The sequence below is a fragment of the Tiliqua scincoides genome, chromosome 5 (assembly GCF_035046505.1).
Source record: "Tiliqua scincoides isolate rTilSci1 chromosome 5, rTilSci1.hap2, whole genome shotgun sequence".
NCBI lineage: Eukaryota > Metazoa > Chordata > Lepidosauria > Squamata > Scincidae > Tiliqua > Tiliqua scincoides.
The window spans coordinates 79,251,206-79,539,563 of NC_089825.1; the positions used below are offsets into that span (position 1 = coordinate 79,251,206).

Consider the following 288,358-nt stretch of genomic DNA (forward strand, 5'->3'; position numbering starts at 1 on the left):
AGAGAAGCAAGACTATTTAAGGCAGAGACACCCATTGAAAGTTGCTATTCTCTGGAGGCACTGAGCCTTGACATAGCTCTCTGTGCTTCCCATTTTGAACAACAAGAGATTTTTTTTGCTGGCAATGAATAAAAGCTTGGAGAGAACCACAACTTCAGTCTGTTGAGTTTGTTCTTGAACCAGGAAGATACCTCGCAACAATAGCTTTTAAAAGTACAGGTCCATAATGTTTCCCCAAATGCAGTCACATACCATGGAAGCACCAAGTCTGATATATTAAAAATAAAACATTGAAATGAATGGGGACCCACCTGAAATTGGCTCGCAACCCACCTACTGGGTCCTGAACCACAGTTTGAGAAACACTGGTGTGAGTTAATGCCACTCATTATTTCTTGCTTGCCTCTCTTTCCACTACAGGAATAAGAGGGATGATTACAGCCCCAGTTCTGCACTGCAGAGAGAACAGGGCCTGTTGGGAGGGTGGGTAGGAGATTGCTATGGGGTATTCCTCCCAGTTTACCACTTCCCATGGCCTGCTGCCTGAAGCACCCGTATCACCCCAGCAGGTCTTGAGTGGGTTTGCCCTGCAAGATCCTTATGTTAATCATCTTCCAGAGTGGGCCAAGTGATTAAGCAGAGACCTCAGCTTGCAAAGAACACTTCTAATTGATCTTCTTCAAAGGTGTACAAAAACACTATACAAATAATTTGTCATAACAAGAGCATTGCGATGTCCTATTTGATATAAATTAATACTTGAGCACTTGATTGACAGCCCAGTCCCAGGTAGGTTTCAGAAGTAAGTCCCAAGGTGTTCAACGTGGCTTACTCTCAGGGAAGTGTGTTGGATTGCAGCCTGAGAGCCCAATGCTGTGTATGTATTTTCAGAAGTAAACTCCATTATAGTCAATGGGGCTTACTCTCTGGAAAATGTGGAGAGGATTGCAGCCCTTGAGCCCAATCCTATGCAAGTGCCATGGTAGTCAATGGGACTTACTCCCAGGAAAGAGTGGGTAGGACTGCGGCCTGAGAGCCCAATCCTATGCCTGTCTACTCAGAAGCAAGTGCCATGGTAGTCAATGGGGCTTGCTCCCAGGAAAGCGTGTGCAGGATTGCAGCCTGAGGCTTTTACTGGCCGGATCAACTTCGCTTCCCTTTCCGAGGTTTACACGCGCCAGCCAAAGGAAAAAAAGAAACCGAAGTGACTTCAGGGAAACCACGAGCTGCCAGACAGCGAATCAGAACGGGGAGGCTCTTGGCGGCGGCTGGGTGTGTGGGGGCGGGGCGAATCTGTCCTGCCTGCGTGACGTCACGCAGCTCGGAGTCAAGAGCGTGCTGTGAAAGGCCTTCTGAAGGAGAAAGGGGCGTGGCCCGCCTCTCGGCCGTGGACTCCACCCCCTCTTCTCAACCCCGCCCTGGCGGCGCGCGAGGGAGCTCCTCGGAGGAGGCGTGGCTTCGTGAGAACGCCGGCGTCCGATTGGGCGGCAGACGAGAGGCGGGAGCAGAACACTCGCTCCTTCCCTCCCACCCCCCTGGCACTCGGAGGAGCTCAGTCTGTGGCGAGTCGTCCAGGAGCCCGGAAGGGTCTACGCTGATTCTCGACCCCTCCCGCCGCGCAGGTGCGTTTCTGATCTGTGTCCCCTTTTCAGGGCCTGCTTGGGCTCCTGGCAGCGTGGACCTGGCAGCTTCCGTTCCGGGAAGCCTTTAGTCCTCCCCCTTCTGTGGAGGCACCAACATGCCCCCCTTTCCCCCTAAGCTCTCCTAGGTGGCTCTGCAGCTCGCCTCTCTTCCCCCCCCCAGGGGTGCCTTCTCTCCCCCCCCAGTGCACTCCTTTCCCCAGACTTCCTCCCCCTTGGCTCTGTTGAACACCAGCTGAGGCTGCAGTGCTCATCCCTGGGCTGCAGGACCCTTTCTGAGGCTGCAACCCTAATGCACACTTTCCTGGGAGTAAGTGCCATAGAACACAATGGGACTTACTTCTGAGTAGACATGCACCCTAAGCCTCTCCAGGGGAAGGCGTGAAAACAGCCATTTCAAACCACTTTGTGCTGGGGCACACCGGTATGCCATGGGAGTTTGGGGGAAGGGCCATTTATCAGTAGGGTCATTGGGGGGTGTGAGCACCCCACCGACAGCATGGTGCGCCTTGTAGTTGTCAAAAGACTGATGGGGTGCCTTAGTACCTTATTAGTGTACTAATAAGGCAAAAAAGTTTGAAAATCACTGTTACAATCTCAAGAGAAGGGACCAGAATCCAGCAGCTCCTGTTTAATGTTTGTCCTGAGGAGTTTTCCTCCTAGCATTGCCTTATTGGTTGAAGCCTGGTTTTAAACCCCCCCCCCCCCGGCTAAAAAATCGACTTGCAGCACAATCCTATGCAGCAGTCCCGTTGTGTATGTGCAACCTCTTGATTTTAGAAATGGGCTATGTCAGAATGCCAATGCAAGGGAGGGCACCAGGATGCAGGTCTCTTGTTATCTGCTGTGCTCCCTGGGGCATTTGGTGGGCCGCTGAGAGATACAGGAAGCTGGACTAGATGGGCCCTTGACCTGATCCAGTGGGGCTGTTCTTAGGCTCTTATTGTGTTCAGTGTGGCTTACAACCAGGAAGGCGTATATAGGATTGCATACTTGGTCACCTTGGGCCAGCCGAAGCCTCTCAGCCTAAATTTCCTTATAGGGCTGTTCTGAGGATTAAAGGGGAGGCATAGATGTCACTTTGAGACTGTAGGAAGAGTGAGAGAAAATGTAGTACAGTAATTTATAAGCAGCTTCTTGGCTTCAGTCCATACTGTTCACTGTACTCCTACAAATATAATGTACACCCCCTGCCCCACAGATTTTTGAGAGATTTGTTTCTCCCGCATAAAGTGACCATCTTGCAGAACTTGCATATGCACCTTGGAAATGCGTATGTATCTGTTTGTGTTATCCCATAATAGGTTATCCCTTATTAAAGGTGCATGTTGTTGGAAAGTTTTATTACAGGCTGAGTATCTCTTATCCAGGCCGCTTATGACAGGAAGGTGTCTGGTTCTTGGATTTGTTTGGATTTTACATTATTTACATAAATATAATGAGAAATGCTTTCTCTTGCACTTTTCACTGTTACCTGTACAGGTGTCTGCTGACCCCTCTGACATTTTTCAACCATGTCTATACAGGTACATACCACAGAGCAGAGAATAGAACTTACAGCCTGTACCTGCACAGTATGTGGGAATGAGCACAAGATCTTCTCAAGTTTCACACTAAAAAATTTTTTTTTAAATTGTACAAACGTCTGGATTTGGGAATAGGCCAGATTTTTTAATGTCTGTATAAGGGGTAATTGACCTGTGCCTGTATCTCTCAGTAGATTATCCCTTCTGCCTCCCCCAACCAGTTCACACACATCACAACTGGTTTTAATCCAGACCTTGCCATAACAGTTTAAATGTGTTTTTCCCCACCAGCTGCCTTTACTCACTAGTAGTGGCTTTCTGGCTATTTTGTTTTTACATCATTTTTTTAGCAATCCATCAGAACCTGCATACACAGATATCTGATGTTACTCTCCTTCTGCATCCCATGATTGGTTGCACTTTCCCCTATGTCCATTCACTTCCCTTATTGGTTTTCCTTTACATCACCATGGATCCTGAATCTGTCTGAATACTTTGTAACAGGTATTGGCTTATTTCTGCCCAGCCTTTCCTTCCCGACTCTTTATTTCTTTCCCCAAGCACAAATGTAATTTTGAGAGGCTCATTTTGTTTCCCCTTCTCTTTTATTAGTGAATAAAAAGAAAAATCAAAACAACCATACCAAAGGACAGAATAAAGGGGGGGAGCAATTCTACTTTGAGAGACTATTAAAGTCACTGTCCTGTCGTAGGATATACCACATACTGAGTAGTTACTATCTTCTCTGTCTAGTATCTTTTCCTTTCACCAGTACAGGTGGTTGTTCCATGCAGCGGATTCCCCATTCTTTTCAATTTGGCCAGTATTAAATTTCTGTCTTGACTGTCTTCACTCCTCATATATCTCTGCAATTTCAAAATCAGTGAATGTTTAGCTCATGAGTATGAAGAAAGGTTTAGGAGCAGGGATGCTGCAGCCTTGGCCCTTTTTGGAGTGCCTCGCCAGGATGGATGGGTCTTGGGGGAGCACCATTTTACAGTGGTACTGTTCTTTCCTGGAGTGGATTCCAGAAGGTGGTGCTGGAGGATTCCTGCTCAGTGCCTTGATGGTGGTTTGTGGTTATATCTCAAGGGGAAATCACCTGGGATTTTGGGGCTGGGTATCATCATTGTACAGATGTCACCCAGTTCTACCTCATATTGCCATCTTCTTCCAAGGAAGCTGTGGAAGTTCTGAATCAATGACTGATGTTGGTGATGGGCTAGAATGAATGCTTTCAAGCTGAAATGAAATCTTTATAAGACAGAGATGCCATTAATGAGAAAATTTGCAACCTATGAATTCGATAGTCATCTTGTTCTGGATGAGGTTATGCTCTCCTTGAATTATGAAGTTCACAGTCTGGAGGTGTTGTTGAATATGACCTCAAATGTAGATGTTTGAGTGACAACTGTGGCCCAGAGTACCTTTAGCCAGCTTAGGCTTGTGCACCAACTGCATCATTATCAGTTGCATTGGTGGCATTGAGACTGGACTGTTTTAATACACCATATGTAGGGTTGCTTAAAGACTATCTAGAAACTGCAATTGGTATATAATGCAGCTACTGCTGCTGACTGGAGCTGTGGGTCATGACCGTGTTGTCAGTACCTTTTCAGGTGCAATTTAAAGTGTTGGTGGTGATCTATAAAACCACAAATCTGCTTAACCCATAAGATAATCAACGGAGGCCCTATTGTGAATGCCTTCACCCTTGGGAGAGATGATTGGTGGTGACTTGTTGTGCCACCTGACTCCCAGAATTATATTAAGAATACTTACGACTCTTGAACAGCAGTAGTTGACAAAGCAGTTTGCATAGTAAAATAAATCTATAAATGTTTCCCTGTCCTCAATGAGTTCACAGTCTTTAAAAAATACGGAAGAAACATCAGGATTAACTCCCTGTTAACATTCAGACTGTTACCTCTGTGTTGGTATTTTAAAAGGAAGATGAAACTCTCTTATTTTGCCAGGCTTTTGTTTGATTTGCTTTTTGCTCCAAAGGCTTTTGCTGGCTGTTTGTGACTAATTGGTTTTATTGCTGCTCTGTTTTGTCTGCTTTATTGTTTTATTGATTTTGTTTGAAGTTGTGTTAACTTGAGGCTGTGAGCTTCCTTCAGCTTCTCTGTTGGATTGGGAAGGTAGAGTACCAATGCTTTAAAATTGTGGGTAATGTTTGATGAGGGGTGGCCAGTGAGCCTTTATGGCTTCAATGATTTACATACATTGTTTCTCTTCCTATGAACGAGTTCAGCCACACTAAGCTTACTAAGCAATTACTCACTTTTGTACACCGTGGTTCTATTTATTTAATTTAAAATATTAAATATGCAGGACCAGGCTACACATTTAACAGCAACATGCCATTTAGCCCTTTCTTGCTCCAGGTGAACACTTGTCAAAATTGCTGCCTGCCTTTGAACTGGCCAACTGAGTGGCTGAGCAGTCCCCGACCTTGTTCACCCCAGCATTGCATCTTTCTCAGCGGCTGTTTTCTGGTGTCATTTTGGAGATGGTGAACCTCTTTGGGGCAGGAACCATTATTTCACTTATTTGCTAGGTCAACCACTCTGAGAACTTTTTTTGAGTTGAAATTATCGTAGTTGATCTGACAAGTTGAGAATGCTCTAGCTAAAACTAGGGCCCTTTCTCTTCCCATGAATGCTAGGGAAGTTCAGCCGCACTACTTCGGATTAAGTTGAACATAGATAGGCACAACTACATGGAATCGGATTGATGGGGACACAGGCTATCCAAAGCCCCTCCTGTAGGATTGGGGCAGAGTGATCATCTGTCCTGGCCTTCCTCCTCCCTGAACTAGCCTTTCTTTACTTAATAAAGGACCTGCCCTTCCCCTACACTTTGACATCGCTTATCTCAGTTATACCAGTAAATTATCTTCCGTTGTGAGGAAGTTTAAGGAAACTCTTGTTTGCTTGAGTAAACTTCCCTTCTGGTTTGTAAAGTTTCCTGCTTGTTTCATATTCACACTAAGGTCATGTGTGCACTTCAGATTTCTTTCTTTTGTTGGGACAATCTTAATTTCCACTGCAGAGAGTAATTTGGATTGTACTGTCGTCTGATGCTCCTGTTTTAAACGTTCTCTCATGTCTGTACATATTGTGTTATTCTGGAACGAGAGGAGGTTGCTGATCCATGGTTATGGGGTGGGACCATGTGTACCCTTTGCAGTTTAAATCCTCCCTCCTCCCAGTTCTGTACCCATATAAGTTTTTCTTATTCTTGCATACACCTATAGCTAAATCCTACCTCAGCCAGCCTGTAGCACACAGTGCTGCTGTCACTGTATGCTGTGGTGGCAACCAGGCAGCCTAGGAGAGGCAAGTAAACATCTTGATTATTTATTTCCTATAGGCCGCCTAGCCTCCAAAGGGTCCCATTGGATCTGTCAGCCATTTTGTTGGTATGTCCAAGGGGTGTCAGGGGTGTGTCAGACCAAGAAAAGGTGGATAAGATAGTGTGCATGGCAGCTGCCAAGATCCTCCTGCCCTCAAATCTCCTACTGCCCAGGCCACTCCTTGCCCTGATCCTCCTCTGCACTGCCTCACCTACATATTTACCTGCTCTGGCAGGGCATCCAAAAGCCACTGTAGTCCGTGCAGGGCCTCTAACTGTTTGTGCTGACAGCCACAGCATGCATAACAGTGGTGTAGCTTTTGTGCTACTGCACCTCAACATACTGTGACTGGTCATCAGATCTGCCACTGTTAGCCCTAGATAGGATCAAGGCCTTAGTCAGGGTGAGGCAAAAGAGCTACACAGAACAATGAAGTCATGTACCCCTGATCTCTCAGAACCCTTCAGACAGCCTCTTGGCTTCTGAGATGTCAGTGCTTAAATACTTTGAAACCTTTTGTCCTGGCTGGAAGATCCAGATTCTGCTTGCAAATGAAAACAGAGGCTCTTGGGATGCTAAACCTGCATTTGGTGCCAATTATTTCCTCAGAATGATTATGCAGACAAAACGTACACACACCTAGCTACATAAAGTTCCCAGAAACTTTGAGACATTAGGGGAAAAATGTGTTTTTCTGGTTTTTTGAGTGAGGGGAAAGTGAAAGTTTTGGAGAAAACTGAGTTTTTGATTTGGTGTATATATTTCCAAACATAGACCAGTTTTGCACACTGTAAAAAATAGAGGAATCTGAAGTGCTAGTGTGACTTTGAAAGCTGTACATATCTGCTGTGTACTGGAATTGTAATTATGTAGATTACCCTATGTAGTTATTAGAAAGCATTATGTGAGGATAAAGGGCAGCCAAAGCAATGTTTTAAAGCCTTGTCTTAAAATCATTTTACTCATCATTCTAAAACAGCAAATATTTTGTAAAGGTTTGTTTTTCATTGTTTCCAAAAACTTCCAATTTTTCCACTGGAAAAACAGAAACCGTATCTTGGGGGAGGGAGGGAACTTCAGAAACTGTTTTGCCCAGTCTTTCTGGGTATTCATGTTTTTATGCACTCCCTTGCTTTAAACCTCCAAAAGGACAGCCTTTCCTTTCCCCCTGGTAGATTTTCTAACTACATGAATGGGCAACCATTCCTTTAGCACAGTGGTAGCACTGGGACCCACTTTTTAGAATCACGATCTGTCTGGGACCCACCACAAGTGATGTCTTTAACCTGAAAGTGATATCATGACCGGAAGTGATATCATCAAGGAGAAAAATTTTTAATGCCCTCCTTGTGACAAAATCAAATCAATCGATCAAGTAAATAAATTTAGAGTATATATTTTATTTATTTAAAATAAAGAACCCTCCTGAGCAGTTGCTGATCTGTTTTTTAAAAAATTCCCCAAACATCTCAAAGGCTACAGTTTTATTCGCACTTACCTGAGTGTAAGCCCCATTGACTATCATTGTGAAAATCATGTAAATAGTAGCCTGTTAAAAGTTCAGGTTTCCCCAAAAGCAGTCACATACCATAGCAGCATCAAGTCTGATATATTAAAAATAAAATACACATTGAAATGAAAGAGAACCCACCTGAAATTGGCTTGTGACCTACCTAGTGGGTCCCAACTCACAGTTTGAGAAACATTGCTCTCAATCCATTGTGCCAGCCTGTAAATAAAAAATGCAAGGTATTTTTAGCTTTGATTTCCATTCCCGGAAATAAGCATTATGTATTTCTGTAGAGAGAATAAGACCAGATCATAATTGGACGAAAACCAATTAATTTTCTTTCCCTCCCACCCTGCCACATGTAGTAAGAGGGGATCTTTCTCCCTGAAGTGGAACCTCTCAAAATGCGTGTGCTTAAGGGGGGAATGCTAGAGCGCTATGAGAAATTAACTGGAGGTGATTGTAAGCCCAGCACCCCCTCTCCCCTGTGGGCGAGCCCCTCTGAGGCCAAGTAGTTATGGCAGGACTGCCATTGGGTGTGGTTGGATCATTCATTCACTCTTGATGTAGTTTAATTACCTGGCGCCATAGAGGTTGTCCGTAGAATCCCTGAATCATTCATATTACTGCCTTTCACTGGAGGCATACAAACTTGGTGACCTCCTTACCTAGGGACTCTGCCCTCTCACTGCTGTTGGATGGGAGCTGCAAAACTTGGAACTAGATTTTCCTGTGTACTAGTTAAATGTACTCCTGCTAAAGTTTAGCTAGAGGAAAAGAAATATATCTCTCCTTTTTAAATTTTATTCCTAGACAACGTGGGGAGGGAAGGGAGTAGAAACCTTTCTCAGTGGAGTGCATTTGCTCTGTGTGTGCATACATGGTGTTTCTTTATATTGATCCCTGTATAATTGGAGCATCAAGACATAGCACAATTCTCTGTCTCCTGCCCATACTGCTGTGCTGACTTGGCACCAGAACAGCCAATCAGCAGAAAGGCTTCTTCAAGGACCTGTGAGTAGGTCTAATGCATAATGTTCCTCCTCTCCATTTCACCTTGATGTGGCCTGGCAGTCCTAATCTCCCATCTGTACAAGTGCACAAAAAAGCAAGGCAAATGGGGTAAAATACCTACCTGGAAAGCCAAACTTAACCTAGTAGCAAGATTTTTCTTGTTGATGGGATTGTGTGAACTTTATTGTGTTGCTGTATGATATTTGGGCTCTGTACAGCAATATTTCTCACTCAGGAAAGGGGGAATCCCTGATTTTGCATCAGTTTTCTCCTTCCTTCCTTGCCTTCCCAAGGCTGATTAAAGGGAGGGGATGGACCATCAAAGAACCCACCTGCTTTGAAAGTGTGGGCTGAAATCTGGACTTCTTTCATGGAGGGAAAGGTTGTGCTAATTAACTTTTTAAAAAATCCCTGGTGATAAAACATTGAAGAATCAGAGACACAAGGACAGGGTGGGATAAACTTGGCTTGGCAGCAGCATTGATAAAAGGATCTAGGTATCTTAGTGGACCACAAGGTGACTGTGAGCCAGCAGTTTGATGCAGCTGCAAAAAAGCCTAATGCAACACAGGGCTGCATTAACAGAGGCTTAGAGTCCAGATTGTGAGAGGTGATGGCTCTCCTCCAGTCTGTAGTAGCTAGACTTTAACTGGAATACTGTATCTACCTCAATATCACATTTCAAAAAGGACATTGATGACATTGATTGTATAGGGTTCAGAGGAAGCAGTAAGGATGCTGACAGGTCTGAGAACCAAGTACTGAGAGGAAGAGTTTAAGGAATTTGATATACTTAGCTGGCAGAAAATATGATCGTTGTCTTCAAGTATGTGAAGGGCTGCTGCATGGAAAAAGAGGATTTATTATCTGGCTTCTGAGGGCAAAGCTTTGATCAATGGGTTGCAAGTAGAAGTAGACTTAGGCTAGACATAAGAAAAAATTTCCTAGTCGCAAGAGCTAACCTGCACTGAAACAGTCTGCCTTATGGAGGCTTTCAAGTAGTGGTTGGCTGGCCCCCTGTCAGGGATGCTGCAGTTGCCTGTACTGAACAGGGGGTTAGATTAGGAACAGGAAGGTGTTTGGAAGGTCATCTGTTCTATGAAATCAATTCTTGGTGGACTGCGCTGTGACACAAATGAAGTCTTCTGGCTGGGTGGGTGCAAAAATTGAACAACTTGACTGTGGCAAGAGAACTGGTGAGCTGGGAGAGGGGAAAAGCAGAGTGTTATTTGTAAAGAGCTGCTGGATGAGAGTTGGGAAGAAAATAAGGACTGAATTTTATTATGCAGGTGCTTGAGCTTGTGGAGGAGCAGTTCATTCTGTTCTATGACCTTTAGATTTCAGTAGAGAAGGGTGCTGCTCAGGGGCAGTTCTAGTATCTAACCACTGAAATGAATTTTGAATCATAAATTACTGGACACAGGTGGGGAGTGTATGGGGACTGTCTGTGGGTGGGGGGAGTGTTTGGGAGGCAGTTTGGAGGGGTTTGCAGGTGGTGGACCAGTGCTTGGCTAGTGAGCCATTTGTAGACACTTGATTGGAAGGCACATTCAGATCAGTGTCTCATGTGGAATCATGCGATGGGACTGTATAAGGATAAGTAATTTGCCACCTTTATACACTTATACACACTAATCTACTTGGGTATAATAGTGAAATGTCCCTTTGCATTCATTCTGGAAAGCAATATACCTCTGCTGTTACTTTGGCTGTTGGTAGAGTTATTTGTTTCTAGTGAGTAAGGTAGGATTACAGCTTAAGTCTTATGGAACACAATGGGCTTACTTCTGAGTAAAATAAAATCATTTTCAAATACCTGTAGCTATTGGCATAAAGCAGTGGTTCCCAAACGTTTTTGACGGACGGCTCTCTTGATCTACTGGGCCATTAGCAGAGGCTCCCCTTTATGGCTACACTGCTATACATTATAAAGGGTGGTGGGTTTTTTGTGAGCTTTCTGTGGCTCCACAGCTGGTTTTCATGGCTCCCCAGGGAGTCATGGCTCACAGTTTGGAAATCACTGGTGTAAAGGATCCATAATTTTTATATTATTGATCTTTGAGATCCAGTTAGTTACTAGAACTTAAGACAGATTGCTCGCTAATGAGTTAACTGCCCTGTGTTGTTCTGAAACAGAACTTCTTTTGTTTTTGTTTTTTTTAAGAAGTGGTGTGTGCAATGCACAAGTTTAAAATGCCTCCTTGCTGATGAATAAACCACGACTGCAGTTGCCCTCCAGATGCTTCCTGTCTGCTTCTGGCGAAGTTGGGCCTAAATTAAAACTTTATCGCAAACTGGAATGCACATGTTCTGCAATGGGTGGTGTGCAAAGACAGCTTGGGGTCCTGGTATCCGGCAACATCAGAGAGGAATACTAGTCCCAGGCAGCCATCGAGAGTAAGGCCTGCTTGCTGCTTTACAATACAAAATTCTGTGGAAGGCTTAGCACATATTGTGAGGCTGGAAAAGGATAATGGCAGAGTTCATAACAAGCACCGGCCAAGGTAGTAAATCTTTTTATGGGCTGTACGACTTCAGCCTGGAAGTTGAACAGTTTTACAGGTTCTCTATAAATAGATGAACACCCAAAATCAGCATTCCAGGATGGCGACTATGTGAGAACTGTTTTCATTTTCACTTATATTTCTGCATTCGGGTGTGAATGTGGATCATTCAATTCTACAGTCCCACCTGCACTCAAAGTTCAGGTACAGTTTTATGCTTTCAGCTGCTGTTTGCTTGGACTAGGCCAATGTGGGGTGTTCCAGGAGCAGATGCAACTCCTCTGCATATTTTCTACTTGGCTACAGGTGTGCTGTGTAGCATCAGAACTATGTGTGGATGTTCTTCCTCCTGCCCAAAAATATGTGGGGTGGAATGGCATGCTAGGTTGGGGAAAGTGTGTGTGTCCTTGCTTTTAACTGAGAGAGAGATTGGATTTGTGGTGTAGAAGTCTCTCTCCAGAGGCAGATAGAGCTGAAGTGAAGATCACTCTGCTTGCAGGCCTGGCTTGGAGGTTTGGCAGAAATGTAAACATTTGTTTCCCTACCTCTGAGGTTCAACAGCAAGCCTTCAGAGCTTTGCCAAGCAGTGGCGGTGGTATAGATGTTTCAGTTTTGGAATGACTCATGGGTTGCTCACTCTGCTGTCTTGTTAAATGTCTTGCAAAGCAGAGGCCAGAGACAGTAATGCTTCCAAATGTGGGGGTGGGGGGAGGGGACATCACTCTGTCTAGACCTGGTCCATATTCGGTGGTATAACCACTCGTTTCTTTGCAAAAGGAGGCTGTGAAGGTCTGTGCCCATCAAACTTTTAACGTTCATGTGGTCTGGCAATCTTTCATTCTCCATAATGCCTGGGCAAGTTTCTCCTTTACGCCTACTTACACAGCTGTAGAGTCGTTGTACTACACTTTGCTAAGGGTTAAATCCAGTGAGAGCATCCCAGGATAAACTTCCATGGTTTCTGGAAATGGTTTGTGCCTCCAACTGGGGCTCACTGGTTGTAAGAGCATGCATTGTTCTTCTTTGGTTCCATTTTGCTGTCAGTTTTAATATTAAAACATAATTTAACATGATGTTCGAGTCTTTAAGCCACAGATTTAATAGTGTTACAGTGAACCCTTGATTCCCAACAAACCTCAGTTTAACAGACTTCAGAAACAAAGGACATCTTCTGCTTCATAAAAAACTCATCATGTATGTTTTGTGCATGTGTCATTACAATTTTGGTGCATTCAAATTTCATGGACTTCTGGCATTAACAGACATTCCTCCCCCATTAATCCATTAAATTGAGGGTTCACTGTATTTATCAAATGTAATTTTTCTCTTGCTCCTACTTATTTTTTATCTCTTACTCCTTGATATTCCCCTCCTTGGGTCTTTGTGTCCTTCTTTCTTCCTTGTTGAACTTCATATCTTTTCCTCTGTTCCATAGCTTTTCTCTTCTCATTATTGTCTGTAGGCTTTATAGCTGAGACTTGCTTACTTGATTCTCTGCTGTGGCTTCTTTTTAAATGCCTTAACTCACTCACTCACAGGGCAATTCTGTGGTCCTTCTGTACTGGTGGCTGCCAATATCAGTGTAGCATTAACCTAATGTCATTGTGATCCTGTAAACTCCTAGCGGCAAAATTGATTGCCAGTGATACCCCTTCATATGAGAAAGTAACAATACCAACACAGAATCGATGGCAACTCTGTTGCGATCTGCAGATTGCAGCATTCTATGCTGTTGATGTCCGCATACAAGCCATGTGAAGAATAAACCCATAAATGCACTGCAACAATGAAAACAATCCCATGGTGGCACCTAAATAGCAGTCCTGCAAAACATGACCCAGCAGCCCCAAAGACACAGTTCTGTGGCACAGCAGGTGAGAACTCAATAATGGACACTTCAGGATCTGCTGCATAAGGGGGTGTGGATCCCTTGGTAGGACAAACACAGCCTGCAAACAGCTAACTTTGTGATATGCAGGGAGGGGGAGGTGATGTTCTTTTCACAGTATGTAATTGGGTACATATCTCAATCAAGAAGAAGCTTGCATGGAGAACCCATATTTTATGTGGTTGTCCCCCAGAGCATGGTTCTGATTCTGATGGAAGCGTGCTCCGTACAGATACTGTAAATAACACAGTTGTGTCCATGTCTGTGGGGGAGGAGCAAACTTTTGGCAAGCGAGGTCCAATTGCACAAGGGGAAATAAGGCTATTACCAGGAGCTGCTGGGTAACTTAGTAGGAAAGAGTCCTGTCATGGGCAAACATTAAATTGCCTCCCCCCCCCCGGACAAAACTGAAAAGGAGGTTGAGACAAGTGTAAAACCCATATCTCCGTCCAGAGTAACTCTTTAACCGCACTGTCACAGCAGAAAAGAGATGTGGAGTGTTCATAATCCCCCACAGATCTAGTCCCCAGACTGGGCCATGAAGGCAATGACTGTGGGGCTTTATATAAAGAGGTACCCCATTGGAACTGCGGCGGCTTGGGATGCTTGAAATCCCAGATTTGAACCCTAGCTGAGGTCTCTGCCTTAGTAGAATGAGCCTGGGCTGTAGGTCAGTAGTAGAGCACATGTACTGTATGCAGAAGGTCTACAGTTCAGTCCTTGGCATATCCAGGGAGAACTGGGAAAGACCTCTGTCTGAAGCCCTGAAGAATGGCTGATGGCCGGTGTAGAGAATACAGGTTAAGTCTCCTTATCTGTGGATTTGGGACCTGCGGATTCACTAATCATGGGTTCCAAACCTGCAGTGGAGGGCTGAACCTGATCTCCTGGATGCAACTAGAGGTGCTGTCCAGTTACGTCTGGAGGTAACATGGGATTAACCTGTGGATTTGCTTATCTGCAGGTTTCAGTATCCACAGGGTGTCTGGGAGCAGATCCCTTGCGAATACCAAGGTCCAACTGTACTTATGAACCAATGGTCTGACTCTGATAAAGCAGCTTCAAAAGTTCATAGAACAGGCAGGGGGAAGGCTTGCATGTTGAGACACACCTAAGGTGGTAATGCAGGCTTTCTGCTTCTGTGTTGCAGTGGGGGTGGAAACAGCCTTGTTTTTGCACATGTCGAGGACTCGCTGGTTCCCACTGGAGAGCCAAGAGACAGAAAGGGTAATGAATAATGGTCAGCAGTTGGTTGCCACAGATAGCCAACAGCACTCTCAGTCTGACTCATTGTCTTTACACGCATGGAGATGGTGCTAAGCATGACCCAAGTCAGTTGAGTGGCATTTTGATTTGGGCCTTTGGTCCCACAGGCCTTTAGGGAACAGGCCAAACTTTGGTTGCTCAGAGCACACATGTGTATATGTGATTGGTTTAGGAAGCGCTTTGACTGTTCTCTTCTGGAAAATTCCATGGCTGCCAAAACCTTGCTTGGTTGGCAGAGTTGCACTCCTAAACAAGGCTCAATGTCGGACCTTCCTAACTTTGAAGTACACAGAGTTGTTAGCGGTACACAAGCTGTGCCTTCAACACTAGCTTCCTCGTGCATCAGTCCACATTGATGATACTTTTAATGGTGGTAGATAGCTTGGTTTTTGGCTCCTCTCATTTAGGGAGTGGTACCAGTCTCTATTATTAGGTATAGCACGATTGCCTCCTTGCCCATGGCTGAGATCTTGCAAGTTTAAAATGGTCATGAATGTTTGGCCTGCTGGGGAGTGTCTGGTGTTCCCACTGCAGAGCAGGAGATTACCAGCATTTGGAGGTTCATCACCAGCAGGGCCCCTCTTTCTACACAGTGCATCCTTATTCCCTAGGTAGGAGTCACTGCTACTACCTGTAGTGTGGACAGAGATTGTTTAGCCAGTACACAGGTTGACTATATTCAGAGGTGGAGAGGAGACATGGGAGATGGACTCTCCTCCCTTTGCTTACGTGTGTGGGATGTCTTGTCTGTGCATCTCTAGTTGGAAGAGTGGAGTTGAGTTTCCTGATTTTTTTTGTGGAGTACTAAGGCAGAATTGGGAGAAGACAAGTATTAGCAATGTGCCCTCCCTACTTAATTAGCCCCGGCTGTTTATTGTTTGTGCAAAGTACTCTTTTTTGTTGTTGTTTTTCCAGTTGCCTTTCATTGGCATTTCCACTTGTGTGCTTTGACTTTTTTCTAGAGAGTAAGCCTTATAGAGTAAATACTCTCATGTAAATGGTCATAGTTTAGGGCAGTGCACCCCAATCTTCAGCGCCCTTCAACACCCCTGAGTGCTGCAAACGCAGTGTGGGGCTCCTGGAGGTGACTGGTGATGACATAATTCCCAATTAACTTCCGTTAATTGTTAGGAGACTGCTTGGGTTGCTACAAATGGATGTAGGAAGCTCTGGGCAAGGGGGGAACCCTTCCCAGTATGCAAAAACCACACACAGAAGCTCAGGCCACTGGGCTGAGCCGCCTGCTGCCATTTGCAGTGTCCTGTGTGACTTCACTACTGGCGATCCGGCAGCTTGCAACACCCCTTGGAGTGCCTTGCAATACCCCTGGGTGTCACAGCGCACAGTTTGGGAATCCCTGCTTAAGGTGTTTTGAGTGTCATATTGTAGATGGGAGCTGGGTCAGGGTGGCTGTTGTAATATTTATATACTGTTTTTCAACAAATCATAAGATAGAGTGGCTTGCCCAGAGCCACTTAGCAAGTTTGTGGCTGAGTGATTTGATATGAAATTGAGATTTCTCAGCTCATGCCCTTGATCTAATATTGCTGCCTTATGCACTGGGATGGGGAGATGTGTGGGATTGGCAGCTGTTCAGGGATAACCCAAGATGCTCAAAAGGTGTGTGGCGTATACCTTTGAGGGTTAGAGCCTGCTGATTTATACCACAATAGCCTTGTAAGTACCACAAGGCTGAATGACTCTGATACTCTGGAATTCTTGGTTTGGGTAGGCAGGACTTGTCTCCAGGCCACAGACATCAATCTTGGATCTGAGTAAAGAAGTCCATAGAGAGAAAATGGCCCTCGCTGACTTGTAGTGGGGAGAGGTGATCCGAGAAGGGTACGCCATGCTAGTGAACCAGTAAGAGGAATTGCACATTCTCCTTTAAAGAAGGTGCACTTCTGCTTCCTTTTCTCATTCAGGAAGATGAGAACTGAAGCCTTGCTAACCTGAAGTGTCTTTTATGCTGGAGCATGAACTTGCTTTATTTCTCCTCCAGGAACAGGATGATCAAATGAGCTGTTTTCACTTTTGAAACCTTAACTTCCCTCCTATGTATTAAGAAGGAAATGTTTACACAAGGCATGTGCAAAAATATTGGCGGCAGTCTTGGTGGTGCAGCAGCAAAGGTTAGACAAGGTTGAGCTAACACTCAATTAAGAGTCCGTGGTTGCGTGCAGATGAGATTACCTGCCCAGAGACCATTGTTTGGTGCCAGGAAATGAAAAGTGGGCGTGCTTTCCAGGAATAGGTGGAATTAGGCTCCCGGTGAGAGAGTGGAAGTTGGTGCAGAGTTGTGTGGCGGCTTTGGGAGGCAGGCGCCAGGAGATCAAGGTGAGCTGGTAAGTTTGGAGCAGAAAGTTCAGTGAGGTTGGGTCTAGTGGCTAAAGGGTAGGAAGGGAGTCTGTGAGGAGGCAAAGGCTGCTGGGTAAACAAATACCAAGCAGGAGCAGTCAGGAAGGCCCTACCTACTCCTGTGAGGAAGGGTTGGAAACTGTTGGCCCCTGGGTTGAATGGTTCCTGTGAGAGACCCCCAGCTGGCCCACCAAGCTTAACCCATTTCTGCCCAGCCTGCAGGTGTGCCCATTTGATACCTGTTGCATATATACAACAATGGGCAGAAATGGCTTAAGTTGATGTTCAAACAGGGTGCCTGCTACCTTTTCCATCAGCTGTGTCTGCTTTAACTTTCCAGCTAGCAAGGCTGAGCAGCCTCAACAAAGAAAGGGGGAAATGGGTAGCAGTGGAAGGGATGACATGGGCAGCTGCTAGGCAACCACGCATGTCCCCTGGTGCTTCCTGTTGAGGGAAGTGTCTCTTGAATGATTGGTAGGCAACCATGTCCATCAACAACTATGTTTATGCTGGTAGAATTAGGAGAATGTTACAGAAGTCATACCTTGAGCTCCTTGAAATGTTATGTAGGTGCAAAACCCTTCAGCCAACCCGGAATTTTGCTAGTTTTTGTTTATTTAATTGCATAAAATTACAATTTTCCTCTAGAAAGGTCCAGGGAGATGTACATAAGGTTCTCAGGTTGTCTCCCATCCAGGCAATGACCAGATCCAGACCTGCCCGTTTCACTGAGGTTACTGCATCATGGGACTTTAGACCAAGTGCAGTTCTGAGTGTTTCCTTTTCATGTTGAACTGTAGGAACCTGAGTAGAAGCAAATCTAAGAATATCCATAGAACAACTCCCTTTGCCAAGTTGACTCAGTCCTCTGGAAGGAATACTGCTGACTGTTTGTGTATAGTGACAAAGTACCAATTGGACAATAAGTTATTCATGACCAATCAGAATGTGTTTTCTTCACTTTGGACTTGGGAGGGGAGTTAGGAATGCAGAGAAGCTCTGAAAAGCCCAAATGTAATGGCTTATTGGAGGGTCTGTCGAAGAAGACTTGATTGAGACCCCCAAGCAGAGTTGAAAAGCAACAAGCTCTGCTTGGGGGTCTCAGTCCAGTCTTCTTCAACATCCAGCCCTGGCTATTTCAACTGATAGATGATTTTCTCCACTGTGTAGACCCACAGTATTGATCCTGGACTATAAAGTGATGGTTTGCAGTTGTCTTGTGTGTGCTAATACGCAATATCTCTCATGGAGAAACCCTTGCTTCTTTATGTCTATTAAAAGAGAGAGTGGCCGTCAACCTTTGGGAGCTGCTTCAGAATAAATGAATGACAGTAGCGTCTAGCATGTAATCTTCAAACACTCTGCCTTTTGCTTAAGTCAAGCCTGTTTTTCCCTTCATTCAGCTTAGATTGTGTTCATGCAGATAAATTGCAACTGGTTTTTATCCAAGCTTTATTAACAGACTTGGTTCCACAGGACAAGTAATACAGGGCAAGTAAGACTATGTCTTTTAGTTCAGCCAGGTAATGCCAGGTATATACTTCCAAGTTGCACAAGAATCTTTCTCAAGCAGAATATTATAACCTACACTAAATAAATAAGGGAAAACAGAGATGCTTATCTGAAAGGATTTTGAGAAGAAGCATTTGTTCTAATGGTTTCTTTTGTGGAATTTGTTTTTCAGAGCCTTGGTGAAATTTGGAAATGGCAGTGATGGAAATTGCATCCCAAGACACTCCAGTCCCAACCGTTGGGCACCCAAAGGATCTCCCCATGGCCAAAGGGTCACAGGACATTGTGAGCGAGAAAAAGAGCAGCGTTTGCAAAGTAGAGGATCCAGACAAAAATGTATTCCAGGGGACGTGGAAGATCCTGAGTGATGTAATTGCTAAAGGAACCGCCAAAGAAGACAGCGGGGAGGGCAGCTTGGCCTCAATCTCTATCATTGCCCAAGCAGAATGTAAGTCGAAAGTTGTATGCAAGTGGGAGGCTAAAATAAGGTGGTTGGAGGGGTGAAACTGTTGTCTTCTGTCTTGAGAAGTACTTCAGCTCTTTGTCTGCTTACAAAGCAGAATTGCAATTCCCATTTGTCTAATTGATGGGAAGCCATGATGGTGAAGCTAGCCCAATAGATGTGCCCCATGGATGCTATGGTCTCTCACTCCATCCTCCTCCACACTTCTCTTGGCTTGTCTTCCCTCTGTGTTATCCATCTTAGAACTTGTTGAAGCATGCCAAAAACTGTGGAAGCACCAGTGAAGTAGGATAACTTCATGGAATTGTTGCCAGAATTCAGAGAACTCCTTTAAGTGTGCCCAAGGACCTTGAAGGATGGGGTGGGGGGCTTTTTCTTGCTTCTTTAAATAGCACTAGTCACAAATTGCTTTTCAAGAAGCAGCTTGCTATACAGCCAGTGTGTCTGCTGAGGTACACATATCCAAAACTCCCTTGGGTGTTTGGAACCAGTTGTCCAGTTTAGATTCTGGCCTGCATAATCTTATTTTTAGTACAGAGCTTGGGTTTTTAACTTCTGCATAGTTCTTACTGTCCCTTTTTTGTGATCTCTTAGCTCTTGGGAGTCAGTTCCTACTTTTTTTTTTTTTGCTGTAGCAAAGCTGATTTTTATGATGATTTCCTACCTCAGTGTAGCTTATGCTGGCCTTGTTTGCTTTCCCCCAGGTGAGAACAGTCAGGAGTTTAGCCCCACCTATTCTGAGAGGCCTTTTATTGCCGACACAAAGCGATACAGGTAAGAAGATATGCTCTGTAAAAGGCATTCTGCCATACCAACGCCATTGCGTTCAGTTAGGTAGAAAACCTTGCAATATTGAGAACAAAGTACTGGGGCTGAACCGAAGTTCGTCCATGTTCGTATGGAGATGAGAAAGCACTTTTGAGGATGGGGTGCACAACATGTTTCCTAGTAGAAAAAGCCTTAAAATGCATCTTTTGTTACTGTTGGCTGCCCTTTTTTTGTACCTCTGTGGCTCCTTCAGCACCATTTTTTTAAAGATTGCTTCTCCTTGGAGTGTTTCCAACCATTTGTGTTTCACATTGTGAATGTGATGACCTTACTGAGGGCAAATTGAGTCATTCAGCGTGAGGGCCATGCTTCCTGCATAGTCTGAGCCTCACTGTCGCATTCATCCCACCAAGATGCCTGAAGAAGGAAGAGGTGCTTTTTGTTACTGCTGGAAGTGGGCATGAAAAAGCAGCTTTCACCTTCCCCTGGGCATGTGCATCCCTTCATTTAGGGAGGATGCTCCTGCATATGTATTTTTTTAACCTGGTTGTCAGAACGCAAGTCTAAAACATACCTTAAAAGCTGAACTCCAGACAAAATCTAGTGTTTCCCACCAATTTATTAACTCTGCAGTTTCTCTAATTGTGTGAGGCACTGCACAAGATAAAATTTATTTCCATTCTGCAGTAAAGAAGCTCCTGGATTTTTGCAGTTGTTCTTTTGTAAGACTTCTTGATTGGCTGGGCTTCCTGGGGTTCTTGTGAGAGTTTGAGGTGGACGCAGGCGTCAGTGGTTCCCTGCCAGTGGGGCAACGCATTCTGGGGAGGAACTGCTGCTGCAGCAGAGTGCCTCAGAGCTATTCCTCTCTCTTGGTTGTTCTTCAAAGGAGGGGCAGAAAGGGGTCCATTGCCACCCTCGGTCTTTTACTTTCCAGTGCTTAGGCTGCTTCCCTGGGTCTCTTCATATCTGGGGCTTGCTGAGTGGAAACAACAAGCCTGCAATTTCGCAGCATGCCTTGTGCTGTGCCAGGAAGAAGAAGGCCTCAAGACATCTCCATAGACCCTTCTGGTGCATTAGGCCCCCTGGTTTTCAGTTCAGGCAGAGATGGCCATGCCACTATGTTTTTTGTTAAGCTGAAATACTGCTCTCTTTGGTAGCCGGTCTTGCAGCCTTGATCAGATCCCCAACAATGTGGCTCATGCAACTGAAGGGAAAATGGCCCCAGCCTACCGGAGGGCCTTGCATCGGGGTAGAGCCCGGAAGAAACGGCGAAAGAAAAGATCCCACCTTTCAAAGCCAGCAGGAACAGCTTCCTCAACTCAGAAGCCAAGGACTCCAGAACAGGAGAGTTGTGTGCCAGTCCCAGTGCAGGTAAGTTATTTTCTGTGGCCTCCAACAATATGCAGGTATAGCACTAAGAAACCCTACAGTGCAGTGTTAAACCACCACAACAAAGGTGGAAAAATGGTAGCAACTATATGGGCACTGCAACTTGGCTTTGTTAATGAATGAAGTTGGGTCTCTAGTCCTCCGTGTCTGTAAACAAAACGCTGGATATAGGTGAATCTCTCCCTGATACCTCTGTCTTTTCCAGCTTCCAGACGGTATAGTGGTCATACTTGGCTCATTCTTAATTGCTAAAAATTTGAAATACCTTTTCAGCCCTGGTGATGAGGCTTGTATTTTCAAGGTAACTCTGTCAGTGGAGCAAGATACAGATCTAACTTCCCCCTCCCCTCTTCTTCCAGGAGGATGATTCTCACTTGGGCACTCTCTTCAGTAGCAGTTCTTGGCAGTCTAAGTCATGCAAGGATTTGGCCTGTGATCTCCACCCCTTTGAGAAACCCAGCCAAGCCCTATCTGCTGACAGGTTGAACTTGCTGAAGAACCAAGGAAAGCTGGAATTATACAAACTCATCAGCCCTGCACAGTGCCTGAACCATGTTTGGAGGTCCCATGCTCAAGGCAACACTGTCCCCCCGTCAGTGACCCTTCACCCCTTCCCTTATGGCAAGTTTCCTCCTTGTTTTCGTGGCTGTGATGACTTGCTTCCTGCTGTGAAATTTGGTCCTCTGGGAACCTATCTCTTTGATGACCTCTCATGTGTGGATGGCAAGCGTAACCTCTCAGGCCTGAGCTTGGAGCCCGACTTCTCCAAACGCAGCCATCAGTCTGTATATACAACCTCTGACAGGCTTTCTGTGGATGAATTTCTGGTGGATGCCTTGAAGGGAAGTGTAATTCTCGGAGAGCCAAGAAACTTGGCTGGTTTGGCAAAGACCTGGAAAGGAGGTGGCTTGGGATCAAAGGAGTGCCTTGAGGAGATAGACGGGAATGAAGGGGTGTTGCTACTAGAGGTGAGTCTTCATAAGAAAAAACCATTGGTGCCAGTTGGGTTCTCTTCAGAGCACATTGCACTGTGTTCCAGGAAGTGGGAAAATGCAGCTGCACATTGTCTGACGTTGTCTATTTAAATGATCGGTTTTTGCTGAACAGCTACTTTGGCTTTGGAGAATTGTTTGGCACAGCCTACTTGGATTGTATCATGTAAGGTTGGAGGTGGGGGTATTGTTTGTTTGAATACTCCCCCCAACAGCAAAACAAAAATCAAATACAAAAACATCCCATGTGGAATTCTGCCATGTCCTTAAAAGAAAAAAGGCAGGCTACAACCTTTCTTTCTGACATGCTGGCTTTCCACAGGCAGGGAGCTTTTGATGAGAAAGTAACATGTAACTCCACTCTATGCCGTTTCAAGTGTTCTAGCCCAGGAACGGCTGTACCAGGTTTATATTGCAGCTGTTCAGCTATCGATTTAAGAAGACTGAGCTTTAAGCGTTCTACCGAGGGACAAGTTTAAATGAGGAACACTGTAGACTCCTTTGAGGAGAAGTATATGCATATCCCATCCATCAAACTGTTTGTGTATGCATGAACATTCCTGGAGCAGTACTCCTGTGTGTATATTTAGTGTGTAAACAGTACAGAAGTAAGGTGTGCTTTCATCAGTGACCTCTACAAAAGGTTGAAGCTGTGGATATTATACAGTTAGAGAACTGGCTGCTGCTCCCAGGTAATTGAGTAAACACTTGGATTTGCAAAAAAGAATGGACAGGTGGCCTAAATGAGAATGAATTGTCGGTAGCTCCACCCAGTCTGGTGCTGCATGATGGGATAACATCCCAGCGTGTTGTGGGCTTGGCTTATTTCCAAAAATGAGCAGCGTTCTGCTGTATTCCACCCACAGTAGAGAAGGGCTGTGGTTAACTTGTGGCCTAGATGGACCTTTGGTCTGAAGCAGCCAGAGAATGTTGGTTTTGTATGCACCTCAAAGAGCTTGGGGTGGAGAGTTGGTTGGTAGAACAACTTACACAGAAATTTTGAGCGAGTTTTTCTTCTGAGTGGGGGGGGGGGCAGAGCCTCTGTTAAAGATCAATTCAAATTGCAACAGGTTGAATGAGATTCTTTTCATAACCTTTGATGGGGCATTTAGAGATAATCCCAAATGTGATTTTTGTACTGTTTGTACTCATTCAGCAAGACGGTAAGAGAATGATGTACAAGTGTTCCTGTTTATGCTGTGTGATGGCCATATATACAGTTGGCCCTTGGGATCCATGGGGGGATCCTGGACCCCCCATGGATACCAAAATCCATGGATAATTAAATCTGCAGAGAGCCATCAGAAGACCTCCAGGTGCGACTTGAAGCACCTTCTGGTCATGTTCAGAGGTGTTCTGAAGTGCAGGGAGGCCGTGTGCCGCCTTCTCACACCTGAGAAAGCCTCTTGGAAGCTTCTGAGAGGCATTTCCAGTTTGACGAAAAATCACAAGTGCCTCTCAGAAGCCTCCAGGAGGCCTTCTGAGGCATGCAGAGGCCACATGGCCTCCCTGCACCTCAGAACACTTCCCAGATATAATCGGAAGGCATTTACAGCCTTTTCTGGGAGGTTAGGTGAGGCTGTCCAGAGCAGATCTGGCTCCCACACAAAGTCAAATCTGCTGGTACCAAACCCATGGATAAGGAGGGCCCAGTGTACGCAGGATGAAACCAGACTGTCTAGCACTTGAAGGGCATGCTTTAGGCCTGTTAGCAGGTACCTTAGCAATAGCTTGGAATCAGGTTTCAGGGACTGCATTTTGGGGGTATGTTCAAAACAAGTTTCTAGAGCTTATGATTATGGAAGAAAATTTCTATGTGTGTCGGCAGTTTTCAGTCCATTTCTTTCCTTTTTCCATGACTCCTCAAGTTGGATCTTTTCTTTTCCCTCCCCTGCCCCAATTAATCCCCAGAAACTTAAAGCAGTGGATTATGAGTATCGTGAAGACATTCACTGGACCAAAAGCAAAGGCTTGATCGGCGCAGGATCGTTTGGAGAGGTGTACAAAGTCGAGGACAAGCAGACGGGCTTTCAGTGTGCAGCCAAAAAGGTAGATTCTGTGCAAACATTTTGGACTGGGGTGTTTCCGGGAAGGGAGAAACTGAAAGCTTCCCTTTTCACTGGAACTGCTGAGAGCTGGAGCCCTCACTGCTCTGAGAGTCTGCTGTAACTTGTTTGCAGCTGAGCTCAAGGTCAAGTCAGAAGGCGTTGCCATGGGCACACCAAACAGTGGAATCTCCTGCCATGTGTGGGTGGCGGGTGTAGCAAGCTGTGCCGGGAGGATTACTCTTGTACGAAGTCCAAAACAACGGCCTGTGAGGCGTTTTGAGGGTGTATTTTTTCCTCTTGAGAACAACCAGTGTTAGCAAAGTGGGAGATCTTAAATGTCAGAGATAATGTTGAAAATGTCTTCCATAGCAGTGGCAAAAGAGTTCTACTAACTGAAGCTGTATTTTCTGGCAAGGTGGTCCAGGGGAAGATCTTTGCCCAATAATTTGAGTGTGCACAGCTGTGCCCCACATGGTCTAGCATAGCATCCACCCATGTTAACTGGATCTGTTTGTATCCAGTCCTTCCTCTGAGGCACACATGATGGTTCTGGGTGGTCTCCTACCCAGATCTTGTCTAGACCTATGACTTCTGAGCAGTAGAAATGGAATAGCAACTGGCATTTTTAGGCTATCTTTGTTTCATTTTATATTTTAGAGCCTCTGTTTCATCATAGAACTCAAAGTAGCTTCCATGGTCACCCACCCAGGCACAGACCAGACTCAGACCTGCTTAGCTGCAGAACGGGGACAGTACCATATGCCCTAAGACTATAGACTGGGAGCCCTGCTAGTTATGCTATGCAAGTATTGATCTCAGGAGTAGGAAGCCAGATTGACAAGATGGGAAGCTCTAAGTTCCTGTATTTGGAGGCGCTTCTGGTAACAGGAGTCAAATTAGCTGCCATCCTTTTACCAGAAACAGTTCTTCATGCTCTGAACTGTCCTCCGCTCCTTTTCAGTCTCAAATTGTGATCCAAACTTGCTTCACGGTCATGTAGTGGCACACATCCAAAGTGACTCATATTTTCCTCCTTGTCTTTAGTAGACTCTCTGTTGGCCAGACTAAATAGCATCTGCTTTCTCTTTAGTTCTTCCTTGGCTGCAGCATGGCTGCCGTGGTAAACTTAAAAAAAGGGGACTCTAAGGCTACATTTTAAATGTCTACATCGAAGAAACGTGGCAATCTAATTCTTCCTCAGAGCTGGCTGGCTCTGCTACACTTCCTGCAGGTTCCTGTTTGCCCTCAGACAGTCCTGATTTACTAGAGACCTATATCCAGAAGCTTGGCTGCCTGGTTCAGATCAGTACAGTGGGCGGACTTGGCTTCCATGTATTCCACCATATGCTGATGCCAAGCCTGCATCTCACAGGGCGTCCAGAATGTGACCAGAGGCCACTTCTGGTTTGCATCCTGGTTGTGTCCAGGAGGTGATCTGAGGCATGGGAAGGCCTCTCCCTGCGCCTCAGAACACCTCATGGATGTGACAGGAAGTTGAGAATGCAAACCAAAAGTGGCTTCCAGTTGTGTCTTGGAGACTTTCTGTGGAGGCTGGGAGGCCCAGGGAGTGGACCACAGGCCTGGTGCAGCCTCCAGACAGTCTGACGTGGTCCTAACTGGAGCCATTGTGGCACTGTGACCCCATCTGTTTTGGATTTTTGCATCCCCAGGGGTGTCCTGGAATGGATCCCCTGCAGATACTGAGGGCCCATTGTGTGTGAAATTCAGTTCATTCTACTCTAACTTGGTTTGCCTCCAGTGCTTCCTCTAATTCTTCGCACCACTGCTCGGACCCCTTCCATGGCTGCAGAGTAGTGCCTCCAGAGCACTCGGTGACAATGTCACCATCATCACCAACTTCCAGAAAGTCGAACTCCAAACCTTGCAGTAATGCAGTTTGGTGGAAACAGCAGTTGCCTCCTTATCCTCTAATCTTAGAATGCTTCTCTGCCTATCCACTCCCTACTAACAACTCAACCATTCCTGTCCCTGGCCACCATTAGTGTTCTCCTGAGGCCAGTTTTCTCCTTTCTCCAGCTCCCCATTACCTGCTGTTTCATCAAGTTCCTCTCTTTCAGTCCATTGTTAACTTGGTCCTGCTCAACTCTCAGCCAGTTTCTTAGCTTTCTAAATCCTCTTGTATCTTTTCCCACCCTGTCTCTCAGCACAGTGTGAGTGGGTTTTTTTGTTTGAACAACTTTCCTTTGTTAGCCACTTCTCCTTGTAGTTTTTCCCCATCTTTTCCTCCCACGATTTTGTGCAGCAGTGATACCATTGCTCATGAGGTTAAATTGAGGTGTAGTTAATGTGGATTGGACCTCCCAGTCTCCAAGTCCTACATCTCTTCAGGGTTCACACTGTCTTGCCTCTGGGCTCTCTGTGTATTTGATTTGTATCCTGCTTTTCTCCTCAAAGGGCACCCAAACTGGCTTACAATAAGTATTAAAAATACAGTGTATGGCTGGTCCCTCTGCTGGGCCATTCGAACTTTATAGTCCCTGCGGTTTGTGGGAGCTCCTCCTCTCCCTATGTCTGAACCTGTCATTGTTGGGCCAAGGGGCCCCCTTTGGTTGTCTCCTTGGTGGCAGTGCTATGTTTGTGCCCAGCCTTCTACCAGGGTAGGGCTAGGGCAATCCCCACTGAAACACTGGGCAGCACTGAAACAGCAAGGTGCACTATGAGTCGGCGGACCCAGCACGCAGGTAGCAAGACCTTGAGTGGCCATTGCAGTCCTCACAAGCACACTCTACAGAGCTTGGAGTCAGCACAAGTCCCTCCCAGCTTGCCAGGGCATTTCCAGCTTCAGTGTACTTGGGGAAGGAGCCAGTCATGTCCCGCCAACCAGAAGCCTCCCCAGCCTTTGGTGACTCCAGGACAGGACATACAGACTATAAATAAAAACTCTATAATACAAAGTAAATAAAAATACAGGTTGAATAATTATTCGCAAGGGTTCTGTTTCCAGAACTCATGTGGATGGCAAAAATCACATTAAAGCAAATCCATTTAAAAAACAATGCCCCTTTGCTAGACGATTTAAAAACAGCCTTGCTGACCTTTGTGATGTAAGACAGAGTCATTAGGCAGACAAGCCTTCAATCAGTCTCTCTCCAGGCGCTTAGAAAAGCTTCACTGGGTGAAGGGAGACAGCGACCCCTCCCTTCACCCAGAGCAAAGTGATTATCTTTCTTTCATGTGCTCAGGGGGAACAGAGGGGTTGCTTGCCTTGGAATGAAGCTGTTCTAAGTGCCTGGAGAGAGAATAGCAGATGGGTTGTCAGCTGGCTGCCCTCTCTCGCATTAACAAGGCTATTGTTAAACAACTTTTTTTCCTTTAAAGGGCCCTTCTCATTGCATTGAGATAAAACCACAGGTGAAAAATCCGTGGATAATTAGGTTATACCTGTAAATATCATATACCATTCAAATAATAAAAGGGCAGCCAGCAGCAATCAGTCACAAAAATGGTAGGAGGACATGAGCACGTAAATGCAATAATCAGTAAATAATCAAAACCACCAGCAGATATCAGGTGTGAAAAGCAAACCAAAATTGCTATTGGCGTGTCAGTCAGCTTTCCAGTCTACTCACACAGTCACTTGTGTCTCTAGGCTCAAAGTGAAGTTTTTTGTACTTCATTCAAACTTGCTCTTTTACTTCTCTCAGAGAAGCAGAGGTGGGGCTCGATAATGTTGCTTCTTGAGACCTCCCGGTCTGTGTGGAAGCCCTTGTTTTCCTTCCTTAACGTATGAGATGCTTATGTAGATAGTGCTGTAACCACAGAGCATGAACCTTCTTGCCTTGCTTTCTTCTCGTAAGGTGCAAGTTGAACACTTCCGTGCAGAGGAGTTGACTACGTGCATTGGCATGACGCACGCCAAGGTCCTTCCCTTATATGGAGCAGTGAAGGAGGGTCCGTGGGTGACAATCTTCATGGAGCTAATGGAAGGTACATGATAAAGACTGGAAGCCAAGAAGGGGCCTCCTTTGCAACAATGATTAGTACAATAGATTGGGTCATCTGTCAAGAGCAGACATGATACAATCGATCTGATGTGACTCTAAGGCACCACTAAATGTTAAGATCCTTGATGCAAGATGAATACTTGCCATGCTGACAGATACTTAAAGCTACCTAAGGGCTCATCAAATTTGTCTGGTAAAGGATGGGGGGGGGGGGGGAAGGATTATCTTGTCTTCAGACCAACTGTCTTCTCTCCCCTTGCTTGGTCCATCAGGCATAGTAAGGGGTCAGACTGAGGCTGATTCTCCTCCCTGCCCCCCACCTTATCAGTTGTTTCCCACATCTGTATCTGGTCTTCAGGACCTGTGTTTAAAAAAAAAAAATGCTCATGCCCTCGCAAGCCAGAAATCCTGATCTCTACAGTGTATCTGCTTTATCCCAGGAACTCAATGGGAGCCCTTGGAAACAAAGCCTGGTGCTGCCTGCATAATCTTGCTTTGGGAGTTTTGTTTGCACTGGTGTGACCAGAAGTGTTGACTTTTATGTGTACGTCTTGCATGTGGTAGACTAGTCTGAATTCAACTTCACATGGTTGGCAAACAAAAAACCAGAAGTTTAAACCCTGCAGACAAATCTGCCTTTCTGCTTACTAAATACATGCCCTGAAGGAGTCTGAGACAGAGTATGAAGCTGATGTTCTGCCTCAGTTTCCACCAGTTTCTTGTCATTTTTAAGGAGACAATATGCACTTTCCAGTTGTCAGAGATTCTCTTGGCAATTTTCAGTATACATGATTTTAGCTTTATGTGCTGACTCTGTAATGTAACCCTTGTGTAAGATGAGGCACAGCTGTACAGATGTTGGATTTAGTTCTATTGTTTGTGATCAGTAAACCCAGCCATCTCCCTTGGCTTTAGAAATCAGCTGCCTTTTGATGGGGCAGCTTCGCTGGCTGTTGGTTATCTTTTCTGTCTTCTGAATTCTGCTGCTCCAAAAGAGATCAAGTATTTTATATTTAAATCTTTTCATTCCAGATTTAAGATGGATACTCTAAATTTCTCATTGGCAGAAGAGGTGACTGTTTACTTTTTGCCTCTTAAAGTAGCAACTGAGGGGGTTACTCTATTACTGCTTCATCACCAATTAATTTTTTTTCTCTACGTCCTTCCTCTTAGTCCAACCAGTTGAAGATCACGTACTGAGTGTAATGATTTCACACTACTATCAAGCCAGTTAGGGTTTGATTATATCTTACCTTCTTGTAGGGTAAATGAAACCTGTTCAGAGGGCATTGCTTTCGGTATTGGCCACATAGGTAATCCTGGCAAATCAGGGATCATTTTAACAACTGAACACATTCATAGTGGCCCCTGAGGAATTGGAAGCAGCATTCAGAACTGATAAAGATCTTTTTGAAATGAGCCTTTTCCTGGCTGAGCCTTGATTTCTAGGTCCCAAAGCTGGAAAAGTGGAGATGAAAATATGTGCGCGCTGTTTGGTGAAATCTTGGAAACCTGAGAAGGAAGTTAGAACAGAATTTCCAGTAGTCAGAGATTGAGGCTTCCTTCTTCTGCGTAGTCTTCCTTTACTTCCTTTACTCTCAAGATGGCCAGGAGAAAAAAAGATTGTGCAATAACATATTTGTAAAGTACATGGAGCCCAACCCTTTGCTATTTGTAAAGTAAAGCCCAGTCCTATCCAACTTTCCAGCACTGATGCAGCCATGATGCTGCCCTGAGGTAAGGAAACAAACATTCCCTTGCCTTGAGGAGACCTCTGTGGTTGCCCCTCTGCCGCAGGATGTAGCATGCAGCCTGTTGGCACAACTGCATCAGTGCTGGAAAGTTGGATTGGACCCTAATTTGCATTATTTCTATCATTTACACAAATTCATCTGGTGTGTGAATTTTGGTGTACGTTGGTGTGGGCTCCCTTCAGTTAAAAATAATCTCAATTTTACAGAGCTCTACTGACATGCAAAGGTCTATTACTTTTGGCTAGTCTTGACATTAGGCATGATCTGCCCTGGAAGGCCAGTTCCAGTTTTGGGAGTTATACTGACTTTCAGAGGCAAGTATCTCTGAATCACAGTGTGAAGTCAGGAACAATTCAGCTCCAAGCTCAGGGCAGGGAGTTGCTTGTGTCATGCTGCATTTAGGATGTGCTCTCTAAAATGCAGTGCCACACAGAAGATCCCTTCCCCTCTTCTTGAACTGCAAAGGCATCCCACTGATTTCAATCCTTCCATTTGCTTGCCACCGTCGCTGTAACCATCTCTTCCTATTTTCCCTTCTGGCAGCTTATTTTCCTGCCACCAGCTGGAGCAGAGTTCGTGTGCCCCCTAACTTTCTCCATTCTGTTCCTAGTTTGTGGGGTGAATGAACTGAGATGGGGTGGATTGGAGTGGGAGAATGGGAAAGCTTAATGCAGTGGTTCCCAAACTGTGGCTCTAAAGGAAGCCATGGGATACTCACAGGGGCATTGTGGGATGTCCCTGCCTCCCTCTTCCCAGACACTGCCACTATCCTCTTGGGTAATGTGAGATCTTGCGCTATTCTTTTGAGATCTCATGCAATCCAAGATGGCAACACTCGGGAAGAGGATGCCGTGGAAGAAGGGAGCCATGATACTGTTAAGTTTGGGAACCACTGCCTTGTTGTAATTTTCTGGATTCTAGTGGTGTTTTGTGATCTTGTATCAGATTATGTGGTGGATTATACTAAATCCTGGGAATGCTTCCTTGCAGGTGGGTCACTTGGTCAGCTGCTTAAACAGCGTGGTTACTTGCCAGAGGACAGGGCTCTTGATTACCTGGGCCAAGTGTTGGAGGGCCTGGAGTATCTTCATGTTCGCAACGTTCTCCATGGAGATGTGAAAGGTACATGTGCAATTAGTTGCTCACCCCTCTGGGAGCAGGGAGGTTGCTTGATAGCTGATTAGCTCCTGCACCTCCCCACAGGGCTAGGTTGGGACCCCTTACTGCAGGTGTTTTAAACTGTTTCTTAGTGAAGTGGCCAAGCTGTAGCTGGACTGTACCATTTCACTCTCTAGGTGGGAGCTAACATGAATGAATGTCCCCATAGAAAACTAAATGTTAAGGAGAAGGGATCTGACATGCTAACCTGATCTAACCTGACATGCTAGTTTGCTATGTGAAGGATTTTCTAAATCTCTTTTTTTGGTATGGAGAGAAATTCAGATATTTGATGATCTAATCCAAAGTGGGATTATACCTAGGTTGTACCACCTTGATGAAGAACAAGGCCTTGTTTTTGGGACATTCTTGGTCCTTGATGGCAAGTAAACCATTGTAACCTTTTCCTTGCCAGCTGACAACGTCCTCTTATCTAGTGACAGAAACCAAGCTGTCCTCTGTGATTTTGGCCATGCAGCTCACCTTCACTCTAATGGCATGGGAAAGAATTTGTGTACAGGTAAGTTGTGGCAGATTCCTCCCCCAGCAGCTGATGTTATGCCCCTCCAAGCCCCAATCTGGACTGTTTCTTACAATGCTTTTTAGATATCCAAAACCAGCCCTGGAAATTGGTCTCATGGGGGAAGTACTTACTCCTCCTGACTGTCGCCAGTCCCTTCCTGAAGACTCTGACCCTGTGTTTTTCTCAGTGTTATCTTTAGGCATAATGGGAACTGCGCAGTCTATGTTGATACACATTGAGGCAATCTATATTTTTGTGCAAAGAGAAGTTTTATTCTACAACCTATATACAGGTTGGCCCTCGTCATCTGTGGGTTTGCAATCCATGGATTTGACTCAATGTGGATCGCAAGCCCGCATTGGAGGGCCTTAGAGGACCTCCTGGACAGAACCGGAGGTAGTGCCCAGGTGGTCTTCTGAGACTCTGGGTGGCTGTGTGTGGCCTTTGCACTTCAGAAACCTTGCTGGAGCTTTCTGAAAGGCACTTCTGGATTACCAAAAAACCAGCAGGCTTTCTGAAAGCACCAGCAGGCCTTCTGGAGTGCGGAGAGGTCTTGTGTGGCTTAATGCTATCGGTCAGTTGACCTTGAACAGTGGAAGCAAAGTCTTCCTTTATTTATCACTGTTGCACTCCATTCTCCCCCCCCCCCCCGCTAAGCGCTTTGGTGGTTAAATCATTTTCTCCTTCCAACAACCCTGTGAGGTGGATTAGGACATGCTAGTGCCTCAAGATTAGGCCAAGATTGTGATTTGCTCAAGCCCCCTGGTAGCTTCTGGAGTGTTTTGAACCCAGGTACCTCCCCGCCCAAGTCCAATGTCAAATTCAAGCTTCTCTTCTACCTTACGCTAGATCTGTGTTTGGTCTCTACGTCTCATGGTGGCTTGCATTTTTAAGAACAACCTGAACATGGTTACTTCCATGCAGCAGGTCCCACAAAGACCTTAGCAAGCAGATCATCCCCATTGCATTTCCAGGGGACTTCGTTCCTGGCACAGAGACCCACCTTGCCCCGGAGGTGGTGATGAGCAAGCACTGTGACTCGAAGGTGGACATTTGGAGCAGCTGCTGTATGATGTTGCATCTGTTAAATGGGTGCCACCCTTGGACCCGGTACTACAATCACCCTCTGTGCCTCAAGGTAAGTTGCTTATTAGTAAATCTGACAAGAGATCCCAGTTGAATGCACTGACCTGCTTAGATGGGGTCATGTTAGTAGGGTATTTGGAAATGAACTCACTACTTCTGGTATGTTTTGCCTTAAGTATGTTGTGTTACAAGTAGTCCTGGTTTCACTTTTGTGATTGTACATGTTACTTTGAGTAAAAAAAAAAAAAAGAACAAATCCTGATGCCTGAGTTACTCTGGGGTCTTGGACTTACCCAGCTTCTGTACAGTGAGCTTAGATGAGCTCAGGTCTTGCATATCAGAATGTGTATGTGTTCGGGAGGCTCCTCTGGCTCTTGGATCCAACATTTTCCTGCTTCCTATTTTTCTTTAGATAGCCAAGGAACCACCTCCCCTGAGAGAGATCCCATCATCCTGCCACCCATCTACTGCCTGCGTCATTAAGGCAGGCCTCGAGAAGGAGCCAGTAAAGCGGGCCTCAGCAACAGATCTGAGGCTGAAGGTCTGCGAGGCTCTCGAGCAGGGTGAGAATGTCCTACGTCCTGTCTGCAAGACAACTTGAGCCCAACTCTTTACCACTTAGTAAAAGCAAATACTTGCCACTATATGACCCATCTCTTGCTGGTGCCACCACCTAAAGCTTGCACTGTTGTCAATAGGTCTACTTGGAGGTTAGTGCTTTGTAGGTTGGTTTTTTTTGCTGTGAATTGGAAGAAAGTGGGGCTGGATCAGTACGTCCCATTGCTGACACTGTCATTTGCTCAGAGTCCAGGTCCCCATTTGATCCTCTGTATCCACAGAACGTTATTCACAACTAACTTGTCTCATTGGTTTCAGTGATGTTCAGTTGTGACGGTTCTTTGGATACAATGCGTTGTGTTACTGTCCCTGGCGTGCAACCCTGTGACTTCATTGTACTATTGGTGTCTTGTCCATAAAGACTTTGACCTCAGTCAAAGAACCCTGGTTTGTGTACTCTTGCTTGCAGGAAGTAAAGAGAATGGTTTTCTTGCCCTCACATGGTCACCATCCCATCCCATGGTTATCCACTTTTCAAAATTAGGATTCTGTGTACAACTTTGCATATTCTGTGGCAAAGAAGTCACCATGATTCTACTATTAGATTGAAATGTGCACACCTGCATATCAAAAACTCAGCTTTGTACTTACAGAATTGAGTTTTTTGTGAGGCTGAGGTTTGTGTTTCTAGGAGAGAGGTTTTTGTATTTGGGTATATTCTGTTGCTGCAGTTGTTCTGCAGTAAAGCCAGGCAGCACTGTTTTTTCCATTCATTATCCTGATGGTTCAGGCATCGCTTCTGAGGCTTTGAACCTTAAATCTGAGAGCGAATGGATATTTACGCAAGGAAAAACAAGACTTGCAGTGATATAGTATTGGTCTGCCACCCAGCATGGTTCAGATGTCCCTGAATGCATAGGGCTGTGTATCCCACTTGCCCCAGCCCCCTTGACTGCACAGGAAAAACAGGAATCAGCCTAACATATGCAGAATAAGATGGTTGGATTCTGGACTGTACAACTAGAGAATGCAGGTAGGGTTAGATCATATCTTTGAATGCTGCTCCATATAGGCCTCCATGCATAGTGTAGAGGGAAGAAGACCATGCTGAACCTTATTGTGATGTGCTGGGTTGCAGTATGCAATATCCTGGGAGAGGGGAGATTTTAAAAATTCTTTCACTTGCCAACAGAGATGTTAGAATCTTGAATTCTACCAGCTCATTCTGCTGTGGAGATTCATTCTTAGTCATGTTAAAGTTTTTGCCTTGCTGGGGAAATTAGAAGCCCAGCTGACTTTGTTGCAAAGTCCATGTTACCAGCGTTTGCCAAATGTTGGAAGGAAATGTGAGGAGCTGACCCTGTACAGAGCATGGGGCCAGGCGATGCTTCAGCAGCGATCCAGTTTGTGCTCAGTGGATGAAGAATAGCCTTGTACCCCTCTTTGTTTTGTAGTCTGACTGTTCCCCTCTGTGCCTTTTTGTTTGATAGTGGGAGGCTTGAAGAGCCCCTGGAAAGGAGAATACAGAGAACCCAGGTGCCTGCAGATGATACAAGGAACCAGTCTCCCAGAATCACCATTGCCTCCATCCCGGCCCATGCCTGAGTCTCCTGCTAGCCTGCAGCCATTGACCAGAAGTCCCAGTCCACCGTTACCCTGTCAGGATCCGACAGGATCCAACATGCAGCTGAGCCTGAATGGCAAAGAATGCCAGGGGTCGTGCAACTCCCTTCAGCCCACCATCTTGGCCCCACTCAGCCCCCAAAGCAGCATCTGGGTAGACTTGAGAAATGCTACCTTTGAACATGAGCTTCAGCAACTGGAGTTTGGTAAGGATAAAACTGCACATCGGGTTTCCGTCCTTCTTTTAAAATATGCCTTTGTTCAGCCGCCTTGTTGTCTGGCCCTGTTGTGCAACTCTTCTTTCCAGAAAGTCCTGCAGACTTGAAGGATTACGTATTCGTAACTAACTGGAGGGCTGAAAAAGAGCTCAAGGGGGAGTTGCGTCCACATACAATACTGACATGCCTTGTGACCCTGTGGTTGTTAGAGAAGAGAAGGAAATCTGGGTATGGGGTGGGACAGGGTGGTTTTAAAAATGGAATGGATCTGAATAGCTCCCGTGAAGGAAATGAAGAACGAGAGGGTGTTAAAAGCAGCCAAGGTTGCTTGTGGAATGAACTTTATGCTGTTGGATTTCCTAAGAACTTGCAGTCTGCAGAAGCAAAGCAAATGTGAAAGTTGCAGACCTGCACCTCAGAACAGCTATAAATCAGTGGGGCATGTGGGTGCGATTTCAAGGCTGAGCGTGTCCTCCTTTGCAACATGCTGGGGTTCCATGGCAGATGTACCGGGAGTTGGGGTGGGACAGGTCCTTGAATTTAGGAAGCTTTTGAAAAGTGCTGATAAGAGGAAGCGGGGAGGTTGGGAAATAAAGGTGAGGAAGCTGTAGAGACAGACAAGTTGTTTATAACAAATGTTGACTGGCATGTCTGTACTAGAATTAATAAAATGAAAATTAAAAAGGGGCGGTAGAGCCACATATCTTGACCTTGCTTACTACTGGAAGAAAAAATGTCCAGAACTTTGGGGAAAACCATGTTCACGGGTGAAGCAGATGGTCATCCATAATTATATGTATGGAACTGGTCTGATAGTTATGACAAATCAGTCAAACACATGGTAATTGTGGTGGTCCAAGTGTGGCTCCGTTTTGCTCCCCCCTGCTGGGAATGGCTCCGAAGGGAGGGGCTGCTTGCCAGTCTGAGTGCTCCATCCCCCTCCAGCTACGCCACTGGTAGGATTCCCCACAGTGGGAATCAGTGAATTTGGCCACATTCTCCATTGTCTTCTCTTTTCCTTAGAGCTGATTCTGGACAGCCTCTCTCAGCCCTTCTCTCTGGAGGAGCAGGAGCAAATGCTCTCGTGCCTCAGTCTGGACAGCCCCCTCCCATCAGATGCCAGTGAGAAGGTGAGTACAACCAGTCAAATGCTTTTTATTATAGGAGTTCTGCCACCTCTTGCTCTACACAGAGCCATATCTTTACGCTGTTCCTCTCTCTGTACACATGTGTGGTCATTCTTGCTTTTAGCACTCAGCAGGGTTCACACCACGGTAGAAGGAGTTAAGCTTCAAAGTACTTTCTCCTGCATTTCCAGTAGGCTGTTGAAATAGCAGCTTAAATATGCGTCCTATCACGTATGTGTAGCAGAATTATTACCTCTAAAGCAGCAGTGCTGAAATGTGCACCCACTGCGCGCCCTGTCCAGACCACATCCGAGCATTCCACTCAGGCACTGCACAACGTCGTCCTCTTTTGGAGAATCCCTGTCCTCCGAAAGAGAACAATGTCGTGCAGTGCCTGAGCGGAACCGAAAGGGTCCGCTCACTGGGCGGATGGATCCACGCGAACATTGGATCCGGCCCCTGGGCCTGGGTTTGCACAACCTTGCTCTAAAGGAAGATCTTTACTATTCTGTCTGTCCTTGTGAGTCTGTACATCCCATCTTATGCTTTTGCCCCTCCCTATCCATTCTCATTAATTCATTGTGAAGCAATTCCCATGCTTAAAAGAACTGGTAAAAAAAATATGCATATCCTAAAGTCAAATTGACCTCTTGCTCTCTGTGGAGCAGGTGCTGGGTGTCATGCCATGCCTTGTCCCAGTTCCCAACCCCTAGCACCTGCTGGAGAGTTGAAGAAGGATGGGTGGTCATGTTGTGTGAAGCCAATACATCAGCCCACTGCATGGGGGCATTGATCTTCCTCAGCTATTTTGCGTGCCTCTTCCTCGAGGAAACAGAATTGCTCTTCTCGCCTGATTCTCTAGGGCTCAGTGAAAACTTCTCACAGTCTAAAGGACACCATGAGTTCTGGGGTGCATTCGTGGAGCAGCCAAATAGATGAGCAGAGCAATAGCTGGAACAGCTGTCTACATCGCAGCAGACAAACAGACACACCTACCTATTTTGATGGTAAGGCCTTTTCACTGTACGTTGGCTCTGAAGCTGGCCAGATGGAAACGTTTTATTTGTACGCATAAGCTTTTTGTGCTATGTTTGCGGTTTTGTGCTATGAATGCATAAACCTGTTGTGCTATGTTTGCAGTTACTAGACAAATCTTTTATTTCTAATTGAATTACTTAATCACTACTAATTGCTAGAATAATGAAAAATTGGAAGCAAAGTTAACTTCATATCTGCCACCAATGTGGCATTAGCTCTTCTTCTAGTTGGTATACTTCTGGGAGAGGCTACCCTGTTACCGCCTTTGTAAGCACACAAGTCTTGTGGCACCTTAATGACGGACTGATTAATTTTGGCCAGAAATGGACTAGAGCATGCTTTGTCATAGAGGCACAAAGTATAAGTTCAGCTTACAGATGAGCATTTCTTTCATGTGTGCTCCAGTGGAGGGGGGCAAACCCCACGAAGACTGGCATGAAATGCCAGTGGTACAAAAAGGATTGTGTGCCCTTCTGACCCTACTGTTGGTTGTGTTTGCATGTGAATATCTCACAGCCGAGGAAGACTTTTCATGCATTTGATGAAGTGAATTGCGATGCGTGCAAGCCGACGCGGCTATAAATTGATTAGTCTTTTAAAGTGCCTTGGCTCCTTTTATAGAAATAAAAAGAGCCTTGAGGCATTTTAAAAGACTAACCAATTTATAGCAGTGTCAACTTGCACTGCAACTATGCACTGTGGTAATCCTGTAATATAGGGCTGACGCGACTTCTCTAGAGAAGATGCTTAAATGAGAGAAGGCAGCCAGAATTTTGATTTCTGTAATGCATAATCACCTTACAAGAGAGCATACTCCAGGATACTTTGTGGGAGAGCAAAGACAATTCAGTGGGGGGGGGGGGGGGGAATATGCTACTGTTGTCTTCCTCCCTCTTCTTAACTTTCTTGCAAGATTAGAGCTGTTGTCCTGGTGTGCCTGAGACCTGTTACTCGCCCAGTTGCTATCCCTTTCTATCCATCCTGCCCAGTGGTGTGCCAGGGAGTCCACAGATGCAAGTACTCCTAGGTGGCATGGCGCCACCCTCCAGCCGTGCCACCTTGAGGGCTGCCCGCACCCACTGCCTCCACATCCGGAGGCATTCTGAGGGCTGGAGAGGCCTCACACTTTTCAAAGAAAACCGAAAGTGACATTTTAAGGCCCTCCAGACGCCTTCCAGGCTCACCTCAGGGTGGCACAATGGCCAGGACCGCCACTGTTCCTGCCAAGTAGCCCCAGTTGGGACCATGTCCTATTCTTTTGCCACTACCCCCAGCCAGCCACTCCTTGTGGGACCTCCTGGCTTGGTGCTTTCCCTTGCATGTCTCCAGTAAGTCTTGCTAGACAGACTGCTTCCAGTTTGTTGAATTCTTCACTGGCCCAACCTGATGCCTCGACTTTGAATTTTCCGTGGGCCTTCCCTGGCCTTCTTGGCCTCTTGCTGCCAAATCTGATCACCTTGTTTTCTGCTTTGTTCTTTACTGTACTTCAATTGTAGGGCCCCCCCCCCAGGCAGGAAGAGCCGTGTGTGTGGTCTGTGCAGCTCCTCGCACACCCCAAAGGAGCAGCAGCAGAGAGTACTGGGTGTCATGCCATGTTTCTCTCCTCCCTGCAGAGACAGGTGTCCAGTAGCCCATAGTCTCTTCCCACCTCTTGCATTAAAGCAGGAAAAGTTCCTACAGGACACAAAGTGCAAATGGGATGACCTGAAGCCAGAGATCCAGGGCTCTGTGATTTCTCTCACAACAATTTGTCTTCTCAGGAGTGAAAATAGAGATCCACCTGCTCAGCGGGGAGAGTCTTCACATTAGAGAGTTCCGGGGGGCCAAAGTGGGAGACATTGCAGTTGGAATCAGTAGCCAGGTGAGTCTTCTAACGGTGTGGATCCTGTGGTAGGGGGATGTCTGATGCTATACCTCTGACCCAAGGCCTGCTGCTGATCCCAGGCAGAGATTGGGGTGCATGTTAGAAGGGGAAGATGCACGGAAAGCTGGGAGTGCCCTTCTGGTAGAGCTTCAGAGTTCTGGTGGGGAAGGATTTACAAGCCACCCAATTCCTCCTCTACCAGGCTGGACTGGGCTGTTTTTCAGAGTCCCATTGCTGGTCCTCCGAAGATGTGAACCCCTGACTCCACACCTGGCCTACCTCCTTGCTAGCTGGTGGCAGCCAAAATGGGAGACTTTAAACCCTGCTGTCCATTGCATGTGTCTTCTGTGCCTCCCCTACACCCCCCCAATGATACCTGGTTTCAACATCCTAGCTCTCTTGATAATGAAGACAGTATCTATCCAGGGCTATGGCAAACCACAAGAGTTGCCTCTGCATGGCTCATTTTGCAGTAAGATTAAATGGGGCATTTTTCAGCCCAGTTTGGGGAGGGGAGTGGTCAACTTTGCTCCTGGTGGTCAGTCCATTCCCAGACATTCCGCAAGCACATCTACACCTGGGTACATGCTGGAAAATGGGTCTGTTTGGGAAAGAATGAGCTGAGGGACAGTGTTCTCTCTCTGCCTTCATTGCTACTTGCCTACAGTGAGCCCAGGAACATGTGTGCATAAAATGTTCTCCCATTTGTACACTTCCTGTTTATTTGGACTGTAGTAGGTCTAGAACAGAGGGAGTCTGTAGTGGAGTTGGACCCTTTCATCTTCCTTTGTTTCTTGCATTCACAGATACCAGCCTCAGCCTTCAGCTTCTTCACCAAAGAAGGCCATCCTGTTCACTGTGACATGGAGGTTCCTGATTCGGGCATTGAACTTCAGTGTACTCTTGCTCCTGACAGCAGCTGTGGTTGGAGGTGGAGGGTGAGACGTGGCCGCCTGGAGCAGAAACCTTAACAAGGATGTTTTTTTATTTTGCTACATCCTTGCTCTATTGCTGGTCCCCATTCGAAGACAGGTGTGTTATATGAAAGTAGATCAGCACTGAATATCATTGGAGGCTCTTAACTGCTAAACTAGGAGTTCGGCTTGGAGTCCTGTTCTTCTCTGCACTGCATTCAGCTCTCTTGCATAGGATTGAGTCTGATTGCGGTGATGGGGCATCTGTATTCTAAATAACAGCAGTTGAATTGTTGTATCTGCCTTCACTGACTTGGAAAGCTGGAAAGACAATGAACTGCAGCTAGAAAGGCAAGATGCCCCTGCTGTATTCTGTAAAGATGGCCCACTTCTTAACTCCACTACATTTTACTTAATCAAAGGAAAATCTGAAAGTGTGATTTGTGGGCATCTGGCTTGCTCTTAGTGGGGCTTAATAAGCTAGAACAGTTTAATTAATAAGCTATATAGTTGCTAGAGTCTTGCGCTTAGATGTGTTACATCAAGATTCCTCTGACCCACCCCTCCCAGGCAAGTCACTCTCAGCCAAATCTTCTGGAAGAGTCTTGTTGTGAGGCTAAGACAGTGTCCTGAGTTTATTAGAGGGAAGGGTGGGATCCAAATGTATCATAGATAGATCTGTGGCTTGCATGGGAACTTCCTGTGCAGAACTGAGTAGCATTTTATAAGCCTTAAAATCAGTGCTGGGAAAATGTGTGTAAACAAGTAGCATTATGCAAATTTTCAAAGGTGTGCCTCCCCCCCCAATTGTGACATCAGCAGCCACAGATAAGAGAATGTGTATATCAGGCCTGCACAATTTGTGACCCACCAATCTGAACATAAAGCCATTACTATGTATGGCCGCTTTTTAGGGCTTTTTTGGTACAACTCCTGGTTCTGTTGTCTGCCTAACTAAAAAAAAAAAAAAAAAGAGGTGTGTTGTTGGGCAGAACTGTTCCAGTGAGCAAAATTTCATTGCCTTTGAATTTCAATATTAAAAAATTTGCACTGTAGGTCCTGATTTTCAAGTGTCTCTGAGCCTTGAGTTTTATATACCAAAGAGTCGCAGGAAACAAACATCTGTGTCTCTTGGTTTTTCTTTTCCTTGTCTCAGAAGGGAAATTTCAAACATGATCAATCTTTGATCTTCTGCTAGTTCCTGCCAGAATGCATGATGAGAAAATCTCACGTTTTTTGTAGAATCAAAGTCTGTGCTCTTTATGACCCACTGAAACAAATACTGCTCTCCTTGCATGTTGTGTGACCTGCCAAGTGCCTACCCTGAAAGAAGTTTGAGCCTGGTGGGCTGTGTGTTTCGTAGTGGGTCATGATTGGTGTTGACCTGATGCATGTGTGTTTAAATATTAAAGTGAGAATGGAATATATCATGGAATGTTCCTGTGGAGTCCATTGTTGTTGTTTTTTTTGGAGGGGGGGCTGTGTTTTCTTCTTGTCCTAAATTAGAAAAGTGTCCTGTTACCAAGAAAACCAACAGAACTTGAAAATGAAAGCGAAATCTAAATTTGGAATAAATTGGGCCAATCAAGTCCATATATTACAGAGTTCTTGAACTTCTGCAAATGTATATATTCTCAATGTATACATATGCTTAATGCGTCTGTAGTAACTAATTCTGTCCCTCTGCTGGAGGAGGAAGAGGGACAGACAATTCATTTCTACAGACAGTTGCCCTCGAAATAGAACTGCAGAACCAAGAAGAGTTTTTCAGCAATTTTCAACCTCTGTATTCCAAACTCCCCTGGCACACCTGCTGACCTTTTGTGGCATACCATTGAGCCACAGCACGCTGGCTGAAAATCACTGCTCTAGAAAGCCTGAACTAAGAGTGCTGTAGTCCACTAGGGAAGAGAAGTTGGCTACAGAGTCAATAGCTTGCCCTTCAAAGCCCATGGTGGGTCACCTTCCACCAGCTTCTCAAAGCAACTTAAGTGGGGTGGTTCCTGAATCAGTCATACCCAGTTTCAGGTGACCAAGAAGGATTGCCTTGCATAAGTCTGTCCAATTTCCTTGCTCTGCTTCCTAGTCAGAATATTAACTTGAAGTGAATGTTGGCTCGTTTTGGCTCCAACCATGACTGCTGTAGGGTGAACACTTTTATACAAGAAGCTGTCTTTTGTGGAGTTGGACTCCATTTAACTCTGCCTTGTCTTCCCTGACTGGTAGTGGTTCTTCAGCATTTTAGACAGGATCATTTCCCATCCTTGCCTTGAGAGACTGGGGACTGAGCCCAAGACTTCCTGCTTAAAAAGCACATGCTCTGCATTGAGCTATGACTCATCCCTAACTGGTTTAGTTCTGCTACAGCAGTCTGTTAACAAATGAGAGCAACTTTGTTTTAAAAGTAAGGTACAGTATTGTTTTTTACTGTCAGAAAAGAATGAGAGGGTCCTCACACAAAGCGACTGTTTCTCATGTGGATTCTTATGTACACCGAAATCTGTAGTTGTCTCCTTTTGAACACCTGAGGTCAAGCAGCAAAAAGAATAGTTGGGCAGAAAAAAATGAAGGTACTTAAAAGAAGTCAGGCTAGTGCAGCTCATCTTTTGCCCCAAGAAGTCCCCAGAACAGGAACTGGCTTCAGTCAGCTCTCCCAAAAGCAACAGTAACCAACTCTTACAATTCTGCTGGGGCCACAAACCTCTTAATCTCACATTCTCATCACCCAAACTGCCCCACCCCTCACCCTTCCCTTGGTGGTTGGAACACAGCCATACACTCCCCCTCCCCCTGCCAAGAGGAACAGAAACCGCTTTACAATAAGGCAGGCTGGAGGCCATCATCTTCCCAGTCCTACTTCTAGAATAGCCTGAGTGGTCACGGGTATAAAAGTATAAATTACTGTCAAGGCCATGGTGGAAATAGCCAAATGTCAAACCCAATCTCACTTCAGTTTTATTTTCTTGTAAAAGCCTGTTGCTGGCCTAGAATTACCCTGAATCCTGGAGGGCAGACACAGATTAGAAGTGCCTGCATTAAGTTAGGGGATGGTGAGGTTTGCAATGGAAAGATGTGTGTTTGAGCTGCTATAAAAGGGAGTTTCCAAGATGGAGACGAAAAAGGAACTGGGGAGAGGCTTGTTCTCCCAGCTGTTTTAGTAACAAAGGCCACAATCCTAACCAACTTTCCAGCACTGACATAAGGATAATGCAACTCCGAGGTAAGGGAATAAACATTGCCCTACCTTGACAAGGCCTCCATGACTGCCCCCCAACTGAGGATGCAGCATATGCCCCCCTGGCACAGCTATGCTATGCCAGTGCTGGAAAGTTGATTAGGATTGCACCCTTATTTATCTAAATACCAGTCTGCAATGGAGGCTTCCATGACTGCCACAATGTTTAATCTGTATGTGTGTTGGACAAGAGTGGTGGAGAAACGACAAACTAATGCAGCTTGTCAGAGAACAAATATTTGCAAGAACCCACGGCAGCACTAGGACTTTTATCCCCTTTTTTTCTTTTCCAGAGGTGGATGGTACTGGCTGATGCTGCTTCCATTGCAGCCCACAGTCTGCCCTAGCTCCTTGTCTTTCCAGTCCCCAGTTCTGCTGGGCTACACCTGTTAGCATGAGAGCACCCCTGGAAATCACTCTGGAGGTGCCATTAAAAGATCTCTCCATGCTCCTTATAGTTGTCACACCAGCTCTACCTGGCATTGGAAGCTACCTGGCATGTCACATTGCCAGGTTTTCCAGGTGTTTCAACCCACCTGAGACATGTGTCTTGAGCATAGACCACAGGCCCTTAGCCTGACAGGATAACCAGCCTGGAAAGCAGAACTGCAGCTGTTCCTGTATGGATTGTGATGTGGGGGCATAAGGAAGGCAAAACAGTGGCTGAAATTGAAACAGCTAGAATTACATGTCTGCCTCTCCCCAGATGAGCCTGGTGCAGTGCTTCCCAGACTCCTACAAGGGAGTTTGGAGCACTCTAAGTGTGTGTGTAAGAGGGGCTATGGCAGGAACACAATCCCCAGGAGTGCACTGCTACTGGGGATGGGAGGGGGCTTTTCAGTTACTGGCAGCCAGTGCAGGAGTCCAGGGGGAGGTCTCCACAGGGCTGTCCACACCTCCAAACATGTTTTTAAAAAAGAGAGAGAGAGATGGGCACTTCTGGTTTCATGACAAAACTGGAAGTGTCCCTTTTTCTTTTTTTTTACATGTTTGGAGGTGTGGGGAGCCCTCCCCAGACCCCCTTAGGACAAGGGACAAGTGCTTCCCTGGCTGGTGGATTGTGACCCACCAGTTTAGAACAACTGACTTAGTGCATTAAAAACAAAACAGCTGGCTTGGGCTTCCAATCCTGGGAAAAAGAAGTTTCTAGTTACTGAAAGCCCTTATATAAGAATCCTGTCACCCCTAAGCAGCTATTTTCAACCTTTTTCATCTCATGGCACACTGACACAGTGCTAAAATTGATGGTGTGCTTTGACAGTTTTTGGACAATTGATGAGGCACACAGGGTTGCCAGTGGGGGGAGGGTCACATCTCGCAGTTAACCTACTAAATAAATGACCCTCCCCAAGCTCCTACAGTACATTCATGACATACCAGTGTGTCATGGCACAGTGACTGAAAAATAATTGCCTCCAAGTCTGAAATAGACATTTGTGGCCCACTGGATAGTACAGTGCACCCTCCATACCCACAGGGGTTTGGTTCCAGACCCCTTCTCCTCCACCAATAAGGAATTCTGTTGATGCTGGGGTCCATTGCCAGAGCTCACGGTTACTTACCTAGCACCTCCAGAGGCCTCTCCTGGGTTGCTCCAGGCTGACAGTCCACTCTATTGGCCCCCACAGGCCTCAGAGAAGCCTCCTGAAGCCAATTTTGGTTTTTGGAGCTAACTTTTTGTTTGACACTCCTGCTGTACTCTTCACATAAGCCTCCCATCATTGGCACAGCCCAATGGGGAAGAGAGATTACCTACATAGGTATAGTTGAATAGGCTGTTGCTGAGTGCTAGAGTTTAGAACATCCTATAGGAATGTCACCACTTTGGCCTTCTTCCATCATTTATTCTCATTGCATGTAAGAACATAAGAACAGCCCCACTGGATCAGGCCAAAAGCCCATCTAGTCCAGCTTTCTGTATCTCATAGTGGCCCACCAAATGCCCCAGGGAGCACACAAGACAACAGGACACTACCTGTGTCCTGGTGCCCTCCCCTGCATTTGGCAATCTGAGGCAGCCTACCTCTAAAACCAGGAGCTTGCACATCGGGTCAGTGCCCGTGCAGTCCTTTGAATGTCCCAAAATTCAATGCAGTAACTGGACTGAAGAAAAATAATAATTACAGCCACAACTCTGTTGTTACTAAAAGGGGACGCATAATCTGGCTCTACAAGGAGTGAGAAGGTGACTTTCTACTACTCCCCACTTTCTAAAATTGCTCAAATTAGCATTTTGGGAGCAGACATGAATGGGTGCTGGGATAGACAAAGATCTAGCTGCATCTGACTTGAGTCTTGAAATAGCTATGCTTTTCCCCAGCTTGCTGAAAACCTCCACTGTTTAGACAGTGGAAGCAGAGTGACATATACACAGCCTGGACAGTGCTCGTAGATCAAGCGGGATTATTGAACCCCAGGGTGTAAACTTAAGGTGGTACATTTCCATTCTTGCCATCCTCTGATCTTTCCGTGGTCCAATCCTGTAGCAATTTCCGGGATATTCTTTCTACTGATAGTGAACTGTTGTTTGGAAGAACTTGGATTGCTTTTTCAAAGGTGTGTGTGTGGGAAGTGGTTGGACAATTTGGCTACTGTGCAATAGTGGCAGAGGGTGCTGGGGCTACAAATTACAAAGAAGGGGGTACCTTCTGTGCTTGGACATCCTATCAAGTTCGCTTTCATAAGCTCGAATTGCTGTCTGAATAACTTGTCTTGCTCTTCAGTTCTGCAACCTTTTCCGTGTTTCTGTTTTTGAAAAGAAAAAGGTGTAGATGTCTCTACCTGGAGGCAGCTGCCTAAAGTAGTTGGTACTTAGAACCTAATATTAGTTGCAGCTTATTGAAATCAATGGGTCAAGATGGTAAGCAAAGGGCTCGATCCTATCTACTTTTCCAGTGCTGGTGCTGCTGAACCAATGAAGTATGCACTGCTTCCTGTGCCGGGGGAGCCAGTCACAGACCTCCTCAAGGTATGGGAACATTTGTTCCTTTACCTCAGGGCTGTATTGCGGCTGCACCGCTGCTGGAAAGTTGGATAGGATTGGGCCCTAAGACATTAGATATAAGCATCAACTGTAATCCAGAAGAAGCCAATTATCAGGTCTATGCAATAATTGTGCAGCAGTAAAAATACATTACAATGACCGTGAACCTGTGACTCTCCTTCAATCTTGTAAGACTAAGTGATGTTCTTAGAGCACTGTGACTTTTTTCTTAAGCATAGAATCTAAACAAAATAAAAATACCACTGTGGGCAGCGGCCCATTCATTTTGTTGTGGTGTCCGTTCATTTAGCATGTCTGAAATCTGGCACTTTTGTCATTGCTGGTCTGTCTCATTTGAGCAGGTTTCAAGTAAGGCTGGCTGAGGGTTCAGCACCGTGAGGCTGTGATTTCCTTAGCCTGGTTCACTGTCCAAAGCCAGGTGTGTGGCAAATGTGATACTTTTCTGCCATGCTACCAGAGATTTATCCAGGACCAGTGCCACCGGAGGTGGTGACATCACAGTGTCCGAGTCAGCATGTTGTCATGTGATGCTATAATGTCACTTCCAAGTTTGAAGGAAGGCTGCTACTGCTTTACAGTGTGGCTGCCGGCCTTCCCCATCCCTTGTCCAGCAGCTTCCCAGCTGACTTTTGGCTTCTGATGAACCACTGCAGGTCTCTGAGCACAGAGCTGTGCTTAGAGGTGTGCAGTGGCACAGCGGAAGCAAAGAGGTTGCCAGGAAGCTGCTGCTCAGTGGCGCCCTTCCTTCAAGTAGCACCCACGGCACATATCCTACTTGTCGCACTACTTGCATGCTACAAGAAGCAATTCGTACAAGCTACATATGCCACCAGTTCAAATTGTTTGAATCTCTATATTTCATTCACTTGGTGACCCCCTTGTCATCAAGTTTCTAAGAGTCCCTAAGCCAGGGTTGTCTAAGTCATTCATTGTGCCAAATAGCAAATAGCTATTCATTGTGCCTGCTGTGGGCCGGAAGTGACATCATTAAGCAGATGAGGGCCAGAAATAAGAACTTTGTTCTCACGAAGAAACTCGTTAGCTGCAAATGACAGAAGAGAAAAATGTTCAAATCTTGATCATAAATTTCAACATATGAGCCCAATTATCACAGGGGCCAGATAAATTTTTTCTGGGGTGCATGGCATCTGGCCTCTGGGCCTTATGTTTTGCACCCCTAAGCTATTATGGGTTTAGTGGGGAAGAATGACAGCCATATAACCAGTGCATTTATGGCAGGAGCAACAAAGAACTATGGTATTCTGCTGCTGCTTTCGGAGGAAATCTTTACTGGATGAGACCAGAGGGGGTAACAGTCTACAGGGCGCCTCCAACAGTGGTTGGCTCGAGTTCTGTGAAGAAGCCCACAAGCAAGGCAGACTGAAGCTGGCAGATGCTATTCATCACCAACTCCTAACACGTTGTTAGTAATCTAACATCTTTTTCTGGCTTTGAATATAAGGAACTGAATTCTAGTCTAAGCAGGGAGAGGCTGCTTCACAAGAGGACACATTAGCACTATAGGAGCCGATACCCTTAAACTACAGCAAGTCCTGACAAAAAGTTATTGAGAGGTTCTTGGAAACGGCAACTTGAAGCGAATCGAAACCAATTTTGCCATATATGCAAACACGTTCCTACAGCATATTTCTGGTCGCAAAAACACCACCAAACTACTAAATGAAGACCCCAAACACTTCTAATATTAAGCACTGGAAATAAATGTGAGCTTTGCAGGCTGCAGAAAACCCACACCGATATGGGGAGAATGTGCAGATTACAGAGTGGCCCTTGTTGGGAATCAGTTTTTTCCCCTCATCTATTTTGTAATAAAACAACCTAAAACAAAATGACTTTAAGTGAGGACAAGCTGTGTACCCTGATGAAGTTCTTTTAGCTGGCAGCCAGCTTGCGCACTCTCTCCAAATGCACTCACAGCCACCTGTTTTGCATCAGTAGAATACATTTATTTTCCTCTTTGTTTGCTTTGGATTAAATGCAGTTCACATAACCATATATAAAAATAATGTATACAAAGTAGCAATCAAATAGGGCACTGTAATATGCCCGTAAATGATTCAAGGCATTTAAAAAAAAAAAACAAGTTGCACATTCAATTATTCTCTTTCTAACATCCCCTTCCCTCCCTCGCTGACCACCCACCCACCCTGCCCCTGGCCATGGTGTGATGAGTCACCATGGGACAAAGGTGCTATGCTGAGCATATGCTGTGACTATTTTAAGCTGCATCTAAGTTACAGCAAAAGCAATGAAAGCATTACATCTAAAAGTGGCAGGTTTCTAAGCAGGGGTGTGCAGCTTCAGGGGTGGCATGGGAGAAGACTGGGAGCAGCACTTTGGCCTTGCCCTGTCTGGAGTGTTTTTATCTGAGCCAAGACTGGGGAGGGTCTGTACGAGTGCACGTGGCGACGTCTGCTGCAGTATGCGCTTATTGCTGGGAGGCCAGCCTGCTGCAGGGAAGGCAGTGGGTAGGCGGGGGGGGGAGAACTGTGGCATGCAAAGGACTGCAACAAAGTTGCAGTGTCTACTGCAGGCACAAACGGTCCCAGGTGGCTGTGTGTTTACAACAGGAATGGTCTGCTTCTGTGGGCAAAGCTGTCACATGGCTATCCATATATGAGAGGTGGGCGTAATGGCATTGCAAAGCTCACTCCCTTACATTGCTCTCTGGTCCACCACCACCCATAAAGAAAAAGGCATTACCTCGAAGGACAATTTAGGGATAGGAAGGTGCAAGTACATGCTGGGGAGGAGCTGGGCTCTGTGTTGTGGAATCTAACAAGGATCGCTGAAGGCTGTTCCAACACATGCCTGTTTGGGTCATCCTGACCCCCATGTTTTCTGAACTAGGTTTAGGGGCATCCCAACGGCAGAACCTTTCCAAGTCCATCTGGTTCGACATGAATCTGGGTTCCATGACCGGCGTCAGCACGAGAAGGGTGTCGCTGGTAATTTTGGGAACCCCTGGGATAATGAGAATGCGTTCAAAGTCGACCAAATCCACTCTACAGCTGACACATGGTGACTGTTGGAAGCTACAGTGTGTACGGTCTGAATAAGCTAATTTACCAGCATTGTCGCTTTTGCCCTTCTGTGTTGTCTGCTTGTAGGCAAATCTTTAAGAGACAGAGTACATGGGGGGAGGGGTTTGAGCACTGCCTGCACATTGCAGGAAAAGCACCAGTGAAAAATCCACAGGCATGGGCGACACCTTGTGGCAAGACAAAGAGCAGCAGCTCCAGTGCTCAGGTTGATTGTCACAAAACCGCTGAGCTTCTTTGCAGCCGTCTCAGAGCAAGTTGTTTTTCAAAGTGCCAAAAAGAGATGCCTGTGCTAAAGCCTAAAATCCTGAGATGCTGCTCCAGCAACTAGGTCTCCTCTCTAGAGTTTGGCTGCTGTGCTACAACAGGAAACCAACATTATTTAAACCCTTTTAGTGGAAGGTTCCATTCATAACCTGCTTAGAACCTTTATGTCCACTTTCCCCCTACTGGCTGGGCTCGGTGTGCTTTTTCTCCAGTCTCGCTATGCAAGGCTTGCATAGAGATGCCCCAGGAGTATTCAGGCTGTGCTGGTCCACCTACTGCAGGAAGCCTTGCTGGGAGTGGGGATGGTAGGACAATGCAAGTTGGCTGTGCTTAATTGCCCACATTTGCTGTTGCCTTCATCCACTGACAGCCCACTTGTCAGCTGACTGCTTCCTGACTTATGAATACAGAGGAAAAATTATATGGGGCATCATTTGATGCAGGCCAGCCTTGGGTTAGATGAGTGGGATAGAGACAAGGAGTAAATGCAGTCCCTCTTTCCTTCCCTCTACTAGCACGACAGCCCAGCCCTGCACCTGAGCAGGCTGCAGGTGAAAATGGGGCCCTGTACCAACTGCATGCAGGTCATCAACCATTTAGGCCTGCCCAAACCTGAGAACAGTCTGCAGTCTCAGTCATTTGCCGCTGCATCTGTCACCGCACCTCTGAGGAAGGTTAAAAGTGCTGGAATTGGGTGTGATTTTGGACAGGGGGCTTCCTGGTACCTCAGCGTCCTCTCGGCCCCACTAGCCAGACAGCCCTGCTGCACCACTCCCCACAGCTTGCATGAGCCTGAGGAGACACACTCTTGCACAGTAACCTTCCTATAAGCAAGCAACAACTCATGGCGATAAAGGACTTTGTGTGGTATAGAGGGGAAGATTTTCCTGAAAACTCAGCCCCACATCTTCTCTAAGCCAGAGAAAGGGCTGGAGGGGAAAAGCAAGCCAGGGGCCAAGCTAAGCAAGGTGGGGAAAGGAACGTGAGCAGGTGGAATGAAGAGGGCAGGGTGAGGGAGATCCTGGCAAAACGCTTCCTTCCCATGGAGAGAAGGCAGCAGCCCCAAAGACACCTGGCTTCTTGTTAAGTTTGGTGCTACACCGTGGCTGCAGTTGCTTCCTAGCACCTTCTGCTTTCCAGATGAGTTATGGCACAGAGCGGAGCCTCTTCCTGCCTGCCACAATTCCATGCTGGGTCAGCCACGCAGGGCCAAGATGACTCCATGAAGTTCACCAACGAAGCAATGCTGATCCAGAGGGCAGCCTGACTGTTAGGGGCTTGCATGTGTGCAGAAAGCCCACAGGTGGCTTTAAAAGCAGCAGGACAGGGGAGGTCCCCCTGCCTTGAATCCCTTTGTTCCTTGGGGGGAGAGGAGTGTTTGTTCCAGGCCTGTTGGCTGTGAACCCCTGAGTCTGTGCTTTGCACCCCCAGCCGAGGTTTGGTGTCACTGGAAGTTCTCGTTCATGGCTGTCACAGCGAAATGTCGGAGGTCACCTGCTGCATCTGCCCAGCGATCCGTTTCCTGCCACTGTGCCGACCGGTGTCCCCCCGCCGATACGGCTGGTTCCGCAGGCCTGCCGCAAGAGAAATCAGAGGGCCTGGTTACTGCTTTAGAATGGGGTGTGAACTGAAGGTGGAACTGATGCTGCCACCAACATTTTCACCATGTCTAATAGACTGTGGAAAAAGTAGGAGGGGCTCCCAGGATCACCATGAGCAGGTCACTCACTTTCATAGCCTTACCTACTTCATGGGGCAGTGGCAAGACTAAAATGATGGGAGACAGATGGATGGGATGTACCCACCCACCCACCTGCCATGTACTGAGTTTCTTGGCAGAAGGTCTGGATAACCATGAAAACAGTAGCAGGCACTTTGGATACTGTAGGGATGAAACCTGTGCCATCTCTACCAGGCACACTTCCCCCTGCCCTGCAGAATTTAAATCCAGCCCCTGCCCTCCATGCAGTCATTACCTAGATCCTTGAGCTACAGCGGGCTCTCTTCATTGAAGCTGGCATCGCAGAAGAGGCGAGACGAGCGTTTGCCCGTCCGAGCAGTGAAAGGAATGGTCTTCAGTGCTGAGTATAGAACAGTTCCAGGAGAAGCCAAGGAGGGCAAGGAGGAAGAGAAGAGAGAAGAGCAGCAGAGAAGTGAAGTCCCACAACAAATGGGGATTGTCTCTATAGGGATCTCCAAGGGCATATCTGTGTTCCATTAGTATAAGGCTGCTAGATGTGCACTCAGTTTCCCTTGGCTTGCCATCTGTTTTAAGATAGTGTGGGAGGAAGTGTGCTGGGGGCAAGCTGCTAAAAGGCCCATTGCCCCTGCCAAGATTTGGGTGCTTCCCCAGCCACATTCGGGAGAGGGGAATCTGGGCCAAACCAATGTGTTTAAGTGCATGTCCAGTTTGGCCAACAAAGAAATCCATAGCACCCCACTCCACAGGTCACAAAACTAGCCTGCAGGGTTCCCTGGGGAGACGGAATGGCTGTTAGCACTTGTCGTTTGTGTAGCACTTCTGGAGTGTTCAAAGCACTACCCATGTAGTATCCTTGACCAAGTCCCATAATGAATGACTTGGTTTTATCCCATTTTTCACCTAGCCCTCCTTATTTTAGACACTTCTGTCTAAAGGCTTCTGTGCTGGTTCAGCATCTTAAAAATTGCTGCACTGTGCTCCTGCAGTGTCCTTTGTCTGAAATGCCATGCCCAAACAGCCATGGGGCTGGAGGTGTACTGCTCCTTCTCTATGCCTAGGCTCTCCCTGGAGACAACTGCTCCTAGCCAAATCTCCTGCTGAAATTGGCAGGTACCCACTGATTGGGCAGCCAAACCTACCTCTCCAGGTAAAGGGGTGAGATAGAATGCCCAGCTGACTTCTCTTCCTCCAGTCCCCACAACATAATCAGACTAGATTTCTTAATATTGAGTTCCAGGATGCTTGGGAGATGCTTTGCTAGCTCTGCTGCTGGAACCAGAGCTGGTTCACAGAAGGAACATTCACTCTCCTGTAAGTGCTGAAGGCCAAGACTCCTGGGACAATGTAAGTAGCTAGAAACAGGGGCTGTATTTGCAGCTAGGTGACATTAATTTTGTTTCTTCCACTCTCTTCACTCCAAGCCAGTCTGAAAATTTCACCAGTGTGGGGATGCAGGTTTGTGGGTCGTGCTTGTGAGTAGTTGCCCAACTCCCTCTGCTGGACATTATTAATTACTGCATCCAATTTAGTTACCTCTGTTGCTATCCAGTCAAGCTCCCGCCTCTTTCAGCAGCCTGCTTGCTGTAAATTACTTCTCTATTTCCATTTCACTAAATTCCTTTTATTTAGGGTTTTGAATAAAATGATTATTATTTGGACGCCTTGCCTGCCTTAATTTACGTTCATGGATAATTCAGTGAGTTGTCATATCTGCTCGCTTCCTTGTGCTACTGCAATTTGGGTTCAAACAGGAAATTGTTCTGTGTTTGCCTGGGAAGGGTGGTTTTGCCAGATGGTCCCCCTCTGGTTCCCTTAGCCTGGGATAGTGGCAGCAGACAGATCTATGTGCTTCTCCCCTCCCATTTTCAGCTGCTGACCCAGTAACTCCAGGAAGTGGAGATCAGGAAGGGGTTGTGCTGAGCACTAACTACGAGACCCTACTCCCTTTGGTCACCCTCTAACTCTTCACTGACAAGTCTTTATAACAACCACATATGGTAAATAAGTATTGTTATCCCCATATTGCAGCCGAGGTGCTGAGGCTGAGAGGCTCACCTAAGGCTGCCAGGTGAATTCACGGCGGAGGTGAGAGCCAAACTAGAGAAGTCCCAATTTGCAGCTCACGTCTCTTACAGTGCAAACTTGGAAATCAGTTCCATTGTGCCCACTGAGATGGACTCACAGGTAAGTGTGTACAGGAGTGCAGCCTCAGCCACTGCGCTGCAGAAGTTCTGCTAAACCAGTTGAAGTGCATGGTGCAGATATGTCCTTGGAGAATACCAGACAGGAAATTAGTGAACACAGAAGGTGTGAGACTTGTCCGAAAGAGCACTAGCAAAAGGGGAGCAAGTCCAAAGAAGGACACAGAGGCAAGGGAGTATGCCTCCGTGAAGCAGAGTCCAAACTAGCAGAGGCATCTAGAAGCTTGATGCAAACTGATTAGCAGTAGCTGGGGGGGGGGAATCCCTGAAGAAGCCTGATCCGTGTTTGCAAGACAAAATAGACTTGTTAAAACAAGATACTGTTACACATTGCTCCATTTTATCATCACTCTGGAAAATGCCAGAGCTTGGCTGGAAAGCACAAAGAAGTTTTCACCAAATTAGTGCAGTAACCATTAATGTCAGTAGTTGGAACTGGAATGCTACTCAAAACTCTCAGCCCCCAGACCCCCTCCCCCCAAAATCCTCACCCCTTAGCAGAAACTCATGATGGGTGGGTTCCCCCGAGGAAACCCCTGATGGGTGGATTGGGCAGAATAAAAAGCACCATGCAGATATAAGCTTGTAGTAGTCATGATTAAGGGTGAGCAGCAGACTAACCAAGAAACACACAGACTACAATCATGGCAATGAGAAGCAGAATCCACCCACTCTGGCCCTTGTTAGCACAGAGTGAAGCAAACCTCTGCTCCCAAGAAATAAGGCATTGACTCAGAGAAAACAAGAGCTTTGCAGCAGCCGGCTTAGGTAGCTCTGCCTGGGAAGGGCTCCAGCAGCAGATTTAAACCACGCAGTGTAATTTGTTGTCATCACCAAAAGTCAACAAATTACACGGCATGATTTAAATCTGCTGCTGAAGCCCTTCCCAGGAGAAAGGGGCTCCAGAAGTCCAGGTGGCTGCAGGGCAGCAGTGGCACTGGGCGGAATGGTCTGAGCCAGAGGAGGATGTCCCCAGCCCAGCCAGATTCCAAGTAGTTCCCATTTGGGCTTCCACACCTGCCCTCTATGGGAGCCTTGCTGAGACATCAAAACTAAGTGGCAAAAGATACAGCCCTCCTCACCCATAATAATGTCCTCAATGGCTCCATCTTTCTTGTCAAAAATGAGGGGCTCCTTCACCAGCTGCTTCTTCTTCAGCTCTGCAATGAGGTCCATCTGCTGCCGCTTGGCCTTATGGGTAGGAGACTGTCAAGATGGGGGCAAAAAACGGTTGCTGTAGTTACAGATGCACCACACCAAAATACAAGAATTCTGTCTGCAAAGCCAGCCCACCCATCAGGCAGCTGTCCAAGGTACTGGATATTGGTGGGGGGGCTGCTGCTGCAAGGGGCTTTCTATTTGCTTAATTACTTTTCAATCCAGTCTATTCTGAGGGCTTAGAGTGGCAGATTATCTTCAACTACTATGACAAAGAGGAATTCAAGAAAATATCTACTCTATAAACGAAAACTCAGAATATTTTCTGATACAAGCCTGGTCAGGAACTAGTTTTACAAGAAGGTCACAGCTCCGTTCCACCCTAAAACAGGCACCAATAAGTCCCACGGTCACCACCACCCACCCCTGCACTGGCAAACAGAGGAGTCAAAGTTTTGGTCAAATCAGGGAGACAGATTTGGTCAAAGGCCGTCTTGCTAATAACTACTATTAAGACTTTGCTTTTAAAAACTTACTGTGCTACTAGAATGACTCTGGTCCTGCCAGAAAACACTTGGGCAAAATGTACAATGTCAAGATCATCCACTAAAATTGAGTGGCGGGAGAGTTATAACAGATAATTTTTTGTCTTGTTTTGTTTTGTCTTGTTTTTTGTCTCAAAAAATTTTGAGAATTTTTTTTTTTTTACCCAGTGCATAATTAATCCATGGAACATCTTTCCACAGGATGAAGTGATAGCACCTGGCCTAGATGCGTTTAAAAAGGGATTGGATAGAGTTATGGAGGAAAAGACCATCACAGGTTACAAGTCATGATGACTGCATAGAACCCCTGGATTCTAGAGGTAGCCTGTCTCTGAATGTCAGGTGCAAGGGAATTGCAACAGGATATAGGTTTCTTGTTGTCTTGAATGCTCCCAGATGAATCTGGTGGGTTTCTGAGTTACAGGAAGCTGGACTAGATGGGCCCTTGGCCTGATCCAGCAGGACTCTTCTGATGTTAAGTTCTTAAGGGATTTCAAGGTTGGGGATAAACCACCCCACACATGCTGGCCATGAGTGACAGCTGAGACCTTGGGAGACCACTTCACACTTCTTATGGCAGCTTCGGTCCCCCACTGATATCTGTAACAAACCTGTATGATGTGACAGACAGATGTGTACCAAGGAGCATAATGGACTAAGGAAGTGATTCCCAAACCCCTACAGGAAAGTTGGGAACCAGGTAAGTATTTGTGTGTGTGGGGAGAGAGGTAGGGAGGGGAGCAGGAACAGCACCACAGCGATCGCAGCACCACTGCTACCAAGGGGCTTATTTCTTACCTTGGGGCCAGGGCTGGCCTCCTGCAGGGTCCTGGAGGCTTGCAGCCCTCTCTGATGTCAATGCCCTTCAAGGCTTCTATAAACAATCCATATCTCCTAACAGCAGCTACCTCTGGAAATAGCCGCTGATAGGAGATGATTGTTTACAGAAGCCTCCGAGGACTCTGGAGGGAGTTGCAAGCCTCCAGGGCCCTGCAAGAAGCCAGCTCCACCCCCAAGGTAAGAAATAAGCCCCTTGGCGGCAGCAGCCCTGGAATCTCTGCAGCACTGTCACTGCCATTGGAGCATGGCTGCTCCCCTTAAGGGGGAATGCCCTGCTTCTGGTTCCCCTGGTGGGTCACAACCCAAGAGTCAGGGAACCACTGGACTAAGGTTCTCTGGCATGTTTCCATAGATCATTTCCAGACGCACATCTCTTTATACTTTATCAACAGAATACCATGCGAAGCTACTCTTAAGGTAGGAGGCACAGGGCCAGGGCCAAGTATTCCAGGTTTTTCTCCCTGGCACATTAATCCAAAAGCCAAATGAGTTTTCTTTCCACAGATATATAACTTTACACCCCATTTCTGTAGTTGCAAATAGAAGCTTTGGAACACAAGAAGTTGCATAGTAAAAACCCTGAGTCTTAACATAAAAAACTTCCTGCAGGATCAGGCCATTGAGTCCAGCATCCTCTGGAAAACCCACTAGCAGGAGAGAAAGACATGCCTCTCTTTTGCCATTGCTTCCCTGCAACTGGTGTATTCAGAAGCATGCTGCCAATGAACCTGGAGGTACTGCATAGGCCTCTAGTAGCCACTGACTACTAAGTAGTCAAGTAACCATTGATAAACCTGTCCTCTATGAATTTATCCAATTTCCCTTTAAGTATATCCAAGCTAGTGGCCATCACATCTTGTGGCAATGAATTCCACATACTATGGAAAATACTTGAGTTTGGCTGGAAAGCACAAAGAAAGGTTTTCAGCAGACTGATGCAATAACCATTTTTGCCAATAGATGGAGCTGGAATGCGACTCAAAACTCTGCCCACATATAACCCCCCCCCCCCAAAAAAAACTCATCCTTTAACTGCAGACAAAGCAAAAAATATTCCTTAACACAATCTAGCTAGACAGATCTTAGCTATCCTACTTACGTTGCTCAAAGAAGCCACTAGTCCTTGCACTTGCAAGTGAGCAAGTGGGTGTCCTTCTCTGAGCTCTCAATGAATAGATCACTCAAGTGACTGGCAGAGGACAACCCACACTTCCTGTGGGCTGCGAATATGCATCACTTTGCTGGGACATCATCATCAAGTTACTTGATTGGAGGAGTGGAATCCACCTGGTCTCCCCCTCCTGCTTCCCCCCCCCCACCAAGATGGACAGGTCTGACTGCCCAATCACTAAGCACATTCCAATTCTGGGGAGGGGAATATCCATTCCAAACAGGAAGAGAAGCCAAATCCACAAGCAGCACATGGTTGGGGAATAACAGAGTTTCCCAACAAAGGCTGCTAGCTAAGCATGCCCCAGCACCTTCTTAGGCTGCTGAATCTGCACCAGAGCTTCTGGAGAGTTAAAAGCAGTCAACAGGCAAGAAGAGGAGGAAACATTAATCACTCAGTGTGAGGCTGCACATCTGCCTTGCATTGTGACTAGGAGAGACAATATGTTACATAGATCTATTTTTCTCCCAGATGCACCCTTTCTAAATAGTAAATTCTGTTGTCAGAAAATTGGAATTGGAATAAGTGGTATGACTCAAATGAGCAGAAGAATTTTTGGTGAAATTTACATCTCATCCTTAATTGGACCTGACTGGCCAAATTTAGAACACAGCTTGGTACGAAACTCTGGAATGTTCTTGATGTTGAGAAAAAGTGGGGAACCAGGAGGACTATTTTAGAAGTCGGTGAAAAAGTGTTAGCACCTACCTTTGGTGCGGACGGTTCCTCTTTGCTTGGGGACTCTGGTTCCCCCTCCTTGACAGCTGCTTCCTGCTTCCTCCACAGTTGGACGTCTTCTTCTGCTTTCTATTTTTGGAGCAGGGGTGGGGGATGGAGGGGGAAAAATGAACCATGCTAAACCAGATTCCTGAGTCATTACATTGCAAAATGCCCTTCAGTAGCCTCATGTCGCAGAGGAATCAGAATATTTCATGGGGTTCCAGCCAGCCCAAAGGAAGAACCCAAATGAGACTTCATCACCGCACACAGAAGCAGGGAAGGTTTCAGAAGGAGGAAAGGGAAGAGGGAACCACACACTTTTTCCCCCTTCCCACCTTCCTGAAACTTTCCGCCATGATGCTATAGAGATTTGGGGCTGGCTGACAATCCAGAACCTGAGTGCTTTAGTGGTAAAGGTTTCATTCAACACCTGCCTGCATAGTGCACAGTGGAGAATTTTTAATCTAATGGGGCACATTTCCCCAACCTTAATCAGGTTTAGACTTAGGACAATTTGACCAATTGGGCCCCACTCTTGGAGAGTCCCTAAAACTTTGCTAGCACCTTGTTCTGTAGCTGATGCTCCAGCATGGAATCTTTCAGGTTGAGGCGTCACAAGGAGAGCATGGTAAGTGGAGCACTGCCACTGGATGGCCCTCCTTCCTGCCCAAACCAGGTCTTATTGGCTTGAAATCACCCCCGCCCCCAAACAGTTGGTGGTGATGCTGCTGGCATGTGCCTTGTTACTGCCACTCATCCTGGTGAGTAGGGACCCGCATAGGGTTGTCCATCATCTTATTTATTTATTTATTATTATCTGCAAAAAGTGTTTTGCATTGGGCCCCACAGCCCCTAAGGCCTGCCATGACCCCAATTCTGCCCCAGGACATTGTGTTAAGGGTAGGAAATCTTCTCTCAATTTTCCTTTTTTCTCTCTAATTGGTGTTCAGCTGCCTTCAACATTCTCCTTGATCCTGGAGATTACTGAGCACACACAGTCCTTGGTGGCCTGTTTTTTAGGTTTTTTTTTCTTTTAATGTACAAACTTTTTTTTTTTTTTGCATATTTAGGAGATCCCTGAATATGGATAAACTCACTCATTTGCCAGTCAGTGGTCCTATTTAGGAACAGAAGCTCTAGTAGTAAGCGGAGGGAGGGGGAGAGCTCACATGTCTATATGTCAAACTATCTTCCGTGCACAACCTGTGATCGTTTGGGGGGGGGGGGCAGAAAAGTAATTCTTCAGCATCTGTGATTACAGCTGTCCATGCTTTCAGCTGCTCAGAGTCAATAGGATAGAGCAGGATACAAATCAAATAAATAAGTAAATCAAATAATATATTTTTTTTAAGGCAACACTCACCTATCCTTACCTCCCTAGAGCATCACTTGTGACCAATTCAGGCTCCTTAAACTATCAACATCAATTGTTGCCCAAGGAATATATGAAACAATATTTATATAATATTGTTATATGAATGGGATGGGAGTATCACTGAACAAGCATAAATGAAAATATTCTCTCTCAATCAGACAATTCACTGTGCAATCCTAACGAATGTGAGTGCCAACACAGCACCTGCTGCATCAGTGCTAGCCATTGTAAAAGCTCCATAAAGTGCTTTTCAACAACTCGAGTGTAAGCAACACTGGCTGGAAGGCCTGTACCATCCCATCAATGCTGCATCCAAGTCGCCAGCTGCTGGAAGACGTCAGAGAAGCGTCAAGTGGCACAGGGGCTTGGGGAGGATGGGGAGGGCAAAACAGAGGTGGGGAGGGGTGTAATAAAGCAGGGGAGGGCAGAATGGGGGCTGAGATAGACCCAAGAGAGGGTGGGATTGGTGGATGAGGCCTCAGCCGAATCCGAACTCTCTTTCCCGGGCCTGGCAGCTTTACGTGGGACTGCTTGGATTTGTGCCAGTGATTTAGCTGGCGTAGATCTGAGTAACCCCATTGGGCAGACTAGAGCATTACTTGGAGTAAGGGGGAAAATATCCCCTTACTCCAAGGAGACCTCCAGCCTGCTCCTAACCTACACTGGATACAGCAGAGACCATGTAGCCCTGCTGCACCAGTGCTAGAAAGGATTGAGCTGCCCATTAACTGTAGTAATCTGGCTAGTGCCTTAGGGTCCTCTATTTACTTTAAAGGCTTATATCTGACCTTTCCCCCTACCCTCATGTAGGGTGCCCAGGGCAGCTTACCATTGGACAATAAAACATAATTTTATTTACAATGCTATGTGCGTTCTAGAACGACAATTTCATTAACTCTTACAACCAGAACTATTAACAATACATCACATTTCTATAGCGCATTTCAAGGGCTTAAAGTGCTTCACATACACTGTATTATCTCAGCCATCTCTTTTGATAGCCCTGTAAAGAAGGCATTTAAAATTGTTGAATTATTATTATTATGGATTATTATGGATTATTATTATGGATTATACATTGTCCCCATATTGCGGATGTGAAGCTGAGACTAGTTTGCCTGAAGCAGCCACCTGGTATGTTCATGGAGTAGGCCCAGTGCACATACCTGGTTCATGTGCTCAGCCACTAGGCTACACCAACCTCAGAAACAGGGCTCTTACCTTGTAAGCTTTAACAAAGCGCACAAATGTGGGGAAAAACATAGTCGGAGGGGTGGTCTTGGGATTTTCCCCAAAGAATTCCACTGTGGATTCATAGGCTTCCTAAAGATAAAGAAAAAAGCCAACCCAGAATTACAACCACGAGCATCAGAGCAGCTGCATCAAGAAGACACTCCCTTCGTTTCCTCATGATGGGTCTGTGGCTGGTGTGGGAAGTCCCAAGGGAAGGAGTAGGGCGGGACTAACTTTAAGTTTTGAGTTCTCAATTTATTTTTTTACTAGAGTCCCCAAGGCCTAGCAATGCCAGGCAAGCGGGAGCATACTTAGGATCTCCCAAGAGCTGAAGCAGGACTGAACTGTGTCGAGTGGTCCTAACAAGGCTCTCTTGCTGAAGATTGTACAGTGGCTTAGCAAAACGTTTGTGATAAAAGCACAAAGCTTCACTATAAATAAAGGTTACACTGTGAAGCTCAAATTGAGTTAAGGAGACATTCCTAATATTTTAGGAAGTCTCACTGAGTTCAGTAGGACTCCCTCCCAGTGAGCGTGGCTCTCCTCCTTCTCACCTGTGCAGTTTTACTGTCTGTCTGGAGCTTCTCCATCACCTCCGTGTTGGCCTTGAGGAAATCTTTGAGCACCACACTGTCATCCTGACGCATGAACTCTTTGCGTGTGAGCTCCATGCCCCGCTGCAGGCCTCGCACATCTTGCAGCACACTGTCCAGCGACACTACCAGTGTGGAGAGAGAGATGAGTGAGGTCACAAAGACCCAGCTGGGCTGATGTGGCTTCAATTACCTGGTCCCACTTGGGGGACTTCAGGATAGATTTGGTAAGGTAAGAGCAGTTTCCTATTCTTCCTCCTTGTCCAATCCCCATGGCCATGGGAGCAGCACTCCATACCATAAAGATGAATCACTGTTCTTTACTCCCCACAGCCCATCATCTCCATACCTGTCCCTGCTTTGTCCAGGAAATGCAACTCGCTGGAGAAGTTGGTGAGATCTGGGTATTTCTCCTGGATCACCCGTACTATGTAATGAAGTAGCGTCTGTTTCCGATCAGTTGACTTCATGTCCAGTAGCTAGGGAGAGAAACAATGGTCAGACTGGGAAACACCAAAGGCTCCAGTTTGTCCTCATTCCAGCACTTAAGAACCAGCATGATACAGTAGTGGACTAGGAATTGAAAGACTCAGGTTCAAGACCTCACTGAGGTATGACGCTAATTGGGTGACCATGTCGGGACAAGTCAGTCTCCCTCAGCCTAACCTCTCTCATAGGGTTGTAGCGGATATAAACAAAAAGTGTCCCACATTTGCCTCCCAGAGCTCCATGCAAGAAAAGCAGGATGTTAATGTATTGCAATTATTACTATTATCACCACCACCCTTTCTCTTGCTTGTATTCTTTTCCTCCAGTTGCCACTGTCCAACAGGCTCCCTGTTGCAGGATTACTGACACACAAACCACAACTCTGCCACATTTTCAACATCTGTGGCTTTGAGCTATTTCTTGTCCCTAACAGCCAGGAAAGAGAGCCTTCCTCTCTGCTCTGAAAGGTTAACAGAAAGCTATTTGAAGCAAGAGCCCTGTCCTAGGAGCTGTGATGGGCTCAACTGGTTAGGGCTGGGACCAGATGCACTATATAAATTACGCAGCCTACAGTAGTCTGGGAAAAATGGAGCAGGCAAAACCAAAGTTTGCACCACACCTTTCTACCATGACAAGGAACGTGGGCAAGGGCAGATTGTTCTGCCCTTGTAACCTTGAGGAGGACAGGCATTGAGAGAAATCTCCTTGCTTGTATCCAGCCATTGCTGACCCTGGCCTACTGTCAGGGATGGATATCCCATTGCAGTTAGCTATCACATTCAGCAATGCAACTGCTTGGATTCAAATTCACTGGATTCACTCAGCTGCTTGGATTAAAATAATGGCTCAAGACACAGTCATAACCAACTCCCAAGCCCACATCTGCTTTTCAGTGTCTGGTCCTGTCACAAATAAATAGATTTCAAGCCTTCCACACCCTTTTGAAAGTGAAACACCATACATACCGCATCAAGACTTTGCAACCGGAAACCATAGGCTGCTCCCCGTTTGCTGCTGTTCAGGTAATTCCCAAATGCCAAAACAATCTACAGAGAAACAGACATGGGTCAAAATGGCTGGGATCACTTCTTCCTGTCTTTAAACCCAGTCTAGTGGCAGTGCAGGTCTCACAAAGACTGAACAGATGGAGATGAACACTCATTTATCTTCTCTTTGATGCATGTCCCAAAAAACATGGAACATCTGACAGTTTAGAACATCTGCCCACGATGTATTTTATCTCTAAATAGATAGAAAAACATATTGAGAGTTAAAACAATCTTGTGGATGGCTGTCCTCCAAGATTATTCTGAGGCCCAAGGCAGGCTCACCTATCACATGATTTCAAGTACTTATCATGGATAGTTCATTTTTCTTATCTCAGCCAATTGCCTTACAATGAGAGGACAGTCCAAGATGGAGTGAGCTGAACTTGGCTGCTGCTATCACGCTAATTGTGGGTGACATTTGCACTTCTGGCCAAAAGCAAGAGGGCAGAAGAACCCTCTTTCACAGCATACACTGAAGTGGCGCTAAGGCTGTAATCCTATGCAGACTTACCTGGGAGTAAGCCCAACTGAACACAATGGGACTTACTTCTGAGTAGATATGCATAGGATTGGGCTGTAAGGCAGTAATTCCCATGTGCTGTGGGGCACCAGTGCACCATGAGAAATATGCTAATCACATAAGCAAAGAATGCTGTTAGCCCAAAGCATGCACCCAGAAAGGAAGCTGTCTGCTGCATCTCTGTATGAATCCTTGCTCTGTACTGGTCTCCTTTCAATCAGCCTCCAATAATAGTGGCTAATTCTGCTGTTTCTCTGAGTCAGGTTATTCCCATCATTCATTTAATCCTGATCCAGATACAGCAACATTAGCTGTCTTGAGAGAGGGGTACCTTTTGCATACCTGCATGAGTCACTGTTCCAGACTTTCCCCTTTCCCAAGCAGGGGTGTATCTATTGTCAGAGACTGATGTCATGTTTAAGGGCTCCAATGAAGTCCACAGTGGTCTCCACTGAAGATTGAGGGCAACCCAATCATATGCTGCCCCAGCACCCAGAGGAGCAGCAGCACTGAAATGGCCGCCACTGTATCCTGTGGACCCTGGGTAGCTGCCGGAGTCTCCCTGGGGTAAGGAAAACTTTGTTCCCTTACCACAAGTAAAGTGCTAGCAGCCCCAATGGTCTCCTTGGAGCTGCACCAGCTATTTTGCTGGCACAGAACTGAGGAGGCCCATGTAGGGCCTTCAGGCTTTGGAGGGGGCATAGGATACAGCGGCAGAGTATGCTGCCTTCTCCCACCCACCTCCTGGGCTCGGTCCTCCCCTTCCCCCTCCCTCCCTCCACCCAGTTCCACCCTCCCCCCAGCTCTGAAAAGCTGCTCCGCCAGTCAGTGGAGACATTTACTGCCGGCTGCTCCCACGGCAGGTTCTCCCAGCACGGAGGCCTAGTGCCAACTGGTGCTGGCCTCGGTGCTGGCACTGCATTTCAATTACCAGTGGTAATTTCAATTACCACTTCATTTCACTGGTAATCAGTGGCAATTTCAATTACCACTTCATTACCACTGCATTTCAATTACCAGCGGTAGAGTGCCTTATAGCACTTTTACAACACCTGGCGCTGGCAATACAAATATACTGCTGGCACTGAACTCAGTAGGATTGGGCCCTAAGTCTTCCTCTTACATGCACTAAAATTACACCTTTGTGTAAATGTGCCATCCGTTTTAAGCCAGAAACAAAGTGAGCCTCAACTCTCAGAAGTCTGGGGCACACTGATTAATGCTTTGGACTTTTATTTAGTCTGGTTACCTAAAGGCTTCCCCTAAACCCAAATAACCACGGAGACCCAATGCTTATTTTTAAGGAACCTCACCTCTAGAATCTGGCGCAGTTTGGTAGAAGACTTGAGTGACATTGAAGCAGCAATGATGGAGTTAAGTTGCTGTAGATGAGGAACAGAGAAAGGAGAGCTTCATCAGATCTCTGGTTTTGCATGAAATTTCTTGCCCCCAATTCTACATTCATCCTAACCAGCCCCAGTTCGAAATTGGGAAAATGAAACGTGTGCCTCACATTCTGAACTCTGACACAAAACTTCTGAAAAGCCAGGCCACGTGCTTCCTGTCTGGAGATGGGGGCAAATGAAATGGATGTATCTGTGTATTGCTATGCACATTTTAGGGAAATACTTTAGATTCAATTTCCACCCTTCCTGCACAAGCGTTGCTTGAAACTTCAGATATTTGAATCATCCGATTAAGAAAAAACATTTCTACATAATCAAAGTAAGAAAAATATTTCAAATTCCTAAGGTAAGTTAAGGCGTTACATTTGTCTGAATTTTTCCTCCTTCCCCCAGCCCCCAACAGCTGAATGTGCTTCACTGTCTTAGGCTGCAGGATCAGGTCCAAAGAGAACCTGCAAGAGCAGCACTCTGCATAACCTTATCGCATTGCTAAGCTTCTGAGCAAGTCAGCGATTTCTCTTTTCATCTTATCATCTTGAAAAAAATATGCTCAACTATTCAAAATGAAAATAAAACTGTACTTGATTCAACCAAGTCAAAATATGTCTTGACTTTTGAGGTCCAACTTGTGCACCTCTCCAGACTATCGTAGCACAGGTCTCCTCTGTAGCCCCACCATAATTAACCTGTATTAACATAATTAGATTAATTAACCCAAGTTGCCCAACTCTGTCCCATACCGGCAGGAGGAGCTGTACGGTGTCTCCAAAGTTGCCCAGGAAGGTCATGATGTTCATGCGTTCTGCCAGGCGGGGGATCTTGCTGAATTTGATCATGAAGAGGTCCTCGTCTGTAAGCTCGTCCAGTGGTCGCTGCTCCTTCTCGTACTTGCGGATCAGAGTTAGCTCATATTCTGTGGGGATGAAGCGCTGCAGCAACTCCAGGAAGTCAAGATTCAGAGAGGGTATGTCATATCTGTAGGAGAGCAAAGCAGGCCAGAATGACTGGGCAAAACAGGAGAGGACTTTCTTAGGAACAAGGGGTGGATGGGGTGGCACAGCCCTTCCATGGCATCATTTACACTGGTTCACTTCCATGGCATCATTTACATTGGTTCACATCACTTTACATGCTCATGGATCTGAGAGGGCCCAATCTTATGCAATTTTCCAGCACCAATGCAGCCGCAATGCAGCCCAGAGGTAAGGCAACAAACTTTCCCTTATTTTGGGGAGACCTCAGTGACTGCCTCCCCACCACAGGATGCAGTGCATGCCCCATTGGCATGGCTGCATCAGCACTGGAATGTCGCATAGGATTGGGCCCTAAGTTTCTCAAGCAAAGCAAGACTGGCACCCTTGTCTGGAAAGTCCATAGAGAGGAAACCAAAGGCTTCCACCAAATTTCTAGCAAGACTGTTTAAGCAATGTTCCACCAGAGGGCTATCAAGAGATCCCCTGTCACTTTATCACATTGCTCATCCCAACTAGGACAGAAGAAAGGTAACGTGTTTTGTGACAGCAATGATTTGTGACTAAATTTGAGCCCACCTCCTCAGTCAATAGTTCTTCGGGAGAGGCCATAGTAGAGCAGACCTCTCCAGCCCCGCGTCCCAGGGAAAGGTCCGCGATGGTGCCACCTGCGGGATGCAGCCACCCCCCCACGTTCAAATCCGTCTGGAGCGCACGGAGCCTTGCACAACTCCAGGATGCGTTGGGAAAGCTTCCTGAAGCTTCCCCGACACTTTAAACTGTGCTTCAGGTGCTTCTGGCAAACCTGAAGCACAGTTTCTGACCGCATCTGGAGCCTCAGGGAGGCTTCCACGTGGTTCCAGAGGTGCACAAGGTGCTGATGGAGGAAGCGAAACTTGTGTTGACTGAACTTGGCTGATGCAAGGCTCTGGGGTAAGCAGGGATGAGGCAGGAGGGAGTCGTTCCGGGGCAGGGGGAGGATGGGCGGAGGGTGGTCCTGGGGGGCAGGCAGGTGAGGAGCGGGAGATGGGGCTGGGACCCGGCAGTTATGATGGATTCCAAGCCCGTTCCCCAAGCAGCATGGAGCGGCTTCATGCCGCTCCGTTCTCCTTGGACTTGAGGTGGTGCAAGTCCGAGGAGACCCATAGGAGCTATAGTGGTTTACCTGGGGGGAAAGGAGAAGAATTTCCCCTTACCTTCAGCCAAACCACTTGGCAGTCCTATCTTGAACTGGATATAGCGCAAGACCTCCTGGCTTGCCCATTCCAGCGCAAGATAGGATTGTGCTATGAATCACTCAAGGCAAGAAAGGGCCCAGCTGGGTGTGGTCTGCCGACACCCATGAGATCAGAATCTGGTTTCCTCCCAGTCACAATATCTTGGCCAGTCAAGCAAGCTTGGCAAGCACTGAATTTGTATACCGGTGCTGATTGCTCACAGTTTGGTAATCTGATTGGCTGGGAACTATATACAACCTCTTCCAGGCCAGGTAAGGGGAACCCCATTGCTTGACAGATATTGTAGGTGACTTTCCTGCCAATTTTCTACATCCCTTGTTCTTCCCATCCTGCTACAGAACAGTCTCATTTGGTCCTGACAGACGTGACCTGATTAGTGAGTCTTGAAAGGTCATCAGCCAGGTTGGATTCCTGTTCACCAAACTGGCTCTTGACCAGGGATCGCCTCCCTTGTACACCTGCATACAAGCACCTGCACATGTGTGCCAATAACCTCCCCTACCTACCATGCTGAGGAGCTAAACTGAAGGGGGGAAATTATTCCTCAGGTGCACACTACTTACGTCTGGATGGCCCTGCAAATGCTGTCAGTGGGGAGCCCCCCCTTGCGCAGCGTGATGGCCAGGTTCTTGGCCCGGTTGCACTCAATCAGAGTCACCTTACTGGGGGCCTTCTGGGAAGCTTTTGCTTTCAGGGCAGTGATCTCCAGAGCAGGGCCCTGCGCTTTAGTTTTGAAGTGTTCTTCGAAGTCATTCATGTCAAGCTCCTGAGGAAGATAAAAATGACAACATTGTGTGGGTGGGCAAAGAAAGGGAACGAGAGAGCCATGAGGAAAACAGAACTCAGCACCAAACCCCTCACCACAGTGTTTATTACCTGAAGCACCTTCTCGTCATTGAGGTCATTGAACACAGTCCCATTTATCTGGTTAGGTTTCAGAGCCACCCAGTTGAAGACAGGCATACGGAATTTGGTCTGTATTGGCTTCTTGATTCTGACAGCTTCCAAAAGAAAAGAAAGACTGGGTACTTACTGAACAAAAAAACAAAACAATTTCCATCTTTCCAGTTTTACTGTGGACCTGAGCCCTTTAAACTGATTTGAGTCTCTTGAAAAGTAAAGTCCACAGCTGTGAGCAGTCTGAAGGTGATGGGGCAGAGCATCCTATGGTTGCCTAAACCACAGTGCTTAGAATAATTAAGAACATAAGACGAGCCCGGCTGGATCAGGCCAAGGGCCCATCTAGTCCAGCTTCCTGTATCTCACAGTGGCCCACCAAATGCCCCAGGGAGCACACAAGACAACAGACATAACCTGCGTCCTGGTGCCCTCCCCTGCATCTGGCAATCAGAGGCAGCCTGCCTCTAAAACCAAGAGCTTGCACATACCTACCATGACTTGTAACCCGTAATGAACTTTTCCTCCAGAAATTTGCCCAATCCCCTCTTAAAGGCATCCAGGCAAGATGCCATCACTACATCCTGTGGCAAGGAGTTCCACAAACTAATTACACACTGGGAAAAGAAATATTTTATTCTGCCTGTACTAACTCTCCCAACACTCAACTTTCATGGATGTCCCCTGGTTCTGGTGTTATGTGAGAGGGAAAAGAGTATTTCTCTATCCACTCTGTCCATCCCCTGCATGATTTTGTACATCTCAATCACGTCCCTCCTTAGGAGCCTCTTTTCTAGACTGAAGAGGCCCAAACGTTGTAGCCTCTCCTCATAGGGAAAGTGCCCAACCCAGTAATCATTTTGGTTGCTCTCTTTTGCACCTTTTCCATCTCCACTATATCATTTCCAGTGCTTAGAATACCTCAACCTCTGGACCTGATAGAACAACCAAACTGATATGTTTGAACCTAGACCAGGAAGCCCTGGGTTCAAATCCACACACAGCTACAAAGTTTACTAAGAGGCTTCAGAAGAATCAATCTCTCCCAGTAAAACATACCTCACCGGGGGGGGGGGGGAGAGGGAAAAAAGTCTTGCTGCACTTTGAAGGTTAACATATTTATTTTTCCATTTATAATGCCATTTTATCTAGCATGAATTTATTCTATTGTTTTGTTGATTGCATTCGTTAAACTTCAAGATACCACAGGACTTGTTTTTGAGTCTACCGACTAAGGGCCCAATCCAATCCAATTTTCCAGTGCCAGTGCTGCTGTCCCAATGAAGTATGCACTGCTTCCTGTGTTGGGGAGGCAGTCACAGAGGCCTCCTCAAGGTATGGAACATTTGTTCCTTTACCTCGGGGCTGCATTGTGGCTGCACCAGCGCTGGAAAATTGGATAGCATTGGCCCCTAACTCAGCTTCCCCCTCTTACATCAATGCCTTGTTAGGTTGTTGTGATGATAAAAATGAATGAATGCAACCCTGAGGGAAGAGAGAGTATGCAATAAGTATATCCATAAGCTAACAGTCTCTACTCCAGGAACAGGTTCTGTACAGGTAACAAATATCCATGAATTTCCCAGTTCCCAAACTTGAGTGTCATTCCTGTCCACTAGTACTAGAATTTGGCAAGGGCAGAATTAGGAATCTCAGCTTTCATTTCCCTCTATGGTTTTTTTTTCTTTTTGAGGTTATGGTGAACTTGGACAACATTAGGTGAAGGAGGGGCAGAAATCAGCAGAGGATTGAATAGGAAATGTAAGAATCAGAGGGTATTGTTATATTTCCCTCTCTCCTTTCCAAAATCACTGTCTCTCCTAACACTTAATAACTGCCGGGCAGCCCAACCCTGAGCTGCCCGGAGCTGCGGGACCCAGTGGCTCCATGGCAGGCTCCCACCAGATCCACAGCCTCCTGCGCTACCACGGGAGGCTCCTTGGGAGAAGGGAACGTTTGTCCCCTTCCCCTGGGTAAGGGAAGCAGCCCCGCAATGGGGCTACTCACTTTAGCAGCGAGTGTTTGGTCACCGCTAAAGTGAAGGCACTCATGTAGGGTGCACAACCCTCCATGAGCGCTTAGGATCCTGCGGAGCTTGACTCCACAGATCCGCCTCCCCCCGCCCCCCGGAACGCCCCTGACCACGCTTCCCCCATCCCCGGAACGCCTCCCCCACGCTCCCGACCACGCCCCCATTCCCCGTTCCACAGCCTGGAGGTTGCAGGCACCGCAGAGTCGTGAAATGCGGGCACCCGCCGGGTGCTGGTTCAGCACCAGCTGGAGCTGAGCCAGCTCCGGTGGGAGCCCAGTGGTAAGCCCCGCAAATGTGCCTTATGGCACGTTTGCGACTGTGGTCCACGCCGTGGAGGCACGGACCACAGGATTGGGCTCTGAATTATGTTTCTATCACCCCAGTCCCTACCTCAGAACTAAATATACAAGTTGGGGAAATGGAAAATTGACATTACAAGTTGTCAGGGTTGCAAACTCACCTGAGCTGACTGTGATCTCTGGTGGATTCACCGCATTCGCCATAGGTGGGGGTGGAGGTGGTGGAGGAACTGGGCCTTCCCCCTTCTGGAGGGGTGGGGGTGGGGGTGGGGGTGGTGGAGGGGGTGTGGTTCCTCCTGCAGGAAGTGGTGGTGCAGGTGGAGGGCTATTGCTTTGAGGAAGGGGTGGTGCTGGAGGGGGAGGAGGTGGACCTTCGTCTTGAGAGCTTGACGGAACCACTGGGCTGGAGTCCTTGGCGAAGGGCAGTGGTGGTGGTAGTGGAATTTCTGGAGCAGTAGAAGGAACTGGGGATGTGGACGGAGAAGGAAAATCTAGAAGAAAGGAAATAAGATATGTGATGTGTATCTTCCCATCCTGCCCAACTAGAGATAAACCCCTTCTTATGTGCTCCCCTCACCCCACCCCACAAAGAAGGGGAAATAAACTATGAGGCAATCCCAGCACATGAACAGAACACACTAGAATATTAAAATAAGCGAGTCTGTTTTGTTCACAGAGACCATTTCTACATCATAGGTGGAGATTTCTCTGAAATACAGACAATATCTAGTCTTAACGCTACAAACCAACCAGGGTTCACCGTGCCACTAATGCTGGGCTGTACCATTTCAGGCAGAAGGTGGAGGACTGCTTATTAGGATATGGCCCAGGATTCATTTGTTGTTATTTTTTAAACTGTGTACAGAATTGTTTCAGGGGGGGGAAGTGCTAGAACAGTCATCTTCCTGATATTCTAGCTATGAATGTATAGAATGTCATTTTCATATAGGAGAGCATTCAAAAACCGGTCCTTCTTCTGCTGCTTGATGTGGTACAGCCCAGTAGAAGATATACCATGTGACTCCTCTGATTGTCCGTTTCTGCTACAAGATGGGTAAAGGATCCCACCTCACTTGTTCAATGGGACAGTACCTGTGCTGGTCGATGAGGGCACCTCAATGAGAACTGAGGAAACCACTGCGGTTTCCACAGTGATTGGGATGACCTCAATGTCAACGATGGCATATGTATCCTGTCCACGCAGAATCCGGATTAGCCCCTTGTCTTCCAGTTCCTCCAGCTTGCGTTCTAAGGCAGAGTTCAGTGGAGGCTCTGCTCTTCCTTGAGGGGGCTGCATTTGTACTAATGGGGGGCTCCTTGGACAGATTGTTTTGCCAACTGGTTCCTGTGTGTTCAGAGAGAGAGAGAGAGAGAGAGATTGATCCAGAAAATCATGAGATTTGGATAGAAAACCTAGTGAACGTAAATAGAATCTGGTACTAAATATTTTGCATGTGTTGCCATTGTGGGGTACAGAACAGTGGCCTAATTTTTCTTGGCTGAGTCTCTTCATGATTTAAACATTCTTCTTCTTTGGTCCTTAGCTGGCGCTTGGGAAGCAGGTTGACCTCTCAACCAAAATGCTACTGTAGGTGACACTGGAATCCATGTGTCATTCACGCTACACTTGGCAATTGGTGGTGATACTTCTAGCCTCGTTGATGGTCAATCACATTCCTTAGCTCTTCCTCAATGTGCTTGAGCCACATTTTCTGCCCACTGAACCCTTCAGTAGGGAGGTCGCTCTCACCAAAGAAGCTTGTGTGGCAGCAAATTGGTGTTTATTTTGCAGACACGGCCAAATAGTCGGCAGGTTTTGGGGGGGGGGGAATTTAAGAATTATGCCTGAGTTCTTGCACAGATCCTGTTCATTTCAGTGGGACAGGCAGGAGGAGATCTTGCCATGGATTTGTACCCCTTGGATTAGATGTGCATATCTTCCACTCCACTATCCTTACAAACAGGCAGCATCCCTTGCCTGAAAGAGCTGTTTCATTTTACATCTCTGCCTATTACCTAAGTGAGGAACTCCTGCTTGGGGGTCTTCTAGAGGTATTTAGTTGTCCACTATTGGAAAGATACTAGCCCAGATGGTGCCTTGGTAGAGTCCTCCCAACACACCTTTTTGCAATTAGTTCCACTCACCAGCTCCCCTAATCCCTACTGTCATACCTGGTCATCCTCCGCTGTCTTTGCTTTCAGGGACTCGACCTCATGGCGGGACTGGCACAGTTGTTTCTCTAACTCAGCAATCTTGGCCATTGATTCATTCTCTGCATCCTGGAGTTTCTCAGCAAGCTGTGACAAGAATTTCAAGAGGGCCAGGGATAAAAAAAGGGGGAAGGGAGAGCAGACGAGACAGTGACATGGTGAATAAGGAAGCAGGGTGGACAGCCCAAACAACTCTTGGGACAAAATGGATGTTTGCGCATGTGTGGTGCAGGGAGAGACCAGGGATGACTTGGAGTCCTTTTTCCTTCTGGTGTATGAGCACAAGGAAGAGAAGGGTCTACTCTACCAGACAAGTTACTTTTATAATGGCACTGCTGCTTCTCATTTATCTGAGGCGCATTATCCTCAAAGGCCCCCAAAGCAAACAACTTAGCTGGTCTCCATACCTGTCCAACTTCCTCCTGCAAATCCTCCACATGCTCCAGGACTGCGTTTTTGGTTTCAGTGTCTTCCAGCAGGGCACCTACATCAAAGATGTTGTCCAGGTACGCCTGGATCTGCACCTGTAGCTTGTCACTCTCAGAATAGCGCAATTTCTGGTGAGTCAAAAAAGAAAGATCTCAAAGTTAAAGGCTTAGTTGTAGTGGTAGTTTTTGGCACAGATTTTTTTTTTTGGGGGGGGGGGGGAGGCTCCACTCCTTAGGATACACATCTGAAGAGATTCATGGGATTCCACCTGACTGTTTAGCTGCTGCAATGCTACTTTGGGGAGAGGAAAATGATCTCCGCAAAACCATTTGTTTTGGTTTTGGGAGTTATATTTCTCCCAGTTACCCTGCACATGCCCAATCTCATCTGATCTTGGAAGCTAAGCAGGGTCAGGCCTGCTTAGTACTTGGATGGGAGACTGCCTGGGAATACCAGGTGCTGTAGGCTTTTACCATAGTCTTTCGAGACTGAAGGTTGCCAACCATTCAAAAAGATGCATGGATCACCATTCTTATATGTTGCTTGCAATTATTTTATCTACTGCATTTGTTTCCCTTACTCAACAGGCTCAGTGACTCACATCGCGATTGTCATAGTAGCTGGTGCTTTTGAAACCTCTGTTAACTCATGATCAGGGATAGGCAGGGGAACATAATCTCAGCATCCCCTCTTTCTTCCCCGGATCCACCTGGAGAAAATGGTAGCGGCATTTTACAGAGTTTGGAATGCTGTGCATGCATGCATGGGTTGCATGTAGTTTATTTATTTATTTGGATAATTTATTCCCCAGCTTTCTCCCACACTCAAAGCAACTTACAGAATAAAAACTGGTACAAATTTAAAACACTAAAAATGTTAAAAATGATTAAAACACTAAAAGAGAACAGACCCTAGGATTACATAAAACTATTAAAATTACATCTCATTAAAAGTGCCAGCCCATGAGGTCAATCAAATGCCTTCCTAAAGAAAAATGTCTTGAGATTCTGCTGGAAGGTTTCCAGAGAGGGAGACTTTCTTAATTCTAGCAGGAGGGAATTCCACAAACAAGGAGCCAAGGAACTGCATACAAGAAGGCTGCCATCCACCTCACCTCTGCTGGAGGCGGTACAGTTAGAAGGGCCCTCTCTGACAACCTGAGTGGATGGGTAGGATTGTATGGAAGGAGGCAGTCCCTCAAATACCCTGGTCCCAAACCGTGAAGGGTGTCCTAGTTTCCCAGGACACAGACTGTTTGGAACAAGTCAGAGCTGAATTCTCTGAGAGGTTAACTCCTCCAACTAGAATTAATTTCTGCTGAATTATTGCTACTGTGACCAATGCGCAGGCCTAGGCATGTCTACTCAGAAGTAAGCACCACTGAGCTGAATGCAACTTACTTCTGGGTAGGTGTTGACTGCAGCTTAAATCAACAGTGTTCAGCCAAGTTAGAATGGTCACTAAATTCCATATGAAACAGTATCACTAGAAAACCAGCTCAAGAACATATAACAAGCATTTCCATGCCTGTTTTATGCCTGCCGTGGAGGTGTGAGCCACACACAGGACAGGGATCTCAGAAGTGTTAAGCAGTTAGCCTATGAAACACACTACACAAATGAAGAATCTTGAAGTGACTCCCATGAAGTGACTCCCATAAACTGAGCACAGATCCATCCACCCACTACTCTTCCCAACCCCACCCAGCAGGTCCATCCTTCTCACCTCTAGGTACTCATCCAATCCCAGCTGTGTGAACTCGTATTGCAAGAAAACGCGGAAGTTCATATTCTCCACAGAATGAACCACGATATTGATGAACTGCATACAAGCAACCTGTATTGGGAAGGTGGGAAGGGAGGTGGAGGGAGAGGGGGAGAGAGAGAATGCATCACCCAAGGGAATTTTAGCTCCTCTTTTTTTACCATTTCTTTGGCCTGGGTTTTGGGGGAGAGGACGATTCTGGCACACATACATCTTAATAGAGCTTCACTAAATGGTATTTAATGGTCGCGATCTAAAGAACCTTTCCCATTCCGTCTTCCAGGCCATATGCCCCAGTTTCCCCCTTAAAATCCTGAAAGTTGGTGGGGGGCTCAGAAACAATGAGAGTTATAGCATGGGAGAAGCTGCTGATGGAAATCACACACCCACTTGCATCGAGAGGTGCCTTTCCACTCACATCTCAAGCTCCAACTGTTTGATTTTCATTAATTTCTTTGGCTGTGTTTATAAATATGTGTTTTAAACATCCTACTACCCACTCTGAGCCTTTGGAGAATTTTAAAAAAGGAGAGTGTTGGCATATTGTTTTTTATTTTTTATTTTTAATTTCTGCACAGTTCCTTATTCCACTGATCTGACTAACAGCCCAATCCTGAGCTGCCCGGGGCATGCGGCTGCAGCGGTGCAGACAACAGCTGCCGCCACATCCTGCATGCCTCAGCCTGCCGTGGGCAGCGCCTTGGGAGAAGGGGACTTTCATCCCTTCTCCCGGGTAAGAGAATCAGCTCCACAATCAGCCCCAAAAGGTCGGCGGTAAAGTAAAGGCGTTCATGTAGGGTGCCAAGCCCTGCACAAACGGACAGGATCCAGTGGAGCTGAGCTCCACCAGACCCACCTCCTGCCTCCCCGTTCCCTCCCCCCGGCACACCTCCTGCCCACCCTCTCTCCACCCTTCCCACACCTCCTTCCTGCCCCCCTCCCCACCCCCGCTTACCGTGCTGTGGTTTGGCGGTCCGTGAGAGCAGCAGAGGATGGGCGCCCACCCAGTGCTAGCCCAGCGCTGGCCAGCACTGGGTTAGCACAGGTGCTGGCCCGGCGGTAAGCCTCACAGACGTGCCTTACGGCATGTTTGCAACAGTGCGCTCCGGTGGGAAGCCGGAGCGCCAAGCTCAGGATTGGAATCTAAGTTGTTCCAATTATATCTTCAGTGTTTCACACACGTGTTTGATTCTCTACATCAGCGATTTTCAACCTTTTTCATCCCAAGGCACGCTGACATGGCACTAAAATTGTCAAGGCACACCATCAGTTTTTGGACAACTGACAAGGCACACCACGCTAACAACAAACTAAACCACCTCAAAAACACCAAGCTTCAAAGTTAGTTTGTATTGTGTTAATCCGAAGGCCAAAACAGATGTAGCAGCAGAGAGATATCAAAGCTGTGGCAGAAAAAAATAATGAGTTTCAGGGCAACAAGGCCTGTCTGTGCATATTTGTTAGGGAAGATATGGGCAGAATGAAAACCCACATCCTCTTTCCTCACTGCCAGCCTTTGAATTACCATGAAATCTATGTTGCTCTCCTCATTTCGGAAATACTCCATCAGTTTCTCAAAGCGGTTCTTCTCGCTGCATACCTGTGGAGTTGGGAGAAGGGAAGACAAAGAAAGGTGGTCAATTTGGCTTTGCATTGAGGATGTACATTGACAATGTAAAGTTTAAACCATCTGTATGATGACAGTGGGCTCAAATAGAGGGCTCTGGCAACTGAACCCAGGTATCTGGCTACAATCCTAACCTCACTTTCCTGGGAGTAAGACCCACTGAACACAATGGGACTTACTTCTGAGTAGACCTGGTTAGGATTGTGCCCTTACCCTGTGCCAGCTCTTTCCTGTGCTTAGCCACCAGCATGGCTCACATTCAGTGGGTAGTCAGCCACAAGCTCAGGCGAGGCCAAGTGAAATGTTGGACCAATCAGATTCCTCTGGGCCCTATAAGGGCCACAAACTCTGATCTGATTCTTTGGTCAGAGAACGTGGTTAAAACCACAACTCAAGAGACTGCCATTTTTTTCTCTGCCTCCCAGCACACCAACTGGTTAGCCTGACTACTTAACAGCTCATTTCACTGCCCAATTTCTTTAAAATATATCCTGTATAGCTAATAACAAGCTCAACCTCTCTGCCTTATTCCATCTCCTCCACTTCCAACATTATCTTTAAAAACAGCCCTGACTTCCTCTACTTCCTTCAGCTTTATGATAGACGATGCTGAGAATTATAAGAGATCCTTTTCCCTCTCTTTGAAGAATGACAATTCTCAGATTCCCTTGGGTGCACGCATGCAAACCATGACAGTCTAACCAATTTTTAGTGTATGAGATATCAGCATGACGTTTGCTGCCAGTCACATCACTTGATTTGTCATAACTCAGGAGGCGGCAAAATGAATGCCTTCCTATTGGTTGTTTTGCAAATCCTTTTTACTGAGATTTTTCATTCGCAAACATTCAAACTTCAGAATAAAAATAAACGAAATATTGAGAATAAAACAGTGTCAGATTAAGATTCTTAAATTAAACCTTATGGTACAAAGATCAATTAAAGATATAATTAACTATATGGCAGAACCAAAATAACAATTCTTTTTGTGCTTCTGTTCTAGGATTTCATCACCCCAGAAGGTCTTTCCGTAAATATATCTGATTTTCCAGTGAGAGATAAAGGTATCTATCTTTATTAACGCATTCAGGGCGCAATCCTGACAGGCACTTGTGCCAACGCAAGCCCAGGAGTGTCGCAAAGCACTTTTGTGCCACTCTGAGGGAACATAGACTGGAGCACGGATGTGCACCAGCTTCCCCACGCTGACACGGGCCCCAGGGAGAAGGTGAGTTGCGTCAGCTGAGCTTGACCGATTCAGGGGTCTGGGAGAATTTGGGGAGGGCGAGGAGGAGGTGAGAAGGAGGTATTTCAAGGTGGGAAAGGGCGGGTGGGCAGGGAGCGGGAGGTGGGGCCAGGATCTGGCAGTTATGCCGGATCCTAGCCCGTTCCTGGGCGGCACAGCGCGATCCCTGGCCGCTCCATTCTGCTTGGATCTGCACCACCTCTTCAGTTGGCGTAGATCCAAGAAGACCTATTGCTGCCGCTGCAGTGCGACACAGGGTAAGGGGAAAAGTTTTCCCTTGCCTTGGGCTGCGCTGCTTTTGGCCCCAAACTTGTGTTGGATGCAGTGTAGGCCCACTGGCCTGCCTGCTTCCAGTGCAAGTTAGGATTGCGCCCTCAGTCAATTTCAACCAGCTCAAATTACGTTGGTTTGAGATTCTGAAGCCCTTATCTGGTGTGCTGATTTTTCATTCAGAGCTACAACCTAGAGTTTTTGATACCATTTTTGTAAGGTTGGTTGGGGATTTCCAGTTTTTAAAAATCACTGAACGAGCTGAAGAAAAGAATGAAGCAAGTAAATCTCTTTATAAGAATGATTCATATGAACCCAAAAAGAGACAACCAAATTAGTGTGTGTCTGCGTTAATATATCAGAAAATTCAAAAAACAGCATGAGCTTCATTTAAAATAGCTTGCAGGGGGTTTTCCTTGATTATTTTATTGTTTTGTTCATTTATGATTTTACTCTTTCAAAGTGAGTCACATCAGAGAACTGATTGGAAAGGCAGGGTATAAATGTTTGAAATGAAAATACCTGCCCTGAGTTCAATTCAGCTGAAGAACAAGTGTGAAATGTAAATTGCCTATAACTTGCTTTCAACAATAGATTCTTTTCCCCTTTATATTCCATGCAATCCCTTTTAATCTTTAGTGCAATCCTAAAACGTAAGTTAGAAATAGCGAATGGTCCAAGGTGAGCTTCATGGATGAGCAGGATTTGAACCCAGATTTGCCTAGTCCAAGTTCAATATCCATGACAAACATTCTGTAAAGAATTATTTGAGTTTATATTCATCATCATTATAGGGACTCTGAAGCACTGAACTCAAAAGCAGACAAGACAAACAGGAGACAAAATTGGAATCTCCCTCCTGAGGCAAACAGAAGTCGTGTCTCGCCCTCCATCTGGATCAAGATTGCAGCAGGGCAAAGGGATAAAGCCCCCCCCCCTGACCGCTGCCATCTAACATACACACACGCGCGCCACACAAGTTAACATAGTTTGGTGCAAAGAAAGAAAGAAAGAAAGAAAGAAAGAAAGAAAGAAAGAAAGAAAGAAAGAAAGAAAGAAAGAAAGAAAGAAAGAAAGAAAGAAAGAAAGAAAGAAAGAAAGAAAGAAAGAAAGAAAGAAAGAAAGAAAGAAAGAAAGAAAGAAAGAAAGAAAGAAAGAAAGAAAGAAAGAAAGAAAGAAAGAAAGAAAGAAAGAAAGAAAGAAAGAAAGAAAGAAAGAAAGAAAGAAAGAAAGAAAGAAAGAAAGAAAGAAAGAAAGAAAGAAAGAAAGAAAGATGATTACTACAAATATACCACTGCAGCAGTACCTGGAGCTTTATGAAGTTACATTAACAGAAAAAGAAGCTTGAAATTTCTTGAAAGTTGGAGGAAGTGAAATATTCAAGGCAACAGAGGGAAAGCAAAAGCAAGGGATTGATATTGGCAAATGCAGTAACATATACTTAGGCTTAATTACAGCTGAGGAAACTCTGCCTTGGGTGTGAAAGTTGTGGGTTTCTTTTTTGTTCAAATACAAAATAGCTGTTGAAAGAGGCACACTTTTGAAAGTGTGTATGAGAAGTATAAGCACACCGGTGCGTGTAGTATTACATGGCATCTCTAATATATATGAAATTCCCCCTTGGGCCAAGCTGTTGCTATGACTCCTCCTATTACAGCCCCGCTAGGCAACAGTTTCATCTGCGAAACTGTGGATATCTGATCTGGAGGAGGGCAGTGGGTTTGCTGGAGTAGGAGGGGGAGTGGAGAGGGTTTTCCCAGGAGACCGCTGCCTCTGTTTTGCCCGGTTCCCACCTGTGAATTGGAATCCTCACTGGAGATGAACGTTTCACCCAAGATAAAGTTACAACCTTGCTGTAGGAGTTTGCCGCTCACACAAGGAGGACACTTGGCAACCTGAAAGTCCAAAAATCCACTGCACACAAATGCAATGGGCAAAGCAAACTGTACAATATTCAAGCACAATTTTTCCAGGGCAAACAGCATACATACGCGTGCATGCATGCATGCATGATAGGGGTGGATTCAGACAGCAGTGGGGAGAGAGTTAAAATGTCTCTAAACCCACTGTGGTCATGACCCAGATCTCCCCACTCCATGCATCAAGCATGCCAGGGCCAATGAAGTGATTAGAGTCACATGCCACTTGACCCTGAACTCACCACACACCCCCTGAACCTTATGAACATCACCTTTGGAGTGATCTACTTCCTTTGGACCTTTGGAACATCACCTTAATGGTCGTGAGGCATTTCTGCACAATGGCCACTGTATTGCTCTCACAATCAGACCAATTGAGTTTGGTAAAAGCTGCATTTTTCTCCTCCTGGGAAAAGATGAATTCTAATATGGGTGGAGTTCCAGGTTTTGAAGGAAACATGGGGCTTCCAACCCTCATTACACTTGGGCAGGGATTAGAGAGCACCAAGGAGAATTGGCAAACAGGAGCAGGGTGTTTTATCCTTTCTGCACTCTGCAGTTCTGTTTTTAAACTGCAGTTTTCAAAACTGGTTTTCCCCCAGATGGGCTCAGATCTAGAATAAGTCTGTCTGCATGGTAAAATGACATGAAAGAGGTTAAACACATTGATTCTCCCTTGAAAATGCGCTCATCCCACATCCTCATTTAATAGATATCAAATCTATCTGCAGGTATAACCTAATTATCCACAGACACTTTAAATTAAAGGGGAAAAGTTGTTTAACAACAGCCTCGTTAATGCGAGAGAGGGCAGCCGCCTGACAAACCATCAATCATTCTCTCTCCAGGCACTCAGAACAGCTTCACTCCAAGGCAAGTGACCCCTCCCTTCCTCCTGAGCACATGAAAGAAAGATAATCACTTTGCATTCTTTCTCAGTGCTGTGCTCTGGGTGAAGGGAGAGGTCACTGGCTCGAAGTGAAGACTTTCTAAGCACCTGGAGAGAGCCTGTTTGATGGATTGTCTGCCTAATGACTGTCTTACATCACAAAGGTCAGCAAGGCTGTTTTTAAATCACTAAGCAAAGGGACATTGTTTTTTAAATGGATTTGCTTTAATGCAATTTTTGCCACCCACGCGAGTTCTGGGAATGGAACCCTTGAGAATAACGAGACTTAACCTGTATCGACAGATATTTGTTCATTAGTGCACCATGCACATCTGGCCTGAGCACAAGCACCAAATTGATGGTGATCTGCTTCTCTGGTTCAAATAACAAATTTGACCGCTTCTGTTGCTGTTGGCATCCTTCAGTCTCGGAAGACTATGGTATCGCGCTCTGAATAGTGGTTCTGGAACAGAGTGTCCTCTCCAGTGCGCGAAGCCTGGGTAAAGTAGATAAGGAGGATAGACTGTTACCCATGCAGCAAATCCCCCCTCTCCACGTCGCTGAAATGGTCCAATGGAAAGGCAGAAGCAAATACTGTTGGTTTCAGCGGCATCGCAGGAGTTGCCAGAATGTGACTGTGTTCAGCCATGAACTGCCTCAGGGACTCTGGCTCCAGATTTTGCCTCAAGGTTGACTCCTGAAGCCTTTTCCATAACTGGATGTAGCCACAAGGCAGTGGAGGTTTGGGATCAGAGTTTTCCTTCTCTCAGATGAGCTGCCTTCCCAGGCTATCGAGTCCCATCTACCCGGTGGTTGTTTAGTCAAGGGCTTCACCAGAGGTTGTCTTCACCAGAGGTTGTGAAAACAGAATAGACACCCCTGAGCAAAGCCTCCCCTTCAATCCAGGGGGAATAATAAGCAATTATGGGTTGTCATCACTGATGGGCAGAGTTTCTAGCCTTGTACAGAAACATAGGACCCAAGATTTTCTGGACAGGCTAGTGACTGAAAAGAGCCCAAAATTCTTCACTGCATACACAGCACTGGCACACGTCTGCAGAGACAGCAGCCCCTGATCCTGACAATGCAGAACGGGGATGACTATCTTCTTGAGCCTGCCAGACCACATGCTTTAGTATCTAACTACCACTGTTCTCATGCACTGGGCAAGGAAGAAGGTTCTGAGATTCTATCCCTAGAGCTGAAGTAGGAATGATTGTGAGGTATAGATGTTTTCCTGCCTTGAGCAGCCACACCTAAACCATGCAGCCTTGGACTGTGTGATTACTTGCATCCTCAATTCCTCTTCTGTAAAATGGGAATACGAGAGAGACCAACCTCACAAAGTTCATAGGCAGGGGAAAAGGTGATCATGACTAACAGGCAGTGTGCAAAATGAAGAGTGCTAAAAGAGATGAGGTAGATGCTGCAGGCCCCCAGCAATGAATGCAGTAACTTGTGAGAAACTAAGAGCAAAAGAGGCAGAGACGCTTGGAAGGAGAGCAGAGACTGAGGGAGGGGAGCACAACGGAAGCAGAAACAGAAGCAGAGCCAAAGGGTCGTTCCCCCCTGCCTTCCGCAAGCCCAATTTGCTCAAGCGTGTTGGGAAAGGGATCAGGTTTGTGCTTTTCTGTTATGCGCCTGGGATTCCATTTCTGCCCTCCAAAGGCTTTGGCGCAAACCGCCTGCTCCACAGGGTGAACTGTATCCTGTGTAACTCAAGCAACCCCTTTGTCAGATCTCTCTGTGTCAATTTACAGGTGACAGCGTTGAAGGCCCCAGGGACCAGTTTCCCTTCTAACCTCTTCCTTTGCTGAGCACATCTCCTTTCTAAAAGCGATTTACAAACTCTTTAGGTATTGCTTTAGGGTTTACTAAGGAACAGCTGCCTTCCTTCTTACGGTTCACAGACGCTCTACGTCAAGAGACTGTCTGCCCATACGAATTCTTTTCTGCTCTGAGAATCAAAAGCCAATTCCACCCTCCCTAACACACACCCAAAATTGCACTCCCAGATGGAAGGAAAAGTACAAAAGATCTGAATGTCTCAGCTTCCATTTGCACTCCAAAGTGAAGGCTAACTGGAAGGAGCTGCTCTCAGAGCAGAGAATCATGCAGGGACTCGGCAAGAAGCCTCCTCTGTGGGTGTACTTTAGCTCACGGGACACCCCCCCCAATTATCTGGATTAATTCATTTCTCATTGCACACTAGTTCTCAACCCCCAAACACAGTTTGGTAGAATTACTGTCAAGACGATAACCACCCCAAAAGCCAGTAAAGCACACAAACCTCTTTGAAGTTGTCAAATGCAGCCAGGATGATGTCATGCCCCCCTCGGACCAAGCAAACAGCAGCCAGCAGCTCAAGAACAAGAGCTTTAGTCCTGCAGGAAGGAGAAAAGTTTGGAAAAGAGCTGACTGGGACACTTTCTTCTCCTAGTAGGTACTTAGTGGCAGAAGGAGGGGGCTGAACTTGAAGGACTATGATGAATGCAGAGGGCTAGAGGTCATCTCCCACTTCTTTGTGGTGATGGTGAAATGAGAGAAGTTAGCCAGCCAAGGTAGATGGGTAGAAGAGTGGCGTTTCCCAGTAGCGTGAACTGGCTTACTCACTTGAGTCTTCAGGATCTATGTGGTTTTGCAAATTCATGGGTGGTTCAACCACCTGCAGAAGGCACTGATTGCCTTTTTTCCTCTTTCAACCATGGTGGGCTTTCAGGGTATGTTTCCTGACTCTGTAAACAGGTGCTTAGGGAACCCATTAGGAGCTTGGTAAGGAGCTAGGTCTGGAGGTCACAGAGAAGGGGAGTAACAAAAGAAGGGGAAAGAAAATCCAAGCTCTGCAACCAGAGCTAGGGGATAGCAGCAGAACATCAGAGTTGGGCCAGACCCAGGGTCCATCTAGCCCAACTCTCCCTCCAATACAGGCCAACCAGATGCCTTCTGGGAAGCCCACAAACAAGGCATGAAGGTAACAGCCCTCCCCCATTATTTGACCTCCAGCAACTGGGATTCAGAGATAGAATGCCCCTGTACATGGAGTTCCATGGAGCTACTGTGGTTTACAACTGCTGCAAGATCTGTCCATCATCAACTGATCCAAACTTTTGCAGGAAGAGTTGCCCAGTTGCACCAAATTACAGGTCAAGTTAGACCAACATCCTTTTTTCAACAGTAGCCAACTGTTGCCTTTGGGGAACCCATAAATAGGACATGAAGAAGCTTTAGTGGCACTCAGAGGCATACAGATGAAAAAGAATGTTGCATACATAGGGGGTGGGAACTGAAAGTCTCACAGCCAAGAGAAGGCACCTCAGTATTGCCAAACTGGTCACAGGTACAGAACAGCCATCTCCAAACTGCGGCCCACTGCATCCCAGGATTACTCGTCCAGGTGCAGTGCAGTGGTGGTGAAGTCTTTCGGTTCCATGCTGCAGCCTCCAGTTTTCATTGCCAATCTTTGCAGAAATTCACGCTGGACAGCCACTTCCACTCCCTGTCACCCCAGAAGGCTCTATGCCCCAATTTCCTGGGGGAAGCAGCTGCCCAGTGCAAGTTTCTGTAAAGATTGGTTGCAAAAACTGGAGGTTGTGGCGCAGAAAGGAAAGCCTTTGCCGCCACGACACCTAGATGGGCAATCCTGGAATGTTGGATCTGGCCCACAGGTCACATTTTGGAGGTTCCTGGTATAGAAGAAGGACATGAGCATATCTGGAGACTGGAGGAGATGAGAGGGTGTTTTGTGGTCACCATGGAGATGAAGCCCCCAGAACTGGGTGAGCTTCCTGGTTGGAAGAGACAGCAATTTATGGATGCCTCTGATCTCACTACAGCCGGGAAGATCAAACCAAGTCAAGCAGAGATGACTGAACTGGACTTATTTGAGGCTTCACCCATGGATCTCTTTTCAAATGCCAAGGCTCCGTGGCTGAAACCTGTGAGCAGTCACAAAGCCTTTCTGAGTCGCTGCACAGTGCAACGTCTTCACCCCACATCTGCTTCCCTTGCCTAGGATAAGGGGTAGGGCTTCCCAACTAGCAGGCTGCAAAGTTTAGAGAGGCCTGAACCCCAGCACCACTTCAAAGCAATTAAACAGAGGGTGGGGGTGGGTGCAGGAAGGGAGACAGTGCAGGAGAAATGCAATATATAAGAAAAGAAGGTAAGGATACTTACCTGGGGTTCTTATTGTTGAGGCTCAATGTGATCTCGTTCACACATGCTGGGTGGGTCATCACAAGGCTAAACCCAGACTAGGCAGAAGGAGAGAGAGAAAGACTATTAGTAGCCAAAATAAACCCAGAAAAATGACGAGGGAACATGATGACTGATGGTCATCCTGGACTACTGCGTCCTGGTCAAATGCATCCTAGCCATTGGTGTCCCTAGACATTTGCGTCCTTTGCATCCCTGTCATTTGCATCCCACTATAACTGGGCAACAAACTCCATGTTATATATGCTAAGCCTCTTATCTCAGCCCTAGCCCTACCTTTAAAAATAAATAAGCACATGTAATATAAATCTACACATATTGGGACACAAATGTCTGGGATGCCAAAAAATAAAATGGATGCAAGTGTCCAATGCCAGGACAGATTTGACTGGGACACAGTTGTCCAGGGCTCAATGATCCCCTTACTAGGAGGTAGCTACTCCTCTTGTTCCACCGAAGTTCAGGGAGTTTATGCTTTCTCAAGGAGAGCCCTTGGACATGACTAGGGATAGACAGCCAGGTCTGTGGCCACTCATAGGCAGGTGCAGCTGTCCTCAACCATTGTCTGTTTCCTTGTGTTACTTACAGTTACCTCACCTGGTAATTCATGATGGCCCGGAGGCACATGATGCAGACATGAACGTCGTCTTTCTGGCTGACAATGCGCGAGTTTCTCAGGGCCTTCTTGCTGTGTGATGAATTGAATCTGAGGCAGAAAGAAAGGTCAGAAAAATGGCTGAATGAGAGAGAAAGGAGGGCAAAGGCCACCCAGCAGCCCAATCAACATCAAAAGCAAAGGTTTCGAAAAGCAGGGGTAGAGGGAACAGGGTGTCCACTTCGGCAGCAGTATTACAAGATTCTTTTTTGCCTCTGAGTCACCAGTTCAAATCTAGCAGACTTAAGAAAATTCCACTCCAGTCCAATCCTTGGAGCACCACCTCATGGACGGAAGGAGTGAGCCTCAACAAGTCATGGAAGATGGGCTCCAGAAAAGACTTTAAAGTGTTATATGGAAGGAATAATGTTTCACATAAAGGAGAGCCTGAAAATTAACATGGCTGTGTGTCTAGCAGAATACAGAATGTGGTTACCTGTACCTAATGCTGTAGCCACACTTGAGATTCGGAGTGGTTCAGTCTCAAAATTAGAACAGATTTCTAGGCCACATGATTGGGACAGGAAAGCAAAATGAAGCACATGATAGGTCATTTTTGTTAAACCCTTAGAAAGTGAAAGTGGAAAAGTCCTGGGATAGCTTCATGGAGTGGCTGAGCCCCTCCTCCATAACCACTCTCCCCAGTACATCTGCCCCAATTACCTGTATAAGATGCAAACAAGAGTGCAAAACTAAATTGCAATTAGTGCCAAAACATCACTGCACAACCAAAATAAAAGCATGCAAATATCTCTGCTTTACACAATTCATTCCAACTTCAGAAGTTCTGGGGGACTGCAGATTCCAGGAGTTTTTAAATGCACATTTTCAGACCTCACTGCTTTGGAAAGGCTGCTACAATGCTCAGTGTCTGAACTGCTGGCCAATGAACACAAAAGCTTTGAGGGGGGGAGGAAGCATGCCCTTGCCTAGCCAAGCTGGTGCCCTTTGGCTGCAAAGGGTTGAGGCTCACCGGGGTGAGTAGGAGTTGACAGGTGGCCTGGGCTTAGGGTCCTGCTCGCTCCCGGGGGCGCTGGAGTAGGGGACGCTTGGGTGGACTTGTTGAAAGAATGTTTGGATCTGCTGGTTCAAATGGCAACACCTGAAGGAGGTGGAAGATTGCAAGCCTGCAGGACAGGAGGGAAACATAGGACGCTTCAGGCGGAGGCCTCCCCGCCCTCCCACTCCCCCCAGCCGCAGGAAAGAAAAAGGGCAGTTGCGGAACCACAGGGGGAAGCTTTACTGTGACCTACAAAAAATTAAATAAAAACTCTGAGACCAACCTTCAGTCAAGTACAGCAAAACAACAGGGACACATGACGTTGCTTCCTATGCTACACCCCTTCACTGTGGTCTCCTGCACAGCTTGGAAAAGAAACTCAACTCCCTTTGTGGATTCTCCGGCACTGATAGGAACAGCCCAACCATGAGGCCCCTCAAATGTTTCATGTGGAGCGACACCCTTAGAAGGGTGGGGTATCGATGAGCCCCCAATCTGTCTGTCTGCCGCCCTCTCCTGCCAGCCGTTCCGCTGGGCACTTTGAGCCTCTTCCGACTTGCTGGGAGCAAGTCACAAGATAATTGCAGCTGCGGCAGCCTCCTTCTTCCTCCAATGGTACTGGAGGAAAAGATAGTGGGGGGGAGAGCTGTTGCAGTAGTGTCACTAGGGTTGATGTCACCTCGTATAGTGAAAGGGAAGGGTGATGAGAAGGATGGGCTAAATGGGGGCAGAGAGGGGACAAAACAGGATAAGGGGGAGGGCAGTGACAGCCAAAAAGGTTTCCAGAGCCCAGGTCTACTGGGCTTCTCAATACAGAGCTCAGGTCTACCTGCACCATAGACCTGGAGTCCCTGTTGGCCGAGCCAGGAAATTTCTGGCTCCCCTCCTTTGGTATCACCCCCCAAGGGTGTCACCTGGTGTGGTCTACAACTCCCTAGTGATGCCACTGAGCTTCTGCAGATCCAAATTCCACGTCCCCACCTACTTGGTGCTTACAAAGTACCAAGTAGGCAGGGAAGGGGGATCTGGAGCCCACCCACCCCTTCCTTGCACTTACAAAGATTGCTGCATGCAACCTTCCCGATTTGTCCCTCTTCTGTTTGTAATTAGCATGAGCCAGTCATCTCCTGATCCTGTTCATTTCAAACAGAAGAGATGCAAACTAGGGAAGCTGCATGTAGTTGTGAGCAAAGGTGGCAGTGGGTGGTGGAGTCAGGCAACACAGAGGTATGTGCTGCTTCTGGGCACAGAACTGGACTGGGAGAATCATAGATGTAAGGCAATGGCAGCCCCCTTCCCACCCCAATCATTCCCACCTTCTCTTGCCTTCACTCAAGGAAAGGCCTGCCATTTTAAGAGCCTTAAGCCATGGAAAAACTGTCCATATACAAAAGAGTTGACCTAGGCTTGAGGTTCAGAGCATTTGTTATTAACTACAGCACTTGGCAAACTGAGCCCCAAGTCCAAAGGCCCTACCCCTCCCTTGAGTAAAACAGGGCCAGCTAAATCTCTTTCGTGCACATTGGCCTCCACTACCACAAATGCAAGTGGAACAATGTTATGATTAATAAGATAGAAAAGGGCATGCTCAGTGCAACCATCAGACTGGATACTGATAGAGGCCTCTGTTTAGGATTTGACTCTTATTTTAACAGAAGAGCCCTCCTCCTTGAAGAATCATGGCTCAGGGGGCCATGACACATCGTGACATGACATGACACATCCTGACACATCGTGGCTTTCTGTGCCTCTTTTGACTTGAAGACAGTTGTGGTGCTAGGATACCTTGTCCCCTCCCACCCCTATAAGGCTACTACAGTCTGGGTACCTACCGTGAGGCGTTGTCCCAAAGGGAAGCGTGTAAAAGAAGCGTGGGGTTAGAACAAGAGAAAAGAGGAAGAGTGAGGGCAGAGACAGAAAAATGCAAGGCTAGAAAAAGAAGACCAGAGATTGCCATTTGTCAGGAGGATAGTTAGCAGTTGACGTAAGCAGGTCTCAAATTTCTCAAAGGTACTTTTAAGGCCTGGTGATTCTGGGTTGGCCGATAGCCACGGGAAGCTTGAATTAATTAGTCCAGTGGTGTTTAAACTTTGTTCTCCTGAAGATGGGTCACTATTCTGCATTAGATGGTTTTTGCAAACCTCCATATCTTCTTACAGTGGGAAGATATAGTGGGAAAATGCTTAGAAAGGCACCCAAATTAGTCCTCAAACCCTGCCCAATGAGCTTCTTTGTGAAACTAGGAGGACACTGTGTGTGCAAGCAAGGGATTTCCATGCACTGCTGAAGAGGCAAGGTGCCAACAAAAAAGTGGGTTGCCTCCTAAGCACTGTATGGATACTTGTGATCGCAGAAACCAGTGGAAAGGGTGTCACTTTAAGAACAACTGAACTTCTCCAGGGACACAAAACAGAGCACAACTTACACATAACAAGCCTGGTCTCATTCCCCTTCCTACCCAATGTTTGCTTGATGAAGGGATTTTGGGGATATTTTTAGATGGAGACAGCAACTGTTACCCTGCACATGCCCAATCTTGTCTGATCTTGGAAGCTAAGCAGGGTCAGGCCTGGTTAGTACTTGGATGGGAGACCGCCTGGGAATACTGGGTGTTGTAGGCTTATACCATAGTCTTTCGAGACTGAAGGTTGCAAACCATCCACACAATTTTGAGAATGTGACCTAGAGCTTCCCCCTCCAGTGTTAACTTCAGGTTTAGGTTCCCTTGCACAAGCCAGCACCTAAAGAGCCTGCTTGTGTAACACAACCCTTTCTTCATCACTGAACAAGGTCTTGTTTTGACATGATACATAGGAGATACTTATACAGGATACAAGTGGGGATGATTGACCATATTGATTAAAATGGCTTAATCGATTTTCAATCTGTTTATTTTTTGTAGAAGGTAATCTTCTGCAAAACCCCCTATTTGCAAAAAGCAGCTTTTAACTAACATTTTAACCTTGCTGGCATTTGCAAGGTTTTATTTATTTAGGGCACAATCTTAACCAACTTTCCAGCACCAAGGTAAGGACAATGAAGTTCCAAGGTAAGGGAACAAACATTCCTATACCTTGAGGTGGCCTCCATGACAGCAACCCCAACTGCAGGATGCAGCATATGCCCCATTGGCACAGCTATGTCAGTGCTGGAAAGTTGGTTAGGATTTGGGCCTTAATCACCTACCTTTCTTCCACCACAGAACTGACTGTGGAGTATAGGGGAGTTCCCAGGACATCTCCCAGGCAGGCCCTGACTTCAAGGCCATGCTTTTGAATCATGTGCTTTGCATTTTGAGATGTTCAGTTTAGATTTGGTGTTTACAATAACTTTAGTCCAAGAGAGATGGAGTGGCAGCAGGACCTACAGCAGCAACCTACAGGACTGTGAAAATCTAAAGGACCTATAGGCCAGCAATTTTCAACCAATGTGCCACAGCACATTGGTAAGTTGCTAATGATCTGCAGGTATGCTGTGGGAGTTTGGGGGAGGGTCATTTATTAGTAGGTCCAATGGGAAACGTGAGCCCCCCAACCAGCTGCACAGTGTGCCTCGCTAATTTTAGCTGGTGGTGTGCCCTGATAATTTTAGCATGTTGTCAGGTGTGCCATGAAATGACAAAGGCTGAAAATTGCTGCTAAAGGCAACAGCAGAGGACAGATTGCCAGTTAGATTATTATGTCTCTTTGGAAGAGGCTCAAGGTACTGAATAGACATTGCTTAGGGAGGAGAAGAAACCCAATGCAGTAGAGCCACAGATATGAATTGTGGTTGCAACCTGTGGCTCATATGAGATCTCTCCAAAATGCTGAGGAAAACCATAGCTGATAGCTGAGGAAAACCAGGACTGGAGTCCAGTGCCCTCTGGAACAAACTATGGATGCCAGGCCACTGGAAAGAGAACCATGTGGGGTCTTGGTACCTACCTGGAATAGGGCTTTGGTAGGGAAAGGGAGGTGGGCAGAGAAACAGTATGACATTGGCAATGATGAAGAAAATTTAGGACTTGCTCCCAGACCACCTGGAATGTTCTCTCCTCCTGGCCCATTTTCTGCATCCCGCTTCCAGTGACACAGTATGGGTAAAGGGGTTCAAGAACTGCTCCCCTCCATTCACTCTGTTACCTGACAGTCAGGTGCCTCGATTTGGAGGAGCCCTGCGTGGGGGAGGAGGAGTTGCTTCTGCTGAGGTCCTCCATAGATCTGTCCAGGGCCTTTCCCTTGTCGGACCCAGGGCTCCCATTGTCAGTGCTGTCCATATCGTACCTGGAGCCACACACGTAAAAAGAGACGTGCGTCAACAGGTGAGGGGGAGGGATTTGGCAAGAGGGCAGTGATGGGATGGAGGGGCTCAGTGAGGCACTGCCAAGGACATCTCTACGCTATCAGATTAAATATGTAAGTGCCATGATGCTTCCCCTACCAATTTCACAAATTAGTGCTTAAACATGGCCCAAGCCCCATTGTCTATTTGACAGAATGGGTTCAGACTGCTGGTTAGGTTGCTCTCCTAGCTTGATTACAATCAGGATTTCTAACCAAGCACATTTTGTGTCCTCTAGGCACTCTTCTAAAAAGCAAGTTTCTAGCTCTCATGGTTACGGAGAAAAGTGTGAAAATAAGCTGGCAATACTTGCTTGAGGCCCCCTCGCCGGTTAGCAAAAGCAGAACAGATAATGAAAAATAAGCTGGTATTATTGCATGATGTGAACAGAAGTTGCATTATTTTAGTACAGAATTTTGATGTTTTCTTTTTCTTTTTAGCACAAAACTCTCTATTCCATAGCAAAACCCCTAGTTTGCCATGAATGGGTAGTCACATTAGTTAGAGAGTCCTGGGCTGTTCAGAGAACCAGACATTCCTTCTTTTGTGGGACAATCCTAAAAGCTTCCATGCTCTCTTAGGTCTGAGGACTGAGTTACATGAAAATTGTGATCGGTTCAAGAGTGACTCCTCAAGAGATTCATTTATTTTGTTTAAAAGATTTACATACTGCCTTTCCTATGTTCAAGGAGGTGCAAATAAAAAAAATTAAAAGTATCAGAGAGATGCACAGTTTACAAGGTCATGAGGGTGAGGAAGAACACAAGTCTCTTGTATGAACAGAGGTGTATATACAGCCAAGGGAACTGCTTCTCCAGCAAAGACTGTGTGCAAGCTAACAAACAACAGTTGCAATTGCATAAAGTCACTTTTGACATCTCTTTGGCTGACAAAACCATCATGGCTAGGTGAACAACAGGCTAGAAATGAATGATTGCATTTTTTCTGGTGTCTTCCCCCCCAAAAAAACAAAAACAAAAAAAACACTGAAGCTTGAAGAAGAACTGAGTGGGATTTAAAAGTTTGTTTCTCCACCTCAGACACAATTTGGCCCAAACAACTTATCATCTTTCTTGTTTATTATTGCTTTATAGCTATTTTGACTAAGGAATGATTTCCATGCTTGGTAATGATTTTGTATTAACTACTAGAGCCTCTGAAGGACTCCAAAGGTGTTTATGGCCCAGAGATGGTAAAAAGAGAAGGAGGTGAAATATGGGTTAGGCTGCACAAAGTGGAGCTCTTTTGCCTTTGAGAGTATAGTTCCCAAACTCTTAGAGGAATAGGAAAACTTGTAGGTCTTTGCGGGGGGTGGGGGTGATGGTGCTACAGCTATTGCAGCATCGCTACAACCAAGGGGCTTCTGTATGTTTCTGGGGGGTAGCCTGGCCTTCAGCATGGGGGGGCTCTCTGCCCCTGCCGTGGGCTTCTCCGCTGCATTAGTGGGTCAATTGTGACCCACTTCCAGTTTTGGGATTGCAACCAGAAATGGAACATGATCAGCAAAAAGAGCTGTTTGGAGTAGTGGGGAAGCCCACAGAGTGGGCTGTGAGTCCCCTGCACCCTGCTGAAGGCTCGCGCAACTCCTGATCACAGTGGCAGTGCGATCGCTGCAGCGCGATTGTTGCCATTGCTGCAGGGCCACTCTCCTTAAGGGGGAATGCCCTGCTTCTGGTTCCCTTGGTGGATCACAACCCACCAGTTTGGGAACCTCTAGTTTAATATAAAAGCACAGATTTAAAATACAATAAACATAGGCTCCATGAGCCCAAGGGAGTTTTAGACTTGCTTTTCTCAAGCAGCACACCTGCTTTCCCTTGAATGTCACAGGTCAGCCCATTCTGCTAAATGACTGTTTCAAAAACAGTTCACAATAGGACATGATGTGGGCATCCATGGGGAGGAAAATGGCAAAACCTCTCCTCAGTGAGCACAAGTCATTGGGATGAAGAAGTAATTTGAATAGAAGCTTACATATGTATGGTGAAGCACATGCTGGTGGTCCATGCTGAATTTGGGGCCCACAGTGGCAGAAAATTAGAAGCTGCATCTTGGACACAACCTTTCCTTGGCCTTCTCCCAGCCATCCCCTTTCTACTCAAGCGACAGCAGTGACTTACGTGACAGAGCACTGGGCAAAGGCAAGGTAATCCACCAAAACATCAAGACCTTTATTCTCTTCATTCAGGAACTCCTGCACCCAGCTGGAGAGGTGGGGGAGAAACAAAGGTATAACATTTTTTCAAGAGTGAAAGTGCAGCACACTCGCCTCTTCACAACTTTTAAATTTCTTGTTTATATTTTCTCACTCTTATAGATATTTTCTGGACATCCATACATCCACAGACGTTTTACTGCTATCACATTGTTGATCGTTTTAGAGCAATGGTTCCCAAACTTTGGTTGGGCAATACCCTCTTAAGGAGCGTTGTAGTTAATTTTTACTCAGCGTGTAGTTAATCTGTGGAACTCCTTGCCACAGGATGTGGTGATAGCATCTGGCCTAGATGCCTTTAAAAGGTGATTGGACAAATTTCTGGAGAAAAAAATCCATCACGGGTTACAAGCCATGATGTGTATGTGCAACCTCCTGATTTTAGAAATGGGTTATCTCAGAATGCCAGATGCAAAGGAGGGCACGAGGATGCAGGTCTCTTGTTATCTTGTTTGCTCTCTGGGGCATTTGGTGGGCCAATGTGAGATACAGGATGCTGGACTAGATGGGCCTATGACCTGATCCAGCAGGGCTGTTCTTATATTCTTAGAGTAGTGACCCAACCGGGGACCTGTAGATGCTGTTAGTATGCCACTTCCAGGTTTCACTGCCACTGCCACCACTGAATGCACAAAATTAAAAATTCCCTTTTTTATTTACGTGCATTTGGCAGCAGCATCTGAAGTGCCATACTAGGCACATACTAGGATCACTACCTAGTGAAGGGGGTAATGTTCTTAAGGGGGTAATGTCCCAAAAGAAAAGCAAACGCCTGCCCTGGGGGGTTACAACCCCCAGGTTGGGAAACTTTGGGAAATGGAGCAATTTGAGATCTTAATTACACTTCCCTGATTTACCTTCATAGTGTATCTTGAAAGATGATTCTCAGTAGTCCCATATTACACGGGGGAACTAAGAGCCAGTTTAAAGGTCCAGACAAAGCACATCCCTTCAATGACCACATCCCTTTAGAACACTGGTAGGAAATTGCAAGAACACTAGCAGGAAATAGCTAGGTAGTAGTGTCTATTGCCCAGCATCCCAGAAGGCTGCGCAGCAGGATGTCCGGGCAAACATGACTGGCCAGAGCATCCCTATGCCCAGATTTGTTTGAAAGAAAAGCAGCAACATGGTGGAATGGTAAGTGCTGCTCATGGGGGGGAGGGCTTTTAACAAACCCCAGATTTGGCCAGAGATCCCTGCTCTAGATGACTGATAGCACAACCCTAGGTATAGTTACTCAGATGTAAGTTTCACCATGTTTAATGGGGTTTACTCCCAGGTAAGTGTACATAGCAATTTTCCACCTTTTTCATCTCGCAGCACACTGACAAGGCTTTAAAGTTGTCAGGGCAGACAATCTGTTTTTTAACAATTGACAAGGCACACTGCACTGCTGATGGGGGGCTCACACCCCCCAGCGGCTCAACTAAAAAATTACCCTCCCGCAAATTCCTGTGGCACACCTGCAGACCATCCATGGCACACCAATATGCTGCAGCACATTGTATAGGATATAGCCCACTAGTGTCGCTTGGCAACAAATGAGAGTCCCTGTTTTGAGTGACTCACCATCTAGAAAAGAGACACAAGAGAGACAAGGGAGGGAGGGGAGGGGAATAGTGGCAGGAAAAGAATATGCAATTGTTCCAGTTACGTGGACTGAGCCTCTTCAACCTAGAAAAGAGGCGCCACAGGGGGGACATGATTGAGACATACAAAATTATGCAGGGGATGGACAGAGTGGATAGAGAGATGCTCTTTACACTCTCACATAACACCAGAACCAGGGGACATCCACTAAAATTGAGTCTTGGGAGGGTTAGAACAGACAAAAGAAAATATTTCTTTACTCAGCGTGTGGTTGGTCTGTGGAATTCCTTGTCACAGGATGTGGTGATGGCATCTGGCCTGGACGCCTTTAAAAGGGGATTGGACAAGTTTCTGGAGGAAAAATCCATTACGGGTTACAAGCCATGATGTGCATGTACAACCTCCTGATTTTAGAAATGGGCTATGTCAGAAGGCCAGATGCAAGGGAGGGCACCAGAATGAAGTCTCTTGTTATCTGGTGTTCTCCCTGGGGCATTTGGTGGGCTGCTGTGAGATACAGGAAGCTGGACTAGATGGGCCTATGGCCTGATCCAGTGGGGCTGTTCTTATGTTCTTATGACTTAGTTACATCAGGATATGGGGACAGACAGGCTGTGCCAAAAGCTTCACAAAAAAGGTGGGGTTGAGGAAAGTTTGAATGGAGTAAGAATACCATGGAATCCTTCCAAACTGTGGTTCCATGCATAAGGGCCATCAAGGGAGAAAAGGTGGTCATCTGAAAGGAGGCCTTTAGACTTCTGAGAATGATACAGCTGAAGTGAAGGTCACAGGCAAGGGATATGTTGGGATGTAAGAGTGTAGAAATAGTCAGGCAAGACGTGGGGGGGGGGCATGGCAATGAATGGTAAAGCTTATGATGGGCCTGGAAGCAGACAGGAAGCCCGTGTAGGGATTTAAAGAGGGGCTAGAAAGGGAAGTACTTGGAATTTGAAAGAGGACACTTTTTTCCCGGTTGGTGATGTTCCATAAAAGTCTATGTGGGATGGTAAAAATGGTTGTGGGCTTATAGTTTCCCTGCACTTATTTACAAGGATTCCCCTGCCCCTCCAAAAATGTCCAGATCGGTACTCAGAGACAGGGATGAATCCAAAAGCACCCACAACCATAATCATGATCAAGCAGAGATTTTTGAATTTGGATCTAAGCGTCCCATATTATCCCATCCTGGCACAGACTCTCATGCTCTCTCCTCCCTTGCCCCTCCCTTCTTCCCTCTGTTCTGCTCAGTGATATTCATGGTCAATTTTCTCCCTGTAAACATTTATTTAAATGGTGGATCACGAATATGGCTGCCTGGGCGATTTCACCCATTACTAAAGTGTGGTCAAGCAATAAGAGTGAAAAAGAAATGTCTGGTGTCTGAAATGCTGCAGGAAAAGAATATCAAATTCTGCTACTTGAAAGCCCAAGTCTCTATTACTGGAGCAGAAGAACTGCAATTAGTATATATTTACATTTCTCCTCCCCTCCCAGATTGTGCAATGATTTGGGGGTTTGCTTTTAAGAAATTTCTAGCCAATATGACCCATTTCTCACGTTAAATCTTAATATAGAAAACTCACCAGGAGTTGACCTTTCCCTGATATTTTCATGTGGCACTTCTTTCTGCTGAATGATCCTCCACACATTGAAAACTGGTGTTTACAAACAATCTGGACAACTAAAGTCCTCCAGGACACCATATGTGCCACCTTATGACAGGGTCACATTCAACAACCCAATCCTGAGCTGCCCGGAGCGCCCAGGCTCGGCGGCACCGAGAAGGGTTGCCATCGAATCCTGCACCTCCCGTGCTACCGCGGGAGGTGCCTTGGGAGAAGGGGACGTTCGTCCTCTTTCCCCGAGTAAGGTAAGCAGCCCCGCAATGGGGTACTCACTTTACCACCGACCTTTGGTCGGCAGTAAGGAAAAGGAGCTCGTGTAGGTTGCGCAGCCCTGCACGAGCACCTTGGATCCTGCAGAGCGGAAAGGTGGTAAACAAACAAACAGAGAGAGAGAGACGTAACAGGATCACCTCCATTTGAAAATATGACATGGAAATTAGGCACCCATGGCAATTTTTTGGAGTTGTACCTATAAACCGGACTCCAGAGAATATACCGGTCCATATAGACATCAGGAAAATGTTGCCATTTCCCTGTAATATTCCAGCTGGAAGGAGCTCAAGCAATTGCTGAACAAAATCTGTCCATGTACTTCGACCATTATGTTGGTAACAACACACTGGGAAAATGTTCACTGTGCAAAAAGGACACAGTGACATTGCCCTATTTAAAAAAGCAACATGAGAATTAGGCCCAAGTCTGTAGCCAATGGAGGGATTTAGAGCTTTCAGACACAATCTTAAGGGCTTTTTCACATGGGCTGCTAGAAATGTTCAATTAGACTGGAATTTTGCTATTTGTGAATGTCAACAGGGAATAGGAAATGAAACGTACATTCTGGCCACTGTAATATATTACATGCAAATTACAGACATAGACCAAATCCAAAAACCAATTTAACCATCACGCATAAAAACAGTCTGATACCCTTTTTACAGGACTACAATGCAGTGCCTGGAGTATAGGCCTCAAGGTCCCTTCCCTTCCCAATGTACAACTGCTCCTTCTTTGTATTGCACTGGGCACAGTAATAAAATTTGTCACAAAACGCTGACAAAACCTGTGCACGCTGGTTTCCACTGTTCCCTTTTATTTTCTGACTGCTTGGCAGGCAATCCATCCAGAGAGATAAATGCTTCCCCTCCTCAGTTGTTAATTAGCCTGCATAAATCACTGTCATTAATGGTGTCGGCTGCTGCCTCCAACATACTGGGGTCACCTTCTCAGCAGAGGGCCAAGCCCTCTGCTGCAAACCTCAGGCTGCTTGTGCGGGCCAAAAAAAATGGGTTAGGAACAGAGTGGGGAGAGAGGCAGGCAGCTCTGCTACTGCCAAAGGAGGCAGGGTACTGAGCCAGCCTTAAGCCACACTGACAGTTGTACTCACATGAACGATTAACATCTCATTAACAAATCCTTGATGTGCTTTAAGTGTCTGTGCCATTTGAGAGGACTGCATGCAAACAGGGATCTGTACTTTTTTCATTCCTTTTGTCTTGGTCTTCCAGTTACAGGGCCCATGAAAGGGGCGTGCAGGGGTACATTGTACCTGGGCCCAGGGGTCAGAAAGGGGGCCCAGAAGCCAAAGGAGGGAAGCTGGGAATTTCCTAGGATTTCAGAAAATGTTTGTAGATGTTGTGTGAAGATTAGCATTCACATTTTGGGTAAGCCTACATAGTTTTTTATCCTAATTCGGAGACATTATGATCCAATGATCGTGTGAAATTAGGATCCAGTGCAGAAGGGACCCAAAAGAAACTTTGTAACCCCTGATAAAATTCCTCTCAGAAGCGCTGTCCAGTTATACTTGTTCAATCAATCAATCAATAGTACCTTTATTGGCATTTAAAAAAGTAAACGAGATTACAACAATCACTAAAAGATAAACATAAGAGGGAAGGGAAATGTTATACTTGTTATTGTTTAAGAAATGAAGTTATAAAAGTAGGAATATTATACTTCTCTTTGGGGAGGCTTGCTAAAATGGCTTGGTGGGGGGGATGGCAGAACACACAGGCATAACTCATAGATTAGGGATAGGCAGTTGGGGGACTCAGACAAAGTCCCCCATAGGCTTCCCATCTTGCCTTCACCACAGCCCTCAATCTTAAGGAACCCACTCCTCTTACTTTGCCCCAGCTACTTTCTCCCACACCCAAGCTAAGATACAGAAAGACTTCTGGGTCATGTACCATTTTACCCTGTAGCTCCTTAGCCTTGGCAGGCCATGGATCCACCACGGATGACGCAGTGGGTTGCCAAGTTAAGGAGTCTGAAAACCCCTACAGTAGGATAAAACAAGAATACAATTGGTACTAACCCAATATAGTTTGTCCTCAGAGATATCTCTAGCTCCCGAAGAATCTGGGTGGACTCTTGAACCCGCCTCTTAAACTGAGTGAAGAAAGCAAAGAATAAAAACTCTATCACAAAAGACTGACATAAAGGCAGTCATTCTTACCAAAATTCTTACTTTTGACCAGTTTACATGTTATTTTTTGAAGGTTCCAAAAGTACCCAAAAGTGACATTTGCAGCACCAGCAATTGTGACTGTCACATGCACCAAGTAAGCAGGTTTCCTCCCAATTAATGCTGAAATGGGGCCATTATCTTTTCCCAGCTGCAAAGAACCAGGCAAGTGGATCAGTTCATTGTTGTAGCCTGTCCAAAGGAGAAAGCCACCAGCACTGAATGCCAATGAGACAAAATGCCCCAAATAAAGATAGTAGCATCTTGATGATCCAGATTTAAGAAATCCAGTTTAGACCATAGATATCTTGTGTTTATTGCAGAAATGCCCAACCATTTAAGCACTCGTGTGCCATTCACAACTGATAATGTCACTTGCATCCTTTGATCTTTAAATGGTCCTTTATCGCTACCCACATTCATGTAGACAGAGTGAGATGGTAACCACTTTCAGCCCCTTCTGACACAAAATACAGATTTCTGCCACAAATGCAGTAAATTATGCAAACCAGAAACATAGGCACAAGTCTGAGGGCCAATTTGAACAAGCCCTTTGCATCTTGCCAAATTGTGTCATGCTGAGAGCTACTGGCATTCACAGATTGCGAGTCATGGTCAGAAATCACAAGTCCGCAAGCCATTGCTGACACTATGTTTTACAAGGTCTGCGGGGACACACAACGTTGAATTGTGCATTTCTTGCAAACTGTCACAAAATGCAGATTCAACAACCGCATGTAACATTGCAATTTCTACGCATTGGGGAGTGTCAGGGGTATTCCTTTCTACAAGACAAGGCAATCTGAGTGGGATCAAAAGAGGCCACACCCAGTACAGTCACATGGAACGGACTCAATTGCATGTGTAATTTTTACCTTGGTGGCAAAATAGGCATCAGTGTTTGGGAGGGGAAAGTCTGACAGAAAGCCAGAAAAAGATGCATCTTACAAGGAATCTTGAGCTGGCTGTGCACCAAGAGGTGGCCAAGCTATGCTTGTATTCTTTAATTTAAAAACAATAACAACAGCCAGCTTCTGCAAAAGATTTGCACCTTTATGCGAAAGCTCCCACCGATGAGTGGGAGAGGGAGTGCAGGAGGGAGAAAGAAAAAGAAGGATTGCTAATCAGGGAGAAAGTAGAACAGATGATGCTTGGGCTGGTCAATTAGATGTCACCTTTCCACTGAACCCGCCTGTTTCCAGATAGCTCTTCAGTTTATGGATGTAGGCAGAAGGTGGATTCTTAACTTGGAACCTTTCCTGTGGATGGGCAGAGAAGGGACAGGAGAGAAGGAGAGAAAAAACATGATCAGATTGTATTTCAGTATAGGTTCCAAAAACAAAGCATGCACAGTGCTGGTTCACCTGTCCAATGAATGGAATGTTTGTTCGACTCAGCAGAGGATGCTGAGCAGCCAGCAACAGCCCAACACCACTGAGTCCAGAAATTAACACAGTACACTTTGGTTGGCAACCTTCAGTGTCGAAAGACTATGGTATAAGCCTACAGCACCCGGTATTCCCAGGCAGTCTCCCATCCAAGTACTAACCAGGCCTGACCCTGCTTAGCAGCTGAGATCAGACAAGATCAGGCATGTGCAGGGTAACAGTACAACTGCCAGGTAAACATAATTCCCAGGCAATGTTAACCTCACCTGATTACACCTGCAAACTGGACCTAAAGGCATCTTTGAAAGTGATGGCTCCCATATGTTATATTTTACTAATATTATTATTAACAGTATTTCTATATCGCATTTCAACAAAAAGTACACAAAGAAATTTACAGAGAAAATCAAATAACTTATGGCTATATGTCACTATAACTATATGTAACGGGACCAAAGCAGCTGCCTCTATTCATCCCACTGCACTTTCTGTCTCAGTGGCTCTTGCTGGTGTCTCTCTTGTCTTCCTTTTTAGATTGCGAGCCCTTCTGGGTTGGGGAGCCACATTCCTTGTTTTGCTATGTAAACCACTCTGAAAATTTTGTTGCTGTTTATACATATTATTTTTATATAATTTGTGTTATATTATTTTATATAATTCATATATATAATTTTTATTTTTGTGCTCAGAGAAGCCCGGTCTGCGGAGGCTAACAGAAGCCTCCACACCGGCTTCCTCCAAGCACCTTGCGTCAGCCTGGGTGCACTAACGCAAGGCTCTGAGGTAGGCAGGGGGGAGGAAGCGGGAGGGGGGCATTCCTGGGTGGGGAGAGGGCGGGCGGCGGGCGGCCCCGGGGTAGGCAGGTGGTGAGCGGGAGGTGGGGCTGAGATCTAGCAGTTATGCTGGATCCCAACCCTCATTCCCAGGGAGAACGGAGCAGCTCCGCTCTCCACGGACTTGCACCACCTCAAGAGATGGCACAAGTTCAAGGAGATCCATAGCGGCCAGCGGTCCTTACCTGGAGGTAAGGGGAAAAGTTTCCCCTTGCCTCTGGCTGAGCCGCTTTTGGACCCTATCCTGCACTGGATACAGCGCAAGCCTCTTGGCTTACCTGCTCCAGTGCAGGATAGGATTGCGCCCTTAGTTGAACAGCAAACAGATAGAATGGGGGGGGGGCGCAAACAGAAAAGAACCCAAAACCTAAGGGCTCTTCCTGTACATAATGCAAATATGTTTCAGTCTGGGATACTCCAGTGTCCTTGTGTCTCACAGTCTCAGGGCCCAATGCTATCCAACTTTCCAGCACGGGTGCAGCTGCAATGCAACCCCTTACCGTGTTCCCTTACCTTGAGGAGGCCTCAGTGACTGCCTCCCCACCACAGGAAGCAACACATGCCCCATTGGCACAGCTGCACCGGCACTGGAAAGTTGGATACGATTAGACCCTCAGCTGTTACATATGTACACGCCTCACTGTACCCCTGATCTATTTTGCATGCCAGCCAGTGACAGAATACACAAAACAAAAACCAAACAGGCACGCCTCAAAGTACCACATCCTGCAAATACAGAACATCTTTTAAGTTCAAAACAGCTTGCTTTACAAGCCATGCAAGTTAAATCAACACACGTTAGTTTGTGCACTACGTATCATTGCATCACAACTTCAGAATTTGGAGAATGGATGGAGCTTTAAAACAAAAAGTTTCAGGCTACTGCCTGCCTATGCCCACCACCCCTCATCTAAGAACAGGAACTGAAGACATCTTCTGCTTTTTGACCCTGTGTAGGAAGTCTTTTCTTCTCCCCATAATAATTCTCCTGCACCATTTTTCTCCACACTGTGACATAACAGAGATTGTGTGCTATTGGTTGATGTTTCCGCAACCCCTGCTTAGCTTACTCTATAAGAACATAAGAAGACCCCCACTGGATCAGGCCAAAGGCCCATCTAGTCCAGCTTCTTGTATCTCACAGTGGCTCACCAAATGCCCCAGGGAGCACACAAGACAACAGGCACAACCTGCGTTCCGATGCCCTCCCCTACATCTGGCAATCGGAGGCAGCTTGCCTCTAAAACCAAGAGCTTGCACATACCTACTATGACTTGTAACCCATAATGAACTTCTCCTCCATAAATTTGTCCAATTCCCTCTTAAAGGCATCTCTTAAAGGCATCCATACTCTTTAAACCAGGGGTGTCAAACATAAGGCCCCTTAGGCCAGATACGGCCCACAGAAGCTCTTTATCTGGCCTACATGATAATTGGGCTCTCCCACCAGCACAGCCCTTTAGCAGTGCTGTTTCTGCCAAGACTCTGGGAAAGAGAGATGGAAGGAAGCCCCCAAAGGCAAGGAATGCTGTAGGGGCAGGCTAAGAGGGGTGAGAGAGGGAGATGCTACCAATGTGCTGGGAAAGCCCAATAATCACATGGGCTGCCCTTTTAGCAGCACTACATCTGCCAAAGTGTCACTTTGCAAACCACCTCTCAGCTGCTGAAATGCAAAGTGACCCTGCAAAAGAAGCAGTGCTGCTGAAAGGGGGACCCACATGATGATTGGGTTCTCCCATATTGTGAAAATATGATCAAGATTTGCATGTTTTCTCATCTATCACTGACACTTAATAAGTTCCTATGCGAGAATAAAGTGTTTTGGGGGGGGGGGGTGCAGACACATCACTGCTTAATAATGGCCCTCAGCAGGTGCCTGGATGCTATTCAGCACACTGTATGAAACGAGTTTGACACCCCTGCTCTAAAACATTAGATGAGCAGCCAATTTTTAAAAGCCTTCTCCATCCATTTGCATCATAGGGTGCATACTTGAAATGCGAGTCTAAAAGCTGATTACAAGATGTGCAAGCTATAGACAATCAGAATGCCAGATGCAAGGGAGGGCACCAGGATGAGGTCTCTTGTTATCTGGTGTGCTCCCTGGGGCATTTGGTGGGCCGCTGTGAGATACAGGAAGCTGGACTAGATGGGCCTATGGCCTGATCGAGCGGGGCTGTTCTTATGTTCTTATGTAGTTCAATCATCATGCCCTCTCCCCAGGGGTGCCTGGGAATTGTAGTTCTATGAGGTTAAAGCATATCTCTTTTTTGAAAGCAAAACCACTTTTTAATTTCACAAACAATAAAAACAGAGTTTCATCTTCAAAAGAAAAAAAGAAAATTATTCAAAAATGTATACACAGAGCTTAAAAAAGAAGTTAAACGCTTATTCAAGACAATAACAAAGAAAAACATCAGAAGAGACAGCAATTAGACCAAATAAAAGCTTATTTTACAGTAGGATGCACAACATGAGATTCAAACTCAACAAAAACAAATGCAACAATGCAATTTGGTGTGATATGCCTCAGGTTTAGCCAATTCCTTTGAGAGCTTAAGGCCCAGGGATCCTGAATTGCGAATTCTCAGCACCCTTTAAAACAGCAATACTCAAACCATCTGGGTCCCTTTGTATTCCTAAATGAAGTCTCGGGGAACCCTGCTGGCACATGCTCAGAGTCTTGGAGGGCCCCAAAGTACTAGGGCATGCGCAGAGAGGTGCAGCACCAAGCAGATGTTCGCCCCTTACGGTATGCCCACGTGGCCCCTGAAGGGATCTCAAGGGCTCCCGGGCTCCTAGGAGCACACTTTGAGAAATGCTGCTCTAAAAGATACTGTTCCCAAGTCTGTGTAGGAGAAACCAGATCAATTACAGCGGTACAAGCCCAGCATAAGTTATAATGTAAACAGGGCATTACATGATGGGGCAGTTTGCTATAGGGTGATGTGCAGCCTAATCCTACCTAACTGTGGTGATGCAGCAGTGCCAATGTGGCATCTGCAATATCCCATGGGGGAGTTTTGGTATCTTGAGGCCTCCTCGAGGGAAGGGAGCATTTGTAAGCCCCCACTGTTGCCATGGGTCTACTTGGGCCAGTGCCAGCAATATCACTGGTGCAAATCCATGTTGACCAGTGAAGGTGGTTTGCACTCAGGTTAGGATTTGGTGGGTGCTACTGCTGCCAAACCCACCCCCTTCCCTCTTATGCCCTTATGCCCACCCCCAATATGCCCTCTTCCCTACCCTGTCACCTTCCTGTTCCACTCAAGCCCTGCCCTGTTCCATCCACTCCCCGTCTCCCTCTCAACCCCTGAGCTGTTTTATCATCAGTAGTGGGCTTCCAGTGTCTGGTTGCTAACTGCTGGTGGTGGACAGGCTGCACTCGCGTACCTAGTGCCACTGGTACCCAGGCGGACTGCTCCCACTGTTCCATCCTTGACTGCTCAAAGCCATGGGTAGACCTGGCCTCCGCCTTGAGATCCCCCTCCCCTGGTGGAGACCAAGTCTACCCAGTACTCTAAGCAGCAGGTAGACCTGACCTGCAACTTGAGATTCCCCACCCGGGGGTGTCTACATTCAAAAGGTCAGGCACACTGGCACCTTTTTACAGTGTGCACCTGGTGTGGATTGACCCCCTGCCCCACTTTTGGTACACTATTAGCTTGGTGGCAAGAGACTTGCATGCAGATGGGATAACTGCATGAGATTAGATTAGCACAATTTACAATTGAGTGCCTCTGTTTTTAATCCCCACTTGGTTATGGAGCTGCAGGCTGGGCCAGGTCCCCTTGAAGCTCCAGGCCCCGGTAAAGTGTAGCCTTTCTCCCATCCATGCTTGGGTCCTGAATGCAGCTACTTTTCTGAACTAAGCAGATCAGATTCTGGCCACTGCCTGGTAACTCCATGCAAGCCGTCTTGGGTTTCATGATGGAAGAAAGGTTCCATAATAAATAAATGTAGTCATAATAATATAATTTTGGAGTCCCTTTTAGGACCAAAAGTTGGGGGTATAGTACATACATTTTATTAAATAAAATCTGCCAGTCTCTTTCATGGGACTTTGATACTTTGAGGCCAAGGAGAGTTTAATGGCTAGCCAGTGCTTTTCCTGTGCGTTTCAGTGGGGCTTTAGCAGGAGAACCTCTGAATAGAATCATAGAGTTGGAAGTGACCCTCAAAGTCACCTAGTTCATCCCCCTGCCGGTAGCAGGAAATCCTCCTAGACCTAAAGGATCTTCAGCATCTCGTGCCTGTTGAAACTCTGACTGAAGATCTCCAGTGTGCTTCACAAAATACACTGTGCTCCATGAGTCAGTTCTATTCCTTTCCCTCTCTGCTGACCTTCATGGCATCCAAAATCCTGCCTCAAGTTATGCAGTCTCTTGCTCTACAGAGGGGCTGCCTCTGTAAAGTCCCTCTCCTCTTTTGGTTTTCCTTCGAATCACCTTCCCCCCACCCCAATCCTGCAGACAGTCCTGATTGTTCACTAGGAGTCTCACACCCATTCCTTCCTTTATCATCCAGACAAAGGCACACATACATGCTTGTGCATTTGCACCTTAACAAATCAAACACTTGCAAGGAGGAAATTCATAACCCACCCACCACACATGCACGTACACACTCCCTGCCACTTCCTACACAATTCACGCTGTCTGGGCAGAGACTGACTTTTTCCCTTGCCTGTCACTCGGTTGCATTTGCTGTGAGTCACGACAGATGCTGGCAGGTCCCAGTTCCCAAGGCCTTGTGTCCCATCCATTCTCGCTCCTGAAGCGCATGGGGAATTTGAGATGCGGCTGTCTTCTCCTCCCCCCCCCCCCCCGCTGACCATTCACTTGGGGAACACCTTCAGATCGGCAAAGGTTTCATTTTCAGACACCTCACCCCCTGCAGCAGAACTGTCTTAGCAGATCTGTGAAGGGCTGAATCCCTCATAGACATCTGCACAGCCCAGAGTGACTCACTCCTCACCCCTTTTTCTGTCTCCTCAGCATCATTCACAAGCCTGTTCCTTTATTAGCCGAGAAATATATAGTTTCACAGCATGAGCAGGTGCCATATTTTCCACAGGCATCTCTCTGCAGCAGCTTGTATAGAGAAGTGACCCGGGTTCTGTGACAGCTCGTTCCTGGATCCTAAGAAGGAACGAAGAGGAGGAAGTAGCTTCCTTCTCTCAGCCTGGAGAAAGTTCATTTTCTTCAGAGAGCTGAAGGCAGCATGAGAGAGAGAATCGCTGTTCAAGGGGTGTATACTCAGCCCCTTTTGACTCTGAGCAAACAGGTTTTGTATGGTTTTGAAAACCTGCCAGACCTGTTTGCCCAGAGGTAATTGTGGAATAAAATACGCCTGTGTACATATGGAAAAAAGACATTTTTCCCAAACCCAGTGGTTCTCACACATTTAGCACCGGGACCCACTGTTTAGAACAGGGATGGCCAAAGTTTTTGGCAGGAGGGCCACATCATCTCTCTGACACTGTGTCGGGGGCCGGGGGGGAAAATAATTAATTTACTTTTAATATGTGAATAAATTTACATAAATGAATATATTAAAGATGAACTTATATGAATGAATAAAGGTCTTGCAATAGCTCAAGGCCTATAAAAAGCCTTGCACAAAGCAAGGCTGGCCTTTCCTTTGCTGCCGCTACTGCATCACAGACGTGAAACAGCAAGCAGTGGAGGAAGCCCTCATCCCACAGCTCATGCAAGAGGTCATACAGTCGCCCTCACGCTGAGAGCAGTTGCGTCGGGCCAGTGCGGGCTCCAACAAATCTCTGGAGGGCCAGAGGCTCATTGGAGACTGGGGTCTCCCTGAGGGCTGCATTGAGAGGCCTTGAGGGCCGCAAGTGGCCCCAGGGCCAGGGTTTGGGCACCCCTGGTTTAGAAGAAGAATCTGTCAGGACCCACCAGAAGTGATATAATCAAGCAGGAAAATTTTTAACAATCAATCCTAGGCTGCAATCCTACCATGTAGTAAGTTCCATTTACTATCATTGTTTAAAATAATATATATAGTAGCTTGTTAAAAGTACAGGTCTGTAACATTTCCTCAAATGCAGTCACATACCATGGTAGCATCAAGTCTGACCCCCAGTTTGAGAAACACTGCCTAAACCAAGAGGCAGGGTGTAGCATGTTTTTTTTTCTCCCATTCCATGAGCCCAGATTCCCCCTGCCTTCATGCTGCAAATGACAAGTGGTCTTTGACTCCAAACTCAATACAGATTTAGTGCTCATTTTTGCCTCTTCCCCATGTTTCAGGTGGATCTTCAACATTTTAAAAAAATTGTTTTAAATTACTGCTTGTATGTTTAACAATTTAGGGCCCAATCCTATCCAAATTTACAGTGCCAGTGCTGCTGCGCCAATGAGGTATGCACTACTTCCTTTGTTAGAGAGGCAGACACAGAGGCCTCCTCAAGGTATGGGAACATTTGTTCCTTTGCCTCGGGGCTGCATTGCGGCTGCACCAGTGCTGGAAAGTTGGATAGGATTGGGCCCTTAAACATTAATTCAGTTCCTGTAATGAAATATCTCAGTTCGTTTTTGGAAGGAGAACACGTTAGGAAGGAGGAGGGGGAGTGGATCTGCAGTCTCACAGCAGTATGCCAATCAGTGCTGTGCATAGTTGGGCTTCATCTGCAAAGTGGCAGAACAGATTTTCCCAGAATTGAATCCTGAAGAGACTCTCGTAAAGCTGAACAAAAGACAGTGAGTGCACTTCCACTGCAGTCCTACCACTCAAATGCACCACCACCCCACATCTTCAAACTGGTGCTAATCCAGAGCACTAATATGAGAAACTGGAGAGAATGGGGGAGAGGTGTTAGAAACATGAAAGAAAATTTTTTTAAGAGCACCTTGTTCCCTTACCTGGTCACATATCAACTCCCACTTCTTTTCGTTGTCATACTGGCTCAGTAGTTTCATTTTGTCTGGTGGCAAGTTCATAGAATTCTGAAGGACAAGAGGAGAAACCAAAGTTATATACAGTATTGACCTAATGCAATCATTATGAAACACAAAGTTTTGTCACCATCACTTTGAATGTTTAATGAAAACTGTGGACAACAAAGAGAATAAAAAAATGAAGCAGAAAAAGATAGAGCAATTCAGAACAGAGCCAATGCCTAGAGGGACAGGGCACTTCTGTGTCTTCTTGCTGCAACAGAGTAGGAGTCTCCAAACTTTTTGGCCAGAGGGCCACATCAAATATCTGGCATGCTGTCAAGGGCTGAAAAAAATTTTTTTTTTAATGTAAAACTTAAATAAATACATTAGAGATGGAACTTCTGTGAATGAAAAAATGAATGAATGAGCTCAAATTTCCAGGATTTCTCCAAGCACCAACACACACTACAGAAATAAAGCAAACGCTTAAATGGACTCCCATTCCCCCACCTCACAAGCAGCTTACTTAAATGTACAAGAGTAAAGGCTGTGCAGCATGGCCTTTCCCAGTTTGAAGAGACACTTGGCCAACAGTCTGAGGCTAAGAGGCAAAGAAGGAAGGCCCATAGCCAGGGAGACAGACCAGGGACAGACTGCACTTGCTCCCAGTGTGGAAGGGATTGTCACTCCCGAATTGGCCTTTTCAGCCACACTGGACGCTGTGCCAGAACCACCTTTCAGAGCGCGATACCATAGTCTTTCAAGACTGAAGGTTGCCTACTAATGAAATATCTCAGAACCAGCACATCACAGGAAACACCTGAAGCATGTTCTGAGCTCTGGGAAGGCCTCCCCGACCCTCAGGAAGCCTTCTAAGGCCTTCAAAGGACACAAAAAGTTACTTCCGGTTTTGTTTTTTTAAAATCAGGAAATGATGTTATTAGGCCTTTAAAAGGTGTTCTGAGCCTCTCCAGCCTCAGAACACCCTCCAGACATGACTGGAGCACAGCTCTGATTGTGTTCAGTCAAGTGGACCAGAGGCTGTCAGGGGACCAGAGGCTGGCTGCAGGCTGGATAGAGGCTCACTTCGGGTCGCATCTGGCCCCTGGGCAGGGTTTGGAGACCCTTGCTATATAGAGGGTGTTTGCACACCAGACTTGTTCAAGCATTGACATTAGATGCTCACTTCTGAAAGTTCAGATTTTTCTTCCACCAATTTTTCTGCACCAATTTTTTTCCCCCCACAGTTGCGGTCTCTTTTGCAGGACTGGTTCATTCATGAGGTGGTTGTCTTGGGCAGCAAATTAGCAAGAAGAGCCCATTTCCATCTACATTCCAGGTTTATCTCCTCTCTCCATTCTTTAGTTTGGAAAAGGAAGAAAGCAACAGAGCAAAAGGGGAAGTGACAAGGAAAGAAAAGTGGTGGGTTAGAGCATCTCACATGCTCCAGCCTACCAGTCTCTGTTTTTCTACACTTCTTCTTCCCTTCTGTCTCCCTCTTCCTTCTCCAATCTAGTGAGTGAGGGGAACAGAAGTTGGTACATTACTAGCTAAATGGGAGGCATCTGACATGCCTTCTCAGGGGCTAGGAGGACAGGACAGGCCTACTGTTGGGGGGGGGGCGGTTTCCTTTTTTCTTTTTTTTTAAAGGTAGCAGTATTTTAAAGGAAGCATCAGTAGCAATTTTGAAAGTTTCCATCACCAGCATAGAGTTATCCTTTTGGGTGTGAACTGTGGTAGCCCTATTGCAACAATTGACAATCAGTGTGCCATAGGAGTTTGGGGGAGGGGTATTTATTACTGGGGCCACTGGGGGATGTGAGCCCCCTACCAGCAGTGCCTTGTCAGTTGTCAAAAAATGGATGATGTGCCTTGACAATTTACTTGCTTATTTATGGCCCAATCCTATCCAACTTTCTAGCCCTGACACAGTCATGCCAATGGGGTGTGCACTGCATCCTGGGGTGGGAGGGCAGTCATGGAGGCCTCTTCAAGGTAAGGGAAAGTCTGTTCCCTTACCTTGGGTCTGCATTGTGGCTGCACCAGCACTGGAAAGCTGGATAGGATCAGGCCTTTACTTACTCACTTAAAAGATTTAGACCCCGCCTTTCCTCTGCTTAAGCAGATGCCCAAGGCAGCTTACCATTTTAGACTTTAACAAAAACAAATACAAACACAACAATATAAACAACAACAAAACAATAAATAAAAACCAAAAAAAGGGCATACAGAGGCATAAGTGGCAGACAGATAACACATCACACACTCACAAAACAGAAACATTGTGAGCCCTTGCCAAAAAGCCAAGAGGGAGGGGGTAGTTTTTAGTTCCCCTGATAGGGAATTCCATCGTTGTGATGCCGCTAAGAGAAGGCTCCCCCCCCATGTCGCCACCCCTTTAATTTTATTTTAGCACATTTTCAGTGGGCCCTGAGATGAAAAAAGTTGAAAATCACTGCACTGTTGTCACACCTGGTTCAGAGATATGACTTATAAAGTGGTTACATAGGTGAAGGAGCATCACCCTACTTAGCTCCATTATCTGCCCACCCCCTTGCCATTAACCGTTCTAAAATTAAACAAGTGAGATGAGGTACGTTTGGCTCTCCCCCAATACCACTCATTTTAGTCTCTGATTTAGCAGTGTTTAAAATGTAAATTATGAACCATGCACATCAGCAGTGATATGCATATACATGCCCTTTTCTGGGAGGGAGCCCAGTCTAGAACAACAGCGATGGCAGCAGCTGGAGCTCTTGATGGGGAAATAGGTGGGTGAGGGAATAACCATCTCCTTTGAAACACAGGAGAGAAGGCATAGCTCAGTGGAAGGGTATCTATTTTTGATGCAGAAGTTCCCTGTTTCAGTACCTGGCATCTTCAGGTAGGGCTAGGAAAGAGGCCTGTCTGAAATTCTGGACAACCACTGCCAGTCAGTGTACAGTTAGATGGACCAAGGGTCTGGTTTAGTATGAGGCAGCTTCCCATGTTTAAAAATGTTCAAAGCTATCCATTATGTGTGGCCTAGATTGTGCATAATTAGTATCAGAAAAGGATGGCTGTAATAGAGAGTGTTATCCAAATTTTAAAACAAAAACAAACCCCAACTCAGTTCCTTGGTGCTTTGCTGAAGATTCAAATATCATCACCATTCAAGAATATCAGCCCATTTCTACACAAACAATGAAGCTGCACGTTCATTCAATGGCACACCACTGTCTGAAATTATATGGGCAGAGTCACATCCAGTGGGGGGGGGGGGGGAGATCATCCTACTTAAAAAAAGAACACCAGCCAGAAACAAAGTGTGAATCTCACCAATTGGTTTAGAAAAGCAGTATCCCCTTGGGAAACAGCACTGAAAATCTGGATGATGAGACAAAGGCACCTTCTCCTCCTCCTGTAGTCTCCATCCTTTGCAGCCACAACCATATATCAAAACCTCTTTGGGCTGGCCAAAAATTAAAGAGCTCCAAGGAGAGGAGCTCTCCTGAATTCTGTCTTAAATGGTTAACTTCTCACTTTTGCCCCAATTTACCACTAATGTAAAAAAGTCCATTCCATTCCCCTGTATGGTCATCTGTCAAACTCTGAATGCTGCAAGGCTGAGATTTCCTCCATTCTGCCATTTAATCAGGGCAGAAGGCAGTTATGCTCTGCCTGTTCCCCATCCCCATCCTGTTATCCAACCACCCCTCCACTTGCTGCGCACAGCTGGAATCCTGTTCCTTAAGCAAGTGGGAAAGCCATTTTTAACTGGAAATGAAGCAGGGAGGAAGATGGCAACATTTGCCGCATAAGGTGGGGGACAAACGGTGAGAGCAGATGTGCCTTCCTTGCCTTCTATATCTAGAAGGTGCGGAGGGAAATATCTGGGTTGACCTAGCAACGCTATTAAATGCAAGCCAAATCTCTCTATTAGGTCAGGATATCCCAAGCACCATTCTCATTATACACAATCATTCTGCCCAAGGGCCTGGAAGCGAGTGGTACAAAAGCCAAGATGCCCTAATAATGCAAAATGCCCACGGCTCCTCAGGTTCCCCTTTTGCCACTTCACAGTGAAACAAAAGGGAACCTCCTTGGCTCCTTGTGACCAAGGAGCCCACTCGCTTGATGAAATCAGTGTGTATTTCAAAGTGGTGCGCTCAGAAGCAGGAAGTTGCCTGCCAAACATGTGCTTGCAATGACTGTTGCTCAACCCATTCCTTCCCACTTCCCCCAACACAGTGGGCAGAGCCTTTCCTGGACTGAGACAGAAAACAATAACGAGACTGTCCATAGGTCCATTCGTCGCCTATTTCATGCTGTGTAGCTTTTCCTCTTTCCTAACATGAGAAAAACAAGAAGGATGAGGAACACTCTTCAGTCACTCAGTAGTCAGTGATTGTGTCATGTGTACAAATGCAACTTTCACCGACACCCAGATCCAGACTTGCAGAATCTACTGCTCTCAGTGGGAGGGGGTACCCCATGCTAAGGCTGTTCATCCACTTTGATCCCTCAATGTTAACTTTTACCTGCATCAATTTTGCATTCACTGGGATCACCTAAACAGTGTGGTCTTCAAATAAAGTGATCTGAGCATGCTAGGTCAAAGCAAAAGAACTGTGCAAGATAGGACTTCTGTGTTCTTCTCACAAAACCTGGTCTAACAGATCAAAAGAAGTGTTTTTCACAAGATCTGAGATACTTTCAAAGTTCAATTAACTTGGACCACAAGTCGCTCAAGTCTAATGTCTTGCAAGCAAACCTTACAAGTCCTTTGCTGCTTTTCTCACAAGCTAAGGGCACAATCCAAAGGCACCCATAGGCCAACGCAAGTCCCTTGCGCTGGCCCAGTAGGGTTGCAAACGTGCCATAAGGTACGTTTGCACCTACTCAGGAGGAAGCTGGGTCGGCACTCAAAGAAGTACCGGCCTGCGCAGGCCTCTGCAAGCCTCCGCACCGGCTTCCTCCTCACAAGTTGCAACAGCCCAGCTGGGCTGATGTAACAAATAAAGGTAGGCGGGGAGGTGGGGAGGAGGAACGAGGGAGGCATTCCTGAGTGGGGGGAGGGCGGGTGGTGGGCAGCCCCGGGGGTGGGCAGGTGGGGAGCAGGAGGCGGTGTTGGGATCCGGCAGTTATGCTGGATCCCAACCCCCGTTCCGGGGGGAAATGGAGCGTCTTCAAGCCACTCCGCTCTCCTCAGACTTGAGCCACCTCAAGAGGTGGCTCAAGTCTGAGGAGACCCATAGGCGCCAACAACCCTCACCTGGAGGTAAGAAGAAATGTTTCCCCTTACCTCTGGCTGAGCCGCTTATAGCCACAATCCTGAGCTGGATACAGTGCAAACCTCTTGGCTTACCTGTTCCAGCGCAGGATAGGATTGCGCCCTAAGTCAGATAGTCCCTCTTAAGTAATCATAGAATCACAGATTCATAGAGTTGGAAGGGGCCTAATAGGTCATCTAGTCCAACCCCCTGCCTTAGGCAGGAAATCCTCTTAGAGCATCTCCATCAGGTACTTGTCGAGCCTCTGTTTGAATATCTCTAGTGAGGGAGAGTCCACCACCTCTCTCGGCAATCTGTTCCACTGCCGAACCGCCCTGAGCGTCAGGAATTTTTTCCTGATGTCTGATCGACATCTCCTCTCTTGCAGTTTGCACCCATTTCTTCTAGTTCTACTTTCAGAGACAGCTGAGAATAAATTATCCCCTTCTTCCATATGACAGCCCTTTATGTATTTGAAGAGAGCTATCATGCTCTCTCCCTGATCATCCTCATCACTCTCCTCTGAAACTGCTCCAGTTTGGTTGCATCTTTCTTAAAGTGAGGTGCCCAGAATTGGACACAATACTGAGTTCTGACCAGTACAGAGTAAAGCGGAGCCACAACTTCTCATGACTTGGAAGCTATGTAATGTGCATGCTTGATTAAGATTGTGGTAGCATTCCAGCAAGATGTCCATGTGAAATCAGATGCCATTAAGAATGTGCACAAACCAAAGGTCCGTTTGGTCCAACTTTCCCCAGTGGCCAACCAGATGCTTTCAGGAAGCCCACAAGCAATTGTCTGCTCACTGTTGGTTCCTAAGACAGAAGCCCTCTTGTGAAAACTCCCTATTAACTCTTACTCTTCACTTCCAGTTCTTTCACTCATTTCCAATCCATAAGACCCATCCTCCTATCCCATGACTGCTAAGTTTATTCAGGAGTCTTTTGTGAAGGACTTTGACAAAAGCATTCTAAAAGTTCAAGAATATAAATGCCTGCCAGATCACCTCTCTCCTCAGGCTTGTTCACACTCCCACAAGAACTTTCAAAGGTTGATAAGGCAGGGCTTCCCTTTGCTGAAGTCATGCTGACACTCCCTCAGTAAGACCTCCTCTTCAGTGGTTCCCAACCTTCACATGAAAGTTGGGAACTCTGTAAGTCTTTGTGGGCAGATGTGGGCAGCAATCCTGCTGCCAGTGTTGTGACAAAGGGTTTTTTTTAAAAAATACCTGAGGCTGACCATCTGAAGGGTGCAGAGGCACATGATCCCCTCTGTGGGCCTCCCCACAGCTCAGAACAGCTCCTAGCTGCAATTGCAACCCATTTCACTTTGCAATCATGAACCCAGAAGTGGGTTGCGATCACAGCTAGGAGCTGTTTTGAGCAGTGGGGAAGCTCACGGAAGGGATTGCTGTCTCCCCACCCTCCAGATGGCAGACCCTACCCCAGGTACCTTAAACAACCCACTTAACTCTGCTGCAGTGCAATCACTGAGACGCATTGCCGCCATCACCATTGTAGCCACTCCTCTTAAGGGGGAATCAATTGGTTTCAGTTTTCCTGGGGGTTACAACTCTCAGGATGGGAACTACAGTTCGAGATACTTAATAATTCTGTCTTTAAGACCGCAATCCTATACATACTTTCCTGGGAGTGAATACCATTATTTATTTAGGACCCAATTTGAGATATACAAAATTATGCATGGAAAGGATAAAGTGGATAGAGAGATGCTCTTTACACTCTCACATAACACCAGAACCAGGGGACATTCGCTAAAATTGAGTGTTGGGAGGGTTAGGACAGACAAAAGAAAATATTTCTTTACTCAGTGTGTGGTCGGTCTGCGGAACTCCTTGCCGCAGGATGTGGTGACGGTATCTGGCCTGGATGCCTTTAAAAGGGGATTGGACAAGTTTCTGGAGTTTCACAATCCATTATGGGTTACAAGCCATGATGTGTATGTGCAACCTCCTGATTTTAGAAATGGGGTGTGTCAGAATGCCAATGCAAGGGTGAGCACCAGGATGAGGTCTCTTGTTATCTGGTGTGCTCCCTGGGGTATTTGGTGGGCCGCTGTGAGATACAGGAAGCTGGACTAGATGGGCCTATGGCCTGATCCAGTGGGGCTGTTCTTATGTTCTAATCCTATCCAATTTTCCAGTGGCGGTGCTGCTGTGCCAACGGAGTGTGCACTGCATCCTGTGGTGAGGAGGCAGTCACAGAGGCCTCCTCAAGGTAAGGGAACATTTGTTTCCTTGCCTTGGGGCTGCATTGCAGCTGTACCAGTGCTGGATAGGATTGGGCCCTTATTTATTTTCACATTTTCATACTGCCCTTTCTCCAAGAAGCTCTGGATGGTGTACAACTGTACATAGTTCCTCACAACAACCCTGTGAGGTAGGTGAGGCTGAGAGTCACCCAGGTAGTTTCATGGCTAAGTGAGGATTTGAACCTGGATCTTCCAGGTCTAAGTCCAACTCCCAAACCACTATATTAGGGGTGTCCAGACATTTTAGCAGGAGGGCCACATCATCTCTCTGACACTGTGTCAGGGGCCAGGAAAAAAAAGAGTTAATTTAAATTTCAAATTTGAATATATTTATATATATGAATACATTAGAGATGGAACTTATATGAATGAATGAATGGTCTTGCAGTAGTTCATGGCCTATAAAAGGCCTTGCACAGAGGAAGGCCGGCCTTTCCTTTACTGCCACTGCTGCATCACAGACATAAAACAGCAAGCAATGGAGGACGCCTTGTCCTACAGCTCATGCGAGAGGTTGAACAGTTGGCCATCACACTGAGAGGTTGAACAGTTGGCCATCACACTGAGAGCAGTTGCGTCGGGCCAGTGCGGGCTCCAGCAAATCTCCAGAGGGCCAGAGCTCATTGGCCCTCAGTGGGCCAGATTGGGAGTCCTCGAGGGCCGCAAGTGGCCCCAGGGCTGAGGTTTGGGCACCCCTGCACTATATCAGTGGTTCTCAAACTGGGGCATTGTGACACCCCAGCCAGAGAGCCCTCACCTTTGCCCCCTTAAGGGGCAGGGAGGGGGGAAGGCAGTAACACGATCTGCTGGATCATGCCACTTTGGAGGGGTGCAGGGACTTGCTGCCACTTACCAGAGCCTGCAGCAGCCTCCCAGGAGTGTGGGGAGCCCCCATGCCAGTCTCCACAGGGTTCCTCATGCTACAAAATCACTATCGTGACCACTTCAGGTTTCGCAAACACAAAACCAGAAGTAGTTGTGATCATGATTTTGAGGATCTCCACAGTGTGGGGAACTCTGCAGATGCTGGCGCAGGGGCTCCCCGCACCCCGGGAGGTTGCTTTCAGCTCTGTTAAGCGGCAGCAAGCCCCCGCACCCCTCCAAAGCAGCACAATCCAGTGGATTGTGTTGCTGCCTTCCCCCTGCCCCCCCACACACTTAACTGCACTATACCATCAGAGTGGGACTTACTTCTGAGTAAATTTGCCTCGGATTGCACTGCACTGCACTGCAAAAATGCTTTCCATCATTTTACCCAAAAGAGCGGTTAAGCTAATTGGCCTGTAACTTCCTGAATGCCCGTTACAAAATGTTTTAGGTCATTTTTTAAATGTTTGGGTCAGCCAACCACTTATAGTTGGCAAATGAGCCTCTTTTAAAATGTGGATTCACCGATAGCACATTCTTTGTAAGGAAATGGGTATTTCGGCTATTAATTATTAGTTAAGCTGACCTACCTGCATAAACTCCTACCCTGAGGGCCACACAACTATCTCAGTCCTGAAGTCCTTATATGGACTACCCCATCTCTGTTCTAACAATGGGGCATAATATAAAACACAAGCCTTTCTCCCCTTTAGCATCTAAAGTGGCCTTGAAAACGGAGGCCTTGAAAGGCCTGCAGGAATTTCTGTCTGGATGCCTGTTACTACAGCAACCGTAAGAGCTGCCATATTGAAAGAAGCCGCTGGTGCTCATGGTTACCATGCAACCATAAGAGCTGCCCATATTGTGCAACATTCGAGAGCGGACTGTCTCTCCAGCTGCTAGCAGAGGGGAAGTTCCTCCTCCAAAGAAGGTTCCAGGAACCTCACCGCACGAGCATGTGGGGTATTCCCTCACCACAGTCCTAACACAGTGTTTACTCATCTTCTCAGACTGCCTTTCAGCTCAGAATAGAATTGGCAGGTCCAAAGCCTCAAGAGGATCCTGTACCTTTACAGGCAGAACATGATGTTGTCTCAGCAAAGTTCCCACATCAGTGTTTGCTGAGATAATAGGAATGTGAGGATAGATGGCACTTAGGGGTGGGACTCGGCAGGTGTGCTTGGCTTTCCTACACCTGCCTATTCTACCCTGCAAATGCACACAGCCCATGCCAGCTACTTTCCCCCCCCCCCAATTGGGTTATTTCTAGTTTCAGAACCTATGTAGGGAAAAGGATGATTAAACATGGCCTGCAGGTAAGGTGATTGTGAACAAGTGACAAATGTCACCTCTCAGTGCTCCCCTACATAAGCCACTAGCAAATTGGGGAGATGGGTTCTATCATAGCCTAAGGACTAATATGCAAGGGTTTGGGGTTTTGTTTTTTACTTGCAGGGAGACACTTTATGTAGAGGGAATGATCAAAAATATGATTTCTACCCATTTGCCATTTGAAATGGGACAGTTCGTTTTATCACTTCACTACTCTTACCAGCAAATCCCCATGTAGCCCTTCCGGGCAACTGAGAATATTAATATGCCCCACCTGTAGCCCACTAAAAGGACCAGGAAGGTCGCTCACAACAAAGTAAAAAATGTACAGAAAACAATAAAAGGCAAGTAATAAAAAATTAAAAAACAAATTAAACGAACAATCAACAGTCAACCAACAGAAGCAATAAACCAGCAATGAAGTTTAACAAAAGGCCTGTTGAACAAAACAAATTTTACTGCCCGTTTAAAGAATGGTAGGTTTGGGGCAAGCCAGGCCTCCCAAGGGAGGGAATTCCACAATGCGGGAGTGGTGGGCTATGTTTCCCCTAGACTATACCCGCCTGCAGTAATTTATTGTAAAGGAAATTATACTCCACACATGCTCAGAGTCACTCCATCATATACTGCAGATACCTAAGAAGAATATAATCTAGTCTGCTATGAAAAGACTTGGCTCAGATGAAATCCTGCGCAGAATTGTGAAGAAAAATACTTTCAGGGAAACTTGAAACTCTCTCTTGAACACACATTTGGCTTGGAAGGATAGAAAAAAATGCTTGAAGTGAAAATCAAAACTGCTGGCTAATTGTGCGGTAAGTGACCATTGAAATGCATTAAGATGGGTGTTTGTAAAAAGCTGGAAAAGAAAGAAATGTGTTCTGTGCATAACCATATCATTTTTTTCAAATGCATGGATGTTTCATTTCATGGGCGCGCCCACAAGGGACAAAACAGTATGAATGAGAAGAATCACTCATCTGGACCAGAATTGGATTAAAAATCCATCAAGGTCAGTATATTGTGTTCCATCAACAGCTTTATTAGCTATCATAGAGAATACTGGGACGGGCCACTGCCGGCTATCACTACCACTTATTGCCCACCTCCAATAAACGGGAGGAGGGGTGTTCAGGGCCTCTATCAACTGGTGTCACCATTGCACACAACTACATAGCCATACATTGCCAGCATGGTAGAACTTACTTCTTTTTCCAGGGCAGTTTATTGGGACGGGCCATTCTTGCTGCTTCAGTTCCATATACTGTAATTGTTTTGCTAATGGAAAACAGATGAGACAGCAGTTCCCTCATTCAAAACTCTTCCTTTGAATACAGCTCCCCTCATTGTAGGGATTAAAAGTTGCAGCAGATAACTTTTCTGTTCTTGAAAGGAGTAGTTGCACGGGGAACAGAGTGCAAGGCAAGAGGGAGAAGTATGGATGGATGGAGCCACTGAAAATCCTATTCCAATGAGTTGATGAGATTGCACCAGGATCACAAAGACGTGAAAGTCATTTTAAAAAGAAAAAGCCAAGACTTTTAGGAAGTGGAATTCTGCAGCCAATTTTGCATCCAAAGACTTTTCTGAATGTCTAAAGAACTGTATCATACACATAGCGCTGGCTGCTGGACCTCTCTCAGCAAAGACCACCCTAAGACCCTTTCACTGGGATCACCTAAACAGACCCTTAAGTGCCTCTTGCAGGATGATTTGACATGATTTGAAGGGCCAGCTTGCAATCAGAACTTGCAACAAAGAGATGCAGCCCAGAGAGCAGAGAAACACACTGGTTTGCATTTGAAACGCCTGACCCATTACTACTTGAAAGGTCCCTGGGCCACTCCACCCCCTTCTCATTAAGAGCCTCATGGCCTTTTCCCCAGAAAGGTACTTATTTAAGTCATTGGCCAACTTCAACTCTTCTGTTAAGTGTTTTTACAATGAGCTTAATGGACTGAGCTTTTCTGTCTTTTGCTCTTGTCCATCCTTCAGTTCCTCACTGTCAGACTTATTTATCTACCCATGAAGCAGCACATAGAAATTGAGAGGAGGGGATGAGATCTCTGCCTTCAGCAACCAAAGAGATGCTGACTTGGCCCCCTCTCAGGAGCTCTTAACACATATAGTACAGTATTTGATTGGGTTAGCAACTTCTCAGGTGTTTGCTCACTTCAGCCTCTTCTTTCCTTATACGTTTAAGGCAGGGATATGCGGTCATTAGAAGCAGGGGAGGCAGAGCCTCTCCTGACCCTGGCTGGCCCCTCAAAAGGACCCAACAAATTAAAAAGCAAAAAGTCAGGTCCAAAAGTCAGCTGGAGAGACCACGTGTGGCCTCTCCGGCACTCAGAACAGCTCCAGATGCAACCAGAGGGAACACTCTGGAGGTGATACAGAAGTGACATCACTTCTGGAAGTGACGTGACTTCTGGGTCACAGGGTGCCATGATGCTTGTATCTCACCAGCACAAGAAGTCACAGCACGTCCCTGGTTTAAGGTGATGTAAATTAGATGTTGATAGAAAGAGTCAACAAGCAAGCAAAACCTTATCCACCTTGAGATGAGTAATCCTGTTATAGACACTCCGTTTCCCCTGAGAGAAACTCCACGACCTGGGTGTTGGGCTCAATACATAACACTACAGACCTGATAGTCCAAGGCTAGGATCCAGCCTACTAAGTTACTAAGGCCCAAATCCTAGGAGAAATCCTAACCAACTTTCCAATACTGACACAGCTGTGCCAATGGGGCATATGCAGCATCCTACAGTTGGCACGCAGTCATGGAGGCCTCCTCAAGATAAGGGAATGTTTGTTCCTTTACCTCAGAGCTTCATTGTCCTTACCTCGGTGCTGGAAAATTGGTTAGGATTGCGCCCTAACTGAGATAAGGCTGCCATGTCTCCTCAGCTTTTCCCTTAATTTGAGAAGGCCCCTGTGACTGCCCCCACACTGCAGGATGCAGCGCACACACCATTGGCACAGCTGTATTGGTACTGGAAAATTGGACGGAATTGGGCCCTGTGATAGGAGCTAAGGTATTGGGCAGATGACAGTGTAAAGTTAGTCTAATGGCACATAGTGGGGCAGATGCTACTACCTAGCTCTGCAATTTTCAGCTATGGTGCCAAGGAATATTGGTGTGCTATGAATGGTCTGCAGGTGTGCCACAAGAGTTGGAGGAGGGCCATTTATTAGTAAGGTCATTGGGGGATGTGAACCTTCCACTGGCAGCATAGCGTGCCTTGACAATTGTAAAAAAAACAAAACTGATGGTGTGCCTTGACAATGTTAGTGCCTTAGTGTGCCGTGACATGAAAAAGATTGAAAATTGCAGCCATAGCTGGTTGGGGGGACCCTGGCTTTGCGCAAGTGATTGGAGAGGGAGAGTCATCAGCAAAAGCTCACATAATGTCAAGCAGAAAATAACCTGACCCCTCATCTCCCTTCTCCTGAAGATATTAAGGGCCAAATCCCATTCAACTTTACTGTCCTGGTGTAGCTGTGCCAATGGGGTGTGCACTGCAACCTGTGGTGGGAGGGTAGTTATGGAGGCCTCCACAAGGTCAGGGAACATTTGTTCCCTTGCCTCTGGGCTGCATTGCAGCTGCACTGGTGCTGGAAAGGTGGACAGGATTATGCCCTAATGCAATTTACAGAGCCATCAACAACCCTAACTGGGCTGTGTGTGGTTGCACACAGGTCTTGTGCATTTTCGTTCAGGTCTTTTTGCGTGCCAAAGAGAAAAAAGATGTACAACACCACAACCACCCCACATGATGGGTCAAATCTGGAACAAATACTAGAAACCTAACCGCCTGATTTTGTCCATAGACTTGACGGCTAGACTAATACACAGGATTCAATTCCTGGATTCAGTATACTCACCCCTACTCCATCCTGGGAAGGCACAGGAGTGAGAGCTACTCATGGAAATCAGTGGAGAAAACCAGAATTTTAGTGTTACTGTGATTAGCTAGCAGTGTAACCACTCCAAAACTAAAGGTTATAGCAAAGATTGCTTCTAGCTCTGGTCTTATTTTGTGTGCATTTTTTAAAGTCTTTAAACATATAATAAATAATCCCTGCCTTATCATTATCCTCATATGACAGGAAGAGGGGGGCTATGGCTGGGAAAGAATGTCTTATGATATCTCTGCCATGTAGCCCATTGTTATATTATGGGTTAAAGACGGGTCTGAGACTGGCTTGAAAACGAAAGAAAATCCAAATGTTATATAAGACCTGAAAGAGCATGCACTCATTCACTATTATTTTCTGTTTTTGGGTGGACATGCTGCTGGCCAACTACAGCTGTGCTAAAATCCTGAATTACTTCTTATTTCTATGGCCTTATTATTTTTCCTTCTCATTTCTATGGCCACTCTCACTTTAACTCCAGGGAGACAAAAAAAATTGGAGTCCACTGAGACATAGAAGTTTCTGGAAATAATGAGGGAGGTTCCTCTGGTATGTTGTTATCACTGTGCTTTTGACTGATCAACAATGCCTTCTCCAGTTCAGGTCACTGACTTTAGTGACCTGAGCTGGAGATGGACACACCCTGCTAGGTGAAATTCTGGCCCTAATATTGTGAAGATTCTGCAAAATACTATGACCAAGCCAACTAGAATTCTCTGACAAAGTATCCCAGTCAGTATGCACAAAGAAAGGTGACCAGATGTGCCTTCACCACAATCCTCACATGGATTTCATTCTGAAAGAGAGAGAGAGCACCCTAGCAAGAGTTGATCTCAAAATTTCACTTAAAGAAGAATTTGAACGTTTCTCCAGAAGAAAAAAAAATGCAATATTAAAAGCAAGCCAAGAGACATTTCAATGAGTGAAATTTCTCAGGGGGCTTCACATATCCTTCAGAACTTTTACTGACTGACCAAGTCTCTGTGGGAACTCAGAGCCCAATCCTGTCCAACTTTCCAGGACCGGTGCAGCTGCAATGCAGCCCCAAGGTAAGGGAACAAATGTTACCATACCTTGAAGAGGTCTCTGACTGCCTCCCTACCACAGGATGCAGTACATGCCCCATTGACATAGTTGCACCAGTACTGGAAAACTGGATAGGATTGGGCCCTCACTGCTATGGGTTGGGGAAATGTAAACTGAAACCTGAATTCCTCTTGTGGGTTTTACACATCCCCACACTTATAAAGTCCTGCAGAATCTCAGATGAACTGTAAGTGACATTTTTTTGGCCGTTATCCCAGATTTCAGCCACCCAGGGTTACTGATGGAGTCAGCAATCTAGATGCTGCAGTGGCATCATCAGCCTCAAGTTAACCAGTCACAGAAAAACTGTCTTTCTACCAACCCTCCTGGCTCTTAATCCTTTTCTTGCAGCAGCAGCAGCAGCAGCAACAAAGTCCTCCTGCTGCCTGCTGTCACAAGAAATCCAAACCTGCCTTATGCATCCATTGTAGACTTGGGCATACTTTTGGTTAACATCTGACAAATTCCACCATCACCACAAAACTGAGAAAACCTCAGGGGTCCTCTCTTCCAATCTCTGCCAAGAATAGCACTTCCTTAACCATAAAACTAGGAACAGAACCTTCCAGGAAGGTTCTAGTCAAGATCACTTAATATGCTTTCAATGTCCTCTGAAAGCCCTATAATTAGCCTGCTGCAGGCTCAATCAGAGTGGTTAAGGGATATCCTGTGGTGACCCTACCACAACCCAGAGTTCCTTGTAGTGTCCCTTCTTGTAGTGATGGGTTCTGAGCTGTCTGTGACAGATCAGGAGAGAGATCTTGGGGTGGTGGTGGACAGGTCGATGAAAGTGTCGACCCAAATGTGCGGCGGCAGTGAAGAAGGCCAATTCTATGCTTGGGATCATTAGGAAAGGTATTGAGAACAAAACAGCTAATATTATAATGCCGTTGTACAAATCTATGGTAAGGCCACACCTGGAGTATTGTGTCCAGTTCTGGTCGCCACATCTCAAAAAAGACATCGTGGAAATGGAAAAGGTGCAAAAGAGAGCGACTAAGATGATTACGGGGCTGGGGCACCTTCCTTACGAGGAAAGGCTACAGCGTTTGGGCCTCTTCAGCCTAGAAAAGAGACGCCTGAGGGGGGACATGATTGAGACATACAAAATTATGCAGGGGATGGACAGAGTGGATAGGGAGATGCTCTTTACACTCTCACATAACACCAGAACCAGGGGACATCCACTAAAATTGAGTGTTGGGAGAGTTAGAACAGACAAGAGAAAATATTTCTTTATACAGCGTGTGGTTGGTCTGTGGAACTCCTTGCCACAGGATGTGGTGACGGCATCTGGCCTGGGCGCCTTTAAAAGGGGACTGGACAGGTTTCTGGAGGAAAAATCCATTACGGGATACAAGCCATGATGTGCATGCGCAACCTCCTGATTTTAGAAATGGGCTATGTCAGAAGGCCAGATGCAAGGGAGGGCACCAGGATGAGGTCTCTTGTTATCTGGTGTGCTCCCTGGGGCATTTGGTGGGCCGCTGTGAGATACAGGAAGCTGGACTAGATGGGCCTATGGCCTGATCCAGTGGGGCTGTTCTTATGTTCCCTACTAGAGCTTGGTGGGGAGACGCAACACCTGAGTTGTCCATTGAACCTCAATTCAGGCTCAGCACAGGCATTTAGTAACATTTGTTAAACGTACGTATACATCTTCCTGCCTGGGCTCTAAAAACAGGTGTACCACAGGGTTTGTCCTAGGGCTAAACCAGATATCATGCTAAGCCAGTTGTGAATGCTGGTGGGCTTCCATTTTGGTTCAACAAAACAGCTGTGAGCATGTGTGATCCTCAGAGGGGCTTTACACTTTATCCCCACCAAAGTCTTGAGCCAGATCAAGCTCCCTCACAGCTCCTAGTTGACAATAGGAAGAAATGTTCCCATTGGCAATAGAGCAGCAAAGCCCTCTTCTGTGCACCCTTCTCTCTCCTTCCCCCACCTTCTCCATGGACTCCCCCATTGCTAGTGCTAGGTTGCTGGGACTGTTGGGGCAAAGGCCTGCCCAAGTCCCCCACGGCACTCCCTGCCCTGATGGTGCACTGGATGTTTCTGCTGCCACCGGCCCTGATGATTCAGGGTCAGCCTAGCCCGGCTGGGTTCTCTGAAGGGCATGGGCATGCCCAACCCCTGACTCCAGCCCTGGGCTCTCCACTGGTGTCTACATGAAAGAGTCACACTCCATCAGCTCCTCCTCTGTTCAGTTCATCCCACCCACAAAATGGAAGCTGTGACAGATCAGGAGAGAGATCTTGGGGTGGTGGTGGACAGGTCGATGAAAGTGTCGACCCAATGTGCGGCGGCAGTGAAGAAGGCCAATTCTATGCTTGGGATCATTAGGAAGGGTATTGAGAACAAAACGGTTAGTATTATAATGCCGTTGTACAAATCGATGGTAAGGCCACACCTGGAGTATTGTGTCCAGTTCTGGTCTCCGCATCTCAAAAAAGACATAGTGGAAATGGAAAAGGTGCAAAAGAGAGCGACTAAGATGATTACGGGGCTGGGGCACCTTCCTTATGAGGAAAGGCTACGGCGTTTGGGCCTCTTCAGCCTAGAAAAGAGACGCTTGAGGGGGGACATGATTGAGACATACAAAATTATGCAGGGGATGGACAGAGTGGATAGGGAGATGCTCTTTACACTCTCACATAATACCAGAACCAGGGGACATCCACTAAAATTGAGTGTTGGGCGGGTTAGGACAGACAAAAGAAAATATTTCTTTACTCAGCGCGTGGTCGGTCTGTGGAACTCCTTGCCACAGGATGTGGTGCTGGCGTCTAGCCTAGACGCCTTTAAAAGGGGATTGGACGAGTTTCTGGAGGGAAAATCCATTATGGGGTACAAGCCATGATGTGTATGCGCAACCTCCTGATTTTAGGAATGGGTTAAGTCAGAATGCCAGATGTAGGGGAGAGCACCAGGATGAGGTCTCTTGTTATCTGGTGTGCTCCCTGGGGCATTTGGTGGGCCACTGTGAGATACAGGAAGCTGGACTAGATGGGCCTATGGCCTGATCCAGTGGGGCTGTTCTTATGTTCTTATGTTCTTAAGCTTGCTCCTTAAGGCTCCTGTAAACAAAGTTCTCATTACTGGACGGGCAGAAGACACGTTGACTCTCTCAGCCAATGAGAGAATGGCAGCACTCGAGCTGATGCCACCACTACCCAATCCCAGAAATGGGAGCCTGCCCTCCAGAGGCCCTGCAGCATTTGCAGATGGGGCAGACGGAAGAGAAGAGGCCTTCTCAAAGCAACTCCTCTCTTTGGTCCAGACAGTCATGTCACCAGCACCTCCTGATAGCCATGGATGGGCAGAGAAGGGCAGTGGATCTTCTGCAGCTGCCAGAGGATGCTGGCCTAACTGGCAGCACATGAGAGGAAGTTATGCAACCCCTTCTGTTGCTGAATTCTGAACTTAAAAAAAAAAAAAAGGCAAAATTGACATTTCTCTGGATGAGTCAGAAACATGGGGGGGGGGAATGAGGAGGAGGAGGAACTTTTTGCATCTTCATCTATCAAAGCCTCTGACAGGTTTTAGGTATCAAAGCCGCTTGAGAGGATACACGAAATGAGAGGCTGAACAGCTAAGCCTACCAAGATAGCCATGATAGAATACAGAGTGGGAAATCAGCAGGGAGATCAGGTACAACTATCAGTGGCACATAAGCAAATCTTGTGAGAAGAGGGAACAGCTACTTTGTGCATAGAATGTCACCCCCCCTCCATGCTGCCTTGCATGCCACAAGAAGCCAGTTGTTCTGTCTCCACAATTGGGGGGCCAAACTGGCTGACCCAGATGAGACTATAATAAGTGAAAGCATCCTGCCTGCCTGCGCTCCTGAGGCAAATCTAGGGTATGGCTGGAGGTGAGCAAGTTCCTTTGTCAGCAGGGCCGGCCCAACCATGAGGCCAACTGAAATGATCGCCTCAAGCAGCAGATTGTTGGTGGGCCCCTTCTCTACCTGCCTACTTGCCTCCACTGCTTCTTCCACTGCTTGTGTTGGAAAAGGAAGAGGAGGACTGAGAGGAAGAGTGTAAATGTGGTGGGGAGGAGAGTGCTGAGCTAGAACATTGGAGAGGGGAGGAGCAGAGGCTGGCAGATCATCGGGTAAAGGGGAGAAGCATGTGGAATGCCACTTCAGGCGTCAGGAGATCTTGGGGTGGCCTTTGTTGGTCAGCTAAAGCCCATAATTTATTCTGAACTAACAACCTGAGGTGTGTTGGGAAGGGATTCAGCCTATGCACCACCAACTAGCTGAAATGAGAGGGGGAACTGCAGGGAGACCAGATATGCCAGCATGGGAACCTCTCAACATCAGCAAGTCAGAGCAGACCTGGTGAAGCTCCTGACCCACACTGAGGCTTGTAAGTCAAGCTCTCTGAAGTTACAAGCATACTGATCTCTTTTTGGATATTGACTTGCTTATCCTATTGTTCCATGCCCCACATTAAACTCCATGGGGAGTGGACAATATCCAAACCCTGATGAGACAACCATCACTTGAAAAGCTACATTATTACTGGTAATCCTGGATCTTTTGCCTCCATCTGCACCTTTCTCCAGTCTCCCTTCCTACTCTGTTATCTGGGGCTTGAGGATTAATAGAAGGCAATACTGCCTTGCCTTTACTAGCTGCTTGGCAGGCATAAATTCAACAGGAAGAGACTTCCTCATTGTTCCATCTTCTTGTTGGAGAAAGCTACACTTGTTAAGCCTGCGCCTGCCAACCAACTGTAAGGGCACAGGGGTAGAGTTGCCAACTCTGACTGAAGCAATTTGTGGAGATTTTTTTCCCCCCAACATGACATAATGTCATTAAGTGATGGAAGTCCTGTTAAAATATCCAGTAGCCACCTGGAGATCAATACCGATTCCTAGAGACTCAAAGGTGATCCTGGCAACCTGTTGGGAAGGGAAAATAGCATTGTCACTCTGGTTGTGTCATTATGCCTATGGATGTTTTCACATATGAAACTCAATTCTATTTATGCTTCAGTTGCATCTGTAGGTTAATACATTTGACTTCTGTTCCACATGAACAACAACCACATGCGAATATGTTGTGCAAGAGAAACTCACATGCATGCTGTAGCGTCATGTCCAAAAATGACCCACATCAATGCTTTCCAAACTTTCTGCCTTGAGAGCTTCTTGTCCAACTCCACTTTTCCTACAGAACCCATGGATATCTGGGCTACCAGGGCTGGCGGAGCTGTAGGGCCCAACTGGAAACATTTTTTGCAAGGTCCCAGGTTCACAAGCCAATCATAGAGATATAAATAAATTGTATTCTAGACTGCATATCTCTGTGGAAGAATGGGAAGCAATCAAAATGTGCACTTTAAAAAGTGCATGTGAGTTAATGGACCAAATGGTTCTAAGTACATTTTAATAAAAAATTGCATGCAAGACTAGATTACCCTAGTGTGGGGCCCCATTCGGTGCAGGGCCCAACTGGGAGCAATTTGTTCAATTGTCTTAAACCTGGCCCTGTGGGATAAGTCTGGTGCCACAAATCCCTGTTTTCACCGGAAGACAAAGATATCTCATAGTCATCACAGCCTTGCTAAGTGCATGTCCTGGAATGCACCCAAGACTTTCCTGCAGTGCCACACTGCAGGAAAAGAAGGCTAGACAAGGTACCATTCAAAACACTGCTTGGCCATGATTGGTTTTCACATTGAGAAAGCCATTATAAGCTTCTGAGGAACCCCAGGATTCCACAGATACAGATGGAAAACCACTGGGCTGTGTACTGGGGTTGGACGAAAATCTAAGAAACAGACAACAGAATGCTGTTTTCCGCTTGCTGAAGAACAGTGCTTAGAAGGAGGGAAGATTACCAAAGCAGAAACATGTCTGGGGCACTGTCGGGAGGGATGGGGACACATAAGAAATCACAATGAGGCGGAGTTACTGCAGAAGAGTGGTTGCCTGGCTAAACACTGTCACTCCTCTGCTTAAAAATCACCCCATCTCACCACTACTTTTTCCAGAAGAGGCCACCAATATGGTTTAAATATATGCTTTTGCAGATAACCACATGTAGTTTGGTCCTCCGTGCATACAGCTAGCGAGCTGGCCAGTGATAAGATAACTGCGCTTGAGGTTTAACACATGTGATCTGAACCATGGAGATAGGGGAGGACGAATGCCCTTTGCTCTGCCTAAAAGGCAGAGCATTCCTTTACCCCCATTCCTTTACCTAGAGTAATCCACCCACTGAAGAACCACAGCACCTTCCCCATGTGCAGTCTGAATTCTGAGCAGGGACCATACATTCCACACCCTTTAATGCTGCTGTGTGCCGTTGGGAAAGCAAAAGGGCAATCACACACTACATGAAGTGGTTAGAGGCACAGTAGTGAAATTCAAACGGTCAGGAGAGGCCCCTGTTGGCACCTCCTTCAGAACAAGTTGTGGTGTCTTCAGGCCTACCCGCCAAGTCAGTTCCTTTCTGCTTTTGAGAAGACACGTTTGGGTGGGTGTGGCTCCAGCCCACCAGGAGGCATAAACAGGAAGTGGGCACCGTTTTGAAAGAGGGAGTTGACTTCACAGGCCTCAGATTTTTGAAATAAGCAGCTATGACTGTCTCTAAACAGCAGGCTATCACAGTTAACGGAACGTTAACGTTGCATCTCCCCATCCTCAACATCCTCACCACTCCCTTCCAGCTGTTAAAAGGGCTCCAGCAGCCAATTCCTCCTCATCCCATGCTCTGCTCTTATATTTTTCCTATGGATACGTTAGTATTCTTTGGTTCTGAACGGGGCACTGATCATACTCACTCTACATCAGACTGGGTGGTGGTGGTTGTTTTTGGATGTGGGGTTACCTTTACCTTTTCTTTTAATCTATAAATTCATGTACACCTGCATACTTAGGCAGCCTCTTAAATTTGTAGAAAGTACTACCTAATTTTGGGATTGGCACATTTTGCCTGCAGTCAGATAGATGGACAGACAGTTTGCAATTAACATATTGAAGGGTGTTGATAAATCCAAATTCCATTAATAAATTCAGTCACCACATATGGGATTTCATATGTCTTGCACCACAGCATAAATTTACATAGGGCACAATCCTAACCCACTTTCCAGCACTGGCATAGCTATGCCAGTGGGATGTGTGCTGCATCCTGCAGTTGGGTGGCACTCACTGAGGCCTCCTCAAAGTAAGGGAATGTTTGTTCCCTTACCTTGGAGTTGTATTGCCCTTATGTCAGTGCTAGAAAATGGGTTAGGATTGCGGCCTTAGAGCCCGATCCTGTGGTCCGCGTCATGCCTCCACGCCGCGGACCACAGTCGCAAACGCGCCATAAGGCACGTTTGCGTGGCTTACCGCCGGGCTCCCGCCAGAGCTGGCTCAACTCCAGCCGCGCTGAGCCAGCGTGCGGCGGGCGCCCGGATTCCGCTGCTCAGCGGTCTCTGTGACTGCCGGGCTGTAGAACGGGAGATGGGGCGTGGGGGGAGGCGTTCCGGGGAGGGGGGAGGCATGGCCAGGGCCATGGGGGAGACCTGTTGGGGGTGGGGGAGAGGCGGATCCGCGGAGCCGAGCTCTGCATGATCCAGGGCGCTTGGGCAGGGCTACTCGCCCTACACGAGCGCCTTCACTTTAGCGGCGACCAAACAGTAGGTAGCACGGTAGTGCAGGAGGCGCTGGATCCGGCGGGAGCCCTCTGTGGAGCCGCCGGGTCCCGCAGCTCCGGGTTGCTCATGATTGGGCTGCTACTGGTTTAACTATCATGGCTTCTTTCAGCTGAATCCAGGAATTATAACTTAGTAAGGAAGCTCAAAGTCTTCAAGAGGGAATTATTTACTTCCTTTAAAAACTGCACTAGCAGATATTCCTTATCGGAAATGCCAGGTAGTTAAGCCATTTCTGCCCATGTTGCATGTACACAACAGGGACCAAATGTGGACACCTGTGGGCTAGGCAAAAATGGGTTAAAATCGTTTGGAACCAAGTTCTATTTCCACTGTTGATACACCTCTGGGGCAGAATCCTTCTGTATGATAGATTAATAGTTGTCATGCTGGGTACAAAAATGTTCACTGTGTCCTCACTCTTGATTCACACCCCTCACTCTTTTAAAGGACACCATCTTACTCAGCAATGTTTCCCTTCCAGAAGCCTGGCTGAGCAAACACATGGGGCAGTATAATTATCATAAGAACCAAAATATTTTATGAGTGAGAGTGTGGATGGAAGCAGTTCTGGGGATACCAGCAGAGAAGCTGAACCAGTAGAAGGCTGTTTCTTGTACTGCACTTTGAAATGATAATAATCCAAACTTCATATGAAAACTGATGTAGAGCAATATTTTTGCAAAACTTAGAAATAATTACTTTGGAGGTTTATAGGTGTGAGAGCATCTGCTTTGTAGGATGTATATTTATGGGCAGAATGGAAATCTTCAAGCAATCTTGCCTTCCCTAGATATTTTACCCATAAGCGTATAGCTCTGCTAGATTAGACCAAAGGTCCATATAGTCCAAAATCTCATTTCCCTTAATGGCCAGCTGAATGCCTCTGGGAAGCTTACAATCTGGGCATAAAGGTGACAGCACTACCTTGTGGTTTGTCCCCAGCGCCTAGCATTCAGAAGTATACTGCCATGAACCGTGGAGGTTCCATTTAGCTATGGCTAATAGCCATCAGCAAATATTACAGAATAATAAATGTATCGGCGGTCTATGGAAAAAAAGGCCCTTAGCTGCAAGGCATTTCAAGGTTAGTTTGGTGGAAACCGCAATAGTCTCATAATCTATTCCCTGATGATACCCCAAGGTGGCAGGACATGAAGCTCCAGAAAGGAATACTAGAATCATAATAAAATCTCCCATTCAGATGACTGGCAACCAAAAATGCAAACATTACTGGCATTTTTCACTTTCTTCTGAAGCCGCCCATGAGGAGGGTTGACTTTGGCTATCAGATTCTCTCTCATTGCTAGAAGGAATGGATGTCTGATGCCTCAGTGATAGTCACCCAAGGACCACACTCGAAACACAGCATGTCAGTTACCTGAGGATTGGTTCATACATCCACATTTACCATCTGATTATTGCAGGGTCAAGTGCTGACTCAATATGTGTGACCAAAGCATTAGAAACGAAAAACCACAGACCTGTGAACATATGGAGTATGTGCATACTGTGTATGCGCAACCTCCTGATTTTAGAAATGGGTTATGTCAGAATGCCAGATGCAAGGGAGGGCACCAGGATGAGGTCTTTTGTTATCTGGTGTGCTCCCTGGGGCATTTGGTGGGCCACTGTGAGATACAGGAAGCTGGACTAGATGGGCCTATGGCCTGATCCAGTGGGGCTGTTCTTATGTTCTTATGGAGGTATCAGAAATACTGCATGATCTACTTTATTCCAAGTCAGGCCATTAGTCCATTAACCTCAGCATCACCTCTCCTGATAGTGACTCTCTAAGGGTTTAATCCTATACACACTTTCCTGAGAGTAAGCCCCATTGAACACAATGGCACTTACTTCTGAGTAGCTATGCATAGGATTGTGGGACAAGTCCTTAGGCAGAGATCTCTTCCAACCTTGCTGTGGAGCAGGGTTGTCCAAGCATTTTGGCAGGAGGGCCACATCATCTCTCTGACATTGTGTTGGGGGCCAGGACCAAAAGAATTAATTTACATTTAAAATTTGAATAAATTTACATAAATGAGTTTGTTAGAGATGGAACTTACATGAATGAATGAAGTTTTTGCAGTAGTTCAAGGCCAGGCCTTGCACAAAGCAAGGCCAGCCTTTCCTTTGCGGCCACTGCTGCATCACAGATGTAGAACAGCAAGTAGTGGAGAGAGCCCTCATCCCACAGCTCAGGTGAGAGGTCAGTCGTCCTCATGCTGAGAGCAGTTGCATCGGGCCAGCATGGGCTTCAGCAAGTCTCAGAAGGGCCAGAGGCTCATTGGAGACTGGGGGCTCCCCATGGGCTGGATTGGGAGCCCTGAAGGGCCACAAGTGGCCTCCGGGCCAGGGTTTGGGCACCCCTGCTGTGGAGGATCCTTTTCTTATCAGGCACTGAACCTAAAACCTTCTGAACATTAGGGAAATGCTCCACTGAGCAATGTTCAGATCAAGTTATGCAGGTATGTACATGCAGGTGCAGGGCCGGCCTACCCATGGGGTGAACGGAAGTGTTGCTTCAGGCAGCAGATTGGTGAGGAACGCTCATCTCTGTGCACCTGCTTGCCTCCACTGCTCCTTCTCCATCTACTGACGGGATTGATAAGGAAGAGGGGGACAGAGAGGAAGAGGAAATGTGGAGGGGAGGAGAGTCCTGAGCGAGAACACTGGAGAGTGGAAAGAGCAGAGGTTGGCACATCATTGGGGAAGGGGGCAGCACTTGGAATGCCAACTCAGAAGGTCTTGGGCTGGTCCAGTGCATGTGTGATCTGTACATTAGTCTACCAGTTAGTACCACCATTACAAGGTGGGTGAACCAGCATCTCACCAAACTGAATGAATGGCTCAAGGTGACACCAAACAGAACAAAAAGTAACTGTAAAAACTGCCCCATTGACACAAGGGCATTCCCAGCCTACATTGCTAATGGTAGATGACTGGTACCAAGGCTGATTTAGCCCTCTACAACTTTTTTCGGATTGTCCCTACTGAACCCAACTGACGTTTGCTTTGGTTGTGATCAGTTTGTTCTAAAGGGCTTATTTCTCTCTCCACATTTCCTTAAACAGGGTTATTCTTGGCAAATAGGCCACAGTTTTGCAAGAACCGAGCTGAGCCATCGAAAGGCGGAAGCTACTTGCAAGAGCTCATTTCCTCTGCGTGCGCCACTGTGTAACATATGTGGACTTAGACAGGCAACATGAAATTCGAAAACAGTCTTGAGGCCTGCAGCTATAGATAGAGCTGGTTATTTCAAATCAACATGGGAATCCTCACCTCGGCAACTCCTGGCTGTGAACTATACTATCCGCTTCCTGGACACGCACATATAAACCCACCCAGTTCTTATGCTTTCTTGCCTCCTCAGGCCATCAGCTGCATCGGTCTAGACTCTAGGCCTGCAATGGTGAACCTATGACACATGTATCAAAGGTAACATGCCACAATGTCTTGGGTGACATGCCAGCATTCACCAACACCCAACAACAACTGAGTTTGTTTTCGTTTTTGTAATTATTTGACGTTTCTTTGTATAATACTTAGCACCACACATGATTAGACTGTATTATTTTTTTAATGAATATGTAAAGAATTGTTTCTCTTTACACTTCTTTGTAAGGAATTGTACAGTATCTTTGTAAAGAATCAGCTGGTGGGGGTAACATGCCAGCAGAGTCAAGTTAGGCATTTTCTAAATTTTTGGCACGCTGAGCCCAAAAGGTTTGCCACCACTGGTCCAAGCCAACATTTGACTTCTCCTTTCACAGGTCCTTCTGCCCAACCTTTTTTCCCCCTAAGATCTGATCAGCCTAGTTAATACCAGCCAGAGGCCTCCCTGTCTATCCTATCTCTAATATGACATTAGCCTTGTTCTGCAATTGCATGATCACTGCCATGGTGCCGCCTCAAGATCAGGTTGTGCATTACAATGTAGATTAGGGTTGACACACAGAGCCCAAGAAAATCTTCACTCTACTTGTGCAGTGCAATCCTATCTTGCACTGGGACAGGCAGGCCAGGAGGCCTGCACTGTATTCAGCACAACATTGGGGCTAGAAGTATCTCAGTCAGAGGCAAGGGGAAACTCTTCCCCTTACCCCCAGGTAAGCCACAATGGCCCCAATGGGTCTCCTTGGACTTGTGCCACCTCAGGAGGTGGCACAAGTCCAAGGAGAATGGAGCGGCTTCAAGCCACTCCACGCTGTTTGGGGAGCAGGGTTGGGATCTGTTCCCTGGGGAACAGGGTTGGGATCTGCTGGGTCCCAGCCCCGCCTCCCATTCCCTGCCCGCCCCAGGAACGCCCTCCACCCACCCCAGAACGCTTCTGGCAGGACGCAGGAGGACGCTCCTGCCTCCTCCCTGCCCTCCCCAGACCCTTGCATCCGTCAAGCTTGGCCAACACAACCCTACCTCCCCAGGTTGGTGTGGAGGCTGGCTGGCGCACATCCCTTTGCTGGCCCAGCCAACTGCTTTATGGCATGTTTGCAACCCTCCTGGGCTGGCGCAAGGGACTTGCACCAGTCTAGGGCACTGTTAGGATTGTTCCCTTAGGGCACAGTCCTAACCAGGTCTACTCAGAAGTAAGTCCTATTTTGTTCAATGGGGCTTACTCTCAGGAAAGTGTGGTTAGGATTGCAGCCTTAGTCTCTTAAGCAAAATGGCTAAATAGGCGAGTGTGTTATTAATTTGTTGAATATCATCTGAAGAAATGGTAAGATCAAGTTTCACTGGCAAGCAGAAGAGCCTCCACTTTTACCGCTGTTTTATTCAGTTTCATTGGGAGAATAATCAACTAAATTTTAATTACTAAAGCCTTAATTGATTTCGGCTGCAATCCTATATACACAATTTCTTGGGACTAAGCCTCACTGAGCACAATGGGACTTCTGAATAGACATGCATAGGATTGTACTGTTACACTGGTACCATTACAAGTCAAAGCCACACTTGTTTCTTTTCAAGTTATTTTGGTTTGGATGTGCTATCATAGCAAAAGAAAATGAAAATATTGAAGATGGTCTTTCCTTCTAACAGTGATACTTTGATTTATTAAATTGTAAGTTATTTAGAACTTTTTTCAGTCTCACACAAAGGCATTGGTGTTCAGGTTTGGTAAGAAGCACATTTATTTAACTGTCTTTTTTAATCGTTTGATATCCTGCCTATCCTCTCCGGTTTGGAGGTGTCGACAGCCACTAACAGACACATAAATAATAATTAAAAAAAACTATTAAAACAACAAAAAGACAGCATCCTACTGTAAGCAGCCCTCAAATAATCATTCAATGAGAGCCTCAGACAGCACTAAAACCACAGAACCTTTAAAAGCTTGCAGGATAAAAAGCTGTTTTCACCTGCTGTCAAACAATGTGGTGTGCTCCCTGGGGCATTTGGTGGGCCGCTGTGAGATACAGGAAGCTGGACTAGATGGGCCTATGGCCTGATCCAGTGGGGCTGTTCTTATGTTCTTATGTTTTTAATGTAGAAGCCAGCCAAGGCTCCTGTAGCAGGGAGTTCCTCATGCTGTAAATCACTACAAAAAAAGGCCCTTTCACACATCACTGCCCACCTCACATGAGTGTAACACACGAGAAGGCCTCACCAGTTGAAGACAATTTTAAACTGATACATTTGGTCCATTGCTACACTGGTCAAAAAGTTGATAATAAGAGAAACATTCACCTACTCTCAGTCTACCTAATTTTACCATCTCATAAATGGCTTGGCTGCAATGATCACCGGGAGCCGTCTGTTCACCCAACACTTTTTCTAGTGTCCTTCCTCTCTATCTGTGGCCCACTAGACTCAGTGAAGATTACGCAGGATGATAGGTGACTGTCTTCCCCTTGCAGGGCCGGCTCACCACTCTTCTCCACCCTTTTCTTTCCCAATTCAGGGAGTGGCAAAAGAAAGGTCTTGGGCCGGTCCTGTTTCCTTGGGACGTGGAATTGGTGTGCAGTCTCTTCAGGTTCCATAATTCTTGGCCAGAGAAGATGAGTCATTGTGGAGGGATTTTTAAGCACTGGCAGATAAGAGATATTTAAAGACTCTGGAGATTTGTTTCCCCACTTGAAGCAACTGCTTTGGAGTTCCCCACTTTTAAAATATGGCCACTGGCAGCATACTCATCCCACCTGCTCCATTCCCCCCCCCCCACCCCGGTTTGGAATGGAATTGTGTGGAGGGCGGAGAATGAATGGTGATCTGGCACCAGCTCAGCAAAAAATATATATGCTATTTTTGGGATGGACAAATACAACCACAGTCCAGTCTTACATTGACTTTGTCCTTGACTGAGTCACCACTTAATTTCATGCCAAGAAGCTGGCAGTTGGGGGGGGGGGGAATTGCAGCACAGAAAAGATGAAGCTTGCTGGGGAACCCAGGAAGCCACATTCACCTCACTTCAGGGAAGTCCCCAGATGGAGCTCGTCATGCTAGCAAAGTTCTTTGACTACAGACAGGGGCTGCAGCAGCTCAACTGAAAAACCTAGGCTGGCACCTGGACACCCAAAGCAGCCTCTTAACTGATTCAGGGCGCAGTCCTAAACCCTTATGTCAGTATTTTCCAGCACTGGCATAGTGGTGCCAGTGGGATGTGTGCTGCATCCTGCAGTTGGATGTCACTCATGGAGGCCTCCTCTAAGCAAGGGAATGATTGTTCCCTTACCTCAGAGCTGCATTGCCCTTATGTCAGTGCTGGAAAGCACTAGGGGCTTCCCTGGGGGCTGGGGATAAGAATAGGCCCTCAGTTTGGCTGTACTTGTCGTAAGAAGCGACTAAACAGCCACTGGGTAGATGGGACTCGTCAGCCTGGGAAGGCAGCTCATCTGAGAGAAGGAAAACTCTGATCCCAAACCTCCACTGCCTTGTGGCTACATCCAGTTATGGAAAAGGCTTCAGGAGTCAACCTCGGGGCAAAATCCGGAGCCGGAGTCCCTGAGGCAGTTCAAGGCTGAACACAGTCACGTTCTGGCAACTCCTGCAACGCCGCTGGAACCAACCGTATTGGCCTCTGCCTTTCCATTGGACCATTCCAGCGATGTGGAGAGGGGGAATTTGCTGCATGGGAAACAGTCTATCCTCCATATCTACTTTACGCAGGCTTCGTGCACTGGAGAGTACACTCTGTTCCAGAACCACCATTCAGAGCGCGATATCATAGTCTTCCGAGACTGAAGGATGCCAACAACCAAGGGGTTAGGATTGCACCCTCACACTATTGAACCCTGTAGCTCAGTACTCGGACTGGCTGATGGGGCTCTCCAAGATTTTAGACAGGGATTTTTCCCAGCCTTCCCCAGAAGTGCCAGGGATTAAACCTGGGAGCTTTGGCATGTCAAATAAGTGCTCTTCCCAAACCTGGTCCAAGAGAGCCATGGATGGGGCTCTCAAAATGGAGCCAGGTTCTGACACGAATTGTGAAAAGGAGTCAAGAAATACCTGGCACTGAATCTCATCTCCCTGGCTCGAAAAATAGACTGTGTAGGCAATGCCTAGGAAAATTTCCAGTGCCATAGGATCAGGGTGGCAGGATAAGAATTTTCATGAGTCAGGAAAAGGGGCTCCTTTGCACCTCCCTTGCAAGAGGCAAAAGAACAAATTCTGCATACAAATGCAGATGAACCTTCCTTCCCAGGCTGTGTAGAGGTCACACAATTCAGCTGTTCTTGGCACAGAATTTGGGTTATCTGGCTTCAGTATGCATGCTGCATTTTTCAACTCTGCACAAAATGATATTTTAGAGCTGCTTCAAACTTTTCTATTTTCTGAAGCATTTCAAAAGCCAGAAGGACTTACAATGTGTGGGCTTTAAAAAAAAAAATTAAAACCGAGATTCTCAAAAAAAGCCAGATTCCCTGCCAGGAAATCTAGTTCAGTCTTAGCAGCTCCGATCCAGGGTTGGTCCAAGACCTCCTGGTGCCTATTCCTCCTCTGCCGGCTTCCTGGATGTGAAAAGAAATGGGGATGAAGCAGAAGAGAAAGTGTGGAGGAGGGGAAAGCGATGAGATAAGCAGAGGCAGCCCATCTTACAGGGCTAGGTGATGTGAGTTGCATCAGCAGCGTATTGCAGGGGGTGAGAGAGTGGTGGGTTTGGGGTGTCCTTCACCCTGAGTCTGCTGTGCCACCACCTCCCTTCAGTTCAACCACAGACATGAGCTGCACTGATCTGCTTTCCATCTGCTAAAAGCAAGCAGAAAGCAGCACAGTTTCATCAAATGTGTGGGACTTCCAGTTTGATTTTCAGGGACTGTGCAAATGAAGGAGCTCATTCGTTCATGCAGTCCCTTTAAATAAAACCGGAAGTCCCGCACTTCCACAACTGAACAAACTGCATGAGGAGCATGATAAGGGGCTCCCCCCCCCCCCCGGCAACAGTGGCAAACTCAAGGCTACATTGGGTAATGTTTTGGGTTGCGCCACTGCTGGAGGTCAGTGGCATATCTAGGGAGGTGCAAGTAAGACATGTGCCCTGCGTGCCACTTGAAGGGAAGTACCACTGCAGGAAGTGAGGGGGCAGCCAGATCATGGGGACTCGCTATGTTTTGGCAGCCCCGTGGTCTGGCTGTCACCCCCATTCCTTCTCTTTTGGAAGCTACTGTTGAGCCTCCAAAGGAGAAGGATGGGGGCGGCTGGATCACAGGGTTGCTGCCACCACCAGTGCTGCCTCCTTGGAAGTGGAACCCGAAAGTGATGTCAGGACATTATTATTATTATTTTATTTATTATTAACAGTATTTATATACCGCTTTTCAACTAAAAGTTCACAAAGCGGTCTACAGATAAAATCAAATATCTAATGATGTCACTGCCCTGGCTGCTGCTGCCTCCAGGAGATGTCTACCTAGCCTACCTCTCAGATGCCTAGAGTATCTCAGGAGAAGCCTATCTAGCCCACCATTCTCCTCTCCTCTACACTTCTTCTTCCACTGTTCCCCTCTTCTTTCCACATACAGGAAGAGGCTGGCACTCTGCTGTAGGGACCAGGACAACTTGGGCGGCAGGCCAGGCAGGCAGATGGCATATGATTGCCAATTCTGACTGAAGCTATTCTTGCAGATGTGCTTCTCCAACATGATATAATTCCTGAAGGTCCTGTGAAAGTGTCCAGGATTGCTTTCAGTGGCCACCTTCCTAGAGACTCCAGGTTAGTCCTGGAGGGCTGGCAACCCTAGGATGACCCACCTACCAATCCCTACCTGAGGCAACTGCTTCGGTTGCCTCACCGTCAGTTCACCCCTGCTCAAAGACCTTGCAACATCATTGATGCTTATCTTCCTATCCAATAACAATGTGGCATTAAAAAACAAAACTTGAGAGCAGCACTTTTCAGCTAAGTGGCCCATGCAGACTTATTAAGCAACCGAGAAGATTTTTAAGCCTGGAGGAAGGTAGGCAGCCACGAAGAGAAGTGCTTTGCCTTTCAGGAATGCCTAAAATGTGCTAGCTCAGATTTCTCTTTCACCGGGCTGTAAGCACTTCTGGTAGCCAAGGTGGGTTCCCATCTGGGATGAAGTTGGCAACTCTGCATGAGGCCTTTAGACCGGGATTCCCAGCAATCAGATTCAGCCAAGACAAGGAGAGAAAAGGGCTTTTTTTGGGTCCAGTATGTGCCAAGAAAATTAAGCAAACCTCACATTTTCTCATCTCTCTCCCAACTTGCTTGGATTGCAGACAGGTTTTGAGTTGTGAATGGAACACACTTGACAGCCATGGTTATTCAGTACAACACAGTTGTTTACTGGAGGCAACCGCAGCTTACCAATCAGAGCATATCTTGGGGGGGAATGGTTATTTATTTGAAAGATTTATAACCCTCTGTTCCATAAGCCCAAAGTGGCTTGTTGAATTTTTTTGTTTTGTTTTAATAATTTGCATGAGAACTGTTAACCTAGGGCCAAAGGTTTTTTTTTTTTTTTTAATTAAATATTAATTAAGTTTATTTACATTTTAATTTAATTTCAACTTTTTAAAATAGTGGGATAACCCTTTTGGACAGAGAAACATTTTCTCATTCAATTCGCTATGTAAACTGCTTTGAGAACTTTTTTTGGTGGAAAAGCAATTTATCCCAGAGTTGTTGTGAGGACAAAAGGAGGGGAAGAACCATATACACCACACTGAGCTCCTTGGAGGAAGGTTGGTATAAAAATACAAAAAAAAAAATAAACGATCATTCTCACTCTGGGTGCAAGAGGACCTGGGTTTGAATCCTGCACAACCCCTTGTGAGCAAGAGGAAGAGGCCTATAGGTTTAAATTAAAATACACATTGGGTAAGGAATTTGAGCTCAATGGTGGAGCCCAGGTTTTGCACGTGGAAGGTCCTGGGTTCAATGCTTTCCCAGGTTCAGACTGGGAAAGACCCTTGCCTGAAATCCTGGAGTGCTATTGCCAGTCAGTGTTGACAGTACTGAACTAGATGGCCCCACAGTCTGACTCTGTTTAAGACAGCGTCCTTTGCTCAATTAAAAAGTTATTGCTCCACATCCAAGGCTCAGGATCGATATTATTAAAAGCCACACTTCAGAACCAGCACAGTATACCGGACCATTGGGGAGATTCAGAGAAGCCAATCTCTGCTCAGCTCCCTAAATGGCCTTGGCCCAATCAGCCTACCCTGCTTCACAGATTTGTCTGAAGAAAAACAAATGGGCAAATATACCATCCTGAGCCTCTCTGAGGAAGGGTAGGAGACAAATATGATGAAGAAGGAACAGACCAGAAAGTCATCATGTTTGACACGTCCCTCCCAAGGCAGCAACCTGACCCACCCCGTGATTTAATCTGCAAAAAATAAAAACATCAAAGGACATACAGATAAACACTGAAATGTCCCTAACAACTAAAAGCCTACTTAAATTTTTAAACATCGCCCATGACTCAGGCTCAGGCTTTGGCAGACCTCCAGTGGGAGGCAACTTTTCTGGAACTGACTGCCGTCAATGGGAGTGTGATGTTTTCAACATGAAGAAAAGGATACATTTTCAAATAAGCCAGTGATCCCCGAACTGGTGGGTTATGTCTCACCAGGAGAATCCAAAGAGTACCATACCCCTTAAGGGGAGTGGCCCAGAAATAAGAGTCCCGATGGTGCCTCAGCAATCATGGTGAGGGGGGGTTGTACTGGCCTCCAGGAGGGTCCTGGAGGTTTGCAGTCCCCTCTGTGGACCTCCATGCTGCAGCAAATAGTTCTGATTGCTGATCAAAGCCCACTTGCGGTTTTTGCGCTGATCGGAGCCCACTTCTGGTTTTCGCTATTTGCTGCAGCGTGGAGGTCCACAGAGGGGACTGCAAACCTCCAGGACCCTCCCAGAGGCCAGGAAGACCCCCAAGGTAAGTTTTAAATCATCTTGTACCATGCAGTGGCGTAGCTAATGATCATGTAGTCCGGTGCCAAGCTCAAAATGTTGCCCCGGAAGTGATGTCACAACCAGAAATGATGTCACGCCTGGGCTTTTTTAAAAGTGAAAATTGGGAGGAAACCACTTCCTCCCCCCAGCAGCTTGCCACCTACTTGCTCTCCTGCCTCCCCCAAGTCAGTGGCGTAGCTAAGGCATCTATCGGCTACCTGGGGTCAAAGGAGATTTGTAGCCTCCCCCCAGACAAAATCAAATTAATTAACTAAATAAATAAAAAGTGTGCCCCTGATAGGTTGGAGGCACTGTGCTGGGGTGAAGAGGGATGGTTATTCTCCCCTTGCTAAATATAAGAGGGGCAACTTTAAAAAGTTGTTAAAACTTAACTTTAAAAACTTAAAAAAGTGCTTTTTACCCAGTTAGCAGGGGTAACTGTATTATGATACGTGGAAATGAGAGCTGACTCATACTAACACTTAATTGGTTTCATGCTGTAGCATGATAACAAGTCATTGCAACATATCAATAACATAATAATATGTCACTGGCTCTCAGAACAATCAGTCCCATAGATCAGTTTTGAGTTAAGAAAATCCACTTTTTGTTCCATAAGGCAATTGTGTTTTCATTTTCTCGTTCATTGGCCATAACTTTTGGGAGAATACAGATATTTCAATGCAATTTATTTCATTGCATTCTGCATTAAATTACCTTTCCAATGATATATAACATGATGGTATTATTCGTACATACCAAGATTTTCACAGTTTTGATCACTAGTGTCAAGCTCAGCTTGTTGTTCCCCTAAAGCTTGATGCCCAGTACAACTGCTACCCCCTCACCTCCTTAGCTATGCCACTGGCACCATGAATGATGTGGTACCATTGGGTCTCCCCCCTGCTCCGCTCCCACAACTACTTATTACAGTCTCAAAATCTGAGTACAACTTTGGGAAACACTGGCTTAGGGCACAATCCTAACCCACTTACCAGCACTGACATAAGGGCAATGCAGCTCCAAGGTAAGGGAACAAACATTCCCTTACTTTGAGAAGACCTCCGTGAATGCCACCCAACTGCTGCATACGTCCCATTGGCACAGCTATGCCAGTGCTAGAAAGTTAGTTAGGATTTGGACTTTGAGTTATCAAAGTTTGTTAGCCATTATAACTAAGTGGAACCTCCATGTTCAGAAATGTACACCTCTAAGGACAAGCAACAGGAAAAGGCAGTTACCATCATGCCCTCCTGTGAGCTTCTTCCACAGGCATCTGGCTGATCAGTCTTGGAAAAGGGATGCTGGATTACAGAGGCCCTTGATCTGAACCACCACGGTTCTTCTTATAGTCTAATTTTAATTACATTTATTTAAAATATTTGTTTGCTGTCTTTGTTTCATTAAAAGGATGATCAAGTGGGCTTGCACAGTAAAAAAAACATCATTCCAACAATTTCAAAACAACAAAATGAACCCACAATATGCAATTCCAATGAGCTAAAAATAAAGTTACAACTAAAGCAAGGTGGGGAAAAAAAAAAAACTACAGAAGGACAGCATGGTTATTACAAGTAGATGACCCCTGATCTGGACATCCAAAATCTGGACTATACTGAAATTCAGACAGTTTTGACCACAACTTTAAAGAAAATAAACTTTCTATAGTGCAAACACTCAAGAAGGTCTTGTGCTCATCCCCACATACAGTGCAGGTACCAGCTGTAAGTTCTATTCTCTGTTGTGTGGTGTGTGCCTGTACAGATATTGTTGAAAAATGTTGAAGAGACCAGCAGATGCCCATTCGGAGAACAGTGTAAAGAGCAAGAGGAGCTGCTTTTCACATTTATGCAATTATTCCAAAATCCAAACAAATCCAAAATCCAGACACCTTCCTGTCCCAAGCAGTCCTTGAGTATTCCTTAGCATAAGGGGCTAAGGAATACTCAACGTGTAATCATAATAATAAGTGGGGGAGCATATAGTTTGCTTTTCTTCCTCATGAGCTGCAAGGTAGCACGAATTAGGGCTCCCAGCCTGCCCACTGACAAAATCTAGCCCTGCTTAAGAACATAAGAACAGCCCCACTGGATCAGGCCATAGGCCCATCTAGTCCAGCTTCCTGTATCTCACAGCGGCCCACCAAATGCCCCAGGGAGCACACCAGATAACAAGAGACCTGCATCCTGGTGCCCTCCCTTGCATCTGGCCTTCTGACATAACCCATTTTTAAAATCAGGAGGTTGCGCATACACATCATGGCTTGTATCCCGTAATGGATTTTTCCTCCAGAAACTTGTCCAATCCCCTTTTAAAGGCGTCCAGGCCAGTTGCCATCACCACATCCTGTGGCAAAGAGTTCCACAGACCAACCACACGCTGAGTAAAGAAATATTTTCTTTTGTCTGTTCTAACTCTCCCAACACTCAATTTTAGTGGATGTCCCCTGGTTCTGGTATTATGTGAGCATCTCCCTATCCACTCTGTCCATCCCCTGCATAATTTTGTATGTCTCAATCATGTCCCCCCTCAGGCGTCTCTTTTCTAGGCTGAAGAGGCCCAAACGCTGTAGCCTTTCCTTGTAAGGAAGGTGCCCCAGCCCCGTAATCATCTTAGTCGCTCTCTTTTGCACCTTTTCCATTTCCACTATGTCTTTTTTGAGATGCAGCGACCAGAACGCCTTATCTTATTGTTTATCTTCTGCAATGTTGTCAGTGCAATTGTTGTCCCCATATTACAGATTAGGCACCGAGGATGACTTGCCAAGGCCACCTGAGTTTATGACTTAGATTCAAAGTGGGGACTTCCTAGCTCATAGCCCACATTCTTAACTGAAATGCTGAGCCCACTCTGGGGTGTCTTGAGCTCAGCTCTACCTGAAAATCACACCCTTTGAGATCTGGAAGCCTTTTCTGCTACCCTCTCAGATGGGTGGTGCCACTTGGTGGTGCCAATCGGAAGGCATGCTTGATTCCCGCACCCTCTGACTTTGCACAAGGTTTAAAACTCCAATCACAAATGGCTAGTTTGATATGGCTACATTTGTTCATTTTATTGTTCTTTGTTTTGATGCGTTTTTGTGTTTTCCATAGCAAAAATTGTGTTATTTTAAACTTGTATATGTGATTGTTGAATGCTAATTCAACAAAGAGGCACTTTTTCAAGTGGTGCTCCTCTTATATTTAGCAAGGAAAAAGCAACTGTCCTATTTTATCCCAGCATGGTGTCTTTTCCAGTGGCTGTTGCGTGTGTCCAGTGGCTGTTAATAATGATGCTTATGTCTTTTTTGCATTTTTTTTTAAATTGTGAGCCCATTGGGGACATGGAACCATTCATTGATTTACTTTGCTAGGTGAACTACTTTGTGAACTTTTTCTGTTGAAAAGCAGTATTATCTTTTTATTCATCATAACAGTATCATAACAGTATCTTATTATTCATCATAACAGCATTGATGTTATTGCAATTGTCCAGGTGGGCTCCACCACTGAGAAAACAGATTTCAGAACCAAGTTCTGCCTCCAATAATCTTCCCGGGTCAATTCCAAAAAACATCATTGTCAATTTAAAGGATCTCAGCAACCCTGATGTCCATCGACTGGAACAAGACACTATTATTATTCCCATATTGCAGACTGGGCTGGAAGCACTGAAGCTGAGAGAACGTGGCTTGCCTAAGTTACTTGGCTTGCCCATGGCCAAGACGACCTTTGGGCCAGGCTTCCTGGTTCATGTTCTACATTAGCATCTACTTTAGATGATGACGGTGGTGGTTGTGGTTTATACAGTGCCTTTCGACAAAAAAAAAAGCTCACAAAATGGTTTACAGAGAAAGTCAGATAAATAGCTTGTTCCCTATCCCAAAAGGGCTCACAATCAGAAGCAGAAGAAGAATAATCAAACAGCCCCTAAGAAAAAAAAAATAAAACACTATGCTGGAATGAAGAGGGACAGTCACTCTCCCCCATTAAACACAACAGGAGCACCACTTGGAAATGTGTCTCTTTCCCAGTTTGTAGGAGGACTGAGGGTGAAATCCTAACCAACTTTCCAGCAGTGGCATAACTGTCCCAATGGGGCATGTGCTGCATCCTGCAGTTGGAGGGCAGTCACAGAGGCCTCCTCAAGGTAAGGCAATGTTTGTTCCCTTACCTTGAAGTTGCATTGCTCTTACCTCAGTGCTGGAAAGTTGGTTAGGATTGCACCCTAAGTTAACTGGCTCCTGGCTTCTTTGGTTTGGGAACAGGCATGCATTCTGAGTTATCTGGAACTCTTCCCTGGATTACAAATGCAATCTGAGCTGCAGCTCTTGCAGATGCCTCCTAGAACCTGGTCATCAAGAAGAGGCTATGCCTTGCAGAGAGGATGTCAGAGCGGGTTAGGGTCTCTAGGGCTTCTTCCTAAGTGTATCTGCTGCTGCAAATGACTTTTTAATGCTTTTTAATTATTGTTTTCGTTTCTGTTTCTAATGCCTTTTCTTTATTATTATAAGCTGCTTTGAGTGCCTCCCTAAGAGGAGAGGAAAGTGTGGAGCAAAAATATATTTCAAACAAATAAGAGGGGTGCTACAGCCATATGCTCCTCTTACCTATGGGGCAGTAGTTAGAGCAGCAAACTTGGCCCCAGAAAGACCCAGGTTCAAATCTCCCCTCAGCAATGAAGCCTACTGGGTGACTTAGGGCCAGCCATTCTGTTTCTCAGCTTATCCTACCTCACAAGACTGTTGTGAGAATAACACGGGATGAAGTTTTCTTTGAATGGCAACCTGAGCTCCTTGAAGGAAGGGTGGGATAAAAGCATAATAAATAAAGTTAATGAAGGGCCAAATGGTATATCTGAGGGGGCTGGATTTGGCCAAGGGCTACTGATTGCTTATCCCCATCCTAACCAACAGAAAATGACCCCATTAAAACCCTGTACTACTTTATGCTTCTTATTTTCCAAGACCTACAGAGCAACAGCTGCCTATGCTGGACCTCTGAGCATAGTATGGTGCAGTTACTGAGTTATACTTAAAGGTCCTGGATGGAGAATGTTGGGTTTTCTCTGCAGTCAGAGGGCTTTCCTGCTGCAGTTTAATCTTGATAGATCCTAGTCTCTGTTGGGTGCATGGTTTCGAAACTAGTCAACTGCTTTCAATGCTCCTTACCCTCTTGCTTTGTCTGCAAAGGCAGATGCAGGGACCATTCCAAAGGTCTCCAAAGCACCCCATTTTTATTTTATGTTAACTATTTTATTTTATGTTAACTATGACATGTGAAATATCAGACTTTTTTTTAAATGAGTGAGCTGGTTACAATATATATTCAGCATTTTGGCAATTTAACTCATGCTGTCATGCCACACACCCAAAATCACATGTTTGCACATTGCTTGATCCAGAACGAACAGTCCCCTCTGATCTTCACTGATGCACTGAAAGGTTTTGGAGGGAGGAGTTCAAGCTTTTAATCATTCTCCAAGGGCCCTCCTTGCAACAACATAATTAAGATGATGTAAAGGGGGGAGAAATCCACTCTGAGCAATTGTGAGCACATGTTTCCAACCCTTGGAGTTCAGAAATATGTACTCACAAGACCAAAAGAGAGCAGACTTCCCTTCCTCAAGGAAAGGACCCCCATGGATCAACTCTCCAATTTTGTTAGCTGTCACCTTCATGGTAGACGATCCAGACCTTCATGGTATCGAAAGAGAGCCAGAGCTACTAACCAGACTCACAACGCCAACATGTCTTTGAAGCACAGAGCTGAAAAACTGAGTCTTTCCGCCTTCCCCCTCCCCCACCACAAGTGATACGGCTGCACAGATCATATTAGGATACTTAAAATGTAAACTAATTTCTTAGTAATGGGCATAGGTGCAGGTAATGATCACCATTTTGGAGGAAAGCATGATCCAAAAGAAAAGAGGCGTGTTCGTGTTTGGGTATGGGACTATAGAGAGCCATAATCAGCTTATGGGTTCTGTAAGTCTACCTAGTTTCATAGTCCCCAAAGGGCCATGCTAGAAGATTGGCCCTGATACATCTAAGAAACAGAAGGAGTAACCAAGGTGTTTTTCCAGAGATCTGACAAGACCAAACTCAGAGCAAGGCCTCTTAAGATTTTCATTGCAAAGGTCAGTGCCCTTGGAGGTGAAGGCATTACTCTGTGGAACATATAGGGGGACATCTGAGGGTCTGTTGCTTCTAACTGAACTTATTATGTAGCACTAGCTGTGTGGCAGAACATGTAGTCCGCTTTGCAGACTACAACAGATTGGTCTCTGCAAACACTGATACAGAAAAATTGACCTCCCTAGGGAGACTGATCTGCACAAGAACCACCCCCACTCCAGATGAATGAATCTAGAGCCATCTCTCCACCCTTCTTCCATAGTCACACATCTCTAACTTGGAGGAGGATTCCCATTCCAGACAGGGTGTGGATACCAGATCATCTAAACCCCTCTTAATTTTGACCATTTTATTGTGTTGGTTTTTCCATTTGGATGCAGCAGCAGGTGTTACAAGGTACAGAAATGTTAAATAAAATAATTCAGAACAAACCTTCCTTCCCACCCACCCACTGCCTGGGTTATGTGTTCATTACCAGTAATCTGAATTAGCTGAACCCCCAGTTTACCATAAGCACACATGGTGGGGGGTGGAATTCACCTCTTATCACTCTTTCGACCACCACACCTATTACAAGTATGACTTTACTCCCTTGTGGCTCTTGTTTGCCCTTCTGTATTCAAGAGCTTGCACACCCCAGAACTGGAATGATGGGTGGGGGAAAGAGGGTGGCATTAAAGAGGGGTGTAAGTTAGGGTTTGTAAGAGACTTACCAGTACATGTGCAAATCGTTCTTCCAGTTCCTCGGCGCTGGGCATAGGTTGTTTTGGGGGTGCCGGTTGTTTAGGGGGCAGAGGCGAAGAGGCCGTCGGTTGGCTTTTAATTTCCTTTGCTGGAGACATCTCCATGCTGCTAGCTGCATTGCCCATCCTGAGATTTTAAGCTTACACCAAAAAATATCAAAGAGCACTACAAAATAAAAATATCCAGATTTAGTTTTTTCTGGAGAGGGGTGGGGGGAAAAGGTCATAGGGAGTCAAAAGACACACCACAACTTTCACCTCAACCAAATGAGGAGGGAAGTGAATGGGGGCTGGTTCCAGGAACTTCCAACACGTGTTAATGAAGGATTCCTCAAAGGCATTGGGTCAACCAAGCTGCTTGTCCATGCTTTTGCTTCCTGGGGTGCGATGGGAGCTGAGTTAGCGAAAGAGCTGCGCTGATGGGGAGGGGGGTCGCCCATCAAGGTGACTTCTCAACACCTCTCCTCTGGGGCTCTCTCATCATCAGCATCACCACCACCGTGGTCAGCTCTGCTGGCAACCTCCCTAGATCTGGGCGCCTGGTCAATTTCCAGTAGCATCCAATGGGTCAGTTTCCTAGAAAAGCTGGAAGCAGGAGCTTCATGCGGGTCAATTTCAAGCTGGAAGGCAACGTGTGGTCTCCAGGCGGTGGAGAGGGAGGGAAGCCAGCCAGGCTCTCTTGCTGCGCTTCCCCCTCTCCTCCACCACCCAAAAAAAGAGGAAGAGGCTGAAAGCAACGGCGGCTGCTCACTGAACAGGAAGTCAAGCTGCAGGTGCTGGGCTTGTCATCTGGTTGTAACTTTTCTCGCCCGCTGCAGCTCCGATGCTGGGGTTTGCCAGCCAGGATGGTCCCTCTCTCGCTCCCCCCCCCCGCCCTCTAGCATGTCAGTCCTCAAGGATGCTCAGGAGGCAGCTGTGGGAAGGGACCACAGGGCTTCTGCAAAGGCGCTGAGGATGGGGAGATCGCCAGCAGGGAGGGGTGCCACCGCTCCCCAGCGCGAGAGCCATGGCCTGGGAGGAGATGGAGCGGGGAAAGAGCAGAGTCACCTGCTCAGAGAGATGGGGATCGAGAGCAGGAACAGCAGCAGAGGGGAGAATGGACGTGGGAGACAGGCGGAGAGCTCTCAGGGTCTCAAAGCCCATAGATTTCAGGGAGCAAATGTGCTTGCTTAAAAAAAAAAATCAATACAGTATTTAAAAGGTGCAAATCCTTCGTTTCCAAAACATACCCAGGCTCAAGCCTGCCTAGCTGCGTGGCTCAAGTCTGCTTGGCGAGAAGGCGCTCTGTGCATGTTCAGAGGCACTAAAAAAAAAAAAACCCCAACCCTCGCTTCTTCTCAGGATTCCACAAGGGTTGTCATTCAGAGCAGGGCGTCAAGGCTGAGCTCCCATAGAAAATCAAGGCAGGCTGTAAGAGGAAGCCAAGGGAGAAGGGGGGGGGCAGGATGAGATTTTCAACTGGAGATCTCTGGGATTGTGGGTCGGGGGGGGGGGATTGCGTGCACAAGGCTTGGTGGGTGCAGCAGCAAGTATTAGCACACTGGAATGGAGGGGTGAAGCGCACAGGGGCCTTATCCCCCCCCTTCCCCCAAGAATCTGGTCCTCCAAACTTTAATGTTGCATGATGAGCTCACATCCATTCTGCAGGAGGCGTGAAGGGAGATGGGTGATTCTCACGAAGGGGGAAAACCATCGGCGCAGGGAAACCCCCCCCCCCAAAAAAAAATAGGTGTTGCCAATTTGCCCAATCGGTTTGTACTGGCGAGCAGCATCATGCCTTCTTTGCAGCAGCTGCTCGCCCCTTCCTTGAACGCTGGAGAGGCGCATTCGGCCAAAGCCCAGCCATTCTCCCTCTGGTGGCCGGAGAGGAGAATTGCTGGCGTGAAAGCTTGACAGCCCAATCCTATCCACACTTTCCTGGGAGTAAGCCCCCATTGGCTCTAATGGGACTGACTTCTGAGTAGACACGCAGAGGATTGGGCTGTGACTCTCATAGAAGGCTTCTTCTGAGCCCCCAAATAAGGAAAGCATCCCCCCCCTATTTTTGGCTTCACCCCATAATCCTCTTTCCCAGTTGTAACTTGCAACCAAACTTAAATACACACAGTTGTGTTTGCCCACAGTTTTTGTTCCCTCTTGTCCAGAGTGACCAGCTGACCGCAAAAGAGGTCACCCCAAAATGTAGGACATCCAATAAAAGGTAGGATGTGACAAAACAAAAGCTAAAAACACTCATATTGTGTTCATGTGGTTAATTTAAAACACTACTACTTGTTAAATTTAAAACTGTATTACATATAATTTTTTAATTACAGGAAGGCTATGTGCTGCCTACTCACAGGGGAAAGGAGGACATTAAAGTTCTTTTCCAGGACATCAGACTAAAAAAGAGGACATGTCCTGGGAAAAGAGAACATCTGGTCACTCTGCTCTTGTCTCTTCCCTGTCTTGTCTTTCCCACTGTCTGTTTTAGACTGTAGGTTCCTTGAGGACAGGGGCCTATCTGGTTTTTATTTATGAAACTTAATATGCTCAGTTTTGGCTCTCTGTCAATAAAAGTTACAAAAATTGGAAAATGAAAAATGGTCTTTGCTTTGGATGCAGAGAAATGATCCCACTTGCCAGGTGTTCCTTGTTCTGTAAGGCCAAGCCAGCTCCTACATCCCTGGTTCTGGAAATTTCCAATATATTTAGTGAACTGGATCCACAGCTTCTGTTTTAAAGTAGTCTATTTTTATCCCTCATCACACCTTTTTAAATCCTTAGTTGTGACATCCTTCCAGATTCACCTCCCACTCCCATAGTGGTTGCTTGAGCCCAGTTACGGGTTACCTTCTGACACAGATAGGAAGGCTTCCTTGTGTAGGTGACCCTGAATATATATAGGGCCCAATCCTAACCAACTTTTCAGCACTGATGAAGCCATGCCAACGGGATGTGCACTGCATTCTGCAGGGGGTGTCTCAAGGTCTCCTCAAGGTCAAGGAGTGTTTGTTCCTGCAGGTCTCCTCAAAGTCAGGGAGTGTTTGTTCCTTTGCCTCAGGGCTGCACTGTGACTGCATTGACACTGGAAAGTTGGATATGACTGGGCCCTATATTTACTTGGAAGTACAGTGGGCCTTCCATATCCGGGTACTCAGAACCCATGGATTTCATCATCCATGGGTTCTGAACCCACAGATGGACCCTCATTCTGAACCTTGTACTGGTTGCATCTGGGGGACTTTCTGAGTCCTGAAGAGGTTGCAGTCTACTACATGCTGCTTCTGCGGGCCTCAGAAAGCCACCCAAATAAGTTTAAAGACAATTTTGGCTAAACCCAGAAGATGCCTTTAAACTCCTCCAGGCAGCATTCTGAGGCTAGCAAAAGCCACGGGCAGCAGAACAGCTCTGGACATGACTGGAACAAAGTTTCAGTCATGTTCGGAGCACCTGTGGGTTGGAACCCACAGATTCCATTATCCACAAGTTTTGGTATCTGTGGGGGGTCTGGGAATGGATTTCCCATGGATACCGAGGGCCACCTGTATATAACATTTCCCATGGATACCGAGGGCCACCTGTATATAACATTATAAGTATATAACATTTCAAGTTTCTCACACGTAATTTTTAAATTGGCTTTTACATTTCCAGTAGTCTGTCATTTGTATGATTTTTAAGACACTTAAAAAAGTTTTTTTTTTAATGTAAAATTTCTTCCTCCTTCACTTTCTGCCCTGCAGTATCAGTATTCAGAAGTGACACTTTTAGAAACTATGCTTAGGATCACTTGCAAAAATAGATTAGAGCATTCAACCTAAACCTTCTTTCATCCTTCAGCATTCTGTCTCAAAAACCAAGCAGGGAGCTGATGTGCCTCAGGCAAGTGGATCAAGGAACCTGTGGCCAGGGAAAACCAAGGAATGAATGAATTCAGTGCATACACTCATCAAGGAGCTGTGAGTCATGCAACATTTCAACCACAATGTGTGAAATGGACCCTGATCTTGAGTGTGAGCAAAAACCACTTAGAGGGTCAAAGGTTTTCTCATCTTCTGGACATGCCACCTAACATCCTGTAACGATGGAGCAGTGCTTGGCACAATACGAGACAAGTGGAGGAAGCTGTGGGCTCAATACTATTCAACTTTCCAGCACAGATGCAGCCACAATGCAGCCATAAGGTTAGGGAACAAACATTCTCTTACCTGGAAACCCCCCCCCCCCAATATTCTGTTGCATCAGTGTTGGAAAATTGGATAGAATTGGACCCTGTGTCAGTTTCTTGGAACTTTCCTAGTGAGCTGTTCTGGGTAAAAATATTTCCACAAAAAAGATGATTTTCAAATGTACTAGAAATACTTGTGAAAAAAGACACTGCTCCAGGCAGCCGATCTTTTTTCTTTTCCTACTATGTCCTATTTTGCAGCAGCTTTGATCTTTTTCATTGTTTCTGCCCCTGATGTCCCAGAGGAAAGGGAAGGGGAGGAAAAAAATCAAACAAATTTCATATGCCACAGCTCACAATTCCTAAAGTAAAAAAGTGCCATTAATGAGTGTAAGGTACCATGTGAGAAAGGGGAGAGACAGAAGCTCTGCAAAGGATGCAACAATTGAAATTCTGCACATTTTCAAGCACATCCTTGAAGATTTGAGGTTGGAGGCCATCAGTACGCAGAACACCCAGTTCTGTAGTATCATGCCATTGGATACTGAGGAAACTTCAGAAGCCCTGAACCATTGTCCAGAGTCAACAATGGACTGAATGAGGACAAATAAATTGACATTAAATCCAGCCAAGATACTACTAACCAGGAGAGCTTCGGTTCAAGCAATGAATTGTCAACCTGTTCTAGGTGGGGCTACCCTCCCTTTAAAGGGCCAGATTCACCATTTTGGGGTGCTCTTGGACCTTGCTCCTGGATGTTCAGGTAATGTCTGTGCCCTTAAGCTTGAGCAGGTGCATCATCCTTTCCTGGGTCTGCCAATATGTGGCCAAGGTTAGCCACATGCTCATTATATCATGCTAATATGATTTACATGGGGCTACCCTTGCAGACCACCTGGAACCTTCAGCTAGTGCAGAACACATCTGTGCGAGTTCTGACTGGTGCCGGATGGTTTGACCACATTGCTCATCACTTCCGAGTGCAGTTCAAAGGGTTGGCTATTACTTTTAATGCCTTGTCATAAATAATTTAGGACCAGAGATCTTGACTGCCTGAAAGAGCCTGTCCCCCATGTTCAGCTAGGAGTACCCTCCTGCCGAAGCCATGCCTACTGAAGCTTGGTCGGCAGTGAGCTGAAACAAGGCCTGCTGCATGGTGGCACCCATATGTGAAACTGCTTGCCCTTTGAGATTCAGGTTGGCTCCCTCTCTGACTATTTTTTGGGAGCAGTTGAAAACTTATTTGCTTTTGTTGACTTGGGCTTAAATTGTTTCTTCTCTGCTGCACTGATGACCTAAGGAGTTGGCGACTGTTGTGATATTTTACAGCCATTATCTTTGATAGTATTAAACGTTTATTATTGTATAATTGCTTCTGAATGTTGTTGTGGCCCACCTGGGTGCCACCTGATAGGAAGAGGAAAGAGTGGGATTTAAATTTATTTTTAAAAATAAATCCTTGCAGGATTGGATTCTTGCTTTTCAAAAAATTTAAGTGAAAGTTGCATTCAGTAACCATTACAACTCACTCTTCTTTCACACTGCTGAGTACATACAGTAGTTCTGAACACCAGTTTCCACTTTTAATAATGAAGATGCAAACTGATTAAGTGGCGAAGATCATGAGCAGTGCCAGCGTATGTTGCTGCAGCCCACACTTTATGACCCCTCATGATCTACTGGATTCTACTTCTGCCACCAGCCCTGAGGAGTCTAGATCAGGCTGACCAGCGAGGCCTTCTGATGGGTGTGGGTCCCCGATACCAACCACAGGCAGGGCCCAAAGAAGGTGCTGCATAGTTGACAGTGTGAGGTCTAAAGCAAGAAGGTGGGACTAGAAATTAAGCCTACTGAGTTCATTCTCCAGCTTTGATTTAAAGCCACACTTCCATTTCTCTTCCATTAGTTTCTGCATTTACAACACAAGGAAAAATGGAAAACAAGACAAACTTAATGGACATGCTGCAACCTTTTAGATCCTCTGCCAAGTAGGTGCTGTTGAGAAACAGCTTACTATTTAACAGTACCACGCAGCAATTTCACATGGCTGGCAAAGGAACACTGCCAAGCCCAAGAACCAGCACACACTCATGGCAGCAAGAGGTACTCTGACCCAGCTCCTGCATATTCAGTGTACCCAGTAACTCAGTAGTAGGTTTATCTGCAGCCCTCCAGAAGAACATAATTTTTGGTCTGTGTAAACACAGCTACTGAATGAACACACCAGGAACCGGTGAGTCAGGAGACTAGTACAGAGCAGTGTCAGACTGCACAGGTGCAGTTACATAAAGGTAGATGAATCCACAGCACCCTCTCCACCTACATCACTCGAGTTCATGTTACATGACTCTTGAGTCATGTAACTGCTAATATTCTCTGCTGCTAATATTCTCAACTCTTTTTTCTTTTATGCAAGAAAGTATTTACCTGTAACCAAAACAGAATTCTGTGGCAACTTTAAGACTAAAACAAACAAACTTTGAAAAGCTACTGTTGCCCAGATCAACAGCTACTGTTGCTGACGTTTTTACCAGATCACAGCTTTTAATCCTGGACAGTTTTAATTGCAAACTGCCAACGAACTAGTACGTGTTTCATTTCTAGTTCTTGAGTATTCAAAGAGCGTAGTGCACATTGCCTCTATAATCCTTATGATAACCTTGTACAGTATGCCAAGTACTATCCTTTCCATCATCACTGATGGGATGTAAAGCTGTGGGATACTCAGGCAAGATGATGAACATAAAACATATGAACATAATAAGATTCAAACTGGGATCTACCCAACTCACAGACAATACATGAGCACAGTTAAGAGCCAGCTCAAATGGGCAGAAGACAGCTCTGCTGCTGGTAGCTATTAAAACACTTCCCTATGAACTCTTGTTATATAGATCAGGGGTCTCTAAACTTTTCAGCCGAAGGGCTGCATCCAATATCTGGTACAGTGTCGAGGGCCGGGGAAAAAAATTAAATAATAAAATTTAAATAAATACATTAGAGAGGGAACTTAGATGGATGAATAAATGAATGGGTTCAAATGCCCAGGATTTCTCCAAGCACCACCTAAGAAATAAAGGACACACTTAAATAGACCCCCATTCCCCCAACCCACAAGCACAACTCCGGTTGTGTTTGGTCAGCTGGGCCAGAGGCTCTCAGGGGATCAGAGGCTGACAACGTGCCGGATAGAGATTGGCTGTGGGCCGCATTTTACCCCCAGGCCGGGGCACACAGGGGGCCAAATTCAGTTGAGAACTTGACTGATCTTGGAGATCATCACTGATTGCAGGGTAGAAGGGTAGTCATTAAGCTATGATGTTCTGGGAGGAAAAAACTGGCTACAGAACTAGCTGTGGAGTAACACACAATAGTATTTCGATATCCAGAAATGTCCAAGTTATGCATTGGGTGCTTGTGCAATGGAAGACAAGAGGCAGTTTGAAAAAAAAGATTTTTTTTATTTGTATGCCATCTGAACATCAGATATACCTGGTGTGTGTTTGCGTGAACCATTTGTACATTTGAAATTCATGGTGCCAAAACCCTCCCCAAGACCAAAAAGAATTTACCTCCTCAGAACAGCTGACTGGCTGAGACAGAGAGAGCAAGTTAACATTACAGTGCAGGGAGGATAAAAAAAGAGAAACAGGAAAAGGACGAGTCAGCCAGATGAGAGATTTCATGCAAATATTCCTTGGTACAGGGAATCCGTTTACCAAATAAATGTAAAGAAGCATGGAAAAGAAAGGAAATGGAAGATGGGGCAGCGATGAAGAAGGTTACACTACTCAGATGTCAGCAACACCTTAAATATAACTTCATCATTCAATGACATATAACGACAGGGTCAAGAGTACCCCATCTCTCCCACACAAGCACAACACCCTAATGTTCTCCTGCAGTTGAAGAGAACTAGGTTTGGAGCCAAAGTACACTTTACACCTACCACAGAGATGCCACTGAAGATTATGCTCCAGTGGAGACTTCTCCCTTTCCCTGCTGAGATGCCAAGGCTATGTTCAGTAACCTGCTACCCTGGAAGTTCACTCTAGAAAGGCAGAGTGGCAGGCCAGGATCCCCCCATCTCACCTCACTCCACAGTGAACTGCTAGGCAAAGCTCACAAGAAGTTCTTCCTCTTGCCTCTTGCCTCTGAGTTAACTTCAGGGGTCAGATTTGGTCCCAGGACTGCCAACTGTCTAGGTTAGGAGTGTTCACCATACCACAGGGTGCGCCATTAATGCTGTGAGTTTCCCTACCCTACACCACTGGCTGGTGGGGAAACCTAGCACTGCAACACTATATCACATGATGTGTACTCCTAGCAGTCACACAGGGAAAAATACCACAGGGATGCAGGTTTATAGCAGCCTCCTGTAGGTGTAATGTGCAGCTTGGCCCTCAGTCTAGAAGGACTCACCTATCTCATTTTGGATAGTCAAGGGGTGACAAAAAAGTTTGTTTTTTAAAAGCCTGTGGATGGTCCAAAAACAGCCAGCAGAAGACTCTAAAAGGTCCATTTCTGGTTCTAAAAACAAAGTGAACATTTTAGGGCACAGAAGCCCAATTGTTCTTCAAACAGTATATTTTGTGAAGTTAAAGGCAAGCACGTTCTAGCCTTTCTGAAAAAATAAGAAATGGCATGCAGTTCAGAGCCAGGAACCCTTCGGAGCCACTGTTCAAAAGGCAGCCATGGCCATCTCTTGCCTTTTTTATGAGTATCATGGGGAAAAATGTATTCAGGCAGACTCCTACACATGAAAGCCTTCCAGAATCTGACAGGGAGCATCCAAGGTTGAGGGAGGCCTTTAAAATTTTTAACTGACTCTTTAGTAGTGTAAAGGTGATTGTGGGATAGCAAAACCATTCTCACTTTGGCTGCCTGTAGCCTCCCACTTCTGATCACGAGGTTAACACCTGCTTTCTAACTGGCCGGTTCCCAGACAATAAAATTCCTACATGGAATGCAATACTATGGAGTTTGTGGGAAACCCATGTACACACATGAACTTTTCCTATATGTCCATGTGGCAAGAAGCCACCATCAGTCAAGGCTTCTCGGGCCACATATACATGTGACATTATAGCATAACATGGGTAATGCCTTCTGCGTAGGAATCTTATTCAAATATGATGCGGCCTTTGGTGGCTAGGTTCCTACCAGAGGGAACAAGACTTAAGTCCACCCGTCTGCCACCCTCAAGAAAATGGGAAGCGCATTTTTGTTTAGGTAGCATAAGCCTCTCTCCTTTTATTTAGGATACTGCCATTGCTTCCTTCCCTCCCCCCACCTCCCACCAAAGAAACTTTTTTTTAAACATTATTATTTCCCCATCCCAGTACAAAGTTCAGCAGGTAAAAGGTTACATGGAAACTGGAACACACAATCGTATAGACAAGATGGATCAGATGAGGAAGTCTTAAAACTTTCCAAGTGAAAAGTAGAGCAAAAAGGGGGGGGAAACAAAAAACCACCAGTCTTCTAGCCTTTTGTCCCCCCCAAAAGGTTTCACGCACCCACTCTCCAAAGCAACAGCCAACAGTTCCCAATTCTGTAAGAAAAACAAAAAAGAGACGGAGCCACATCACTCAATTGAACAACCCTCCCAGAGGAGTTGCAAAGATCTGTTGCAGCCCACGCTGTGGGCATAAAAGCTCCTCACCTATGTTAGCTTCTTGGCTTTGTTGTATAACGAATCCACTACTTTACTCATATTCTGAATGGTCTCCAGAGCAGCTTCGTATGTTTTGTCTACTGGCGGTTCATCAAAAATGATCAGGACACCTTCGCCTTGGTCAAGGATCCCTAACAAGAGAGAAAATCCAAGTTAAGCTTCTCTATTGAAGTTGCTGGCTGCTCTACCATAAATAGTCCCTCTGGTTGAAGAGTGCCCATTTTCCAAGGGGGCACACAAAAATGTCACCAGGATTAATCCGTAAATACAGAGCACAAAGATGTTTGAAGATGGAAATAATGAAGACTCCTCACAATGCATGCTAGACTCTGTCTGTCCCCTACGCTTTTGTTAATGTGCATTATGTTCTAAAAGCAACATGCGCAAGACAAGTGCTTGAAGACCACAGATTAATGTGGCCAAATTCATCACTCTTAGGCATGTTGCTGAAGACCAAAGTAAAAACCTCAGCAGGCAAAAGTAGAACTCACCATGGAATTTCTTATCCAGAATCATCTGTGAGAGTTTCCTTTCCACATCCGCCTGAAACGCAACCAGAAGACGATCAGTCCAACAAGCCAGCCAACTGACCCAATACAGAATGTTGGTGATTCTTGGGCTAACAATCTTGTGATAACTTATATTTACAAGCCACTTTTCCACAGGAGTATGCAAACTGGCATACTATGTAACTATTGGCAGTACAATACAGTATGCAAATTGGCATAGAATGAAAATTACAAAAAGCATTCATTAAAAAAATTAAAATATATGAAAGCAACAACTATGTAACCAGGAACAATCTCTGAGTCACACGCTCAAGTAAAAGCAAGTATGTTTGTGCCCCTTCGTTATGAGAAGAGTTATGCTGCAGCAATAAACTGGTCTTCACCGATGAAGCGGTTTCTTCTACATCAGTGATAACTTTTAGCACCAGGACCCACTTTTTAAAATGAGAATCTGCCAGGACCCACCGGAAGTGATATCATCAAGCAGGAAAATTTTTAACAATTCTAAACTGCAATCCTACCCACACTCACCCAGGAGTAAGTTCCATTTACTATCATTGTTAAAAGCATTTACAGGTTGAGCCTCATTATTCATATGGGTTCCGTTCCCAGAACTTAAGTGGATGGCAAAAACGCACTAAAGCAAATCTATTTAAAAAACAAAGTTCCCTTGCTCTGGTGATTTAAAAACAGCCTTGCTGACCTTAGTGATGTAAGATAAGAGTCATTAAGAAGACAATTCATCAATCAGTCCTCCTCCAAGCCCTTAGAAAGGCGCTTCACTCAGCCCCTCCCTTCACCAATGCAAAGTGATCACTTTTCTTTCATGTGCTCAGGGGGGTGGGAGGGGTTGCCTGGATAGAGAAGGATTGATGGATTGTCAGCCAGCTGCCCTCCCCCCATTAAGGAGGTTATTGTTAAAGGAATGTTCAGTTTTTTAAACTAAAGGGATGCATTTTTCCCCTTCTCCAGGGATCAGCACATTCCTTCTCATTTGCAGGGGGACATTCGTGTGGAATCAAATCCATGTATAAAAAAATCTGTGTATAAATAGGCTGGACCTGTACATAGTAGACAGATCTGTAACATTTCCCCAAATGCAGTCGCATAACATGGTAGCATCAAGTCCAATATATTAAAAATAAAATATTGAAATGAATGGGGACCCATCTGAAATAGGCTCATAACCCACCTAGTGGGTCCTGACTTACAGTTTGAGGAAACACTGTTCTACATTATACTGAGCAATACATTTTTACAAAGGAATATTCACAGTAGGTTTTTCCATAATTCCCACAAAAAATATTTGGCACATTGTCGCATCATTTGCAGTGTGGATTTTCAGCATATTCACACATAATTAGTAAAATATTTACTAAAGACATTTAGTGCTACAGTTTAACTTTGGTTCTCATCTCAACTCTGTAAAAACAGAACTAAACGTTTTTTGAAACAGGCACCAATTGACTAATCCTGAACAAGTTTGATTTCTAAGAACTTTCAGCAAAGTTAGCTCCCTCGCTTTCACAGCTGCTCCTATCTAGACCAGAAGTATCCAATACTGCTCATATAAAAGCAATATTACCCAGTCTGCTGTACCTTGGCTCTTACCTTCGACAGCTTGATAAGGCTAGATATGTGTTCAATCTGCAAAATAAATTGAAACAAGATCTCAGTGTGAATGCAAGGGAGCAAATACTGTAACTATGGCTAGCCACAGAAGCTTCTAGCAGGTGTTGTACACATTACATTTAAATCCTGCTTTTCTACTAACTTGACCTCAAGGTAGCATACAAAGGGTTCCTGGGTGGTGACACACCCAAACATTGACCAGACCCAGACTTGTTCCGCTGCAGCGAGATGTGACCTCAGGTCATGCTAACTTTCAGATCTGCATTTGTTCAGTGCCAATTCTGCTCATTTGCCATTTAAACACACAGTACAAGTCCATCCACCCCACCCATGCATTATGTTAACTGGTCACTTCTAGTACCCACATGACTCAATTTACTTCCAGAGAATACACACGCTGAACCAGGTGGTCACCAATGTTAGTCAATTCTTTTCCAGGAGATATGCCGCAACTCCTGGTCATTCCAACCTTTTTATAGCTGTATAAGAAATCCAAGGGCACAGACCATAATCCAATTATAGTAGAACCTCCAAAGTTGACCACCACTCTATACTGACCACCTCCTTAAGTTGACCTAATTTTCACAGTATGGACAGACACTGCATATACACTATGGGAGACCAACCTCTCTATATTGACCACCTCTGTAAGTTGTATCTTGACCACTTCGACCACTGCACAGAGTATTAATTTACCCTCCGAAAGTTGCCCACTGAATGCGATACTGTGGGCCTGTGTTTTGTCTGGTTTGTCCCATCTTGGAAAAGCAAGAAGCAAGAATCCCTCCCCTATGCCTGCTAGCGCGTGTGCAAAAGGGTTTTTATACGTGGGCACATTGTACATGACAGACGTGCGCTGGCTGCCGATTGTACCTGGACATGTACCAAGTTGTGAGGGACACGAGGTTGCTTTTGCATAGTGAAGCCACTGTCCTTTCACTTTGGTTCCCATCACCAGTGCATAACTTTACACTTATATTGAGACACAACTGCTATTTTGCTGCCTATTCTCCTGGTTTGGAGAGATCCTTCTGGAGCACTCCACAATCCCTTCTGGTCTTCACCACTCAGAAAAGTTTAGTGTCACCCACAAAGTTGTCCACCTCCCTGCTTATCCCTGTTTCCAGGTCATTTATGAAGATGTTGAAAAGCACCAGTCCCAGGATAGATCCTTGAGGTACTGCACTTTCCACCTCTCTCCACTTTTTTTGTCAATTGCCCGTTGACGCCCACTCTGTTTCCTGGTCCTCAACCAGTTTCCAATCCATGAGAGAACCTGTCCTCTTATTCCCTGACTGTGGAGTTTTCTCAACAGCTATTAGTGAGGGACTGTATCAAACACCTTCTGGCATTTGGTGAATCTGAGGAGAACCAGTAGAGGCCAGGCAGCCCAAGTAAAAGTTTTTTTTAAGCTGTTGGGGCTGTGTAACATGCAACGGGCTGGCAAGGGATAGCATTGGTCTGCCTGTCTGCTATGAAACAAAGTATTTTTTTTAATTTTCAATTTTTTTAAGTTTATGAATTTTCAGGGGTTTTTTTAAACACTGATTGTGGGCTGTTTATTCTCTGTCTCTTGATATAGATATAGATGATATAAATAGTAAGCATCACAAAAGGATCAATTCTCATTGATATTTGCAATAAAATTTTTTAAAAATCCAATCTAAATAATAACTTGGCCTTGTTTTTGTTGTCCTGGGAACTAAACATGATAATATTTAAATGCCTTTTTTCCCATATGTTGACCACCTCCCTATGTTGACCAATTTCCTCCAGTCCCTTGGGTGGTCAACCTAAAGAGGTTCTACAGTACTTACATGATGCTCCAAGTCACTGTTGTTCTTCACTTCATAACCCTCCATCTCTTCCTTGATATTCTTGATACCCCATCCACTCCAGCCCCTAATCAACTGCATAAGAACCCATTTTATCCTAACCCAGAGAAGGACATACAGTATTTTAAACACACAGCAGTTTATCCAACAAAAGCACCTGTGATTTGCAACTGGCAATATATAACCTGCAGCCACTCTTCAATGCCCAATGATGAGATCAGAGGTTGCAGGTTTTGCTTTTCATTTAACGGCGAATTCCAACCAGAAGATAACCAACTTTCTAGAAGGCAAAAAGACAGGATAGGGAGCTCTAGAAGAACTTCTTACCTGCACTCTGGAGAAAGGCTCGATGACCCGGATCAGATTTTGTTCCAATAAGTTATCATAGAGTTTGCCCAAGTGTGTGTTGATGATGGGGTCGTCCCTGAGTTCCACTTTATAATCTTTCAGAGCCTGTGGAAGAACTGGTTAATGACTAATGATGGTAGAAGACAAGGAAACAACAGCTCTCATGCCAAGGGAGTAAACACTGCCCAAGATCACCCCATGTGATCTAGCCATGGACACTAGCCATGTCCATTACACAGGACTGTGATATGATGCCTACCCCTCATCGTGAAAATTCTGTTCCAAGAAAAGCAGAACTATGCACATTTGCATATATCTGATTTGTATATAATTTATTGAACATCCATAAGTCATGGGGCCAGAAAACAGTTAGGCAGGACCTTGAACGTTCCAACACCTGAATACAGGAAATACTGCTGAGGTTCCCCAGTCATGCATACAGGCTTGTAATTTTACCAGGCAGTGCCCACACTTTCAAATCTATATTCCACCCTAAAAACTTCCTAGCAATAACTTGGCTTCCTGCAGAATCTATTCAGGTCTGCTTCTCTTACTGGCTTACACAGTAGTAAACACCTGGCCTCCATAGCACCGACTGTGCTGAAAGATACAGAAAAGTATTCTGTGACATAGGATCCAGTTGTTTCCATATACCAGCAATTTTCGCCTTTTTCATCTCATGGCACATTGACAAGGCACCCCATCCATTTTTTTGATAGCACTGTGCTGCCAGTAGGGGGCTCGCATTCCCTAACAGTCCTACTAATAAGTGCCCAATCCCCCAAATGCTTGCAGCACACCTGCAGACCATTTGCGGCATACTGACTGACACAGATTAACAAAGCTCTCTAAGGTTTTAGTCAGGAATGTTTCTTGTGCACAAATTTCAATATATTCCAATCAAAACAGACTGCATTTGCCATGACAGATTTTTTGGTGGGGAGGCAGAGGAAGAAAAGATAGCCTTCCACTCTCTACAGATTTTTGCCATGAAATGTGGAAGTCACATTTTTAGGCCAATTCATTTATCTAATCCAAGGCTGCTGGATCCAGGGTTCAGGTGAATCCATCCACCCAGTGAGCGGACCTTTCGGTTCTGCCCAGGCACCATGCTAAGTTCACCTCATTCAGAGGATAGCGATGCTCTGGGCAGTCATGTCTGCTCAGACATCTTGTTGCACGGCCTCCTGGGATGCTGGGCAGTGGATGTGACTGTCCTCTGAATGAGGAGGACTTCGCATAGCACCTGGGTGGAACGCTTGGATGCTGTCCAGATGGAGACTGTATTCTGGGTGCACAACAGTTGTGACTGAGCACTGCTGATCTAAGAAAACCCAGCCCATTCCTGTTATGCCTGCTCACCTTTTTGAAGTCCTCCAGCGATCGATTCTTACTGGCCTGTGCCACGCATTTTAATGCTTCTGTCTGCAAGAGAGAGAAATGAGCCTACATGGGCAGTTTCCTAAGCTACCACAGATTCAGGTGGTGCCTGTGGCATTCACATTAAGAAAATCCTTTAGCAGCCATAAAAAAATTTGGAAAGGATCTTCAGCTCTAAGCTGAAGAATGCCAAGCATCTGCTTTAATTCCATCTGCACTTACTGATGGCAGCTGGTAAATCACAGAGGGCAGGATATTAAGCAGCCATAGAAAATAAGCATTCGAGGCAAAACGCCCAACTTGGACAGCAGTGAACCATCAAGATGCAATTATGGAGCAGCTGAAACTGTCCAAGCATTCCCTGCAGCAGGACAACCAAATTCGCTGAGAAACTAGCAGTGCTAGTTAGGACTGAAAGACCTTCCAAGGACAGAAGCAGCAGCTCAGAATGTCTGTACCTGTCTGCCTGCGTATCGCAGCGCAAGCTTTCCGCTCACCAACGCCTGCACATCTTCAGGCCTGAAGAGAGAAAATAATTTTTTTAAGGTATCAGTCACATTCTCCCACTCCACCTGAACACAGCCCATCAGTGGAGTTCACTACATAATCCCTGCCTTCTGCACAACTCCATATTCTGCAGTCATTTGGAGAGGTGTTTTTTGTTTTTAAACACACTTATGGAAATGCCAGACTGGATGAGAATAAGTCTGACACCCCTGAGAGGGGGAAGCAACTCAAATCCGAGAAGAACCTACATCTAGCTACCTTGGAGACCAGATTGGTCCAAAGCTGCTTCCATGTTCACAGCAAACTCCACTGAACATCAAAGAGAAAAAGAATCTCAAAGCAAAACAGCTTCAGCTGTGCTCGAGGTCAAGGATAGAATGAAGGTATAGTCTATATATATAGAATATATATATTCTATATATTTGAGTAGAAAGGCTGCTACCACATTTTGCCTAGAAAAAAAGCCACACTCTGAAGTGAGGTAGAACAACAGGAACTTGGGACTTTAAGATCAGAAGATCAGTTATACTGGGTAGTTTGAAGAGCTACTTGCTGCAGCCTTATCCTTTGAAAACGCCTACTATAATAGTAGGTAGGTGAAACGTAAGGTGTGAACAGCTTTATTCGATCGCGGCCTATCAGCCCAAACATTGTTCACCTCAATGTCACACATACTTCTGTTTCTGGGCAAGGCAAGTTGTAAGCCGCTTTCCCTCTCTCTCAGCAGTCACAGCCTAGAACTGGACATATGATCTTGCCTCTAATTAGTTTAATGTCAATGGTTGTCACACCAAAACCCACCTTTGCCTCCTTGTAGCAACTTTGAGGCAAGGTACTTAGAAATCCAATCAATTAGGACACAGAATCTAGCTGCTCTTCTGCTTTTTGGAAAATTTACTTCCTTTCAAGAGAAGCACAGCCTAACCTTCATGAATGTAGATGAGAGACAGTAAAAAGCCTAATTTCTAATTCAATTAAATAATTTCTTTAAATGGTATGGTATCCATAAGCCTACAAGCTCTGCATGGGACTTATGTAAGCCTAAAAAAGAGGCAAGGATTCTGCTAATCTCTGCCCCGCCACATAACTCTTAATCTTTCTTTTGTGCAAGTATACCTCACCTCACTTTTAGGTTCCTTGTCCCTTCTGAACCAAGGTTCAGAACCCTAGTAAATCAAATGATTCAGAACCCTTAGTCTCATTTTGCTGCATGTGTCCTGACCACAGTTCTGTGTGGGGGGGTCACTGTAAAAAGGGGACAGGAAACAAGGGGCTGTTGCATTCCTTTTGTGAGATATTATTAGCCACATACGAGTTCAGCATGATCTTGCACAGCAGCATATATTTCAACGCTGTGATGGCTTTGGGGCTGTCGATGGAATCGTAACCCTCAAATGCCTCATAAAAATAAGAATATGCCGTCTTCCAATCCTTTTCTTCTGCTGCGTGGATAATGCCTGTTGGAAGGGGAGGCAAACACAAAGAACAGGCCGGAATTAGACCATCACAGATTCACCTGGAAGACAGCAGAAAGGGAAACATGGCCACCAAGGTCCTACTCGTTAGTCCACACAGGGAGAAAGAGAGAGAGAGAGAGAGAGAGAATTTCAATTCCAATTGTTGTGCCCCCCACCCTTTCTTTTGGAGGGGGAAGAACTGCCGCATCAGCTCAGAAAAACTTCACAAAAACCTCAAGCAGTGCACGAATGCATGACAATCAGTTTCTGTTTCACTAGCCACAATTTTGCTCTAACAATTGAAGACCAAGTTTAATGCTGCATCAGAGATGCGTCCCACACCTGCAATGTTCTGCAGCCTGCCGCTGGTTTTACCAGAAGGCATATGGCTCAGGAATCAAGCAAACGCAGAAGCAGCACTTCGTATTTTCCTGAAAATGCACCATTGCAATGCTTATCTCAGGAGGCATGGACTTAAGATGACTAGGAGCCCACAGACAATCGGCGCAGACTCACCTGACTGCATATCCAGTGCTGCCTGCAACTTGGGTGGGCAATAGATGGCGTTGGCTGTGGTTCGGGCAGAGGTTAATGCTGCTCTTGCCTTTGGCAGGTTACTCAAGGCATGGTAGGTTTTGCTTTCTAGCAGTTGCACTTCCACTAAAAGGGCCTTGTCATCCATTTTTTTCAGCTCCCGCAAAAGCTGTGAACCTGACAAGAGACAAAAAATGGAGCCAACAGCCCAAGAAACTCATTTTTCCTCAACGTCACAAGCCTCCCTCTGTAATGTTTAATCCTGATCATGGCCATTTGACAGCACTTGTTGAATCAAGGTGTGGACAGCCAGAACAGTGTAGTGGTGAGAATGTTCATATGTAACTGAACAGTCTTGTAACTTTGCTAAAAAGCTCACTGGCTCTCTTGAGGCAAGGAATACTATCTCAGCCTAGTTTTCCTCACCAGAAGATTAGAGACTTGACGGCAGACTGGGGCATGTACTAAGCCAGGGGTGGCCAAACTGTGATTTGTGAGCCACTTGTAGCTCTTTGACATATAATGCACAGCCCTCAGAAATACACTGGTTGAGCTCCTTTTTGCATCACAATACAAATGGTAAATAAGAAATTTCCAAGCTTTATAATTACTTATTAGGTATAAACTGAGAGTCCACCAGGGTAAAAACATATGTTTAAAGTTCTTGGTGAGTAAATATATTTAAGAATTTAAATGCATCTTAAATATGGCATCATTCAAATATCTCTCTTGTGGCTCTCAAACATTTGAAGTTTATCATATGCGGCTCTTACGTTAGGCAAGTTTGGCCACCCCTGCTATATAGCCTGTTCACACACCATGGCTTGATGCTGCATCCATTACACAATAAAGATTATTGTGTAAAGCAGGTCAAAGTGCCCTTGTAAGTAAATATTGGGTGGCTTCTTATTCTTTCTAACCCATATAAAAAAATTAGTACAGAAGTCAAGCGGTACCCAGTTGGTAGCTAACTTACCTAACTGCAATGCTTCTTGGTACCTTTTAGTGTCAAAGTACAAAGACACCAACCTTGCCTAGAAAAGGGAAAGGTAAAGAAAGCATTTCAATGAAACAACCATTATTGAAAAACTAGGTATTTACTAATTATCCAGCATGCATGTAACACTGAGCTGATAAGAAGCCCGGCTGGGAAGGATGATCATTTCAGGCAGGTTGGGCAACACAGAAGAAGGTTTGCAGAGAAAATATGGTTGTACAGGAGGGGGCTCTGTTGACCTAATAATACATTTGAAGGGGAAGCTGTTCCTAACTCAGGGAGTGACATACCAGAGAGCAGAAACATCAGTCAAGGATGCAAAAGTGCTCACTGAAAACTACACTGGGTCCCTGAGTTACAGATGGCTGCATCTATGCTTTTGCATGGGTGCAGTTCATCTTTTGTGGCGCTTTTGCACATGTGTGATAGTGCTAGGCCAGCAACAGCAGGCTGCTTTGGCCAAAATATACACAGACTTCTGGAACCGAACTGGTATGTTTGTGTAGTGTGTAGAGACTTCGCATATCTTGTGTGATGTCCAGAGAACAAGAAGTGGAGTCCCACAAGATACATATGCTGCACAACTCTCCACCCCAGTTATCTGTATCGACAGAGACTGGAATATCTCCTGTACCTCCATAAAAAAAATACTAGCGGATGTGGGAAGAACAGCCGCTTCACCAAAGAGTACACATTTAAAAGATGGGAAAAGACCTGCATTTTTAATCACCCTAATAGTAAAAACAATTGGAAAAGGTTGCTGATTTTTAACACGCTTGCTATTACGAGAATGCATCCTTGAGGCTGCTCTTCTGCTTAAGTTATAGATACACTAGCAGAAAAGAGAGAGAAGATGCCAGAGAGGCACATCTTCTTAATGTCTGAAAGGCCAGCATGGAAGACTTATACTCAAAGGAACAGTCTAACATGTGAGCAATGTCTTGGAGACGCAACACAGCCAACCTTAGCAGATGATACCTTTCTTGTGTGCAGTACACTGCCAGGTAGGATGGCAGGTTTCCAAACACAGACAAGGAGAGACTGGTGTGCCAAACCTAATGGAACTAAATCAAGATCACAAGCCACATGCACATACTCCCTACCGTACCTCCAGAGCTTGACGCAGAAATGTCCTCTTCTCTGATTTGGCCCATTCAATGCACTCGAGACACAGGTCAACCTTGCAAAAGAAAATGGCACTTAATCTTATTTCTAGTACTTTTATCACCACCACCACTGCTTGGAGATTACCATCTACATGAACTTTGAACTGTGTCCCTCTGAATATGACCAACTAAGCCACCTGAGACACCACTCTGCTTTTGTAAGCAGCAGGCCTGTTGCTGAATTCCAGTTGTCTCACCTCTTGCCCCGTCGCTGCCTCCATGTCTAGGAACAGGTCTAGCAGGGACCGAACCAGGCGGGCTGCCTTTGCCTTGCTGATTGAATTCAAAAAAGGACGCACATACTTGAGAAGTCCTCCAAGCTCTGCATTAAAAGATAAACCAGTTAAGAACCAATACTGCCCAGGCAAAGAAAGCTGTACCAGGATGCACCATACGCCCAGGCTCACACTTCAGGAATGGCAGCAGCCGCACAACTCTAAATGGCATTAGTGGCTGAGGGCCTCAGGCAGGAGAGGCTCACTCACACGTGTTGGTTCAATTTACGAAGTGGTTATACTAGTTTCTGTATCATCTGAATATGCAACTGTTCCGATCCACCCCAACACAGTGTCTTTTCAGTGCTTTTTAAAAAAAGATTGTTAGCTCTATGGGACAAGGAAACTTCGTTTACCTTTCTACATAAACTGCTTTGTGAAATTTTTTGAAAAGTGGCATATAAATATACTTAATAATAATTTCATTACAGCCTTATTCTCATTCTAGACCTTCACAAATTGTCTTTTCTGAAAGTGTTCACTATTCATTTCCCTCCCTGTGCCTAATGTTTTGTTTTGTTCAAAAACTTATATATTTTTGTTCAATTCAGAGTGCAATCCAGACCTTGTCTTCAGTTGGCGCAAGTCTCTTGCACCGGCCCAGGAGTGTTGCGAAGGTGCTATAAAGCATGTTTGCACCTCCTTAGAAGCAGGCTAGGTTGGTGTGAGGATGCGCGCTGGACTCCCTATGCTGGATCCTGACCAGGACCAGGTACATTTGCACTGGCTGAGGCAGGCCAGCACAGGGGGGCTGGAGAGGGTGGGGGAAGAGCTCTCTGGGGGTGAAGAGGGGGCATTTTTTGGGGAGGTGGGCAGACTGAGCCTGGGAGGGGGCAGGATCAGTTGTAGCACCTTAGGCTGCATCCTAATCCCCACTCCCGGCCCGACTGGCCTGATATGGGCCAGTCGAGTTTGCATCTGCGAATTTGCTGGCACAAATGTGAATAGCCTAATAGGGGTAGCTGGTGCACAACATGGAATAAGGGGTAAAATAGCTCCTTACCCTGAGTTATACTCCAGTCGGCACCTACCTTGCACTGGATGCAGTGCAGGCCACTCAGCATGCCTGTTCCAGAGCATGTGAGGATTGGGCTGCCCATTAAGTACTCGTCCTGAGCCTCTAGGTAAGGGAGAGCTACAAAAGGAAGCTCCTTTCTCACAAGACCAACATGGCAACCTTCCCATCAAGGCATCAGGCTATCCACTGATGGTGCAATGGAGTACAGACAGCAACAGAAATAGAAGACTACCTCCCCAATGCAGTCCTGTTTTCCTAAGTAAATAGCTCCTTGTTGATGACTGAGTTTGCCATGCTCCCTTCTTTTTCCCTTAAGGAAAGTTTCAGTGTATGGTTGAACAAGAAAAGAGACTTCCCTGAAACAGTCTGAAATAGGAGTCATTACAGAAAGACGGACAGCCAAGCAAACAAGTTGTTTTGTGAATTTTCTTCTTTTAAGTCATTTCTGCCCAACGTTGTTGTGACCCATTCAACTAATCAGACCTATGCTGGTCTGAGACTGTTAAATAAATTCACCAGTTATGTCATTGACCCCAGGTTTCTTAAGGCCAAGCCCAAGGATGCTTGGGTGTATTCCAACTTGGCTGCCATGCAGATTGCATCTGTGTGTAACCAAATTCTCATCCACCCCTGGGATATCAGAAAGATGTAATGGATTCTTCAAGCTGAGTAAATAAATTAGGGCAGTGGTTCTCAAACCTTTAGCTCCAGGACCCACTTTTTAGAATAAGAATCTGTCAGGACCCACCAGAAGTGATGTCATGACCGGAAGTGACATCATCAAGCAGGAAAATTGTTAACGATCCTATCCACATTTACCCAGGAGTAAGTCCCATTTACTATCATTATTAAAAACACACACACACACACACACACACACAGTAGCCTGTTAAAAGTACATATCTGTAACATTTTCCTAAATGCTGTCACATACCATGGTAGCATCAAGTCTAATATATTAAACATAAAATATTGAAATGGATGGGGACCCATCTAAAATTGGCTCACAACCCACCTAGTGGATCCCGACTCACAGTTTCAGAAACACTGAATTATGGAATAGCGATATTTAGGTTTGCCTGTAATTACCTCCTTGACACTCAACATTCAAAATATTTCCCAAGCCTTCTTGTGTTAATGCTTTCCTCTGTGTCAGTGATTCTCAAACTTTTTTTTATCTCTGGAGCCCTTTACACTTCTAAATGGAGTCTCAGGGAGCCATGCTGGTGCAAGAATGGAGTTTGGAGAGCCCCAGAGCACTGGCATATACAGTACACAGAGTGGTGTAGCATGCAGCAGATGGCAGCCACTTACGGCATGCTTGTAGAACCCCCAGTGCATTTTAAGAAATGCTGCTCTAAGACCACCATCACCCCCTTGTATTTTTAATAAATACTTTGCTAATTTGACTCTTTACAGCCTGTTCTTGGCTGAACTCAATCTGAGCCTCAGTCCTTGGGACCACTAGGAGGCTACAGAATAGTTTTCTGGGCAATTAGCAACATCATTGGGAGGGAGAATTCCAATGATGGCCTATCTCTGCCTGGCCTTGTCCTGATGGCAACAACAGAGCAGCTTCAAGACAAAGGATCCCTCTCTTTCCCTCCCCCAGCATGTGAAAGAAAGATAATCACTTTGCATTCTTCCCAGTGCTGTGCTCTAGACGAAGGGAGGGGTCACTGGCTGGAGTGAAGCCTTTCTAAGCACCTGGAGAGAGACTGATTGATGGATTGTCTGCCTAATGACTCTGTCTTACATCACAAAGGTCAGCAAGGCTGTTTTTAAATTGCCTAGCAAAGGGACATTGTTTTTAAAGGTATTTGCTTCAATACGATTTTTGCCATCCACTTGAGTTCTGAGGACAGAATCCTTGTGAATAACAAGACTCAACCTGTACTGGTTTTCACCCTAGAACAGAGGAAGATTTAGACCAGGGGTGTTAAACAGAAGGCCCAGGGGCCGCATTCTCCCCCCCCCCAAGCTTTTTATCCAGCCCTCAGGCTCTCAACTGCTGAGGTGTTACAGCTGAAATGGCAGCCCGCATGAAAATTGGGTTTTCCCAAATCTTGAAATATGATCAAGATTTGCGTGCTTTCTCATCTGCTATTTGCAGTTAATGAGTTTCTATATGAGAACAGGGTCTGATTTCTGGCCATTAGCTGCTTAATGATGTCATTTTCTACTTAATGACATCACTCATGACTCCCTCAGCTGGAGCCCCTGAATGCTAACTTCAGCCCTCTGTATGAAACGAGTTTGACACCCCTGATTTAGACAGAAAGAATGGGCAGTAGTGCCCCCCCTCCAACATCACATTCCAAGTGACCCAATCTGACACTGGTCATTCTACTCTTCCTGCAAATGCACATGCTTTATGACTGTGGTACACTGTAGCCTGAATTGAATTTGTGCAAGCCTAACGGGTGGGTGGATGGATGACCTGATTGGATTACTGGCATGAGATGGAGAGAAAAGTTTAAAACCAGATGACTTTTTGGTCCAGGCAAACTTGAAACTCCACAGGTGGGAGAAAGTCAGATATCCTACATTGAGAACCAGCATCTTAGAAAAAACTTCACACTTCACTATCTTGTTTTAAAGAAGCTGTTGCGAGATGCCGTCTCATCAAATTTCAAACAAGATTTACCTTCTGCTTGTCCAGTCTTGGCCAAAAGACTCCCCAGTTCCAGGATGCTTTGCTCTTTGACTTGCACTGCCTCTTCATCATTCTCCTGGACATCGCGCTTCACTAAAAGGACAAGAAGTTTGATCAGAAGAAGGCAGGACTAGTCAAATTGTGACTAGAGAAGAAAAGCCTCCATCAAGTTCAGGACTGTCCACACCCATCCCTCCTTTCTAAACTTAACCAGCTTCATGTCAGCCAGTGGAACCTGCTTGGCAGGCACCATTTGAAACAGAATAGGTAACATATAGGGCAATAATGCACATAAATTATGATCAAGGATACTGCCATCAGAGTGATAGCACTGATACTACTGTAGCTGGAAAGTGAATCACCTTCCCCCTCCCAGTGTGTCATCAGATACTGTAAATAAAGCACTGAACTCCAAGCTTTCCAGTACTAAGAAGACTTAGTCACTAGTTTTAGAAACATTTACATAAAAGAACTAGTACAAAAAAACTACAGGTATTTGGAGAAGGCAACATACCTGCATCCTAAGTTAACACTTATGACCCATAGCATATACCAGCCATTTTTTCAAAAATAACTAAAGGAACAAAAATGACAAACTGTCTTTCAAACACGAAGGACTGGCTTCAGCAAAACTGAGGGCTCATAGCGGAGTGAACCATATGACAATCCATAGAATCACCGCAACTTCAGTAGTTTATTTTATTGGTTTTAATTGTTGCTATCTGCTTTGGGTTTTGTTTTCTAAACAAAAGCAGTATAGAAATATAAAAATAAGCCAACTGCCAGGTTTATTCACGTGTTCAAATGGCACAGTTAAGAAAGAGAGGTGGCTACTTTTTGGCAAGACCAGTGCATCCTGACATCTTTTTTCCCCAAAACCTCCTGTCCACAATAGTAGATTCCACCAAAACCATCTGGACCAGGAACGTTTTGAGTCTGATGAGGGCCATTCCAAATTGTCCCTCTTCCTCCCTCTACTGTCGAGCTCTCACTAATAAAGATCCTCGACAGCAGGTAGTATTCTCAGACTAATTTTCTCTCCTGGGGTTGGAAAAGGAGAGAAAAGCAAGTGGTGACCAATGGCTTTGTTCCATGTAATGTGACACATGGAAATGAGAGTCCAGTCTAGAACAAAAGAAAGGGCAAGAGGATATTTAAAAGGTTGGACAAAAGAGGACTCACTAAGGGCAGGTCAAAACAGGCCAACCCTCAAGTTCCCTGGTAACACAACACCACAACAGTTATGGAGTACCCACTTCCTAAAGCTTTGAAACACCTCAAGCACAACACTACACGCTCCAAATCCCTTGAACAGCAGCCTCTCTTATTTTTCTCCAGAAGCTATTTCTAACTTGACTCTTTGTTTATAACTGTAAAGTATATTGAAGGAAGATAAGTGAGTCAGCTACTATCAGCATGGGCAATTAATTACAAACCTAAATGACTACATCATCAATCCATTTGATAGTAGGTCAGCTTGTCAGCTACTCTCAGAATACTGATGTGTGCTGTTGCACATCTGCTATGAAGCCTGACTTACTGGTATGTGTTTGGAGATCTCAAATCATAACTGATTTCCCAAAGACATCTGTTAAGTACATATCTCCTGCTCCAGTTCTCATCTCTACTGGCTGAGGAAAAGGGGACAGTCATATGTGAGTAAGTATCAGTCTTTGCCAACTTGCATGGCAAGCATCAAGCAGTAGTCGTCTCAGGAAGACAGAAATGTCAGACTTCAGAGGTGCCAATAACTTCTCTACATGACACATGCTGTTTCCCCTCCCACAACCATTTCTTCAGAACTATCAACCCCACAACAGCCTTAGATGCACCCTCTCCTTCACCCCATAGCAAACCACCGCCTTGTCCCTCAAATGTCAACCCCTCCTCACACATGGCAGCTCTTCTCCTGCCTTTTTTCATACCTTAAAAGCTCCTCTCAGGAGAGCTGCCAAAAAAGAGGACCAGAAAAGAAACACGCAAACCAATCTCACCCACTCTACTTCCCACCCCACATCTTTGTCTTGTCCAAGAACCAGCTCTTTACCAAGGCACCCTAGACAACTAGCTTAAGTACAAAAGGATTTCTCCTTCTGCTTCTCCCTCTTCCCACAACCCTGCACCACTGAGACCTGGCAGCTTCCCTTCACACCAATTTTCTCAGATTCTTTCAGACTCCTTTCTCCCAATTTCAGATCCATTCTTTTCACCCACAGCCAGGGTCACCACCTCATTGAGGCGGGTGTTTGTGGTGGTCCTAGGTTAGGAATGGGGAGTGGAAAAAGACATTCTTAGGGAAGTTGGGAACCTAGCCTAGGAATCCTAGACAGTGCTCCTGCCTGCCAGGCTAGGGACTATGCAAGAGCAAAAAAGTAGGTGGGGGGGGGGGAAGAAACTGAGGCTGCAATACTATCCACGCTTACCTAGGAGTAAGCTACATTGACTATAATGGGACGTATTTCTAAGAAGACATGCCTGGGATTTGGCTCTGAGGCTGCAATCCTATCAACACTTTCCTGGAAGTAAGCTCCATTGACTATAATGGGACTTACTTATGAGTAGGCAGGCATCCTAGCTGCAATCCTATCCACACTATCCTGGGAGTAAGCCCCATTGACTATAATGGGACTTACTTCTGAGTAAACAGGCAGAGGATTAGGCTCTGAAGCTGCAATCTTACCCACACTTTCCTGGGAGTAAGCTTCATTTACTATAATGGGACTTACTTCTGAGTAGACAGGTAGAGGCCTGGGCTCTGAGGGTGCAATCCTACCCACACTTTCCTGGGAGAAAGCCTCACTGAATATAATTGGACTTACTTCTGAGTAGACAGCCATAGACCTGGGCTTTGAGGGTGCAATCCTACCCACGCTTTCCTGGGAGGAAGTTCCATTGACTATCCTGGGACTCACTTCTGAATAGACAGGCATGGGATTGGGCTCCACACTTTCCTGGGAGTAAGCCCCATTGACTATCATGGGGCTTGCTTCCGAGTAGACAGGCACGGGACGGGGCTCTGGGCCAGCAGCTCCTGTCAGATGAGCCTTCCTAGCCCAGCTGCTCAGCCAGGCCACCCTCAGCCCACCACAGCAGGCCGAGGGCTAGCAGCCTGGCTCCCCCCCGGCCCTCAGGCCACCCCCGAGCGCAACTGGACGCCCTCCAGGCCAGCCCGCCCCTCCGACTGAACGAAGCGGGACAGCCCCCTCAGGCCGCCCCCGCCCGCTCCCCTTTCCTTCCCTTCAGAGGCGCCCACAGTGAGTCAGCAGCAGCAGCGGCGGCTCCAGCCCGACCCTCCCGGCCCCTCAGCAGCCCCCGGCAGCCTCCGCCTCCGCCTCCTCCCCGCTCCCGCAGGGCGCGCCTCACCGATGGAGTGCAGGATGCCGATGGAGGCCTCGCGATCGGTGCTGAGCAAAGACTGGGCGCGCTGGAACTCCAAGCCCGCCGCAGCCGCCATCTTAAAAAAGCCAAACTCGCTCACTCACGCCGGCCGGAACCACAGGGCCCCACTTCCCGCGGAAGCCTCTCCGGGCCGCTTTCTCCCCGCTGCCGCAAACCATAGACACTTCCCATCTCTATGGTCAAACCAGCATCATCATTATCGGGGGCGCGGTGGCCTCTGGGAAATGTAGTTTCCTGGATATAGTTTCTGCGATGGTTTCTGGGAAATGTAGTTTCGGGTGCACGCAGAGCGGATAGCTGTTGCTAGGCGACCAGAGAGTAGGGGAGGAAGCTTCGACTAGCTCTAGGCCTGCCCAGCTGGGGCTCAGTTCCAGAACCTGCTTGGTTGTTTTAAAGCAGAGTTAAGGCCCCCCACTGAGAAATGTGAACGTAAACACAAGAGGAAGAGTGATTTGAAGCATATCACTAGGGGGGATCCCTTCTCCAGGGGATGGGCCCGTATCCAAGCGCACTCGGGATACTCCTCGGCGGGAGGGGGGTCGGGGGCTTCTTGTAGTGGGGGATTCAATTATTAGAAACATAGAGAGGGGGGTTTGCGACGGATGTGAGGACCGCATGGTGACTTGCCTGCCTGGTGCGAAGGTTGCGGACATCACTTCTCGTCTAGACAGGCTAGTAGACAGTGCTGGGGGAGAGGTAGCGGCTGTGGTGCATGTCGGCACCAACGATGTGGGCAAGTGTAGCTGGGAGGTCCTGGAGGCCAAATTTAGGCTTTTAGGCAGGAAGCTGAAAGCCAGGACCTCAAAGGTAGCGTTCTCTGAAGTGCTACCTGTTCCACGCGCAGGGCCAGCTAGGCAGGCGGAGATCAGGGGTCTCAATGCGTGGATGAGACGGTGGTGTAGGGAGGAGGGGTTTAGATTCGTTAGGCACTGGGGAACGTTTTGGGACAAGCGGGGCCTGTACAAGAGGGACGGGCTCCATTTGAACCAGAATGGAACCAGACTGCTGGCGCATAACATTAAAAAGGTGGCAGAGCAGCTTTTAAACTGATCCCTGGGGGAAGGCCGACAGGAGCCGAGGGGCATCCGGTTCGGGACTCCTCATCCCTATGGGATGAGGATGGGGAGGTTAGAGAACAACAAGACAAAGGCAGGGTAGGAGAAGAATTTGGGAAAGGTAGGGAGATGGGATGTGATAGACAGTTTGGCACAGTGAGAGGATGCGGGGACATAGGAGCGAATAAGCAGCCCATCCTGGGGCATTCCGTGTATAAATGCTTTTATGCGAATGCCCGAAGTCTACGAGCAAAGGTGGGAGAACTGGAATGTCTGGTGACAAGGGAAAATATTGACATAGTGGGCATAACGGAAACCTGGTGGAATGCGGAGAATCAGTGGGATACCGCAATCCCGGGCTATAAACTCTACAGGAGGGACAGGCAGGGGCGTGTTGGAGGTGGGGTGGCCCTTTATGTTAAAGAAGGGATAGAATCCAGCAAAGTAGAGATTGAAGGTGGGTCCGACTCCACCGTAGAATCTCTGTGGGTTAAATTACCAGGCTTGAGCAGCGATGTAATACTGGGGGTGTGCTATCGTCCTCCAGACCAGAAATCTGATGGGGACCTTGAAATGAGGAAACAGATCAGGGAGGTGACAAGGAAGGACAGGGTTGTAATCATGGGGGACTTCAATTATCCTCATATTGACTGGGTCAATTTGTGTTCTGGTCACGATAAGGAAACCGGATTTCTTGACGTGCTAAATGACTGTGGCTTAGATCAGCTAGTTACGGAGCCCACCAGAGGACAGGTGACTCTGGATTTAATTTTGTGCGGTACGCAGGACCTGGTTAGAGATGTAAACGTTACTGAGCCATTGGGGAACAGTGATCATGCTGCGATCCGTTTTGATGTGCACGTTGGGGGAAGAATACCAGGCAAATCTCTAACAAAAACCCTTGACTTCCGACGGGCGGACTTCCCTCAAATGAGGAGGCTGGTTAGAAGGAGGTTGAAAGGGAGGGTAAAAAGAGTCCAGTCTCTCCAGAGTGCATGGAGGCTGCTTAAAACAACAGTAATAGAGGCCCAGCAGAAGTGTATACCGCAAATAAAGAAGGGTTCCACTAAATCCAGGAGAGTGCCTGCATGGCTAACCAGCCAAGTTAGAGAGGCTGTGAAGGGCAAGGAAGCTTCCTTCCGTAAATGGAAGTCTTGCCCTAATGAAGAGAATAAAAAGGAACATAAACTGTGGCAAAAGAAATGTAAGAAGGTGATAGGGGAGGCCAAGCGAGACTATGAGGAATGCATGGCCAGCAACATTAAGGGGAATAATAAAAGCTTCTTCAAATATGTTAGAAGCAGGAAACCCGCCAGAGAAGCGGTTGGCCCTCTGGATGGTGAGGGAGGGAAAGGGGAGATAAAAGGAGACTTAGAGATGGCAGAGAAATTAAATGAGTTCTTTGCATCTGTCTTCACGGCAGAAGACCTCGGGCAGATACCGCTGCCCGAACGGCCCCTCCTAACCGAGGAGTTAAGTCAGATAGAGGTTAAAAGAGAAGATGTTTCAGACCTCATTGATAAATTAAAGATCAATAAGTCACCGGGCCCTGATGGCATACACCCAAGGGTTATTAAGGAATTGAAGAATGAAGTTGCAGATCTCTTGACTAAGGTATGCAACTTGTCCCTCAAAACGGCCACGGTACCAGAAGATTGGAGGATAGCAAATGTCACGCCTATTTTTAAAAAGGGAAAGAGGGGGGACCCGGGAAACTATAGGCCGGTCAGCCTAACATCTATACCGGGTAAGATGGTGGAATGCCTCATCAAAGATAGGATCTCAAAACACATAGACAAACAGGCCTTGCTGAGGGAGAGTCAGCATGGCTTCTGTAAGGGTAAGTCTTGCCTCACGAACCTTATAGAATTCTTTGAAAAGGTCAACAGGCATGTGGATGCGGGAGAACCCGTGGACATTATATATCTGGACTTTCAGAAGGCGTTTGACACGGTCCCTCACCAAAGGCTACTGAAAAAACTCCACAGTCAGGGAATTAGAGGACAGGTCCTCTCGTGGATTGAGAACTGGTTGGAGGCCAGGAAGCAGAGAGTGGGTGTCAATGGGCAATTTTCACAATGGAGAGAGGTGAAAAGCGGTGTGCCCCAAGGATCTGTCCTGGGACCGGTGCTTTTCAACCTCTTCATAAATGACCTGGAGACAGGGTTGAGCAGTGAAGTGGCTAAGTTTGCAGACGACACCAAACTTTTCCGAGTGGTAAAGACCAGAAGTGATTGTGAGGAGCTCCAGAAGGATCTCTCCAGACTGGCAGAATGGGCAGCAAAATGGCAGATGCGCTTCAATGTCAGTAAGTGTAAAGTCATGCACATTGGGGCAAAAAATCAAAACTTTAGATATAGGCTGATGGGTTCTGAGCTGTCTGTGACAGATCAGGAGAGAGATCTTGGGGTGGTGGTGGACAGGTCGATGAAAGTGTCGACCCAATGTGCGGCAGCAGTGAAGAAGGCCAATTCTATGCTTGGGATCATTAGGAAGGGTATTGAGAACAAAACGGTTAGTATTATACTGCCGTTGTACAAATCTATGGTAAGGCCACACCTGGAGTATTGTGTCCAGTTCTGGTCGCCGCATCTCAAAAAAGACATAGTGGAAATGGAAAAGGTGCAAAAGAGAGCGACTAAGATGATTACGGGGCTGGGGCACCTTCCTTATGAGGAAAGGCTACGGCGTTTGGGCCTCTTCAGCCTAGAAAAGAGACGCTTGAGGGGGGACATGATTGAGACATACAAAATTATGCAGGGGATGGACAGAGTGGATAGGGAGATGCTCTTTACACTCTCACATAATACCAGAACCAGGGGACATCCACTAAAATTGAGTGTTGGGCGGGTTAGGACAGACAAAAGAAAATATTTCTTTACTCAGCGTGTGGTTGGTCTGTGGAACTCCTTGCCACAGGATGTGGTGCTGGCGTCTAGCCTAGACGCCTTTAAAAGGGGATTGGACGAGTTTCTGGAGGAAAAATCCATTATGGGGTACAAGCCATGATGGGTATGCGCAACCTCCTGATTTTAGGAATGGGTTAAGTCAGAATGCCAGATGTAGGGGAGGGCACCAGGATGAGGTCTCTTGTTATCTGGTGTGCTCCCTGGGGCCGCTGTGAGATACAGGAAGCTGGACTAGATGGGCCTATGGCCTGATCCAGTGGGGCTGTTCTTATGTTCTTATGTTCTTATATGGAAAACAGTTCCTTTTTCTGCCCTCTCATTACTTAGCAGGCCCAGGGATGTGTGGTGGGTGAGGAGGCAGGCAAGGCAGTGCCTCCCCACTGGAGTCCTTTGAAAAACGCCACCGCCCGTGAGAGGGGCTCAAGCACCCTCAAGTTGAGAGTGCTTGAGCGCCTCCCATGGTGGCATCGCTTTTCAAAGGACTCCAGTGGGGAGGCACTGCCTCACCTGCCTCCCCACCCACCACATCCCTGCTTTCATGCCCCCCCCCCCCTCAAACACACAGCTTAGAAGACTTCTAAGTCTTCTAAGAAGGTTTTCAGGTCAGAGACTATGATTTGAACACTGGCACCTCTTCCTTCAGCAAAGTCCCATTCATTTTCAATGCACCATACATGTTTTGAAAGCCAGTGGGTTCAGGAATGACACGACAGTGCAACTCGGCCAATCATCCTAGAACAGTGTTTCTCAACCAGTGCCACTGGTGGTACCTGAGGTGGTGTCTGGTGGTACTCACTGGACCCCTGGATACCGGCCGCCCAGCTTCAGCACCAGGAATGTGACGCAACAAACAGCAATAGGAGGCTCGGCAGGCAGGGCTCCAAAGCATGCTTTTTCATGCTAGAAAAAGCCCTCCCGTCCACCCTGAGCCTTTTACTGGTGCTTGTTGTGTTGCATCTGGTGTCACTGCCAGTTACTTCCAGTGGTACTTCAAATAGGTGGATCACGTGAGGTGGTATGGCAGAAGACAAATGTTAAGAAACACTGTCCTAGAAGGACACTGTGATTGAAGCTGTTGAAAGCCACTGAGAGGTCCAGATTGGAAGGGATCCATATAACCTGCTTTATTCAGGACTTTGGCAAGGCACCTGGAAAAGACAGCATCCCTGCTGAAGTTCTAAAGTGCTGCAAAGAGATCATCGTCACTGAGCTGCATGAAATCCTCTGTCTCTGCTGGAGAGAAGGTGAAGTACCTCAAGACATGAGGGATGCAAACATCATCACGCTGTACAAGAACAAAGGTGACAGGGGTGACTGCAACAACTACCATGGCATCTCTCCTTAGCATTGTAGGAAAGTTGTTTGCCCGAGTTGTACTAAAGAGGCTCCAGGTACTTGCAGAGAGCGTTTATCCAGAATCACGGTGCGGATTCCGAGCCAGCAGGTCCACCACTGATATGGTATTCTCCCTTAGACAACTGCAGGAGAAATGCAGGGAACAACGACAGCCACTCTTTATAGCCTTCATAGATCTCACGAAGGCTTTCGACCTGGTCAGCAGGGACGGCCTCTTCAAGATTCTCCCCAAGATCGGATGTCCACCCAGGCTCCTCAGCATCATCAGATCCTTCCACAAGGACATGAAAGGCACTGTTGTCTTCGATGGCTCCACATCAGACCCTTTTGACATCCGAAGCGGTGTGAAGCAGGGCTGTGTTCTTGCACCAACCTTGTTTGGGATTTTCTTCGCTGTCCTGCTGAAGCAGGCCTTTGGAACTGCAACAGAAAGCATCTATCTCCGGACCAGATCAGATGGAAAGCTCTTCAACCTCTCCAGACTGAGAGCAAAGTCCAAAATCCAGCTGAAATGTCTTTGTGACTTCCTCTTTGCCGACGATGCAGCTGACACTACCCACTCTGCCAAAGATCTCCAGCAGCTCATGGATCGTTTTAGCAAGGCCTGCCAAGATTTTGGACTGATGATCAGCCTGAAGAAAACACAGGTCATGGTTCAGGATGTGGACTCACCTCCCTGCATTACAATCTCTGCGCATGAACTGGAGGTTGTCCATGACTTTGTGTACCTTGGCTCAACGATCTCCGACACTCTTTCTCTCGATACTGAGCTAAACAAACGCATCGGTAAAGCAGCTACCACGTCTTCCAGACTCACAAAGAGAGTCTGGTCCAACAAGAAGCTGACAGAACATACCAAGATCCAGGTCTACAGAGCTTGCGTCCTGAGTACACTTCTGTACTGCAGCGAGTCATGGACTCTCCGCTCACAACAGGAGAGGAAGCGGAACGCTTTCCACATGCGCTGCCTCCGACGCATTCTCGGCATCACCTGGCAGGACAAAGTTCCTAACAACACAGTCCTGGAACATGCTGGAATCCCTAGCATGTATGCACTGCTGAAACAGAGACGCCTGCGTTGGCTCGGTCATGTCGTGAGAATGGATGATGGCCAGATCCCAAAGGATCTCCTCTATGGTGAACTCGTGCAAGGAAAGCGCCCTACAGGTAGACCACAGCTGTGATACAAGGACATCTGCAAGAGGGATCTGAAGGCCTTAGGGATGGACCTCAACAAGTGGGAATCCCTGGCCTCTGAGCGGTCCACTTGGAGGCAGGCTGTGCAGCATGGCCTTTCCCAGTTTGAAGAGACACTTTGCCAGCAGTCTGAGGCAAAGAGGCAAAGAAGGAAGGCCCATAGCCAGGGAGACAGACCAGGGACAGACTGCACTTGCTCCCAGTGGGGAAGGGATTGTCACTCCCGGATTGGCCTTTTCAGCCACACTAGACGCTGTGCCAGAACCACTTTTCAGAGCGCGATACCATAGTCTTTCGAGACTGAAGGTTGCCAATACAATATTCAGGACCCTCTGGAGCTGCCACCACTCACTTGACCACAGTGCCCAGAAATTGGAGGTTTGAGACTGACCAGTAATTACCTAATGCCCAAGTGTAATCCAGAGAGGGCTTTTCCAAGACATAGTGAACCATTGCTTGCTTTAATGCCACTGGCAGCATTCTTTCTCTCAAAGATGAATTTACTACCCTCTCTGTCCACTTGGCCAGCCCCTCCCAGACAGATCTAATCAATCATGCTGGGTATGAACCAAGCGGGCAGGCAGATGGCCTCACACTCTAAAGGATCCTGTCCACATCCTCAGCTTCCACAAACTGTGTAGGATTAGATTGTAAACACAAATTCAAACAGCAAACCTAAGTACATTTTATTCAGAAGAGGGTATATAACAATACTTCGAATTTATAGCACTTGCTTTTCCAAGTGTCTCACATATGTTGACTCAGTAATTGTTACAACAATCGTGTTAAGCAGGTCAATATTATTATCCCCATCTTGGGGTGGGCAGGCTGTGACATCCTAATTAGTCCATGGCAGAGATGAGCTATGAACCAGTGGCTTCCTAGTGTATGCCCCTGCTAACTGGGTAAGAGGCACTCTTTCAAGTGGGTGCTCTTCTTTTTAGCAAGGGGAGAGTAACTAGCCCACCTCACCCCAGCAGCGTCTTTTCTAGTGGCTGTCTGCTGGTGTTCTTTTGCATCTTTTTAGATTGTGAGCCCTTTTGGGTCAGGGAGCCATTAGTTATTTGATTTTTTTCTCTGTAAACCACTTTGTGAACTTTAGTTGAAAAGCGGTATATAAATACTGTTAATAATATGCTTTTAGCTGCCACACTAGCTCTCTGCGCCCACACACATGTTCTGTTTCTGATCATATGCTCAACATATCTCTGGGAAAAAAAAAAACATGGAGTGGTCACTTTGCTGCTTTTGTTCAAACTGCTGTTTCCATGGGGACATCTTGCCTTGCCAACACTCTCACTGTAATGTCTGCTTTCATCCAGCACATTCTTTAAATAATGCTGTGAACCTCTCCCATTTTCTCAGTGTTTTCGATGACATCGGACTCGTCTAAGTATACAGTAGTTGTTTACAAGAAGCTAAAGAAGAAAAAGTCTGTATTTTCAATGAATAACCTTTTTTAAAAAAACAACCATATATAGCACACATGCTGTCTTTTATGTATTTCAGTGTAATGCAGCACTTCCCTTTCAAATGGTCTAAAAGCAACAGCCGAAATACTGCAGTCTAACCACAGCAGATTGCAGTATGTTGAATCTTTGTGATGGCATAGCAGTGGAACACAGATGCACTGGCAATATCTATCTCTCCATGCCTTTTTCTACATAACCTTTTTGTTTTAGAGAGGCATCCAAGTTGGCTGCTTCCACCCTGGAAAAGGGATTGAAGTACTTAAGCTCCAGCAAGGCAGTTCTTATATTGTCCCTAGAACAGGACAAAAGGCATTCTGCACAATTGGTAAGAAAGATAGATGATAAACAATCAATTTTACTTGATAAAAGACAGGCGGCTGGAAGCATTTTATGTTACAGTACTCTGCTGCATTTGTTTGTTTTTAATATTTCTATGCTTCTCTTCCTTGGACAGTTCAAAGGGTTTACATGAGGCTCCCATTGGCCTCCTGTCCTTTCAGGCACAGACAAATCAGTGCAATCGTAGTTGCATCAATCCTACTACATTGGTTGCTCCCAGACAATGCACTGCACCACAACAGGGTTTTCTCCTTCCTAATATGGTTTCTCCATACTTCACCTGGAGCTTCAATGATGGCTATACAAGAGCATGAAGAAAAACATCCTTGCCTCCTATGATGTCCTGGAGATATTGGTGGAAGGATTTTTTCACTCATGCCCCAGATTTGTACTTCCGACGTACTGTAATTTTTTCTTGATGAGATATCTTCTTAGCCAGCTCTGTAGCCCAGCCAGTCTGTAGGACTTCAGTATCAGGACTCAGAAAGACCCCAGCTTGAGACCCAGAGTGCTACTGAGAGCTGTGGCCTCTGAAAATGGAGTATCCATTATTACACTAGGGGAAGTGTGAAAATAAAGGAAAGATAGGTGATCCATGATATACTGGAGTAAGGAATGATCCTTTGATGATGGTGATGATGATGAATATTTATATACTGTTTTTCAACAAAAAAGTTCACAAAATGGTTTACAGAGAAAATCAAATAAACGGTGTACTGTCCCAAAAGGGCTCACAATCTAAAAAGATGCAGAAGAAACACCAGCAAACAGTCACTAGAAATGCACTTCTCTGGAGTGAATAGGGGCAGTTACTCTTCCCTTGCTAAATACAAGAGGAGCACCACTTGAAATAGTACCTCTTTGCTCAGTTAGCAGGGAGTCAGTTAGTCATTCATTCATTCATTCAATTTCTATCCCACCTTTTTCCTCGAAGGGCACCCAAGGCAGCTTACAAAAGTATCAAATACACATAAAAACTATAAAATACATAATAATAAATATAAAAGTGTATGTACAATATTGTTAGTTATAGTTATTAATTGTTGCTGTCATAGTTGTTATATAGTTGCAAATATAAAGGGTATCTGGCAATTCTAAGGAGGCTTGCAATGTTATATGCATTTTAAAAATGGTCGTGATATAGAATGAAAGAATGATAGAGAATGACAGTGATCAGAGTACAATATCTAATCAAATAATGCATTTGAACGCTGGGGGCAAAAATTTGGCAGCATTGTCACTGTTGCAATATCATTATAGGATGATTGTGATAATTTGATAATGCTACATGTAACAGTTCAATACTGAGGGTGACTAATAGCTTGGCAATAGTGATGTTATGTTAAGATCATTACTTCTAAGAATACTACTGTGATGTTGTGTTAAGATTAACATCAAGAATTTGTGACCTTTGCCAGCTGTATGAAAGGAAGAAATTAAGTAGGAGAAGCTTTTTCCCATCACTTTTTCCCATCTCCAGAGAAGGAAAAAAATTTCATGCCATACAACTGGAGACTTGAAATAATGATACCATAGTGATATATGGACAACATTATATCATATAATGACAGTAAAATTCTGCAGCATAACATAGCATGTTTGATGTCATAAGGAAAATTCAGGAAGTTATTCAACAAAAATATATGATCTTTCATTCAAATAACTCTATCAGCCCAACCCTAAACTGTACTGGCATGGGGAGGCTGGCTGGCTTACCCCATATCCAACATGGGGTTGGGGCCAAATGCGGCTCAGCCTGGGGCAAGAGGAGTTCTTTCCCCTTATCCCAGATAAAGCCACTGCAGCCCCAATGGGGTTACTCAAATCTGCACCATCTCAAGAGGTGGCACAAATCCAAGCAGCCAGGACTGTGGTTAGGCACTGGCACAAGTGCTGGATCCCAGCCCCACCCCCTCTCACCTGTCACCCGCCCATGGGCCCAACTGCAGGTCTGCCCACCATTCCCTTGCCCTGAAATGCCTCCATCCCGCCTTCCCCATCCCCCCCAGATCCCTGCGCCGGCCTGGCTTGGCTGGTGTGGGCTTACCTGTCTGTCAGCCCAAGGGACTTGGGCTGGCCTCCCTGCTCTCTCAGTGGTGTGAAAGTGCTTTATAGCTTTCATGATACTTTTTCCTGCTAATGATGTTTATTCTAAACCTGTCAAAACAGCCTGCTATCTGTTTGAGTTATGCTAGTGTTATTTAGTATTGGATAAATGGTATTATAGTGCACCCTGCTGGTTTTTGGAAACTTTGTAATCTTATATGTTTTAATGGTAAATCCCACCTTTTAATGCAAAGTGTAACCTGAAATGTACATATCAGATATTTCTCCACCTCTGATGCAAATTACAGATGAAATGTCTAGATTTTGAGACAAAGAACCGGAAAATGTATAAAAGGCCAAACCACCATTGGTGATTGCGCTTATTGCTTTGAGACGAGAGTCCCTTGGGTGCCCATTGCATGCAATTGAATAAACAGCCTGCAAATTTTCGCTCCTGGCACAGAGTCTTCTTGAGTTGTTTTCTCTCAACCTTGCAACAAGATGAATTGGTTGTGGAGGCATTCAGCTGCAGTCTGTAAGCATAAAATGTTCCAGTGCTGTAGATACAAATAAAATAAAATTAAAAATGGATATTTAGCAAAAAAAATATAGAGGTTGTATCAGTTACAACAACAAGTTCATGAGAATGATCTCCCCTAAGAGAGAAAAAGGAAGGAAGCAGAGGGCTTGCTACTAGAGGTAGAGCAGTGGTCCTCACACATTTAGCACCAGGACCCACCACGACAGAATGACAATCTGTTGGGACCCACCGGAAGTGATGTCATGACTGGAAGTGACATCATCAAGCAGGAAAATTTTTAACTATCCTAGGCTGCAATCCTACCCACACTTACCCAGGAGTAAGTTTCCTTTACTATCATTGTTAAAAGAATATGCATAGTAGTTTGTTAAAAGTACAGGTCTATAATATTTCCCCAAATGCAGTCACATATCATGGTAGCATCAAGTCTAATATATTAAAAACATATTTAAATGAATGGGGACCCACCTGAAATTGTCTCGTGACCCACCTAGTGGGTCCCGACTCACAGTTTGAGAAACACTGAGCTGGAGGAATGGACAGAGGAGGCTGTTCACATTGTAATGTATGCCTGTACATGTACCACATTGTACCCCTGCTAATTGGGTAAGAGGCACTTTTTCAATGTACAATGTACCCCATTGTAATGTACCACCTGTAATGTACCACATTGTACCCCTGCTAATTGGGTAAGAGGCACTTTTTCAAGTGGGTGCTCCTTTTTTTTTTAGCAGGGGGAGAGTAACTGGCCCACCTCACCCCAGTACTGTCTGTTCTAGTGGCTGTCTGCTGGTATTCATTTGCATCTTTTTAGATTGTGAGCCCTTTTGGGACAGGGAGCCATTTAGTTATTTGATTTTTCTCTGTAAACCGTTTTGTGAACTTTTAGTTGAAAAGTGGTATATAAATACTGTTAATAATAATGCAAGAAAAAGCAGAGCACTATATTTACTGTCAGGGATGGGCAAATCCAGCGTGGTTTGACTCAAGTCGAGTCATGAGTCTCAGTCCCCCACAACTCAACTTGAATATGAGTCCTAATGGGCAGACTTTCCAAGTAATCCAGAATGGTGTTGCAACTCAAAAAGACTCTAGTCGTTCCCATTTAAAAAGCCAGCTGCAGCTCTGAGAAAAAAAACAGGGCTGCTGCCTGGTTGTGTGTGTTTTGGAGCTCTCTTTAAACACTCCCTTGCTGTCTCCGCCCATCCCATCTGTCAACAAAAGCCATGCTGTGAAGGCAGCAGTGTGGAAGGCACCAATAGTTTCCCTCTGTACAATCCCACCCCAACCACGATGAAACCCACCCCCACCCCCCATAGGGAGGAAGGGAAGATGCATCCCAGCTCAGCAAGGCAGGAGGGGATGGGTGGGCTGCACAGGCAATTGAGATGGATGATGATGGGCTGGATGATGTCCCCATCCCAAGGCAGCAGGGGGTGGAACAAACTGCATGAGAATGAGGACAGAAGCCGCAAGAGGGAGGAGGGTCATGTGCAGCAGTTGGGAGACGTACCACTATGACCTGATCCTTTGCAGCTCTCGTCATTTGCAGTCCCATTTGCTCAGGTCATTCAATAAGGCTTTCTTCTTCCAAGTAACAAAGGTACTCACAGGAGCCCAGTGGCGTCACTAGGATTCACATCACCCTGTGGGGGAGGCCTGCGTGTCACCCCATGTAGTGGGCAGGGCAATGCCCCAGGTGATGTACCATCACCCCGCCCCCACCAGTTTTTTGGCTGTACCTTTTGTTAGAACACAGATATTTCAATGTGGATTGTTTCATTGCATTCTGCATTAAATTACACATTGATTGATATATAACATGATGGTTTTATTCCTCCAAATTCCTCCAAATTCTGATTTTAGTGATTTTGAAAACTTGTAGAGTCTCTCTCTCTCTCTCTCTCTCTCTCTCTCTTTTAGTGAGAGATTTCTTTTCGATTCAATCTCTTTTAGATTTTAGTGATTTTGAAAACTTGTAGAGTCTCTCTCTCTCTCTCTCTCTCTCACACACACACACCCTGTGTCAACTTACTAACAACTTATTGCAGCAGTTCTCAAACTTTTAGCACTGGTACCCACTTTTTAGAATGACAGTCTATCCAGGACCCATTGGAAGTGATGTCATGGCCAGAAGTGACATCATCAAGCAATTAAAATAAATAATTATAAATAATTAAATTAAAATAAAATAATTAAATAAGAGGGAGCCAGTCCTGTTCCACCAAGTGAATCTCCTATTGTGGTCAATGGGGATTACTCTCAGAAAAGTGTGGGTAGGATCGTAGCCTGTGAGCCCAAGCCTATGCATGTCTACTCTGAGGTAAGTCCCATAGTGGTCAATGGCGCTTACTCTGTAGTCTGCCTGCAATAACACCCCCCAAAAGAATCAGTGAGATTTCCAGCCCCCCCTTTAAAGTTCTTCTATTTCAGGCATATCAGAATAAAGACCCACCTGGCTTTGCAAGTGCAAAATAGAAAACTTTCCCCTTGCCATTTAAGCCTCTTTTTTGCTCTTTTTAGGGGGGTGGAGAGGGTGTCTTCTGTTGCACTCCAGCTCCATTGGATCAGGACCCTTCTGGTGTCCTCACATTCCCCTTGGCCTGGCCTGGCCACCAGCCAAGGCACGTCTGCCTACTCGTGAGTAAACGTGACTGTGAGGCTGCTTTGCTTTCCATGGGGCTCCATAGACTGCGAGGGAGGCAGCTGGGAGGGAAGCACCTCCTTCTCAGGTGTTTTTGGGGGCTGCACTCATTGGATGAGGACCATTCTGACGTCCTTGGAGCCTCTCAGCCTGCCTAGAATAAATCAAGTCCGTCTACTCGCGAGTAAACACAGCTTCATTTCAGGCTCAGACTCGCAGCTGGGAGGGGGGAGCTTCTCAGGTGTTTTGGGGGGGCTGCATCTATTGGATTAGGACCATTCTGATGTCGTTGGATTCCTCTCAGCCTGCCCTTTCCAACGGACTATGGCAAGTACGCCTACTCGCGAGTAAACGCGCAATACGGCTCACTTTTACTTTCCATAGGGCTCCATGCATTTTTTTCCTTCTGGTTTTTTGGCCATAACGTTTGAACAAAAGGAGCAATTTCAATCCTGTTTTTTTGCAATGCACTCTGCTGGCCATTCCGCATCCAACGGTGTATGGCATGACATGGTAGCTCCTAACCCCATGATGTTAGCACGTCCTCCCCCCCAGGGCGCACCCCCTGCCCACGTCACCTGGTGCAGCCTGCACCCCCCTAGCGACGCCAGTGCAGGAGCCATATGGTTAGAAAGCGTGATCACTGTGAACTGCCTCCCCCCAGCTTCCCTGCCCACTTTCTCCCCCTCCCTGGTTCTCAAGTCAAAAGGCAAGAATCCCCTTGAACATAACATAAGAACAGCCTTAAAACATACAGACCAAGCCAGAAACATATGGAGACACAAGTTGTTCAGAGGCAATGCAGGGGAGGGGTGTTAAAATATGCCAAGGGAAAAGCAGAAAACACATGGAGACTGTAAAAGGCCTTGCTCTAACTTGGCCTGCAGCTCGTGTCTGGCGGTCACGACTGGTGGTCATGAGCCAGCATAGGCTTCAACAGTCTCCATCAGGCCAGAGGCTCATTGAAGACTGTGAACTGGATTGGGGGTCCCCAAGGGCCACAAATGGCCCGTGGGCCGGGGTTTGTCCAATCCTGCTGTAGAGTTAAAGTGCAGCACAATCCTATCTTGTGCTGGAACAGGCAGGCCAGGAGGCCTGCGCTGTATCCAGAGCAAGATTGGGGCCAGAAGTGGCTCAGTCAGAGGCAAGGGAAAACTCTTCCCCTTACCCTCAAGTAAGCCAGCACAACCCCAATGGGTCTCCTCGGACTTGCGCCACCTCAGGAGGTGGTGCAAGTTTGAGAGGGAGTGGGGTTGGGATCTGGCATAAAAACCAGGTCCCAGCCCTGCCTCCTGCTCCATGCCTGCCTGTCCTCTGCCTGTGCTTCCCACACCACAGAGCACCACACTCCTGCCTCCCCCCATCATTCCCAGACCCCTGTATTGGGAAAGCTTGGCCGACACAACTCTCCCTCCCCAAGTCAGAGGCTGGGTGCAGCTTCCATGGGCCAGTGCGCATCCCTGCTGGCTCCCTGGGCAACGCCTGCCGTCATGACACCATGCAGCAGCAATAAAATTGAAATACCTTTTCCAATAATGAGGAGTGGTTTCTTGGAATGTGCAATGAGCCCAGCTGACTCCCAAGGAAGCACAAACGTGTTTTTTTTGTGACCACAAATGTGAAGCACATTTGTGACCCTCCTGGGCTGGCCCAAGGGACTTGTGCCAGCCTAGAACACAGTTAGGATTGCACCCTTAGTTAAATTACAGCAAAGCTACTGTAGAGTTAAATACTGTAATCAACCTGTTTGAATGGAGATAGACATTGTATAGAAGAGGGCATTTTGGCAGGTGCAGCTCAGCATGGACTTAATGAGCTGCACCTGCCAAACTTCCCTCTTCTATACAATGGTTAACGGTATAGGCACTCTGTTCTCCATTGTATCTGGTAACCCTGCTCTGGAGGTGTTCATCAAGTGTTGCACTGTTTGTGTATTTGATCCTGTTCATTTTTCCAGAAATAAATACATAGGTACATACATTTAGGCTGTGTGTATGATATAATTTAAAGGTACAATGTTAATGATGCGGGGCAGAATGATGATGCAGGAGTGGGGAAATGATGCATCACCATGCCCACCACTCAGGGTGTTGTCCCACCTACTGCATAGGAAGAGATCCATCATTCAGGTGATGCACTGGCCTCCTGCACCAGGTGATGCAAACTCTAGTGATGCCACTGCCCTTATGTTTGACACCCCTGATCTAGAATTTCTGGAGGATAACTGAGAGGTTATTTTAGTATGCCAGGCTGCAGTTCATTGAGCCAATGACTTGAACACATTTAGGCCAGTTAAGTACTTTTTAACCAGCAGTCTCTCAATCTTAACCTGCAGACCTATCTCTTTACACCAGGGGTAAAGGTGTGGGCCAAGAAAAAAAGATTTAATTTACATTTAAAATTTGAATAAATTTACATAAATGAAAATATTAGAGATAGAACTTATGTGAATGAATGAGGGTCTTTCGATAGTTCAAGGCCTATAAAAGACCTTTCGCAAAGCAAGGCTGGACTTTCCTTTGCTGCCACTGCTACTTCACAGATTTGAAACAGCAAGCAGTGGAGGGAGCTCTCAGCCTGCAGCTTTGGTGAGAGGGTAAACAGTTGGTCCTTACACTGTGAGTAGTTGCGTCAGTCCAGCATGGGCTCCAGCCAGTCTCCAGAGGGCCAGAGGCTCATTGGAGACTCCCTGCAGGCTGGATTGAAGACTGCAAATGACTCCCAGACCAGGGTTTGGGCACCCCTGCTTTACACTAATCCTGTGTGATGGTACACATTTCCACCTCTCACCTAATGGGCCAGCACACACATTTGCACAATCTTCTTTTTTTGGATAAGGCAAATGTGAACTACAAATTGAGCAGTTCTGCCTTCTCTTTTTTGGCAGACATTTCACCATTGTTCTGTTCCTCTTTCTCTTCCTTTGTTTGAACATACTTAACCCCCTTGTTATTGCTCTTTGCATCCATGATCATCAGCTTCAGCTCATATTGAGCTTTAGCATTTCTGACACCCGGGAAGTGAGCTGGGTGGGGAGGCAGGTGAGGCAGAGCCTCCCCGCTGGAGTCCAATGAAAAGCGCTGCTGCTCTGTGAGGCGCCCGAGCACCCACAACCCATTCGCTCTGTGCTTTGCACTCCCTCCCTCCCTGCTCTGTGCATGGGTTGTGGGTGCTTGGGCGCCTCACAAAGCGGCAGTGCTTTTCATAGGACTCCAGCTGGGAGGCTCTGCCTCACCTGCCTCCTCACCCACCTTATGTCCCTGCCTGACACATTATCTACAAGTCAGGGGTCTGCTTGTCTTCAGTGAACTCTCCTATCACAGTGTTGTCCTTCAGTAACAACACTGTTATTCTTTGGATTGACCATTGCTGTCCTTCCATGTTCTCACTTTGCTCATGCTCCGCAGACTCACAGCACAATGCTGTGCATGTCTACTGAGCAGTAAATCCCATGCTGTCCAATGGGGCTTACTCTCAGGAAAGTGTGTACTGTAGAGGATAGCAGCCAAACAGTGCAATCCTATACATACTGACAGCCCAAACCTATGCATGCCTACTCAGAATTAAGTCCCATTATAGTCAATGGAGCTTACTCCTAGGAAAGTGTGGATAGGATTGCAGTCTGAGAGCCCAAACCTATGCATGCCTACTTAGAAGTAAATCCCATTATGGTCAATGGGGCTTACTCCCAGGTAAGGCTGGTATCACAGGATACCAGCCTTACTCAGCAGTAAGTCCCACGAATCCTTCCCCCACCCCTTGCGGGTCTAGATCAGGCTCAGAGCCTGAAGTGTGACGTCATTCAGACTTGAGAGGTTCGAATGAATTAACGTGGAGGGGTGGAAAGCGCGGAGGCGGAGCCTGAGTCTTCAAGACAGAACTATAGAGTTAGAAAATGGGAAGAGCTGAGGGAGTATGAATCACGTCCGGTTTCCATTTGACAGCTGCCCTATGGAGGGCAAGGAACCTTAATACTGAGAAAGGAGCCCCCGACATGGCTGCCCTGAATCCACTCAAAGTGGGCGAACGAGAACCGGAAGTTTATATTAATATGACCGCACCCTCATCGAGTGGGCAGAAGCAGCCAGCAAAGGCAGGTGATTGGAGGAGAGAGGAACGGCGGGCGTGGCCACAACAGGCCCCGCCCAGCGCTCTGCGTGCCTCGCTCCCGGCCGCTGTTGCTTTCTGCGCCTCCCTCTCTTTCTGTCAGTCGCTCGTGCAGCAGCTGCAGAACAAGATGGCGGTCCGGGTGAGTGAGGCAGTCGATGTAGCGAGAGTCGGGAGGGAGGCGGGGGCTGTGACGTGTCAGCGCAGGGCTCTGGCCACGTTAGCGGGATCACCGCCCCTCCTGAGGCGAGGCGCAGAGACCCGCGTTCGAGTTCGTGCTCCTCAGTCTCGAAAGTCAGTTACAGTGGTGGGGGGCTCAGGCTGGCCGCGGGGCTCCACCCTGGCAGGGCCGCCGTTCCCCGGGGAGCGGGGCTCCCCAGGAGGTTGGGAGTAGCCAGAGAGAGGGTGCTCGTCTGCCGCCTCTCGCCCTCGCAGGGGTGCGGTGCCACTTCCCGCTCCATGCCAGGCAGCCCCCTTCCTTGGTCGTCCCCCCCCCCGGCAGGTGTATCCCCCCATATCACACTCCTTTGCAGGATGACACCAGTTTGGGGGCGGACTCTGTGTTATCCCCGCTTGCCAGTACACCCTGCGCGGGGGGTCGGCAGGACCCTCGCATGCTGTGCGGTGGGTCGGCCAGACCCTCGCACTCTGAAATGTAGTTCGACTGGACCCTCACATGCCAAAATGTGGGTTGACTGGACCCTTGCACCTTGAAACGTTGGTTGACTGAACCCTTGCAACCCAAAATGTGGGTCGCCTGGACCTCCTGCCCTGAAATGTGGTCGTCCAGACTGAGAATCTAACTGGTAGCATCATAGGACCATTATTTGTCTATGTACTCCAAAGCTCAGGATGATTGATAAGAGTAACAAACCAAAAGCCAGATCCCTGCCCTGAGGAGTTTGCAAACTAATAAAAAGTGCTGTGTGCCTGTTCTTCCCTCTTCACTTCATTCTTTAACAATGCATAATTCTACAGTAGGGGGAGCTTTCAGTCTTTTCTTTCAGCACCATCCTAGTACTGGTCCTTCCTCATTGTTGTAAAATGACCTCCGTAATTCAAATATAAATGATAGGTATTTAAATATAAGCTATAATGAAAGCTGTTTTAACCCTCTTTGTCACAGATATACTTGACCTTCTTTACTTGTTGGAAAAGAGTGTGAAGGGTAGACAAATCTTGTGCATCTAAGTGCTTTATCCTGGGGAACTGAAAAGTATTCCAGTGTTGTTCTGCACTATTAACGATTAATTTCATTGTGCTCCTATTTTTCCTTAAGCCGTTTCTGCCCAATGTTGCATATATGCAACAGGGACCAAATGTGTACACCTGTGGGTCGGGCAAAAATGGGTTAATGTGCTTTTCATCCTTATTTCATTTCTTTTCTGTTTATCCCAACAGAGAATGATTTTCACAGTCCCTTTTCCAAAAATAGTATTGTTCTACCTGATGACATTACAGAATCCTTCCTTTCACCCATTTTCTCTCCCTTTGCCAAGTGCTTCCTATAATTTCTTTCTGACCAATACTTCAGACCAATAATGGTTTTTAGTGCTAATTGATTAATCACCTTTTTATGACCTTCATTTTTTGGTGCATTTAGCATGAAAGATATTATGGGTATCCTCCTTTCAGGAAAGTGAATCTCACTGCAGCAGAATGTATTTATAGCAAGGGTACATGGGAAAAGGTTATCAACTCATTTCCATGATCTAGATATAGATGGCTTTCCTCGAAGACTATTTGACAAAAATGTGCCCTTCCATCTGTTCTTAAATATGGTGTTGCAGAACCTGGGATTAGCCTGATTAATGCTGAAATGGTTCGTTGTGTGAGAAATACTTAGGGTGACCTGTTGTTAATAGGCTCTTGTTACTGTGTTGCTTCCTCCATCTGGAACAGTATCTAGTGGGGAAAGGGTGGGAGGATCAAGCTGTTTATGCGGTAAGCATCTTCACTGCAATGTATACTTGGTTGGCAAGCAAAGGATTGTCTGCAGGTTGTTTCTGGCTTGATTCTGTGGTGATGCTGCTGATCACAGTGATGTCAAATTGACATTGTTTTAACTGTAGTGGCTGAGTGTATTCCTAGCAGTTTATATCTGTGCTTGTTGTCTTCTAGGATGAGGGATGAGTGTAGTGGTGGAGTAATTAGGAAAAGAAGAATGAATATACCAATCCAAGGTTCACTTGCCCTTTTCAGTAGATGCTTTTTAACACCAGAGAGGCTAGTAGGCTTTTGCCACAAGAGGTATCCATTTGGTACTGAAAGGAAGGATATTCATTCAAATCATTGGTCCTAGAGGGCTAATATATGTTTACTCTCTGTAGATTGTAGCATTTTTGGGAATCCTTAAGTGGGATGATTGGGGAACAGACATGTATGTAACAGAAGGCAATCCCAAAATTATTGTTTACTTGTTTGTGGCCTGAGGAAGATGTGCTTGAGTTTTTGGAAGCCGGATATAGCTTGCTGTACAATGAGGCTGTCCAGAATTGCACCCCAGTATGTCTGGTTATTCCACTGTCTTGTGATGATGTTGGAATATTGGGTGGGGCTAGTTAAAGAAAAAAAAATCTATTTAGAATGTCAGAGTATGCCCAGAAGATTTCTCCCTCATTGAGTGCTCCTTAAATGCCATTAAGAAATTGGTAACTAGGAAGTCTCAAAAGTGATCATTCTAGTTCAGTGGTTCCCAAACTGGTGGGTCGTGACTTGTCCCTGCCCCTTTAAGGGGCAGGAAGGGAGGAAGGCAGCAATGCAATCCCCAAGAAGGGAATTTTTTCAACTTACCAGAGGGTGTGCTGGCCTCCGGGGTTGCAGAGGGCCCTGCAGACACCTCTGAAAACCACTTCCAGTTTTTGATTGAAATCCGGAAGTGGTTTTTGATTGCTTTTCTAAAAAACTGTTTTGGAAGCTTGGAGAGCTCTGTGGAGGTGTCTGCAGGGCTCCCTGTATCGTACAGAGGCTGGTATTCCCTCAGGTAAGTTAAAAAACCTCTCTCTCCCCCCCCCCTCCCCGCAGCAGCTGGAAATTGTATTGCTGACATAGCCCCTACCCTGTACACCTGTATGGTACTCCCTACTCCTTTGTAGGGAAGCACTAGTCTACTTGATTACATTTTCTAGTTGATAACTGTAGAAACATACAGTATGAAAGAGTTCTAAGTAAACCAGAAACAAATGCTGTATTGCGTTTCTGATTGAAAGAAACTGGTGTGATAGAGCCTCATCAGGAAGTGAGCCACATGACTGACCTGGCCAAAGGATGATATGGGGTTTGCCTTTGTTGTATAGATTGTTGTATTAAACATAGTATGTTAGGGCTGGAAAGGATTTTCAAACATCACATATTCCTCATAAGCTGGCCGGGCTTTGCATAATTATTCCTAGCAGAGATGTTAAACTAAAAAGATCTCTTAAAAGCATCTGGCTGAGGCTTGATTGATTTCATAATGTGCTTGGCTTTGCTTTTGTAGGTAGAGATTAAGGCAGTGTTTCCCAAATTGGGGAAATTATGAGCTTTGGCTACCCAGGGAGCTGTGGAATCCTTGCAAAAAATCCACTGTGTTATACATTGTATAGGAGTGGTTCTCAAACCAGTGGGTCATGACCATCAGTTTGTGTAAAGATTTCCCCATCCCTTAAAGTGGCGGAGAAAGGGGGGATGCAATGATGGTCACTAGGAGGGGTGAGGGGGGTGCTTTTACTTACTGTGGGCTTGGGTAAGCAGCAGGAGGTGTGGGGAGCCCCGAGCAGCCCTTTGCAGGGCTCCTAAATGCTTGGAATGTTGGGAAACAGCATGTACAAACCGTTTCTGGTTTTGCATCACAACCAGGAGGTGGTTTGTGCATGCTGCTTCTCAACATTCCAAGCTTGGGGGAGCTCTGCGGAGGGCTCCCTGCACCCCCTGCTGCTTGCCCAAGCCCACAGTAAGTAAAAGCACCCTCCTTAGCAATGCAGTCCAAGGGGTCTTTTGTTGCCCTTGCCTGCCCCCTGCAATGACTTACTTAGGGAGTAAATTTCCCTAAAATTTTGAGAACCACTGGGTGTAGGATTGTAGTCCTAATCAGGAGCCACATCCAACAGGCCAGTAGAACAAGGGAGCTGCCAGTCAAAAAAGTCTGGGAACCATTGGATTCAGGAATGATTCAGATGTAACTTTAAGTGTTGGGTTGTCCACTTTTTAAGGCAGCTTCTCATGTGAACTTTTCTCTGTGTGAATTGTAAAAACCTATAGATAGAAGTGGACAGAGAAGTAATCTTCAGTTTTTGTTGAAATGTGAACAGGGGTGGGATGTGGCTATCAAGAGCAGATGGACTGCAAGAACTCCTTGCAAGCATAACTAAGAGATGGCATCTGAAAATCTAAAAGCTCATGTTGCACTCAACTTGATATGCAAGTAGCTAGTGAGGAAGTAACGGCTCTCCCCTGAGGGTTTTTGCCTTGCTAGTTCTTACCATGATATTGCTGCTATTTTCGTCTTTCTACAGGTTGAGTAGCTATCCTAGGTACTTGTCTGGTCCTAGCAATGAGAACAGAGCTCCCTGTGAAGCCTCCATTATTCAGTCTTGTATAAAACTGAATTTGGGTGATGGGATTATGTGAGGAGAGAGATTGTCACTTAAGCCATTGCTGTAGTGTGCACATTTCTGTCCCTGTGACAGTAAACCCTCACATAATTGGCTAGACTGAGGCTTTTACTTGCCCTGAATGCAAGACTGCATGTACAGTGATCCTTGAGAGACACACTAGATGTGCAATCAAGAAATGCATTGTGAATACGTGAAGTCATCTCTATTTTGCAGAAGTTTTAGCAAACCTGGATTGGGACCTCAGTGCAGTGGGAGGGCTTTAAACCTTCCTCCCCCCAACCTATCATTTATTTTTAGTTCAAATTATCATTCCCCAGGGTGCCATTTGCCTCAGTAAAACAAACAAAAAACCCAAACATTTATTTAGTTTTTCACATTTTTATACCGCCCTTCCTCCAAGGAGCTCAGGGTGGTATACACAGCTCCCCTCCTTTTTTCCTCACAACAACCCTGTGAGGTAGGTGAGGCTGAGAGAAAGTGACTGGCCCAAAGTCACCCAGGAAGCTTTGTGACTGAGGGGGGATTCGAACCTGGATCTTCCAGGTCTAAGTTCACCTCCCAAACCGGTACTCCACTCTGGCTCTTATACATGTGCATATCATGCAAATATCATTTTTTTGTAATTGAGAGCCCAGTGAATTCTTAGTTTAGGAGACCTCTGGTACTCAAATTAGATATGAAGTTGCTGCAGTTAACTCATTAGGATGAAATAACCATTAAAAAACACCCCAGTCCTTATGAAAATTCCATAGAAATAAGAAAAGCAGGGCTTACATTTGCAGATATGACAACTCAGTGATTGTGTGCCTTTTCAAGACCTGGCATAATGAAGCTTTTAAGAGTTTGCTTTTTTGCCTTTTCAAAATATGTAACTTAAATTTGGCAACCTAGATCAGTGACTTTGTGTTGTTGTTGTGGATTTTATGTCAGTTGGCAAATAACCGTGATTGAAGGTGCTGCATAAATATAAATAGCTTTCCTCTTCTTGTTTATGGACACTAAGGTGAGAAGCTGGTGGTATTTTTTGTATGGAAGACTTGTTATAAATGTTGGAAACAGATTTTGGGGGGGGGGGGGGGTTCCACAATGTCTAGCTTGAATGCGTATGCACTCAGTTAAAAACTAGAGCACTGCAGCTAAAAACTGACTGGTTGGTTCAAATTAATATGTGAAATGCAGCATCTCCACCCTCACCCCCTGCTTCTTGGCCTTCACTGCCTCCTTAAAATTGCTAGGTCACAATGCTGCAGTGGTAAGAAGAAGCTATTGCTGGTAGAATTCCCTTTCTATGCAGTTCTTAAAGGCATAGCAGGCTTGTCACTGCCTAGACTTTGCAACTCTGTGCTCAGTTAGTTCTCTAAACTTTGTTTATCCCCTTCCTTTCTTCCTATCAGTAGTATACAGCTCCTCCTCTTCTTATCCCATATATTAATGGGATATAGCCCATTACATTAATTTTTGACTTGGTCTAGCTTTGTCCTTGTCGCCTCTATCTCCCCCCCCATTCCATAATTCCACCTCTTGTTCAGGTATTTACTTTTCAGCAGCTAGCCACTTTACTTCATGCATCTAGCCACTTTACTTAGCACTCCTATCTCTTCTCTCCCACTACCAGAACAGTCCCTCAAGACCTTGTGAATGTTTTTTTTCATAGACACCTGTCTCCTTTGCTGTTTTCTTCAGGTTTTGCCTGTATTGCATTTATCCTTGCCTTAGTTTCCTTGATCTCAGTTGTCTCTTATTTTGAGCCTTTGCTCTCCCCCTTGGCTTTTCTACTTTCTGTGACCTCTTCACAATCTTCAAACGGACCATCAAAGCTACTCTTGTCCCTACAATCTGAATACAATCTTAAGCACAATGTACAATCAAAATTACAACACTCCTTTATAGAAGCTGACATTCTTGATAATTTTGTTAACCAGAGGTAACTGGATAACTGGTAACTGGTCCAGAGGCTTTGAGGGGACAAAATGCTGACCACGGGCTGGATAGAGGCTCGCTGCAGGCTGCATCTCTCTGGGGTTTGGAGACCCCTGCATTAGATTATCGAATAACTAACAGTCTGAGCTGTTTAGTTTCCCTAGTTTGTTAGCAAACAAAACATTGTTCATGGCCAAGAAGCCAAGTAGATGGAAATGCTACTGCTGGGTTACGTTTTACTTGTAAGGGTGGGAAAAAATTGGGCTTTATTGGTCAGAGCCTCCAGGCCACAGAACTCTCTTCCTCTTGAGGACTACTTGGCCCCTCCTGATTAATCTTTCATCTTGTTAAAACTTTGTATTGACAGGCATTTGGTTTGTTTGGCTATTCTTGTTGATTTATGTTTTTAGTCGTCTTCTGTTGATGTGTATTTATTCATTTGAGGGATTTTTATCTCGCTTACATTGTTTGAGACCCAATCAGAGCAAGATTAAGAGAAGGTCTTAGACTTGTGTGTTTCCTCTTCTGCTTTCTCAACTGGGAACAGAAGGTCCTGTTACTATCTTTGTTTTAGTTCAGATCAGAGTTGCTGCAGATTTTTGTAATTCTTTCCCATCACAAGATGTTTTCTGGCTGCAATATATTGTATTTTGTTGTATTTATTTGCAGTAGATTTTGAACCCCATTGGCATATTTTGCAACCTCTTTGTGTGGAAAAAGCCATGATGTAATGAGTGGGGAATGCCTTGCTTTTAGGACAGATAATTTGCTTTTCCCCCCAGAATCAGCTCTAATGTTGCACCCTGTTTACCATAGGATAGGCAAATCAAGGTACTGTGGAGCAAACATTCTTTTAATATCTCTGGGTGATACTGTTTGGTTGCTCCAAAAGAATAGATTCCCAGTAATAAAAATCATTGGTACTCTTCTTTCTTGATGATAGCCCTCCCAGGTAGTTCTTCCAAACACAGAATGGGGTCCAAAGAGCTACTTCAGGCTTATTTGAAATAGCTTGCACATGCTCAGTGGGATTTTTGCCCCCAGTTGATCAAAACCTCAATGCCATATTGCAATCTTCTATTTAAAATTCTCTTTTCTTCATATGTGCTTTGTCAACTGGTGGGCTACTGTTAGAATAACACAAGGCTGAAGTCTCCTCGGGTTTGCAGAACAAGCTGCACAATTTTTCAGATCTTTGCCATGCGTATGAGCAAAGACTGTGTTTCAGTTGTGGACAAACTCTTTCAAGGGAACATAACCAGCTAAGTGCAACAGAATCTCAAGCAACTCCTCATCATTCACACAGAAGGAAAACAGTCCAGATGAATGCCTCCAGATTAGATGGTCTTCCTTTTCCTTTCAACCTCTTCACACTGAGGGCCCAATTCTGTCCAACTTTCTATCGCAAATGTAGCTGTGCTAACTGCACAACTGCGGCTGCACCCTGCAGAGCTTGTACTGCATCCTGTGGTGGAGGGGTGGTGATCACAGAGGCTGCCTCAAGGTAAAGGAACATTTGGTCCTTTACTTTGGGGAAGCATTGTGACTGCATTGGTGCTGAAAAGTTGAATAGGGTTGGGCTGGAAGTTGGTTAACCTCCAGCTTGGCTATTCCACTCCAGATGGCAGTTGGGCTCACATGATAAAATGCTCCTCCCTACAAAGCCTCTCCTCCATGCAGAAAACTAAAGTTTCTGAAAGAGAGTTCTAGCCCGGTCTTCTCCTTGACATGCTAATGTTCTGTGTGCAGGGAGGGTTTAAAAAAATTGAGAAGTACTTGATCATGTGAGTCCCAGCATGCAGTTTGGAGTGGCACAGTCCAAAGACAGTTAGTGAGAACTTTGCATAAGATAGAAAGGTGTCTATAGAGTAGAAAACTGTGGGGAGGGAATTCTTGTTGTATGGAGAAACTTTCCATCACAAGAGTCTTCACCTGTAGTCTGAAGTAGTCAGCCTGTATCTGGAGTGTACCATCTTGGTGAAAACTAGACCTTGATCTTTTCACCACTCATAGGTGTATAAAACGTCTTACAGAAAGATCCTGTCAGCCATTTCCATAGGAATAAGCACTGAAAAGAAATGGCAGCTAAATGGTAACCCTGTCACAACAATTCCCAGTCCCTTTTTGCCTACTGTTTCTTTGTCCCGTCTGGTCTACCCACTGTGTGCATCCAGTGTTTACTGGAGGGAAAGGATGAAGCCTAGACTTGTTGGCTGGAAAAAAGAAATAATGAGAAAGTCAGCTGTGGCTGGTTTCTACATAAATTTATCTAGTACTCTGAGTTCAGTTTTTTTGTTTGCTGTAGAATCTAGACCACCTGATTTGCTATAAAAAGTGCCTGGGGTGGGTGGTGGTTGCATTGTTTTTTTGGGGGGGAAAGCAGAATATCTAGTAAGCAGGGTAAACTTTCTTAACAGATTAGTGTAAGTATGCAAGATTTCAACCTGCGTAGACTCTTAATAGATGATCAGGCAGTCCAGGCCATGTGGCACACCCCATCCCTTTTCTACCACTTTCCTGTTCTGGTATTTACCTGAGGTTCTTCAAATGATCGGTGAAATGAATAATTTCTTTAGAATATGTATTTCCTCATTTTCTAGATTAGAACATTGTCTCTGAACTTGTCGATGTGCTCATCTGATGCAGTTATATGGTCCTTGGTTAATTTTGCTGCTTTCTCTCCTCCTGCCCCCTGTTGTCTTTCCTTCTGTCAGTGTTTAGAGTGGAAACTCAGGGTGGAGGAAGACACCTGTCTTTTTTTGGATAGGCTGCTATCACCCTGTCCTTTCTTTCCTAATGAGTTCTTTTTTGAATTAGGGACAGGGCCTGTTTATCGTTAATTATTTAAATAAGAACATAAGAAGAGCCCTGTTGGATCAGGCCAAAGGCCCATCTAATCCAGCTTCCTGTATCTCACAGTAGCCCACCAAATAACAGTGCTTAGCAGTTTAAAGTGCTTTATTAACCATTAATAATGTAACTCTGTGAATAACCCGGAGTACTTTTCTCTCTCCATCTTTATTCCTCATTCTTCCTTGCTCCGCAGGGCATGTGGTGCTAGTAAAAAGGATTTCTCTATCCTGTGCCACCAAACCATAGGATAATGGTCTCTTGTTTCCTAGGGAGATAGGAGCTCCTTTCCTCCTGAAGATTGGTTGGAAGCGGCATGCACTGGGCTTCCCCAGGCACATGTGGTCAGTCTGGGCTAGGAGTCCAGATCTGGTGGGAATTATATTTCTGCATCCCAAGTCTAGGGTTGCAGGGCTCTGAAATTATGTTCTGTGCTGGATTTGAAGAGGCCCACGTCTGCAGCAGTCTTGTTCTCTGTCCAGCGTTAGCATACCTATACTGCAGTGTCCCAAGTGATGGAAGGGAGGCAGCAGTCCTCTCAAACCTGGCAGTCAATAAGATTTCCTGTAGCATTAGTGATGCTTATTTGACTTCACATTTTGGATTTTTACAGCCTTATTTGCTCATCTGTTATGATCGGGAAATGCTGTAGAGACAAGAGATCCTCTTATTACTTAAAGCTTAAAATCTGAGCCAGTATCCACCTTTGCACAGTGTGAAATACCAGTGTGTGTGTATGGGGGGGGGGGAGGAATAAGCTGTTCTTGTATCTGCAGATTGGGCCCGGGGCCCCCCAGCACCCTGAATCTTCAGAGATTCCAGATCAGTGTGTGCAGCTTCCAATCTGAGCTTGAAATCAGAATTGAGATTACTTTGTTTTAAATGTTAATGGCTGCTTATTGTGAGTAATCACCATTGTATAAGGATGAGCTATCAATCCAAAGAAAAGATAAATAGAAATGAAGCTATTTTAGACTTGCAGTTCTATGTGATTTCATATCTTTCTAAAGAGACATAAGAATAAAATGAAGGGCTGAACATGATCTTCTGTATAGCTCCTCTATCTGCCTTTGTAGAAACTGGCTACTGCTTGCCAGTACTTTTTTTACCTAAGTGATACCATTTGTGCTTCTGTTTATCAAGCTAGATGCTTTCTGTGACATAGGAAAAAGCTTAACTCTCTAATCCCTGCAGAGTAGATTGCAAAATAGCACCTAAATCTCCAGGAGATTTTGTGTCTCACCAAGCCTACTGTGGTTGGGTACAGGAAAGCAGAGTGCCAGATATTTAATAGAACTTCATATTTAAATTACAGGATGCCTAGCTTCTTTGTTTCCTTTCTCCTTGAGGTTGGTATTTGCCATGTGTCTGGCACAATCTGGCTTCAGAGTCTGCTGTGTCAACAATCCTGTTCCCCTCTATTCTCCTCTCCACACCTTTCAGGGTAACCTACTGAAACAAGTCCATTTTCATTGCAGTTGAAGGTAGCATTGAGGAATTTTCTTTACATAATTTCTGACTGAGAAAAGAATGGATGGGAAGCAATAGCAATGCCAGACAGAATCTGAATAAGTCACCCTATCAAACAACGGCAGAGCTGCACCTTCCTCCATCCCTTGTGCTGTTGCTTCCTCTGCTTCGAGCACACAGTGATTTTTTTTATATGCTTAGCATAATTTAAGGCCCCATCTGCAGATCTTGTGATATTTTAGAAGCTCATGGATGTTCCCCATGTGGAAATTGCTGGAATCATTGAGCACTTTATATAACATGTACCTCACCAGACATGGTAGCTTATGGCACAGCTGTGAATGGTGTCAACTGGTTTCCAGCTTGATAGTCAGCACATCCACTAGAATCCACACAGTATCAGTTTGTTCTTTCTTTCTGAACAAATATTCTGGTTAAAGGCTGTGAAACTAGGGAATACCTAGGGAAATGCAATATTACCTTGCCTGGCCTTCCCATGTACTTAAGTCATTGTATGCATTCTGTGTAACCTGGGAACTAGCATACTTCTGCATGAGACTGGCAAATTCCTAATTTGTGGTCTGGTAAATGACAGGAACTCAGCTGCTCTGTGTATTTTAACATGTAGATATATATGTAGGATGAACCATGTAAAAGGGGCGTAGTAAGATTAGAAGCTCTCAGTAATGTGGGAGAGAAGCCTAAGCCACAGGTTTCCCACAAATTGTTCTAGTTCGTGGAAGAGGTGATAGGTTTGTGGCATGGGAAAAATAAAGAGCATGGAAGGAAGTAGCTGTTCTAGACTGATGTGGTTTTTAAAGGTGTAATCATATACAGTAAATGTGGCCCGCAGTATAAACATGGCAGATGAGGACCATGCTTCTTTTGGGGATAAGGTGGTATAGACCAGTATTTCTCAAGGTTTGTCCTCTGCTGTACCACTTTACATAGTCCACCTATTCGTAGTACCACTGGAAGTACCACTGGAAGTGATAATGACATCATCACCAGTTATTTCTGGGTTGGGAGGCCAGATATGACAAACATCAGTAAGACTTTCAGGGTGGATGGAAGAAAGTTTCAGGCAGGGCTTTTTCAAGTGCAGAAAAGCATGCTGTGGAGCTTGGCTTGCTGAGCCTCTTACCACTGCTTGTTGTGCTGCATTCCTGGTCTTGTTGCTGGGCAGCAGATGTCCAGGGGTCCTGTGAGTACCACCAGGCACCACCTCAAGTAGCACTGGTGGTACCTGTACCACTGGTTGAGAAACACTGGTATAGATAGATAAAAGTGGATGTACAATGTCTTGTAGCCTCAGTGGCTGTGGTAAGATTTCTAGTATGGGAGTGCCAAAGATGTGAGAAGTTGTCTAGTGATGTCAGTCACTTAAGAGGCTGGGCAACCGCCAGGCTGTTATGTTCCATGGCTTGGTAAGGAAGCCATTCTGCTTCCTCACTGAATGCTTGGAAATTAGGGAGGGAATGAGAGGAGTATAAGCCACTTAGAACTCTATTGTTTGGAACTCCTTCAAAAACCAAGATGGACTGAACCTAAAGAGCCATTTGCTTTGATTGCTTATGCTTGTTTGCAGCTGCACTTCTGTGGGCATTCAAATTTTGTTTTTGAATAAAACTGGAGGCAACCTGTGTCCTATTTTCATCATGCTTTGGGCTTATCTGTTTTGCACCCTGTCAAGCTGCAGCTGACTCATAGATCACTTCTGCTGTGCATGCTTGCTGCTGCCTTGCGGCTGATCAGTGCCAAGCTAATCATGTCCTCTCTGTGTCGTAGAAATGAATGCCATGATTGTGCATGGGTGGTATATGTAAAGATGAGAGGCTCTCCTGACTTTTAATTCAGAGCCATTTTTAGATTTTAAGGGCTTGGGGGCAGAAGCCGGCTTCTTTTTGCTTGAGAAACTCATAATTTACTACATACACTGATTATATAAATAATAAGCATGGGGCCTGCAGTTCATAGTTTTGTATGCATGTTGTGTCAGGTGTCTCAAGATCACCAAGTCTATCCCAGCCTCTTGACACTTTGGAGATCTCTTATGAAGCTGCACAAAGCATGAGGTGCATTCTTTACTAGTTTTTATCAGGCCAGAACAAACGTAGGAGGGAGGGGGCATTAGCTCAGTGGGCCCTCACTTTACAATGGTAATCTGTTCCTTAGACACTATTGTATTGTGAATTGTAGGCCCTAAAATTCATTTTTTTTGTAATTGGTTCCAAGACCTCAGATGTTGAAATTTCTGCCACTGAACTAAGCTATTTCCCTCTCTGCAAAGTTATTGTAAAGGTGCCAACTGTGCTCTTTAAGGGGCATGGTTATCAGTTTACACCAGCATTCCCCAAACTTTTCAGCCAGACGGCCGCATCAAATATCTGGCACGTGTTGAGGGCTGGGAAAAACAATTTAAATATAAAATTTTAAAACATTACAGATGGAACTTAGATGAATGAATAAATGAATGGGCTCAAATTTCCAGGTTTTCTCGAAGCACCAATACATACTACAGAAATAAAGCACCCAATGGACTCCCATTCCCCTACCCCACAAGCAGCTTACTTAAATGTACAGTAGTAAATATCTCAGAACCAGCATATCACAGGATATATAGTTTCTAGGATTTTTCCTAGCACCAACACACACCACAAAATAAAGCACACAGTCAAATGGACCCCCATTCCCCCCACCTCCCAAGCACTTTACTTAAACATATAGGAGTAAATACCTCAGAACCAGCACATTACAAGAAACACCCAGAGTGTGGGCTAGGGAAGCCTTCTAAGGCCGGGTTGTCAAACATAAGGCCCGGGGGCCAGATGCAGCCTGTGGAAGCTTTTTGTCTGGCCCTTAGGCTCTCAGCTGCTGAGCAGTGCTGAGGAGTTACTGCTGAAAGGGCAGACCACATGAAATTGGGCTCTGCCATATCTTGAAATATGATCAAGATTTGCATATTTTCTCTTCTGTCATTTGTAGCTTTTGAGTTCCTAAGTGAGAAAAAGTGCTTATTTTTGGTTATGACCTGTTTAATGACATCGCCTCCTGCCTAATGACATAACTTCCAGTCTTAGCAGGCATGATGAATGCTGTTTGACCCTCTGTATGAATTGTGTTGGACACTCCTCTTCTAAGGCCTTCAGAGGGCACAAAAAGTTACTTCTGGTTTTTTGGGAAGTAACCTGAAGCCTCCCCGGCCTTTTTGCGCAGCCTTCCCAGCCCTCAGAACACCTACCAGTTGTGTTTGATTGAGTGGGCCAGAGGCTCTTAGGGGACCATAGGCTGGATAAAGTCTAGTTGTGGCTTGCACCTGGCCCCTGGGCTGGGGTTTGGATACCCCTAGCTTACACAATGCTGTAATTGTAAAACACAAATTACAAGGCTATATCCTTCCCACAATACACAGTCATGATGTTAGAAATACTGCTACCTACTGAGATACGACCTAGAACCAATTCTAAAGTGAATAACTTACTGTATAATAAACTTTTTTTCCTATGGAGAGTCCATTGTGAAGTGAATCCCTTGTACAGGGGACCTTCATTTTACCTGATTTGCATGGACAAGGTCCCAGATTCAGTCCCTAGCGTCTCCAAGTAAATCTTAATGTCCAAACTGATGTCAGAAACCCTGGAAAGCTGCTGCCGGTGTCAGAAATATTGACCGGCTGATACTTTAATATGTGACAGGTTGAGGTTGTTCATTTTTGAGAACGATGCCATCAGTATATTGACGACACTCAGCTCTTTTTCTCCTCATCAGAAGGCAAATAGGTCTCTCATTGTCTGAAGTTGGTAGTGGTTGGGATGGAAGTGGTTGTGCTGAAGCTCTCTCCAGACTAGGCAGAGTTGCTTATGGTGGTTGACTTATTGACTAGAGCAGGGGTCTCCAAACCCCGGCCCGGGGGCCAGATGCAGCCCGCAGCAAGCCTGTTTCTGGCCCACAGCCAACCTCTTGTTCCCTGAAAGCCTCTGGCCCGCTCAACTGAACATGACCAGAACTGTGCTCTGATTGTGTCAGACAAATTGATAGCTGAGAAGGAAAAATTATTAACCCTATGGAAAGTGAGCCACATGTGTGTGATGATCCGCAAGTCGGCAAACATGCCTCAATTCCTGCTGAAGGCCAGGCGAAGGGCAGACCACCAGAATGTTCTGATGAATGTGGAGACTTATGAATGCTCCAGAAGGTGCCCCCCTCAGCATCTTAGTAAAAAGGATAAAAACAAAGCTTGTAAGGTAAAACTGGTTTTTTTAAAGTCTTATAAAGCTTGTTGGGTTCTGATAGATGGATAGAGTGTAATTTTGAAAAGTGGGTCTTGGTGTTCAAAAGCTCAGGAACCATTGGAACAGAGCAATAGTGAATGTGATTGCCTTGCAGGGATCGGGGGAGCAATTCACACTCGCCCTGAAGGAAGAGGTTACTAGTGTGGGAATGCTCTTGAATCAGGGCCTCCTCCCAAATTCCCAAGTGGTGGCATGTTTATCACCTATGGCAGGTATGCTGCGTCACATAGATATTATTAACAGTATTTATATACCGCTTTCAACAAAAAGTTCACAAAGTGGTTTACAGAGAAAAGTCAAATAGATCACATAATGTTTTGCGTGCCCTGGTCACTTCTCTATTTGACTACTATAATGTACTCTACATGTGGCTGCCCTTGAAGACAACTTTGAAGATTTAGTTGGTTCAGAGTGCAGCTGTTTGGCTGTTGACAAAGGTTAACTGTTTCATCCTTGTTGGTCTCCATCATCCCTTCTTATGAGTGCCCTCAGAACCAGGTTGTAGCAACCCCAGCTTGCAAATATTGTGAGGAATCTCTATTCTCAAAAACACCTGAATGCTAAACAATTGCAAGCAGTTAATTTGCCTTGCTTATTCTCTTGACTTAATCAAGCGTGAGTTTTAGAAAGCAAAGCCATCTTGCATGTGTGTCCTTTGATTCTTCACTGCTGACCTTTTCCTCCATTTCCTTCACAGACTATGCAAGCTGCGCGATGTCCCACGGATGAGCTGTCCTTAAGCAACTGTGCCGTGGTTAATGAAAAGGACTTTCAGTCTGGCCTGTATGTATTGGTTATTTCTTTGACTTTCTCAAATGAGGGCTTGAAGGAGTTGTTTTTTCCTGGTTGAGACTGGTTGAGACTGGTTGAGACTGAACAAGTGGAGTTATTTCACATGCCCGATCTCGTCTGATCTCGGAAGCTAAGCAGGGTCAGGCCTGGTTAGTACTTGGATAGACCGCCTGGGAATACTGGGTACTGTAGGCTTATACCATAGTCTTTGGAGACTGAAGGTTGCCAACCATTTGTGTCAACTGCTACCTACTAACGCAGTTGGCTGTACTTTAAGTGCTGATGTCAAAAAAATTAAATGTCAACAGGCAGTAGTTTAAGTTTGTTTTTCAATTGCTTTTTTACAAGCATTGAAAGGATTGTATGGATTAAAGATACCATTGCAAGACTCATCTAATAATGGAAGCTACTGCTGTTGAGCACAGTTAAATTAAGTAAAAATGCAACCTGGACCACATAAAAGTGAAACACATGTAATTTAAGAGGCAGAGACTGTATTAAAATGTTTTCTGATGCAAATATGTTTTGCTTTTTCCTGGAAGTGGGAAAACCAAGTGTTTGTGGACTTCTCTAGGGAAGAAAATTAAAGACCTGTGGCCCTGTGACTCAAAGGGTCTTGTTCTAAGTTCAGTAGATAGTACCTGTTATAGTGGGAATTTGAAGCAAAGCGTCCCTGACATTTTCTCAAATTGTGCTATATCAGTAAAAAAAATAATGGAGAACATGTTTTTGTATTAAGTGTAGTTTTTCTTGCTTTATCTGTATTCTCACTGAAAGGAAGCAGTTTAGAGTAGCTCAGATTTTGGGAATGCAGTAATCCATGTTCTTTTTGTGTTCCTCTTCCCCCTTTCAGGCATGTAGTTGTGAAGACCTCACCTAACCACAAATACATTTTTACACTAAGGAGCCATACTTCAGTTGTTCCAGGCACCATTGCCTTCAGTTTACCACAGGTATGGGTTTGACAATCCCTTTCTTGTTGTGCCAAAAGAGAATGGGATACAGACATATGAAACTGCCTTCTAGTGTTTCAGACTGCTATTATATCTTGGTCAAAGTTGTTTACACCACTGCTTTTCAGTCAGTGGTAATTTACTTTATGGTGGGTGGTACTTGACCTCACCTCACTGCACAGTTATTATGCAGCACTGTTCCACCTGTCTCAGAACTGGTCTCTCCATTGACTAGCTGCTGCTCTCCATGGTTTGAGCTGAGGATCTTTTTCAGCCCAACTTTGAGATACCAGAGACTGAACCTGGGACCTTCTGCATGTGGTGTTATTGAGCTGCATCCTCTCCCCAAATTTTTAGAATCAAAAGTAGGTTTTGAGTCTAAAAGTACAAAGTCTGTATATTAAGGTAATGAGGAGATGACTAGAGGCATCTAACAATCCTCTTGAAGACAGTATGTTGGACTAGAAATGCCTTTTGTATGGCAAGGAAGTTTTGTATATAAGATATGCTCAGGTGTGAGTACTTGGAAGTGGAGGGTGATGAAGTGTCTCCAGTCTTTTATCTTAGGAACGAAGAATGTTTTAATAGAATAGTAGAGTTGGAAGGTGCCTTAGAGGTCATCTAGTCCAATTCCTGCTTGGTTCAGACAACTGCTACAGCGTCCCTCTCAGGTGGCCATCCAGCCTCTGCTTGAAAACCTCCAGTGAGTAAGAGCCCACTACTGCACCAGGCAGACTGCTCCAATGCTGGAAAGCTTTTATAATTAGGAAATTCTTCCTTGTGTCTAGCCTAAATGGATTTTCCTGTCATTCCAACCCATTGATTGAAATGGGTTCCTACAGGAGCTACAGAGAATAAGTTGTCCTCTTCCTACCTTCCTCTTCTCTACCTTCATGAGAGCCAGGGTGGTGTAGTGGTTTGGGAGGTGGACTTAGACCTGGAAGATGAAACTTCCTGTGTGACTTTGGGCTAGTCACTTCCTCAGCCTCACCTACCTCACAGGGTTGTTGTGAGGACAAAAGGGAGGGGAGCAACTGTGAGCTCTTTGGAGGAAGGCCAGTATAAAAATGTGAAAAATAAATATGATGGATTTTATTAGCCATAGTACAGGCAGAGATGGTGCAATTGCACTTATGATGCTGTTGGTTTACCATTTGGATTCTTAGCTCACTTAGCATGTGGAGCTAAGGGTTATAGGTGTCCTGGGAAAGCAATGTGGTATATATTCTTTTTTTATTATGATCTCAGCTGTTAAAGGGAAGAAAAATAATCTTTTCTTGGTGAGCTAGTACTTGCAAATCCCAGTGCCAATAGCTGTCAAAAGTAGCACAAAGTGCTGGATATTTAGCAACAGCACTTTGCAAAGTGTGATTAATCTTTGTGGCTTTCCTGAGCCCCCTGCAGTGCCAGCAAACACTTTGAACCTGTGAAAGAAGCAAAGCACAGCTTGGGGAGTGAATTGCTGAATGGGTGTTTTTTCTTCCCATGAGCAAAAACAGCCTGCAAGGGCTGTGATGAGGTAAATTGCAAAGCAGGGTTTTCCCTCCTCCAGTTTCTTGTTTTAGAAGATGTAGTGTTTCCTTGGAAGACCTTGCCCTGGATCTTTGTTTCAGCTTTTGACTCCTTGGGAGACCTTGTGGAAAAACCTCTGCTCTTTTATTTCTAGAAAGGGAATAATTATAGTTTCTCAGAATATTGAGATCATGTTACTAGCCCTGAGCCACAGATGGGTAGGACTAGAAATGTAGTATTTACATTATTTTCTGAATAATATTATGCTTCTAACATAACTAAATGATCTATAAAAGCTTAAAAAAAATGAAGTTATGCCCATAAGCTTACAGTATAATATCAAACCAATGAATAAAAAGGAAAAAAAAACCCAAGGAAGACTAATTGAAACAAATGCATTTAGCGATGCCTTGTAAAAATTGGGAGGGATTGAACAGACTGAATTTCAGGAGCCAGACCGTTCAAGCCATACCAGGGAAAACATATGCAAGTAAGAGAGAAAGCAAAAAAGCAATAGAGGTATGTCATTCAATGGGGAGAAACATAAGTAACAAAAGAAAAGCGTTTATTTAAAAAGTTAATAGAAGAATCTTCAGGTGAATAAGTGTACCAAGAGCATCAAAGGTGTACAATAAATCTAGAGACATGAATACATGAGCTCAGTTGAACTAGTGTGACTGTGGCATTGCACCAGGCCTGCACTCTAGACCAGCACTTTTTCAACCAGTGTGCTGTGGCATATTGGTGTGCCATTAATGCTCTGCAGGTGTGCCACAGGAGTTTGGGGGAGGGTAATTTATTAGTAGGGCCATTGGGGAATGTGCGGCCACCACTAGCAGTGCAAGTGTGCCTTGACAATTTTAGCACCTTGTCTGTGTGTGAGATGAAAAAGGTTGAAAATCACTGCTCTAGACTGATTTGCCTGTACTGCACTGCTTAGCAGACTAAAGGAAAATAATTATGTGGAACAGGAACTGCTTATAATTCCTAGTGCTTATATACAGTGTCTTGTAATCTGTACAACAACCCTGTAGATGCAGGCAGAGGAGGGAGTATGCTGGGAGACAGCAAAGGTTTGAACTGGAGACTCCACTGTACTCCACTAGCTCTCATATAGTATAGCATGTATAAAAATGATATGAGCTTGTACTTTGAATATGACTTGTATCATGTTTACCCAAAATGTTTGGTTGGTCGATAATCTTTTTCTGCCTTCCTTAAGATGAATCCTGGTACATGGTGGTATTTTCTCAAGCAACACTTTTTTTTCTTTCAGAGAAAATGGGCTGGACTATCTATTGGGCAAGACATAGATGGTAAGTGTTAACTGTGAGTTTTGTGTATTTTCGAATGGTCTGGAGAGAGAAACTTTCCTTCACAAAACTGTTTATTCTAAATGATGAAGCCTCTTAATTTGAGATGACTTGTATGCCTCCCACTTTCCATCCCTTTATGATGTTGCCTAGAGCTAGTACCAGATGGCAAGCTGGGCACTTATGCTATTGGAAGTAAAAGGCCTCTCTGCATTGGACTTTGGGATGGCTTTGCACATTAAGTTTTGTTGCATTACTGATCATACAATGTTTCAGTGTCTTTAGTAAATACATGGGTTGAATCTGTGGGTTTAATAAGTGAGGAAAAGGACAGGTAATACAGCTGAAAGCAAGGAAGAAAGAAGCCAACAAATGAATTCATTGAAAAGTTAATGAGAAAAAGTTGAACTGAACTGGAAGAAAAAACTTCACTATGTCCCCCCCCCCCCCATGCATCATTGTATATATCTCAATCATGTGCCGACTCAGATGCCCTCTTTCTAACGAAGAACTGCAGTGATCCAGGTAGAAGAAAATTGAGGAACGAACTAAAAAAATTTCTACATCAACAGAGGAAATTGACATTGGCAATAGAAGAAAGTGAAGTAAAAGAGGGAGAAGAATAAAGCAAAACATCTGAATTCTGAGCAGATTACAATAAAGGAATAGATTAAATCAGCAACAGAAAGAAAAATAAGATTAGTTTTAGCCAAAGTAACCTTAGGGTAAAAAATAAGATCATCAACAGAATATTTAAAAATAATTTGTAAATGACTGAATTCATAAGTGGAGCGTGAATTTGCTTTATTCACCATTAATGTACTTCGTGTACTAGTGCTGGGAAGTCATGATGAATTGTGGCTTCCCAGTGCATGTCTGTACAGTGACGTAGACATGTGAGATCTTTGGTGGTGATCTCTATATGGGTTTCATGTTCATTCTGCAGAAAAGGGAACACGCATCCAGTGAAAATGAAAAAAAAGGGTAGAGGGTGATGAATGTAAAAGGATGTAGCTATGTGGTATGGTGTGGTGTGTGTTCATGTACATGTCCAGCTTATTTCAGAATGACTTATCTCCTTTGGGGTACTGTAATTAAAAGTTTTATGATTTTAAATGTACATCAATATTTGATTCAAATAATACAAAGAGAAAGTATAGTTCTACTCAGAACAATTGTCTAAGCAAAAGGCCACATAACCTATTAACCGTCTGTTGTACAAAGTTGTACCGAGCTGTTTAGAAAACTTGCATAGGTCCATGTAGCTTTGTCAGTTATTTGCAAATACAGGTGTGCACCACTTAATGACGGGGTTATGTTCTCCAATCCCTGTTGTTATAGGATTAGGTCATTAAGTGAACATTCAGTCCAATCTATTGCCTTTGTTGTGTAAACAGATGCTAGCTGACTGCAGAGGCTATTGGAGATTGATTGCCTCTTCTTTGTATTAAGAGCCTCTCTGTTGTGTAAACAGACACTCTGCTGCAGGCTATGGGAGATGCGATTGCCTTATTAAGAGCATCTTTATTGTGCTTTGACCACCATCTTATATGTGGTCCGTCATTAAGCAAACTGTTTTTAAGTGGTGTTATTAACTGTTATTAAGTTGTTAAGCCTGTATATAAGAACCATGGTGCAAAATCATGCAATATGGATATATGTAATGCTATTCCAACAGCAGCCAAAAACTGAATTATTGACATTTTCCATACAATGCAAAAAAAAATTAAAAACCAAAACAGATGATTTCAAATTACAAGAACTTTCACTAGCTGTAGTGGTGAACTTCATGGATCTCATGTTTCTGATAAATTGCTGTTCTAGGAGTATCCTAGTCATAGTCATCCTTATTGCAAAGGATGTTTGCAATAGATTATTCATCTGCAGTCCTTGGAGCTTGTCTGTCACTCTTCCTGACCCCTCCATGGTTATTTCCACAGAAAAGCACAATGCGTAATTCAAATAGTTGGCAATCCTTTGCTTTGATTGCCATAATTATCATCCAAAGTGTCAGGGAGAGATGAGGGAAAATTCTAAACCTGGCAGGATGCAACCCATACCCTCCTTTACCAGCCTAATCCACCTAGCCCTTGAGGATAATGTGGTCCACTTACAACACCATAAGCACCCAGGCTCTTCTGAAATACATTCCCTTGGTGCACTAAATCTTCAAACCAAAGATCTTTATTACAAGAAAATATTAGTACCTTGTTGCTTCATAAACATTAGTAACATGCATTTACAGTAGCATTCAAAACACAAAAAGTTTGCTGGTTTATGTACAGGATAGTAAGAGTACTGAGTTACAAACATTGCAGAACAGTCAACAGCATAATACTCCATTAGCTGCCTTCTAACATGCTGCAGCATAAGGACTACTAACCCAAGCTTCCTTCCCTTTGTCTGTAAACTCACACCCAGGTTTTATACCCCAGATTACAAATTAATCACCCACGAACAGCCTCAGGTCTTCTTCTGCCTAGCAACCAACTTAAAACCTCTCTTAAAGAGAGAGGCCGCTAGCCCAACCCATGACACTGATGAACAATGTCACTCTTATCTCACCCTTCCAAAATGTGTGGTGTTGTCAATTCAGTAATAATAATAATAATAATACAGGTATTTCTATACCGCCTTTCTTGGTCCTCAGATTTCTTCTTAGACTTTATTCAAGGCGGTTTACATAGGCAGGCAAATTAAATCCCAGTAGGGATTTTTACAATTTGAAAGAAGGTTTCTGTCTTTCAAGAAACCACAACATTCAGGTGTTTCTTGATCTAGTCGCACATTCTGGCCTCCATCCTCCCACGCTCAGCAGATGGAATAGCTCGGCTCAGCTTCTCAGCTGCTTCAAGGTCGCACAGTGCCGGTGGCCTCGAACTGGCGACCTTCGGATGTTATCTTCAGGCAAATGGAGGCTCAACCCTCTAGACCAGGGGTGCCCAAACCCCGGCCCTGAGGCCACTTGTGGCCCTAGAGGCCTCTCAATGCGGCCCTCAGGGAGCTCCTAGTCTCCAATGAGCCTCTGGCCCTCCGGAGATTTGTTGGAGCCCACACTGGCCCGATGCAACTGCTCTCAGTGGGAGGGCAACTGTTTGACCTCTCGTGTGAGCTGTGGGATGAGAGCTCCCTCCACTGCTTGTTGTTTCACATCTGTGATGCAGTAGGGGCAGCAAAGGAAAGGCCAGCCTTGCTTTGTGCAAGGCCTTTTATAGTCCTTGAGCTATTGCAAGACCTTCGTTCATTCATTCATATAAGTTCATTTTTAATATATTGATTTATGTAAACTTATGTAAATTTATTCAAATTTTAAATGTAAATTAATTCCTTTTTTTCCCCGGCCCCCGACACAATGTCCAACAGAAGATGTGGCCCTCCTGCAAAAAACTTTGGACACCCCTGCTCTAGACCAGACCTCCTGCCCAGAATACCAGACTGTATTCTGCAGTGCGCTGTCCAGGGTGCTGGATGCTCAAGTTATACCATATTTCATAAGAAGTTGCCTTTTGGTATCAGATCATTGACCTGTTTAGGCCAGTATTATCTATTCTGATGGTGTTTCTCTGTGGTCTCGGGTAGAACAGAGGCTTTTCTATCCCTGCTGCCTGAGATCCTTTTACCAGCGATGCCAGAGACTGAACTCAGAACTTCCTTCATGCAGTGCATGTGCTCTGCTACTGAACTACATGGTCACTCCCCTTGCCAGCTTTGACCAAAGTTAGATAAAACCTGGAGAGAGGTTTCAGCTAATGCAGTGTTTGTGCCTCACATTTTATAGGCTGCAGCTGATATAATTTTGGGAGTGTGGAAGAAGCCAGAAGTTGTGGGCTGCAAACTTGTATGTAGCTCTGCAAAGAGAGGCTGAAAAATAGCACTTAAGGTAGTCATTTCAAATTCCATATTTGTGATTTTGACAAAGCTGTGCAGTCATTAGCAACGCTGTAAAATAGTAATTGCATAAAATGCCTCTTTGATGGATCACTTAATTCTCAATCTCTTTCTAAATGAGAACATTGAAACCCCAATTGGCATTATGATGCATATAATAATTGGAATTGCAAAAGAGAGAAAATGGAATGTTGGCTCTGACTTGCAGCAGGTCTATTCCCAGTGAAGAGCAGGGAGGAAAGTGTGTAGGGAACTTCCCACATGAACGTGACAACTGTGTTCTTTTTCTACTTGAAGATGTTCCTTCTGGGGACTTGAATCAGGAAATGAATCCCCTGTTAGCAGTGTGGAAACTTTTCTTACAAATTGGATGCATATGAACTGCACATGAAGGACTAATTAGTGATGGAGGCAGCTTTATTCCTGCATGTAATTAAACCAGTGGGCTGCTTATAAAAGCAGAAACACATATAGAAAGGGTATGCAGGCTTGTATATATGCATATCAGTTTCAGGCATATTTCTGTGTTTTAAAGAAATAAAACCGAGGGTGGGGCTGTGCAGACAGCGGCCCCAATTCTCAGAGGTGACCACTGAGTTATTTGGAACAGAATCAATAGAGCCCCAGTGAGGGATACAGTTGACAAGACAAACCTGCCTTTCCCCCCAGATGATGGGATCAGCTTGACATTTCTCTCTCTCACTTCAGTGGTGCTCCTAAGTGCACCTCTTTATAACTGAGTGTCACCCACTTATATGGGAACAAGTAAATCAGCAGCACCTGGACATTGTTGTAGTGAGCCAACCTTGGCCTTCATGTCAGAACATGCTTGGCCCAGCCACTCTTACAAAGGATTACTTGTATGAGAGTGCAGACCATGTGGGGGGGTTATGTACCCCTTTAGGATTCTGTGCAGTATACAGGGCTCCACTTTCCTAACTTTCTCCCTATCCTAGTTGTGGGTGTTTTGCTGAAATAAAATAAAAATCATTCATGGGTGCTCTACATGTGGGAGGCAGAACTGCTAGGTACAAAATTTGCTGATTCTACTGTAGTGAGTCTCCTGTACAAATTAATTTTTGGTCCTTGTCCTTATGTTGCACATTCCTTAATGTAAAGTGCAGACCACCTGCAAAATAAAAACTGGCTTGTTTTATAGAGTATATTTTTGGTTAGCGATTGCAAGGTTGCAGAAGGCTTTATTTTAACTCATGCTGCAGATTAACCCTTAAACAGTGTGGCCTTCTTCCAACCACCTAAATAACATGAACAATTGTATGGCTTGTTGTCAGCTGCCAAACAAGGACTTGGCCATTTAGTTCATCAGGCCCTAGCTCTTGAGCGCTTGGATAAATATTGGGGTATTTCATCAGATGTCATGCTTCCCTGTTTATTTAGCAGTCCTTACACTACATGGTACTGTAGCTCGTCATTATTACACTTGTAATGGAGGCTAAGTGGCAAGGTATCTGACTATATTTCTGCAGATCATGGGTTTGAGTCTGTCAGTTGGATTAAGAAAATTAAAGGCTACTTTGGCATAAAACATAGGTTTGTCTCCTTCATGATGGAGCTTTTGAATTTATTTAAATATCTAATGAATTTTGAAACATGGGAAACCATTTTTTAGACCTTCAAATAATCCTTAGGAATATGTAAGGAATGTGGATGGCAGAGTAGTAATGATGTGGTGGAAGTAAAGAGAATAATACGTTGTGGACATCTAGTGGTCTAGAGAGAAATTGCAAAATGGATTCTGTTCCAGAAATGTGGATACAGAAAATCTTGATTAATATGGAGAAATTACATGTTATGGAGCGACAACAGCTGAGTTGGCCCTCGCAGATTCAAGCCAGGTAGATGTGTGTAAGGAACAATTGGAAGATGTGAAGAAACAAGCAGAAGATAAACAAGGGAGTGGAAAAGCGGACAAGGAGGAAAATCAACAGGTTGATCAACAGGACGAAGAAGAGGCACTGATGGAGATCAAGAAAGATATGATGGACAGAGTAACAGGAGTGCACAAATCACAAAATTTGTTGGAACAAGAAGGAGAAAATATATTCCACTTAACTGGAAGAATGTACACGCCCTATATAAGAAAGTGTGGATCTATCAGATTCTGTTATAGAGATAAATTATCAAAGATATTACAGGAGAAAAAATGGAAAGTAAGAAAGAAAAAGAACCCTGAGGGGTAATCTGAGGGTTAAAGAAAATTGGATTTATTCAGCAAAAACAATGGCTCAAATTTATTTGAAGAAAAAAAAATACGTATCAAATTGATAAATATGAGTTAGAATGTATTAAAAAAATATAGCTGGAAATGTAAACGTGTGGAAGAATTGTTGTGGTTATTATGCCAAAGGAAAAAAAGTGTAATTAGACTGGAGTTGAAATAGCTGAGGTGATAATTTTGGTAATCAGATTATTTTGTTTTAATATTAATGAGCAATTGAAGTTAGTTTATGCTTGGTAGAAAGTGAATATTTAGAAAATATAGTATAGGGCATTAGGGAAAATTTATTGTATATTATATAAATAAATGGATAAATCAATAAGAGGTAGAAATAGATGGGTAAGTAGATTAGGAGATATAGTATGATTAATTAGTAATGGTATATGGTATTTAGCACTCCTAAATGTATGTTATATGTTTGTATGTCTGTGTGTGTTAAATAAGAAATATGACAGTTTTTTTGTGATAGTTCGGTGGAAGCTCAGTAGCTTTCGCTTGTGAATGACCTTGAAATGTGTCTTGGCTGCCACTTTTTGACAAAGGGGGAAAAAATAGTTCTCCAAGGGTCATTACCATTTCGTCCTAGAAAAATGACAGACTTCATGATGGAGTTTAGCAGATACTGAAAAACATCAAAATGGCCAAGGTCTGTGGTTTTGTAGACTGGGTTGTGAGGCAGGAGGTGGTGTGTGTGATATTAACAAGCCCAGTGCCAGAAGTACTTGAGATGGTATGGTAAGTTGTTTTCTTAATTCAGAAGAGACTTTTGAGTTTTCAGTTGCATGGATATGAGAAGGACAAAAATTTGACTTGTAAGCAAAACTCAAAATTGATTGGCTATGTGCTTTGAAGTTAATGAACTGACTTAACTGTCTGAAACAGCCTATAACCTTTTGTTTCAAGGTTCATCAATCTTGAAATCTTATTCAAAGTTAATGGCTCTGAAGCTTAAAAAACAACCTGCATTACACATTAGTTTTTGAGTTCTCTTGCTTTAGAAAGCTTGCCCTTGTTCTTCTCAAATGGAGACAGTCTGGGCTCCCATCTGCTGCTCTGTTGCCTCATGCCAGGGCACATGATCTTGACAGAAGTTTTGGAGTCCTTGAATAACCAAATCACGAAACAGTTTTCTTGTGAGAGGCTCTGGGAGCTTTAAGGAAACAAGCAAATATATCGGTTTAAGGAAACAAGCAAATACAGGTAATTCAGACAGGGGATAGTAAAAGAGCACACTAGAGCCTGTCCTGAGCACAAGGATTGTATCTGTTTGCTGTGTTGGTTTCAACAGGTTGTGTAAACTATGAGAGATCTGATGAGCAATGGACCAAGCTGGGCCAAGGATTGCACTGCTTGTGTCCTATTGTCATGGGCATTATCCCACCACCTTTACATCATTTGCTGATGCTGTAGGAGCAGGGAAATGCTGGGTCAAATGATTATGTGACATGAGATAAGCTGTACTACTTGTTTTGGAGGGGAAGAGGTATGCAGCACAAGACTGTTCTAGTGAATTTCTTCCTTTTTAAAAAGAGTCTTACAATATAATCATAAGAACATAAGAATAGCCCTGCTGGATCAGGCCACGGGCCCATCTAGTCCAGCTTCCTGTATGTCACAGTGGCCCACCAAATGTCTGAGGGAGCTCACAAGACAACAGACACAACCTGTGGCCTGGTGCCCTCCCCTGCATCTGGCAATCAGAGGCAGCTAATTTTCCAATTGTGTTCATTGGAGCATGCTCCTAGGTCAGCATGCCTCGAATAGCTTTTTTGTTTATGTATTTATTTTAGAATGTATATCTGCTAAGGAGACCTCATGCTGGCTTAAAACATCATCATAGAACTATATATCAAAAATGCATCATCCTCATCCTTAATGCCATCCTGTAGTTAGAAGAATGATTTATATATCCAGAGTTTTCTTTTTTTCTTTGAGGTCATGGCTCTTGTGGATGGCTGGGAATGACTTGGGCTGAGATCTTGTGCCACTGTACTAAAGCGTGTGTTTCTTCCTCTGTACAGTCTCTCAGTATAACTTTGATAAGACCAAGCAGTGCATTGGCACCATGACCATTGAGATAGACTTTCTGCAAAAGAAGAGTATTGACTCCAACCCTTATGACTCGGACAAAATGGCAGCAGAGTTCATCCAGCAGTTCAACAACCAGGCATTCTCAGTTGGGCAACAGGTTTGTGTTCCTGTGCGTCTTTGTAAGCAGTACAACCATAGCTATCCTATGAGGACCAGTGTATTACATTTCTGTCCCACCCTTTTTCCATCAGTGAACTCAGCATGGCTTATGTGGGTTCTCAGGTGGTCATCCATCCAGGAGCTGATTAGACCAACTCTATTTCAGCAAGATGACGGTATCATCTTGTGTATTCAGACCATGCCCTGGAACTGGTTTGTGTCAGTGTAGCCAATAGCCATCCTCCTAGTTGCCTGTGGTAATTAAACTTTTTGAAAGTTGATATGGATTTTCTTTTAGGCTTCCAATGACAAAAATTGTTGTAAGGGCATGTGACTTGTAAATTTTCTTTTGTGGGCTTGGAACTTTTGGAGTCTTATTTGCAAAGGAGACTCTTCATCATCAGGTGCAAGAAAAATTCTATTTGTAGTCAATTCAGGAGTTGCTGATTCAAGCTACCAATCTTATTTAAATAGCCAGGGGTTTCTGTAACCATGTAGGTAATTAAAAACAGAAAATCACAAAATGAGTGTGCCACTTTCCCATCTGTCCTGTGTTTTGTTAGCATGGTGATACTTTTAACTTTTTTTTGCTTCCACAGCTTGTGTTTAGCTTTAATGACAAACTCTTCGGCCTCTTGGTCAAAGACATTGAAGCCATGGATCCCAGCATCCTTAAAGGAGAGCCTGCCTCGGGCAAAAAACAGAAGGTATGAGCCACAGTTGAATCTCCATAATCACTGAATATGTGAATGCGCTTCATTGAAAAACACTCCACTGCATCAGGAAAGGAACTATAGCTCACAGGTAGAGCATATGCTTTGCCGGCGTGTTTCGGGTTCAATTCCTGTCTCGAGGTAGGACAAGGAAAGATCCCAATCTGAAACTCCAAAGAACTGCTTTCAGTCAGTGCAGACAATAATGAGCTAGATGGGCCAATGGTCTGACTTCATATAAGGCCGTTGGAAATAAAACTGGCCAGATGGTTCCTAGGTCTTGATCTGTCAGTGGGCATGTTAGAGAAGGTGATATGGAAGTTCTGATCTTTCTTGTCTCATTCACCCATATAAGTAATCATCTGACACATCTGTCTTTAAGTGAAGAACTGGCATTTTTTTTTTACTGGCTGTTCAATGAACACTTTCTTGCCATGATGCAAAATAATACTGACTTCAAAAACGACCCCTTAAGATAATTTCTCATTTGAGCAAGTTGTCATATTAGCAGTTAGTTTAATCCTGAGCAAGAACAGAGAAGGAAGGGTTAGAAAGAGGAATGAGTGCTGTGTTACCCAGAGTGTAAGAGATGGGGTATTGACTTGTCAAAGGCTTCTGGAAATGCTGACAAACACATCAGGAGTGGTGTCCAGTCTGAAAGGAACATTTGAATCGACCCCAAGTTAGTGAATGTTCATTCATTCATTTTTAGAATCCTGGATTCCAAGTCCCTTTCCATGTTTTCATGGATAGGCTAATCTTGATAAATAAGTAGTTTTGACTATGCTGCTAAGAATATTGTCAAGAGGCTGAATGCCAGCTGTGTTGTTATGACTTCATATTCTCTGGTAGCAGATTGCTAACAGAACTGTCGCAGAGTTTGTTTTAATATAGAAATGAGACACTCCTTGCCTTCTGTGACTCTCTGGGGATTACTGAGAATCAAGGCTTTTAATTGTGGGTTTTATTTGTTTCCATATGCAGATTGACGTTGGTCTTGTTGTCGGGAACAGTCAAGTTGCATTTGAAAAGGCTGAGAGTTCCTCTCTTACTCTCATTGGTAAGTCTGGTAATGAGAAACAGTTATGCATTCTTACCAGTAAGTCTACAAAGCACTAAATACCATCCTTACCACTAAGCTACTAGCCCACAAAGTTCTTAGTCATTAAAAGTCTCCAGGCAAGTGATTTACTATGAGCTTGTATTATCTCTTGTTTATGTTACATGTCTGGAATTCATTTTAATTCTCCTTAGCAGGCATGGGAAGATTTTATAGATGAACTTTTCTCCCCACCTCTTTCTGTATCACCATCTGGGCCTCATTTTCAAGATGCTTCTTTTCCCACTCTTGATTTTCTACTTGTATATTTCTGTTCCATCCAAATGACTGTAATTAACTGCCTACATGAATAAACAAGGATGATGACTACATTAATGCATAGTTTTTATGTACAGTATTTTAAGCCTGGTTCCTTACCAATAAATATTCTAAACTTCTAGTCTTATGATGGGTTAGGACCCACAATTGGATGGCATCCTGATAAGAGGTATTGCCAACTTTAAAAAGTGGGTGTGTTTTCAAAAAGAAAGGTAGTAAGGACAAATAAGAGAGGATGACAAACCAGATTCAGAGGATAGTAACTGTTGTGCAGCAGAAGGAATTTCACTGACCCCATCCTCTGCAGGTAGTAAAGGTCCCTGCAGCTGTTATTCTGGGACCACCTTCCACCTTATCCCCTCTCTCTGGTTCCATCAGCAGCCAAACACCTTTTACCCACAACAGGGTCGGATGAAATGCCAAGATCTTTGCATTTGCCGTCTGGGTCTAACTGCCACTTTGCTGTTCTTCACTTTGCTCAGCAGAAGGCATCAGCAGCTAGCCAGTCTGTAACTGGCAGCTAGAGGAGGAGACACATTTGGTCCATGAACATAGTGTGCTGCCTTATAATTAATTAGATACCACCTAGTCCAGCATTGTCACCTCTGACCCATGAAACTTTTCTTCAGGATAGCTGCCTGGTGTTAATGTTCTGATGATCCTTTCTTTTCACAGTGGTGGAGACAAGAGATGCTGCTTAAAGTTAAGGAGGTGGGGGCAGTAGTGGTGGTTGTGTGTTTTGGGGAGGGGATCACACTAGGCCTGGAACCAGCAAGTGAAAAATGCTCCTAAGTTGGGAGCATTCATTCGTGCAGAAGCGCATGGGATAGCAGCAGGCATGTATCTTTGAACCCTGGTCACATCTAAGTAGCAGATAAGTGGAAGGTTAAGTTCCAACTGAAAAGAAGTAGGCAGGAAGGGTGATGCCAAAACTTTTCCTCCTCTGACAGCTGCCTTTCTCCTGGCTGGTCTCAGAAACTAAAAGGATCCTGGTGGGGACTGGCTGGTTGGTGGGAGTGGTTGCAGAAACAAAGCCACAGTGATGTGTAGTTTCACCCTAAAGCTTCAGACTTTCCAGAAACTTTTTCAGACAGGGTGAAGAACCTGGGAAAAAGGAGAGATTCAGAATTAAATTAAATGGGGTATAAGCAGCTCAGACACACCCTGGGAAAAGGCAAGGGCATCCTCTGAGGTCCCTTGCAAGGAGGGAACTAAGCCCACTTCATCCTTTATAGCTCTTCCTACAGGGAAGATTGGTCATCAGGTGGGGAAAGCCTCACTCTACAGCATCCCCTTGCAGGATAGAAATTGCACCTGGCTTCCCTTCCTGTGTCTCACTGCGGGCCGTGGGGGAGGAGGATTATGCCAAAGTATCCAGCAGGAACTTGCGTTTTGGTTCTCATTCATTCAATTGAATGTTCACTTACTTTCTGGTTCTCGTTCGTTTGTTCTCCATGCATGGAAGGCTCAGAGAAGCTGGTTGGGTGAGTGGGCCAAGCTGTGACAAAGACTAACCACTATGCATGCACCAGATAAATGATAAATGAGTAGGAAGTGCATCCTTATTCTGTGAGGCCACACCAGGATTCCTTGAAATTCCCTCTTTGGCTAAACATCCACCCCTATCCTGCAATCTCTGTGGGAGAATGCAAATCTGGCTGGTTGTGAGGTCATTGCCACCCCAATCAAACAGGTTGGAGCAGTAGCCAGTGATACTTTTCACCCAGACTGTCTCAGAATTTTCCTTTTTTCGATTTGGGAATTCTGGGGAATTCTTTTAGGTTGGGCAGCTGTGGTATGCTGTGCTGGGTGTGGTGGTACTTTGGATTTGCCATTGACTCTGGCTTCCTTGTGTTGAAAAATGGCTTTCCTTGGAAGGTGTTTCATAGGCAAGTCAGTTCACAGTCTTTAAGGATTGTTGTACATTAGCCATGATGCTGTGGATAATATGGAGTGTGTGTTTTGTTCTCGAATATATGAGGCCTAAGTGCATCTATTTAATACTGAGTTTTGGGAAAGATGTTGATAACTGTGTTGGTAAATTTTTTTTAAGCATCAGTTCTGTTTTGCGCTGCATTGCATTACTCTGCTTAAAGTGGCTTGAATTTCAGTCCCTTTCATTTGCTCATTCCAGTACTTAATCCTTGCTCTTTAACAAGGCATTGCTGTGGGATTTGATTCTGGAATCAACCCAGAATTGTCCTCCTGAGTGAAATGAATGGCTCCTTTTGCTTGTTGAAATTAAATACCACTCATGACCAGAGTGAGGCAGCAGAGAATAAGAAAACTAAAATGGAAAGGGTGAGGCTGGAGGCTTTGTGAGCATGACTGCTTTCTTGAGCTGGGAAGAATAATACATCCCCCCCCCCCCCGCTCTAGGAAATGAATAAAGTATTAGATATTTGAGGCCAAATAATGGTCTGGTGGATATTTCAAATCAGTATATGAAATTCAGTGTCTCCACACATTAGTTTTGCGCCCATACTTTTGGGAGGTTCCTATATTCCAGTGTCAGTAGAAGCCACAACAGTAGAAGCTACTAGAAGTAGAGGCGGAACTGCCATGGGAAGAGCCACACTTAAATCTACCAATCCGAAGCCCCCTTGGCCTCATGTACATTGTCCTTCAGACCTGCCTTGCCTGCCTGTGGCTACCTTCTTATCATTTTACACAGCTACGCTTGTCTCTAGGTGCTGTGTAGCTTTTTCCCAGTTCTCCTTGGCTCTTCCATTTTTAGTTCCATGCCTCCTTCACCCATTGTTTCTATAGATCTCGGCCGTTCAGGCTACTGCCTGCTTTGTCTAGTCACCTTGTTTCTTGACAAGTTTCTTTGGCACCTCTTTCTTGCCCCCGCCCCCATAAAATTTAACCTCTTGAGACATCAGTTGCTGCAGAGTTTCTTTATAGGCTTCTCTCTGAACAACTTTTCTTGGCTCAATTCTGTCATCTTCGCCCTGCTCCTCAAGCAGTTTCCTTACCTCCCAGAACCTGTTCCTAATCTTCAGCTTGACTTCATGAGAGGCTTGAATCCCAACCAAACTGACAACTTTCCCTTCACAGAAGCTGGACTAGATACTGTGCCTCATGCACCTACCGAAGATTTTGAACTGCTCACACTTCCCCCAAAGAATATTTGTTTTGTTAATTTTATTTCAGTTATTATTTACTATTTTCCTGAAATTGTACTGAACGTATATGGCACAATGTGGAACTTAAAAAATCATAAATTTCAGTCATAGAACATAAATTTGTTCACTTCCTAGAATTTGAAGACATCAAATAACTCATGAGAAAAATCAATGAGAAAGCTGAAAGCAATAAATATTGTAGTCAATAAGAAGATATATTACTGGCTTTTGTTGGACCATTAGTCAGGGCCAAATTAAAAAATGTTTTAAAACTTGTTCTTGTCTAGTAAAAACAATGTGTCCAGGTGCTTTTTTTTCTTGGAGCACCTCAATCACACACCCTTGGAGTCCTCTTCCTTTGCTTCCTAGGGATGTAGACCACACAAGTTAAGAACCTCTGCCTTAGAGACTGTCCAGGAACACCAATTCCTGTGGTCCTGGGTGGCTGCTCTCCTTGACTCTGGAGGGTCCTTTGAGCTCAGCACAGGCCGTCTGTCCCTGGCCTCTGCTGAGCTCAGACTGAGCTCTGAGGGTTTCCCTGGGTCTCCCAATGCCTTATAAGGCATAAAAAACATCACTTCCAGTTTTTCTGTGAATCAGGAAGTTGCGTTTTCAGTCTCAGAGGTCGGTCTGAGCTCAGCAGAGGCCAGAAATGGACATCTTCGGCCTCTGCTGAGCTCAGAAGCCCCTCCGTACATGAGGGTAGCAGAGCTCCTCTTGCCTCTGGAGGGGGTTTGTGCCAGGTTATGAGCGCTGAGGGATGGACCCGATCTGAAGATAAGTGAATCCATGAATACAGGATCTGTGGATATGGGGGCCCCCCTGTACAAAATACAGAAGAAAGTATATTTGCTACTTTGAGGGAGCTGTTCAGCACTGAATATAAACTGGAAAAGAATAATATAGAACATGACAGCAGTTCTCAGAGATGAAGTAATTTTAGGCCATACAGTGTGTTTACTAATTTTTATCAAAATTATAGGAGTTTTTTGTGTTGTTGTGTACCAGGTAATTTTCTGCTCTAGTTGTAGAAACCTGCTTGTGGACTTGGTTGAGTCACTTGGGCCCCAGTGATGGTGCCCTTCCCCCATTCCACATCTGAGGTATGGCAGGTGGTGACAAGAGATGAGGACTTCTTGACTAGTATCCAGGTTGTGGAATACCCTCTCCAAAGAGGTCCACATTACTCTTTTCCTGTTGCTTTCCAACATGCAACCAACTTTTTAGGAAAGTTTTTGAGTGTGCTTATCATAGCCTTGAATATTTGTTTGCTTTGTTATTTTGAGACTGTTGTGATTTTTCTGCTTTGTTGTTGCTTGGTCGCTTTTCAGTTTTGTTTTTGTGAACTGCCTTGAATATTGTCCCATGGAAAGGTAGGGTGTAAATAATAAATTTAAGACCAGTAGAATATTATTTGGTGTGGTATGTTACCATAGATGTCTCGGAAGAACAACTTGCAGATAGATTCAGTTGGCCATTCTAACAGAAAATAATTACTGTACTTACAAAGTGTTAGCACAATCAGGCTAGAATCAAGTCAAAATAAGACTCCACCTTTGTGAGAATGGGTGCTTAAGCTATGGAATTTAGCAGCAAAGGTTAAGTTAGTGTTAGTGAAAGGAAATGAAGAACTGTATGGAGAAAGATCTTACCTGAATGTTGAAGTAGGCCCTTAAAATAGCTTTAGATGGATGGCCATTTGTTGTAATTGTATTTAGTATCTGTTTTGCTTTGCTAAAAGGGAAAGTGTGTCCTTTTAGGGAACTGGGTAAATAAAGCATTGTAAAAATGTGAATTACTATTATGTGTGGTTGAAAATCAATTTTAAAAAGAAATTGGAATATACTACACAGTATAAAAAAAGAACTAAAAAAATCAACCCATTGCTGTTAAAGTTGTTTAGAACATCCCATATTCCTTTTTGTCATCAAGAGAATTCCTTCTCTGCAGTGCTTTTATTGTGACAAATCACTGAAATTGATGATAGGGATGAACCAGCAGCATTTGCTATGTGTCCTACATAGGAAAGCATCTGTAGCTCCCCTGTGCCACAGATAAAGGTTGTTTTATGTATAAGATGCCTAGATTTTATTGGCCTCTTGATATTTGGTGTCTAAGAATACATAAATTTTTCCCTTTCTCTGGAGAAGAAAAGTATCAGCCACGGACACCAGATTCATTTCAAAAACTAACAAGGGGCAAACTTGCTGCTTGGGTGCAGTAGGAAGTTATGATTAGGGAAGAGTAACTGGAGGCTATGAGGAAGGGTAAAGGAGCCATGAGAGCCTCTTCACCCTTTAGATCACTATTGGTCTTCTACAGACATTGCTGTCATGTTCATCTCCATGTCCATGAGACTTGCTTCTTTGTGGGGGGTGAGGGTGGGTAGTGTTTCCTGCTTGCATGCCAGTTTTTATGTATTTACACATAACTCCTTATGACATGGGCATCCTTCCAATAATATCCCAGTTTCTAGGTAACTGTCCACATTGATGAGAGCACAGGTTTTCTAGGATAGTGGGACTTCCAGGCTATCTTAAGACCTCTCTCTTTATAAGGAGACAGAGGAAAAAGAACAAAAATGTTAATTATTTCACCTACATCAGCCTTTCTGTTTGCAAAGAGTCCCAAGAATAAGTGTTTCCCCACTTATTTCCCACAAGCAATAAGTGTTTTTGCTTGTTTTGTTAACACAAATATGGGGAGAGTTCAATTGACTTGGTAAATGTTAAGGTGCTGTTCAGGACGTACTTACACAGTATAGCTCTTCTTAAAGTATGGGAAACATTTTGCAATCATTTTGTGTAATGATCATATATAAATAGGCTAGGATTATAATTCCTAGGATTGGGTGGTACTGTTAGGTTGAAGTGGAGAGACAGTGGCTTGCCCAGGTCCTCAAGTAGATTCACTTCTTAACTGACGTTTGAACTGGGAACTTCCTGGCTCATGTGTTTAACCACTGTGCCAGCTGTTACTAATTTGGTATCGCATACCAGGCTTCTGTTTTATTGTGTTTGAAATTTGCTAACATGTTGCATACGTGAAACAAAATGTTTTAGCTTTTCCATTGAACTTCTTGTTCTTGAAATTGTATGTTGATTTTTTTTTTCCCCAGGCAAATCCAAAACCAGGGAAAATCGCCAGTCTATTATCAATCCTGACTGGAACTTTGAAAAGATGGGCATTGGAGGTCTCGATAAGGAATTCTCTGACATTTTCCGGCGGGCATTTGCTTCTCGAGTGTTCCCACCTGAGATAGTGGAGCAGATGGGTGAGTACCAAATCTAAAGAGAAATGAAGTGCTACAACAGTGTGCTAGGCATTCTTCAGGACAGAGAAGTACAAAGGGCTTACAAACTAAAAAAAAAAAAAAAAAGACATACCGTAGATACTAGCCTATAGTAAGTAAAATTTTTGCCAGGTAATCAAGCTCCAAATATCACTTTGCCTTAACTCTGAGTCAATCAGAGGGCAGAGCCTTTCAACTCTGAAAAGTTTCCTTTCTATCTCAAGCAGCAGGCAGGCACTGCTCATAGAAGAGATGCATTTGTTTCTATAATAACTTTTCTGGGAAATTCCAGCCAAAGTTAACCTTTTATTCTCCTTCCTTCTGCTGCAGCCTGGTTCTGCTTTGCAAATGCTTGCAAGGCAGGTCTGTTTTTCTCCAGCATCAGGATGGGATCCAAAGTCCCAGGCTAAAATTCAGTGCAGCATTACTTCAGAATAATACCCGTGGAAAGCAGTGGGTCTACTTCTGAGTAAAAAGGGTTGCAAATATCTCATCTCTCTGCTGTGAATTGAATTGCACACTCTCAGTTATGTGTTATGGGTTGTATGTTGTATGTAGAGCTTCTGGCTTAACACACCAGACACCTTAAAGGTGGATTTGATTCATGGATCTCCTGCAGTGTTTCCCAACCTTTTTCACTTGCATTTCCTTTGGCAGCCCATTTCCATAAATTGTACCCTTCATATTAGCAAAATGTTTGTAATTAATAATACAAACCCTCATCTCCTCTCTATGAAAACCCAGACTTCATGTATTCATAACATATTTTTTCTTTTCCTCCGTTTGAAGAACAGAAGACTCTGTCTTTGCTCTGTTTTGCACCAGAAGTGTGCTGAGAAATTCTGGCTGATTGATCACTTTCCACATTATGTTTCAGCTTTTTTACTGTGCTGGTTTTCAATCACTGGTTCATACATGAATTGATGACCAAAAACTAGCTGTTGGTGTGGCTTTCACAGCCAACTAGCTACCTCCATTCATGCCTTGCTGGTCCTTGCAAGGTATTCTTGCCTTGCAAGGCATTCTGGAGCACAACCTGCCTTTTTTTTGCCATTATTCCATTCTTTTTCAAGTACCCCTAAAGGTCCTATTGAGTTTTACTGGTATGTTGTTTACAGTGCACTTACTCTGATAGTGTTTACAAAAGGTGGTGAAGACCAGAATTTAAAAAGAATAAAATTGTATCTTATGATCTTTTACCATGTTTTGAATAAATTAGAGACTACAGTTCTTAGGTAACAATTAGTGGCGGGTTATTTTTCAGGATCTGGCCTTGGGTGAAATCAGACAAAACTATAGTCAGACACCTCCTTAAGTTTAACCCCCGACTTATCTGAGGGTCATAGAAAATTCCATGATTGTTGACTCAAAACCTGCCCTCGACTTATCTGTGGGATTGGCTTACCTTAGAAGGAGGTGCCTTGGAGAGGAGCATAAATATACAGTTTTGGTTTGGGCAGACTTGGGCAGTGTTTGGTCTAAGGCAGAATCAGATGTTGTCCCAGAGCCCAATAGGCTGCTTCTGCCAGGGTTTTGAAGTTAGCATCCAGCATTGCCAATTGAATGCCCACTTTGTTCCTGGTCTTTCACTTGCAGGCCTTGGGTGCAGCTTCCTAGAAAACACTAGGAAGTTCCTGCGGTCAGATGTCAAAACAGAACAATATCCTTGGTTATCCCACACCCTATTTCATAGCTGCTTCTGAGTTGGGCCATTTTAATGAAATGTCTGGTAACTGAACTATCCCAGGGAGCCAAGGTGGTGTAGTGGTTTGGGAGGTGGACTTAGACCTGGAAGATCCAGGTTCAAATCCCCCCTTGGCTATGAAGCTTCCTGGGTGACCTTGGGCCAGTCACTTTCTTTCAGTCTCACCTACTTCACAGGGTTGTTGTGGGGACAAAAGGAGGGGGAACACCTTAGCTCTTTGGAGAAAGGGTGATATAAAAATGTGAAAAATAAATAAAATATGCTTCTTTCTGAATTAAAAAGGACACCCTATGCCCTTTCACCTAAAAGGGTTTAACTTTAGGTTATGAAAAGAGACAAATCCAGTGTAGTGACTCAAGGCAGAGAGTGTAGCAAGTTTCCTCCTCCTCCTCCTTTCTCTTCCCTCCCCCCCCCAGTAATTCTATATGACATTGTTTTCTCCCAACTAGTATAGGCCACTCTGACCCCCAACGGTCTGTTGGCCGTTTACCCAAGTCTTTCAGGGTGTCTTGAGTTGGGGTATCTTACCAGGACAGATAGTTGGAGACGCCCTGCTGAGATTATGGCAACTGAACTGGGTACATGCTGAACATATGCTCTCCCGCCAAACGATGGTGCTTTTCATTTGGAACTCTTACTTATTAAGTGGAGCTTAAAGCTTCCCATTCCAGCTCCCTTTTCTCTTCGACAGGCCTTCCCTAAGGCTACAGAAGCTTATCTGAAATTTGAAAAGAAGTGCTGCTTGCTGACACTCATCCTTTTTCCTTTGCATTAGTTATAACTTGCTCTTCAACTATATTTCAGGGCTCAAATGCCAGGCTGACATCTGTTCAGGTCTGCCATAATAATTCATGGGGGGGGGGGGAAGAGAAGAAAGCACTTTCTTAGTCCTGTGTATAAGAGCAGCAGCAGCAGATCTGTTCCCCTTTTGTGTTTTCTGTCCCTGGCTTTCCCCTGTTCTTGTGCCTCACAAATGAGGAGCAATAAATATGCCAGCAGCAGCCTGGCTGGGTCAGTCTTTTGCAATGCAGTTTGCTTTGGTCTCTGTATGGTTTTCAATAACTCTCTTTTTACAAAGCACTGGGGTGAAAAGCGACTTATAAATCACCTTCGATCTATCACATCTGCAAAGGTGGCACTACCATGAGGCAGTGGATTGTAGGTGCAGTTAAGTCTGGCAGCGTGGGAGGCAAAAAGATCTTGAACTATAGAGCTCAATCTGCTAGGAAGTTCTCCTGTTCAAGCCCCATTGAAATGAGTGGGAATTTTGGAAGAGTACAGCAGGAGCTAGAAAGAAATTAGTTGTTTCTGAACTAGGAAACAAAAGTTGTTTGAACCCTCCTCCCAAATTCCAGAGGCAGCCAGTTTGTTGCAACAAAAATGACAAAGCAGCTGGTGGCATCTTAAAAACAAATGACACTCATTGCATTGTTGATTTTTGTGGACATCTGCTGTGTCAGATAACAAAGCAGGCTCTAGTCCTCAAAGTTCATGCCACAGTAGGTGTTATAATCTTTAAGGACCCTTTGCTGCCTTCCCAGATTGTCCCCGAGATAAGTTATGTGCAGGCAGTTGGGGCTTACAGAGATTGCTTGATCCCTGATACTTGGGGTACAGGGAGGGAGAAAAGTAGGTAGGATAGCATAGTCCCTTTGGTTCAAATTATGGTTGGAAGTTCCCATCTTGGTGGAGAATACTGAGAGGGCAGGAGGATGGCGTTTCCTGTTTACTCCCAGAGCTGGCAGTTAACCACAAGAGAAGAGGGGGGCATTTGGGAGATGCCTGAAATTGAAACTGGATTGGCTGAGGGCAGTCTAGGACAGGTGTTGGCCAGATAACCTGCATAACTCTACAGGGGTCAACTTCATTTTACTTCCTTCCCAAGTAAGAGTTTCAGGCTAGGATCTTGGGCAGCATTATCTGAAATTTATTAGAGTGGCTCTGTAGTTACTGCGGTATGCCATAAAGCTGATAACAATAGGATAACTGGAGGTTCTGTAAATTAGTGACTTGGGAACATTGGCTAATAGTATAATTTCCCTCTTATGGTGAATAATAAACTTTATTGTCCAGTCTTGCATCTAATCAATCTATTGGTATGCCAACTTCATTTTAAAATTATTTCAAGCCTTTGTCTTCATAGAGAGACTTAAAAATGGCATCATTAGAGCTGGTCTTTATAGTAGGCTGGGTTTTCAAGAACTTTAAAGCAAACCAGGGGAGATTTTCTGAGCTTGCACACATTCAGTTCCTTTATATACAGTAGCACCCTGCATCCACAGACCTGGTTTCCGTGGTTTCAGTTATCTGTGGTTCTGCCTCCCCCCCACCTTTCTATAAGTCAGCCATTTTCAACCACTGTGCTGTGGCACACTGGTGTGCCGCGAGTGGTCCACAGGTGTACCACAGGAATTTGAGGGAAGGTCATTTATTAGTAGGGCCAATAGGGGATGTGAGCTCCCATTGTCAGTATGGTGTGCCTTGTCAATTGTCAAAAACTTGATGGTGTGCCTTGACAATTTTAATGCCTTGTCAGTGTGCATTGAAAAAGTTTCATGTGCATTGAAAAAGAGGTGAAAAAGTTTGAAAATCCCTGCTCTAAGCGATCCAGTTGCTGAGATGCATGTTTTGACTGGATAGATCCTGGGAGTCAGCAAGAAGGGAGTGGGGTTTGTCTGATAGTTCTACCTTCATTGCAGTAAAATATACAGATGCAATAAAGGAAGGACCATTTTCTTGCTGGTTGCCAGAATCTACTGTTAAGGGTTTGCTGCTGCTGTTCATGGATTCAGGTGTCACGGAAGCAGCAGGAACCTATCCCCTGTGAATATGGGGTGGCACTTCTACCCCAGTTCTAACTATCATGCCTCTCTTAGTCTTCCCTCTGTTTTTCTCAGACTCTAATCTCTCCTATCCCAAAGGATCCCAAAGGATCCCAAAGGATCCCAAAGGATCTCCTCTATGGAGAACTCGTGCAAGGAAAGCGCCCTACAGGCAGACCACAGCTGCGATACAAGGACATCTGCAAGAGGGATCTGAAGGCCTTAGGGATGGACCTCAACAAGTGGGAAACCCTGGCCTCTGAGCGGCCCGCTTGGAGGCAGGCTGTGCAGCATGGCCTTTCCCAGTTTGAAGAGACACTTTGCCAACAGTCTGAGGCTAAGAGGCAAAGAAGGAAGGCCCATAGTCAGGGAGACAGACCAGGGACAGACTGCACTTGCTCCCGGTGTGGAAGGGATTGTCACTCCCGGATTGGCCTTTTCAGCCACACTAGACGCTGTGCCAGAACCACCATTCAGAGCGCGATACCATAGTCTTTCGAGACTGAAGGTTGCCAATACAATACAATCTCTCCTAGACCTTTACACTCATTACAATGCATTGATGTCCAGTTAGACACTGTTAAATGCTTTTATTGAATGGAGTGTACTTTCAGACCTGTAGGATTTTTACTGGGTCAAACACCTTTTGGTTGATCTGAATCATCTACACTAGTGGTTCTCAAACTTCTAGCACCAGGACCCACTTTTTAGAATGAGAATCTGTCAGGACCCAGCAGAAGTGATGTCATGACTAGAATGACATCATCAAACAGGAAAATTTTTAACAATCCTAGGCTGCAATCCTATCTATACTTAGCCAGGAGTAAGTCCCATTTACTATCATTGTCAAAAGCATATACATAGTAGCCTGTTAAAAGTACCGATCTGTAGCATTTCCCAAATGCAGTCACATACCATGGCAGCATCAAGACTAATATATTAAAAACAAAATATTGAAATGAGTGGGGACCCACCTGAAATTGCCTCACGACCCAGCTAGTGTGTCCTGACCCACAGTTTGAGAAACAGTGATCTGCATAGTTTGTGCTCATTTGGAGCCTAAATAATTTGAGCTTTAGGGAATTCATGTTCCTAGTTACTAGTCCTTTCTGGCACGATTGAGAGCCAAATACCTAACCAATTCAAGAGAGATCAGGATGTGCATGGTAAGGTCCTGTTGTTTTGGGCCTTCTGCAGCAGATCACACTCTGCTCTAGGACATTGTGATGGATTTCATCTGCTGTGTTAATGTTTGGGAGGTGGTGGAACTTCCTAAGAGGGACTTGAGTTTAAAAAACAGACTGTAAGGAAACAAGTTGTTTTGTTTACTAAACATTCATATCCTGTCTTCCTTCAGAGACTCTTTTTTAAGTTGTGCATCAGCCAAGAAGACCTGCTGCAGATATAATGCTGCCTGATAACCTAACCATGGATAGGTGATCACAGTAGTCCCACGTGGTTGTCCGTTTCTTGCCTCTCACATAGGGATCCTGTCTCCTAGCCTCCTGTCAGGCTATGGTGCTAACTATGGTTTTATTGTAGTGTATCTGCATTTACCTTTCCATTAACTGTAGTTAAACTACATTTGCAAACTTGGTGCCAAACATGGTTGTACATTGTGGTTTGACATTAATTGTGGTTGTTGAAAATGTTTGCAGATTGACATGTAATGCTAACCAGTTCCAAAGCCACAGGTGGGAAGAAGAATGAGAAGCACAGGAGTACAGAAGGCCCCCTCAGTAAGCTAACCATGGTTAGGCTGGCTGTTGGCCATTTTATCGCAGTGTTTTTGTTTTAGTGTGGATGGGGATGATGACTGGATTTATGGAACTGCATTTGACAATGAATATCCATCTTGGATTTGTTAAAGATATAGAAAATTACCAACAATAGGGAACAGCCATAATATCTAAAATGTTGCCCACGATTGATGGCTGGAACTAAGCCCCAGCGAGCTGCAACCCATCCATGCTGGTGGCCTTTCTTTTAATCTTCAAGCAGCTGTTAGGCCGCCTTCTCATTTTCAGGCTCTTAGCGGATGAGGCTGCTGGTGTCTCTTCTCGGTAACTGTGATTTTGCTAAAAGCCTAAAATTACAGCAAATGTAGCGCTTTTTTTAAAAGGCAGGATTTGAGTCCCACTTTTGGGCTCAAGGTTTTGTTCCGTTCTGTTTTTTAAATGAGTGTAATTTTTACCTTGTAGCCCAGGGCTTTTCTGTATGTGTCTTAGGAATTCCTGCTTTAATCTGAATTTCTTTTTGTTTGCATTCTGTCAAAAAGGGATAATTGTTCTGCGGTCTGCATAAATCCTAGAGGGTCCACTTGGCTCCAATTTATCCTCCTTCATTTGCTCTTCCTACAAGTGATCTTGGTTTTACATGACCATGGAAGTCCAATAGACATTATGGCAAGTGCAAGACAGCCACCCAAAATGGCTGCTGGCCATTTAATTATCCTCTGAATAATAACCAGTGCAATTTACCTGGTGTTGTGATGCCACTGTGCTCCTCATTTCCCTGGGTAGCCAATGATGCAGAGTTAAGGAAGGGGTAACATTTTATCTTGACGTTCTCTGTATTCTGCTACACACTACAGAGAGTGGTATGGAGATCAGTCCAAAGTCTTCTGTTGTATTTGGCTCATAGAGACAATGTAGCAGCAGAAATCTAGTAAACAGGATAATGCGTATCTTCCTCTTCTATGTGGCTGCCCCCCAACGTCAACACCAGGAATTTAATGGACTTGTTACACATTTGTCACTTGGCTGAAATATCAAATTATTACTTGTATATGTAAATGGACCATTGCAGTTATGCCCAGAAAACTCTTAAAGTGTCACAAAAAGTGTTCCAGTTAAGTTAGTTTGTATATTTTACTTCTAATTCAAAAACATGCTGGAAATTAATTAATGCACATGCATTTGTGAACCAAGAACACTAATTAATGCACATGCACTCCATTAAGATCACCCTGTTCATGGTTTATCCTCCCCCCTCCTCGACTTTTCTGTCTGACCTTAATTTTTCCAGAAAATCTAAACCAGGTTAAGTTTCACAGGATCCTTCAGATAAACAAATACAGTATTGCAAAAATATGAAAATCAATGCATAGAGAACATGTTAGGCTATCCTGTTAGATAGCCACTAATTTAGTAGTTGTTCTGAATAAAAGGATTTTCACCTGAAAACTTCAAAATTGGCATTCTTTAGTACAACATGAGCGCCTCCCTAGACAACTATGATGTCTGGAATCTGGAGACACAGATCTTGATGAACAGGAAGAGGGGTTCAGCATAAAAAAATTCTGCTAAAGCATTCTGGGCCTTGGGCTTTATAGGCAATTGTCAGCTTCTTCAGGGGTGCCTAGAGACTAACAGCAGTCAGTGCTGTTGGCATTGCCCAATCTGAATGCATTTTAAACTTCCTATTCTCTGGTGCATGTAATCTGTGCATCATATACATAACAGTACATTAATGAGATGTGACCCCAGCAACTGCCTGTCATTATAGAGATGTGACTGTACGTCATAATTCCTTGGCTTGGAATGTGAATCCTCACTCATATTTGTGACAAGTTTTGCATTATAAACCCCAGTTTCTCTTCAACTTGGATTTTAATCTGTGCCAGGGAAGAATTCAGCTTCTCCTGTCCACTTATTCACCTTTCTAGTCTCGGGCTGCCTTTCTTTCTCTCACCAACCCTCTAATCCAACCATTTTAAACCACTGTGCTATGGCACACTGGTGTGCCACAGATGGTCTGCAGGTGTGCCGCAAGAGTTTGGAGGAGGAGCATTTGTTACTAGGGCCACTGGGGGTTGCGAACCCCTGCTGTCAATGGGTGTATCTTGTAAATTGTCCAAAAACTGGTGGTGGGCCTTGACCAGCCATTATCAACCACTGTGCCGTGACACACTAGTGTGCCACGAATGGTCCCCAGGTGTGCCGTGGGAATTTGGGAGAGGGTCATTTATTGATAGGGCCATTGGGGGATGTGAGCCCCCATTGACAGCACAATGTGCCTTGTCAATGTCAAAAAGCTGATGGTATGCCGTGAGCATTTTAGTGCCTTGCCAGTGTGCCATGAGATGAAAAAGGTTGAAAATCACTGCTCTAGAAACTTGCCACATCCTGAGCATTTTTGAGTAGCAGTGTTCTGTTTGTTTGTTGATCAATGAAATGAATAATGCAACGTTGTTGTTTTAGAATTATGCCAAATTATGGTTGATTTGTTAATTCGAGTCTGCCTCAATAAGATGCAAAGCCTGTCCAGGAATCAGTTGGTGGTGATTCTTTGATATGGTTAAGAACATAAGAACAGCCCCACTGGATCAGGCCATAGGCCCATCTAGTCCTGTATCTCACAGCGGCCCACCAAATGCCCCAGGTTGCACACCAGATAACAAGAGACCTCATCCTGGTGCCCTCACCTGCATCTGGCATTCTGACATAACCCATTTCTAAAATCAGGAGGTTGCGCATACACATCATGGCTTGTACCCTGTAATGGATTTTTCCTCCAGAAACTTGTCCCATCCCCTTTTAAAGGCGTCCAGGCTAGATGCCATCACCACATCCTGTGGCAAGGAGTTCCACAGACCGACCACACGCTGAGTAAAGAAATATTTTCTTTTGTCTGTTCTAACTCTCCCAAGACTCAATTTTAGTGGATGTCCTCTGGTTCTGGTGTTATGTGAGAGTGTAAAGAGCATCTCCCTATCCACGCTGTCTGCTGGGTTATCTTAGATCTTCCCACATTTCAAGCTCTGTTAGTACTAAACACATATTCAAATTGCAAAATAAGATGATTTCAAGGTATGTTCCTGGAATCACTGAAATTCTTTAATCGTGGGTATCCTGATGAGGAACTGAGCAATGGCAGAGCACTTTTTTGAAAAGACAGCTTGTCTAGTGTTACTGATCCTCCCCTGCTGTGTGCAGCTGCAGTGTCAGGTGTGATTCAGGGCATGCGCGCGCGCACACATACACACACACACACACAGAACTGTGGGAGGCTCCTTAAACCTAACTGGAACCACATTTGTACAGAGTATTCACATGCTCCAGAACCTCCAAGGTGCAGAGGACAAACACAGAGGAATTTCATAGCAAGCAGGTTGACGTGGAAAAGGTTCTGTAGAAAGTTTAAAATGTATGGGCTTCTGTTATTGGACAGAATTTCTAAAGATTTCAGTTATTTGACTGGATGGGGTGAGCAGAGTGAATTTAGGGATCCTTGAGGAGTGACAGACCTGTGAAGAAGATTCTCCTGCTGGCCCCTGGAAGCAACTGTAGTGTCCAGTTAGCTTTTGGCATAACTCCTTAACCCCAGCAGAAGCCAAGCCTAAGTACAGATAACTGCATTTGTTCACATTGAGCTCTTGCTGTCATTGTTTCTCCTTCTCTCTTCCTTTGTTGTTTTCTCCACGGTTGAAATTTGCTCTTTGTTGCTTATGAAACTATGTACAACTCCATGCACATTGATACTGCTGTCTAAATAACAGCATTTTTCTATGCCCCACCCCCACTGTCTCTTTCATATCAGAACCAGAAGTGGATCCACCTGCTAAATGATGAAAGTATCCAATAAAGTTCATTCTGTTCCCTCTGTGACTTATGCACACAACTGAGCAGTGCAAATATACCAAGATGGGGCGGGGGGAGAGATTGGGAACTATAACCGAGTAAGCAATCCCATTAATGGCTTCTCCAGCTGACCTTTACAAACAAACTTAATGAGAAACAATGATAGGATGGTTGTCATAAACTAATTTAGGCCAAATGTCAACCCCTTGAGAATTCCTTCAGTTGTAGAGCCTTCCCCCAGTGATGACAACTGTGTCTTTTGGATCTTGGTTTATTGGTTGCTGTCATTTTGATTAGCTCCCATATAGCTTATTTGTTTTCACTATGCAGATGTGTGTGGCTAGGGGTGGATGAGTAATTAAAAACTGTGTGATAACCCTGATGTCTTGTTAACAGAAATAACCTTCAGTTTTGGGATGGTCCCAATGCTAGATGGGGGAGGCATTTAGATACGTCCACCCAGAGAAAGAGATTAAGCTTTATAAACTTCTTGTTAACGGTACTGACATTTGGATACACTGCTTGCCTTTCTCTATGAGTGGTGATAAGATATAAAATCAAGTGTGGCCCCAGTGTAGGAGGAGCTCCAGTGCAGTCTCAGGTCATGACATTTTGAAGTTTGTCATCACCTACCTAATTGAATGGAGGCCTGGCATGAAGGGTTCAGTACCTTTCAGGAGGGCACACCTAGGGAAGCTCTCCAGTTTGAAATGAGGAGAGAGAGTGTGGGGAGGGAGAGCAGGCTCAGTGGTAGAATGCAATTAGAAGTTTCTAGGTTCAATCCCTGACATCCCCAAATGAACTGCTTTCAACTACATTGGGTGACCTTGAGGCCTAGTGGTTTTCTCCTTCTCAACACCAAAACTCTAGTTTACCAGTAGATGTAGGGCAGACAAAAGATTCTTCAAAATGCTAAATTAGCTAATGGAATTCATCACCACAAGATGTGGTGGTTGTTCCTGGCTCAAGTGCCAATAATTAGATTAGAGCCATTTATGGAGGAGGTCTAACTATACCTATTAACCATGATTCCAAAATGCAGCCTTCATGAATACCAGATGCTGGAAAAAAAGGAGTGGGGAAGAGCTGTTGCCTTCATGCCATCCCTCCCAGAGGTCACTGCTGGAACATGAGGCTGGGTAGAAGCTGACTTTAATCCAGCTTTAATCCAGCTCTTTCCCCCCCCCCCTCCCAATATTGTAGAAAATAGGATAGCGTGGCTGGGAGATACATTTGTCTGACAATGGTTCCCCAGAATTTCAGGTTATCACAGTACTGAGTTAGGAAAACATCTTTTGGTACAGCAGTCAGAAGTCATAAAAGACTGCATGTTTCATCAGTCACATGCAAACCCTCTGTACTTCTTGTTCCATGTACTTGTCTGATAGTGGTATATCTTAAGTAGGTGAAGCTCTTAGGTGCTTCTCCTTACCTTGTGGCCTCCTTTGCAAAGCGACTAGCTTGCATAAGCAAGGGGTTACGTCCATCTGGCCTGCCCAACAACAGAAATTCCCAAAACCTGTTTGTACAAAATGTGCCCTGACTTGCACATAGCCTTTTTGTAGCCTCTCTCGTCTCGGCAAGCTGGGATTCCCCTTCACCGGCATCACTCATAATTCAAATCCCACCTTGCTGTTTTTTTGGCTACACAAGAGATCGTGTTCCCCCATGTGCCGAATTAACAGTCTCTTCCCTGACACTAATTTGACAAGGATCACTTTTAATTTATCACCACCTTGCTGGTTCATGTGTAAAATTAGTCTTTCACCTCCAGTAATATTTTTCTTTCCTCCCCCATACACAGTGTGTGTTTGCTTTTCTACCCCTCTTTCTCTCTCATGCCTAAGAGTTGACTAATACATTTCTTGCTCCTTTTAGCTCACCATGATAACATCAAGGCAACGGCAAAGCGGATTCAAATTTCTTTAAAAATTCATACATGTCAACATTACTACCATATTTACTGTTGTTACTCAGCCATGTCAGAGCTACTGCTATCCTTTGTGCTTGGTTCAGAGCAGATTCTGTAGCTTAGTGGTAGGGTACATGCTTTGCATGCAGAAGATCTTCAGTTCAGCCCCTCGCATTTCCAGTTAAAGAATCTTGGATAGAGCTTGGAAGGATGCCTGCCTAAGACCCTGGCGAGCTGCTGGTCTTGAGAGCAGACAATAATGGTGCTAGATGGACCAATATGATAGTTTTATAGGTTGTTGAGGGGTCGGTTTTGGTTTTTCGGCTTTTTGAAAGATCCCAGAGATCCCATGGGTCTTAGACAGACTTCAACATTGTGTCTGTTTTCCCCAGCTCCACTAACGTCCCTCATTTTGTCTCCTTTCTCCATGAATGCGTTTAATCCTCCCCTTCACATTCAGGATACTGCTCTTCTGTCTCACATCACAGCTTTGTTTCATTAGTACTTCATCAATACCTTGTCAAATAACCTTTCCAGGCATTTTGACAAACAGTGTCCCATATGGGGAGGAGCAGGAGCTTGCTGTATCATTGTGACATAGTTGGAGGGAAGGGTGTTAACCATTCTCAGTTATATCTACCAGGTATTTGATACAGTAGCAGCTTAGTAGGTGGGGAGGTGTAGGCACTCTGGTCTATTATTATTCCATCTCCCTTTCCAAGTATTCTGTTCAGCAATCTACCAATTTTGAGTGTTTGTACCTGATGTTTGTACCTTGCTCTTAAGACATGTTAATGTGCCCTATACCGCATTGTCCAACAGTCCATCACAGCTAGCGCAAGCAAGGGAGTTGCTGCTGCTGTTGAAGGGCCCTGGACTTGTGGTCATGGGATCTTGAATATTCACATAAATGCTTTCTTGTCTGATGTAGCTGAGGACTTCATATTTTCCATGACTGCCATGGACTTGTCTTGCATTATATCTGGTCTGACACATGTGAAGAGATGTACCTTGTAGAAAATATTTCTTGCATTCTCTCTGACTTGGTTACCATTTTGGTAACAAAACTAGTGCTTCCTCTTGCCAGCTTCCCAGGACTGCTTTTTCCATTTCTGCAATCCAACTATATGGACAGGATTCTTGGAGAGATGAGATATACCAAAAGACCAAAAGCCATTCCATTGGCTCATTAGAACAGCCAGATCAAGTCTTGATGATTGAGAGATGGAAGTGGTGAATGGTTCCTTAATAAGTGAAGGTGTGATTGCAACAGCTTCTGAAGGAAGGCCCCTTCTAAAGAAACTATCACTTGACCCCATTTAATAACTATTACCCTGTTTCAAATTTACCAGTTAGGCGCAATGTTTGAGTGTGTGATAGCAACCCAACTGCAGATATTCTTGAATAAAACTGATTATTTAGGTCCATTCCAGTCGTTTCTGGCCTAGTTTTAGGGCTGAAACTACCTTGGTCACGCTGGTGGATGACCGATATTTAGAGGTGTTTGAAAACTGTTATTTATTTTACTCAGAAGTAAGCTGGTTGGGTTCAGTAAGACTTAATCTGCAATCCTATCTTACATACTGGAAACAAGCACTTCCACCTATACTGATAGATGGGTAGGGGGAGTGTAGACCTGTTGATTGTCCTGGAGCTTTAGTGGCATTCAAAACCATGGTATATCTACAATTCAGCATTTTAAATTCATGATGGCCATATCACACCACCCTGAGAGCTGAACATTAGAGCAGAATCTTAATTTCTTTTGGTGGACCTGCAGAGAGAGGGGGGGAGGGGGAGGAAAGTTCATAGGAGATCAAGTGATGCTTCATGGTGGTAAGGTGCTTACAGCTTTCAAGGTAATGACCATACTGTGACCTGCATCTGGAAACAAATAGGTAGCCAGTGTTGTTCTATAAGTACTGGCAACATATGGTTCCTAATATTAGTACCAGTCAGCAGCCTAGCTGTGATGCATTGTACCATTTGCTGTTTCCTAGGATGTACTGTTCTCTTTAAAAGTCTTAATTTTGGTGTTGTGATGGGTTTCCTTTTCCTTTCCAGGCTGCAAGCATGTTAAAGGCATCCTCTTGTATGGGCCCCCTGGATGTGGCAAGACTCTTATGGCCAGACAGATTGGCAAGATGCTGAATGCCAGAGAACCAAAAATTGTGAATGGACCTGAAATCCTCAACAAATATGTGGGCGAGTCAGAAGCCAACATTCGCAAGCTCTTTGCAGATGCAGAAGAAGAACAGAGGAGGGTAACTTGACAAACAAAAAAATGGAAGAATAAGATGGCAGTAAAGAAATAAGGGTTTGGGCAAAAGCTAGACATGGTGGAACAAGTAAAGCAGCAGACCCACACACTCTTGCTCCCCCATAACAGCTACCGTTGCAGAAAGTGTGGCATGATATCAAGGTTGTGTTCTTTCTGCCCCCGCAAACAGTGTATCTAAGCAGGATTAGGAAACCTCACAGTGTGATTAAGTCCTGTCTTTTGTGATACATGATTTTGGCATAAGAGATGGCAGTAACCCAGCTGGTGCTTTCATAATATGCGTAATATACTAATACTAATTAGTACAGTATTGCCAGTAGTGATTTGTAGAATTACAGCATCGTAAGAGACTTACCCCCTGAAGTCAAGGTACCTTAAACCATCCCCCAAAATGTCTGCCAAACTTCAGAGCTTTAAAAGAAGGTATTCCATAGGTTTCTTAAGCAGCTTATTCTTTGTTTGAAATGCTTTTCTGTTGTGATGTGAGCATTTGCTGTTAATTAATACTTACTGTTAAGAGTTGTATGAGACTATCACTCATTATTTTGTCCACCTGCAATGGGAATTTTAGAAAAGGACCTCCTAAGGTTGTGGTTCCTAAACTGTGAGATTTGGCTCCTTGGGGAGCTGCGGAAACCAGCCAGGAGACCCTCCACCCTATGCAGTGTATAGGATTGTAGCCCTAGTGGAGAGCCGCAGCCAATTTCCTTAGTAGGTCAAGGGAGCCACCAGTCAAGGAAGTGTGGGAACCATTGCCTTAAGGCAGGGGTGCCCAAACCCTGGCCCTGGGGCCACTTGCGGCCCTCGAGGCCTCTCAATGCGGCCCTCAGGGAGACCCCAGTCTCCAATGAGCCTCTGGCCCTCCATAAATTTGTTGGAGCCCACACTGCTTTCAGTGTGAGGGCGATGGTTTGACCTCTCACGTGAGCTGTGGGATGAGGGCTCCCTCCACTGCTTGGTGTTTCACATCTGTGATGCAGCAGCAAGGAAAGGCCAGCCTTGCTTTGTGCCAGGTCTTTTATAGGTCTTGAGCTATTGCAAGACCTTAATTCATTCATATAAGTTCATCTTTAATATATTCATTTATGTAAACTTATGCAAAGTTATTCAAATTTTAAATGTAAATTAATTCTTTTTCCCCCCGGCCCCCAACACAGTGTCAGAGAGATGATGTGGCCCTCCTGCTAAAAACTTTGGACACCCCTGCCCTAAGGTGTTGACACTTACAAAGACTAGCACAGACTGGAGGGGTTAATAGCCATTCAAGATGATGTCTTGAAAATCTTTAAGCAGCTGGGGGTATCATTTTTTCCAAGATTACCTCTTCTTCATAAGAACAGCCCCACTGGATCAGCACATTGGCCCATCTAGTTCAGCTTCCTGTATCTCACAGTGGCCCACCGAATGCCCCAGGGAGCACACCAGATAACAAGAGAGCTCATTCTGGTGCCCTCCCTTGCATCTGGCATTCTGACATAGCCCATTTCTAAAAGCCCATTTTCTTCTGTGGAGGTAAAATCTTACAGCCTTTAAGCTTAACTGGGAATGCCCAGTTTAAGCTTATTATCTGTGGTCTTGAGTCAGATTAGCAAGAACCTGAAGTCTCAGTGGCTGCCTCTCAGGCCTGGAATTCCCTTTCCTTGGAGACCTACTACAGCAGTGGTTCCCAGCCTTGAGGAACCTGTGGACCACTGAGGCAAAAATTGGAATCTGCATGAACCACGTGCAACCGCGGCCTCCAAGAAGAATTTTATCAGGGAGTACAAAGTTTCTTTCCCCAAAGGGGGAGGGGAGGGAGAGAAATGGAGTGGGGGAGAATAGTGGCAGGAGTGGGGAGGGGGCAAAACAGAGCAAGGGGAGGCTGGCAACAGCAGGAAGAGTTTTTAGAGCCCAGGTTTACTGTGCTTCCCAATTTAGAGCCCAGGTACACCTTTCCATGCAACATTGGCGGTTAGATGCATTAATACAGAAAAACGCACTCCTAAGTCTCTCTAAAATCTTTTAAATATAGAAAATCATTGCAGAAAATTATCATGTTTAGGCTCACACTAGAATAGAAAATGTCCTGAATGTACCAAAATTATGAGTGGTTCATTCTCTGCCCTCCGTGGTCCGTGGGGGAGAAAGCTGGAAGTGATGAAAGGCAATCTTTTTTTCTCGGAGACTTTATGGACCACTTCTCATGGTCCCACGGACCACCTATGGGAACCAGTGTGCTACAGCAATGGGTTGGGTTAACGCATGCAGTAGGAATGAGGTGACAGAGCCCTGAGGCACTAGAGTGGACTGTAACACTTCAGCTTGCCATTTTTCAATACTCTTGCACATTAAAAAAAAAAATCCTCCAAAAAACTCCTGCAAGAAGAAGCATGTTGCCTTGCGGTACTTGATCTCTGTTTGCACATTTTTTAATGTAGGGGGAAGCATTAAAAAATGTGGTTCTGCTCACCTGCAGTTTGAAGAGTACCTCATGTCTCACCTCATTCTGCCACATTTTTCCAAATGCTACTAAGAACTTATTATAGTTGGCTTTGGAAGGTTACTGGTAAGGTGGATTAGAGTAAAATGAAGTTTAATTGTCATATGGAGGTCTGTGATTTAACTGTTTTTACAACCCATGGGATGGAGTGGGGCTGTATGTTGAAAGATGTGTTTGAGTCCTCTATGTGCCAGCAGACAAAGTTCACTTCCTAGTTTTTCTTTCTGGGGTGTCTCCTCTCTTGCTAAAGTAGCATGTGGATTAGCCTGCAATTACTTGAACTATTTTGGAAAGCTGGCTCGAATTGGAATAGATCCAGCATAATTGTCACAGTTATCACAGTAATCCTTTCAACAGCTATATAAGGCAGGATAGTATTATCTCTATATTACAGTTGGATAGCAGAAGCCAGGAGATGGTGGCTTTCCTAAAGCCAAAATAAGTTCACGGATGAGCTGAAATTTGATTTGGTGGCTTTCCAGCTCATGCTCTCAACTATTATACTGCATTGCATTTAGCCTCCTTTCCTGTTGGTTAGAAAGCGATTGCCACTGCTACCAAGATTACTTTCGGTATCTAATATCCTGTGTAAAGTAAGGCCCTAGCTCAACAACTGCAAGGGGCAAGAGAAGGGACAGCCATTTTGTCAATAGATTCTGTCATGCTTCTGTTTCTCTTCACCAGCTTGGCGCAAACAGCGGTGTCCACATCATAATCTTTGATGAGATTGATGCCATCTGCAAGCAACGAGGGAGCATGGCAGGCAGCACTGGTGTCCACGACACTGTTGTGAACCAGCTCCTGTCAAAAATTGATGGGGTTGAGCAGCTGAACAACATCCTGGTCATTGGTATGAAAATGCTATATGTCACTTAGGATGGGTACCTAACTGGAATTTTCTGTAGCTGTGGCTGCAGTGTTGGTGTTTTGAGCCAGTTACTATTTGATTGTCTCCAGCTTTCAGATTTTTGTATGTGTAAAATCATAAATGCAGAACAAGGTGGCCAGCAGTTGTGGGTTTAATTGGATTATGGCTGAATATTGCTTTGGGTGGTAGGAGACTGGCTGATGTTTCCATCAAATCTTAAGAATTACTGAGTTGTAAATTGGCTATTTTGAACTCTAGCTGTGTGGAAGAAGACAACATTAATCTGTGTGTGTTTTTTTTTAACCTGGGCTTTTAGTGGAAGCCCTCAAGACATTTTCTAAATTATATAAATTTTGATAGAGGGTGAGACAGCCAGGGGATAGAATGGGTGATGGGGAAACAGGCAAGAGTAAATTTGAATACTACCCAGGCTTCCATATAGGATGTTGTCTTTTTGATTATATTTTCTTTAGTGGTAGATTTAGACCTCATTCAATTATATTCTGCTTTTCAACCTGGGCAGTTCACCAAAGCAGCTCATAATTAAATTATTAAGAGTATAATGTTTTGGATGAAGGTGCTTGAGAGTCTAGGTGCAAGTACTCGAACTGGCCAGTGTTGAAAATGCCTACCCACAGAAGTAGCTTTGATAGGCATGCTGTAGTTCAAGCCCATTGAGCTATCAGCTTAGATACTCTCACATGAGCGGACACCTCCCTTGGGTCTCAGTCTCCCTTGTGACACCTCCCTTGTGTCTCAGTCAACAACAGTCTCAGCTGACCTGAATAGAACACTTGGATGGGTTCTTGGTCCAGCCTCTCAATGAGGAGTTCTAAAGGCAGTACATCTCTGGGCCTTCCCCATTTGTGCTTGGTGCATACAAGACTCTCCAAAAAGTGCTCTTCTGCTGAATCCAAGAGATGATAGTGGTCTCTGAGCTCACGAGTAGGCAGGCTGCATTTGATGGGTGTAATAATGGTTCCTATTTGGTACATAGGTATGACAAACAGACCGGACCTGATAGATGAGGCTCTCCTGCGACCTGGACGACTGGAGGTGAAGATGGAGATAGGTAAATAAGAAAATAAGAAGAGCCCCGCTGAATCAGGTCCCTCTAGTCCAGCTTCCTGTATCTCACAGTGGCCCACCAAATGCCCCAGACACAACAGACACAACCTGCATCCCTGTTGCCCTCCCCTGCATCTGGCAATCGGAGGCAACCTGCCTCTAAAACCCAGAGCTTGCACATACCTACTATGACTTGTAACCCATAATGAACTTTTCCTCCAGAAATTTGTCCAATCCCCTCTTAAAGGCATCCAGGCAAGATGCCATCACTACTTCCTGTGACAAAGAGTTCCACAAACTAATTACACGCTGGGTAAAGAAATATTTTCTTCTGTCTGTCCTAACTCTCCCAACACTCAACTTTCACGGATGGCCCCTGGTTTTGGTGTTATGTGAGAGGGAAGATTGTCTCTCTATTCACCCCGTGCATCCTCTGCATGATTTTGTATGTCTCAATCATGTCCCTCCTTAGGTGCCTCTTTTCTAGACTGAAGAGACCCAAAAGTTGTAGCCTTCCCTCATAGGGAAGGTGCCCCAGCCCAGTAATCATTTTGGTTGCTCTCTTTTGCACCTTTTCCATCTCCACTATATCCTTTTTGAGATGTGGCGACCATAACTGGACACAGTACTCCAGGTGTGGCCTTACCATCTATTTGTACAACAGCATTACAATATTAGCTGTCTTATTTTTAATGCCTTCCCTAATGATCCAGTAAGCAATGGGAACATTTTGGTAACATTCTGACCAGTAGTATTGAAGCTCATGGGGGTGAACCGGTAAAAGCAGAATACTCTTGTTGTCAGGCCATTACCAAGAACTTGAGTGGTTGTTCAGCAGAGCGCACAAAAGCAGTTGTTGCACAGAGATGTTTTTACTAGCCTGTCTGCCTGCATTTTAAACATTTAAGTTTAAAAGGAAAAAATGCAGCTTTTATAGAACTTCCCTGCTTGGTCCTGTGGAAGTCTCGCTTTAATACTGCCTAAGTGGCTAAGTGAACTATCAATGAATCTTGAAGCTTTGGTTTGCACATATCTTACTCAAGTGAATGAACCTAGGTCTAGTCTTATTTACAGTCATCAACTCTGTGTTCAAAGGAATAGCCCTCTTGATGTTTTTGTTCCTTTAAATTTTGTTCCTTAAATGAAGTCAGGGATTGGGGCTTCAATTTCTTTCAGGGCTCCCTGCTCTTCTCCACTTTTTAAACCAGGGATCTCCAAACCCTTGCCCAGGGGCCAGATGCGGCCCACGACAAGCCTCTGTCTGGCCTGTGGCCAGCCTCTGGGCCACTGAGAGCCTCTGGCCCACTCATTCGAACACAACCAGAGTTGTGCTCTGGTCATGTCCAGAGTGTGTTCTGAGAGCTGGGAAGGTGGGGAAACGGGGGTCGATTCGAGTGTGTGCTTTATTTTTGTACTGTGTGTTGGTGCTTGGAGAAATCCTGATTATTTAAATTTTATATTTAAAATCTTTTTTTTCCGGCCCCTCGACACTGTGCCAGATATTTGACGTGGCCCTCTGGCCAAAATGTTTGGAGACCCCTGTTATAAACAATAAAGTATACGACTCAGCAGTTTATATAGTTTAGTTAATTTGCGTAATTTTCCTTGGTTTAGGTTCCTCCTTCTCTCATCTCCTAATAGTATAGAATAGTAGTTTGGGCTCTTTGACCTGACGCACAACCTGACTTACCATTAACATCTTGTGAATTCTCTTAAAACCTTCTATCCTTGCTGAAAATTGGGATGCTATATCTGTTTATTTCCCTATCCCTGGAAACAAGCATAGGATTGGGATTCGAGGAAAGTGGGTTATGACTTCACAGTGGTAGTGTGGTAATGAGAGAGGACAATGTTATTTAAATCAGAGAACTCACAGTGATGATTCCTTTTAGGTTTGCCAGATGAAAAGGGCCGAATGCAGATTCTTAACATCCACACATCAAGGATGCGGACCCACCAGCTGCTGTCTTCAGATGTTGATATTTCCGAGCTGGCTGTGGAGACCAAGAACTTCAGTGGTGCTGAGCTGGAAGGTCTGGTTCGTGCAGCACAGTCCACTGCTATGAACAGACATATCAAGGTTTGGTTCTCTCCTTTTTCTCCTTTCAGGTGGCCTTAGTTCTTAAGTTGTATAGCAAAAGGAATGAAAAACTATTTCCCTGTCCCAAAGGGCGTGCAGTCTTTAAAAAAAAAAACCAAAAAAAAACACACCAGCTAACAGCTACTGGAAGAGATGCTGTATGCTAAGTTTCCTACTTACATACAGGTTCAATTCGGGAGGTCTGTATGTAAGTCATAATGTGCATATATAGTTTGAAACGGCCAACTGATACCTGTGCAGAAGCACCACAAAAGATGTACTATGTTTGCACAGAAGCACCAATGCAGCCTTCTATAACTCAGACATCTGTAACTTGGGGAGCCAGCATACTGGGGTGAATAGGGACATTAGGTCTGAAACCAAGGCTGCTGCTGTGTCTTCCTATTTTGTTTCCCTTTGTCTTCTTGTAGGAAACATGAGTTAATATTAAGAGTGTATATGACCATCTCCCTTACCTCAGAGTTTGGGATATTACTCTTAAATCAATTCATTAAAGTAAATCAGGTTTCTTCCCAACCTGGTTTGTGGAGAAACTTGTAAAGAGATAAAAGCCATTTCTCTTTAGTATGTCAGAAGTAATTCAAGTGAAATTTTAGGAGGCTGGTGAATGGGCTTTTTCTGTTACTCAGAATATACACCATTCCCTGCCTCAGCACCCATTTTTTGATGACTAGCACCCCATAGGTCCAATCCATTCTTGCCTGCCATTGTTCCTTTCTCCTTTAATAAATCTTCCCATGTTATGGTCAGGAAAGAGGTAATCTGAATGTAGCAGAATTTCTGGTGTTGTGAGGCTTTATCTTCAGATGGGAGTGGAGGATTGCATATTTGAATGATCCCTTGTGTAAAATAACCCTCACACATGGGAAACTTTGCAGGCGTAACCTTTTCTTGAGCCTTCAAGAAAAGCTTCAAGGCTCCTGGAGGCTTTCATGCTGGCTTTGCATGTGTTGGGAGGTGTACTGTTTTTACATTGTTAAACATGCAAACATGAAATCCCCCACCTGCAGTTGGAAGTTCAAGCTAGATGTGATGGGGACTGCACATTTGTTTGCATGTCTGTGTGGGAATGTATGTTAACATGAAAATGTTACACAAGAAAGGGGGACTCCATTTTACTCTTGCTGCTATGTGCTGTCCTATGCACAGGAAGGTTCAGTACCCCTCACCTGCATATTTAAATAAGACACATTCAGAGTAGTGGATGTGGCAGACACATGAACAACAAATGTGGTCAATAATTCTAGGAAAGTCTATATATCATGCTGTCTTTCTTTACCTGCTCCAAGAGAGCTTGGATCTGGAAGACCTTGGAAGACAGTTTAGATGCAACCTTGGACTTGCTGGGTAGCCTCTTGTGTACATTGGATCAACCTCCAATGGCCCCATCTGTAAAATGAGCACAAACTAAGCCTGGTCTTGTTCATTGAACAGACTTGGACTATTTTTAAGTAATAGTTCTATGTAGGGACATTTTATTCTGTGTTAAGTATCTGTGTTTACATATGCTGCATTACTCAGATTTTCAAAGAACTTGAGATAAAAGGTTTAGAAGTAAAACATGTTAGCCAGTGACTTCTACACTGGCAAGAGCTGTGTGTGACAATTGGAATTTGGGTTCCTGATGTCGGTGAGGTATAAGAAATCTGTAGTGTACTTGATTATGCATCCCTCCCCAAATTGCTGAATACAGAAGCCTTGCTTATCTTGTTGATTTCTGAGTAAAAACTGGGTGTTGCCCCACACACTTTCTCTTCAGCCTTGAGGATTAGAAACCTGTTTTTAAAATATTATGAGAAGTACATCTAGTCTTTAAAATAGAATCTGTGATATTTCTACACACATATATTGACCATATAGATCTCCAGTGGCCTGAGTTTATGTATTGTCCTAGTTGTGTAGAGAAGATAAGCATCTGTGGTGTGTTTTACTATTCTGCTCCTGCAGGCAAGATTTCAGGACTGGATATGGGATGTCTTTCTCCTTCCTTTCCCCTCTTTAGTGTTCTGACTTGAAAAGGTCACTGTGCCTTTAGCAGGAAACGAGTGATGTGGGCTGTGAAATGTCAGGGTGAGAAGGTTAGAGATTAGCTGAAACATGCAAAATCAGTTTTTGGTATTGGAGAGTGTTGAAATGCTGATTTTTTTTTCGTTAGTCCATAACAGGTGTAGGGCCTGGAATGCATGCTTGGACATGCAGGTGTTCGTGTGGAAACTATTTTGGGGAGGGAGGAAAGCATTATGGCTCATTATTTTTGGGCTTAATATTCAACCTCAGGTAGGCAACAAGAAACTGTATTAATGGTGGGGCCCTGCTCCACCAACTTCTTCTTCTTTTTTGACATGTGCATGCAGTCACTCTCAGGATTCCTCTACAAAACTAGAAACTGCTGTAACTTTGCCAAAATAAAGCCACCTTTTCTTACTCATAGGTGGTTGTATCCCCACAGAGAGAAGATGGAACCATGGGATGGCTGTAATAGGAGAAGATTGCATGCATATTTGCAGTGCTTTCCATTCCTACAATCCAGATGTGCTTTGTACCATAATGCCTCCCCCCCCAACAACCCCTATACTTGACAGGTGCTGCAGTGTGGGCTGTACGCAGGAGGCCTTATTGTGTAAGGACAGTACAGAGAAGACTCTTTTCTTCCCACTTAGAGACTTTTGTGTTTGTGGAGTAGCAAGTCCAAACTGATAGTTCAGAGTGACCACCTTGACAAGTCCTTCCTGGCCGAGGGCATCTGAGCAGAACTTCTCAGAGGAGGATGCACAGACATGTGGAGAGAAAGGAACATGCAGCGTAATTTGTTTCCAAAGGGTTCTCTACCCTCGTAAGGTCTTGAGACATTTTCCCTCTTTATTTAAACAGAAGCTTGTTTTCTTCATATTCTAGCAGGGCTTCCAAACATTCCCCTTACAGGTTGGGCATCCTTTATCTGAAGTGTCTGGCACCAGAAGTGTTTCGGATTTTTCCATATTTCAATATACTTGCATATACATAATGAGAGATCTTGGGGGTGGGGCCCAAGTCTAAACACAAAAAGGGGCATATGTTTCATATACCCCTTATACACATAGACCGAAGGTAATTTTGTAAAATATTGTTAATAATTTTGTGCATGAAACATAGTTTGTGACTTTATTTCTTTAGGCAAAAAAATAAAAAAGTTATGTCGGTACTCAAAAAGTTCTGTATTTTGAATATTCTGTGTTTCAGAATTCCGGATAAGGGGCAGTCAGCCAATAATTGATTTTGTCAGCTTGGTTTGTGCATACAGGCTCTAGCTAACTGTCTTGTAAACTGTTATCTTCTGCTATCATCAGGCCAGCACCAAAGTGGAAGTTGATATGGAGAAGGCAGAATCTCTGCAGGTGACAAGGGGAGACTTCTTTGCATCTCTAGAGAATGATATCAAACCAGTAAGTGAGGCCTTTTTCTTGCTGTTGTTTGACACAGTCATTTAGGATTCTTCCTACTCTTGCAGTTGCAGGCAAGCTAGAATGCACTGCCAATTTTTCTTTGGCTTACTCTGTCATTTTCTATTCATAGGCATTTGGGACCAATCAGGAGGATTATGCGAGCTACATTATGAATGGTATCATTCAATGGGGTGACCCTGTCACTCGTGTGCTTGAAGATGGGGAGCTTCTTGTTCAGCAGGCCAAAAACAGCGACCGTACTCCTTTGGTCAGCGTTCTTTTAGAAGGTAGATTTTTTTCTCTCTGAGTTGTCTACTCTATGAAGGAGGGACTACATTCTATCAACTCTCAACAACCATTTAGGCCTAAGCTTTTGGGAAGTCTTATTTCACTTGCATGAAAATGTAACTTGCATCTTTTAATTAGCAAGAGTGCCCTGAGACCTTGGTGAAGAAAGAATGCCCTATTCACTTACTCTTTACAGAGGCTCAGATCATGAGGAGACGTAACCATGGTTTGGTGTGATATCCCAATTGAAACAGTGGCTTGTGATCTGCAGAAAACCGGAATTGGAAACCATTGTTTGAAGTGGGTTTGTAAACTGTGGTTTGGGCAAACTATGATTTAGGGTTCAGAGAACCATCTCTGACCTCATCATTTTCTGTTGTACAGTGGTGCCTCGCAAGACGAAATTAATTCGTTCCGCGAGTCGTTTCGTTTTGCGAAATTTTCGTCTTGCGAAGTGCAATTTAAAACAAACCAAAAAAAAAAGGAAAAACTTTCGTCTTGCGAAGCACGGCCATAGAAAAATTCGTCTTGCGAGTCACCAAAAAATCGCAAAACGCTTTCATCTTGCGAGTTTTTTGTTGCGCGAGGCATTCGTCTTGTGAGGCACCACTGTATATTAGAAGCTGAAGTCATGGTTATTATAAACCTCAGTTCGATCGATGTGATGTCTAGAGTGAGAGAGAGAGAGCTTACCATCTAAGAAGAGGAACCACAGACACACAAATGGAAAGAAGCCAGGATGGGGTGGAGGGAAGACTGAGAAAAGAAAGGAGTCTTTTTTTCCCCTTTTTTAAAATGCGGAAGCCATCTTGAGGTAACGGCAAGATGAAGACCTGAATGTGAGAGAGAATCCTGTTTTTGCTAGTGTGTTCTGATCTCTTCCCCTCCATGCTCACAGCTGCTCTTTCAGATTTCCCAGAGTTTAGCGTTAGCACTGCAAAAAGGTTCTGGAACTGTGCCTTAGAAATCTTTAGCTCACATTAAAGAAGGAAATGGAGGCACCCATGCAATAGCTTGCGTGGAATGGGAAGAAGCTTGCTTTGTCCTCTCTTCAGCAACTTGGGTACTATTTACCAGATGTGGCAATCAGGCACCTGGATTTTTGTGACCCTGTTTCATCCATTTTGTGTATTCATTAGTAGCTGGGAGATAATGCTACAGAGGCCATTTTGAGATGAGATTGATGGGAGATTAGTAAAGAGTAATAGGAGGTAGGGAAAGAGAAAAAAGAGTTGATAGGTAGAAATAATTTCTGTGGTAGTTGAAGCTCTGCAGAATTTGAGATCCGTGAGTGTGTTAAAAATTTGGAAGTGAATGTAATGGAGGTATAGCCATTGTGACTAGTAGCCATTGATGTGCCTGGTGTCCATGAATTTGTCCGATACTCCTTCATGTTGCTGTCCATGCTAGTAGACATCACAATATCTGGTGGTAATAAATTCCAGAAGCTAATGATGTGTGATGTGAAGAAGTACCTCCTTTTGTCTGTCCTAAGTCTTCTGCCAATTAATTTCATTGGATAACCCCTGGTTCTAGTATTGCGACAGAGGAAGAAAAAGTTTTCTCTATTCACTCCACACCATGCATCATTTTATAAATCTCAATCATTCCCACCCCCACCCCACCTTTTTTTCCAACTTAAAAATCCCCAACCCATTGTTAGGCTTTCCCAGTAACTTTCTTACTGGTTTCAGCCCTCTGAACATTTTTGGTTGTCCTCTTTTGCACCTTTTCCAGTTCTTGCAGTATCCTTCTGGAGGCAGCCAGAACTGTTCACAGTATTCCAGATGTGGTCACAGCATAGATTTGTATAACTGCGTTACAATATTAGCAATCGTATCTCTTTCCTAATGACCCCTCGCATGGAATTTGCCTCTTTCATAGCTGCCACACACTGGCTTAGTGTTTTCATTGAGCTGTCCACTGCAACTCGAAGATCTCTTTCCTGGTTCATTACTGACAACTTAGGGCCCAATCCTATCCAATTTTCCACTGCCAGTGCAGCTGTGCTAATGGGGCATGTGCTGCATCCTGTAGTGGGGAGGCAGTCACAGAGGCCTCCTCAAGGTTTGTTCCCTTACCTCGGGGCTGCACTGCAGCTGAACTGGTACTGGAAAGTTGGACAGGATAGTCATCATCAGTTTATATGTAAAGTTGGGATTCTTTTTTGCCCCAATGTATGTCTTAGCCAGGCAAAAACAAGCCTTATTATACCAAACCTACAATTGATGCTGCTCAAAGACACTCTGTTTCTCTGAGCCTGGCTGGATCTGCTGCTTGATTGCGTTTGTCCTGAGATGTATTTATTCTTTCACACAGGTCCCCCACACAGCGGAAAGACAGCCTTGGCTGCAAAGATTGCAGAAGAGTCTAACTTCCCCTTTATCAAGATCTGCTCACCTGATAAGATGATCGGCTTTTCAGAAACTGCCAAATGCCAGGCTATGAAGAAGGTACATGCTGCAGAATGTGCCAGGTTTCTTGGCTGATGTCAAGGGCATTGTGTCAGTCTCACTTTCCTTCTGTCTGTGCTTGTTGGTTTGTCACAATATCCTTATGAGCTAAGTGGGTGGCTCTGAGTTTAAGTTGAGGACAAAACCTGGTGCCTGTGGAAATGGCCTTGTAGCAGGTACTGGGGGGAGGTAAGGTGATGGGAGTGAAGGTATTCCTGGACCTGGGCAGGTATGGGAGCACAGGTCAGAATTGTAGCTGCAGATAGGCAGAAACAAAGGTGTGCACCACAGCATTGTGTGCAGGTTGCCTGTTACACTGAAGGCTAAATGTGATGGATCACAAGGAACAGTAGTGAGGAATAGTCAGTTAGGTGCAATGGGCTATACATTGTTGAATTGTAAGGGAACTCATGAGTCATCTAGAACTACTTATTTCCCTTAGGTAGGATATCCTATATGTGAAACCTCACCAGCTGCAAACACTTGTGTAGTCTTGTTTTGAAAACCTCCTGGAATGATGGATACATTCCACAGTTGAAGAACTACTCTTCAGCTGCTTGCAGTCTTGTGTTAAGAAGTATTTCAGATATTTCCAGAATTAGCCCAATTCTATCTTCCTGTAGTCGTTTATACCTTTGCTTCTGGTCTTTTCCTAGGTGGGCAGTGGGAAATCTTTTGCGTTCTTGATTTTTACAGCGGACACCCTCAAATATTAGGAATATGCAAATCATCTTATATAGCAGTGATGTTACGCCTAAGTGTAGTCTATTCTTTAGCCTGGAGATATCACAGTTTGATAAGAATAACACTTAAGTGTAGAAGTACACATTCCAAAGAGTAAATATATGTAGCCTGCAGGACCTAAATCTGTACATGGTTGCCGTGATAACGTACCATATGTGATTTAATAAAATTTGAGTTAATTTTTTCTGCAGCTTTTGCAAACTAGCAACTTCAGAAGTTGCGAACTTGCATGTAACATTTAACAAACCTTTCCCAGGTAACTATAGAAACTTTCTCCAGCAGCAGTATGTAAAAGCAAGTAGTTGATCCTTCAGGCTTGCATAAAGATGGACAAGTTACTAATGAATAGAGCCACAACGAGTAATTCCCAAGTGCATAATTGAGTCTTATCCATTCTTACAACATTAGTATTTTCAAATTGTTTGCAGGTGTGTGGCTATAAATACTTTTCTCAGATTAGAGAGAACTGATGAATCAACTTTATATGTAGCTAATCCATACCTAATGTAATGGTTACTTACTATATTAGGGTTTTTCTCTTGTGAGCTACTCTGCTAAATATGTTTCTCCCCATCTTCCAAAATTTGATACCTTTACAAGTCTACTGACAGTAATGGGGGAAAACACTGACATCTTTAGATACATGTTTCCCTAAATTTCAGGCCATCATTGTGCTTTAGTTGATGTTTACTAAACTTTAGATTGGTGTGTATTCCAACTTTCCAGATTTCTAAGTCTGGGAGAAGGTTGACTAAGAGTTACGACATCCTGGTTTGTGACATTATCACAGGTTGCTGAGCTGAAATAAAAAGTAGAGACAGAAAAATATTTAAAGATTATATTGAGGACAATCTACACTACAACTGTATTACAAACTACAGAAAATTACCAGATATAGGGCAAGATCCAGAATGGGGTGTCAAACTTGTTTCATGCAGTGGGCTGAATTGCATTTATGATGCCTGCTGAGAGCCAGAAGTGATGTCATTAGGCAGGAAGTGATGTCATTAAACAGGCCATAACCAGAAATAAGGACTTTGTTCTCACTTGGGAACACATTAGCTACAAATGACAGAAAAGAAAATACATAAATCTTGATCATATTTCAAGATATGGGAGAGCTCAATTATCATAGGTGTTGCACTTTCAGCAGCAACACCTCAGCACTGCTCAGCAGCTGAGAGCCCAAGGGCCAAATAAAAAGCTTCTGCAGGCCACATCCTGCCCCCGGGCCTTATGTTTGATATCTCTTATCTAGAATGAGTGGCTCAGCTAAATGGAACACACATGGAAACAGAATAATAATAATAATACAGGTATTTATATACCGCCTTTCTTGGTCTTTATTCAAGACTTTATTCAAGGCACTTTACATAGGCAGGCTATTTAAAATCCAGTAACTTAAGAAGGAAAGAAATATTCTCTGTACCTACCAGAGCCAGTCCATCCACAATGCAAATGAGCCCATTCCCATCAGACAGTGAATTGGAACCCTAGCAGAGGGGCAGCAAATAGACACCTTCCACCCTACCCCCCATTCTGCTGTCGTGGACTGAGCTGACCTCTTTTCTGGTCCCTTCCTCGGCGTGGCTCTTTAGTCAAAGCAGGGAATGTGTACCCTAGTGTGTGCCCTGCTTTGCTTGCTTTGTGTAAAGAGACTGCTGCATTCTGATCATTGGAGTGCAGTGATCTGGCTCCCTCACCTTCCTCCATTAGGCACTGTAAAAGAGCCTAGTGCAGGAAGGAGCAAGATTACTCTTTCTACTATGTGGGCTTTTTAAAGAAAGAAGGGAATGTAGAGTGCTTTGGGAGTGATCTTGGTGTGTTTCCTGCTTTGATTCAAGAGTCTGTGCAGAAGGAGGAACCAGATAAGGGGGAGTGGCAGAGCTGACCTGTGGGTGACATAGCTATATGCTACTTCAAGCGTCCCAATAGCGTCAGTTGGCTCTGGTATCCACCCTGCATGGTCATGATGGTGGGATATAAGGGCCCTTCATGGAGAGAGTGAGGTAAGGAGCATGCTGGGATGACTATATAGGTCAAAGAAAATTTTAAAGTTCAAAGTGTTTTCTTCTAATTCTCTTTAGAATTCAATTATTCTCCACTTGAAAATACATCTGCTAAAAGGACGGGATAAAACTGAGAGTCATTATTGTATAGTTTTTAGAGTGTTAGGCTAGGATGGGGGAACCCAGGTAGAGATCTTTCCTCAGCCATGAAGCTCACTGGGTGACCTTGGGTTAGCTACCTTTCTTAGCCAAACCTACCTCATGTGGTGGTGGTTAGGATAGAGGATATTGGATGGGGACAGTGGACACTGCCTTGAGCGCCTTCAAGGAAGGGACAGATAAAAATGAAACAAAAATAGGGTCCACAGATCAAACAGTACCATGCATCCATCTTTCTTTCTGTCTTCCTTCCTTCCATCCTTTCTTTGTGTTGATGCCATATGTTGGATACTTGTCCAGAGCTTCTTGTGCTCCTCCTCTAGGACTCTTGACATTAAATCTGCATTGCTTGTCTCTCACTGAATTGAAATTGTAAAATCATTTCAGGAGGGCATGTTTCTAGGTGGGATTTCCCTAGTCAAAGCCTAAGTGAATGTTACTGTGACACTTGAGCCGCAGGAAACAGCATGGTCTTCCAAATGTGAGGAAACATATGCTTTTAAATAATTTTTCACTAGAATTTGCATTGGGGGGGGGTGTAAGTTTGATGCCCTTGAATACAAATCAGCAAGAAGATGGCTGATTTTCTAAAAAGTGGGGGCATTTCCTCTCAAGAATTCCAAACATCTCATAAGGGAGGAAAACAAAGTTGCTTGGCCATATATAATGCATGATATTCCTTCATTAATCTCTGCGTTGTTAGCAGAGACGTCAAAACACCTGTTCTTTAGGCTTGACTGTGCCTGTTCAGGACAACAACCATTGCCAAGTTGCTGCTGCTGGAATTCTTCTTGCGTTCTATGAATATTTCCACAATCACAGAATATGTTGAGTTTTGCATATAAGTCAGCATTGCCTTTTGGTTTGCTTATTGTTACTTGCAAAAGGGGGGATCACAATGCATTTGGAACTAAGGGTGATAAAAATTTTTCACCTGCTTTGTCTTTTAAAATAAAAGCTCAGTGACTGTGGCAATTATACTAAAAATTGACCTTTGCTTTTTTTTGAAAAACAGATATTTGATGATGCTTACAAGTCTCAGCTCAGCTGTGTGGTGGTGGATGACATTGAAAGGCTCCTAGGTAAGAAAGGTGGAAAGTGGGATATCCCAGAGGAATGAAGTGGTCAAATGAAATGTTTGTGGAGTGTTGTTTGGGCCAGGATCTGCTTCTGTAGCCTCTCTTTCCATGCTAGGGCTCATTTCTGGAGCGCCTGTGCTCAGATAAGAAGATATCCCCTCAAATTATGAGGTGGGACTATCAGACCTAGCTCTGATACAGTTGAGGGCAGTCCCATAGAGTTCAGAGAGAAAGGTGAAGGTAGTCTGCAGGTCTTCTAGTTGCTTCGATCAATGTGCAGGCCTGACCTGGAAACCTTTATAGAGTTCAGGCAGTGCCACCTGATACTCTGGCCTGTCAATATAAAGAGACTTGATTGCTTGGTTGGCTACTCATCCTATTAGTTCCTTGCTTGGTCAGAGCTGGTTGGCAGTGGCAGCACACAAATTGAATTTCAACCTGACATCCTTTAGGTCACCTGATCAAGTTACAGTGTTTGCTTGAGGCCTGAAGGGGGCGGTTGATCCTTGGCAGTACTGACCCAGGCCTCAAAATTTGAAACAAACATTAGCTGAATGTGTTTGCCAGTGTACATAAACTTCAGTGAATTGTCTTGTCACCCTCACTGTTCAGATTATGTTCCAATTGGACCTCGATTCTCCAACCTGGTGCTACAGGCTCTTCTGGTGTTGCTGAAGAAAGCACCACCTCATGTAAGTCTCCTGTTCCTATTGCAGGATGAAATCTTTGCAATTGCATGGTGTGCTTATTCATGGCAGGGAAGGCAGCAGGGAGGACAAAGCTGACTTGGTTACAAATATCCTTAAGTCAGAGTTGTCGCCTGAGGTTGTTTTCCAAAGTGTGATTGTGGGATACCTTGTATTATATGTGTGCTGGTGCCAGACCTTGTGCATGCGAATGTGTTTTAACAAAAGCTGAACCTCTTGAGAAGGCCACTTTTTTGCCAAAAATCCAGTACCCTTGGTTACAGCAACTGTTACCCTGCACATGCCCAATCTCATCTGATCTTGGAAGCTAAGCAGGTTCAGGCCTGGTTAGTACTTGGATGGGAGACCGCCTGGGAATACTGGGTGCTGTAGGCTTATACCATAGTCTTTCGGGACTGAAGGTTGCCATCCAGTACCCTTGGTTGTAAGGAGTGGGCAACGGTAACAATGTGTAAATAATTTGAGAGATTGGAGCCTGTCACAAACTTAGGGGTGTTGGGGTGCTTAGAGTTCTTGGTTCTTGAACCCTAAAGCCCTCAAGGCCCCCTGCAGTAGTACTGCCACCACCCTGTATGTGCCAGTGCCTCAGTCCAGGGACACTGAGACCCTCTAGGCTTAATTCTATCCCTTGCAGGCACTGAGTGCTTTCTCCAATTAAAACGTCAGTCCTCAAGTTACTAAACCTCAATGAGCACTTGGTAGCTTGCTGAATGGCTAGGCAGGATTCTGAACCTTTGTCCCCAGGAGACAATGAAACAGCTTAGTAAAAGAGGTTTTAGTTTATTAAGTGCATAAGGTTACATAAGGCAGCAAGTGCTAGAGCCATAAACATCTAGGAAACATATCAGCAATAAAATAACAAATCTAGCTGGCTATCTCTATTAATCCCTATCTCTCACCTGGGCCAATTACTCTTGTAGATCTTTTAGCTCCAGGCTACCTGTGAGGCCAGATGCCCATGTTGGACAGTGGAGCTCCCAGCGTGCAGGATGTTGCACCCAAAACCGCTGTCCAAGAAGGGCCCGGACACACCCCTTGGCACTCATTATTATACTTCTTATGCTAATAGTACTGAGGTGACTTCATACTTATTTAGACTGTCCAATCAGAAACTTTTGAGGACAGAACCTTCTCGAAGTGGGCTTGGTTGCTAGCCCTCCTAGTTCTTACCCCTCCCAACTGGAGATCCACAGCTGCATTTCATCAGCTTGGTAAGGCGCCGTTCTCTCTGCAAAGGTGCTACATTCCAGTGAGTTGTAATTCTTGTTGTCTGGCCTTTCTGGTCAGCAAAGGAGAGACAACAATCTTTTTGTTTGTTTACTCACATTCTTGCAGCTAGGAACTGCTAGTAACTTCTCCGTTACTGACTTAGTTTGGTTCAGGCTCCACATGCTAACCAAGGCCTAACATGTACATATTAATGACAGAGCCAAACAAGCTTCCAGTAACCAAGTGGAGAAGCATCTTTGCTCTTTGCAACTCTCAGTTGTTGCCCAAGGTTCTCAGTTGAGGAAAGGGGTCTAGCACAGTGGTTCTCAAACTACTGGGACCCACTTTTTAGAATGACAATCTTTCAGGACCCACCGGAAGTGATATCATTAACTTGAAAGTGATGCAGTGGCCAGAAGTGATGTCATCAAGCAGGAAAATTTTTAACCCTACATACAACAAAATCAAATTAAGAAGTAAATTAAAATTTTACAATAAGCATACATTTAAAGATTTATTTAAAACAAAGAAGGACCCTCCTAACCCTCCCAAGCAGTTGCTGATCTGTTTAAAAAAAATTCCCCAAACATTCCAAAGGCTTTAATCCTATCCATACTTACCCAGGAGTAAGCCCCATTGACTATCCTTGTTAGAAGCATATACATAGTAATTGTTAAAAATACAAATCTGTAACATTTCCCTAAATGCAGTCACATACCATAGTACCATCAACTCTAATATACTAAAAATGCAATACACATTGAAATGAACGAGGACCCACCTGGAATTGGCTCACGACTGACCTAGTGGGTCCCAACCCACAGTTTGAGAAACACTGGTCTAGCATGTCTCAGTGGCAGAGCATGAGTTTCCCTATAGAAGGTCACAGCTTTCATTCCTTACATCACCAGGTAATGATCTTTTTGGATAGTAAGGCTGAGAGACAGAAGAGCGATCGCCAGTCAGAGTACACAAAGTTAGGTCAAAGGGAGGCTCTGCTCAGAATTACGGCAATCATGGTTAAGGTTGCAAAACTTCGGTTTGGCATGTGTCTGAATTGCCAGACCACAGTTATGGCTGATGCTCTCTTGAGAGGCTGCACTGTGTGGATGGAAAATAATTTATGAACCTCATTGCTGAGAGGATGGGAAAATGAGAGCAGCTGAGCAGCTCTTAAATCTTGGTTAGTGTAAAACATGATTTGGTATGAAGTTTGAATATGGCCAATCTAACTTGATATATGATATTCCATATAATTTTTAGCTGTTTGCAGTGTTTTTCCAATTAGGGCAGAGTACTTCTCACTCCTTGAATAAACAATTTTCCTCTCTTGCATTTTTAACAGTGTCTGTGACTACAAATTGGCCATTCTGATTGCATTTACCAAAAGATTATGCTTGTTGCAGGCTTTGGCTTCCTTCCACCCAACCAACCTTATATATGGCTTCAATCAGTGTTTGTCAACCAGTGTTGCAGGTACCACCAGTGCTACTTGAAGTGGTACTCAGAGGTTACCTGCTCGCCTGGCAGTGAGACCAGGGACATGACACAACAAACAGCGGTAGGAGGCTTGGCTCCATGGGCAGAACTCCAAAGCATGCTTTTCTGCTCTTGAAAAAGCTCTCCTGTCCACTATGAGCCTCTTATTGGTATTTGTGTCATTGCATCTGGCCTCCCAGCCTTGAATAACTAATAATTATGTCGTCACCAGTTACTTCTTGTGATACTTCAAATAGCTGGACCATGTGAATTGGTACAGTGGAGGACAAATGCTGAGAAACACCAGCTTAAACACATCTTTGCCCTCCCAAGGTTTTTTTTTGGGGTGGGGTGGGGTAGGGGGTAAATAGCAGTTGTGGGAGGGTCCAATCTTGATAGCATCTGTGGCATTGTTTTTTTGTGGTTGTTTTTTTTTTTGCATCCAGGTTCTCCCTTCCTGCCCCACTCCACCCCCTTGGACTGTTGAAATGAGATTGTTTCATAGTTTCATCTTTCAGTATTTGACTAGATTTTTAAAAATCTGTATGAGCAGTGTTTATACGTACTTCCAACATAATTTGGTTTAATCTTCTTCATTTACCTCATGAGGGTGAGATTATTTGGAGGGGACGAGAATTTGCCTAGTAGTTCCCAAATCTTTCACACATCAAACCAACCATTTAATTTTCTTGAAGATTCAGAGAGGATAACAGAAATACAAAATATTTTAAAAGTTTTTGAAATTGTAAAAGGGAGAAAGTACGTAGATGGCTTCTGGAAGATACCCAGGCTTAGAGTCGGAATGTCTAGAGGTAGGATGCACCCAAAGCCATAGAGTGCCTCTGAATGAATGTGCTTTACTACCTCTGTATATGATACATATGAAGAGCACAGTCGGGAAGATCTCTTAAGCAAACTGTATGTGGCAATTGTGATGGAGTATAGGGGTTAAGGCAGCATTGAAGCATGTAGGCCCCAAGCAGTTCTTGCTGTATTAACATGGCCTGTGTGGATGCCACACTAGAGGGGGGAAAAATTTAGAAACCTGTGTGCAGGTACGTCTTTTATTTCACACTTGACTACTTCTGTGAAGTTGTTGCAAAGATAAAACAGTGTGGGCCGAAAGAGGCCTCTCTGAGCCCCTCAGAGGATAGGGTGAGAAATAATTAAATGTATATTAATCCACACGGTGGCACACTCATCCAAGCACCTCCTTACATAACCTCATTGAGTTTTGTGCAATATTTTGTTTAAGGAGTTGTCCCTAAGCCATGAACTGCTGTTGTGTAGCTTGCTGAAAGCCTCAGTAATTCTGAACATTAGAAGCAGCTGAAACCCGTTGAACTAAAAGGCCGCATTTTGTGATATGATTGCCTCCACTTTGCATATATCGAGAGTTGCAAGAGCAGTCCAGTGTCTCAATATTATTCATGCTGTGTTGTCCTGTCACTCATTCAGCCTGCCTGCTTTGCTTCAATTTTCCTGTAAATTCTGCCTGCACATGTTGGAGTAATGTGTCCCTGGCCCATTGTAGCATCATGCTTCAAGTCGAATGCCATTATTAAACTGATTATAACAACAACTTATGCCTTTAATATGGTGTATGCGTACTTCCTCAACTTTCCTATTTTTTTTTTCCTCTTTTGGTCAGTTCTTCTCGGGGTAAAACTAGATTTACCCACAGATTCTTTAAGCTGCGTTGCCTACAGAACTCATTAGGAGTATTGCAATTCGCATGGCCCATACTTCTGGGATTCTTCTGCTTGGTAAAAATCCAATTTAAAAAAATTGCAGGAATCTGGTAGCCAATTCTCTCTCTCTCTCTCTCTCTCTCTCTCTCTCTCTCTCTCTCTCTCTCTCTCTCTGCTGGCATGCAAGACTTAATTTTTTTTTTCTTTTTGACAGTACAGTATCTGTTACCAGTTCAAGAAAAATGTCACAACATGGACAATTTTTGTTGAACCTTCTTTTAAAAAAAGCTTTTCTAAAATGAAGAGAAGCAAAATAAAGCTCTCCCAGCTCTTTTATTTCAGTCAGGTTTCCCTGGGCTTTGCAAGGAGAAGAGATTGTTGAGAGGAGGGAATGGAAGGGGGTTGGGGGGAAAGACTGAAAAGCACTGTCTCAGCAGGGAGCCAAGCCAGAGAAAAAAGGGTTTCTCTGAGAACGGAGCAGGAGCTGCTCGCCAATCCCGAGAGGCTTGCTTCATCTACATGCAGAGTCACACAAGGCATTGGATGCTCGGGAACCCCACAGAGGTTTCACATGTGGTTCCCTGCTGGTTCCTCTGAAAAAGCTAACAATCAGGCTCAGAGGGTGAGAGCCTGTGATGGTATCTCTCCTCCCCCACCCCTTTTCCCCCTCCTTAAGCTGGACAGACAATTTGGTCAGTGTTATGAGAAGTCCGGTGGACTCTTTGGGGGCAGTGCTCTCTAGAGAGGCCTATTTAAGACACCCTCTCCATGTTTGGCCTACAAATTTCACCCGGGAGGCAGAGAGAAGAAAGGAGATAGGCTTATTGCTGCAAATCTGAAGTGTTAGTGCAGTTTGGAATGGTCCATGTGTGGGTCTGAGTTGCTGAGTTTTTTTTTTTTAAACTAAAGCTTCACCTCAGGAGGAGAGATCTGATAGCTTTGATTACTTCTTTTCTGAAGGATCTACCCACTTGCAGTTCAGTTACAGTTTTTGCCTTGAGTCCCCATGTTTTATGAAGAAAAACATGGAAGCCATCCTTTATTACCTCTATCCTGTATGAACTTAATCTCATACTTGTGGAGAAGAGGAACCCATGGAAGGCTGCTGCATCTGAGAGGAGCACTCTCTCTAGTGCAGTGGTTTTCAGACTGTTCTTCCTGACAACCCTGGAGCTCCTTGAAAGCTTCTCTGTGTTCCTCAATGAAATGCTGGCCAGCAAATTCAGCATCCAGACATTGTCCCAACACTTGAAAGCCTACCGTTGCAGCCATGAGGGCTGTGGGAAAGCTGCTGCTTAAGCCAATTTCTCAGAATGATGTGGTCAGTATTTTTGTTGCAAGTACAGAAAAAGCTCTCCAACCCATATTTCTAATGTTGCCAGATTTTAAGACTATGAACATGTGAAGCTTCTTTATTTGAAGTCAGACCATTGGTGCATCTTGTTTGGTGTTGCCTTCACTGCGTGGTGGCAGAGCTGCAGGGTTTCAGGCAGGGTGTTTCCTAACCCTCCTTAGAGATATTAGGGATTGAACTTGGGATTTTCTGCCTGCAGAGTTGGTGCTCTGCCACTGAGTCATGGCCCCTCCCTATTACTCCTAAAGTATAGTGGATAAAAATTGGATAGCTGCAAATTGCACGGACAGCTGGTTCCTTACTGGGGTGGGGAGAGTTCTGCCAACCACAGTTCTGTCCACTTTAACAGCACAGTTCCCACCCATCCCCATTTAAAACATTGTTACATGACTGCAGTGCGGCTTGAGTTCAGCTTGATGTCCTGGGCAGTGGGAGCAGTGTCAGAGTATTTGAGAACATTTTTTTAAAATTATTTGGATTTTACAAGAAGCAATCTGACAGCCTCAGGATTCTGGAGGGCTTGTGAATGATTTGTCCTCCCCAGGCTGTTCTCAAAAATCACCACAAAGCTTCAAAGATGTCCACTATACCTTTATTCTTGCTCTTGCACCAAAGAGCTACAAAATGCAACATCCTTAAATTTGGAAGTCATAATGCAAAAGCGTAAATAAATGCTCAAAAACCTGATCTCTGAGGCAGATTTATACACTTGGGGCTAACACAGGGCTGGGAATCCCAGCTGGTGCTCCTCTGCCATAAAGTGGTGGGCATGTTTTGAAAGAGAGAAGTGGCATGGGGGGAGATTTTTAGATTGTCTTACCGCCCCCCTTCTCTGCACAGTACTCTCATTTTCTCTCAATTGATCTGGCAAACTTGCATCTGGAAACTTGAGAGGAAAAAGTTGGAGGGGAAGTTATGGGCATCTCTGTCACTTTTCACCTTCAGACTGTACCTATTGCTTTGCTTTGGCAGCTGGGGTTTTATGCCTTGTGTTATTCCTTAGATGTTCACATCAGTTCTGAGAGAGAAGGGCTGACATCTTTTGTCCAACTTAGATTGTCCATCTGAGTTGGACAATAGCACAGTTTTAATAATGTAATATTTTGGTGGGTGTCTTCCCAGCTCAGATGAAGAGTGTGCCCACTAATAAAACTTTTCAGTGTGTTTTGATAATCCACTTTACTGGTGGGCATGTTTAGATTCTCTTACCTTCCCGCTGGTAATGATGCCGTCTTTCATCGCAGTGATCTGTTTCTGGCTCTTAGAAACTTAGTGCTTTCTATTTTCAGGAACTGGCAAGGCTGTTTCTCCTTCAAATATTACACCATTATTCTGGATGTAATCAGGTTAACCTTGTTAAAGAGGTTAGTTCAGGCTCTGAAGTTACTCATGAGAACAGGATGGAAGTTAGTTTATGAAAAAAGTGGCACAATTTAATTGCTTGGTGATGCTTTCAAGCAGGGACCTCAACCGACCTTGGATCATGACCCACCTCCTATGACACCCAGCTTAGTCCTCTAAACCTTCTTGCTGGAAGGAAATAGAAATATTTCAGAAGGGAAAGCTCAGTGGGCTTGATTGTAAAACCTGATTTTTTTTTTAGCACTTTGTGTGCTTGATATCAATCCCATGCTCTTCTTCTCTAGTGGAAAATGTCAGTCATTTGTGGTGATTGGGGAACCCACAGGTTCCTTTCCTCAGGTATTCAGAACATAATGCTAGAAACCTATATCCATTCTGTACCAATTTAACTATCCTAGCCTTCCCCTCCAAAGAATCCTGGAGACTGTAGTCTGATGACAGTGCTGAGAATTCTGAAATCCTGGCACTGCCCCACCTCAAGGCTTTAGTTTACTTTTTTAAATGGGTTCAACAGATTCATGGAGGATATAGCTATCAACAGCTATTTACTGTACAATGTCAGCTAAATGGAGCATTCATGGCCAGATGTATTTTGTTATGTGGAACAATTCCAGCTTACTCTTAGGCTCCCAAAAGGACTCCATGGAAAAAGAGAAGCTGTGTATGTGTATTTAAAGGTGCTCCCCTTTTTATTTTTATTTTGAATGTTCAAGAAATGGAATGTATTTTTAAATTTTATGTTTATGAGTTAATTTTGCATTTTTCATTCTAGATATTTCCTTGAAAAAGATCACATTGAAACATGTTGGGAATCATTATCAAAGAGATACATCAGTCTGGCAGCTGCTCTTTTTTCTTTTTCCACTGTGTCTTGACTTGCAGCAGGCTTGATTCCTCCCCCACCCCCCAAATAAGGGCTCCCAGAGTGGCTAACAATGTGTTAAAAAGAAGGGGGGGAGAATCTGTATAAAAAAAGATTAGAAAAGCAAAATAAATACTATTTTTGCTGTAATACATGCAAAAAGATCTAAAGGCCTGGGCAAATAGTCTTAGTCTTTTCAGGTGCTGAAAAGGTGGCATAGCTTCTGGAAGGAACATTTCAAAAGAGGGGTCACCTCTGAAAAGGCCCTGCCTTGAATCACCACCACCTCTGCCTCCAGCGGTGGGGGATGAGCAACCCAAAGAAGGGCCTGAGAGGGTGATTGTAGTAACCGGGCATGTTCATGTATGTGAAAGCAATCTTTTAGGTAGGTAGCTATCATGCTAGCATTATAAGTAAAAACCAACATCTCTACTTATACCCAGGCATGGATTGTGAATTGTGCCGAGGAGTGGACTGTAACCACTGTGGCTGTTGAAATGCATAGGGGGAGAACCAGAGCCTCTGTTGCTTGTTCAGACTGGCAAGGAAGGCAACAAAAGCCCTTTTGCTTACCCAGGAGGAAGTCGCTGAGATACACAATGGGGGGGATTTCCCTTGGGATACAGAGAGATGGGAGGAGGGCTCTCAAAACTGGATACAGTGATAGAAGCCTGTACTCTCCATGCCTTTCTTAAGAGGTTTCTGGATGCATCTGGTTGGCCACAGGATGCTGGATTAAATGCAGCTTTATCCAGGAGGACAGTACTTGTGCTGTTGTAAAGGAGAAACTCATTAAAGAAGTTTGTCAGTAGTATAGATAGGATGTTAATTTCTTAAAAAGAGTGGTGAAAGCTAAAGTTAAATACTTGATTATCTTTGTACACCCATTGGTTAAAGATTGTTGCTCTGAGTAGAGGTCATAACAAAGTCCTATTAACCCCATCACCCCCAAAACCATTAGAGCATATGTTAACCAGTTTTTTGTTATCTTCCACTTGGGAAAGATTCAACTTTCTTTTGTTTCATCTGTCCTCATGCTGTTTTTGAATATGCAGGGTCGAAAGCTCTTGATCATTGGGACCACCAGTCGCAAAGATGTCCTACAGGAGATGGAGATGCTGGATGCTTTCAGCACTATGATCCATATTCCCAACATTGCTGCAGGAGAGCATCTCATGGAGGCTCTGGAGGTGAGGAGGTGCACTTGAAAATACTCAGGGGAGGAAGTCAAAAATTATTTTGGTGGGAATGAGAAGAACTGGGGTAGGCGAAGTAGTAGAGCCCATGGTTGCTGCCTGTGAAAGCCTTCCATGCCATTATGAATTTACGACCTGAAAATCTGAGCTTTTATCCTGGGATGGAGAGAGGAGGTGGCCGCAAATTTCTGCCCCATCATGATTGTGGAGAAAACAACCTTCTCCTGAAACCAAGGGAACAAGCAGTTGCATAGACTCCAAAGGGGATATTTCAGGCAGTATGTCTTGTTCATGACTTGATCTTCTGGCCTGAGGCCTTGCTTAACTACCTGTAATGCTTCACAAGTCCCCAACACATAATTTTAAAATCTCCAAGCTTGTTTTGCAAAATGTTGGGAACCACTTTTGTACATACTGAAACTATAGAATGGGGAATCTTGGATCCTTAGCCCATTGAGGCCTATAACTAAAATGTGCTTAAAATATTCTTATTTGCTTTTGAAATCCTTGTCAGGTGACTTCGGAGGACCCATATATGCCTTCAGAAGAATTTCCAGGCGTTTCATATGCCTGAAACAGAACTGCCTGTTTTTGCGCCACTAGGTCATAGAGCTATTTTCTGTACTGGTGTGTTTGCGCACCTGCTGGGCATAATACTAAAAAAGAGACTGCAGATTACAGGTTCAGAAACCAAAATTTGTCTTCTCTCACCTTTTCTAAAATCCAGGATCAGATGAGATCAGAGAGGGGGAGGGGCTGAGTGAAAGGCAGGGTGCTTCAAAGACAGATCACAGGCTCCCATATATATAGCACATAGAAAACAGTGTTAAGCTGTGTGTGGGAAGGGGGTGGTGGTAACTGGATGAAGCCCAGGCACCACCATATTTGTATTCCTGCAGCTCAAGGGGGGACTTTACTCCCAAGACAGCAGGGCACACTAACATCAGGGGAACATCACTTTTCAGAAAAACAGCACTTTGGAGACACTGTGCTTCAGACTGCTGAGGCATTAAAACAATCTTACTGGCATGAGCTGGTGCAATGCTTCACAGTACATCCCTATGTAGACACAATCAGGAGTTCAAGTCTTCGTTGGGGAATACTCTGAGGGGGATGTGCACAGGAGTGTATCCTGTGGCAACAATGGTGGGGGTGCAAGTATGGGATATGACAAAATGAAGTAACAGCAGCACTTTAAATGAAATGTGGGGGGGGGAGAGTTTCAGTTATTGTTCAATCACAGAAACTTCCATAGTATCACCGAATGGGTCACAGCTCCCAAGGGATGTCTCTCCTCCTGCCCTGTAACTAGCAGAGTGAAATAACCTGTGAAGAAGCCTTGTTGGGGTGTGGAGAGAGATTTCTATATGTAGTTTTCTTTATGTAGGCAAGGAGGATGCAATCCTTATTCACAGGAAGAAGTGTGGTGGGAGGGGAGTTCTCAGGTAGCTGAGTAGGAGACAAATCCTTTCCTGAGTAGGAGACCACCTTTAAGCAAATAGGATTCTTCCTTACTGGGTAAAATCCCTTTTTTCCTATAAAGACACACAGCAAGGAGCTCCCTCTGGAAAGGAGCAAATGCTAATGATTTTCAGAATTTCCTGCAAATTGCCCATTTGGCAGTCACCACCCTGGGAATCAAGGCAAAACACATGCCTGGAGGCTTGCATTACCAGAATACAGGCTACTTCTCATCACCTTGCTACTCAGCTAAAGAAATTACTTTGTGAATTATCCTGCAAGATCAAAGAGGAGAACACTTCTGGTTATTTCAACTGGCTGGTTTTTTTATGCACCATTATGTTCTACAGGTGAACATATTCCTGTGTCACTGGGAGATTTCAGTTCAACTCACTGATGGAGGGTAGCCTCCTGTCTAAAAATAGATACCAAAGTTCCTGTTTTTAATGGGGTGGGGGTGGTGGAATGAATGAGCCAGCTGACAGTGGTGGAGGCTCCCCAAAACACTAACTTTTGTCCCCCTTTTTAATATGATGACATGACTAAACAGTTGTAAAACTTATACTTCTGAAAAGGACCATCTTTGAATCGTTAACAGTAAAAATCTCAACTATGTTGGGGGGGCTTTTTAAAAATCCCTGTATTTCTCCATGGTTCGAAGATGCACCGTGCAACCTAAATGGGTTAATTGAATGACCAAAGGAAGGAGAGAAAAGGACTTGCCATCTGCACTTAACCGTTACTACCGTAACTTGCCATCATGAATACAGTGCAGTACTTACTACAGTACAGGACTTGCCATCATGAATACAGGGTCTGAGTTGGATGGATGTGTTAGAATTGTCCTTGGGAGTTGCACTGCTTTGGCAGTGGGTTTATGCAATCTGTATTAAAACAGTGAAGACTAAAACTATTAACATTGGGACTGCCAAGTTTAATTGAAAAGTGAGATTAAAATAATATTTAAAAACCCTTTAATTGTCTTTAACCCTTTAATTTAATAAAAGGCCAAGAAGTGCCTGATTAATTGGACAGCATATTTTTAAAAAAAGTTTTCATAAGCATTTGTATATTTGATACAAATGCTTATGAAAGCAGTAGATGGTAAGCACTGTCTTAAGAGATACCTCCCCCACTTCCTCTCACATAGGAGGAAACTTCTCTTCTGAAATGGTGCCTGCTATAGCACATGCATCTAGTCTGAAATCTGCCCTTCAGATTTCTGCCTCCTTCTTGATGTTCTGTCATCTTCTCTTTTATTTCTTCTTCTTGCCCTCTAGATTAACCAACATTTTTCCCCTCCAGATATTCTTCCCTTACCATTCAGCACTCCTTCATTCACTCTTCACCTCAACGGTCAACAAGTAACCATCACAGTATTCTCACTACTAGGACCAGAGGTGTGATTTTTTTGGCGTTAGTGAAATAAAAACACACCACTTTCTGAATTTTCTTAAGGCCACCTGCTCTCTTTTGTCTGCTTTTAGCTCCTCAGCTGCTTCAAAGATGAAGAACGCACTGTCATCGCCAAACAGGTCAAAGGGAGGAAGGTCTGGATAGGGATCAAGAAGCTTCTGATGTTGATTGAGATGTCATTACAGGTAAGATGCTTGCCCTTTGGTTAGAGCAGCGGTTCCCAAACTTACCTGCATCATGGCTCCCTTCTTCCACAGTGCCCTCTTCCTGGGCGCTTCACCATCTTCGATTGCATGATTGCTATTATCACGAGATCTTGGTAGAGATAGAAGTGAGATGCTAAGAACATCCTGCAACACCCCTGTGGCTGCCTTTGGAGCTGTGCCTCACAGTTTGGGAACCAGTGGGTTAGAGAGAAGAGTTGCCCACCCTCTCGTTGAGCCAGAAAGTAGAAGGATGACACCAGGAATATGAACTGAGACTGATTTATTTTATACCTGTGGGTACCAAATGTGTACTTGGGGGAGGAGGCACTCATTTCTGTCTTATCCCTTCCAGTTTTAAGGCTTCAAAGCAGCTGATAATCTAAACACTCTCATTCATACATGTCAGTGATGATGAAACTAAACAAAACTGGAACCTTGCCCTAGCTTTGTTAACTATTAACTGTAGTTGTTTATTTATGTAGTGCTGTTGGTGTACATGATGCTTCACAACAGAAGATAAGTCCCCACCCTGAGGGGCTCACAATCTAAAAAAAGACCCAAGGGAGACAGCTTAGGAAGAGTGGTGCCAGGGTAAATGGGGAAAAATATGCTGTTATCTTATGTACATGTATGTATGGTAAGTTGTAGTATATTTAAGGACTAATGAGTAGTTTGAAAGAGATCATGAGAAAGATTGATGTTGAGGTAGGAAGGAGGAGACATCCCACAGGTGAGCTGGAAGGGAGTTCCAGGCAAAAAAAGGCAGACAGGAAAAGTAGGTGGAGTTATTTGGAGTGGAACAGGAGACCTTTCAGATAGCTGAGGGTGGTGGAGCCAGAGGAATAAAGATCATGGGCAGGAGTATAGCATTATATGAGAACAAGAGAGGTGTGGAGGGCTTTGAAAGTGAGAATGAGAAGCTTACACTGAATCCAGGAGTGGGCAGGAAAACTGTGTAGGGAAGTGATGTGACTAGAGAAGTGAAGGATTTTGGCAATAGAATGCTTGAGGTAAGATGGCAAAAAAAAAACCCCCAAGAGCAGAGGGTTACAATAGTCAAGGCAAGAAATGACTAGGGTATGAACTAGTGTTTTGGCTGAGGGAACAGAGAGGAAGAGTCATGTTTTTTTGTGGTATTGTTGTAGAAGAAGCTAGGTGATTTGGCAACAAATTGAATTTGGGGAATAAAGGAGAGAGAGAGAGAGGAGTCTAAGCCAAGCCTGCTCAACAGAGTGAATAGTGACATTGTCAGCAGAGAGGAAGAGAGAGGAGGGTTTGGGAGGAAAAGACATGTCTTAGACATTGAGTTTTTAAGATGATAGCTAGAGATGCAAGATTGGACAGTGAGTGAGAGGTAGAGACAGAGAACTGGGTGCCATCAACATAAGGATGGTACTGAAAGCCATGTGATTTGGTGAGATCACCAAGGGACAGAGTGTAGGGAGAGAATAAAGGGGGGGGCAAGAGATGATCGCTTAGGGATCCTGACAAAGAAAGGGGGAAAAGAGCTTCCTCTTGTGGAAAACCTGAAAGTACAATCAGACAGGTAGGAAGAGAACCATCTGAGGTCAGAGATATGGAAGCCTAAGGAAGTGGTTCTCATATATTTCACTCCAGGGCTCACTTTTTAGAATGAGAATCTGTCAGGACCCACCAGAAGTGACATCATCAAACAGGAAAAATTTTAACTATCCTAGGCTGCAATCCTACCCACACTTACCCAGGAGTAAGTCCCTTTGACTATCATTGTTAAAAGAATATACTTGTTTAAAGCTTGTTAAAAGTACAGGTCTGTAACATTTCCCCAAATGAAGTCACAAACCATGGTAGCATCAAGTCTAATATATTAAAAAATAAAATATTGAAATGAATGGAGACCCACCTGAAATTGGCTCACAAGTGGTGGGTCCACCTAGTGGGTCCTGACCCACCATTTGAGAAACACTGGCCTAAGCCATAAAGCCAGACGAGAGACAGATCATCTTAGTTGAACAAAGCAGAGAGCTTAAAAAGGATGAGTACAGTATAGGCACCTTTAGATTTTGGCAGTGAGAAGATCACTGATGATTTGTAGAGCAGTTTCCATGGAGTGTGGGAGATGGGAGCCAGATTACTCCCAACATTGTGAGAGAACTTGTTGCCCAACAAGTTAAACTGAGTAACAGAGCCATTTTTCTTTGCAAAGTGAGTGAGTGACAAATTGATGAGAATGGGGATAAGCCAGATACACTGCCATGTGAATAGCTCCTTGGATGACATTTTGCTACAACACCTGAGAAGGAGAGTTGCTTGCCAGGTGCTCCTGCCTCATCCTTCAGTCTTTCTAAAACCATCAGCTGCAGCTGGTTGGCTTCAGTGCAGGGTTGATAGACTGCGTGCTAAACTGTGTGTCAGAGGTAGGATCCTTCCCATCAGAGGAATACAGTGCCAGATGCCACCACAAAGAAAGAAAGAGGGTGACCTATCTCATCGTCTAGGTGGGGCATTTCCAGGTTTATATTACAGAAGCCCTTTTAAAATGTCCCCTGTAATGAGAGCTACTCGTAGAAATCAAAGGAGAAATCTGGGACAGAAGCAATGCCTGCTTCTCAGTCACAGTGATCTTAAAATCTTGGGTTTTTCTATTGCTTTCTAGAGGCAACTCTTCTACCCTAAGAAGGGGGTTGGGCACATCTGTCAAAACTGGAAGTTCTGTGTCACTCTAGTCTTTCTTTCGTTCTGTGGTTGTCCTAAACCATGGCTCTTATCCCCTGGGTTGCGGAAGAGGGCCAGAAGCAGGTTTCTTTCCCGCCTCCCTGGTGTACTGCTCTGAGTGGGACCTGGTTGCCTCCTCCTTTTTAGTTCTTCTAATCACAACCAACAGCATTCAGTGGTGGAGGAAAGGGTTCCTAAGTTGGAGGCTAAGATTGTCCAAAAGGCTTGAGCCGTGACTCTCTGTGAAGCACTTTCAGAAGAAGAGGGTGAGGAGAACTCGCCAGCAAGATCAAGCTCTCTCCTCTCAGTTGGGACACTCGTGTCTCTGTTCCTCCAAACTGGTCCTGAAACTTTACAAGAGTTTTTATACTGCCACCTTTGTTCACCTCTGGCCCCTTACAAACCTGGGAGATATGTGTTACTCTTTCTAAAGTCTGTAATAGAATTGGATCACTGGTTCAGACCTTGATCTCTCCAACCGAAATATCTCAAGTAGCAGGGAAAGATCTTGTGGCCCTGGAGAACCACTGCCATTCAGAGCTGACAGACCTGATCTGGATGAAACAGCAACTTGACCTGCTAAAGGCAGTTTTGTATGTTCTGTTCTTACAGTCCATGCCATCATCTCCTGAACACACCTCATTGAAACTAATTGGAGTTGCACTTTTTGCACAATTTTGATGGGTCTCACAGAGGATGCTTTCCTGGTGGATGATCCTTTTAATCATCAGTACCCAGTACTTCTGCCCTCACAACTGGGCCCTGCATGTGAGGTGTGGCTGGTATAGTTAAATGAAGCCTTTTTGCATCTTTCTAGGACAGCCTTTAAGCTTAAGCCAAGAGGCATGCAGTTCAGCAATGTGTTTAACATTCCCTCCCTCCCCCCACTTGTACTTTTCGACTCTGTTGAAACTTGCATAGGGCTGGGGATCTGCTTGAACTGGATGTCACCCGAGGGTACAAAGTCATTTATCTAGATTACTTTTTTCCTCTCTTCCCCTTGACTCTTTAATTCCATACCTACAGGCAAAAGTCAGTAAGTTATTGCTCACACCTATTAAAGTGTATATAATGGGCAGAGACCTGTAAGGTTCAACTCTGGCCTGTTTGCAACCAATTTCACTGTTTTTGTTGCCTTCAGAAATATGCTGGTATTTAAACACGGTGTGATAAAAAAGAATTGTTTTTTGTCTAAGATTCTTTTGTTGGAACCATGAACTCCAGGATGTAATGCTTCAGAAGCAGAAGAGCAGAGAGAGGCTGCAGGATAGATGTGATGGAGTCAAGAGATTGCATCAGATTTTCCCTGCAGCTGTACAGTCTAGCTTTGGGTTGGAGGTGGGGTGTTATTCCTGGAAGGTAGGCTGTCTGTGACTGACTTCTGCTGCCCATATAATATCTTCAGGAGCATGTACCTGGGTGAGATGTGCAGTCCTTGCAAATAATCAGCTAAAGCGTACTACAAAGGCCATTGAAGCAGGGTCTTAGTAAAATGCTATGTGGTATGTATGTGTACTGACTGTCCTTTGGCCCTGGGATATATTTGAGGGCAAAGCAACCTGTCAAGCAGCCCTCACATCTGGCTTGCAAGATATTTCCAGGCACTGATTTAGGCTGCAACCCTAAACATACTTACCTGGGAGTAAGCGCCATGGAACACAATGGGACTTCTGAGTAGACATGCTGTAGGATTGTGCAGTTAGTCTCTTTTTGGCAACCTTAAAGGATGCCCCATGCAAATTCTGAGCTTGTGCCACAAATCACAGAAGCTACACAGCCCTGTTTAGATCTCGGTTTCATTTGGCAGCTGTGCCTATAATACAAATTGAGTTGTATTATAGGTGTTAGGCATACCTTGACTCTCCTGTTTTGCTCTTTGCCTTTCAGTAAATTGTGATAGTTAACTGGAGAGTTTTTGTCTTTTTTTCTCCCATAAAGATGGATCCTGAATACCGTGTGAAAAAATTCCTGGCACTTCTAAGAGAAGAAGGAGCGTAAGTAACAGTAAGACTATCTGATGGGGATGTGTGCTCATTTATTTCTGCCTAATCTGCATGCATGCTGCTTATCATTGACCCAAGCAGGAATTTAACAGGAGTGCTCTTTGTAAAATTTCCATAGTAGTCCTTGGTAACCTCGAAGTTATTCCATATCCAGATCTCTCATTCATCAGCCTGCCTCTGTTCACATTCTTTCTTTTTCTGTCATTTTATGTTGAGTAGTGGCATTTCACATATGTGCACGTGTTACAAGTATGCCTGTGTGTACACTTGTTTGAGAGAGGGTGGATTTCATTGCTATGGCTTGCATAGAAACCATGCTTTCAGACTCCACCCTACCCCTACAAGCCTTATCTCCCCTCACCAACCTTATATATATCAGAACTGAATTTGGTGACTCAGTTATATGGGGAAAGCACTCTATTCACATTTCTGACTGTTGTATGTCTGCAAAGGCGATAATCCCAACTAATCCTAATTTCATGCTGCTAATTTGAGTTCTTCACCAACCAGCTGAAACTCAAATTGTTCAGCTTTCAGTGTGTTAAGAAATATGATATGACCCTTCCTGGACTATACTGTTCAGACTGTAAGTTCAAGGGAATTGTGTAGGTGTAGGAGAGGAATTCGACTCACTGCACGTTACAAAACTAGCACATCACGGAGGAGTCCAATTTAGATCTTTTCTCCATGATGTGCTGGCTTCCATGGGGAAAGCTTTTGAAGGGGGAGAGCTTAAGATCATTAAGCAGTAATGTTCTTCCCCTCCCCCCCCCACACACACTTGCAGTCTGAATTGGGACAGTCCTGGAAGAGTTGTACCGTGTAATATTTCTGAGCAATTTACTTGGCCCTGAGGCTGGTTTTCTTCTAGTTATGTCTGCTCAAAATGAGATGGAGATTGTTGCCTGCATCTGAGTTGATGGTGAATCTGTATATTTAATTTGTGTGTCTTCAGAGTGGATGAAGCAAGAGAAATGCAAATATATTGGCATTTTAATCCATGTATTCAGAATTTGAGTTCCAGGGTAACCCTTGGTTCATATTTGGGTCTGACTGAGGCTGCAATCCTGTACACACTTTCCTGAGGGTAAGTCTCATTGAACCCAATGGGACTTACTTCGGGGTAGACATTAATAGGATTGCACTGTGAGTATCTCTTAAAGCTGGAATAAAGTAAGCAGAATAAACTGTCAGCCAGCATGAATACTGGAATGTCTGTTTTGGGCTGTACTGGTTTCCCTTGACTATCCCAGTGCAGAGTGAGAGCCCAGCCCTCTTTCTTTTACAGCTGTTGCGAATAATGTCTGGGGCACCACTGACTTGTGAATGTGCATGCAATTTCCTTCTCTGGATGTCCGACTGTGTGCGCGCTGCCAGAGCCTGTGCCCGCGATCCCTCAAGATACACGCACCTTGTGGCAGTCTCTCTCTCTCTCTCTTTGCAGTAGACCTCTGGATTTAGCATGAAGCAGAAGCCTTGTGCAGAAGCCAGTGGCTGGGGCAGCAGCCAAGCAGGATCTTCTCTCTTCTGTGCAGTGTATTCAGACAAGAGCAGCACTCGGGTCCCTACAGAGACTTTCCTCATTCTGACTTTTTGCATGTCGGACACAACCAAGCACTCTGCCCTTCATTCTCTGTCGTCGATATCCTGGTGTCTTGTGGCAAATGGAGTCTCTTCTAGAATAGCTGTGCTTTTGTACTGTGCTGCCTTGCTGCACCCGCTCATTTGGTATTGGCGCACAGGGGAAGGAATGGGCATGTGCCGCATACAGATCTGTAGATGTTAATGCTGAAACTACCAGTAGCTCCATCTCACCATTGAAGCTAAGACCCCAAACAAGGGGTCCTCCTTTCTGAGTCACACCAATCCAGTGTGAGAGGTGAATGAGGTTTTAAAGTTGTCAACTCTTCTTGATATCTAGTGGTACTCCCAACCTTCTCCCTCCCCCCTCTTGTTGAGTCATTGCTTGTTTCTTGTAGGCCTGTACTAGACTGAGGAGCTTCAGTTCCTTCCAAGGGACTTGGTAACCAGTGTGTTAAATACCACCTCTAGTTTCAGATCTGCTATGATCCCAAGAGGGTGTTCTGCATGGATTCTAGGGAGAAGGAACTATTTGGGGCTACTGCCTTTGAAGACTCAACAATTTTGCAATAGTTGCAACTAGCTTACTGGGTGCCGCAGTGGCAATGCAGTTCTGATGCCCCTGTGGTTTTCCATAGAACAAATAGGTTGGTTCTGCCTACAGACTCCAGAAGATTCTTGTAAAACTTTGAAAATGCTCTTCTGCTTTTTGTTGTAGTGGCCCTTGCTAAAATCCAGCCTCTATTGTTAAGGGAAGATCCCCAAGATCTATGTTACTAGGGAGAGTTAAATGTGCAGTTTCCATGGTACATAGATTCAGGGAGCATCCATTCATGTTACGCTCCCATCACTAATAATCAAGTGGCAAACGGAAACTGGCTTAGGCCTCTTCCTGTGCTGTTCGCCTCACACTTTTTATCAGCATGATAGTATCCCAAGCAGAAAAAGATAACTTTCCCAGGGATACTACTTGTGATTTCTGCTTTCCACTACAGCATTGAATCAGTGAAGGCAGCAAGCCGCTGTCTGAGTATACCTGATTGACTTGTTCCTAACCAATCTTTTCATTGAGAAGCCTGCTAAGTCACTTGGTGAGCTATGCAGTGTATATGTTAAAATCAGCATAAACGTTACATCAATCCACATGGAAAATTCCCCTCCACCACCTAGCTATACTTTTCAGTAGAACTCACCACTTGAATCCTGCTCAACATGTAAATCTGTTTCTCTCCTGCTGCTCTGTAATAGGGAGGTATAGGACTTGCACGGTGGTAAGTTTCAGCAAATCATATGGCTCAACTAGCCTTGCAGGTGGTTGCTTTCTTTCCGTGGGATGTCCAGATCAGCTCTTAGCATCTCTTTGGGCAGAACAATGTGTTGTGTGGCCCTAAATATCCCTCTGCAATACTGTTGATGCGAAAGGCTGGGCCCATCCACCATCTTGCTCCAATCTTCCTGTATTATTGGCATGAGGCCTCCTTCCCAGCTACCCAGGACACTAATACTGGGAAGACAAAAGCAGCACTACTTTCTGCCTTGTGCAGCAAAAGGCAAACTGTTGTGTTAGATGCTGCTGCAGTGTACTTGAATCACAACTTGACAAACTTCCTTTATGTGGATTAGTAACATGGTTTCTTTCAGATCTGTTTTTCCCATATCTGGTTAGTAGTATTAAAGGATTTTGTGAATCCCAGGTGGACCTGTGACATCCTGTCTTTGTTAGGTTGTATGAATGGGCTGCTTTAATCTGCACCCTTCCCCACATGAAGAGGTCCCAACCACCTTTTCTCTTCTTTTTCCTGATAATCTTTCAGTGAAAGCAAACACACATGTTGTATTTAACTTAATGTCTTGAATCCAATGATGTAAACATTTTTATCGTGGTTTTTGTCCAAAGCTATATCAGGAGAAACAAATAAATATATATATATATATTGACTGACTGATTGTATGGTTAAAACGCAAGTGAATGGATGCAATAAAAGACAGATGCTTAAATTGCAGTGATGGCAATTTAAACTGAGAGTGGCAAATGATTGAGTTGTGCAGCATATCTTGGAAGTCTGCAGAACCGAAGATGCTATGACACCATAGACATTGAACTGACTTACCCCAATCTGATATTTCAGAGACATGAGCTTTCTTTGTTGGTTGCATGGATTGGTGGGGTGAAGTGGGGGCAAATAAGGGTATATGCTGAGGTTAAAGCAAATGAAGAAGGTGAAAAGAAGGCATTCACAAGGTCATGCTTGTATTTGGGCTTGATTGGGACCATGGGGGAGCTAGATGAACCAACGGTCTGACTGGATTTTGGGTACCCTTATGCACCACTGAAGTTGGTAGCTGGAACCTGACATGTCTTGTCTCTTGGATTTAGGCAACCAATTGCCACCAAACCTGATTTTACTCCCATCATTGTATTTTTTGTAAAAATTAGTTTTAGAACACTTTCACAGGTTGAGAGTTCTAGTGTTAAAAACAATGTGAAGATAGTTTTTCCTGAATTGCTGACCTGCTTGAATGTGATTTGACTTTGCTTTGCGAGCTCTAGCAGCAGCTTTTTTCAGGTCTGTTTTCCTATGTAATTGTAATGATTTTCATTTTAGTTAATCACAGACCACCAGCCCTTTCACCGCATAGCATTTGATGACTCACTCCCTTCTATAGTAGCACAATGCAAACATTCAAAAATACACAATTTGCTTTAAGTGCCTTTTTACCTTTAATGAAGAGGACCAAAGAGAGATGAAATATATTTTTTCTTCAAATATATATATATATATATAATATATAATCTTAGTTAACGCAACGGTATATACATTGTATAATAAATAATTATAAAAAGAATTTTCTGAATATAACTTTCAAAAAAAAAAAGACTGAAACCCTCTACAGCTTTGTAAAAGAACTTTGGATACAGCAGGTTGAGGGAAGAGGGAATGGAGGTGCATGAGGCTGTGGGTCTTCTGCCTCCCCTCTCTGCCCCCTTATTCAGTCCTTTTGAATTCTGAATAAATGAGGGGGAAACTCCTGTAAGTTTGGAAGAAATGCTTGCTGTTTTGATGAAAAACCAGCAAGTCATTTTCTTTTAGAAGTTGGTCTTCTTTATAGTGAAGTCGGATAGGTGTTCTTAGGCTGCAATGCTAAACACACTTAGGATTGAGAGTAATCTTGAGTGCTTGAGAGTAAGCCAGATTGAACACATTGGAACTTCTGATTAAACCTACAAAGAATTGCGTTGTAACTGTGGTTGAAGCCACCTACCCCACGTGTCCCTAAAAGATTGAAATATGTAATTTATTGGCACATGTACATCTGAACTGGCCTCTTCTAGTCATGCATGCTGCCAGGCATTTCTTAACCAGAGTCAAGGGACTAGGAGAGGGGGCTGCACAACTGCATTTGTCTCTAGGCTTTCACCCATTCTGGAGAACAGGGGAATTTTCTTTTGGCCACAGTTCATCGGTGAAGTTTAACTGCTGCTGACACTAACCAGAGTTTCCTCTAAACCAGGATTTGAAGCTAATCAGGCAAACACTGATTAGCATCAATGTTAGTGAATGATGCTGTCATGTCCCTTAACTGTGGTTAAAGTGAGAAGGGATAGGGATTTGTTTTGGTGAGGTAAGTGATGGGGGGGGAGAGAAGGAATGTATAGCAACACCAACCACTCCCAGTCCCTCAACACTGGTTCAGATGGTCCCAGTGTTCAGGCTACAGCAGCTCAAGTTTCTACTCAGAGTGGGACATGTTGCTATTGAGTGGCTACAGCAGCTCAAGTTTCTACTCAGAGTGGGACATGTTGCTATTGAGTTGACATGAGATGTGAATATGTTCACTGACTTGCTTCTGTCTGACACTGGATACCCAAGCTTGATTAGGCAGGTAACAGCCCACAGCAGCATTATGGAGGCAGGTTTTGGGAGTTGAAGTGAATGACCGGTGAGTGAAAAGTCGGTGACATGGTGCCACAAACGGCCAATTATTCAGTAGCTTCCCAACAAGAGGTTTGTTCACCCACGTTTACCCCCCCCCCCAAAAAAAATGTGGGAATATTCTAATTCAAGTAGCTCATTTGGAATACAGCATTCAGTGCAGGGTCCCTGGATTCAAATTAGCTACTGACCAACTGGGAAGCATTGAAAGGAGATCTATGAAGGCTTACCAAAGGATTGAGAAGGAGATTCCCTGTGAGGGAAGGAACTGTGTTCAGGCCAGATCTTCTAGATTATGGAGGGGCAAATGTTAGTGGCATTTAGCAACTATTTAATAGGATATCAGAGAGAGAATAAGTCTTCCCCCTCTCCTAGCCACTCTGCTTCAAGCAATCTAGGAGGTTTAAAACATTGGTCCAACTGAAGTTGGCTTGGCCTAGGTGTACCACTGTGTTCTTTTGGAAAGAGAGTCAAACAGAGCAAAAGAGATGAACCTAATACAGTTAAAACAATTAAAACATGGTTCTGTGTTGGGGTTTCAAAAGCCCCTGGTTTAAACCAGGATGATAGATGCTGGACAAAAAAAAAAAGCTAGGAGAGCGGTTTTAAAATGGATACAAGGTGTCTTTTTGTTAAATGCAGTGTTTTTATGTTTAATTTTTTTTTTTTTTACAAGGACAAATTGGCCTATGAAGTGGTTGTAGTCCCTTGGTTAAATTACCCATGTGCCAGTAGATCTGGTAACTGGGCATATCTGCACTATAGCAACAAGAGTTGGACTGCTGGTGTTTCCTCTTACCCTCCACCCCGAGTGCGCAGAGCCCACTTGGCAGCTCCAGCGATGTCATAAGATGCACAGGGCTGCCCTGAGAGGGAGCAGTGCTGCTGGTGTGGATGAGATGATTCCATTTTGTATGTTCCTGCACTAACGGACTTGGCAAGATTAAAAAAAATAATAAATCTATCATAGCAGAGAGGGGTTTTAGCTTAGTTTCAGCTTAGCCCACTCTGTGCTCCTTGCAGAGAGACTGCGATGATTATTTTAAGCGAAGGAAAGCACTCAAAAATGATTTGCCCCCACTTTTGCAGTCTGAAATGGTACAATCCACTTTGCAGCCACGTGTCAACCAGGAGTTAGGCTGGGATAAACAAGAATTCCAGGCTCCCATGGAACTCTGGAAACTATAGTTCTGAGAAGGGGACCCAGGATCCCTAAAACATTTCTCAGCACTCTTAACAAATAACAGTTCATAAGTTTCCTTGGAAGAAGCCATGGGAGGTAAACTGCTAGAAGACCACCAAAGTCTGTCACACACAATTGCCCTCTGGGTCTGTTGTTCTTCTGATACTCAACCTGCTGGAAAATGCTATAAGGTTTCAACAAGGGCTTAGGTTCTGATACAGGGCTGGTCACAGGTATTCTATAGGGTTCCCCCCACCCCCCTCCCAGTCCATTTGGAAAGTGCCTGGGTTATAGCAACAAAAATGTATATACACATTAAATAGGATGTATTTAAATATATAATATATATAATCTTTATATAGATTATATAGATTTGGATCATCACTGACTGACAAGGATTGAAAGTATGAAGGAAGTCCTCTGTTCTACAGATTCAGGAAGATGCTGTTGGTTTGAGGAAGGTGAGATGCTCTTATACTCTTCCCCCGCCCCCTAGCTCCTAAATCAATGCTGCTTGTGCCATGGATGACTTACTAATTCAGGCTGGTGGAGATGGAGGCAAGGTGAGTGTTTTAAGGGTAAGTTCACGCATTAAGATATTCACAAAACAATTGCAGTTATCACTTGATAATTTCGGTCTGTGAAACTGCCATTGCCGGGTTTCCTCCAAAGCAAATGTAGCATTGGTCTCCTTCCACATTTTCTTGAACCCCCTGGCTCTCATCCATCTGCATTTTGCATTACAGTAATTGCAGTGAACGGCTACGGTGAGCCTTAGTGGGTGTCGCTACAGCCTTGCTCGTTCCTAAGGGGTTTAAAAAATATATATATATAATATTTTGATATGTGCAAAAAAAACAACACCCAAATGATTGGGAACCTCCTTGGAACCTTGGGTTCAGAACTCAGCAATCGCAGCTTAGCCTGTTCCAACAAGAAGGAAAGAAGGCAGAACTGAGAAGGATCCAAAGAAGTCTGGGTTTTGTCCACCACCATTGCCTGTGTTGGGATGTTGTCGGTGTGTCTCTCCGTTTTCAGATGGCAGGACTGAGATGAAAGATGCAACTGTGGCCTTTCCTGGGACTTTGTGTCTCGAGTATTCTCCAGCTATACCAGGAAGAGGAAACAAGCAACGAAAACCAGAGCGCAATCACAGTTGATATTTTGTTAATTTCCTGGTGGCTTTTCTCCCTTTTAATGCTTACTCCTGACTGGATCACCTCCTGTAAAGGAAAACGGAAAAACGGTAAAAGCAGCCACTGAAACCTCAAATGGCACATTTCCCTGTACCGTTTCCACAATTGAAATCATGGGCTGAAGCTGCTGTTTGTCCAGCACAGGCAAACACATGGGTATGAGGCTGTTACTTTTATTTAAAAAAGGAAAAAATTGAGCGCACGTACATGGGATATCCAGTCATGAATTTCCTGCTGCCTTGTGTGGTTGTGCCCAGAGGGCCACTTAGCACATTACCCACCAAGTAGCTGGGGAGAAGTCATCTGAAGCTTCGACATCTCTTTTGCCCTCCACTTTTCCCTCCAGTCAGTGTTGGAGGAAGAGGAGGCTGCTGCTGTGGTCCTCTTCAGACTTGCTCCCAGTAAGTCAGAAGAGGATTGGCGTGTCCAGTGGGGCAATGGGCTGGACATGCCCATTTGCTGCCTCTCTAAGGGGTGAACATTTCAGGTGGCCTCATGGTTGGCCCATCCCTGATGCCACCCAACATACAGCTTCACTTTTATTCTCTTCCACTCCATTGTAAAGGATATGTCTGTTTTGTTTTTGTTTTCCTAAGCAATTGTATTGTCTAGTTCAGGTGAACAAATAACCACTTTGCAAGACCTAAGCTTTCCTGTCTGCAAGAGCACAGTCCTCTCCTGGTTAACTCTCTCACTTTTGCATAGACACCTCACTTGTCCTGCTCCCTGTAAGGCTCAGTCTCTTGCCGTCTACACTCATAAATTCAACAAATAGTACAGGGTGACCTAAAAAAAAACAGAACCCATAAAAATTTTATTAAATCCTACAAAGGTCCAGTAAATTTCAAGAAACTTACTGGACTCAAACCAAGACATATTGGGGAAGATTATTGTTCCAATATTTCATGCACAAAGTCAACTTGTATACCCTGAAAGAAAAAAGATGAAAAACTGAGATTGACAGTTTTATTCAAAGATTTGTGGGTTCTGTTTTTTGGGGGTATCTTCATATTGCAGGATAGGTGAATGCTGAGGCCAAGGGAATAGTGGCTTGCCTAAGATCCCCTAGGCAGTGCACAACAGAGAGGTATGGAGAATCAGGGACTTCCTAGCTCTCATGGTTGAGCCACCACACTGCACCAACTCTGATTTCATTTCACTTCTAGCTACCCCTTCTACTCTCCCCCCCAATACCTCTTTATTTGCAGGTGTGAACATCGTAGACCCGGATACATTCCTGGCAGCTGACATAGCAGCACCAGTGGAAGATGCAATGGCATTTCTCCTTCCTCTTCTCTGTCCTGGTGTTGTGGCCACGGCCACAGCAGAGCAGATCACACCCGTCGATCCCGTGCGAAGTCACGTTGCATGTCCTGTCCCTTGTGCCAAATGAGCCCGTCTCAGGGTTGGGCTCACAGAAGTTGGGTGAGTTCTCATAGTAGACCAAGTCACGCTCGGTTGGCGGCTTGAAGAGGGCATACTTGGCCCGCAATGTCTCCACCCACCCGCGGGATTCTCGGTGTTTCTCTACCACCATCTCGGAAGCGCTGTCGTACTTGTCCTTCAAGTAGTCACCAATGGCCCGGAAATCTGGTTGAGCCCACCAGCATGTTTTAACCTCACAGCTGCCAGAGAGGCCATGACACTTGCATTTCAGGTGCATGTGGTCCAAGATAGTCTGTCCAGAAGAAATAGGAACACATCACTAAACCTGAAGCATCTACAGACTCTAAATGCCCTTGCCCTAAATGAAGGACCTTTTAATAGCCAGTTTTCATTGGCAGTGCCACCATCTTTGCAACCTCATTGGTGGAAAGAGAAATGGCATCTGCCTCCCCTTTAAAAAGAATAAAAGTGACTGTCTGATAAAAAGGTTC

The 288,358-nt window shown here is 45.0% G+C and overlaps 5 protein-coding genes and 2 pseudogenes across 7 annotated transcripts in view; 4 read left to right on the plus strand and 3 right to left on the minus strand.

The window, feature by feature from the left end:
• Window positions 1–1,563: 1,563 nt before the first annotated feature.
• MAP3K14 (mitogen-activated protein kinase kinase kinase 14) lies at window positions 1,564–41,494 on the plus strand. The gene is made up of 16 exons (XM_066628279.1): window positions 1,564–1,622; window positions 18,752–19,027; window positions 19,747–19,816; window positions 20,968–21,181; window positions 21,559–22,167; window positions 24,103–24,240; window positions 28,058–28,187; window positions 30,949–31,080; window positions 31,532–31,636; window positions 32,614–32,777; window positions 33,138–33,288; window positions 34,774–35,112; window positions 36,148–36,254; window positions 37,114–37,258; window positions 39,050–39,150; window positions 39,960–41,494. Exons 2-16 carry the CDS (start codon window positions 18,772–18,774, stop codon window positions 40,122–40,124), a joined length of 2,826 nt encoding a protein of 941 aa, XP_066484376.1. The 5' UTR covers window positions 1,564–1,622; window positions 18,752–18,771; the 3' UTR covers window positions 40,125–41,494.
• A 7,027-nt stretch (window positions 41,495–48,521) lies between these two features.
• Window positions 48,522–148,719, minus strand: FMNL1 (formin like 1). 2 transcript variants are annotated; one of them, XM_066626998.1, is made up of 28 exons: window positions 148,502–148,719; window positions 148,214–148,409; window positions 107,622–107,705; window positions 99,695–99,778; window positions 98,370–98,443; window positions 92,740–92,823; window positions 90,421–90,561; window positions 85,239–85,347; window positions 84,603–84,679; window positions 82,720–82,813; window positions 76,004–76,078; window positions 74,440–74,550; window positions 72,693–72,842; window positions 72,247–72,372; window positions 71,167–71,419; window positions 70,236–70,565; window positions 67,723–67,847; window positions 67,410–67,612; window positions 65,378–65,612; window positions 64,545–64,613; window positions 62,628–62,708; window positions 61,523–61,652; window positions 61,135–61,298; window positions 60,569–60,670; window positions 57,961–58,059; window positions 54,621–54,744; window positions 51,612–51,716; window positions 51,137–51,209 (listed from the first exon to the last, which is right to left on the minus strand). In XM_066626998.1, exons 2-27 carry the CDS (start codon window positions 148,367–148,369, stop codon window positions 51,625–51,627), a joined length of 3,372 nt encoding a protein of 1,123 aa, XP_066483095.1. In that variant the 5' UTR covers window positions 148,370–148,409; window positions 148,502–148,719; the 3' UTR covers window positions 51,137–51,209; window positions 51,612–51,624. The 2 variants fall into 2 exon arrangements, with proteins under 2 accessions (XP_066483094.1, XP_066483095.1); XM_066626997.1 differs by lacking the exon at window positions 51,612–51,716 and having other exon boundaries at window positions 48,522–51,209.
• Window positions 88,801–88,917, plus strand: LOC136654943 (5S ribosomal RNA; annotated as a pseudogene).
• Window positions 148,720–155,833: 7,114 nt separating the features above from the next.
• Window positions 155,834–175,877, minus strand: PSMD11 (proteasome 26S subunit, non-ATPase 11). Its single transcript, XM_066628880.1, has 14 exons — window positions 175,748–175,877; window positions 172,376–172,477; window positions 168,633–168,757; window positions 168,378–168,449; window positions 167,249–167,306; window positions 166,255–166,449; window positions 165,594–165,738; window positions 164,233–164,293; window positions 163,757–163,819; window positions 162,374–162,499; window positions 160,191–160,226; window positions 158,562–158,613; window positions 158,059–158,201; window positions 155,834–157,947 (listed from the first exon to the last, which is right to left on the minus strand). The coding sequence occupies exons 1-13, from the start codon at window positions 175,836–175,838 to the stop codon at window positions 158,059–158,061; spliced, it is 1,269 nt and encodes a 422-aa protein (XP_066484977.1). The 5' UTR covers window positions 175,839–175,877; the 3' UTR covers window positions 155,834–157,947.
• Window positions 175,878–193,528: 17,651 nt separating this feature from the next.
• NSF (N-ethylmaleimide sensitive factor, vesicle fusing ATPase) lies at window positions 193,529–282,099 on the plus strand. Of its 2 annotated transcripts, none has more exons than XM_066628313.1 (21): window positions 193,529–193,591; window positions 209,274–209,359; window positions 210,222–210,321; window positions 213,110–213,149; window positions 221,295–221,461; window positions 222,063–222,170; window positions 223,161–223,236; window positions 229,801–229,956; window positions 244,060–244,259; window positions 247,440–247,605; window positions 248,621–248,695; window positions 250,584–250,771; window positions 254,119–254,214; window positions 254,345–254,501; window positions 256,822–256,955; window positions 260,883–260,949; window positions 261,559–261,638; window positions 270,666–270,800; window positions 273,755–273,868; window positions 278,522–278,577; window positions 280,031–282,099. In XM_066628313.1, the coding sequence occupies exons 1-21, from the start codon at window positions 193,580–193,582 to the stop codon at window positions 280,050–280,052; spliced, it is 2,235 nt and encodes a 744-aa protein (XP_066484410.1). In that variant the 5' UTR covers window positions 193,529–193,579; the 3' UTR covers window positions 280,053–282,099. The 2 variants fall into 2 exon arrangements, with proteins under 2 accessions (XP_066484410.1, XP_066484411.1); XM_066628314.1 differs by lacking the exon at window positions 280,031–282,099 and adding an exon at window positions 279,875–280,016.
• On the plus strand, window positions 261,909–262,028 carry LOC136654723 (5S ribosomal RNA; annotated as a pseudogene).
• Window positions 282,100–287,679: 5,580 nt separating the features above from the next.
• Window positions 287,680–288,358, minus strand: part of WNT3 (Wnt family member 3) — a 33,518-nt gene continuing 32,839 nt past the window's right edge. Inside the window, exon 4 of the mRNA XM_066627258.1 lies at window positions 287,680–288,159. Within this exon, the coding sequence (XP_066483355.1) occupies window positions 287,680–288,159 (480 nt within the window). The remainder of the gene's footprint in view (window positions 288,160–288,358) is intronic.

What these genes read in the sequence shown, in the direction of transcription:
- PSMD11 (XM_066628880.1), bottom strand. Translation starts at nt 175,838, where the DNA reads ATGGCGGCTGCGGCGGGCTTGGAGTTCCAGCGCGCCCAGTCTTTGCTC. An exon ending in CCAAGAAGCATTGCAGTTAG is followed by an intron (nt 166,450 to 167,248) that starts GTAAGTTAGCTA and finishes GTCTCTTGTCAG; the next exon opens with GTTCACAGCTTTTGCGGGAG. An exon ending in TCTGGATAAGAAATTCCATG is followed by an intron (nt 158,202 to 158,561) that starts GTGAGTTCTACT and finishes CTCTCTTGTTAG; the next exon opens with GGATCCTTGACCAAGGCGAA.
- NSF (XM_066628313.1), top strand. An exon ending in AAGGACTTTCAGTCTGGCCT is followed by an intron (nt 209,360 to 210,221) that starts GTATGTATTGGT and finishes TCCCCCTTTCAG; the next exon opens with GCATGTAGTTGTGAAGACCT. An exon ending in TAGAGAATGATATCAAACCA is followed by an intron (nt 254,215 to 254,344) that starts GTAAGTGAGGCC and finishes TTCTATTCATAG; the next exon opens with GCATTTGGGACCAATCAGGA.
- MAP3K14 (XM_066628279.1), top strand. Translation starts at nt 18,772, where the DNA reads ATGGCAGTGATGGAAATTGCATCCCAAGACACTCCAGTCCCAACCGTT. An exon ending in TCTCCATGGAGATGTGAAAG is followed by an intron (nt 31,081 to 31,531) that starts GTACATGTGCAA and finishes TTTCCTTGCCAG; the next exon opens with CTGACAACGTCCTCTTATCT. An exon ending in CTGCGAGGCTCTCGAGCAGG is followed by an intron (nt 33,289 to 34,773) that starts GTGAGAATGTCC and finishes TTTGTTTGATAG; the next exon opens with TGGGAGGCTTGAAGAGCCCC.
- FMNL1 (XM_066626997.1), bottom strand. Translation starts at nt 148,369, where the DNA reads ATGGGCAATGCAGCTAGCAGCATGGAGATGTCTCCAGCAAAGGAAATT. An exon ending in GATTGGATGAGTACCTAGAG is followed by an intron (nt 72,843 to 74,439) that starts GTGAGAAGGATG and finishes TTGACTCACCAG; the next exon opens with AAATTGCGCTATTCTGAGAG. An exon ending in GCCCTCATCGACCAGCACAG is followed by an intron (nt 70,566 to 71,166) that starts GTACTGTCCCAT and finishes CCTTTCTTCTAG; the next exon opens with ATTTTCCTTCTCCGTCCACA.